Source organism: Balaenoptera musculus, chromosome 4 (assembly GCF_009873245.2).
Source record: "Balaenoptera musculus isolate JJ_BM4_2016_0621 chromosome 4, mBalMus1.pri.v3, whole genome shotgun sequence".
Taxonomy (NCBI): domain Eukaryota; kingdom Metazoa; phylum Chordata; class Mammalia; order Artiodactyla; family Balaenopteridae; genus Balaenoptera; species Balaenoptera musculus.
This window is the reverse complement of record NC_045788.1, coordinates 27,428,626-27,716,983: the sequence shown is the minus strand read 5'-3', so window position 1 is coordinate 27,716,983 and position 288,358 is coordinate 27,428,626.

Here is a 288,358-nt window from a genome sequence, read left to right as displayed (position 1 = left end):
AATTAGGTTTTCACTTGCCTATCTACAAAATTTTGTATATTGAATTTTGAGATATCGAGAAAATAAAGACCTTAGTCATCATTCAAGTTGTTTATTCTCACTTCTAGAACTGTAGATGACATGCTTTTAGAGACCCCAAAGTAGATTTCTACGTGTTTAAAAAAGAAACAAAAGCAAGTCAACTCTTTGGACTTTGCCCCCTCATTTTACTTAGTAGTAACACATAGCATTCACATTACTTGAAAACTGATGTAGTAAAATGGACCTGAATAATACATTGCAGTCCTGACCAGAAGATGTTTGCTTACCCACATAAAGTAATTTGCTTCTTAGCACAGCTGGATTCCCTTTTGCGAGTGTTTTATTTTTTATGAAGTAAAGAGAAAACATTATTTTTGTAAGCCAATGTTTTTAATCTAATTGATGACAAGTCAATGGCCTAGAATAGCAATGGTTGCCTCAAAATATCTCTCAATTTGCACATTTTAGGGCCTACTAAGCTGGAGAATTGAAGCATGAGGCAAATGAAAAAATATGAAGTTCATAATCTAGGGAGACCTGCATGTGTACAGCCATAAAAGCCTCAACTGCCAGCTCAGGTGGAAAAATGTTGAAGTGAGAAATGTATTCAATAAATAGAAAACACAGCATGGAGCTGAAAAGTGTGCATGAGAAACTGGTTAGGAGATTCGAGTAATGGAAAAGGAAGCAGATGGAGCATGAGTGTACATTAAACAGTAGTGTTCATAGCTTGTGACATAAAGTATTCCTCTGGGAGTCTAATTCTTAACTATCTTCAAATTCATTCAATTTAAAATATCATGGTCTTGTTATCATCTAATTTTGCAGAAATTTTATTGAAAATATTATTGTGATGGACTGCGTTTCATCATTGAAAATGCTTGCTGATGGAATAGACTAGATCCTGAAAGTTGATAACTTGATATCGCTGTAACTTTCCTTAATCAAGTTCTACTTGCCCTGTTGGCAGTGTGTGATTTCAGTGCATGAACTTGCGTCTGTCTCTGACATGTAGGATCTCAAAGGCAGGTGAAATGTTATTGTGGGTGACTGCAAATTGAACAGGAAGCCATGTGCTTTTTTAGATGTGTTTAAAGACACTTCCAACTATATATGGAACATGTCAGGACTCCCAGGACAGAGTGGCAGCTCTATAGAATATAAGAGGAGGTTGTATTGATTGGTTTTTACAACTGCAGAATTCTTGCTACTTTCACAAAAAACATGAACATTTCCATTCTGAGTTATTTTGGTTCATCCATTTACTTTCTATAATGGGGATACACTATGAGAAAGATAGTTGACCTCTTTTGACCATTCTCATGCCAAACTTTAGTACTTGGTTTTGTTTAATGATCCATAATGGATTTCTGTGAGTCCATTTTGTAAACTGTTTCTGAATCTCTGTATTTTTCATCTGTTTTTTTCTGAGCAATGAGTTACAAAATACATTTTACTTTCAGTTAAAGTAATACTTTTTGTTTGTCTCAAATGCATTTTTCTATAGAGGGCCAAAGCATACATTCGATAGGAAAGTGTATATTCATACTAAGCTGTTTTTTAAATTTTAATTAATTTTTTATTTTAATACATTTTTATTGGAGTATAGTTTACAATGTTGTGTTAGTTTCTGCTGTACAGCAAAGCGAATCAGGTATACATATACATATATCCACTCTTTTAAGATTCTTTTCCCATATAGGTCATTAGAGAGTATTGAGTAGAGTTCCCTGTGCTATACAGTAGGGTCTTATTAGTTATCTATTTTATAAATATGTAGTAGTGTGTATATGTCAATTTCAGTCTCCCAATTTATCCATCCCCCCCTTCCCCCTTAGTAACCATAAGTTTGTTTTCTACATTTGTAACTCTATTTCTGTTTTGTAAATAAGTTCATCTGTACTATTTTTTTTTAGATTCCACATATAAGTGATATCATATGGTATTTGCCTTTGTCTGTCTGACTTACTTCACTTGGTATGACAATCTCTAGGTCCTTCCACGTTGCTGAAAATGGCATTAATCTGTTCTTTTTTATGGCTGAGTAATATTCTATTGTATATATGGACCACATCTTCTTTATCCATTCATCTGTCGATGGACATTTAGGTTGTTTCCATGTCCTGGCTATTGTAAATAGTGCTGCGATGAACATTGCGGTGCATGTATCTTTTTGAGTTATGGTTTTCTCCAGATAATGCCCAGGAGTGGGATTGCTGGATCATGTGGTAGCTCTATTTTTAGTTTTTTAAGGACCCTGCATACTGTTCTCCATAGTGACTGTACCAATTTACATTCCCACCAACAGTGCAGGAGGGTTCCTTTTCTCCACACCCTCTCCAGCATTTATTGTTTGTAGATTTTTTTTTTAATTTTTTTTTTTTTTGGAGGTTTATCCACACTACAGCATGTATCAGTAGTTTGTTCCTTTCTTTTTTTTTTAAATTAATTTATTTAATTTATTTATTTTTGGCTTCATTGGGTCTTCATTGCCATGCGCAGACTTTCTCTACTTGTGGCTAGTGGGGGCTACTCTTCGTTGCGGTGCGTGGGCTTCTCGTTGCGGTGGCTTCTCTTGTTGCGGAGCACAGGCTCTAGGCGCGCGGGCTTCGGTAGTTGTGGCGCACATGCTTTGTTGCTCCGTGGCATGTGGGATCTTCCCAGACCAGGGCTCGAGCCTGTGTCCCCTGCATTGGCAGGCAGATTCTTAACCACTGCGCCACCAGGGAAGCCCTTGTTTGTAGATTTTTTGATGATGGCCATTCTGACTGGTGTGAGGTGATACCTCATTGTAGTATTGATTTGCATTTCTCTAATAATTAGTGATGTTGATCATCTTTTCATGTGCTTTTTGGCCATTTGTATGTCTTCTTTGGAGAAATATTTATTGAGATCTTTGCCCATTTTTTGATTGGGTAATCTGTTGTTTTATGGTTTAAAACTATATCATATTTCTTATATGCAGATTCCTAATGCTAAAGAATCTTAATCTTTTTCCTTTCCTCATTTATCTTTTTTCTCATTTCCAGATTCACCTCTCTTGTTTGTTTCTTTGTGCACTTCCCATAACACTTTCTAATAATTTAGCAAGCTGAAAAACTAAGTGCCTTGCCATGTGCTTTCTTCCCTATCCAGAAGCAACAGAAAGAATCTGATCCTATTTGGACATAGTGATTGATAAAACCATTAATTTTCACATATTTTAGTTAATCAGCAGTTATTGCTCTTCTATTTTACATGTACCCCCATAGTTTGTTTTTTTAAAAATAACCATCGCTTAGAAAAATCTGTTTTCTCTTTTCCTCTTCTGTCTCACTTATTATTCGTTCCCATTTCAACTCCTTTAGAACTTTAGCTGGCAAATGCTATGGTTCCTCCAGTTTCTACTTCTGAATTGCATAATCTCTTCAGATATGTAAAAGTGTCTTGTATAGAAAAATGACTTTTCTCATAGCTCACTGCCAACTTCTATCTAGTCTTCTCTGTTTTTTCCTTCTTTTGAATGTATGTGTGTTTGATTTTCCTAGCGTCCCACTTTACTCAACAAACTTGTGTTCTGTAACCCCTTGAAATTTGGCCTCTACAATCATGAAAATAACAAAATCATAGACTGTTAAATATAATCTGCCAATGTCTTTTCCTAATATCTTATTTTCCCTTGAATTCTCTGTTCTTTTCCTACTGATCACTTTCTCTCTTTTGAAATGCTCCTATTCTTGAGCTATTATATTTTCTTTCTTCTATCCTTGGTTATTCTCCAGCTCTCTCATTGATTCCTCTCCCATAGCAGAAGCTCACAGGACCTTTGGTTTACACCATCCTTTGGATAGTCACCCCTTTCAAGGATTTATCAATTGCCCCTGTGATGACTCTTTTCTAGTTTCTGAATACAGTTTTTTTATTGAGAACCTACTGTATGGCAGTCACTGTGTTAAGTTCTAATCTTTTTTTGGGGGGAGGGGGGTGGATATAAGTGTTTTTCTTCAGTGGTTTTCTTCATATTTTTGTCAAGAAATCTTGCTGTTATTCCAAGTTCTAAAGTTCTAAATTTATATCATTTTTGAGAAATTCTCTCCTTTCCCTTAGTTTCTCCTTTCTGTCACTAAATCCTCACTGTCCTAATTATTTTAAGGAGGAATTATATTATTACCTCTGCCTCTACCTAACCCCCTTCCCACCTCATGCTTGTCCCAGCCATTAGCCAAGTTCTGATGACATTTCTCTTTGTTGCTTTGCAGTTATCCCTTTCTTCACAATACCTAGTAGATAATCTTGGTCCAGGCGCTTGATATTTAATGCCAAGCTTATTACAAAATCCTTCTCACTTACCTCTTTCCTTCTTTTTTTTTTAAACCTGGGTAAGATACCAAGATTTAACTAAACACTATTTCCACCTCATGCAACTTTGCTGAACAAAGATTTAACAGTACTGTCTCATTGCCTTTAGTGTTCCCAGTGTGGAATACTAATTCCAAAAGTTGCTCTGAGGAACAGAATTTCTATAGGAAAAAACCCCAAAACAACAGTTTTAGATATGCTGCCTCAAAGAGAATATCAGTGCCTATTAGCATTTTAGAGTTTCTAGTAAAAACACTTAACTCAGATTTTCTGCCCAAGGAACTTTCTTCTTTGAGCAAAACCCATTTAATATCTAAAAATTAGCATTCTATAAAATACCACTTGGAAAATGCTATTGGATAATAGCTAAATACCATGCAGGCAAAAATAGTAATGAAATACAGGTAACATTTGTCACGTCACTGAAAATCACTTTACAAAGTACTTCAAGTACTTTTAATCTTTATGATAACTTTACTATTATCCTCATTTTTCTGAGGCTCAGTGAGGTTGAGATCCTTGCTCCAGCCCACATAAACAGGTGGCACAAAAAGTTAGAAGATCTGGTCTCTGGGACTCCAGTCACAGCTGTGTACTTCTATACTATGTGGCTTCTAATCAGTTCAAGGTTCTCTCCACCATGCCTCCAGCCTCTCTCTCTAACCTCACCTCCTTGCGGTCTTCTACTCCAGTTGGGCTGGTTTAATCCTCTTCCCTACCTTTGAAAATCTCCATCACCTTTCCCTCCAAGTAAAGTTTCTTCTCTCTTCATCCTGCCAAAATAATTTCTGATTCAGTCTTTCTCAAGGATGTTAGCAGACCACAGCATCCTGACCTAAATTGGTTTTCTCTAAATCCCCATGAATATTTACCATTATGCCATTCATTTGTTACTAGATTAAAAAAAAAAAAAAAACACCACCACCAAAATCAAGACACCCTTATTTCTTCTTTCCTCGATGAAATTATAATCTTCTTGTGAAATGCGACTATATACTGGAATGTATGAATGAGTAAGTGAACGACTCATGGGCACTGAGCAAAATTTGTAATGATATATAGAAGAGTTAACCGTATAAACCCCAAGTAGGGAGCGAAACAATTTTTTTTAAAAAAGTGCTAAAATTTTATTTTAAAAATGTACATAAGTAATATAGGTATGTGTGTGTGTACACTGTCATTGTAAAACTACTAGGATAGTGTTTAGAGTAAAATAGAAAAATTTCCCTCTCTGTCACCTGTCACCCCCACCTGACTTTAATTCTGTTTTCCAGAGTTAATTACCATTAGGTTTGGTGAATATGTTTTCAATTCTTTATCTAGCCATTTACCTACATTTGTATCTAAACCTAGAGCCCCTAAATCCTATGATCTCATCTATACATGCTATTATAGTCATAAAAATAATGATATGATTCCAGATTACCAAAGAATAGTAGAGCTCTTTATTATTAAAGGGGCAAGGTGAATGCTGTACACAGTTCTTCAAATAGACATACTTCCTAAAAAATCCCTATACATGTATCCCTCCCTCTATAGTTTTCCACTTGACCCCCTGACAAAAATCCTAGCCCTCATCTTGCTCTCTGACATCCCTAACTTATCCTTCCCCCCATTTTCCCTTCCCCCTCGCCCAATCAGGTCATCTTTGCAGGCACTTCTGTTCCCCGAGGTGCCTTTCTGACTTTGCCTGCTGGGTCCTGAGGGAGTGGGTTGATTCCTACTCTTATTGCTTTTTCTCTTCAGAATCAGGTCATTACACTTTAAATCTACTTAGATTTGTAAATTTACAGGAATAAAGCCTTTCACTGTATTCTATTCTAGATTTTAAATTCAGCTCTGTTGTGCTCATTTTCCTTGAACTTATTCATTTATTCATGTCCTTTTTTTGTTCATATTGCAAAATTTATTTTGTTGGTGTTGAAAATACTTAGTTTTAATGATCAATTTACTGTTTTTTGGTCAGTTTTCATTTTCATTGATTTTTTTTTTTCCTTTACTCTTATCAATAGTTTCTTTTACATTTTTTCACCATAGCTTCTTTATTTTCTTCATCATAATATAAGCATTTTGGCCATAAAATTACTTTGAATACTGCAATGGCTCTTTAAATTCAATATATTGAAGTGTATTATTGTCATTGACATTCAATCATAATTTATGTCTAATTTTAGTTTTTATTTTCAGTGAAAAGAAGGTTATTACATGGTTGGTGTAACTCTCCACTTTCAGAAATGTTTCAAGTCTTTGTGGAAATAATGCAAACATTCAATAGATATTCTAAAATTTCCCTACTAAAATGAATATTAAACTTAGGTAATAAAAGAGAATTATATTAAGATGTCAATTTTTTTATGAATATACTTTTCTGGTAAAACACATTTGCCATGTAACTCAAGTTTATTTAACAGAGATGTATTATGGATGTGAATACATGTGTAATTCCTTATTTAACTAAAATGGAAATTTCAAAAATATTAGGAAAAAAAACCAAACCTGAATGGCAGTGATCAAGCAAATCAGGAATTTTTAATACAGGGCCTATGAACTCCAGGTGTGGATCTATAAATTTTGAATTTTTTTCTACATTATTATATACAAAATTATCACTTTCCTTTTTTATTATCACATATTATTCCTATTTTTTCTGCAAAGGAGTACAAGATTTTCATAAAATTCTCAAACGTATCTGGAACTTCCAATATGTAAAATTTGAGGGATCTAGAAAAATAATATTGTGTTATATATTCCATGTATCTCTATTCTAACATACATAGGAAAAATAGCATACTATATTGAACAGTAGTAAAATTTTTGTCTCATTGTTGTTCATCATATAATTCTGGTACCAAACATAGAAGAGTTTAGTTCTCCGAAAATCCGTCTGGTTCATTCCTCTTTTTCTAAACCAGATTATTCCTAAACTTAACTTAAAGGGACCATTCTCATTAACCTTTCTAAAACTTTAAAAGGCTCATTGTTGATCTCCTTCTTATATTTAACCTAATCCATTTATGAAGTATTCAAAACTCACTTGTTTAAAATCTCTGCCTTAGCCATTGAATTCAATTGGCTTTGTGTTGGTGGCATCTCAGAGTAGGCATCTGTTGACTGTCTTTTTCCTTTGAGAGGAAATTTTCCTGGTTCTTCACATGCTGAGTAATTTTTAATTGATATACAGGAATATCATATTAAAATATTTCATATTTTAAATACTATGAAATTCTGGGTCTGCAAACAAAAGTAATGATCTAGATGGGTTAAAAGTAAACAATGGAAAAAAAAGTATAACATGCAAACACTTTTTAAAGGAAAGCTGGGGTAGTTTATTAATATCAGGTAAAGTAGACTTTAGAGCAAAGAAAATTAGCAGCAATAAACAGGGATATTACATAATCATAAAAATGTCAGTTCAACAAGAAGATTTAACAATATTAAATGTGAATTTACCTAATAGAGCTTCTAAGTACATGAAGCAAAAATTCACAGGAGTGGAGGAGAAATAGACAAATCTACAACTATAGTCTGAGATTTCAATACTCTTCTCTCAGACAGAAAATCAAGTATGGAGAAATGAACACCACTTCTAACCAACTGCAAACTGTATCTAGTTGATATTTATAGAACAGTCCACCTAACCTTAGTGGAATAGGCATTTTTTTTTAAACAAAGTGTAACTTTTCTTTTCTCCCCAGCTTTGAGGTATAATAGACAAACAAAAATTATATATATTTAAGGTGTACAACTTGATGTTTTGATATACATTGTAAAATGTTCACCACATTCCAGCTAACATATATCACCTCACATAGTTACTGTTTTGTGTGTGTGTGTGTGAGTGAGGGTGGTGGTGAGAGCACTTAAGATCTACCCTGTTAGCAAACTTCCAATATTACAAAACAGTATTGATAACTATAGTCACCATGTTTAAAAACTGGTCTAATCCTGGTACGTTAGACCTCCAGGACTTGTTAGTCTTACGTAACTGAAACTCTGTGCCTTTTGGACGACCTCTCTCCATTTCCCCTTCCCCTGCTTTATATAGAGTAAACCAGCCCCTGGCAATCACCATTCTACTTTCTGCTTCCATGAGTTTGACTATTTTAGAGAATATTAATTCTTTTGAAGTGTACATGGGCACTCACTAATATAGACCATATACCAAGTTATAAAACAAACGTTAACAAAATTTAAAAAATTGAATCAGAGTATGTCCTCTGAACATACAGACTTGTACTAGAAACCAGTAACAGAAAGATAACAGGAAAATGTCCAAATACTTGGAAACTCAATACTTTATATTACTGATATATAGATATAAATCACCAATATCAAAACGAAAAGAGAAGTATTTCTACAGATCCAAGAGACATTGAAAGGACACCAAAGGAATATTATGGATAACTCCACACACATAAATCTGATGAGGTAGATGAAATGGAATTTCTTGAAAATCACAAACTACCAAAACTCACCCAAGATGAAATACATAATTTCATAGACCTATAATAATGAAAGAAATTGTATTTATAGTTAAAAACCTTCCAATAAGGAAATTTTCAGGTTTAGATGGTTTCACTAGCAAATTCTACCAAACATTTAAAGGAGAAATAACAATTCTACACAATCTTTCCCAGAAAACAGAAGAGTTAAGAAACACTTTACAACTCATTTTATATAGCCAGTATCACCCTGATAGCAAAATCGGACAATAACAGAAAGGAAAATTACAGACAATATCACTTATGAACATAGACAAACATCCTTAATCCAGCCAAAAATGTATATATAATATCATATATATGTATATATAAATCATATATCTAAGTAGGGTTTATTCCAAGAATGCAAGGCCAGTTCAATATTCAATCCTCCTCTAGATTAGAAAGACATCAAAGATGTCCACTTTCCCTTATCCTATTCAACATTGTACTAAAAGTCTTAACAGTGCAAATAAGGTAGGAGAAAGAAAGAAAAATAATGTAAATTGGAAAGAAAAAAAGAAAACTGTTCCTACTTGCAGACACTTTGATTGCCTAAGTAGAAAATTCCAAGTGATCCATAGAAAAACACTCCTGGAACTAAGTGCATTTATCTAGGTTTCTGGTTAAAAATCAATCATACTCTTATAGATTTCTAATGGACCACTGGAAACAAAAGAGGTATCATTTACAATAGTCCCTCTCCCCGTAAATGAAATACTTAGAAATAAATGTAATAAAAAACATGTACTGGGCCTATATGCTGAAAATTACAAGAAGCTGGTGGGGGGAAAAAAAAGACTTAAGTAAATGAACACGTACTGTGTTCAGGACTTGGATAACTCACTTAGTAATGATGTTACTTCTCAGATTGATCTATAGATCAAATGCAAACAAAATCTTGTCAAGATTTTTTGTCGTTATAAACAAGCTGATTCTAAAAATTTATTTGGAAAAGGAAAAGAACTAGATTATCCAAAACAATTTTGAAAAACAAAAATAAAATTGTACAAATCACATTGTCCAACTTTTAAGACTTATTGTAAAGCTACAGTAATTTTGTAAAACTACAGTAATTAAGACAGTATCATGTCGGCAAAGGAATAGATGTATAGATCCATAGAACAGAAGAGTCCAGAAATGGGCCCAACCAAACATGGCCAATGGATATTTGACAAAGGAAAATAGGCAAATCAAGTATTTTCAACATATGGTGTCTAACAAAGTTGAAATGAACTTTGACCTAAACCTCATACCTTATGTATTAAAAATTAATTCAAAATGGATCATAGATCTAAACGTAAAATGTGAAACAATAAAACTTCTTCAAGAAACCATAGAAAATCTTCATGAAAAGGGGTTAGGTAAAGAATGCTTGGAAATTACACCAAAAGCATGATTTATAAAAGAAAAAAACTGATAACTTGAACTTCACCAAAATGAAAAACTTATTCCACAAAAGATGCTACCAAGATAATTTAAAGACAAGCTACAGACTGGGAGAAAGTATTTTCAAATCGCATATCTGACAAAGGACTTATATCCAGAATACATAAAGGTCTTTCAAAATTCATCAGTAAGAAATTAACCCCGTGCAAAATGGCAAATTATTTAAACAAACGTTTTACCAAAGAAGAGACATGGCAAGTTAATAAGCACATGAAAAATGTTCAATGTCATTAGAACAGTACAAATTAAAACCATGATAAGATACCACTATATGCATGTTATAACGGTTAAAACTTTTTCAAAACAACTTTGGGGACTGACAAGGATGCAGAGCTATGTGAACTATTATACATTGCTGGTGAGAATGCAAAATGGTGCAGCCCCTCTGGAAAATAGCTCAGTAGTTTTTTTATACTGTTAAACTCATATTTACCCTATGACCTAGCAGTTCCATCCCTAGATGTTTACCCTAGAGAAATAGAAACTTATGTTTGAATATAATCTGTGCATGAATATTTATAGCAACAACATTCATAGTCACAAAAGCTGGAAACAAATATCCTTCAATGGGTGATGGATAAGCCATTATACATCCATACAATGGAATATTACTTAGCTACAAAAATGAATGAACAATTGATATTCACAATAACTTGGATGAATCACACAGTCATTTTGCTGAGTAAAGAATCTAGTCAAAAAGGTTACATCCTGTATGGTTCCATTTATGTGACATTCTCAAAAAGAAAAAATTATAGTGACAGAGAACAAATCAGTGGTTGTCATGCATTGAGGTTGAGGCCAGAGTGTGACAGCAAAGAAGTAGCACAAGGGAGTTTTGGGGGTTGATGGGACGTTCTGTATCCTGATGGTGGTAGTGGTTACACAAATCTAAACATGTGGTAAAATTCATATAACTGCACACAATCATTTTTTACTGTAAATTTTAAAAACCCACCCCATAACGGGAGGTTTGGGGTAATTTTTGCTCTTTCAGGTAGTGTACCTTTAATGCATATAACACAGGCTTAAAACATATTTTAAGAAAAATCAATATAGTATCAATCCAACTGTTGGAAAACTTAGAGACCAACCTTCATTTGGTACAATATTTATTTTTAATTCACCATAAATAAATGTCATATATGCTCTAGAAAAATGTTAACTGAATATCGATGAAGTATAGTTCTATGTTCCAGCTAATATTTCTAACTAGATAGAGCTTCAACAATGTATTTTACCTCTTTTCATGTCACTTTTGCCACTTTTGCCATTTAAATGAGAACAGTTGAATTATATGATCGGTTGTCCTACCATTTAAAAGCAAACATTCAAATCCATCCTAACAACTAAAATCTGATTTCAAAGTGGAAATGATACTTGTCATTTTTTTTCTATCATGAAATCCCTACATTTTTTTCACTTTTCAAAATTTCTCAAGTATCTTGACACTTGTTACTTTTGTTAAGAAGGAAGTGATAACATATCTAGAGGACATATGACATCTTTTTTTTAAGTCCCATTGTTTGGTAATCAGCACAATGCTCCACATGCAACAATATTAAGGAATGAAGTTTGTTGATGATAAGAATCATAGGCAAAGACCTTGGAGGAAAAAATCAACAACCAAATAATAGAGACTGTATACACTGAAGGCTCTGCAAGAGCAACTGTGATTTGTGTGGCCAGGAAATTGATCAAACATTAAAGAGATATACATACATACTTGCATATATACTTAAATGTGTATGTATATATAGTTAAGGCTTCCACAATCCCTACTCTATTGTTTTAAGCCAGGTGCAGAATTAATCATGTATGATTCCTGCCTGGCCTCTGTATAGGCATTTGAGTTTGCAAATACTGAAAAGTTCCATCATGTTGTAGATATATTCTATGGGTTCCTAGGAAAATGAGAACATTTTTTATTATAAGACATTTCATTCTTTAAGAACACTGGGGAGATATGTCATTCCTTTTTTTCTGAAAACTTCATTATTTTTAATCGAATTGCGCTTTGAACTATATGAAAATTACATTTCCCTTTTCAGTTAGATCAGCAGAAAGCTTTGAGTAAAATTTGTGGCCTATAGTAAGTGGCCTCTATATTTTTGTTTTAGCTGCATTCTAAATTCTTGGTCCTGTCCTGGTCTTTTTCTAACTTTTTCCTCTGACTGAATTTTATACATCTCTGTATTATTTTTGTGAATTTGTTAGTATACTGTATTTGTGAAAATAATTTTGTTTATACAAGGCTGGAAGAATACTTGCCCAACGCTAATAATAATTAAATTCATGAATTTCAGGAGATGAGATTATAGGTGATTTATGTTTCCATCCTTCAAATTCATTTCACTTTTTTGATCTCTTGTAGGTAGGAAAAGAACAAATAATACATTTTTGGAATGAGGGCAAGTACAGATAGATAAATGAATAATTACATTTATTTTATCTGTATTTTAAAAAATATTTTTATTTATTTTTTGGCTACGTTGGGTCTTTGTTGCAGTGCGTGGGCTTCTCATTGTGATGGCTTCTCTTGTTGCGGAGCACAGGCTCTAGGTGAGCGGGCTTCAGTAGTTGTGGCACGCGGGCTGAGTAGTTGCAGCATGCAGGCCCTAGAGTACATGGGCTTCAGTAGTTGCGGTGCATGGGCTCAGTAGTTGCAGTGTGCGGGCTCTAGGGTGCACGAGCTCAGTAGTTTTGGCGCACAGGCTTAGTTGCTTCGAGGCATGTGGGATCTTCCTGGACCAGGGATTGAACCCGTGTCCCCTGCATTGGCAGGTGGATTCTTAACCACTGCGCCACCAGAGAAGTCCATGTGTTATTTTATTTTATTTTTTTTACATAGCTCATGTGTTAAAATGTGCTTGGATTACGTAGTATTACTTAACGGACGTATTTACTGTCAAGCCAAGATTATTGTGGGGTGTGGGCTGACTACTGTGACATACTTCCCTCCTCATCTATGAAACAATTCCAATGGCAAGAGCTTTGCTCAGTTGTTTTTTTCCTAATTTTTTTGAGAGTCAGAGCACTAGCAAGACTTATTCCTGGCCGCCTCCTTGGGCTGGCCCAAGTGAAATTTCATAATATGAAAAGTCTCTATTTCTGACCATGGTTCATTCCCAGCTTCCTGTGAGTCCTGCCCTTTCCTTCTGCTCTTGCTACTACACTCAAGTTTATGTCAAGTGCAAATTTCCACTTCCCAAATTACCTTTCTCCTTTCCCCATCTCTCCTCAACCAAAATAGGATTCTGTCAACTCTTCTTTCAACTATTTAATTTTATGAGTGTATTTCTTTCTGCCTATTCAACAAATATCATAGGGACAGTTGGATAATAAGATAAAATGAGATTTTCCCCTCTACCATATTCCAAAATAAATTCCAGAGAGATGCTAGGTAAAATATGAAAACATATTATGAGAGGAAGAATGTATAGGTGAACAATTGATTCCTGGGTGAGGATGGAGTATCTAAGCATAAAATGATGGATGAAACTATCAAAGAAAAGAATAGTTTGACAATATGAAAATTGGAGGCTACTATATATGAAAAAATATATAAGTGCCACTATGGATTAGACATTGAAGATAGAGGCCAATGGTGAAAGCTGTGAGAAAATTTTAAAAGACGCAATTTTTGACTGCAAAGATTTTGGCAAGGACCCTAATATTTTGAATCCCTATAACAGTCAAGCCAAATTATTGAAGAGCCAGTTTAAAAAAATGAATAGCTTACTTTTTTTGTCCTATAAGCCTTGTAGTCATATATTTTAATTAGGTGTCACAAAAGTATATGGTTACTTTTGAATTTATTTTTCCCTCCATTGTCTTCATAATATTACTGGTAGTAGTGTATCTCATATGAAGCAGTCACATTTTATGAAGCTAAGGCAAAAGAAAGATTTTATTATAATAATTATAGATTATACTGGCAAATGATAGTACAGAGAATCTATTTTTATACCTCCTTGGTGTTTTCAGAATTGTCATCATATTTAAAATTTGCAACATATTTGTGAAAAGGGTAGTATTATTCCCATTTTAGATAAGGAAACTGAGGCTCAGAGAACTTTTATGACTTGCCCATTATGAGTAAAAAATTCTGAAAATGCAAGTCAAACACAGAAATTCTGGTTCTAAATCCTGTTCTTGTTCCTAGATAGATTATGCCTCTAGATACTGATTGGTGGGGGGCAAGGCTCAGTAAAGAACATTTTGTCATATCTGTTTTTCATCTTTGGGCCATGGCACCTGCCATAATCCATTGTCCTATACCATCCCATAGAAAATTTTTTCAATGTTAACATGCTACTACCTGTAGAAATATTGGTATGGAAAGAATATATTTCCTTGTATTCCTACAATGACAGCGTGAAATACTGAATAATAATGAATAGCAGAAAATCCTTACATGGCATTTGCCATGTGCTATTTAATACTCACAATCCTCTTGAGACTATTATTATTCCCATTTTATAGATGAGAAAACTGAGGCACAGAGAACTTGTCATGGCTATCCTGAAGCCATTATTTTATAATCATACAGATGTTCAATTCCCAAATTTTTATGTGAGGTAAAATGTATAAGATTTAATAAATAAAGTCCATATTTCCAGCATGTATCTTTTACTTCGATGGTGTGCTAAGTGCTAGTTTATATCCAGATGACTATAGCTTCCAGTTGTAGCTCTGGAGCCTCTTTTTTTAATAAAGAAAATAGTTTCAAAATCTTTCCACAGTTTATATATACAGTGAGAAATAGTTTTCACTTTGAGAATGTGAGATCAAACAAAACTAAGTGCTGCCTCTTTTATTTGAGCCAAGAAAAACAGTGTTGTGAATTCTTAGATTGTCGAGTGAAACAGTTTTTCTCCTAAAACCTCTATCTGTATCTTTTCTTGATAGAAAATGTCTGCGTATCCAAATGCAATCTGTGAAATATCTTTCTGGTCACATTTACAACATGATTGAACTTAGATTATTTAGTGACACATTTTAGATGTCCATGACAACACAAACGCTTTTCGTCAGCCAGCGATATGGAATAATTAATTGGGAGCCATCACTGGAGGAGGATCCTGGCATTCTGTGCTGGTTTGTAAAACAGGCCTGGGTGAGAGGTGTCTCAGCAGGCCTAGTCACGTTACCTGTAATTTTTCACATGCGTATACTTCATCACTGGTGACATTCTGGCTTTCAGATCAGTCATCTCTTAGGACTTAAAATTGATATATCAGTCTCAGCATAAAATGCTATCATTCCCGTAGACCAACTGTTTACCGGAGTATAACTCCTCCTGTGTCTCATTTCATCACACTGTTCCACATAGTAATGTTTCAATGTGAAATGAAGTTTTTTCATGCTGTGCTTCTGAGTAGAAAAAAGACAGAAGTACATGTATGATAAATGGTGAAGATTCCACGCTAACCCTTGCAAAACAATACAATGTGGAAGCATTATACTTGCTTTAATAATTTAATGCACAAATGTGGCTTTTAAACTTTTATAACAAATACTATTTGTGCGGCAGTGAGGGGAAGATCAATTATGTTCACTGTGAATCACTTTATCTTCCAACTTCTTTAGAAATTAGCAAAATACCACTGCTGTCGAATTGTCATGGTGAAATATTTGTGGAGGCTACACTATTAGTAAAAAAATAAAATTACCATCATGGTTTTCAATTGTTACATTATTTACAGTTTTGTTAGAAGGGGAATTTATTTAAAATTTTATTAAGTCTAATTCTCTTCCTTCACGTGGAGCTCAGGACTAAATTCTGGCTTTCAGTAGCAACAATAGAATTTGGGAAAAACGTCTTGTTTCATTCCCCTATTGTAGTCTGAAAGACACCGTCGTGTATTCCTTCTTTCTTTGGCCGTAGAATACATTATTTTTGTGCCTCTGAGTGTGGTCTGACTGTGACATCAGTATCCCACTGACTACTAGGGTTGATTCAACTGATGTGGTTGACTGGACTGGGGTCCATATACTTCATTTACAACCCTAAAAGCTGTGCATCGGTGGAAGATGATGACATCCCCAGGGAGACCAGAACCACTTAATTTTTGTCAAGATGGAAATGATTTTTTGCTTTTAGCATGTCTTGATTCAACCTGTGACTAGAGGTCTTGTAGACTGCTTTAAAATGAAAGGTAAAATTGATTAACCAAAAGTGAGTTGAAATTATGTTTTCAATTTTATGTAGCACTACACATACTCAGTGTGTTCTCTGAGAAAACATTTTAGCTTGAAATTTAATTCTGGATCTTCTGTTTTCAAAAACCTTTAATATCTGCCTTTTTAGATTGTATGGAAGAGACCATAATTTAGTGTAAGATAATATCCAAACACTAAATTGTAGCTGATGGATGTTTAATAAATTATTGATGAAGAGTGAATAAACTGAGTGATCCCAAAGAACTAGAAAAAGAGTTAGGAGAAATATTTGTACAGTAAGATATGTTTTTATGAAAATAATTTAACCAACAAAGTGATTATTTCTGTCCTTTGGAAGAAGTGGGAAAGTTAGCAATAATTAATTGGTTTCATTATATTTCTCCTGTGTGTGTGCACCACACCTGTGCAAGAAAATAAGCAGTACTAAAATTATTTTCATAACTGACCTTCATATCTTGGGGATTAAAATTATATTTAGTCCAGTTCTTAGCAGATGAGGTATTCTGGTAATTTTTATTTAAAACGTAGCACATTGAAAGAGACCTATCTGCCGAAAAACTAGAGGTAGATAGGGCTAACATGCTTTAAATTAGCTTGAAAATTCTATAAACTAAATCAAAATTGACATTATAAGGGGTTTTTGTTCAGTTTTCAAGATAGAGCTACTCAAATCAATCCCAGGTTAGTTTTGAAAATACAGTACTTTTAATAATGTATATTTCAAGGGGGGCGGATAAATTGGGAGATTGGAATTGACACACACGACCTATATATAAAATAGATAACTAATAAGGACCTACTGTATAGCACAGGGAACTCTACTCAATACTCTCTAATGACCTATATGGGAAAAGAATCCAAAAAAGAGTGGATATATGTATATGGATAACAGATTCACTTTGCTGTACACCTGAAACTAACCCAACATTGTAAACCAACTATACTCCAATAAAAATTTTTTAAAAAGGAATTTATATCCATCACCTGGCTCACATTCATTATTTTAGGAAATTTTCAACAGTAGCTGTATATTTTTAAGCTCAGTTCAAATTGACCTGTTTCATAAAATTTTTGAAATAGACTTTTCAAAGCAGTTTCAGGTTCACAGCAAAAATGAGTGGAAAATACAGGTTCCCATATACCTCCTTCCCCACAACCCATAGCCTCCCCAGTTATCAACACCCCACATCAGGTGGTACATTTGTTGTTACAATCAATGAATCTAGTAGCTATATTTTTCATTCTAAAATGGACAAATGTGTTTATTATTTAACTGTCCTTGTGAGCAGCTGTTAAGCCATTAAAGGGAATTTTCAAAATAATCCCAGGGAAATGGAAACAATTGACTAATTTGTTAAGTCCAACTAAAATCACTATAATGCTTATTCCTAGACATTCAAAATACTTATTGATTGCTAGTATACATCACTATGTGATTAATACTACAAAGGAGAAAAAAATAAGTAAAGTTCAGCTCTTGTCCTCAAGTCACACAAAAAGGTATAGAAGAGATATGTTACTTGAGTAGACTTGATTCTAGGGAGAAGATGTGATATTCTGAGCCTCTGGGAGGAAGCACTGAAAGAAAGAAGAAGGCTTTAATCAAGGTTTTAAAGTGGAAAAGCATTTGAGTTACGCCTTGAAAATGTAGATTTGTGTGTGATTGGGTTACCAGATAAAATATAGGATGTTTAGTTAAATTTGAATTTCAGATAAACAACAGATAATTTTTAAAGTTTGTCTCATGAATTATTTGGAACATACTTACATTAAAAAAATTATCCATTATTTACCTGAGATACAGCTTTCCCAGTTATATTTGCATTGTTATTTGCTAAAGATGGCAGTTCCAGGCATGGGGTACATTCTACTGAGATTTAAAAAAAGTGTTCAAAGGTATAGAGGGAAAAAACCCTCAGTATGTATGGGAAAGAAAGAATGAACAGTTAATTACTTTGAATGGAGGGAATGGTTTGGGCTGAGTGAAATGAGGTATGTTAATAATTATATGGGGACAACCAGGCATAAACTGGCATTGTTCTGGGCAAACAGGGAATAATACTGCTGAGACCTCAAAGGGTGGTGGGACCATAGCACAGGGGTACCAAAAGAGAAGAGGTATTTGGATCTAGTTAGGGTAACTACTGAGATGCAGTGTAATAGCTGCCCAGGACAACAAGAGGATATAATAATTTAGGGAATACCGGAGGGTCTAATCGTTCAGCCTTTTGTCTTCTGTGCAAATAATGCTTCAGTGGCTGTGGCTAGACCATGTTCGGGGGATGTGAAAACCCAGAGCATATGTCAGGCAAACTTCTTAAATGCATCTCACTGGTGAGCGATAATTTTGTTATTACTGAGGTTAGGGATTTCATTTCTGAGACTATGGAGGTGCATGCAGGTTTGGCCCTCTTGGAACAGAATATTGTGGAGTTCACAGGAGGTTTTCATCATATACTTGTTTATTAAAAATGATCGGAGCCTACATTAACAGTAGCCTCCATTGCATCTAGGAAAACTCCGAGTTAGAGATGGAGCGTGATAAGGCCCTTGGCCAATGTGAAAAGAGAGGAATTTAAAGAAAAGTTTTTTCCCACGATATAAAATGGTGATATGTTGATGTATGATGGATCTATTTTAAGATGTTAAAAATACATGATATTGGAATCAGCATTTAAAACATTACGTAAACTATTTTTATTGTGAAAAGCTTCAAACATATATACAAAGGTAGAAAAGAGCAATGAGCTCTCCTATACTGATAACCCAGTTTTAGCAATGATTAAGATTTGCTGTATTTGCTTTATCTACCTTGTTTCTCTTTCCTTTCCTTTGCTGGAAAAAGAAAAGTAAAGCATGGGATTGACACTTTTTTTTTAATCAGCTAATTGGAAATACGACAACAAATTAACAGGGCTTTATAAGTGAAATTGCAAGATGTAAATGATTTACTTTCTTTCCACAGATATAGCCTGAGACTGAAAAAAGTATATTTATATGTTGAAATAATCATGCATTATCTGATTTAAATCCATGATGTTCATGGGGACTACTGAATTACTAATCATTGCATTTGAGGGTAATATTTAAGAGTACCCTCAATCTTACCTTTTATTAGCACTACATATACAAGAAGCTCTAACAACTTTAGACAGATCTATTTTATCCTGTTTTAGAGGATAAAAAAATTATAGTCACTTGCCTATATGTATAGAGTATTATAGCCTGGAGCAGAACAATGATTTTGATTCTGTTAATCAGTCATTTGGCTTCATAAAATGGTCTTAGTTTACAGGAAATACATGTCCAGTTAATAGTTAAATTATGTATTTTATCCAGCAACAGCAGGAGTAAACTAGCAAAATATATTTTATGGCTCAGCCAAGTACAGATGAAAGAGCAATATATATGAATATAGGTATTACTGTTAGAACCATGAAAAATGGATCTACTCATGTTTCCTCAGACCACCACAGTCTGGTCTAAAACGTGAGGTCACTTTTATAGAAATTACCTATAATTTGAAATTTTGGGATCTACCTGTTAAACATCCCAGTTCTTTGTAGAATCTGCCCTAAACTTTTCTGGAAGTATCCAGGGCATTAATCTAATTTGTTCATGATTAAATTTACTATGCTACTGAAGGCCACCTGCCTGATCCCTGCTACTTCTGTTGGTCCTCCTCTCTTGCCATTGTTCTGTCATCCTTTCTGCTGAGAATTTTCATGTTTGCCGGAGATTTCCATTACGTCTGTTGGATGACTCAAAGCTTACCACTCGTGCTGTGGACCACACTGCTGCTGTAGTATCCTGCCTGGCCCTACCCCTCAGTTTTTAATTGACACATTTTTTTTAATAGCTCTTTTTTTCTTAAGTATACATTTTTAGAAGAGGAGTTGCTGAATTGAGGATATGAAAATTAACACTTTTTGATACTTGTCAAAATACCTTTCAGAAAGGTTGTGGCAGTGTTTATATACAGTGGTTTATAAGGGCATTGCCATTTCTTTATCTTTGCTAATATGATAGTGAGAAAAGATATGTCATATTTAGTTTTTATATATATTCAAGTAATGAATGACAAAATATTTGTTCATGTATTTCCAGACATTTGGCTATCTTTTATGAATTATTTGTGCTTTGTCCAATTTTCTATTAATTTTCTTATTGGTTTGTACAAGTTTATAAGAGCACCTTTTATTTTAAGGATAATTTCACTTCATCATCTATATTGCAAATAGATTTCCATTTAATTTGAAATGTTTTGGCATGCAGAAGTTTCAAAAGTTCACATAGTCAATTAAGTCATTCCTCTATTTTCTCATTGTTTGGTGTTTAGAAAGGTCCTTATTCACTCTCAAGATCATCCAAATATTCATCTGATTTACATTTTCGTACTTTACGTTAAACTATTTATTTTACCCTTGAGAATATTTCAGTTGACTGACACAAGCTAATGATTTTCTGGGGCTGCTCTCTGGCAGAGGGTCAACAGAGCTGTGTTACATGTGTCCTGTTGTCCTACAGAAGTTTTAAACAACTAGGTCTTGTTGTTTCTACTTCTGTTCCTCTCTCTCCTTAGGACTCAGACAAAAGTGAGTGGGGCCTGGGCCAATATCACCTTGATTTAGCTATGCTCTTAGGATTACTTCCTCACTGTACCTTCAATTCCTGTTTTTGGGCCCAGGTTGCCCTTAGAATGAGTTTTTTCCCCCCCAGATGTCTCTTAGATTCCCATGTAATAAGAGTCCTGGCAAGTTTCTTCCCTGACTATCTCTTAAGGTTCCTGGGCACATCTAGGTGTGTCTAAACCCCAGTTTGGCCTGAAGCTGGAGCTTTTAGAGAAGTGTTCTAGTAAAACTAAAAATTTGGAAGCACTGTTTACGTAGTACTGATTTTGATTTAGAGCAGGTAATATTTGTTGAGAAAAAGCATAAGATATCAAAAGTTTGAGATATATTTCATACCTTAGATATGAGATGTACTCTGTGTGTGTGTGTGTGTGTGTGTGTGTGTGTGTGTGTGTGTTAATATAGGCAGGGAAGTCACAAATTCAAGTATTAAAAATGGTCAGGAAGGTAATGTAAATGAATGAAGTAGAATGGGAGAAAGACATCAGGGGCGGTGGACACTGTGTTGGACCATGAAACACAAGTCCATGCTAAAAGGGTTTCAGCCAATTGTTCTCAAGCACAAAGCTTAATCCAGTATTGGGATAATTCCCAGTATTTCTCAAGAACCAGGAAATACAGATTTAACACAAAATTCTGACCTTAAAATGCTGGCAATCAACTCAAAGGGTTTTAAAATATTCTGAGGGTCAAGTAGAATATATTTATAGGCTGGATCTGACCTGTGAGCTGTCAATTTTTGACTTTGCTTTAATCACTCTTCTTATTGGCTAGCTAAAAATGGTATAAAATTATTTGCAAGATTACAACACAAAAGGAAAGCCACTACTTGTGACTAGCAAGGTCAGACACATAAAGTAATGTTTACCATGCTGAAAAAAATGGAATTCCAAAATTCATATGAAATTGTATTAATAAGAAATGTGACCACCATTCCTTTGAAACATCAGGCTTTGACATTTCTTTCTGATTTGTAAAATGGAAGGAATGATGAATTGGTGAAAGGAATGAGGAAGGCCAGGAATGAGGAAGGTTGAGTGCCAGGAAGATTAGCACATTTATCGTGGTCATGGGGCCCTGGGGTCTTCTCTCTGATTCCAGGACTCTGAAAGAGAATTTTCCTAATAAATAAAAGACTTTGAGACAGACTCTCCTGCATGTGATCAGCTCCATAGGATGTCTCTTGAAACAGGATGTGAACAACTGGAATTGAAATGGAGGGACCTTGGAAGGGTAATGAAAAAGGGACCTGAGTGCCCATAAATCTCATATTCAGAATACCTGAGGGGGCTACCTCCATCACTAAAGATCATTCTTTTCAAGCAATTTATTTGTACTGACTCTTTTAAAAACATAGATGAACTAAAGGAAGGCAAAAAAGACAAGCAGAGGGCTTAGAGACTCTGCAGTGCATATTAAAAAAAAAAAAATACATGAGTGACCATCACACAGATGTGTGTAATAATCTCTCTTCAGGAGAAGCTTCCCCCTTCCTTTCCATCTGTTTCTGTACTACTAACATGGTCACTCCAGGAACGTTTATCCCTGTTGGAATTGAGCCTGTTTTAGGGATTGAAAAATGGTATAGATATTTTTTCCATTTCCAGCTCCTCCCCATTATATAAGGCACTAACTTAAAAAAAAAAAATTTCTGCTCTATGTGTCTCTACTTCCGAGGAGGAATCCTACTAATCTTAATTCACATTTCTTTTCCTCCTGACATGCTTTCATGATGAACAGTGGTAGCTGCACAAAAGGGTTCTAAAAGTTGTATTTCAAAGTTTACATTATTGTATGTCCAAAGAATATCAAAGCCTTCTTAGAGATCTAGATGCCGTTGAGTATTTCCTAAGTTTTTGCCATTTTTTTTTTTTTTTGAGTCAAGTAGAGGACACCTCTGGGTGTAGGAAAATAAAGAGAAGACACAGAACAAATTATTGCTTCAACAGCCATTTACTGAATGCTTATTAGCTGCTAGAAATTGTGATAAACATTAAGTATGTCATTCCATTTCAATTCTTCCTAGAAGCTTAAAAGTTAGATTTTTTTTTTCCATTTTACATGTAAGTAAAGTCAGTAAGTGAAAGTATACAGATTAAGAAATCTGCCACAGCTGGTTAGTATAAAGCCCCCTTTATCCTCAGAACTTTTGATTTTAAAACCCATATGTTTAATCACTATAAAATATTTCAAATTTTCTTTTCACAGAGCCTCAACAGCATGAAATTTATAATGAACTATGAATACTATGTCTCTATTTAAAGCTTTTTTCTTTGTATGAAAGTGAAGAATCTATGGATTTATAATGGAAAATGTATTGCCTTATAGATCTTAGAAAATTTTTTCTTTGAGGTCTTGCTCATCACAATATAATTATATCAAGTATATGTTGTATGGGCTTTTAACAAAAAACTATCAAATCTCTCTTTGTATAGTTTTATATTGGTAAGGTGCTTTAATAAACATCTAGTTTATTAGAGTGAAGAGAATGGTAACCTGAAGGAAGAACCCCAGAGATCGCCAAAATTTAATGTTAAGGCAGAGAAAGAGAATGGAAATATTGATGGAAGATCAGGAACCCAGAGTGTCATAGATGCTAAAGGACATGTTTACCTTCTTTTCCGAGAACAGAAGAAATGACCTGAGGGTGTGGCTAAAGATGAAAGGGAGAACAGGAGATAGGATGGTAGGTGAGAAATGTATGGAAGAGGGCACCACCATATGGAGAATGTGGAGAATGCATTGGAAGGGGTAACTAGTTAGGAGAAATCAAACAGTAACCAATTCAGATGAGTAATCAAAAGGAGAAAGAAGGGGGGGAGGGTTCTGAATGATTGAGGTGTTGGTGGTGGGGATGAAAAGAAGAAGGCATACTTAAAAGATGGTTAAGAAGATTCTGGGCAACAAAGGTTGAACATGAAGATAAAGGAGCAAAAGGCATAGACAGTGATCCCCATGTTTATAGCATGTGCATTAGTTAGATGGTGGACTTACTGAAGTAATAATGCATAGGAAAAGAAGTAGGCTTACGGGGAGAAATTTAGTTTCATTGTGTCAGGTTTATAGTACTATGGTGCATGTAAGTGGAACTTTTAATTTAATTTAACATTAGAAGAGAACCCTAAACTGATAAGAACTCTATACTACTTTTATAAAGCCTTCTGAAATCTAATTATGCTATGTTAAAATTTTGTCATGTAATAATTGGTATTAAAGATATTGTGTTCTATAAAAGCCACTGTGTTTAGAATTATATGACATTCACTTAAATTCACTTTACCATTTTAAATTGCATTAATGATCACATACAAACTTTTCACTATTAACTGTTTCCACTGACCTTAATAGGTCAAATAATTTAAAAAAAAAGAAAATCTAATACCTCATGTATTTGATTAATATTTCTGACTTACAGAAAGATTTGGCTGGTCTAAATTAGACAGGTTAGACAAATTTATATTTTCAGAGAAGGTCTTCATCACAAAAGACTTCCAACATTCATGGGCTTCATTTTGATAATTCCGTGCTTCTAACTAGAGACTTCAGCTTTTATTCCCCCTTTCTCCTTTTGGGAAATAAAGTAATTTGGTAACCGTATTTGGTAATTAGCTTTTGCTATGTAACAAACTATGCCAAAATTTAGTATTTTAATACAGCACCCAATTTATATAACTCATGATTCTATAGGTCTGTTGGAAGGTCTGGGCCAGCTTGATGTATCTCAGCTTATGTACCTGTGGTCCACTGACGGATTGGCTGCTGGCTGGCTGATCTATCTTGGCCACACAGACAGCTGTTTGTCAGGGTATCTTAGTTATCTTTCACATGATCTCTCATTCTTTGACATATTGGCTCAGACTCATTACATAGTAATCTCTGGGTTCTGTGTACAACATAAGGTGGCAAGCCTCATTGCAAAAGTGCTTTTTAAGCCCTTCCTCACATTATATTTGCTAAAGTTCAGTAGGCCAAAACAAGTTATAACACAAGCCAACTGTCAATATGGAGGACATTGCAAAAGAATGTGTATAAAGGGGAGAATAAATTTGTGTTTATCTTGCTATTTGCCACAGTAAAATATTTCCCAGATAGCCTTTGTGGACTAGTGAGATGGCCATTGAAAACAGTAGAATTTGTGGGCAGATAGTACAAGACTTTGGATTTGTAGGCTTAGTGAGATTGGTAGAGTTGAATCTTCAAAATATTCTTATGAATAAGGTATCAGTCACTGTCAAACCAGGAGACAGAAACCAGACAGAAATTTTATTAGGGAAAGATTTATATAAAGATTTTTCATTAATAACAGGGTATTGGTATAACAGGGATTGACTACAAGCATGAAGAGAACTCTATAGCACAGAGGAACAGTGGATATATGGAAAAAATGCTACCCACCCACAGGGCTGGGGCAGTATATTGAAGGGAGGGACAGATTTGGGAGAGTCCCATCCTCCCCAAGGCTGAAATTTAGACCTTATTGGAGGGAGTGTAGATGTGACCCACTGGATAGTGGAGAAGTTCACTGAGGAGCACCAAGCCAAGGCTGGTTGTCAAGAAACCTTCTAGTAGGGTGCTGATTAAATTCAGCAGGAAGTTGACAGTGAGGAGTGTTGCTGAATTAGCTGAGAAGCTGCTCATGGCGATGTCATTGACACTGGCTATGGGTGAGCTTCCCTGGAACTCCCTTACCTAGCTGAGATTTGCAGGAGAGAAAAGGAAGGAAATCACCAGAACAGGAATAAAAGCCCCTTCCTACAGCAGCAGCCCTTCAGGGCCCTCTACTGGCAAATCTTAACATTTTGCCAGCTGGCAAAATAGAAATATTTACAAGGTCCAGCTCCAGTATCACAAGCAGGACAGTGAAGGGTGGATTTAGAGCTGAGACAGTAAATTGATAACTGGCACAAAGAGGAAACACATTTACTCCAAGGATAAGTGGTTAAGCTAATAAATTCATCTGATCATTTCCTATGGGACCCAAATATAAGCAGCAGTTGAATAAAGTTGACCATGACATTTGCAACATACATTTAGAAGAATTAATGTTATCTTTGACAATTTTTTGAAATATGGCTTCTTTTTTTTTTTTAAGTTTCATTTTTTAAAAAATTTTATTTATTTATTTGTTTATTTATTCTTGGCTGTGTTGGGTCTTTGTTTCTGTGCGAGGGCTTTCTCTAGTTGTGGCAAGCGGGGGCCACTCTTCATCGCAGTGCGCGGGCCTCTCACTATCGCGGCCTCTCTTGTTGCGGAGCACAGGCTCCAGACGCGCAGGCTCAGTAGTTGTGGCTCAGGGGCCTAGTAGCTCCGCGGCATGTGGGATCTTCCCAGACCAGGGCTCGAACCCGCGTCCCCTGCATTGGCAGGCAGATTCTCAACCACTGCGCCACCAGGGAAGCCCCGAAATGTGGCTTCTTAATATAATTAACATTGAATATTGGATCAGCATGTGATTTTTATCCTATAAATTGCTTTATCATTGTCAATGTCAATAAAATTCCACTTCCACCTGGCAAGGAAGTTCATTTTTCATGTGATTATCTAGTATTATATTTTTTTCACCAGCAAAATATGTTATTTTCACATTGAAAAACATTTTTTTCCCCAATCTTGAGGGAATTTTAGGTGTGTCTTTAATACTTTATGCATATTGGTGTTATTTAGAGTGTGCCTGAAGATGACACAAACATTAAAAACTTAGGATATTACTATTATAAGGGCCATAAGAGTGCACTGGGATAATTCTTTCCATATACCAAAAAGTCAGTTAACTGTAGCTAAGTGGCAATGCAACTTTAAAATTGTACCCTAATCTCTTAAACTGGAACTAGAGAAAATATAGAATTTTCGCTATGTGGATGCCTTGTATCTTATAAGCAATAGAATTAGTGTCATATAATTCAGAATTAAGTACCAAAAAACTTGCAGAGCTCTTTTCTTGAGAGGAAGTGAATTAGTGACCAGCTGAAGACTTGTTTAAAAGGGAAAGAGAGGGCAATGGAGAAGAGGAGTAGATGGAGGAGCAAGCAGCTTTATTTAGGGTTAGCAGGAAGCTGATCAAGAAAAATGATGTCCAAGAAAAAGTTCTTAAGAGTAGAGGAGTTCAAAAACAGCACAGATCAGTGCCAGTAATGACAGCAAATTAAGTTCATCCTGTTTCTTGCTAAGGTGGTCATACAATCAGGCCAGCTTCCTTAAAAAAATTTAGTGATGATAGTGGGACATACAAGAATTATAAAAGAGGATACAATTATAGAGATGATTGATTAAAATCTGAAATATATGGTAGAGAAAATAAATGAAAATATATTTAAGAAAGTGAAGTTACTAAATTGTAACTATCTTTGTGAGCTCATGTCCTCAAGAATAAATCTATTTTTAAGTTCTATCCCAAAAGTATTCATCTACCCTACCTCTAGAAACTGTTTGTTTCTAGGTGAAATTCAGATTATTCCAAATTTTAGTCTCTAATACTCCTCTCCATTTGAAAGTACCCAGGGTTTTATTGTGAGGGCTTCAAAACTAACTTTTTATACTAATTTCTAAACTTATTGAACTAAGTAAACTTGTTACTTGATATTAAGTTGGTACTAAAGGACCCATAATTTCAGGAAAAGGCATCAGGTTATAAAAATATGAAAATTTTGTGAAAGGAAGGACAGAAAACATACTATCTGGGTCTGGCAAATAAACTTAGACTTAAGAAAAGAAAGGCTTGGAGAATTTCGGCAATATTGGCACAAAGTTGAATTACATTGGAAGTCTCACTCCAGATCTATGTCCCAATCAGTAATCACTTATTACATAATAAAAAAATCTGTAACCCAGATAGGCTGTAATGGTATCTTTTTTCTTTTGAGTGTCTTTTGATTATTGTGAGATCTGAAGATAAGTGTGCCAATAGATGGTGTCAAGATTTTGATGCTAGGTTAAATGCAAGTGTAACAATGAGTTTTAGAATAATCATGATAATTTATCTATTTTTTCCATTTTAAAACAGCTTAGAGTCTTTGAAAGAAGTTGATATGTTAAGTTATTGATGTGATTTATACATTTTAGTGTTATTAGTTTTTATAAGTGCTATTTATATACTCAGAACATTTTTGTGTATTAGATTTATAATTATGTAAACATACTTTTCCATGTACAAAAGCCCTTTGGACATTAAATATAATATCAAATAATATCTTGTATCAATGGGAAGAAAAGCTGTTTAATAAGACCTTGATGAAAATGTGATATTTGACCAAATGGTGGTCAGTCTTTTTGACTGGATTAAGTGATTCCTGGCCACAGAGTAATGTTTTCTCTAGTATAGATATAAGATTTTGTTATGCTGTCAGGAATATTTTTAATTTTCTCCAAAACAAGATAATTATAAGGACAATATTTTTTTCATTTGAAGACATAGTTTCATATAAAAGCCAGTTGAGATATTGTTTTTTTATCTTACGGTTTTCAAGAAAATGTTTCTGCTCTATGTGGATGAATGTTGCAAATGAAAGAAGATTTTTAATATTCATGAATGTGTTGGTTTTGATTAATGAGAATATTGTGGATTAATCTTTTTCTACTTTTACTTCACTTCCTTAAACACATATGATTTACTTTATTTGGAATTTAAGTATTAAAAAACCACTAATTACAATTCAGGTCTGATACCCTTGAAGGGGACAAGATGGGGAAGGAGATTTGAATAGGCAAAGCCTCAGACTACATTGTGGCTGTAAGTCTCTATGGGCTGATGGGGAGCTCTTGAGTGAAGAGTGCTCATTAGAGAACTCCTGGGACGAGTAGAAGTGACCAGTTCCACTACCATACTTAGTCACGGAGCAGAAGCAAGCTGCGAAGGGTGTGGCCCTGGCAGGAATGCTATAGCAGAGCCTCAAAAAGCAAAAGCCAAAAGCTACTGGTTAACTGTACTCCTCCTGGCAGTTTTCTTCTTTAAGGGGAGATCGTAGCAGCAGTCCTCCATGGCTGCCACACGCCGTGAATTAGGCAGAGAAGAAACTTAGCCCTACTTTAAAGAAGTTTCAGATAATTAAAAATGTTCAGTGTAATAAGTGGCAGATTCCCAGGTTTTGGTTGTCTTGTTAAGTGTTTTTGTTTTTTTGCTTTTTTTTTGAAAAGTATTTTTGAAAACCCAGTTGTGGTAGATAGTCTTCAAAGATGGTCACTGTCTATTACTTCCATTCATGTAGGTCAATCTGTTCCTCACATCCTGAAGTGGAATCTGTGGCCCCTCCTCTTGAATCTGGGCTGGCCTTATCCCTTGCTTTGACCAATAGGATGCAGTTAAAGTGATGTTCTGGGTTTTAAGAGGACAGGCACCTTCCTCTCTTCCATCTTGGAAGCCAGACATCATGTAAATAGTCTGACCGTAACTTCATTCCATTATGAGAAAACATCAGATAGAACCAAAATAAGAAACATTCTACAAAATAACTGACTAGTACTTCTAGAAAAGTCACGATTATGAGAGGCAAAGCTGATAAACTGTTACAGATTGGAGGAGATTAAGGAGAAATAACAACTAAATACAATGTGGAATCTTGGATAGGATCTTGAGATCATTAGAGGATCAACTGGTAAAATTTAATAGGATCCATAGTATAGTTAATATTGTGCTTTGTTAATGTGTTAGCTGTAATAATGTAGCAAGGTTGTGGAAGAAGTTAACAGGAGGGGAACCTGGGTGATGGGTGTATAGGAGCTCTCTGTACTATTTTGTAACTTTTATGTAAGCATAATATTCAAAATAAAAAGTTAAATGTAAAGAAGTAAAAATATATCCAAATGTATCATCTATTATTTCCAGTTTTAGTCTTGAAATGGAGTAAAAACTTCAGGATGCTTAATAAACAAGCTGAATGTAAACAACAACAACCCCAAACCCCCTAATTATTTGTACTTTAGCCCAGATTCTGTCAAGCATATTTATCATATGACAATTATGTATAAGAAATGAAGCATTTAGGAAGAACCCATAATACTAAAGATATGGTTCCTTAACTTCAAAGGCTCTAGTATAAGAAATGAATACTTCTGAAGACAAAAATATATAAAAAGTTCAAATGAGGGGATGATGACTGCTGTCTGGGCTTCGGGAGGAGGTGAAATTAAACTGAATCTTCAAGGATGCATAAAAGTTCAATTAAAAAAAGATAATTCTGAGTTGTGCATGTCATGGGCAAACTAATGTGCTCTGGAAAATATAGAAATGGTGAGCAAAGCTTTTATCTCCCAGAGTATTGTGTAATAGGATTAAAAGAAAGGTTGGAATGAGATTTACATGATCATGAATACCAGGCCAAGATATAAATTAATACATTAGTATAATTCTTCAATATGAAAATATTTTCAGTAGGAATTATATATGGAATGCTTATTATGTTAAGGCATTGCACTCAGTGCAAGAGATGCAAAGAAATACAAGATGTGGTTTAAGTATAACTGCTGTTGACAAAGTGGGCAACTGTCCATCTCTGCCTCTTGCAAACTTGCTTATCCTTTGAGGTCCAGCTCAAATGCTGTCTCCTTCCGAAGCTACTCTGTTCAGCAGTAATGTGCTAACAGATATTCCTCCTTGTACCGAACTTGTGTACATGCCTTGGATGATTTCTTTCACAGACTGAGTTCTTAGAGGACAGAGATATTTTTCTTCTGAGCCATAAAAGCAAGATTGGCAGACACAATTTATGAATGTTGCTGAGAAGACTGGAAGAGGAGTGAATATTTTTGAGGTTGTTGTGGTATTTTCTGCTCTTCTATGTTAGACGCTGTTTTTCGTTACCCAGTCTGTGCATGTCAGCTTCTAGTATCTGAGTCAGACAGCCTGCGTATTAGAATGAAAACTAAAATAATTCAAAGGATGTTGTTCTTTTACTATTCTATACCTGAAGTCACTTAAATTTGCACAGCATTTATAAAAGGTGGTAGGAAATAAGATTTTGCACAGATTTCTATTAATTTAGAGCATTGGAACTGCAACCCACTTAGAATTTACTTTCAGTCGATCTCTTGTATGAGGTGTGACTAGTCCTATTAGTCTCAACACCAAAGCCATTTCTTAACTACAGTTAGAAATGTAGGCCTTCTTTTCTCTCTTATGGAACACCGTATTGCTTACTTATACTAATGGTTGAAAACTTTTTTTCATAAATGCTTTCCAATCTCTGATACTATTCTATGTACAAGTTTTAGTTGCTATGGCATTTTCTACTTAGAAGTGAATGATTAGGAAATATAGTTATTTTTTGCTGCATACCTGAATCATAGGTCAGAAGCAATAAAGATACTTAGACAATAAAACATGTAGACAATATCTATGAGACCTGGGTGCCAATTGCTGACATATGGCCAGTGCAACCATATTGGGGAAAGTTATGTGAAATGATTGATCCGTGATTCTTAATGGTATTTTTGTTGATTTGCTGCCGATTTTCCTATTGCTCTTTGAGCTTTTTTTCCCCCCTTTTACATATTACACTATTCACAGTCTGGCAAAAATTTGCAGAAAAAGTATCCAAGTGATGGGCTCACAGCAGGTGCTGTATCAAACGAGCCTTGTTCTCTGGCCCTTGGGAAGTCTGCGTGGATTAGAGGAATCCAGGGGCTGCCCTTCAGATGACCTGTAGTAAAACTGCAGAGGACATGCTCAGTTTCTTTCCATGGATAAACAAAGTGTAGATGAAATATTTTTGTTAGCTCGAATAGAGGAATTTATCTTATATACCCACGGCCTGTCTGTGCAGTTGATTGAAAATGGCATGAAGTAAATCTTGTCTAATAGATACTTAAAAAGAATATCGTTTAAATATCTAACTGTGTAAAGGTCACTGTTTTACTCTTTGATCTTTGTAGGGATATACTGGTTTCAACTGAATATGGGACAAAAAAATCACAAGAAATGTGAGGGTCATAGAGTGAAAAAAAAATACACTCCCGGTAACATATGTTTGAGAAGGTCATCATGAGCTTCAAAAGCCTGACAAAAGTGCCCTGTCAATTTTGGATTTTATCCATAGATTTAAGCAATATCAACTTCTTCTAAGTATGGTACTTGACTGAGACTATACTGATATACATCTTGCCTGTTTATGGAGTGTCAAGTGATTTTTTTGTTTAATGGGATCTTTATGAAGATTACAATTTGGCAAACATTTGTTGAACATCTATTTGTAAATGGCATTGTTTTAGATACTAGGAATGCAAAGAAGAGTTGATGTACCCTGTCTTCACAGAGCTTAATATTCAGTCAATTAGTAAAAGTTAATAAGAATGAGAGAAAATAAAAATGGACTAAAATTTTATTCTACTGAAAAAATTAAAGTCTGAACAGTTTTACTATTTGGGGTATCTCAGATCCTTTTTATTCCTCACCAAGGTAAAAGGTGATTTTTTTTTCTCTCTCAAGTCTGGTCAGAATATTTATTTCTTCATGTGCATAATTGATAAACAGGTGGACCAATATTTAGGTTAATATAGTGAATCATCTATATCTACATAATGATATAATTCTCAAAACTATAGAAATATTTATTAGGCTTATTTTCTTCAAATCAGAAGGGAGCATATGATACTCTTACAAATATGCTTTAATACTTATGATTACAGAATTCAGCTTTATGGAGACAACATGTTCAAAAACTTCAAATAAATGTCCAGCTCTACTTTTCCCAGAAAAGAACATACAATTAAAATTTCTCCTATTCCAGTTGTAAAAGAAGGCTGCATAAACTTTTCCCCCCAAGTAGTTTGATACTTCCCATAATTTTTGTAATATATTAGGAAAATGTTGACAATATGTTTATTAAACATCACATAGGTTTTATGTTTATAACTATGCAAGATAATATAGTTTACACATTTTAGACATGCAGTCTGTTGTGACATAGGGGGCAATTAAGATTAAAACCAGATAAAAACAGACTGAAGATTGATACCTTGTGAGTGGCAGATGCAATTTTTTTTTTTAATGATTATTCTATGTTTATTTATTTATTTATTTATTTATGGCTGTGTTGGGTCTTTGTTTCTGTGCGAGGGCTTTCTCTAGTTGCGGCAAGTGGGGGCCACTCTTCATCGCGGTGCGCGGGACTCTCACTATCGCGGCCTCTCTTGTTGCGGAGCACAGGCTCTGGACGCGCAGGCTCAGTAATCGTGGCTCACGGGCCCAGTTGCTCTGCGGCATGTGGGATCTTCCCAGACCAGGGCTTGAACCCGTGTCCCCTGCATTGGCAGGCAGATTCTCAATCACTGCGCCACCAGGGAAGCCCGTGGCAGATGCAATTTGCCTGTGATTTCATATAGCTGAAATATTTCAGAATACTTGCATATTTATGCATGCCTTCTCATTGAAGTAATGATAAAGTGTGACTCAGCATACAAGCAAGCCATTGGGTTTTCACTTTGTAAGACCAACACTTACTGGGAAGATCACATATTAATTTTGAAGTGACCTGTGCTTATATGAGGATTAAACTAGTTTAGAATATGGTTTTCAAGGTGCTTATTGTTTCAGGTTAGTCATTCTCATAATGATACCATCATATTTTTAACCTCAATACCAGGTATGCATTGCTACTTCCTTCTACCATTCTCAGTCCACTGCTTTCTTGTCATGACAGTTTAGGTAGGTTAAGTCGTATGTTTTATAGGAATTTAGAATTTCAAGTCTTTCTTTAAAATATTATATAACCTTGAAACTTATTTTTGAGGACACTGGTTAATAAAAACATTAAAATTGCAACAAAAAATTTTGAAAACTTCTATGAAAAAGAAAGGTACATTGAATTGAATTGTATCTACTAACAGGCAAAGAAACATTCATAGTGTCATAAGAAAAGAAACCCTGATAGTATGAGCTAAATGCTAGTATGAGATAGTCAAAACAGTCATCTCTGAGACATTCATGCTAGCAAAGAATATGTCAATATGGACAAGTCAAAATAGGGGAAAATTGAAATAAAAAATGTATATGTGTCTTTATTGCATAGCTTTTATAGTGAAACTTAGCTACTTCAGCCTAACTTGGAAGAAAATAGCCAGAATTATACACTCTTTTAAAATTCATGTAACTGAAAAATTTTAACACACTTATTGTAACTTTAACAAGGCCTAGTAGGAGTCCGTAAAAGACATATCTGTATGAATGGCTAAGAATTATTCGTGATCAGTAAATTGATTATAAAGGATGCATGTGTGATACTATGGGGGGCAATTCAGCAAGTTTATTCCTTTAAGTTGTTTAAAACTGTCTCCTATAATCTTAGTTGTACCATTAATTTGCTAAGAAAATGTTTGCTTCAAAGAAAACACAAAGGTAAACATAATACCAGTTTCAGCTGAAAGGACCACAAAATCAGAAACATCATCATTCAATTTAGTGAGAACTTCATGTCTAATAGTTAAGAACTCACAGCACTTGAAATAATATAACTAATTTTTGCTATAAAGATCTACTTAGGTGTTTTCCTCCTATTTTCCTCTTAGGAGTAATTTCCCCTATTGTTTATGGGCCACATGATCACACCAACTAATATATACCAGGCTGAGCAAGATTAGCCTCTCTTTTGGGCCATTGATTGTCTGGCTCATATCTTCCCAGTTGGGTAGCAGGGAAGTGGGGGAAGCTGCATGCTTAAAGATCTTTCAGGATCTGCAGGAGGGGATTAAGTAGGGATATATACACCCGACCTTAAAGCAGTGGGGTGAAGAATTAAAATTCAAATTGTATGTGTACATAAAAATTTCTAACTATTCCTTGAAATGCAAAGTTAACTAATTTAAAAATAGAAATGTTTCCTCTCTCTTACTGTTGAGGACTGCATAGGAGTAAATTTTCCTACTAAGTCCTTCATGTACTTTCTCTCTCTCTTTTTTTTCTGGAGCTACATCAGGTATTAGAAATTAGAGGATTCATTACAGACTAAAGAGAAGGCTTAAAGATATTAGTTACTCTTGTGAAATATGAAGAAAAAACTTGTTAGGAAATGGAATTTCTGGTAAAATAACCCAGTGTTAGCTCTATCCTCCACTGTTATGAGCCAGTAACTAACATATATATTGGTTTCACAGATTCAGTGAACTTTCTAGAATGGATTTCTAAGATGAGAGTTAATGGAAAGACATTTTTCCCTGGTTTTTTTTTTTTTTTTCCCCCTAGTACTTGACCATTTTATTTGGCTGAATGTCAACAATAGTTACAGCTAGCTAAACTTAGATGGTCCTTTTATCACATATAACTTTAATCCTCAAAGTGTGATTTTTGGACTACTAACATCAGCACAGAAACCTCAGCATTACCTCAGAACCTGTTAAGAAATGCCAGTTCTTGGGCTTTATCCAAGACCTACTGAATCAGAAGCTCTGGGGGTGTGGCTTAGCAATCTATGAATTCTCCTCCAGGTGATTCTGATACCTGTTAAAGTTTGAGAACCACCACTCCGCATGATGCGTGTGGGCCATGGAATGTCATTTGTCATGAAGTGAACGTATCCACTTTGCTAGTACACTGTAAGCCATGTTCTATTTGGGTGAAACATTGCTTTGGAGAGCACCGTATTTCCTTTAATTTCCCTCTGTAGCAGAAAATAAATGTGTTAATTTCCAATTGATTTCCAGGCAGTAATTATTATGAGATTGACATAAATATTTTCTAAATATTACACAGATATCTAAAATTCTGATTAAAACATGTGTCTTTATCTATAAACTGCTATTTAAAAAGAAATCCCATAGTACAAATTTTGACCAACATACTATCTTCCAGATGTTTTGAGCACCCTTTGGGATGTAGTTCATTTCAAGGTCTGTATAGTAGAAACAGATCGCACATTTATAGAGCCAATGACTAACTGAATTCTCTCAAAAATGGTGTGAGGCTTGTATGTTTGAGTGTGCTCTGTGTTCTGCTATTTTGGCAATGAGATATCAACAATGACACTCTCATAGCAGTAGAACCATGCTTTCACCATATGGGTTATACAGCTTAGGACTGTTGGCTACATTTAAAAGCTACAGTTTAAGAAGATAATAAATGAGGTCAACTTGAACAGGCCATAGACCACGTCATAGATTAAATATTTTCCTTCAGCTTGACTGGCACCTTATTTAGGAATCATACCAAAAAAAAGCCATTTAGTCACAGTACTTCACTATTAAAAGTGTTCACAGAATTTAAATACTGCCAATGTGCCAACCAAAATTTGATTTATAAACATAAAGTTAAGGTTGTTAGCTTCATAGTCTATAGTCAATAAAAGTCTTTATTACTTCTAAGTATGTTTGATTTGAAACTTTATTTTTTATTAGTTTTATATGTTGACTCTCCTTAAAGAAGTCAAGGAACTATAGAAAGATCACTCAAACGGTATTTGTTGTAATACTAATAACTCTCCAGGAGCAGGAAGTGGGAGGTCTAAGATGGGTAAACAGAAAAAGGTGAAGAGGTGGGAGGTGAAGTGGATCAGGATGATTTTGGCTGGTGATAGACAAATCTAGACACACTCTGTTCCAGGTCTGGTGCAGTGGAAAACTATGTAATCTAGTTGGAGCTTGAGGATGCATTCAGCATGGATTGATAACGCTAATGAACATCTGGTCATTCTGAAGACAATTGGCCAGTAACCAGTTATTTGGTTATTAAGTGGAACTTGATTTTTTTTTGGAAGACTAAATCTAACCTAGTTATTAAATAAAAAGTATCATACAATGATCACTTTGTTTAAAACCCCCAAATTAGTCAATTTTGGAAAGGATTTTTCTTGCAAGAAAAGCCACTGATGTTAGCATCATGAGGAGGGAAAACCTAATTCTCATTTCCAGATAGCTCATCTTTTCTATTCTGCCTGACCCTCAGCTGAAGGAGATCCTTTCAGTCACTGGCAAGGAGAATCCCTCAAGCTTATTTGATATACTCTCTCTATGAAAGTTGTAGTTAAAAGCAGGACCAGCACTAAACAGGTCAAAGTAACTTGCATTGAGCAAAGTTATTAATTAACTGTTGTTGATTTTCAGTTGAACTGAAGTTTCATTTGGGGGAACCTATTTTCATAGAGATCCTTTAATATCTGGAAGATGATGTCTCTCTGGGTATTTAGAAATCAACTGAGAACTGTTCTGTTCATATAATTGCTTGAGCCAGGCAGCACACTCTTCCATGTGATATTAGAATCAGCCTATGGTCAGCAGGGGAGGTTGGTGATTCCACAAACAGCACTGTGTTGACAGAGTCTGCTGAGAAGTGGATTAGTTACTACAGGTTAATTTTATTATGGAAAGTTTACTGGGATTGATTTCACCTTGAAAGAACTTCCTTCTAGGAATAAATAGATCTCCAGAAAGAGGGAATTCATCAATTATTACATCAAAGTGACCATCTGAAACTTACCATTTTTAGGTACAGAATATCTGGCTCATTTACTTAGGAGATATGCTTATTTGCAGCAATGTATTGCTGGCATCCAAAGAGTTAATTATTTTAAATAGAGACCAACATGAACTAGCTTATATAAATGGAAAGCATTATTATAATGTTAACTGGGAGACTTCCCAGACTCCAAGTGTGGGAATGCAGGTGAACCTCAGAAAGGATTTAGAAACCTCCCAGAGCTTTTTCTCTCAATCTTTGTTTAGCTTCCTTTGTGTACGTTTTACTCTTAACTTTTGGAAAACTAATATTCCCTGTTTCTTAGTTCATATGATTAAATATTATTTTCCCTAGTTCATCAATTTACATATTACAAATCTAGAGTCTAAATTAATGTCTCTTAGTTCCAATTACACATTCTCAGGACACACAGCATGATAGATCCAGGTTAGATAAGGTGTTTACTTCTCATCCATTCAGTTCTGGCAGGGGAGCCACTGTGGCTGTGTGAAGTTTGGGTGGGAGGCATTTCTCAGAGCAGAGACTCCAGGAAGGCTCGTCAAGATGTATGTATTACAAGGAATGAGAATAATATAGCAATCAGGAATTGGCAAAACAAAAGCAAACAACAATAACAACACCTCTTCTATAAAATTTTGCTATACGATGATTACAATAAAAATAACAGTTGGTATGTTCTTTGCAATTATTACAGTGTAGTAGATAATGAAGATGTCTGGTCATTTAAATATGAATTCTTTCTCATTGAGCTATATTAATTTAGCTCTTATTAATATCATGTTGCAGAGTACTAGAATTAAATCTAACAGTGCCATGTATAATGACAAAGTAATGTGAAATGGAATCTAGGTTCAGATAAAATATGAATCATCTCTCTACAGATCACTACTGTGACCTTATTTCTAATTCAGAGTTTGTTTACATGATATAACATGTAAAAGTACTTCAATTATTAGAAACTATATAAAATCATTTAAATATACTATATTTTATATTTTAATAGAAATTATAAATAGTTTTATAAAAAAGCTCAGCTTTGATAAGCACTGAACAACTGGAAATAAATTAAGGCATATCATAAAGACACATTTAAAAAGTAAACTATACCTCAGTAAAGCTGAGAAAAACAATGAAAAGTAAATTAATAAAAAATATATATAAGAATTTATAGTTCTGGAATCAAAATACTGCTGGGAGAATTTAGAAAATGCTGGAATTTCAATAATGAAAACTTGAACATTATATTATTTATCATTGCATTACTGGTACTTAGCCTAGAACTAACATGTAGAAGACACTTAATAAAGTTTGTCAAACAAATAAATGAAGTTAAAAAATACTCCTGATAATGATGATGATAGCAAGATGGCAGAATAGGAAGCCTAGGCCTTGTTTCCCAACAGAGACACTGACTTAACAAAAATATATGGTCCAAAAAGCCTTTATGAGAACTCCAGAAACTAGTTAAGAAATTGTTACACCCCAGGCAAACTCAAAGCCAAGAATAGCCATATTGAAATGAGTAAGAAAAGCTATTTCATTTCACCCGCTGTATCCCTTCCCCCAAGCCAACACAGTTTAGTGTGATCCAGAATAAACAACCAACTCACAGCTTCTCCTTTAGGGAAAGAAAAGAGTGGAATATACCTCCAAAATTCTGACTTTTTGGATAGTGTTCCAAGGGACTGATATCTGTTTCACCTGACTCCCAGCATTGATGAAACTGGAATATTTGAATGCCTGGGGGGCTACTGAGAAAAAAAGAAAGCTGTGTTGTTGCAGTGACAGAGAAATTGCATTACTGCAGATAGACACCAGAAGGAGCAAGAGATCACAAACTCCTGAAAGAGAAACCTGTAAACCTCTCTAATTGGAAAATTACATGTATAACCCTAAGAAGATGCATCCCCGGAAAAGGTCTGAGAGGCCCACAGAATCTTTAGACAGGCTGATTGGTGGAGGTTTTCTCCTGTAGGAAGCCAGTTCATAAATATTGAGAGAGGTGGTTGTTTATCAGGGAAACATGACCCAATCAAAATATCAAAATAAATCTCCAGAAACTGAGCCTAAAGAAATGGAGACCTATGAATTACCTGGCAAAGAATTCAAAATCATCTTCTTAAAGAAACTCAGTGTGCTACAAGAGAGCACAAATAAGCAAATATTAGGAAAGTGATTCATGAACCAAATAAAAATATCAACAAAGAGAAACAAAATAGCACCAAACAAATTCTGGAGTTGAAGAATACAATAAGTGAATTGAAAAATTTCCTGAAGGGGTTTTACGGTAGACTTGATCAAGCAGAAGAAAGAATTAGCAAACTCAAAGACAGGTCATTTGAAATTATTGAGTCAAAGGAACAAAAGGAAAAAGAATAAAGAATGGTGAAGAAAGCCTAAGGGACTTATGGGACACCATCAAGGGGAGCAAAATACACATTATAGAAGTTGCAGAAGAAGAGAGAGAGAAAAGAGCAGACAACGCGTTTAAAGAAATTATGGCTGCAAACTTCCCAAATCTGGGGAAGGAAATGGACATCCAGATCCATGAAGCTAAAAATATTCCAAACAGGAATTTAAAGAAATCTACACTGACATAATATAATCACATTGTTAAAAGTCAAAAACAGAGAATTTTGAAGCAACAAGAAAAAGTGACTTGTTACATACAAGGGAACTCCCATAAAACAATCAGCAGATTTCTCAGCAGAAACATGCAAGCCAGAAGGGAGTGGAATGATATGTTTGAACTGTTGAAAGAAAAATTGCCAACTAAGAATATTATGTCAAGCAAAACTGTCTTTAAAATTGAAGGAGAAATAAAGACCTTCCCAGATAAACTCCCTCAGTGTTTGTTTATCACCACAAAACTTGCTTTACAAGAAATGCTAAAGGGAGTCCTTCAAGTTGAAACTAAAGGATGCAACACGGGAACACAAAAGCATATGAAAATACATAGCTCCCTGGTGAAGATAGATATATAGACAAATACAGACAAATACAGAATCTGGCAATACTGTAACAGTGGTGCTTATATCACTTTTAATTCTGATCTAGAATTTAAAAGATAAAAGCATAAACAATACTATAACTGTAAAACCATTAATGGACACAAAATATAAAAAGATGTAATTTGTGAAATTGATAATATAAAAGGAAGATGTAAAGAAGAGTCTCTGTATGAAATTGAAGTTACACTGTTATCAGTTTAAAATAGATTCCTATAAGATGTTTTGTATAATCTCCATGGTAACCACAAAAAATATCTATAGAAGATACACAAAAGAAGATGAGAAAGAAATCAAAGCACTTTACTACAACAAAAACAAAAATCAATGAAACACAAAAGAAGTCAGCAAGAGAGGAAAAGAGGGAGAAAATAACTAGAAGACATTCAGAAAATAACAAAATGGCAATTAGTAAGTCCTACCCTATCAGTAATTACTTTAAATATAAATGGATTAAAGTCCCCAGTCAAAAGACTGAGTTTAGTGACTGAATAGATAAAAATCAAAACCAAACTCTATGTTGTATATAGTTTATTATTTGTCTAACTTTATTTAAAAAAATTTAACAGCTTTATTGAGATATAATTCATGTACATACAATTAACCAATTTAAAGTGTACAATTCAATGGTTTGGAGTATATTACATCACTAAGTTTTTGAAATTAAAAATATTTTTATTGAATAAATTTGATGTGTAACTTGTGTAAGTTTAAGATGTACAGTGTGGTTACTTTGATCTTATTTTGTAATATGCCAGTATAGCAATATTTATCATATTACATTACATAACTATAGTGCAGTATTATTGTCTATATTCATTATACTGTGCATTAGAGCTCTATGGTTTATTTACTACTTGTTACAAGTTTGTACCCTTAAAAACCATCACTCTTCTCTCCCCTCTCCCCATCCCCCAGTAACCAGCATTTTACTCGATTTTAGAGGTTTAACATTTTTGGATTCCACATATAAGTGATATCATACAGTACTCATCTTTCTCTGTGTGAATTATCTCACTTAATATAAAGTGTTCAAGTCCACTCATGTTGTTGCAAAGGTAGGATAACTTTCACATGGCTGAATAATATTCCATGGTGTATATGTTTCACATCTTTGTACATTCATCCACTGATGGGCATTTAAGTTGTTTCCACATCTTGGCTATTGTGAATAATGCTGCAATAAACACGGGGGTGCCTATATCAGCTTGAAATCCTGTTTTCACTTCCTTTGCTTATATACCCAGAAGTGGAATTGCTGGATCATATGGTAGGTCTGTTTTTAATTTTTTTGAGGAATCTCCATGTTGTTTTCCACAGTGCTTGGACCAATTTACATTCTCACCAATAATGTATAAGTGTTCCCTTTTCACCACATCCTTGCCAGTACTTCTTGTCTCTTTTCTTGATGATAGACAGTCTAACAGGTATGAGGTCATATCTCATTGTGGTTTTGGTTTGCATTTCCCTGATGATTAGTGATGTTGATTAGTGATGTTGAGCATCTTTGTATCTTTCTGTTGACCATTTTGATGTCCTCTTTGGAGAAATGTCTATTTAGTTCTTCTCATATTTTAATTATATGTTTTGTTTTTGTTATTGAGTTGATTAAGTTCTTTATATATTTTGGATATTAACACCTTAAAAAATATGTGGTTCTCAAATTTTTTCTCCCATTCTGAAGGTGTTGTTTTTGGTGCTATTGTGAATGGGATGGCTTTATTTCTTTTTCAGATGCTTCATCATTAGTGTAAAGGAATGCAATAAATTTCTGTTTGTTGATTTTTGTATCCTGCCATATCACTAAAATTGTTGATTAATTCCAACAGTTTTTTGACTGATTCTTTGGGATTTTTTACATATAAGATCATATCACCAGCAAATAACAACAATTTTACTTCTTCCTTTCTGATTTGGATGCCTTTTATTTCTTTGTCTTGCTTAATTGCTCTGGCTAGGACTTCCAGTATAATGGAATGCTGGAATGTAGTGCTGAGGGTGGAATCCTTGCCTTGTTCCTGATCTTAGAGGAAATACTTTCTATTTCTTTAAATTGACTATAATATTAGCTGTGGGTTTGTTGTATATGGGCTTTATGATGTTGAGTTATGTTCCTTCTATACCCAGTCTGTTAAGGTTTGTTTGTTTTTTTTTTTTTTAAATCAGGCAAGGATGTTGTATTTTGTCAAATGGTTTTTATGTATCTATTGAGATAAAATCATGTGATTTTTACCTTTCACTTTATTGATGTTATGTATTACGTTTATTGATTTGTGTATTTTGAACCATCCTTGCATCCCAGGCATAAATTCCATTTAGTCACAATGTATAATTCTTTTAATGTGTTTTTTAATTTGACTGCTAATATTTTGCTGAGAATTTTTGCATATATATTCATCAGGAATATTGGTCTATAATTTTCTTATGGTATCCTTATCTGGTTTTGTTACCAAAATAATTCTGGCCTTATAGAATGAATTAGGAAGTGTTCCCTCCTCCCTGATAACTTGAAAGAGTTTGAGGAGAATTGGTGTTAAGTTTTCTTTAAATTTTTTGTAGAATTCTCCAGAGAAGCCATCTGGCCCTGGAGTTTTCTGTGTTGGGGGTTTCTTGATTACTAATTCATTTTCTTGTTATTGGTCTGCTCTGACTTTCTATTTCTTCTTGATTCAGGCTTGGTAGGTTGTGTTGGCCTAGAAATTTGTCCATTTCTTCTAGATTATGTAATTTGTTGATATGTAATTGTTTTGTTGATATGTAATTGTTCATAGTATGAACAATTACATATCAACAAATCTTATGATCCTATGTATTTCTATATTATCAGTTGTAATGTCTCATTTTTCCTTTCTAATTTTATTTATTTGAGCTTTTTTTTTCTTAGTCCAGCTAAAGGTTTGTCAATTTTATTTTTTTTAAGATCCAGCTGTTAGTTTTGTTGATCCTTTCTATGTTTCTCTGGTCTCTATTTTATTTATTTTATCTCCAATCCTTATTATTTCATTCCTTCTAACTTTGGGTTTAATTTTTTCCCCTAGATCCTGGACTTGTAAAGTTCTGTTATTTGAGTTCTTTAAAAATTTTAACATATGTGTTTATGCTTTAAACTTTTCTCTCAAAACTCCTTTTGCTGCATCCCACAGTATTTGATATGTTATTTTTTTAATGTTCGTTTTAAGATAATTTTTTATTTCCTTTTTGATTTCTTCTTGCTCAATGGTTGTTTAGAAGTGTCTTGTTTAGTTTTCACATGTTTGTGAATCTCTTTACTTTTCTCTTGTTGATTTCTAGTTTCATACCATTGTGGTCAGAAAAGATAGTTGGTATGATTTCAACCTTACATTTTCCAAAATTTGTTTTGTGGCCTATCATATGGTCTATCTTAAGAATGTTCCATGCACAGTTGGAAAGAATGTGTATTCTGCTGCTGTTAGATGGAATATTCTGTATATGTCTATTAAGTTAATTTGTCCTAAAGTGTGGTTCACTTGCAACATTTCCTTGTTGATTTTCTGTCTGGATGATCTAGCCATTGCTGATAGTGATGTATTGAATTCCCCTGCAATTGTTGTATTATTGTCTATTTCTCCCTTAAGATCTGTTATTAATTGCTTAATATAGAGAGACTCACTTTAGATATAAGGACACATAGTCTGAAAGTGAAAAGATAGAAAAAAATATTATGTGCAAATGGTGACAAAAAGAGAGCAAGAATGGCCATACATATATCAGACTAATAGATTTTAAGTCATGAACTGTTACAAGAGACAAAGAAGGACACTATATAATAATTAAAGGGTCAATTCACCAGCAAAGTATAATATTTATAAATATAGATGCACCTAATAGTAGAGCACACAAATATATGAAGTAGACATTGATAGAACTGAAGAAATAGATAGCAACCCAACAATAGGAGATTTCAATATCTAACTTTTAATTATGGATGGAAGAAACAGAAGATCAATAAGGAAACAGAAGACTTAAACAACAGTAAACCAATTGTCCCTAAGAGACATATACAGAAAACTCCACTTAACAGCAACACTCTTCTCAAGTATGCACAGAACATTCTGCAGGATAGATCACATATTAGGACAGAAAACAAGTCTCACCAAATTTAAGAAGATTTAAGTCACACAAAATATCTTTTCTGACCACAATGGAATGAAACTAGAATCAATAGTGAAAGAAAAATGGAAAGGGCACAAATATGGGAAAACTAAACAAAACATTCTTGATAAACTAATGAGTAAAACAGGAAAACACAAGGGAAATTAGGAAATGTTTTGAAACAAATGAAAATGGAAACACAACATACAAAAAGTTACAGGATGCAGCAAAAGAAGTACTAAGAGGGGAATTTATAGCAGTAAATGCCTACATTTAAAAAAATCACAAAGGAACATCTAACTTTAGACTTCAAGAAACTAAGAAAAGAACAACAAACTAAGCCCAGAGTTAGCAGAAAGAAGGAAATAATAAAGATTGGAGAAGAAATAAATGAAATAGAAAACAAAAAATGCACTAGAAAAAACATCAACAAAAGTAAGAGTTGTTTTTTTAATAAAAGATCAATAAATTGACAAACCTTTAGCTAGATAAGTAAGAAAAAAAGAAGGCTCAAATGACAAAAATCAGAAATCAAAGAGGAGTTACAACAATGCCACAGAGATACAAAAGATCATGAGACCAGTATGAACGTGTATATGCTAACACATGGGATAACCTAAAAGAAATGGATAAACATCTAGATGCATATATCCTACCAAGACTGAATCATGAAGAAATACAAAATCTGAACAGACCTATAACTAGAAAGGAGATTGAATCAGTAATCAAAAAAACCTCCTGATGAGGAAAAGCCCAGGACTCGATGGCTTCACTGATGTATTCTACCAAACATTTAAAGAAGAATTAACATAAGTATTTCTCAAATTACTCCAAAATATTTAAGAGGAGGGAACATTTTCAGTCTCTTTTCTATGAAGCCAGGATTACCCTGATACTGAAATCAGACAGAGATACTATAAGAAAAGAAAATTACAGGCCAATTTCCCTGATGAACATAGATGCAAAAATCCTCATTGAAACACTAGCTAGCCAAATTCAACAGCACATTAAAAGTATTATACACCATGACAAAATGTTTTTTTTTTTTTTCCTGGAATATAAGAATGATTCAACATATGAAGATAATCACTGTAATGCACCACATTGAACAATGAAGAACAAAACTACATGTTCATCTTAATTAATGAAGGACAAGTATCTGACAAAATTCAACATACTTTTAGAGTAAAAGCAATCAACAAACTAGGAACAGAAGAAATTGAACCAACATAATAATCATATATAAATAAAGCTTATATCTAACATTATACTCAATGGTTAAAAACTGATATCTGTTCCTCTAAAATCAAGAACAAGCCAAGGATGTCTACTCTCACCATTTATATTCAGTGTAGTACTGGAAGTCCATGCCAGAGCAATTAGGCAAGAAAAATAAATAAAAGTATCTACATTGTAAAGGAAGATGTAAGATTGCCATTATTTGCTGATGATATAGTCCTGTATATAGAAAATCCCAAAGAACTGGTAAAAAAGAAAAACTGTTGGAATTAATTAACAATTTCTGTAAAATGGAAGAATACAAAGTCAACATGCAAAAATCAGTTGTTTTTCATACAATAACAATGAACAGTCTGAAAAGAAAATTAAGAAAGCAACCCATTTACAATAACATCAAAAGCAATAAAATACTTAGTAATAAACTTAACCAAGAGGTGAAAAACGTATGTTTCAAAAATTGCAAAACATTGCTGAAAGAAATTACAGAAAATAATAAAAATAGACATCTAACCTATTTTCATGGAGTGGAAGACTTAATGTTTTTAAAATATCATACTACCCAAAGCCATCTACAGATTCAATATAATCTCTATCAAAATCCCAATGGCATTTTTTTTTTTACAGAAATGGAAAAATCCACCCTGAAATTCATATGGAATCTCAAGGGACCATGAGTAGACACAACAATTTTGACTAGAAAAAGCAAGCTGGAGACCTCACACATCCTGATTTCAATACTTACTACAAAGCTACAGTAATCAAAGCAGTATATTACTGGTATAAAGACAGACATATAGAGCAATGGATCACAAGAGAGAGCCCAGCAATAAACCTTCACATATTTAGTCTAATACTCTTAAAGTTACACAATGGAGAACAGATAGTCTCTTTTAAAAATGGTGTTGGGAAAACTGGATATCCACATGCAAAAAGATGAAGCTGGATCCACCTTATGCCATACGTAAAAATAACTCAAAGTGATTAAAGGCCTAAATGTAAGACCTGAAACTGTAAAATGCCTAGAAGAAAACATAAGGGAAAAGCTTCATGCTATTAGATTTTGCAGTGATTTCTTGGATATAACACCAAATGCACAGGCAACAAAGGCAAAAATTGACAAATAGGACTACATCAAATTTTAAAAATTCTACATAGCAAGTAACAATCAACAGTGAAAATGCAACCTACACAATGGGAGAAAAAACAAAAAATATATATGATAAAGGGTTAATATTCAAAATATTTAAACAACTCCTAAATCTCAAAAGAGCAACCAGATTTAAAAATGGTCAAAGGACCTGAATAGATATTTTCAAAATACATGTATATAAATGGTCAACTAGCATTTGAAAAGAGGCTCAATAAAACTAATAATCAGGGAAATGCAAATCAAATGTTAAATGTTACCATGCTAAAATGTTACCTCATATTTGTTAGGATGACCACTATGAAAAAAACATGTGATGGTGAGGATGTGGAGAAATTTGAACTCTTGTGCACTGTTGGTGGGAATGTAAAATGGTGCAGCCACCGTGTAAAACTGATGGAGTTTCCCAAAAAACTTAAAAATAGAATTACCATATGATCCAGCAAACCCTCTTCTGGGTATATGTCAAAAGAATAGAAGACAAGGTCTTGAAGAGATATTTACACACCTATGTTCATAGCATCATTATTCACAATAGCCAAGAGGTGGAAGCAAGCTAAATGTCCATTACAGGTGAATGGATAAAGAAAATATGATTATATGTGTGTGTATATATATATTTATACATATATATCTGTATATATATCAGCCTTAAAAAAGGAAATACTGTCATATGCTACAACAAAAATAAATCCTTGAGAACATTATGCTAAGTGAAATAAGCCAGTCACAAAAAGATAAAAACTGAATGATTACACTTATAGGAGGTACCCAAAGTAGTCAAATTCTTAGAAACAGAAAGTAGAATGACGGTTGCCAGGGCTTGAGGGGAGGGAATAAAGGGGGTTGTTCAGTGGATAGAGTGTTTCAGTTTGGCAAGACCAAAAACTTCTAGGGATCTGTTGCACAGTATACGTATAGTTATACTTAAAATTGTGAAGATGGCAAATTTTATGTTATGTATTTTTTACCACAATGAAAAAGTACCCATAAAAAAGGGAAGAAACACTGATGAAATTTTGTGAACAAGAATATTAAGTTGACAGCTTCTTTTTAAGTTGTGAATGTCATTATATCCTTTAAAAAAGTTTTTTGACCTAGGTATTGATTACACTTAATGAAATTTTAAGGAAGTATGTACTTAGATTCTTGTGGGATAAGCTATAGTTTGTAAATCTGTATGCATCAAATCAATATTCTGGTTCTGCTTTGTCTTATTGCCTCACATGAAGCTAGGTAACATATTTGCCTTAAGTTTGGATGTGGGGTTAGAATGCTCTGACTTAAAGTATAGACATAGAGAAACATTTTTCTGAGAGGCGACTGGGGCCCCTCCAAGGTCTTTCTACAGATGTGGACTTGTGATTTGTGAGGACTGACTCTGTGGATAGCAGCAGGATTTATTTAAAGTTGGTTAATAATTTTCTTGAGCAATGCTGGGGAGACTAGTTATTTCCCAGAATTTTTCAAATTTATGATTCAGAAAGGAAAATGTAACTCCTTTCTTTTCAATTTGTTTTTTAAGGTTGGAATTTCTTCTTTGAGAGATGCTATCATATTTTCTCTCTTTCAACAAATGTAAAGGAAAAAAAAATCTAATAAAAGACATCTCCAAGTTGGCAGAATTCATGTGGCAAGCCCCCTTTGATTTGTGCCACTGGTAATAATACTGTTCTTAGTTTCTTTTCTTGTCTGTGATTCATTCTTTTCAGTAAAGGCAGAGTGCTGGAGTAATTCTGAAGAGGAGGTAGAAAAGGAAAAAATGAAATGTGTGTATGACTGAAATGGATTTGAGTCAGTATTATTTTGGGCCTTGGCATTGTTCTTAGCCCATTTCATCAAGTAATGCAATCTATCAGAAAATAAAAATTTAGCACTGGTTCTGCCAAGAAGTACTATGACTGGGTATTTTTTCTGAGCTAATCTTTATAATCTCATAGCCTAATGTCAATTCTATTCAGTTTGCATGTTCATTAGAATTGTCTACTGTAGTTAACTTAATTCATAGTATCTTATTTAATTGTTTTGCATGTGCTATGGCCTCAGAAGATGTATTTTTATGTCTCCAAGGCTGAGATATATCTGCTTATTAAAAATTTTACTTTTTTTGGTAGCCCTGTGAGGACTGAGGCCATAACTGTCTTGTTTGCAGTTATCTCTCCAGAAGTAGCACCATGTCTGGAACACAGCCTATGTTCAGTAACAACTACTTTAAAGAAATAAGTGAATGAATCATAGGTGAATCTGGAGAGTGTTCCTTCTTTCTACTCTGCTTAAGACTTTTAGATAAGGAATATAAATCTAACAAACCCTGTGGGAAGCTGGTAACCAAACAGCAACTTAAATTTCAAAAGTTTGTATCAAAATATTTGTGAATGAGAGTGAGTCTCTTTATGGCCAATTGTTATTTCACTTACCAAACAAAGATGTAGAAAAGCTCACTTGAATGCCAGCCCAAGGTCTGAGGGGGGCAGCCGGAGGCTAAATGCAGAGAGCTGATTTTGGAATGCTTCATAGAGAATGGGTACTACAAACTTATTACAGAGTGCAAGTCATAAAGACAATAGGAGAAACAATATGCACTGCTTGCTGGCAATGGTAAAAGATCTGTTTACTCTTGCTAGTTTCTTCTAAGTTTCATCTGTAGCAGCTCTAGTTTCTTTCTACCAAAGAGCCATGAGGAAGGTGAATACAGGTAATGTCAACCGTGATCCCTCAAATGGCAAGCATTAGTGGTCCTAGAACACCAAGTATGGATTGTTTGTTAGTTTAAGCAAATTCAATGTAAATTATTCATTGTGTTCATCACCTTTCAAAACAGAAAGCCAGTCTCATCTAATAGGTCTAATAGGTCCAACATTGCCCAAAGAAGAAATAGTGCTCCTTACCTATTGACCATTCAACTAGAAGGTGCCATGTGCAAGACACAAAGAATTCTTAGAAACACATTTTCCGCTTTGAAAAAGTTTAGAATCTAGTAATATGACAAGGTTATATGCATAGAAATATAACAGTAAGGTGAAGGGATCAACACTAAACTGAGATAGTAGATAGGCTTGAGTTGTCCTGAAGTCCAAAGTCGGGGATCCGTGAGGTCAGGAAAGGCTTTAGAAAGGAGGAAGAGCTAGTGGTGTTCCATTAAATGTGGATAATTACGTCTGTAACTAGAGAAGATTTTGTCGGAAAAAAACTCTCCCTTGCTTCAATCATTCTTCCACCGGTAAATAAAACCAATCCATGCCCAAATCATAATACATATAATATCTTGTGAGAACCTTTAAAATGAAAATATATTTATTTGTGAGACTATTTCATATTCATGGTATATAAAACCAAAAAGTTACCAAAACTGCATGCAGTTTGTTTTCTTGGCTAAAGTATATCTTTTTCCTCCCAAAGCCATGTACAGTATTGCATATTCTAGTCAGTTTTCTGGAATATGCAGTGTATGCCTTAATCTGTGATCTTCTGCCCTGGAATTGTTCACTAGAATTTTTATCATAATTACGCTTGTAAAGTTCCGCTTTTTATCACACTCATTAGCAGCATGTAGCTACCTCATTTTATTGAGTTAAAATAATTTTGTTATGCATCATTTTTGATAGAAAAATACTTTATATCAAATATAGAAAGCAAATGGTTCAAGATCCTACTTTAATTATAATATTTTACTTTTAGGGAATAGAAACATGCTTCAGTTACAAATTAATGTTAATAATTTATTGAGGAACAGTTATAGGAAGTAGGCTAGGGCAATAGGAGTTAATAAATACACATCCAATGCCACTGCCCCAAAGCCTAAATTTGTCAAGAGAAGTAACCAGGACCTTTCTGCTGAGTTATCACAACTGAATTGTGTAGAGTTAAGAGTCCAGTCCAGAGACAGAACAACAAACACAGTCATCTGAGTAGGGGTCACACAGGTATCAGCACTGCGGTGAGCAGATCAGTCAGCAACAAGAGAGGCCATGGTCATGAGGGGAGGAGGAAGCCATAGGTCAAAGCCACGGAGTGGAAGAGGGAATTGGGGCCAGAAGGAAGCCTTTACCACCTGATGGTACTTTCTGGTTTCTTCTTTTCCATCATAGTTGCAACACAGGTGATTCTGAGGTCTCAGGCACCTTTCAAGGGTATGTATCAAGTTTTAATATTTTAAACATTCATTCCAAGGCACTAACTCAAATAAACCCTCCGTGTTTAACTTATTATTAGTTATGGGGTGAAAAATAAGTGACAATGAAAGAAAAATAGGCCTTTTGCTAGCCCATAGTGTATCTTTATGAGGGTTAGAAATAAGTGCCCCTTCCACCTAGACTGGTGAACAAAGTGTATTAGTCAAGATTTTCCAAAGAAACAGGACTATTGGGATATATATACAGAGAGAGATTTACTTTAAGGAACTGGCTCACACAGTTGTAGAGGCCCGGTGGGACCAGAATCTGATGTGTCTGGCTGGTGGGCTGGAGACTCGGGGAAGTAGTGCTGTTCAAGTCCAAAGTGACTCTGCTGGCAGAGTTACTTCTCTGGGTGGTCAATCTTTGTTCTGTTAAGGTCCCAACTAATTGGATGAGGCCCAGCCACATGATGGAGGGTAATCTGCTTTACTCAAAATCCACGGATTCAAATATTAATCTTATCCAAGCAAACACCTTCACAGAAATATCCAGAACGATGTTTGACCAAATATAGAGGCACCAAGGCTTAGCCAGCTTGATGCGTAAAATGAACCATTACACAGAGCACAGGCTGGATTTCAGCTCACCTTCTCCCCTTTTGTCAGGTGCCCACGTATAGAGAAAATAGCACAAGTCTCCACGGTGGGCTGGGTTTTGGTAGCACTGTTTCAGGCCATATGGCAGTAGGGGTGGGGACCACCACAGCTGGCTCATTTTGTAACTAGTAGACTAATTAGTGGTCAGAGGGCTCTGCAACTGGCCATGACCAACTTCCCCTTCCAGAGAGGAGGAACTGGGAGGAACTGGACTTTTATAAATGTGACTGGTTCACACAAACAGAATAGACAATGGCTGGTTACAGGGTGCTTATAAAGCTGAAATTGAATTCTGGTTCTGCCACTAACTTGCTATGGGATGTTGGGTAAATCACTTTACTTTTCTGGGTCTGGGTTTTCTTCTTTGAAAAACCACAGGTTTATAATTCAAAAAGTCCCATTTCTGACATGATGCATCAGACATATTGGCTTTAACATAATCGGTTTTTGTCCTTAACTAACATCGCTAATGACTAGGAAATGATTCTTTTATTGAAATTAGATATAAGCAAAAGCCTGTTTTCTCAGCTGATTTCTAAACCATTTGATGCTCGTCTTTATTTAAAGGAGAACTTACACAGTAAAACTATCAGCAATGAATGTGAAAAATTTGGAAGAAAAATCCATTTTCAGGTGAAGAAGCAATTTCATAAAGTAATTTTATCAAATGCAAAAAGCTTGAATGAGGTTCATCTGCTTGACAAAAAGTGTAATATTCACTTCGCTTCCTAGTTAGATCAGTATCAATTAACTTTTAAGGTTTGGTTCCACAAATTCAAAGGATCAATGAAATAAACTTTAAATTTTTAACATACAATCTATTTGAAGTCACTTCAGAACATAAAGAGTAATCAGGAAGAGAGATGTTATTTACTTTTCCCTCATTTGCACTTCTCTTTGGGAAACCTTCTCATATATTGGGATTCTCCTTGGACCGTTGATACATCTTGATGGATCCTCTTACATTTCCTTCTCAAGTTGCTTAAAATTTTTCACAGAAAATACCTATTCATACTCCTGATAGTCAGGTTAGATAAACAAGACAAGTATACCCTTTTTTTTTTTTTTTTTTTAAGATTTTTTTTTTTTTTTTAATATTATTTATTTATTTATTTATATTTTTGGCTGTGTTGGGTCTTCGTTTCTGTGCGAGGGCTTTCTCTAGTTGTGGCAAGCGGGGGCCACTCTTCATCGCGGTGCGCGGGCCTCTCACTGTCGCAGCCTCTCTTGTTGCGGAGCACAGGCTCCAGACGCGCAGGCTCAGTAGTTGTGGCTCACGGGCCTAGTTGCTCCGCGGCATGTGGGATCTTCCCAGACCAGGGCTCGAACCCGTGTCCTCTGCATTGGCAGGCAGATTCTCAACCACTGCGCCACCAGGGAAGCCCCAAGTATACCCTTTTATGCAACCTCACCTTACCAGAATATGCTGTAACATGCTATACACAATGTGATTAATTATGTGGAAAATATTTGGAGTTTTAAAGCTTTGTCAGGTGTCTCAAAGAACATTATAAGAAGTTTATCATGGAATTTCAAAAAGATTAGGTCCAAAAAGACTTCATAAAGTAAGACTTTTAAGGGGATATATATATATTTTTTACAAACATACAGAAATGTTAACACCCCAAAGTGTGCTGCACATTTTAGCAATGGAATCAGGAATCTGACGAGCAGAGTTCATAGGGTTGCTACCGCTTAGAGCATTTTTGGAACTCCATTCATGGGACTGACTTTAGAGCTAGTTTATGAACCACACAAGGAAATTAGTTTTATTACTTTATTGTCACACCTCATATATTTCCATTCTCACATTCCTCACAGTTGGGCATCTTCCCCATCTCAGACAGATTTTGCATTTTCCCCATTTCATACTGTCCTTGCAAATATGTCTCCCAAAGAATGAATGTTTGCTGTAGATATATTCACAGCTATATGCAAGTAGATAAAATATGGGGCAAACTCAAATAGAAAATATGGTACATTACCTGGCAGAGTACTCTATTATACAAAATAGCTTCTCTAATTGAGGTGGACAGAAAATTCCGTTTTTCTAAATTTAAAATCCACGGAAGAATTTGTGTGTTAACATTGTTGTTACCTGTTGGCTTGGGTGTCTTCTCTTGAGAAAATCTGATTTTCTCTAAAACACTAACAACAAACAAAAGACTAAAAACTTATTGATGATTCAAAATATCATGGGGAAGTATGGCTTTGAATGTAAGTATCCTTGTTAAAATGTAGAAATAAAATATTTTAATTACACAATTAAGTGAGGAAATGGGGTATGTTTGCAAAAATGTGAGATAATCTATAGGAATAAAAGTTTTCTTATTTTAACTTTGATTTTCCCAGCATCTTCTTCAAAATCCTCTTAGTAGCTTTACAAAGAACAAAAATCATCAGGAGAGGGAAATGCCAACTGTTTTAGTTTACTCATATCCAGGCTGTGTATTTCCCTGTCTTTGGTTCATTGAGGCAATATCACAGCATGGCCTCTAGATAAAACAAGCAAAAGATAACACAGAATACACCAAACTAGAGTAGGTCAATTAAAAAAACTTATTAACACGCAATTAAAGCTCAGTAGTTTTTTCTTTGTGTCAGTTTGTGTACAGTATTCAGTGGAGAGTTTAGCATGTTCGGCCTATTCTTTCCCCAGGTGTCATTTACGGGAAATGCCTGAGGAATATTGGAGAAGAATCAGAAGCAACCAAAGAAATTATTGTAAATTTGCCTTGTGTTATAAATGAATGAATTTTCTCATTAAAATGAGTTCTTATCCTATACTTAGTTAAAAGAAAATAGATCTTGGTATAAATGTACCAAACCAGAAAGCAATGCCTCTGAAAATGGCGTATCCAAGGCAAGATCCATTGTGAAAGTGAGCAAAGGCTGAAGTTTTATTAATAATGGGCCAATCCTATGGTGAGCCCGGGTGGGTAAACTGCTTTCTGGAAGTAGACTGTTCACTCATGTGAAGTGAATTAACACTTCCTGGGCACCAGGGTACAATTAGGTGCATTGAAACAGCTGATTTACTATGGGCATCCTGGTGCCCTTGCACACCCGGCATCTCTATAGGGTCGGACATAATGAAATTGTATGGTGCCAAGAAGCCAGACCTTACAAATTTTAGGCAATAGTCCAGTGACGTGGTAGGGACTCATGACAGTTAAATCAGCTGGGGTGCTCCTCTAGCCATAGCAGAAATTTCTTCTTTAATCTTGGAAAGCAAAGAAATTAGAGCTAGCAAATCATCCCTCAGGATAAGTCACCCAAACCTTTCTTTTATTTGTTATCATGGGATTGTTGCAAGCTCTCTTCTTGCTCACTGGGAGAAAAAAAGGAAACAAACCGAAGGTTTTCTTTATTCCTTTAAGCAGAGAACCAGAGAGGAAGTTGACACCTATTAAAGGTAATCCTTATGAAGTTTGTTTCTCATCTTAGGCTACCTAAAAAAGAAAAAGAAGAAAAAATCATCGTAGCTAGATCAATAGGTAGGTGAAAAGGAAGCAGCAAATCTTCATAAAAATGGAGGATCCTAGTCTTAAATCATGTCTCCACTGCCCACCTACAAATTAAGCAGAACATGCGCTAATAAAGCTGATTGTATTGAAAAATAAATTATTTAGAATAGAGATATAAGCACTTTTTTTTTCATAGTAGGAGTCATGTGGAAATAGGTTAAATTAGTTATGAAAGAAATAAGTGCTTCTTTAATTGGTGGTATGAATTAGTTTGATAACATTGGTGCCATTGTGATTTTCATTCTTTTTTAAACTAGTGTGTAAAACTTACTCAGCTATTAATTTCAAAGACTTTGTGAAGTGTTATAACTAACTGGGAGTGAACCAAGATTCATTTGGAATCCTGCTCATAAAGGCTGGATATATTTGAGTTTTAGGATGACTATAGAGAAATACACAAACACATGTAATTTTATCTAGCAATTTGGTGGCCCAGCAAAAGTAGGAATGCTCTGTTAAATCTGGGAAAATTATACTAGCATTATTTTGACTTCCAATCTGAGAGGCCTTTGTCCATCTAATTCCATGGTTTTATACATGAATTTTTATGAATATGGAGATTATACCTCAGAGTTAAAGTAGTATCCAAATTTGTCTCATCATTAAATGATTCCTCTTTGAAAAAGGAAAACATATTCACTTATTCTGCTTATCCTTGAAAGACAGCAGAAGCCAAACTGTTATAAAATTATTTTGGCTGAAATACAAAATGAACAAGTTGCGTTCTTTAAAGCTGGGACATGCTAGGAGCAATCATCCTGATTTTCTGCTAAGCACTAGTCATGCTAATTTCTGCCATCAACAAATTTGATTAAATTCAAAGAGGGTAAACATCTTTTCCCTAACTTGCAACATTCTTAATGTTTAGAAACAGAAAATTTGTCAACCAGAAATGGGCTTTCCTAATATGAAATTGAAGCTGTATCTTTTTAAAACACTCAAAATGAAACAAAAGGTCTTTTCTCACATTTCCTTTCACTTCTAGGCAAAGAGAGTGTGTTGCTGATCATGTGTTTACTTCGCTTTTTTTTTTTTTTTTTTTCTTCTTCTGCTGTTCAGTTAAGTCTATTTAGCCCTAGGGATAATTTTATCCCTCCCATCCAAATCATTTTAGAATCGAAGACCAGTGCCAAAACATCTGGTCTAGAAAGTTAAAAAAAAAAAAAAATCAGTTTAGATGCCCGTCAAATCTGAATAAATTAACAAAGTATTTGATTTTGTATTTGAAAATTAAGTTACTTTTGCAACTTTTCAGTCTGACATTTTTCCTTTTTTGAATCCTCAGACACCCAAAATAAGTACTATATAATTAGTGTTCATTTAGAAAACAGTATGTTGAAGACATGTATCTGGAATACTCCAACATATAGTGATGTCCAGTAGGAAGCGGCTCTGAGAAGCTCACTGAGGTGCTCTTGGAGACTGAATGTGGAAGACAGGGTTTCTGAAACTAAGTTATTTGGGACTCCTAGAGCCTTGCTATCACCCTGCAGTAGATACAGAGGAGAAATCTACCAGTTAAATGTTTTCAAATGATGCCCTTAGATAATTTAAGTTTTACACGCACCAGTGACATTATAACAAATACAGATTCCCATTGTTGACACTGATCAAAATGCAAAAGGCCAGAATTTGGGGTTACAACTGGGGAAAAGATAACAGAAATTATATTTTAAGATCCATCTTGGAAAATTAATATTGAGGTCATTTTCTAGTTATGTTTTAAAAAAGTAGTTTATCATTTCGGAACCAACACGAAAACAGACGCCACCATCTCATAAAATAAACATGCAGTGAAAGGGTAACACACGCATTAGCCACAAACTGAGTCTGTAGCCAATACAGGATGATGAGAAGGAATTCTCAGTATGGTGTGATGCGTGATCGAAGCCATTAGCCATATGGTGCAGTGTGAAGAGGGTGTCTGCGACGGAATAACAGTTGTATGTTATATGGTTTATTAAATAATTATGCAATGGCAAGCAATGCTTTTTTAATTACTGGCTGTTGTAAAATATTTTTGTTAATCTAGCTGCATTTACCAGGTTGAAAGATGCATGTTCCATCACGTCTCCACGCTTCCTATCTGCTTTGTGTGTGGAATGGAAAGTGGCTGCCATATTGAAGATTTAGGGCACATCTCTTGTATCATGCTGTGTGTCATCAAGGTATGCCACAGGGCATTTAGAAAAATAGGGACTCGTTCCTTTTAGAGTTGCCTTCCCACCTGCCACCTGTCAGTGCAGACACACTGTATGTGGGTTAGAGAATGTGCTATTTTTATGTAATTTCCATGGAATGAGACAGCGGAGCATTAAGACATCCCAATGAGAGGCAAAACAGTCACTAAAATATCTGGATATTTTGCTGTGTGATGCTGTGCCAATGCCTATTTGGATACTTGCTTTTTTAGACTGAAGACATTATCCTGACTCATTTCTATTTATAGTAATTTTTCCTCCATGTTAATTTGTAGTACCTTCTTTTGTTTACCTCCAACCTATATGGCTTTGTCAGGTGAATCACACTTTATTAACCATTCAGACTTCTCTGGTCTACACTAGATAGTTACTTAGATATAGTGTGCTGGTTCTGCAAGGTGGGATCACCAGAGGACCGGTGGCAGTATCATGGTTAAAGCAGTGAAAATCCTGTGATTGCGCTATGCCCCCGTGGGACTGCAGGGCAGCTGCATATGCCACTGAGAGAGATGTCATAGCTCAGTGAAATGCACTGGAGCTACAGCATACTTTTGCTTGTACCAGCCTACTCTCAGCTAAAGGAATTACAGTATCTTTAAAACATGAGTGTATGCTTTCATGCATGGTTATTTTAAAGACATCTTAGAATTTTGAAAATTTAATTTAGAGTTTGTACATGATAGTTGGGTAAAAACACTGAAAAAGTAAAGCTAATCTGGGTACAATATTGACATTGCAGATAATATCCATGACCTTACTGCAAAGTTATGCCAATATTTCTCTGCCTTGGTACTTCAAGGCTGAAATAGTGAATATATTCTGAATATCATTTTTAATATGTAAGTACTTACGTAGAATCCCTTATGCTAAGGCTTCCATCATATTCAAAGAAGAAAAAGAAAAGGAAATTAAGAATAGTCATTAGGACAGTTTGTCAGTATTTCAGTCTTCTCCTGTCAAACACAGGAGGATTGCATTTCCTCTCAGCCTTGATGGTCATTTGGCCGAGAGCCTCTCTGTCCGATGAAACTTGGGGCAGAAGTCTTTACTAACCAACGTGTAATTCACCATGGCGTCTTCCCACTAGCAGGGTGACCAGAGACATTCCAGATGGGAGAATCCCCTTCTACCTTAGTCTCTAAGTGAGGACAACATGAAACAGAGGTTCTGGGAACATTCTAGCCCTTGATGGACAATGCAGCACAAAGGAGGAATAAATCCGTGTTGTTTTAAACCACTGGGATTCTTAAGGTTTTTCGTTGTTTGTTACTGACTAACAACAACAAAAAATAGATGATAATACCAGGGATTTCATAGATATTAGTACTTAGTACTTAACCTTAGTACAAGGTTAACGATAAACATAATATTTAAATTCACTTTAATAAATAATATTAGGCAAGTCAGATTATTTGGAGTCTCCTACCCCATTTGTGAGGCTGGTGTGCCAAGATGGGTTCCCAGAGACCTCCTAGGCTCACTGGGGGTCTGAGTGCAGTGGGACAGTGATAATTCTCTCTTCCATCACTTCTGCTCTTGAGCACCCTGGTGGGTAACTCCAAGTGAGTCGAACAAATATTATTTTCATATGATGGAATAAAGTTTGGGAAGTGCTGGGATATATGTGATATGCGGTGTGGCAAAAGTCATGCCTATGGTGTGGGTGAAGAACAAAAGTTTTCTAAATATTGATAAAATAAAAAACATCTGAGGTGAGGAGAGAGTAAAATAATATTTAGGCCTTCTTATCTTTAAATTGATCAAATTTACCAAATAATTGCTAGTTCTCCGGTTTTACTTGGCTTGTGTACAGATTTGCTAACCCATTTATTCATCCAGGCAGCCAACCAATCAAAAATTTTTGAGTGCCTATTGTATGTTACGGGGACTGAGCAAAATGGTGAGGATAAAGACATGAACCTTCTTTTCATCCCTCCAGTAACCAATATTTCCATTGGAAAGGAAGATAATTAATTACGGTAGAATGTAATATGTGATGCTATAAGTAAATACTATGTTCCAAGCACTCTCCTACTATTTAATTTTGTTTAATCTTCAAAGGAACTTAATGGGGTAGATAATATTCCCTTCACTGTATATAGATAAGGATACTGGTTCTCAGAGAGCTTAAATCATTTTTTTCAAAGTCCTACTACTAACAAATATTGGAAAATGGATTTGAATCCAGTACTGTAGAGAAGATTATGTGCACATTGATAAAGACTACCTTTGCTTATACAATTACCAAAGGGTTCCTGCCAAGACGGTCTATCCTTTGCTTATCATTAGGCTCAGGCATAATATTGGGCTTTAATTCATCCTCAGGATTCTCTGAGTTTGAGACCATGTTCAGGTCCCCGCCCAAAGAGTAAACTTTTTTTACCCAGTGGACACACACACAATCTGGAAGGAAACAAACTATTCTGGTGCAGTATTTTTTCTTTGTTCTAGGATGGGATGGAGTTAGGGAGATTGAAATCTGAGTTGGTAGTTAAAGGGAGTTTAGCCTCGTGTGAAACGTTTTGTTTTTCAATAACATATTTAGATATTAAATACGTTCTTACAATTTATTAGAATTTTCTAGATACTTTTATTTAGGTGTGAGGCTTGATGCTCCACTTTTTCACAGTCATTTTGTTTCCAGAATCCTTGACCTTGCCCTGCTCAGCGGCAATTTTCCTTTCATCTTGAGTCTTGGTCCTTTATTTCTTCATTGTAAAATGAGAGCAGGGGTTGCACCCTGTTACATATATAAGGTTTCGGGGGCTCTAATGTTGTATGATTTCTTTAGCTTTTGGAACTGGTGGCAGTGCTAACTGGCCTGATTCTTGTCATGTTTTAAAAGTATGTACACATAGAAAATGAATTTTTTTTTAGTTAATTTTAAGATCCCATAGCCAGTGACAAAATCACAGGCAGAATTCTGTCTTTTCGCTCCTTCAGAGGTTTCTTTTGTAATGCACTGGGCAGTCTCTCATTCGCCAAAGTCCTTGGGAGACATTTGGGTTTATTTCTGTGTATGATATATTGTTTCAAGTGATTTGAGTTTCCTGGCATCTGGAATGAGGTAGGGCACTAAATATTTGTTTTTATTACCAGATTATATGCAGTGCTTTATTCCACACTTTTTTCTCAGCCTAGTATTTCTTGTGTGTGTGCACACACGTGCACGCACATGCACTGAACAACAGAGAAATAGCAATACTGGCTAACAGGTGTCTGTGATTTCCTCTCTCCCACCTTAAAGAAATAGGAACATCTTAAAACAACACGGCAACACAACTGTGTATTTCTCACTTTGGCAAATAAATAGTAATGGAAGATAAAGGAGAAGGACAGAGTCAGGTGGCAGGTGTTTATGAGAAATTCTGGGGTAATAAATTAAGATTGTATATATTGCATTTATATTCTTACATTCTCCAAGAGTAGTTCTGGATATGAGCACCCGAGAATGGGATTTAATGTGAAACCTAAGAAGGGTGTCTTAATTGCACAAATATTTGCTTAAAGATTAAATATAGAAATAAGAAAAATTTAATTGAGGAACAAGGCAGAAGTTCATGACAAGTTCTATCAAGCTTCTCATGATGGCAAATGTTTACATTCTAAGCCTCTCTCCCCCATTATAAACAACCTGATTTTCATCGATGAAAGCAGCTGGCAGAGACTGCTGAACGAGTTATTTTATTTTATCAGGCACTGCTAGCCGAGATACCACTTTCATTTTTGCCAGCATTTGTAGTGTAAATGAGGAGCAACCTATCATAAAATAATGCTAAGAAGATCAAAGGAAGCAATCCCTACTACCAAGCTAAAATCATTCTGGGAAAATGTTTTTGATTATGCTTAATAATGTAATCAAGCCAGAAACCTGCCTAGAAGTTGGAGTTATTAGCAGAATTACTGCTAATGTTACAGGGTTCCTAATAGGCAGTACTATGGCAAGAAAGTTCCGGACTTATAAATATGCGGGGTTAATAAAATATTTACAAAGAGCTGTATAGTTTTGCTTAGAGTACTATGTATATTTTCTCAGAAAAACAAACCGGTGTTACAACTGAAGATTTAGAATTAAGGCAGGAAGAGGAAAGAATAAAAGGATGAAGACCGAAAGGGTCATTTTTTTTTTTTTTAATCTTTGATTTCATTCTTTAAAGACCAATTTCTTTCTGTCCCCTGTGGGAGGGGGTGAAAAAAAACATTCTTAATAGCAAAATCATTCTAAGACTTTTCTGAATCATTTTATATTTAGCAGATTACAGCTTTAGCCATCAGTAGGAAAGAACCTCACAAACTGACAGACCTGAAGTCATGTCCTTTGATTGTAATTGACAGAAAAAGCATTTAAGGTGAAGAAAAAAAAATATTTTATTCATCTTTGATTACAGTGATGTGATTTGGTGACATAATACAGCTGGGAACTGATGCAAGAAAGGCAATAATTCCTACTTGAGGGTTTGAAATGATGTAGCCCTTTAGTCGTCTTCCTACCAACGCTTCCAGCTACAATAGTCTCCTTGATGGCGGCTAGACAAATAGATATACAGCTTGTTAGAATTTAAAAGGCAAACAGCTCTAAAATAACGTTTCTTAAGGCAGTGTATTTCAGCATTAAATGCTTGACAACTACACATTTGACTGGACCTAAAATTAAATCTATTCAATTTAAACATTTTACGGTACAAAGACAAAAATACCCCCATTTAAGCAACACTTTCTTAAAATAATGGAAAATAAATGGTTTATCCACAATAGCTCTCTAAAGAGATACATTTCTTTTGTTTTTCTTTTTGGATATCAGTGACTGTGTATGTTTCTAAACCCATCCAATATGATTTGGGGTAGTATTTTTAAACTTTTTTTTTTAATTTAAAAAAATTTTAGTTTAGGCTGTGTTGGGTCTTCGTTTCTGTGCGAGGGCTTTCTCTAGTTGCGGCGAGCGGGGGCCACTCTTCATCGCGGTGCGCGGGCCTCTCACTATTGCGGCCTCTCTTGTTGCGGAGCACAGGCTCCAGACGCGCAGGCTCAGCAGTTGTGGCTCACGGGCCTAGTTGCTCCGTGGCATGTGGGATCTTCCCAGACCAGGGCTCGAACCCGTGTCCCCTGCATTGGCAGGCAGATTCTCAACCACTGCACCACCAGGGAAACCCCTATTTTTATACTTTGATAGTTCTCTTCACTCCTTTTCTGACTCATTTATTTTTCAGACAGGATGTTGCCATATATATTTTGGACAATTTACAAAAGAGGTACATGCAAATATGATTGGAAATATTGTCAGACAGTTGGTAAAATGACACATAGAGCATCACACCTATTTCTCTGACAAATAGTTACTATATTAAATAAATTTATATTCTAGGATTTGAATAATAAGCATAAAGTTTGATTCAATATCTTTATTTTTTAGTGCATTATGAAAATAACTTCTCTATATTCATTCACAGGTGACTTCCTAACACTCAGATTTTAAAAGATCTAACACCTAAACTAATGAGGAGTATGTAGTTTGTGAAGAAATAAAAAGACATTAGAACATGTGTAAATGGCTCTATAAAATTTAATTTAATAAATTTTCTTTACAGTCAGAGATTTGAAGACTTTATATTTGAAAGTCACGTAAGACCTCTAAGTATGCTAGAACAGAAAACTTATTGCTTAGCAATATTTTTTAGTGATTAAGAAAAGATCTGAATGTCACAAATGTGTGTATATGTCTGTGTGTGTGTGTGTGTGTGTGCGTGTGTGTGTGTGTAGCCATAAGGAGAATTCAATGAATACCCATCAGAGAATAACTTCTGATGGAGTTTCATTTTCCAAAGGAAGATTATGAAGTGTCAGTGCATGATGATATTTATATATGTAAATCAAGTATTTGAATCTGCAAGTTAATTGTGTCTAGAAATGTCAGACTAATTATAAACTCTTAGGCTGTATTTACCTGAATGCCCCCAAAGCTGTTTAAAACTAAAAATTTCAGTTTATAGAAGGTTGTTTTCATTATAAGAAAGGGACTCTTTCAATCATACCTTTCAGGGGAATGTAGATATCACCTACACAGATATAGGTGTGAGTCAGAAAGCTGTACCACCTCCCAAGGAAAACATGTTCTTCTGGGTCAGACAGGTTCTGGATTATCTTGTCAGTGAGATCCAAGAGCATAAGCCTCATCAGAAGAATAATTTGTGTTATTGTCTAAGAGGCTTATATAAAAAAGTTCTAAGACATTGCTACATAAACTACCCCCTTCCTCCCCATGGAGATCAACTTATATTTCATTCTGTACGAATGTTTGCTCTTAGTCCCACATAATTTACCTTTGAATCTTTTTGTTTTTTGGTTTGCTTTACTCAGAAGTCTTATTTTGGTCTGTTTTTTTACTTCTGGGACCATATGAAACTTTCAAGGCATAACCAATATGCATGTGATATCAGTTCATGACCAGCATTAGGCTAGATAGTTTTCATCCTTTTACATAGAAGAATGCTGGTCTTTTCAGGAATGCTCATTCACATATACATGCATACCTTGTGGGTATTTATGCTTCCAAACCTAAAAACAAAAGAAGGAGGAAAAATGGTTTACTTGTTGGAAACTCAACTTTCTGTTTTAGCCTTGACCCACTTCTTTTTCATTAAGAATGGAGGATTCTGCTGAAACTACTTGGAAATTCTTTTTTCTTTTTAAAATTCATCTAGATTTTCAATTTTCTATTCCACATGGTTGGTACAATAATTCATTTGACCAAGAGGGCAATTCAGTGGCTGCCCTTTGCAGAGAATTGTGCAAATAGCATTTGGAGAATTTTTATAGCATGCACTTATCCCAAGTTTATACTTCAGTTTGTCATCCACAAGGCAGTTACCTATCATGGAAAAACAGTTTTGGACAAGCCAAGGAGGCTTAGGTTACCGAACCATTTTCATTATTTAGAAGCATCTTTCACAAAATTGTTTATCTTCATTTTCCAAATTCACTCATGTATAAAGAATTTTTATCAAAACATTTAATTCAGTATCACCGTTTACACATAGCAAAAATAGTATAGTCTAGTCATAGGGAAACATTAAAACTTTGAGTTATTTGTATAGTTTTGTACGTATTTATTTTTTAGTATAGATAAAACAATGTGAAAAGGAATAAGAAAATAATCCACTGTCGTAGCTGAAATGCCCAGTCACCCACCTTTATTTAATATTTAAGGAACAGAATATAATCCTGATGCTTTTATTATCTTCATTTATTTGTTTACAGGTAGGTGGTTTTGTCTGGGAAATTCCTTTCAAGCTAGAACTCACACTTTTAAATAAGAATATTTAAAAATTTTTATATATGATGATCCATTTATATCAGAAAATTAACCCTCATATAGATTAGTTAACTCTTTTCCATAAAACTTTTATGCTTCTGGGAATTTAAAAGATATATTGCCTTATAAACATTGAATACTGAATTCCAGAATTATTAAAATTTTATAATTAAAAAGACCCTTGGAAATAATGACTCCTCCTAATTATAAACTGAAAATATCTTATGCTCTTATTAGTAAGTGAAAATCAATTGAGTAGAAAAATTTCTCCTGAGATTTTTATTTTAAATAACCAGATTAGAAGTAGGAGAGAAAATAAGCTTAAAAGTAATTATTTAAATCTGATATATTTGATTTCTTAAGGTCAGTCCACGTAGACTTAAACGGCATGATTCCCAGAAATGCCAGGTCCTGGTTAGTATGGAGACATTACCTGCTTCACTAAGTATTTGGTTCTATTTACTTTCATGCAATTACATGTATACTTTGCCAAAGAATCAATAAAGTAATAATATTTGGAATATTAAATTCTCACATTGAAAGCTAGATTATACATTAAAACAAATTGGGATCTATTATATTACTGTTCTCAATGGTTTGCCACCCTAAATAATGATTTAAAAATATATGATATCCTAAATATATTAAATGATGTCTAAATTATTCTTATAATCAAATTTCAGGAAAAAATGGAGAATAAAAATATGTTGATCTGAGGCATAAGCATGATTTAAAACACTTTTTTGCAACAGGTGTGCTACTGCATGTGATCTTAAATATAGTTTGGTATTTAAAAAAGTAGAAGAGCATGAGCATAGGAAATAACCAAATTGTTTATCACTTCAGACCTTTTAATATGGAGATGTGTTTCAATCTGTCTGGAGAATGGTATCGCTATTTTTTGTCGGATGTATTCGATTACATTGTGTTATTTTTTTCTAAAAATATAATATTGCATAAGCTTGCTAGTAAACCTCGTTCTCAGTGACATTTTATCACAAAAGGCAATTTGTTCTACTTCTAGATCACTATATCATTTTTTTTTTAACTTAATACTGATAATTGATAGTTGAGTCCAAAAGTGATACACTAGTGTATGTTTATACTTTTAAATTGTTATGAAATTTACTAGGCCAATAGTATATTTTTAGGATACATTAAAAATAAGTTTTTGAAAATTAAAAAAAGTAAGTTATGGCTATAAAAATGAAATCTTTAAAATTAACATTTGAATGATAAGCAATTTGAGGGGTAATTATAGTTCACACTCTACAGTCAATGCATTTTGATATATGGATAATTGCTCCTAGTAATATCCTTTAGTTGAATTTTTGTAACTGCAATAACAATTTATTGCAAAATTAATTCCTTGGCACAATTTAACATTTAGTGATGTGAAGTCAAAGTGAATTGATTTTACCACTTGTGCCCTGGTTTCCTATGTTCAAGTACTAATTGGTTATTATAGGTCACTTTAGAACTTAGTTTAAAAATAAATTAGATTGTTGCAAGGTGCATTTAGTAGAAATAGCTTGATATTTTCAGCTCTTGGGGTTTTATTTAAATAAAAAATGGTAAAGTAATGCAATCATCTTTGGTTATAAAAGTGATGGATAAATTGAAAACATTTTTGAATCAGGTCAATGGTACTGATGATTAGTACATTGTTAATCAGGTTCTTCAGATTGCTATCAAATGCTTTAGCTCTTTTGTTCAGGCTGGTGAGAGGATCATGAATATTAAAAAGATTCAAATGGATGTGCTCTCATGTAATATGGAGTACCACAAATGAACAGACTAAATGAAGGCAGACTGTAACTCTATGTACTGACATATCTCTTAAATAAAGAGGAATGCCTAATCAATTTCTTTGCTCACAAACATATAGCAACCAAATAGAATTTTGTTTTTGTAATCTATATCTTAATCACAGTGACACCAGTGGACATGGTACATGAAAAATATTTTTTTAAAGAAAAGTTTTGTGTAATACTATGCTGTGGTTGGTAATAACTAGAATTTAAAAGAAAACGCAGATTAAAGATTAGGATACAATGTATTTATTTTAAAATGTAGTGTGTTTTAAAAATGTCGTCTTGAAAGATAGAGATGATAATATAATACTGTATCTGTTTGTTTAGCAACAATCTCTTTCTGCTTTTTAAATCTATGCTATTAGAAACATGATACGATATGTTAGGTGTTGATTTTACTTATTACTAAAAGCAAAATTTTGTTTTTTAAACCAAAATGGAAGAAAACGGTTTTCCATAGACATCTCTAAACATTTAATTTAGAGTTTATATCACTCATAGAGTTTAATTTTTTCCAGTATGAATAAATGTTTGTAAAGAATTATGAAATACATATAACTAAAACATTGCATATTTGTGTATAAAATAGAAACAAAATAATACATTTATAAATGACTAACTTAAAAAAATCTCGAAGTAATGGTATGACATATTTTTAGAGTTTAACATAGCTGGTTGTTAAAACTGAATATAGACAGATAAATATATTCATCTAATAGAAACACTCTTTGGAAAGAGTAATACATTACCTTTAGAACCTACCAATCCTGCACAGATTAATATGTGTGTTGATTGCTTACTTAGAAAATTCTATTTATGATGGAGTGAGATCTTAGGAGAATAGGATTCTAAACGAAAAGTGTGTTTGGGGTGAGAAAAGTCTGACAATGATGAGCTTATCAGAAAGATCCAGCCTTCATGAAAGTATCTGAGTGATCCTAAATAGTTTGAGGATGAGCAGAGGGTTTAGGATGTCTGGGATTTGTGGTTAAAAATGGAGGAGACAGGGCTTCCCTGCTGGTGCAGTGGTTGAGAATCCGCCTGCCAATGCAGGGGACACGGGTTCGAGCCCTAGTCTGGGAAGATCCCACATGCCGTGGAGCAACTGGGCCCATGAGCCACAACTACCGAGCCTGCGTGTCTGGAGCCTGTGCTCCGCAACAAGAGAGGCCGCGATAGTGAGAGGCCCACGCACCGCGATGAAGAGTGGCCCCCGCTCGCCGCAACTAGAGAAAGCCCTTGCACAGAAACGAAGACCCAACACAGCCAAAAATAAATAAATAAATAAATTTATTAAAAAAAAAAAAAATGGAGGAGACAAAACGGGGAAGAATAGGGCAATTTTTGTGAGGCACAGATTTCCACTTTTCCTAGGTTCGGCCTTATGAGTAAAGGCCAGCTGTTAATACATTCATAACCATATCCTCATAGTCATGGAAAGCTACTGAAATACCAGTTTTGAAAATGTCCATATCTCAAGTTTATATTAGTATCCCAAATGAAGTAAGAAAATGGTCCATTATCTCTTAAAGTTTCAGAATATTTATAGGATCATAGAGTAGCAGAAGTTTTGAACCACAACAGAATCTGGGAAGCCACGTTGTCCAAATAAGTGATTTTCCCAGGAGAGAACAGTAAGACCCTGAGAAGTTAAGCATCCTGCTCAAGTTAATGAATGGTAGAGTCAGATTAGGGTTAAGTTATTCTGATTTGTAATCCAACCTAAGCTTTTCCCTATTTAACCACCATAATTTTAGAACAAAACTAGAAGTTGAATATATACAAATGTATAATTACAAACTACAATACATGGTCTGAGGAAAATTGGATTACATGAAGAGAGAATATAACAGACTAATTCTATAGGGACAGTGGTTCCATGGTTACAAAAAATCTTACTAAGGAAGTGATACTTAAGTCAAAACTTGAAGATGTAATAGCAGGTCAGCAGATGAAGAATGGGGGAAAAGGATGTTCCAGTGTGTGGAAATGCCATGTTGAAGGATCTGATATGACTTGTATTTTTGAGAAACAGACTTCATAGTATACTGAACAAGTCTTGGAAATTGATGAGAAATGAGATGGAGAAATTGGCAGGGGTAATTGATGGAGATCATGAAAAAGAACTGGAATTTTATTCTAAATACATTTGTTGGAAAGCTATTGAAAGGTTTGAACTAGGCTTCTTAAATGTTTTGATATATTTTTCAAAGTTTAATCTCACTGTTACAGAAAAAAATGGATTGGAAGGTCATAAGATGCAGAAAGGAAAATCATTTAACAGGGCTTTTCAGTCCTTCAAATAAGAAATGCTTGTGGTTTGGACTAAGTTGTTGTTAGGGAAAATGGAGGGAAGTGAATGGAATTGAAATATATATAGTAAAAATAAAGCTGAATCCGGCCTCTGCACCCCGACACCAAATTAAATCTTGGAGACAGAGTTTTGGGTGAAGTAGAAAAGAATAGCTTTTTTGTTTTGCCAGGCAAAGGGGGCCACAGTGGGCTAAAGCCCTTGAAACTGTGTGCCCTGTCCTGGAGGGTGGAGTGAGGAATTTTATAGTAATTGTTTAAAGAGGGCGTGATCAGCTCATGGACAATCTTCTGATTGGTTGGTAGTGAGGTAAGTGAGAGTCAGCATCATCAACCTTCTGGTTCCAACTGGTCCAGGGTCTAAGTGCCTGTGGGCAGCATACAGTTAACTTCTCCCACCTGGTGGGGGTTTCAGTATGTGCAAAACAGATCAAAGACATTGTTATGTATATCCCTTGAGGGGGAACTAGAACTCTGCCCCATGGTTGCACTATTGTCATTCTTTTGTTGTTGTTGTTTGTTTTTTGACTCTTCCTCCTGTGTCTCTGCATCCCCTCCCTTCCCTTAATTAGCAACTGTTTGAACCTGCTCGTTGGAACTCAGAGAAGGTCATGGAGGCTGAATGAAGCCTGTTTCCTGTAATCAGGAAATGGGGAAAACAGAAAGTCTTTTGTGCCCAGGAGCCCCACAGGGTCCTCCTTGGCTTCAAAAGTTGAAGCAAAATATATTGGTAATTAGTTGTAATAGATTGGGAATGGTGCTAAGGAAAAAGGAAAATTTAATTACTCCAAGATTTCTGTCACTAAAAAAAAAAACTTGAGTGAATGAAAGTTTAATTTATTGGGAAATCAAAGATATGCCAGAGGGAAAAATGCACAGAAAATCAGGGACTAGTATTAGATATACTGTCTTAGAAACAGCACAAATTACTTAATAAAGATGCCTTGTAGGCAGTTGGAAAGAGTAGTCTGAAACTCAGAAGAGATATCTGGATAGAGGTAAAAATTTGAGATCTTTTCAAATTATGGGATAGATGTGATTGCCTAGGAGGTAAATAGAGAGGAACAAGAGAAAAGGGCCCAGAGGGGGAGTTAGATTGAGAAAAAAGAGCCCCTAAATGAGACTAAAGAGTAGTATGGAAGGAAACCAGGTGAGTTTGGTGTTCCAAAGCCAACAAAGCGAAGTATGATTCAAGGACAAGTTCAAAACTTTTTTTTTTTTTTGAATGCTGTTGAGAAGTTGTAGTGAGTTGAATTGTGCTCTCAAAAAGATATGTTCAAGTCCCAATTTTCCTGTACCCGTGAATGTGAACTTACTTAGAAACAGGGTTTGTATAAATGTAATCAGGTAAGATGAAGTTGTACAGGATTTGGGTGGGCCTTAAGTCCAATGACTGGCATCCTTATAAGAAGGAGAAAAGGCACACAAAAACACAGAAGTCGTGTGAAGGCAGAAGCAGAGATTGTAGTGATGCTGAGGATTGATGGTAGCCACCAGAAGCTAGGAGAGATACATGGGATGGTTTCTCCCTAAGAGCCTCCAGAAGAAAGTCACCGTGTGCCAACACTTTGATTTCAGTCTATATTGACCTCCAGAACTGTGGGGGAATAAATTTGTCTTTTTAGCCACATAGTATGTGGTAATTTGTTACAGCAGCCTTAAGAAACTTATACAAAAATCTAATAAGATGAGGATCCTAGGGGTTACGCAACAGAAAGATATCTTTCAACTCTATCAAAAGCAGAACAGTCTCGCAGTTAGGGGTGGAATCCATATTAGCGGGGCCTAAAAAATGAACAAAAGGGGATGAGAAGAGTGGTTGGAAAATAGCTGGAAAGTGATCAAGAGTTTTAATTTAATGAGATATACTAAGATATGTGTGGATGCCTAATGTCAAGGACACAGATGTAGCAGAGGCATGGAAGTTGAAGAGCTTCAGAGAGGGATGACTGACAAAATGAAGACTCTGCCAAGATAGTAGGGGGAGGGCCTCAGGTTATATACACCGTCTCCACTGTAATTAGAACGAGGGAGAGAAAGTGTGCAAATTCAGCTGGATTTGTATGGTGGAGAGATGAAGGATGTCATATCTAACAGTTTTTAACTTCTTGATTAAAAACGTTGCAAGATCACCTGTTAAGTATAAGGGGATGAAAAAAAGGTGGATATTCCAGAGAAGTGAAGAATGTGTGAAACTGTAGGTATGAAGAGAGAAAAAGCCAACTGTTAAGATTGCTCAGCAGTATGCAGTATTGATTTGAGGGTAGTGGTCATGAGTTGATAGTGAAACCAACATGCCCAGCTGGGGATCATAACCCAAGATTTAAAGAGATTTTTTTTTTTAATTAATTAATTAATTTATTTTTGGCTGCCTTGGGTCTTCATTGCTGCAAGCAGGCTTTCTCTAGTTGCGACGAGCAGGATCTACTCTTCGTTGCAGTGCACGGGCTTCTCATTGCAGTGGCTTCTCTTGTTGCGGAGCACAGGCTCTAGGCGCACAGGCTCAGTAGTTGCAGCTCGTGAGCTCTAGAGCGCAGGCTCAGTAGCTGTTGCGCACGGGCTTAATTGCTTCGCGGCATGTGGGATCTTCCTGGATCAGGTCTCGAACCCGTGTCCCCTGCATTGGCAGGTGGATTCTTAACCACTGCACCACCAGGGAAGCCCCTAATCAGATACATAAATGAGTCCCTTTTATTGGTGATTATCTTGAGGCATCCTGGTTCTCTAAAACAACACAAGTGAAAGATTCCACTGTCACCAAGGTAAAATGGAGAAGAATAGTCAGTATTTTTCGTTCTAGCTCTTCTATTCCCATTCATTGAGCTCTCAATGATCCAGTTTGTACCTATTAAAATAGAGTTAATACAGTAATACCCAATAGTCAAAGCTTAAGAGAAAATAACCCCAGGACTAATGAATATTGAATAAAAAGCTATAACCATAATCCAGGTACCAGTATACCAGTAGTGTAGTTCTTAGGCTATTCTTACTTTTATTGGTTTTCTAGGTGGTTCAGTTGATATTTGGGAAGTGATGTTGAAAAATCCAGAAGCTCTGAAATTCCTGACAATATTTAGAAACTTAATATCTTAAAAATCTTTCAAAAAGATGCTATTGAAAGTGACTTTAAACCCTTGATTGAAAAGTATACTACTTCCACAGTGTAGTGTAGCCCAACAATAATTTATTTTGAAAGCTGTAATTCACTTCTGACATTATCATTTGAAGCCTTGGATGCTTTCAACTGTAATGATTGGCTCTGAGCTACAAAGGGAGATTTCCTGGAAACATTACTTCTTAATAACAGCAGTCAGAAGAGTACAAAGTAAAATGTGTGGAATCACACAGTTTACATCCAAAGCACCCAATGACATAAATCAGAATAGCAATCTATCATTAAAAACATTGTAATCCTTGGGCTACAAATGAATAAGGGAGGAAAAAGAATTTAAAATAAAATAACTGTGAGATTTCACTATTTTAAATGGCTCCAAGTGTCACGTGCCTTAGCTAAACACAGTGGAACACACACAAAAAATGACAGATTTAAATGCTCTGTCTTGAGCCATTGGATAGCACATAATAAGGCTTCTAAGCTGTTTTAACTGAGTCTGGTGCGTAAGTTTGGAATTTAGGATGAGGGTTCATTTAACCTGGTGTTTCACAAAAATAGAGCTCTGGAAGATGTTAACGTCTCTTGTTCTTTAACTCACAATATGATCCTCAAGCAATACTAAAGATTATGTGGGAATAAAGAGATTTAGATTTCATTTTCTTATTCTCAACATGATTGTTTCAGTATAGGATTTTTACCATGGAAGGCCTTCAGGATTGCCTACGTATTACTGCAGGTGATAGGAAACAGGCATTGAATACTTAGTAGGAGATAAAGCCCCACTTGCGCCCCCATTTCTAGTGATCGCAGGTTGAATTTGGAATATGTAGAATTAACTTATGCTACTTTGCTGGAAGGACTTCTGTTGAAGAAGTTTTTAGAGCAATTCGGCAGAACAAAGGGCTCATTACTTTTGCATAATTAAAACAGGAAAGCCAAATGTGGAAACTAAAATAGCAGGGTGGTGTCACATGACAATCCCTTATTAGGTCCTTTAATTTTTTTCCAGGTCTCTGGAGAATCACTCTCCACTACTGAGGGCAGGTGCTATGAGTTTCCACTCATCCAAGCTGCACCTGGAATAGAGTAGTGACTCTAGCGTTGGCCGGGCTGCGTGTTGGACCATAGTTTCTTCCAGATTTTAGAGAAAAGAAAAATAAGTAACTGCTGGGGTGAGAACTGAATATTCTATATGAGGATTAAGGAAACTGGAGCTGTTTAAGGGGAGATTTGTGAAGTGATAGGAAAATTCGAAATGAATATTGCTAATGACATCTTTTTCCTGCAGGATCGGGAGGTTTAGACTTAGGGAGGGAGAAAATGAAATGACTTTGAGTAGCAGTAGGAGGCAGGGACAGAGAGGAGTATTCCTAGTTCAATGGAAAGTGATGGGGGAAGAAAAGCAGAGTAGAGAAAGACAAGGAAACAGGAGGGAATGCTGTGGAGAAATCTGATCCATGCTCGGGCTGTCAACCTTGTTTAAACGAACTTTAAGTACGAGATCTATAACTACCTCAAAGCAGGAAAGAAGAGTTCGTTAAAATTTAATGTTGTATAATTTAAAAATTCTTCCTTCTGATAAAATAAATGCCTAAGGTGTAATGAAAACACCTTGTTTTCATTATTTAGGAATACATTTATTTTTTCTTCTTAAAAACAATGCCCATTTGCTTCCAGATATATCTATTTAGTAGATCTATAATGAAAGCCTCATTTGATTCATGAGATTAGCCATCATTTGGGGAGGTAAATCTGCATGGATAATTTAAAACCTTTACTAGTGAACCTTTGCCCATGTTTAATACTGGAAGGTTGCCTGACCTTCATTAGGCAATGTATGGAGACCACAGAGGAGCCAACAGAGGGACCCCTGCGTGATCATTTCATTGCCAGAGATCAGGACCCAAATTTGATTGCAGCTCATTATTCTCATCTGCTAATGCTTCCATTGTCTTCTTTTAGTATACTCCGTTTAATGATTTAGTAGACTTTATCCTGTAACAGAAATGGCATTTATTGTTTAATTTAGAGAATGCCTTGCTTCTCTCTGACCTGCATATTCTCCTTAGATGAGGTTTCTTTTACTTGGTGTAATCATCTTCAAACATGTTTCATTGTAGAAAAGTCCATAAAGATTCAGTAAAATATCATACTTGGATATATTGTGCTATAGATATTTAAATTATTTAAAAAGTAAGTTAGATCTTATAGGGATCTATTTTCAAATTGGAGTGCGTATTCTTTTTGCTTTACTCCTTGGGGTAACCCTGGGTGCTGGAAACTAGTATAAAAGTGGTATGTTTTTAAGGAACATTTAGGTTACTCTGTGGAAAGTAGTTTAAAACATTAATTGTATTAAAGTAAATTTAAATGTGTTATGGGAACACAGTAAAAAACTAGCTTGCATTTTAAAAATACTATATTAGACTTCAAAGAAGTTTTAAGGTTAAGTCAGACATTGACTCTCCTCTGTTTTGGGGAATTCTTGTCCAAAAAAGTAAGATAAGCACAATTATAGGGTCTAATAATTTTAATTTATGAGTCCCTTCTAGGTAAATAAATTATGCTCTGATACTCTGAAAGAGTTGTCCTTATTCAGGGACAAACATTTCCCAAATTGAAAAAGTTTGCATCTGATTACTCAGATGAGTAGACTTAGAAAACCAAAAATATCCTTGCTTTATCTAACATAAATAATCCAGACAAGGTAGGAGATTATCATAACAGAGACATCTTGAGCTAACAGCTCTATTCACATTGATTACTCTGAATCCAATTCCTCAGTATTTGTCATCTTTACTCTTATTACCAGCTGACTCAGACAGACAGTACAGGGAGATAGGAAATATGTGGTTAAGTAGTGTTGACATTTTTAATCCTTAGAGTACATACAATTTTCTAGTATCTTTTTTATTTCACTGTACACAGGTACAGTATAAACAACAAAAAATTTCATTGAAATTTCTAAAAGGAAATGATAACAATGTATGAAACAGACAATAAATTCAGATTTTTACAAAGGCAGTAGGCACTCTGTTGATTTATCTTTTTTTTTGGGTAGCGTCTGCTATTATATTCTAAGTACATTAATAAAGAACAGGGAACAACAATCATTTAAAATTTATCAAATGCTTGCAAATATAAAAAAATCATTTTTTTACCAAACATTCACTTTTCTAAATTCTTAGATAAAGATAAAAGTAGTTCTTTTGTTATTTAAATACATTTAAAGCAAGTCAGTCCCTCAGAAAATTAATATTAATTTCCTTTTTCTAAATATTAGGACTTTCTTACTCCCATCAAAAGGAATGCATTTTAAACCTTCTTAAATTTAATAGGGTTATTATTTTGCATTGTAAGCAATTCATGTAAGTAATCTTCAGCCTGACAGACTGGCACCATTAGAGACTGGTTAAATCAAATATTTCCATGACCTATAATTTCAAGAGCAGAAGAATTCCAGTTCTGATTTACAAAGCTTTTCTGTATCTTGTCTTCCAGGTAATTTTCAACTCACAAAACCAATGGCGGGTCCTGTCAAGTCTTCTCTTTCTTATACAGTCTCTCAGAATTAATATGTATCCTCTGAACTAGAATCTGCTATTAAAGGGCTTTCTTCTTATTCCAAAGCATGATGTGGATTCTTCTGCTCGTAACCATTGGCGTTTAGGGGGATGTGTAGTCACGTGACATACCAATCCTTTCATATCTCCTCTTTTCCCCTGAAGCTGCAAAGGAACGTGAAATGATACACAGCTTACCGCTGCTCTCCATGCCTTACTACCTCTCAGCTTCCCAGACCACAGACCTTTGTTCTCCCTCCCAATCCATGAGCATTGGAGTTTATAGCATTCTCTCTCACACATTTGTCATTCTCTCTCTTTCATATTGATCTTCCCATTTTCCTTCCATACTTCAAAGTCACTTATACCTTGGATAATGCTAAGCAGAGTAATGTTAAATAAAACCAAACGAGTTTTTCTTCCTGTAAAATATGTCAAAGGTGTAAACTCTGCTTAGAGATGAGACCATTTTATTTCCTTGTGTTTATGGTCTCCATTTTGAGTCTTGGATGAAGTAGATAAATGCCTAGCTTATTAGAAGACATTGCATTGTCCTGTGCCTGCTTTTCAGTTAAAATTTTTTACCACACATCCTGGGGGATCTGTGATCCAAAAGCCAGAAAGCCATCAGGAGTCAAACGTGCTGTTTTAGGCTCTAGTATCACCCTTTATTCAGTGAAATTTTCTAAGCTTATATTTCTCTTTTACAAAAGCGACTTTTCTTCTTTTACTGAAATTGCTCCAGCAGAAGTTACTGGTGCCCTTTACAAAGTCAATGGCTTCTCCCTTGGTCATTAACCTGACCGACATTGACATTGGACCTTGCTGCTCACGTTGGAAGTCTCTCCAACTTTCCTTTTCCTGTTCTTCTCCTGTTCTTAGTCCTTCTCTCTTATCTTTTTGGTTCTCTTCTGTCTTCTACCACTTAGTGTAGGAATTTCTCAAGGTTTTATTCTTGCCTTTATTTCTTTTATCTACATTTTTTCCTTGATTGTCTTATCTACTTTCACCACTTCAACTTGTCTTTATATAGTATTTTCCTAAATTGATATCATCATTCTTGAAGGCTTTTCTAATTATATTTCTCATGGCTTTTGACATATTTCTCCATTGATGTTATACTGGCATCTTAAGGCCAGAATATTTTAAAATAACTTATTTCCTAGTATCTTATTTCTTAGAACCAATTCTTATCTATTGCCAGGTTAATCTTTGTAATGTAACTTCTCTTCTCCAAAACTACCAGTGGTTTCTTAATGCCTTCTTGCTTTCCCTTAACATGAGCTGGGCTTTCCCTTCTTTGTGCTTTGCCTTATTCTAGGTCTTATAACCACATTTTTAATTGCTTGTGAAAATTTTGTGTTTTCAAAATTCAGGTAATACTTATTCAATCCTTAATTTTCCCAATCAGTTGATATCTTTCTCTCCTAAAACTTTTTTTAAAACTACTTTTATAAGAGGTATGATAACATAATTTATGTGGAATCATATATTATGATTGTTGTACAAGCAGATTTTTTATCCTAATTTTTTAAAATTAATTAATTTATTTTTGGCTGCATTGGGTCTTCGTTGCTGTGTGTGGGCTTTCTCTAGTTGTGGCGAGCGGGGGCTACTCTTCGTTGCGGTATGCGGGCTTCTCATTGCAGTGGCTTCTCTTGTTGCAGAGCATGGCTCTAGGCATGTGGGCTTCAGTAGTTGCAGCACGTGGGCTCAATAGTTGTGGCTCGCAGGCTCTAGAGCACAGGCTCAGTAGTTGTGGCGCATGGGCCTGGTTGCTCTGCAGCATGTGAGATCTTTCTGGACCAGGGCTCAAGAACCCGTGTCCCCTGCATTGGCAGGTGGATTCTTAACCATTGTGCCACCAGGGAAGCCCTTATCCTAATTTACCCTGAAATTAAGATGTAATTAACAGTCAAAGGTATCTTAGATGTGATAAAATACAATATTTTCTCTGTAGCAAATCGTCAAGGTCCCTGGAAATAGGAAAGATTTAATTTTTACCTCCCACATTTCCTTTTTAGTTAAAAATCTGTTGAATTACATGCCAGATTGTCTCTATTCTGACACATCCAAATGAAACTGTCAGAGCCATCAGGTACTGCTCTCACAAGATAAATTAGCCAAAGGATAATTTGATTTAGGTTCTTCTGTGTTTTTAGGAATATTACCATTAAAACAATATTAGGCCTTCCCATCCATGATCACAGGATGTCTTTTTATTTAGGCCATCTTTAATTTCTTCCAACAGTGTTTTATATTTTTAGTATATAGATCTTGTACTTTTAGCGTATAGATCTTGTACTTTATTGTTAAGTTTATCCCTAAGTGTTTTATTACTTTTGATGCTTTAGTAAATGGAATTATTTTCTTAATTTTATTTTTGGATTTGCTCATTACTAGTGTACAGAAAGTCAGTTGATATTTGTATATTGATCTCATATCCTGTAAACTTGCTGAGCTCATTTGTTAGTTCTAATAGTTTTTTTTTTTTAATTTTTAAATTTTACTGGATTAGTTAGGATTTTCTATGTACAAGATCATGTCACCTTCAAAAAGAGATAGTTTTACCTCTTCCTTTCAAATCTGAATGCCTTTCACCTCTTTTTCTTGCCTAATTTCCCTCACTAGAAACTCCAGTACAGTGTTGAATAGAAGTGTTGAAAGTGGCCATACTTGTCTTGTTCTTGATCTTAGGGGTAAACATTTCATTTACTCTTTTACCATTAAGTATGATGTTAGCCATTAGTTTTTCATAGATGGGTTTTGTCAGGTTGAGAAAGTTCCTTTCTTTTCCTAGTTTGTTGAGTGCTTTCATGAAATAGTGTTGGATTTTTTCAAATGTCTTTTTAATGCATCTACTGAGATGATCATATGGATTGTCTGTGATCCCAGAATAGCCAAAAGGATTTTGAAAAGAACAAAGTTGGAGGAATCACACTTCTTAATTTCAAAACTTAATGCAAAACTATAGAAATCAAGACAGTGTGGTATTAGCATATGAATAAATATATAAACCAGTAAACTATAATTGAAAGTCCAGAAATAAACCCTTACTTATATGATCTATTGATTTTTGACAGGGGTGCCAAGACCTTTCAATGGAGAAATAATAGTGTTTTTGTTCTGAGAAAACTGGATATTCACCAAAAAAAATGAAGTGGGAATCTTTTCTCACACTGTATACAAAATGAATTAAAAATGGATTATAGACCCAGTGTAAGAATTTTAAAACTATAAGGCACTTAGAAGAAATTATAGGAGTAAATGTCTGTGACCTTTAATTAGGCAATAGCTTCTTAAATATGACACAAAAAAGTGCATACAATAAAAGGCAAAAAAATACATAATTGAACTTCATCAAAATGAAAAACCTTGGTCTTCAAAGGACACCATCAAGAAAGTCAAGAGACAACCCACAGAATGGAAAAAAAAAAATTTTCAAATCATGTTACTGATAAGTGATTTGTATCCAGAATATATAAAGAACCCTTATAATTCAACAATGTCAAACAAGCAATTAAAAAATGAGGAAAGGACTTGAACATTTATCCAAAGAAGATATACAAATGCTCAAAAGGCTATGTGAAATATGGCTCTACATCATTAGGCATTAGGGAAATGCAAATAAAAATCACAATGAAATACCACTTTATACCTGTAGGATGACTAAGATTTAAAAAAAAGCAGTTAATAACAAGTGTTGACAAGGATATGGAGAAACTGGAATTCTTATACATTGCTGTTGGAAGTATAAAATGTTGCAGACACTTTGAAAAACATTTTGGCAGCTTCTCAAATGGTTAGACATAGACATATGACTCATTAATTCCACTGCTAGGTATATAAACAACAAAAATGAAAACATATTCACACAAATACTTATGCATGAATGTTCATAGCAGTATTATTCATAATAGCCAAAAAGTGGAAATAACTCAAATGTCCATCAATTGATGAATGGATAAACAAAAATGTGGTATATTAATACCATGAAATATTATTCATCTATAAAAAGAATTATGTCTAGACATCTATTACAACACAGATGAAACTGGAAAACATTTTGCTAAGTGAAAGAATCTGAATCTCTGTTGGATCATTCCCATGGGCATACAGACATGCCTTGACATCTATTAAACAAAACCCCTTCTCTGATCCCCAAGTCTTCCTCTAGGTGTCCCATCCCAGTTTTCCATATTCACAGCAAACTACTTCAGAATATTTTCTATACTCATAATTTCTGCTTCTTCACCTCCTATTTTGTCACTAACCCACTCTAACTAGTCTCTTAATCTACTACCACTACTTTGAAACTGCTCTTTTTAAGGTCATAATCAACTTTTGACAAAAACAATGATAACCTTTCTGTTATCTTAACCTCTCAGTAACATTTAATATGGATGATCACAGCCTCCTTCTTAGAACACTTTATTTTTCAGGCTTTCAGATAACTGTACCAATCTGTTTTTCCTCCTACCTCACTGACTGCTCCTTCTTCATCTCCTTTGCTAGCTGTTTCTTATCTACCAGACCACTACAGATTTGATGTGCCAGGATACCATCTTTGTCCTTTTCTTTTTGTATTCATGATTCCTCTATGTGATCCCACCTATCTTAAATCAGGGGACTCAGTATATACCACAAAAATCTGAGTGTGAGGAGACTAAAGTCACCCAAGGGTAATCCTCTGAAAAGTATTGCAGATGGGAGCCATTAGTTGTAGTGGCTGAAGCATCTGAGGGATGGGAACTCCTAACTAAGCTAGTAAAAGGGATTCCAAGGAATCCAACCAATAGCACCTACTATACCACCAATATGAAATTGCTCCTAATTTTTGTTTTCAGCTGTATCTTCGGTTCTGAGTTCCAAATGTATATCCACCATCTTACCCACCATGTCCATTGGATTTCTTAAATTGTATTGGCCAAAACAGTACACCCCATCTCTTCTTCATCCCCTCTGTCCTCTCCATCTTCCAATCCAGTGTTTCTCATTTCAGCCAGTGGCAGCATCATCTATTTAGTTGTTCAGGTCAAAATATTGGTGTACTGCTCTCTTTTTCTCAAATAGCACACATCCAAACAATCAATAATCCCTGTTGGTTATAACATACACATGCCCACATGCACACATACACACTCAGTGAGTGTGACCACTTTTCATTATTTTTGTGACTATAATTCAAATGCTTCAAACTCTTGGCTGAATCACTGCAATGGCCTCCTAAGTGGTCTCTTTTTCTGTATACTTGCCTTTCTTCTGGGGGCAAACAGTAGTCAGAGTGATCTTTCTGAAGTAAAAATCAGGTTAGCACTTACTATACTCCAAGTTATCATGTTTATCTTACTATATGTTAATGATTGCTACTGCTCCCTCCATTGCTCAGTGGTTAGAGCACAAAAACACTTAATAAAGTTAGTTTTTCTAAGCAATGATAAAAGGCCAAGAATGGTCCTTGCCAATCTATGCAGAAGAGAGGACAGGATTTTTATTGCCACCTGAGGATACCCAGGAACTGATTGTTTAATGATCATGTGCCAGGTAACACAGCTAATAGGTATTATAGTAAAGCCATTTTTTGAACACAGACAGACTGGCTAAAGCTGAATTTTTATAACCAAGCACTACTCAATCTTTCATTGAAGTGGTAGGACCATCTTGTAAGTCAAAATCCTATATTGACCAAAATTGCATTTAATTTTTTTTTTTTTTTTTTAAGTTACAAATATATTGATGATTTCTTTTTTTTTTTTTTTTTTTATTCACACACACACACACTGTATTTTATTTTTACAAGACATAAATAGACTGACACCAAGCATTGTACATGGATGACCACAACAAAAGCAACAATGATTGCAATTACCAAACATGAAACACACTCATACTATGTCATAATATTGACATTCAGTCCAGTAATCCTCCACTGTAACAGCTCCTTTACTTTGCAGTGAAAATTGATTTGTATATTCTTTGCCTCTGAGTCCTTGTGGGATTTTTTTTTTTTTTTTTAATTCAGACAGAAAGTCACAAAAATTATACTCATCCTCATCAGTTCACTCAGTCCCATGTAATTAATTTTTTTTTTATCTTGATCTTTTGTTAGCACTTTTATGAGTTCATCAGTTTTTCATTAGAGTTCTGAAAATGCTTATTCATTCAGTTCAGCAGTACAGTCAGTTACCAGAAACCTGTACTTGTCAGAGTCTTTTCCATGAATTTCTTGAAGATGAAACCCTTTTATAGGAACATATTTGCAAAATCATCAGAGTACACCCAGAACTGTCTGTAAATGACATAAACTGTCTGTAAATGCATTTAATTTTTAATTTAATTTTAGGAAGTAGGCATATCTCCATGATATAATATGTAACTATAACATTGATAATTTCTTATTATTAATGCCATATATATCTCTTACTTAGATTTTATTTTGTGTTCTTCAATAAGTTTTCTTTGTACAAATACCTTTTTAAAATATTTATTACTGAATAATCATATACATTTTTTAATGGTTAAATTATATTTTTTCATGGTTGTTGCTGGCATGTAAGTATCCTCTTGATTTTTGTGTATTAAAGTCCAACAAACTTGCTGAGTTGTCTTATTAGTTGAGATATTTGATTATAGATTTCATTCATTCATTCATTGACCCCATATATATTTAGTGGGTGCCTAATATATGTTAGATGTTATTATAGATAATAGTATAAAAAGTAAATGAATCATGTACATTTATTTACATGTAATCAATTTCTGTGTACATAATTGCTATTTATTTTTTCTTGCTAATTCTTTTTTTTTTAAATTTAATTAATTAATTAATTTATTTATGGCTGTGTTGGGTCTTTGTTTCTGTGTGAGGGCTTTCTCTAGTTGTGGCAAATGGGGGCCACTCTTCATCACGGTACGTGGGCCTCTCACTATTGCGGGCTCTCTTGTTGCGGAGCACAGGCTCCAGACGCTCAGGCTCAGTAATTGTGGCTCACGGGCCCAGCTGCTCCGTGGCATGTGGGATCTTCCCAGACCAGGGGTCGAACCTGTGTCCCCTGCATTGGCAGGCAGATTCTTAACCACTGCGCCACCAGGGAAGCCCTCTTGCTAATTCTTGTATCTCATTTCTTTTCTTGCCTTATTGTATTGGATGAAATGTCCATTGAAATATCAAATCAAAGTGGATATAGTAGGCATTCTTGACTTTTCTGTTTGTGAAAGATTGCATCTAATTTTTCACCATTAAATATAATATTTGCTGTGGGATTTTGGTAGATCTTATTTATTAGGTTATGTAGTTTTCCCCTGTTTTAGTTATGAATATATGTTGGATGATATAGAATGTTTTTCTGTATTTATTGTGATATGCATGTAGTTTTTCCTTTGTAATTTTGTAATGTGATAGATTATATTAAATCTAAATATAGATTATATTAAAGGTTTTCTAATGTAAATCATCTTTGCTTGCCTGGAATAAATATCCCTACCTCACTGATGTACTTATGTTTTAAATCATTGCTAGATTTATTAATATTTAAGATTTTTACATTTATAATAAGTGAGATTAGTCTGTGAATTTTCCTTCTTTTACTCTCATTTCCCAGAATTGTCAAGGTTATACAGTTTACCCTTGAACGACATGGCTTTGAACTGTGCAAGTCCACTTATACATGGATTCTTTTCAATGGTAAATACTATAGTAATACATGATCCACAGTTGGTTGAATCTGACGATGTGGAACCCAGGATACAGAGGAACTGTAGAGATATGGAGGAACTGCATATGTGGAGAGCTGATTATAAGTTATAAGCAGATTTTTTTTTTTTTTTCCGTGTAGAGGGTCGGCACCCCTAACTCTCAAGTTTAAAACACAATTATCATTGTATCTTCTTTCCAAAAGCGGCCACTCATGAACTTCTTTATTTCTGCCTCTGATACCTATCCAGGAACATTTTAAAACCTAGAACGTTCTTTCTCACCACCCTCTTAGATTTGATTTTTCTCATGTGGTTGATTTTTTTTCTTAGTAATGTTTTTAAAATGTATCATTATTTTTCTCCTCAATACAATTAATTTCATCCCTGAGTTGCTTCATTCAGTTTAAATTTGACAGTCCACATTTGACTCCAACATATGAGCCATTGCAGGATTAGTCTTCTGAAAAAACCCAAACCACCATGTCACATCTTTACTCATTAAATTCAAGGACTCACTATCATATATAGGTTAATATTTTTTCTCTAACTTCCTCCAACAGGTTTCTTCCCTAATCAGCTGCCTTAGCTGTTTTTATTATTGTTATTATTTTTAAGTTTCTGTTGCTGTGCACCTGTAATTAATTTCACCAAATTGATTGTAAGCACCTGTAGGGCAGAGACTATGTTTAGCCTTCCTTGTATTCACTATAACTTCTGGCTGAGTGCTTGACATGTGCTGCTCTTCAATAATGTGCTGTTTGTTCGATTGATGAATCCCTTGTCTCTGCCTGATTAGCTCAGTTGTTAAGTGCCAGGTGCTAATGAGGCCAGGGTCATAAGATCAAGCCCTGTATGGATCATTAGCTTTGGCTTAGTTCATAACCCCAGTGTGTACTCTACCTCAAATCAGCATTTCCAGGAAGCATGTGTTTGGACACAGAGTGGGAGCAAAGTAGAGGATGAACATTAAGATAGTGTAATTTCATCTTCACTACCAAAGGTAACACGTCCTAAAATGTAAGGGCTCTTCCTGATGATGGATCTGCAGTACATTTTCATGTACACATGACAGCCAGCTCTGAGCTTATTCCATAGTTCTGACTCAGTTGAACTTTCAGAATATTTTTCTTTCATCCTTCAAGTCAAAATCAGTAAGCTACTTAATTTGTTTAAAAAAGGAATCTCAAAACCTTATGAGTGAAGGTCATATGAAGGTTGTTTCCTGGTCATACAGTTTATTTTAAATTATTGCCAGCATAGTCCCATCTATTATTTTGTAATGACTTATTTAATGGTACATTTGCAAATATTCAAAAGCAATAATATATCAGCCATTTCTGTGGCCCTCAGAAAATGATATCTAAGTTATTTTTTCTAAAATTTCTGAATTTTTGAGTTTAGTAGATATCTATGTACAGATTAATTGGTTTTAGTACTGAGTTGGTTTCATATAAATGGATGTTCAATAATGGTTATTCTTTTTTATTTTCAGTACAAGAGAAAAACTCAGTCTACAGACTACAGAGACATAACTGTAAGATGAAATGAGAGACAATGCAGTTAGGATCAAATGATTAAGGAGAAAAACAAATAAATGTGTAAGAAATATAGGGAAAAATTAAAAAGGTAAAAATACCTATATGATGTTCTTTTTGAGTTCTATTTGATAGAATGCTAGGAGAAAACACAATTTTTTGCCTGACAGGAAAACTAATAAAGTACAAAGTATCAGACAAATATTTTATGGTTTGAGTAACAAGATTTTACGCTTTCACAGGAAACTGGTATCTATCCCTGGAATGAAGTAACTATAAATGTAAAGCTAGATGTTTTTAAATTAACAAAACTTTTCCTACAGAATTTTTCAACCAATTATTAAGAGATAGTTTTTAAGAATCCATAAACATTATAAGAAATCTAAAATCAAAAGGGCACAAAGAAAGCCAAATAAGTGTATCAGTTTTGTTTTCTGAGTTGATTGACATTGCCTTTATTTTGCCTGTAAGAAAGAAAGAAGAATACAAAATAGCCACTCCTCTAGGGTAACAAACACATAGTCTAATGAATTGTCCCTTTGAAATATTATGTTGTGTTTGTACTCACTTTTCTACTATGTAACCTGAGTGACTTTCCTGCTTCCAGGTCTAATGTCACCAACTCTTATTTAATGTTAGGGCTCTTTGCCTCATAGCCTAAGTTGATCAGACATTTCTCATAGGAAGATAAAAGTGTTCAAAGGAATTTGTTTTGGATCATCCTCATCTGTTTGAAAAGTACAGCATATTGATTAAGAACATAGGCTCTGATTTGCTCGTTTTCAAACCTAGTTCTGTTGTGCACTAGATGTCTGACTTTGGGTCAAGTTATTTAACCTCTCTGTTACAGTTTTCATCTGTAAAATGGGGCTAATAATTGTACCTACTTCTTAGGACAGTTCTGTGTCTTAATATAGGTAAAGGGTTTTGAACTGTGCTTGACAAACAGCACATACTCAGCAGATGTTAACTATTAGTAGTAACATTATTATCCTTGTTGCAGACCACTGAGATGGTCATCACTCCACCTGATCCTTGGTCCTAGCGGTATCTTGCTCTGCTCTGGACCTTGGGGCCTGTCATAGTTCAACTGTCTTTGAACTTCTACCATAGTGCACCCAAGTGCACAGGAAACAATTGGCTGCACTCTCCTGCAAGTCTATGGGCTTTGAACAGCTAGGGTTTATCAACAATATAATGGTTTAATCATTATCAATCTTAGATTTATAATACTTTAGATTTTGAAAACCTGAAACCTCAGGGGCCACAACACTGCACAGCCATCAATGTTTTTAGAAAGGAAAATAAACACATATTTAGGATATAGAATATAAATTTAAAATTTTAGAGTTTGGTAGAGAGTGCTTTGTGAACTTTATGTTGGGTATATAACAGTGAACAAAACAGATAAAAATCACTGCCCTCAAGAAGCTTATATTCTAGTGGTGGGAGACATGCAATGAAAAAAAAACATATAAATGAAATATATTTTGTGCTGTAATGGGATAAGTGTAAAGAGAAAAATAAATCAAGAAAGGGATATAGGGCATGTCTAGAATGGGGGATGGGGGGCCTTTGCAGTGTAAGGAAGGTTTCAACACAATTTCTAGATTGGATTACCAAGGAAATTTGCCCTGAAAAAATGAATTTGAGGAAATATCTGAAAGAGATGAGAAGGTGAGCCATGAAGATCTTGGGGAAGGAAATTTCCTGGCAGAAGGAGCAACAAGTTATAAGGTCCTGAGTTTGAATTGTGCCCCTTATTTTTGAGGAACAGCAAGGAGGCTGGTATGGCTGAAGCAGAATGAGCAATTGTTGGTGTAATAGGATGTGCATTCAGAGAGACAATGGAGGCCAGATCATGTAAGGTCTGGGTATAAATATGTCATTTTTCTTTATTTTATTCTAATTAATTATTCTATTATTGTAAGTACAATTACGCTTCACACTTCTACTCTACTTTTAAATGGTTCAAGAATTCCAAGGGGTTACCCAGTTCTGGGAGCATGGTTGCCAGTTTTCTTCTATGCCAGAGGGAGCTGGACTCTTGCAAGCTCACATCTGTGTTTCTTCCTGCTTCCACCCTGCCCTGCTCTTCCATGGCAACCTTTTAAGTTCTTAGGGACACTTTTGAGACATGTCAGGTCTAAGAAACTGCCTACTGTAGCAGGGCTCATGCTTAGACTCAGAAGATACCCAGCTCTTAATCCACAGTTGCATACTCAGCCATAGTTTATCATATCATATCTCTGTGCCAATGCAGCTGGGTCTGGCAGGGTAACTTCTAGCATCAGTCACCAGCTGTGCCCAATCCAGGCCTCCCCTTGACTCTTAGTCCCTTGAGAAGGGCCTATGTGGCTGGCAGAGCCTCCCCCGGCCGATGTGGTATGCATTTACAAAGGCATTTCCTCATTGGCTTATTGATTAGCAACACCCATGTGAGAATTAGGGAAAAGTCTTTGTTTCCTCTGGGTGTATATGGCTCATGCAAGGCTTAGTGAACATGTGCTGGATTTCAGCTCCAATTTACCACCTCTCCAGTTGGTGTCTTACTCAGGGCACAACTCACCTAACTTTAAATGGTGGTGCTGGCCTAGACTTTCTTCCTCAGGTCCTGGGACTCCTTGTACAAATGAATCCAGTCCTTGCACAGTTATGTTCATAGGGGCCTTACTTGAATATCAAACTTGGAAACAAGAAAGGCCTATTATACTTGAATCCCAGGGCAATGTTTGCATCCTTGGGTTACTTTTGAGAACCCAAAAGAAGACTTCCAAAAAATTTCTTGAACAAAGTGATCTATGTTTTTTAACTTTAAACTTCTGAGATGCTAACATTTTCATTATCTCCTTAGTGTACTCCTTATTTAAATATTAATTCATATCTTCTCTTTTTTTTCTTTGTCAGTCACGTTAGAAGTTTCTCAATTTTTTTTCATCTTTTCAAAGAATCAGATTTTGGTTCATTGATATTCTCTATTGTATTTTGTTTTCAATTTCATTTATTTCTGTCCTTGTATTTATTATTTCCATCCTTATATTTATTATTTCCTTATTTCTCCTTGCTTTGGGTTTATTTTTCTCTTTTAATGTGAAAGCTTAGATTATTGGTTTGAAACCTTTCTTCTTTCTAATATAAGTGTTTGATGCTATAAATTTCCCTCTAAGGCCTGCTTTAGTGGCATCTCACAAATTTTTCTGTGTTACATTTTCCTCTTTGTTCAGTTCAAAATATTTTCTAATTTCTCTACAGACTTCCTCTTTGATCCACAGATTATTTAGTAGTGCGTTAATTCCAAGTATTTGGATATTTTCCTTTATCTTTCTGTTATTGATATCTCATTTAATTTCATTATGTTCATAGAACATACTTTGTTTGACTTAAATTCTTTTAAATTCATTAAGATTTATTTTATCACACAGGATATTTTCTATTTTGATAAATATTCCATGTGCAGTTGAAACAAATAATCTGCTGTTATTGGATGGAGTGTTCTATAAATATAATTTAGGTCCAGTTGACTGATGGTGTCATTTAGTTCTTCTATATCCTTGCTAATCAATTGATGACAGAGAAGTCTTGAAGTCTCCAACTCTAATTGTGTATTTATTTCTCTTTTTAATTCTGGCAGTTTTTACTTCATATATTTTTTAAAAAACATTCTACTGGCATATAGTTGATTTACAATATTGTGTTAGTTTCAGGTGTGCAGCAAGTTGATAAAGTTATACATATACATATATTCATTCTATTTTAGATTCTTTTCCCTTATAGGTTTATCACAGACTATTGAGTAAAGTTCCCTGGGCTATACAGTATGTGCTTGTTGGTTACCTATCTTATATACAGTAGTGTGTGTACGTTCATCCCAAGCTCCTGATTTATCCCTCCCCAACACGTTTTCCCTTTGGTAACCATAAGTTTGTTTTCAATATCTGTAAGAATGTTTCTGTTTTGTAAGTAAGTTCATTTGCATCATTTTTTAAAATTAGATTTCACATATGAGTGATATCAGGATATTTGTTTTTCTCTGTCTGACTTCACTTAGTATGATGATCTCTAGGTCCATCCATGTTACTGCAAATGGCATTATTTCATTCTTATTTATGGCTGAGTAATATTCCATTGTATATATATATACACACCACATCTCCTTTATTCATTTTTCTGTTGATGGACATTAAGGTTGCTACCATGTCTTGGCTATTGTAAATAGTGCTGCAATGAACATTGAGGTGCATGTATCTTTTCAAATTGTGGTTTTCTCCAGATATATGCCCAGGAGTGGGATTGCTGAATCATATGATAGCTTTATTTTTAGTTTTTTAAGGAACCTCCATACTGTTCTCCATAGTGGCTGTACCAATTTACATTCCCATCAACAGTATTGGAGGGTTCCCTTTTCTCCTCACCCTCTCCACCATTTATTGTTTGTAGATTTTTTGATGATGGCCATTCTGACCAGTGTGAGGTGATATCTCATTGTAGTTTTGATTTGCATTTCTCTGATAATTAGCTATGTTGAGCATCTTTTCCTGTGCTTTTTGGCCATCTGTATACCTTCCTTGGAGAAATGTCTATTTAGTTCTTCTTCCATTTTTTTGGTTGGGTTGTTTCTTTTTTTGATATTGAGCTGCATGAGCTGTTTTTATATTTTGGAGATTAATCCCTTGTCGGTTGCTTCATTTGTAAATATTTTCTCCAATTCTGAGGGTTGTCTTTTCATTTTGTTTATAGTTTCCTTTGCTGTGCATAAGCTTTTAAGTTTAATTAGGCCCCGTTTGTTTATTTTTGTTTTTATTTTCATTACTCTAGGAGGCGGATCAAAAAAGATCTTGCTGTAATTTATGTCAGAGAGTGTTCTACCTGTATTTTCCTCTAAGAATTTTATAGTATCTGGCCTTATATTTAGGTCTTGAATCCATTGTGAGTTTATTTATGTGTATGGTGTTAGGGAGTGTTCTAATTTCATTCTTTTACATGTAGCTGTGCTGTTTTCCCAACACCACTTATTGAAGAGACTATTTTCTCCATTGTATATTCTTGCCTCCTTTGTCATAGATTAGGTGACCATAGGTGCTTGGGTTTCTCTCTGGACTTTCTATCCCATTCCATTGATCTATAGTTCTGTTTTTGTACCAGTACCATACTGTTTTGATGACTGTAACTTTGTAGTACAGTCTAAAGTCAGGAAGCCTGATTCCTCCCACTCTATTTCTTTTTTCTCAAGTTGCTTTGGTTATTCAGGGTCCTTTGTGTTTCCATACAAATTGTAAAACTTTTCTTCTAATTTTGTAAAAAATGCTATTGGTAATTTGATAGGGATTGCATTGAATCTGTAGATTGCTTTGGGTAGTATAGTCATTTTCACAATATTGATTCTTCCAATCCATGAACATGGTATATCTCTCTATCTGTTTCTGTCATCTTCGAGTTCTTTCATCAGAATCTTATAGTTTTCTGAGTACAGGTCTTTTGTCTCCTTAGATAGGTTTATTCCCAGGTATTTTATTATTTTTGATGTGATGATAAATGGGATTGTTTCCTTAATTTCTCTTTCTGATCTTTTATTGTTAGTGTATAGGAATGCAAGAGATTTCTGTGTATAAATTTTGGATGCTGCAACTTTACCAAATTCATTGATGAGCTCTATTATTTTTCTGATAGCTTCTTTAGGGTTTTCTTTTTTTCCTCTTTGAATAACCAATGCTTTTTTTAATTTTTTGAATTGGAAAGTGATCTTTATTTTATTTTTTTTTAATTGGGGTATAGTTGTTTTACAATGTTGTATTAGTTTCTACTGTACAGCAAAGTGAAGTAGAGTTCCCTGTGCTATACAGCAGGTTCTTATTAGTTATCTGTTTTATACATATTAGTGTATATATGTGAATCCCAATCACCCAATTAATCCCACCCTGCCCCCCACCCCCTGCTTTCCCCCTTTGGTGTCCATACGTTTGTTCTCTACATCTCTGTCTCTATTTCTGCCTTGCAAACCAGTTCATCTGTACCATTTTTCTAGATTCCACATATATGCGTTAATATACGATATTTGTTTTTCTCTTTCTGACTTACTTCACTCTGTATGACAGTCTCAAGGTCCATCCATGTCTCTGCAAATGACTCAGTTTCGTTCCTTTTTATGGCTGAGTAATATTCCATTGCATATATGTACCAATTCTTCTTTATCCAGTCGTCTGTCAATGGACATTTAGGTTGCTTCCATGACCTGGCTGTTGTAAATAGTGCTGCAATGAATATTGGGGTGCATGTGTCTTTTTGAATTATGGTTTTCTCTGGGCATATGCCAAGTAGAGGGATTGCTGGGTCATATAGTAATTCCATTCTTAGTTTTTTAAGGAACCTCCATACTGTTCTCCATAGTGGCTGTACCAGTTTACATTCCCACCAACAGTGCAAGAGGGTTCCCTTTTCTCCACACCCTCTCCAGCATTTGTTGTTTGTAGATTTTCTGATGATGCTCATTCTAACTGTTGTGAGGAGATACCTCATTGTAGTATTGATTTGCATTTCTCTAATAATTAGTGATGTTGAGCAGCTTTTCATGTGTTTGTTGGCATCTGTATATCTTCTTTGGAGAAATGTCTATTTAGGTCTTCTTCCCATTTTTTTGATTGTGTTGTTTGTTTTTTTGATATTGAGCTGCATGAGGTGTTTATATATTTTGGAGGTTCTTTGTCCATTGATTCATTTGCAAATAGTTTCTCCCATTATGAGGGTTGTCTTTTTGTCTTATTTATAGTTTCCTTTGATGCACAAACATTTTAAGTTTCATTAGGTCCCATTTGTTTATTTTTGTTTTTATTTCCATTACTCTAGGAGGTGGGTCAAAAAAGATCCTGCTGTGATTTATGTCAAAGAGTGTTCTTCCTATGTTTTCCTTTAAGAGTTTTATAGTGTCTGGTCTTACATTTAAGTCTTTAATCCATTTGGAGTTTATTTTTGTGTATGGTGTTCATTCTTTTACATTAGTTGTCCAGTTTTCCCAACACCACTTATTGAAGAGACTGTCTTTTCTCTATTGTCTATCCTTGCCTCCTTTATCATAGATTAGTTGACCATAGGTACATGGGTTTACCTCTGGGCTTTCTATCCTGTTCCATTGATCTATATTTCTGTTTTTGTGCCAGTACCATATTGTCTTGATTACTGCAGCTTTGTAGTATAGTCTGAAGTCAGGGAGGCTGATTCCTCCAGCTCCATTTTTTTTCCATCAAGATTGCTTTTGCTATTCGGGGTCTTTTGTGTCTCCATACAAATTTTAAGATTTTTTGTTGTAGTTCTGTAAAAAATGCCATTGGTAATTTGTTAGGGATTGCATTGAATCTGTAGATTGCTTTGGGTAGCATAGTCATTTTCACAATATTGATTCTTCCAGTCCAAGAACATGGTATATCTCTCCATCTGTTTGAGTCATCTTTGATTTCTTGCATCAGTGTCTTATAGTTTTCTGAGTACAGGTCTTTTAACCTACTTAAGTAGGTTTATACTAGGTAGTTTTATTCTTGTTGTTGCAATGGTGAATGGGATTGTTTCCTTAATTAACTTTCTGATCTTTCATTGTTAGGTGTTTAGAAATGTAACAGATTTCTGTGCATTAATTTTGTATCCTGCAACTTTACCAATTCATTTGATAGCTCTAGTAGTTTTCTGGTGGCATCTTTAGGATTATCTATGTATAGTATCATGTCATCTGCAAACAGTGACAGTTTACTTCTTCTTTTCCAATTTGTGTTCCTTTTATTTCTTTTTCTTCTCTGATTGCCATGGCTAGGACTTCCAAAGCTATGTTGAATAATAGTAGTGAGAGTGGACATCCTTGTCTTGTTCTTGATTCTAGAGGAAATGCTTTCAGTTTTTCACCATTGAGAATGATGTTTGCTGTGGGTTTGTCATATATGGGTTTTATTATGTTGAGGTAGGTTCCCTCTATGCCCACTTTCTGGAGAGTATTTATTGTGAATAGGTGTTGAATTTTTTCAAAAACTTTTTCTGCAACTATTGAGATGATCATATGGTTTTTATCCTTCAATTTGTTCAATTTGTTAATATGTATAACATTGATTGATTTGTGTATATTGAAGAATCCCTGCATCTGTGGGATAAATCCCACTTGATCATGGTGTATGATCCTTTTAATGTGTCGTTGGATTCTGTTTGCTAGTATTTTGTTGAGGATTTTTGCATCTGTATTCATCAGTGATATTGGTCTGTAATTTTCTTTTTTTGTAGTATCTTTTTCTGGTTTTGGTATCTGAGTGATGGTGGCCTCGTAGAATGAGTTTGGGAGTGTTCCTTTCTCTGCAATATTTTGGAAGAGTTTGAGGAGAATGGGTGTTAGCTCTTCTCTAAATGTTGGATAGAATTCACCTGTGAAGCCATCTGGCCCTGGGCTTTTGTTTGTTGGAAGATTTTTAATCACAGTTTCAATTTCATTACTTGTGATTGGTCTGTTCATAATTTCTGTTTCTTCCTGGTTCAGTCTTGGAAAGTTATACCTTTCTAAGAATTTGTCCATTTCTTCCAGGTTGGCCATTTTATTGGCATAGAGTTGCTTATAGTAGTCTCTTATGATGATTTGTATTTCTGTGGTGTCTGTTGTAACTTCTTTTTCATTTCTATTTATATTGATTTGAGTCCTCTCTTTTTCTTGGTAAGTCTGGCTAAAGGTTTATCAGTTTTGTTTATCTTCTCAAAGAACCGTCTTTTAGTTTTATTGATCTTTGCTATTGGTTTCTTTGTTTTTAGTTCATTTATTTCTGCTCTGATCTTCATGATTTCTTTCTTGCTACTAACTTTGGGTTTTGTTTGTTCTTCTTTCTCCAGTTCTTTAGGTGTAAGTTTAGATTGTTTATTTGAGGTTTTTCTTGAGTAGGATTGTATTGCTATAAACTTCCCTCTTAGAACTGCTTTTGCTGCATCCCATAAGTTTTGGATCGTAGTGTTTTCATTGTCATTTTTCTCTAGGTATTTTTTGATTTCCTCTTTGATTTCTTCAGTGATCTCTTGGTTATATAGTAGCGTAGTGTTTAGCCTCTATGTGTTTGTGTTTTTTAGGTTTTTTTCCTGTAATTTATTTCTAATCTCATAGCATTGTGGTTGAAAAGATGCTTGATATGATTTCAATTTTCTTAAATTTACTGAGGCTTGATTTGTTACCCAAGATGTGATCTATCCTGGAGAATGTTCCGTGTGCACTTGGGAAGAAAGTGTAATTTGCTGTTTACAGATGGAATTCCTTATAAATATCAATTAAATCTATCTGGTCTATTGTGTCATTAAAAGCTTGTGTTTCCTTATTAATTTTCTGTCTCAATGATCTGTCCATTGGTGTAAGCAAGATGTTAAAGTCCCCGACTATTATTGTGTTACTGTCAGCTTCCCCTTTCATGGCTGTTGGCATTTGCCTTATGTATTGAGGTGCTCCTATATTGAGTGCATAAACATTTATAATTGTTATATCTTCTTCTTGGATTGATCCTGTGATCATTATGTAGTGTCCTTCCTTGTCTCTTGTAGCATTGTCTATTTTAAAGTCTATCTAATCTGATATGAGTATTGCTACTCCAGCTTTCTTTTGATTTCCATTTGCATGGAATATCTTTTTCCATCCTCTCACTTTCAGTCTGTACCCACTTTCCTCAGTCTGAAGTGGGTCTATTGTAGACCAGGTCTTCTTTTTGTATCCATTCAGCCAGTCTGTGTCTTTTGGTTGGAGCATTTAATCCATTCACATATAAGGTAATTATTGATATGTATGTTCCTGTTATCATTTTCTTAATTGTTTTGGGTTTGTTTTTGTAGGTCGTTTTCTTCTCTTTTGTTTCCCACTTAGAGAAGTTGCTTTAGCATTTGTTGTAGAGCTGGTTTGGTGGTGCTGAATTCTCTTAGCTTTTGCTTGTCTTTAAAGCTTTTGATTTCTCCATTGACTCTGAATGAGATCCTTGATGAGTAGAGTCATCTTGGTTGTAGGTTATTCCCTTTCATCACTTTAAATATATCATGTCACTCCCTTCTGGCTTGCAGAGTTTCTGCTGAGAAATCAGCTGTTAACCTTATGGGAGTTTCCTTGTATGATGTTTGTCGTTTTTCCCTTGTTGCTTTTAATAATTTTTCTTTGTCTTTAATTTTTGTCAGTTTGATTACTATGTGTCTTAGCATGTTTCTCCTTCGGTTTATCCTTCCTGGGACTCTCTGCGCTTCCTGGACTTTGGTGGCTATTTCCTTTCTCATGTTAAGGAAGTTTTCGGCTATAATCTCTTGAAATATTTTCTTGGGTCCTTCCTCTCTCTCTTCTCCTTCTGGGACCCCTATAATGTGAATGTTGGTGCATTTAATATTGTCCCAGAGGTCTCTTCAGCTATCTTCATTTCTCTTTTTTCTTCATTCTGTTCCATGGCAGTGATTTCCACCATTCTGTCTTCCAGGTCACTTATCCATTCTTCTGCTTCAATTATTCTGCTCTTGATTCCTTCTAGTGTATTTTTCATTTCATTTATTGTATTGTTCATCTATGTTTGTTATTTATTTCTTCTAGGTCTTTGGTAAACATTTTTTGCATCTTCTTAATCTTTGCCTCCATTCTTTTTCCAAGGTCCTGGATCATCTTCACTATCATTATTGTGAATTATTTTTCTGGAAGATTGCTTATCTACACTTCATTTAGCTATTTTTCTGGGGTTTTATCTTGTTCCTTCATCTGGGACATAATCCTCTGCCTTTTCATCTTATCTGTCTTTCTGTGATTGTGGTGTTTGTTCTGCAGCCTGCATGATTGTAGTTCTTGCTTCTGCTGCCTGCCCTCTGGTAGATGAAACTCTCTGAGAGGCTTGTGCAAGTTTCCTGATGGGAGGGAATGGTGGTGGGTAGAGCTGGGTGTTGCTCTGGTGGGCAGAGCTCAGTAAAACTTTAATCTGTTTGTCTGCTGATAGGAGGGGTTGAGTTCCCTCCCTGTTGGTTGTTTGGCCTGAGGAGACCCAGTACTATAGCTTACAGGCTCTTTGTTGGGGCTAATGGTGGACTCTGGGAGGGCTCACGCCAAGAAGTACTTCCCAGAACTTCTGCTGCCAGTGTCCTTGTCCCTGCAGTGAGCTACAGTCGCCCCCTGCCTCTGCAGAAGATGCTCCAACACTAGCAGGTAAGTCTGGTTCAGTCTCCTATGGGGTCACTGCTCCTTCCCCCTGGGTCCTGGAGCACACACTACTTTGTGTGTGCCCTCCAAGAGTGGAGTCTCTGTTTCCCCCAGTCCTATTGAAGTCCTGCTGTCAAATCCCACTAGGCTTCAAAGTCTGATTCTCTGGGAATTCCTCCTTCCATTGCCAGACCCCCGGGTTGGGAAGCCTGACATGGGGCTCAGAACCTTTACTCCACTGGGTGGACTTCTGTGGTATAATTGTTCTCCAGTTTGTGATTCGCCCACCCAGTGGTTATTGGATTTGATTTTATCATGATTGCGCCCCTCCTTCCATCTCATTGAGGCTTCTCTTTTGTCTTTTGAGGATTTTCTATGTATAGTATCATGTCAACAGCAAACAGTGACAGTTTTATTTTTCCAATTTGGATTCCTTTTATTTCTTTTTCTTCTCTGATTGCTGTGTCTAGGACTTCCAAAACTATGTTGAATACAAGTGGTGACAGTGGGTGCTTCAAGTATTTTTAAGCTCTGTTTTCACATATATTCACTTTAAGATTGTTGTGTCTTCTTGGTGAATTGACTCTTTTTCATTTTGTAATGTTCATCTTTGTCCTTGGTAATTTTCTTTGTTGCAAGGTGAACTCTATCTGATATTAACCTAAACACTCTGCTTTCCTTTGAGTGTGTATGGCATGCATGGTATCTCTTTCCCCATCCTTGTACTTTTAACTTACCTCTATCATTACAGTTGAAGTAAATTTCTTGTAGATAGCATATAGTTGGATCATTTTTAAAAAATCATTCTTCCAATGTCTCTCCTTTACATTTACATGTACTCTCGCTATGTGCATTTAATGCAATTTTATTTGTTTGGAATTTTGTCTGTCACTTTATTTTGTTCAATTCCTCTGTTTCCCCTTCGTTACCTCCTATTGGGTTTTCTGAACATTTTTTTTACTATTCCATTTAAATGTCTCTATTATATTTTGACTATTTTTCCTTTTATATTTTCTTCAGTGGGTGCCCTAGGGATTACAGTATAAATACTTAATTTTCACTGTCTACTTAGAATAAATATTTTACTATTTAACATGGAATATAGAAACCTTACTATAGTAAAGATAAAGACTTTATCTCCCCCCCCCCCCACCATGTTGGAGTTGTTCTTTGTATTACACCTAAATATTAAAAACCTTTTCAAACCATGTTGTAATTTTTTTTGCTTTCAACTTTTATTCATATTTGAAAGAATTCAATAGAAGGATAGTCTGTTTACCCAGATACATACCATTTGTTCTCATTTCATTTTTTTTTTTAAATTTATTTATTTATTTTTGGCTGTGTTGGGTCTTCGTTTCTGTGCGAAGGCTTTCTCTAGTTGTGGCAAGCGGGGGCCAGTCTTCATCGTGGTGTGCGGGCCTCTCACTATTGTGGCCTCTCTTGTTGCAGAGCACAGACTCCAGACACTCAGGCTCAGTAGTTGTGGCTCACAGGCCTAGTTGCTCCGCGGCATGTGGGATCTTCCCAGACCAGGGCTCGAACCCGTGTCCCCTGCATTAGCAGACAGATTCTCAACTACTGCGCCACCAGGGAAGCCCTCTCATTTCATTTTTGATGTTACAAGTACATTTCTGGTATCCTATCCCTTAGGCCTGTAATGAATTCTTTAGCAAGTCCTTTAGAGCAGGTCATATGGCAACAAAATCTTAGTTTTCCTTTATTTCCCATTTATTCCTGATGGATATTTTTGATGTATATAGAATTCTGGGTTGATAGTTCATCTTTTTCAGCACTTTAAAAACATTGTTTCACTTCCTTCTGATCACCACTATTTCTGATGTGAACTCTGAAGCCACTTGAATCCTTATTCCCCTATCATTATTCTGTCACTTTTCTTTGATTGTATTCAAGGTTTTTTTCTTTGCCTTCAGTAATTATGATGTATACAATTGTGGATTTGTTTTTATCCTGTTGGGGTATACTACGATTCTGGAATCTGTAGCTTTATGTTTTTTGCTAAATTTAGGAAGTTTTCAATCATTATTTCATCAAAAAATTTTTTTGCATTATACTCTATCTTGTCTCCTTATCAGGTTTCAATAACACAAATGTTTTACTTTTTGGTAAGGTCCAACAGTCCCTGAGACTGTTCCTTTCTTATAATGTTTTTATGTTTGTTTTTCAGATTTAATATTTTTTACTGATCTGTTTTCAAAGTTCAGTGATTCTTCTGTCATATCCATCTTCTATTGAGCCCATCAATTGGGTGTTTTATATGTTATTGTAATTTTCATTTCTAAAATTCCCCTTTTTTTCCTCCTTTATTTCTTTTATTTCTTTGCTGAAACTTTCTATTTGCTTAAAGGGTTCATCCTTATCTCTTGCAGTATGATTATAATAGGTGATTTAAAGTGTTTGTTATATTATTTCAACGTTTGTCTCATCCCTGTGTTGTTGTCTGATGATTCACTTTTCTCAAGCAAGTTGAGATTTTCCTGATTGTTACATGCCAAGTAGTTTTTGATTGTATCTTGGACATTTTGTATACTGTTACTGGATTTTAGGTCTAATTTTAATCCTACATAAAATGTTGACGTTTTTGTTTTGCAGACTATTGACCTAACTCAGTTTAAGCCACAAGTTCCACCCAGTCTCTGTGGATGGCAGTTTCAATATAAGTTCTGTTCTTAAAAATTTTTCAGTGTTATTTGGATTTTTCTTTGGTGTGTGTCAACCATTGGCCAATCTGGAACTTGAGCAATGGTCTTTATGTTCAGTTTTCAAGGTTTTTGGTGTCCTGAGTAGCGTCAGATTCAGATGTGTAAAGCTTAAGGGTAAGCCACATTCATAAAGAGCTTTTTGGATTTCTCTCCCCTTGGGCTCCCCTTTCCCAAGCTCCACTCTTTCCACAGTTTCTTCTGGTTCTCTGAGACTTCTCTTTTTGGTTCTGTCCCTAGAAAGCTGGTACTTCATTTACTCTGCTTTGTACTTTTCATGACTGTGCCCATTTCTTGCAATGACAGAAAAGAAAGAAATAAAGGAAGTTCTCCCCATGCACAATCCTCAGATAGTAGAAGAAAGTTCTTTTCCATCAGAGTTTTAGGCTTCTGCAAACCTCCATATGCACCACTGTCATTGCTGCCACTTCTTAAGTTCCAGAGAATGGGGAGAAGAGGGAAAAATAAAAATATGGGAAAATTTCCTCACCCTCTCTGAGAATTAAGAGACTCCTTTTCTGCTCTTTGTACCAGAATTGGAGAGCGTCTTTTAGCTTCTTCCCTGTCTGTGCCCGTGTCCACTTCATGTTCAAATTGTGTTGAGTTCAGACTGGTAGTTACTATTAGGGAGAATAAGGTAAATTCACTGCTAGTTTGAAGGTACTTCTATTTTGGTATTCTTCCCCAGTGTGCCTGGTACTGTTTACTTTTCAGAGCCTTAAGATGTTCCATGCATTCTGTTTAAGTTTTATAGCTGCATTCAGAGAAAGAGACAGGATGAAGTGTGTTTATTCCATCTTGACTAGAATTGAAAGTCTCTATCCTATTTAATTAAATATTGAGATAAGAATGAAAAGAATCTTCCAAGAAAAGATGCACTGTGGCCATTTAAAAATTGAGTACAACCTATTCAGTCAACCAGTTTCAGGCCATTGTGAATGTTTCAGTTTTAGTGTGTTGGAGGGAACAAGTAAAGTCTCGCAGGATATACTTCAAGGAAAAAACTTAAATGTAGCCATTCCTTATTTATCTGCTACCTCTTCTATTGGTAGAAAGCTCCAGATGGCTTCACTCTAGAGTATGAGAGTCAACTAAGATAAGGTAATGTCAGAACCCAAGCACAGGTCCTGCTAGAAATAATCAGAATGCTTTTCTAATCCTGGCATGAAAAATACATGCCCAAAGCTATAACAATGAGATTATGCCATATAATAATTCCTCAAAAATCACACAGCCTCACTGTTCAAGCACCAGAATTCAACCAGTATGTGAAGAAAGTTAGATGCTGAGGTAAACTCCAAGTTTGCTGTGTGTTTCTGCACAAGACTGTTTTCATGTTTCTCTCTTATTTCGGAGCTTATAGTGGCTCCCTACATCACTTTGATGAGATATCAAAGCCACTTCCTAACTCTCGGTGCCAGGTTCATTTCTGTCACCTCTTATAGTCCTCCTCAGAGGACTTTATCAGTCTTGCTTTGTGTCTTTTGCTATTTCATACACTGACTTAGCAACAACCTGATTCTTTAAAGAGATTATCCTATTAAAATTAGTATTTTAAGTATAGTTTACTTATTTAATAGACTGACCATAAGTAACACCAAACTTTTTCATATAATTTTTATCCATTTATGTGAATAATTTCATCTAATTTATTGGTAAGTCTACAAATATCTCTGATGGTTAACTTTCTTACTTCAAAGCACAAAGATGCCAACAGATATGACTTTTTGCTTTTTCCAAATTCATATCTGAATATTTATTACATGCCTTTGAATTTCTTTCCATTCCTTGGTGAGAGTGTATTGGGAGGAGGAACCGATATTAATTAATATTAATCATCATTTTAATATACACATTCATTTTTGCTTCTTTTCTCCAATTTTAGTGAAAGAGATAACACTTATCCTTTCCAAGGCTACATCCTCAACATTAGCTATGAATTCCATTTCCTCTTAACTCATCAGGAGCCTTAGTTAATCATTTGCTGCCTTTCTCCTACTCTTAATCTCTCTCTCCCTCTCCATTGGCTCTACCTGCTCAGGTATAGATCCTGCTTAAAAACATCTTCCTTCTACACAGTTACTGGTATCCCTCCAGTTACTGCTGTTTCTTTCATTGAGAATGTTAACATTTACTGTTTTACATTCTAATTTCCTATACATTTTAAAATCCATTGCCACCTGGCTTCCTCTACAATCAGGCAATTAGAAATGGCTCTTGCCAGAATCACTGATAATCAATAATCACATATTTTTCCAGTTTTTATACTCTAAAGCTTGGTTGGTCACTCCTTACTATTATAAACTCATTTCTATGAACTTATATGTTACCATAGTCTCTTGGTTTTCCCCTGGTCTGACTACTGTTTGTATACATTTTGGGCTCTACTTTTCCCACTTTAATAATAGTTTATTCCAGTCTCATGGCTTCAGGTACTATGTATGCATGACTCTCAAATCTATATCTGTAGTCCATTACAAGGGAGGGGTAGGGGGGAGGGAGAGAGGGAGACATTCGGTTTTCTACTGGACAATACCCTTTGGCTCTTCCATGGGCACTTCAAATTCAATGTGTTCAAAACTGAGCTCATGCTCATCCTAATAGTATGTGCTTCGTCCTCTATTCACGATCTCAGTGAACCCTTACAATCACACGTTGTTCAAAATCTGCATTCTCTCATACCTCCACGGTTAATCAGCAACCACATCCTAACAATTCTATTTTTAATTATCTTTTGACTCTTTTTTTTCTTAATCCCATGGCTATTTTCTTTGTCTGGGACTCTACAATTTCTTCTTTAAATTACAAGATTAGTCTCCTTACTGGCCTTCTGGTCTCTAGTCTTGATCTTCTTCAGTCCATTGGCCACATTGCAGCCTTAGTGATTTTTCTAAACAGAAAAATAGATCATATGATTCCCTTGTTTAAAACCTTTCAATGATCTCCCCAAACCTTCAGAATAAAATTATGGTTTCTTAGTGTAATATACAAGGCCTCCCCTGATCTAATACCACCATTTTCTTGAGGAAGCCTCCTTTGATTTGCCTTCATCCTTACCAACCCCTCTACCAGCCCCTCCCCCCCAATATGGACTAGGTGCTTATGTTTTACAATCCTACAGTATAACTCTCTGTGCCATCACAGCCCTCATCACATGGTATTGCCACTAGCTATTTTTTTGTTGCCATTTAAATAATGCCTATGTCTGATTATCTTATATCGCAATGTCCGTGCTGGGACATTAGTCCCTGGAACACTGGGATGTTTATTGAATGCATGTATGAAAGAATGAGTGAAACAATTTGAAATCCAAATTGAAGAGTTTAAACTCTTGAGCAGGGAAATGGCAAGAAAATCACTGAAACATTAGATGAATAGTAGATAAGGTAAGGATATCTGGAAGTGTGTAGAGATGGTGAGATAACTGATAACCACAAGGCTTTTTTGTAACAGGTATGATGTCAAAAAGATCTAAAATGGTAGGTTGGGTGACATGCAAAATAACTAATAATTCCTTTTAAACTTAAATTATTAAAGCCCTAGAATGAATTATGTCATTGGCCTCAGAAAAGATTACAGAATCAAATTGCCATATTCTCAAAGCAGTATGTATCCAAAATTTCATATATTTATATATATATATATATACACACACACATATGTAAACATATGTATACACACATATATATATAATTTTTATATCATGAATTCCATATATTTTAATATATATCATAATTAACATTGGGATGCAAAGAAAACCAATTATACTTAAGCTGTATAAATCTTATGTAGTTGTAATTTGTTCAAAATGAGCTTCTTTCTTTTATGTTTTAATTTTTCCCTATTGGGTCTTCTAGCTGAAGGGCTAGAAGTTGCCTGTTTGTTTTATCTGTGGTGTAAGCTCTATTTTCTTCATATGTGCTTGCCAAATGCTGCCATGACTGTGCTTTTAAAATTAAACACCTTGCTTATTTAGTTCATATCAATAGAAAGCTTAGAATAACTAAACTCCTTATGAAGTCAAGTTCAGAAAACTAGTATTTATTTTCTTTAAACAGCCTAGAAATGCAATATGCCATTTTGTTGCAGGTATAAATTTGTAAATTTGAACAATATGATATTTATTTTCAAAGTCTATTATGCTTGAAACAATTTTAAATATTTCAAAAACTATGGATTTTACTATTCTAAATTAAACAAGTACCACAAAAATTTTTTACCAGTATTTGTGCCAATAGAAAACAATAGGTATTGCCTATCACTCTCCTATTCTCATTGGTTAGTTTAGAAGCTACTTTTTTATCTTTATTTTGGTTAGAGATACTCTAGCATGTAGTTTTAAAAAATAGATTTAACTTAAGCAAAAGAAGCTTCTTTTAAGTTAACCTATTTATTTCGGTTTTCAACTGTTAAAGTGCTTTCCCTCCTTCTTAATCCATATAAAACTATTAAGATTTTTAAATGGCCCATATTCTATCTGCAGGCTGATTATTTAGTTCAGTAAGCAATAAAAAGCATTAACAGTCTCATATAATCCCAAGAGTTCCCTAATAGGCAATGAACACAACATTCTTGTTAATGATTTTGACTAACCAGTCTTTACGGTGATGTTGGATTTTGTGGTTACCACTTTATTTTATAAACAATATCTACATTACTTTCAAAGGCAAATAAGAATTTGAACCTTATTTTACCTATTACATCATGATGAATTATTTTCTTCTTCTAAGAGAAGTAATATTCCTCTGAATATTTTTAGTATCATGTTGTTAAACTATAAACTTGCTATTGAATTACTCTACAAAAACTTTTCTTAAAACTATTTTGTTTTAAAGCACACATACCGAAAAACACACAAATGTATGGTTTAATGGATTCTTTTAAGGTGCTACATCATTTTAACAACTACCCAGGTCAAGAACTAGAATTTTACCACTTACTGCAGAAGCTCCTCAGTTGCCAACTGCCAGTCATAGGACCCTTCCCTCTCCAAAAGTAACTACTCTTTTGAGTTTTATAGTCACCATTTCCTTATCATTTTACCACTGAAGTGTTCATCCTTGACATTATAGTTTAATCTTGCACAATAAAAAAATTAAGTTTTTAATAAAGTCTCATTTAATCTACATGTTCTTTCATCTTTTTCTTTTCTTTATAATTTATAAAGAAATTTATAATTTCTTTATTGAATAATAATTTATTTGAGAATAACTTTGGGAAACATTGACTGCAATTCTATAAATTCTTCTGGTCTGCATATTCCCTGAAACTTAGCAGCTGGATTCAGAGGCTTGATCAGACTCAGGTTTGCTACTTTTGTGTTTTCTTTCATCAAGAGGCACTTAATGCTGTTTTTCCCTCTTTTCCTGATGTTAGCTGCTGTTGATGCTCAGTGCCTAGACCTATTCATTTATTGGGGGTTGCAAACAGCGATATTCTAATTCTATCATTCCTTTTTCAAATATTAGGTGTATACAATAGATACTTTCCCTGACCTATTTGGTTACCTAGTAGAACAGTTCATTCAGGAAAATCAGGATAAATGCTTGATTCTTTTCCTTCAGTTGTTAGTTTTCAAGATAATGAGTTGACTCCCTATTACCCTCAGAAAATGACCTATTAATATATTTTAAAAAATTATTTTAAACTCATAGATTAAAACATCTTTATTTCAATTGAAATTATTCTTTTTGAAGCTCAAATTATTGCATCATTGGCCAGTGGGAGCCTCTTGAAGTTAGCACCTGAGTCCTTTGACATGGTCCTAATAGTCTTAATTTCTTCTTCATCCAATATAATGATGTTCCAGGTTCATCTTCCCCAGACCTGGAATGACTCATTTCTCTAAGTGCTAGTTTCTCTTAGAAGTAAATAATATTTTAAGATCATTATCTGGGCACTAGGGAAACATAGTCATTTTTCTAGGCTTCTTCAGTAGAGAAAACTAGTATATTTTACACTCACACTCTGTCACTCACACACACATATTCTACAGTACTGCATATGAATTCATATTGACATTTTCTATTCAAATTTAGGATTATAGATTTTTTTATATGTAACCTCCTTTATGTTTTACATTCTTACTCCAAACTAAGAATCCTCTTTGTCAAAGACACAAGATGATAGACTTAGAATAACCTATAAATACTTTTGCCTTTGATATGCATTCTTTTGGGAACAACCAAAATAATAATCTCTCTTTAGGTATGTTACCGTTTATGAATGTTCTAGGAAAGAACTGCGTTAAATTTGTCCTATGTTTCTTTGTCAAGTTCCTATAATTTTGTTATTTGAGTTATTTTATATTTTAGCTCAAGGCAAATTTTGCCATCTTCCCAGATAGCACCTTCTTCTTTGGCCTTCTCACTCTTCAGTTTCTTCAATGTGTTAGCCCCAAGAGGTTTTTCTATAACCCTGTAAGAAGCATTTCCTCTATAATGTCGTCACTTTAGGGTCTGTTTCCCAAATAAATATTGATTGGCACCTGTTGTATGCTTTACTGAGTACTGGATAGTCAAATAAATTCATTAGAAGTGAGTTCTGTCACTGCAACCAGCAGGTGTTAAGCAAGTAGAAGAATTAAATGATTGTGAAATAAAATCCTTTGTTATAGCACAACTAGTGGCTTTTGTTTAACTCAGGAAAGAGAGAGTCCTATTAGTTGATAAAAAATAGACTTGTCATTGAGAAAAACACTATTGGAATACCCTTTTCCTCCTGCAGTGGTGGGCTTTCCTAAATCTTTGCATTTCAGCATATTTTATTTAATTTTTTAATGGACATGACTTGGTTGTATTATTCACAAAAAAAGAAAACTAAATAATGAAAGTAACAGGATCTTTACATTTGTTATTACAATTATCCAGAAGCATTCCCATCATAAAAGTTCTGCATAACAGTTGTGACCAATTGACTTCTATAGAGACAAAGAGGTTATTTCCATTTTCTAACATAAGGACTGCTTTTCTTCATGAAAATCCAATTAAGATCACTTTGACAATCACCTCTGGACTGATGACTCTTTTGCAATTTAGATCTTCAGTATTTTTAAGTTGAACTTTCTGTTCTGAATTTAAAATAAAATTGTGTTTGAAGCTGTCAGAAAATTGTACATTTTAATGTAAATATATCTTGAAGTTGTTTTTAGAGCCTTGGCTAAGTCTTTAAATTAGGCATATAGAATGACTTTTAATCCTAAAATTTTAAACATTTTTATTACATCAAATAGAGAGTGACTGGGACTGTACTTGCAATTACTGTAGATATTTGTTTTGAATAATAACATGTGCCTAAGAAAAAATGTAGAAAAGTTTATCAAGGGCCTTTTGAGGAGGTGTCCTGAATCTGTCCCTCCCAGTAATTCATGCCACCATCCAAAAATGCACTTTTTTTTACGGTGACTTGGCATCCACTGAGCACCAGCAGGAGAGTCAGCCCTGAACACTAAGAATGCCACCTTAAGGACTCTTAAGGACTCTTAAGTTCACTCTTAAGTGAACTGTACTTTTAGGTCTCAAAAATGTAAAAGCCAGTTTAAAAATACTTTAAAATACTTTAAAAAAGTTTTAAAAAGTTTAAAGCAAGTCTAATATGTTTCTTCTCATTTAAAGGCTAATTTAAAAACTAATCATTCCATAAAATGTATACTGCTGGTGTCAAAGTAACATTACAATTTCAATAAAGTCTCCCATAATATTACAACATGACACATTATTTCTCTCTCTCTCTCTCTCTTTTAAAGAAAACCCTGGTAGTTCCATTATTTTAAAAGGAAATACTGGTGAATGAATGATAAAAGGAATTTTCAAATACCACAGTGACTTCAAAAATTTTGGAGATGGATTTGAGATGGTTAAAATATAATTAAAAAAGAGTTACCGGGAGGTGTGCCAACAACTGCTTGGTGGTGAGTAGACATTATGAAAGACGGATAAAATAGCAATGTAAGTGATGATTGATTAGTGTGGAAAAGCGTAATTTCTTTCATCTTTTTGGTTTTTGTGATAAACAATTTCTAGTTATCACAAAGTGTAAGGAATGTTTTGGGACTTATATTGGATGTGACATCAGCAATTAGCTGAGCCTTTAATTTCTCAGTTGACATAAATGAGGCCCAGGAAAATGTGGTGACTTCCCCAAGGTCGCACAGGTAGTTAGAGACATGATTAGCAACCAGGATATCTGACTTTCCCTTTCAGTGTTATTTTTCTAGGACCTGCCTGCCTCTTAAAGATGTTTCTGCAGACTCAAAACAGTGTGGGTGAGACAGGTTGATGTAGGCACAGGTAGGAATCAAGCCAGGCGTGGGACAGGAGGGACTAACAAAGTCCTCAGGAAATGTGACAGTACTTGCCCTCTTTGAAAGCATTAGGTTTCAAATATTTAAAGCATTATGCTCTTCAAGTAAAATATGCCTACAGGCCAGCCAGTTGCCTTTTTGTTACTCTGGGGGTTTCATATTTTTAGCTGCTTAGATATATTCAGTATCTAAAATGGGTTCATATAGATGTGTTTATGAACAGGAATACAATTTCAATTAGAGGTTAGAAATTTTTTTGCTGTGGAATACATTGTAAATAAAAGGTTTTATAAAGAGCACTGAGTAGATGACAGTGTACCCATCACTGATAGGATTTCTTTCTTTCTTTGATAGCTTTGGAGGCATTTTAGGAAGTCTGTTTAATACATCCAGTCAATCAGGAGTCTCAAAAGTTGATCACTTTGCTGTAGGGCTGTGTGGTACCTTGCCGAGATGGAAAACTTCCTGTTTTTCAATGTTATAAAAAACAAAGCTTTAATGGTTGAGAACCTGCCTACAGAAAGTAAATAATGGCTCTGCATATGTTTTGATAGCTACTTTTATAAATTGAATTTCCTATGCAAATACAAATACCTTAAGAGTCGAGTCCAATAATCAAAACCAACCCTCAATATATTTAACCCTCATGTCAAAACTTTAGAATCTGTTTAAATCTATTTTCACTATGAGACATGTCCTTATTTTAACATATAACCTCTGTGTTGATGCAAATTCCAAATATTTTTTCACCAGTGCTTTTATTCCAGAATAAGCAAAAAGGAAGAGAGAGGTACGATGATAAATGTTCAGTGAGTTTATTGACATTTTTTTTTTAACATCTTTATTGGAGTATAATTGCTTTACAATGGTGTGTTATTTTCTGCTGTATAACAAAGTGAATCAGCTCTATGTATACATATATCGCCATATCCTCTCCCTCTGGAGCCTCCCTCCCACCCTCCCTATCCCACCCCTCTAGGTGGTCACAAAGCCCTGAGCTGATCTCCCTGTGCTATGCGGCTGCTTCCCACTAGCTAGCTATTTTACATTTGGTAGTGTATATATGTCCGTGCCACTCTCTCACTTTCTCCCAGCTTACCCTTCCCCCTCCCAGTGTCCTCAAGTCCATTCTCTAGTAGGTCTGCGTCTCTATTCCCGTCTTGCCCCTAGGTTCTTCATGACCATTTTTTTTTTTAGATTCCATATATATGTGTTAGCATACGGTATTTGTTTTTCTCTTTCTGACTTACTTCACTCTGTATGACAGACTCTAGATCCATCCACCTCGGAGTTTATTGACATTTATTATTTACTTATGTACAAGACTTTGGAGATGTAAAGCAGTATCTTAAAGGAGTTAAAGAGTGGACTCTTGGTTGGGGAGATGACATGAACTCACAGAAAAAAATAGCAATAGATGCTCGTGAATCAGAAGTGTCAAATGTGTGCCATGGTGTTATGGGTATTAACACAATTGAAAGAATACTTCATCCTGGCAAAAGCTAGGAAGGTTTTAGATAGGGGGAACAACTAGGGGTAAGAGGGGAAAAGGTACCTTCAAAGGCATAACCATGGGAAGCCATTTGAGGTGTCAGGGATATGGGAAAACTTCTCTTTATCCAGAGTCTAATGAACCACTAAGGACATTGTGTAAGAGAGGCAAACACATTTTGGGAATCTACAGTGTGCCAGGGAACTTTTCAAACATTATTTTACTTGAAATTAACTTCAAAGTATTAAGGACATCCTCATCTTATTGATTCAGGAAACTGAGTGAGGCTCAAGGGAGGTGAAAAGATTTGTCTTGGAGTTCTGGATCCAAGGCTAGTACTCTTTGCATGGAATTACAAAGAACACTGTCTTTCTTTGTGGGACATCCAGCTGGAAATGTAGGACCCTTTGTTTTGATTGTCTCCTATTCACAATGGTGGTGGTGAGGGATTCCCACCCTAGTGTTATGGGGATGGCTGAGCACACCACACTCAACACCAGACAGATGACATTGACAGCAGTTTATTAATCACATAAACTCCCAGCCCGGGGGAGGAAGACATCCGACACCACCCCAGGCTACACAGGGCTTGCACTCAGGAACACAGTGAACAAAACAAGCAAGGGCTGTGGGAAGCAGGCTCTGTAGTAGTAAAAATGTGATGTTCCCCTGGTTGCTGTAGGAAGCTATGATTGGCTACTTTGAATAATTCCAAGGGCTGGCAGGGAGGTGAAACCTGCTATTCAGGGATAAGCAGGAACTATTTTTGGTACATCTGATAAAGAGTGTTCAGCTAGGCGACATTATACACAAGAGCAGAGTTGGAAGAGGAATTTGAGGTTAGGCCGTTTTGAGACTTTCCTGGTTTCAGATGTCAAGGCAGCACATAATACTAATAGAAGGCCTTTTATCACACTTTTATGATACTGTCGGCTCTTTTATCTAAGTTTTTCATATTCTTCAAACAGAAGTGGTTTTTTTTGTTTGTTTGTTTGTTTTGTGAAGGTAGGAACTCCTCACTATTCCTATGTGTGTTAGACTCCTTTTATATTCCTGGCACTTATTCTCTTCTTATCATTGTCTTGTTTAGTTGCAGATGCTTTTTTCTTATTGGCTACCCCCAAAGAAGGTAAGCTCTGTAAAGGCAAGGGACCTTTTTAATCATCGTATTTATTGCTGTGGTCCAGTGCCTATGACAGTCTCTGGCATATAATGAATGCTCAATAAATTTTGTCAAAGAGAACAAATAAGTATAGTTATAAATTATAGACCTGAAGATATTTTTATTTGGTGCTGAGCCTTTCCTCAGTCAGATTAATACACCAAATATGTATCAAGGGCCTTTTCTGTACCAGTTTCTGTTTTTAGAATAAGTTTCTACCATTAAATAACTAATATTCTGGAGGAGGAGACAAATTAATAAAAATAGAGCTGTAACTTGATGACAATATCTGTGAGACAAAAGAGCAGAGGGGTTTGAGGCCTTAAGATGAAATTGTTCTTGAATAATCAGAAAGGAAGCCACAATTGTTTTTTTCAATCCAGATAAAGGAAACCCCCAACTTATTTTAGCTACATATTCCCATTTTCTGTACTTCTTAAAGACAGGGAATATCAACAAAGATATATCTTAAGTCTTTCATGATGGAACTTAAGATGAAGGATAAATTCCAAAATTTAGTTTCTTTTTAGCTCTTATATGAGTTTTGTCTACATACTAAATGTTGTAGGAAATGAAACAATTTAAAAAATGAGATGTGTGTCTAACATATGTAGATACTGTTTGCTACTTGCTTCATTTATAACTGTCAGATAGATTTGTTGGTCATTCAGAATGGGTCTTACGGGGTAGATGGCTTGCTAAGTGCCTCCCTCCATCCCACAGAGTTAAAAATATTTTCCCCATCTGTCTCTGTGCACTTTCCAGAGGTCTGTGTTTACAAACAGATTGTGGAGTCTGAGATCCTGTTCAGTATAATTCCAGTTCCTTTATGGCCCTTTTTATACCCTTTAGCAATACAGACTAGTATAGAACCATCACCAAAATATGGGTTTATGTTCTCATATGCAACCCTGGTTTCCCCTGTTTGAAAATTTAAGCAGGAAATTTATAGGATTTAAGTCAAAGTGCCCTATTGGGAGTCTTAACAGTCTTCATAGCGTGATAGAAATATATTGTGACTGTGTTCCTTGTGTTTGAAGGCGATCTTGGGATTTTACTGTTTTATAAATTAAAGAAAGGTATCGATATCATAAATTTACCCTGGAATTCAGTAAAGGTGAGAGTGATTGCTACAAAGGAGACAGACAATATAAAAGAGGGTTTTATATTAATCTGAAATACAGGTTGTCTATTTCTTTCCCTGAGTTATAAATACATTGAATAGGTTGGTACCAACTTCATTAACATTTATTGGGGGAGGAAATATGTTCCTAATTGGATACGAATCCATTAACTTTGCAAGTTTTAAGCATGGCATTTAGGAGTGGCGTATATGTTTAAAATCCTTTAAAACAGTGAGTGATACAAAGAATAGGAAGATTTGGTTTACTCTCCTGTGTTTGAGATCTGTTTTTCTTTAGACTGAGTTTCTGTTGTCATGGCCTTTAGGTAAGAAGGAAGTTATGCAGGTAAACCAGAGAGAGGGCAGTTGGGGGGAAAAGACTTTGAAGCCATGAAATCGATCCTATGCTTCTCAAAGAATGATATATTCCTGATTTTTTTCTTTAATACTTTTTTACATGTCATGAGTCAAAATTTGAGATGAGATTTTACCACTGTCATTCTCTGTGTGGTTCTCTTTCCCTTTGTGATCACCCCCTCTTTCTTTCTCTTATTATTTTTTTTTTATCATGTACTCTAGTGACTACTAATGCATAGGAACTACTTTTGAGATTATCAAACTAAACTTCTTAAAACTTTAGTTTTTTTGCTTTTGTCTTTTACACATAAAATAACTATTACTTCCTAATTTCTTTATAGATGGCTGCTTTCATCAAAGCTTCTTACATATAAATTATTTCTACTTTCATTTTTTGTATATTCTTCTTTTGAAACCAAAATTAAATGGTTGGTTTTTCCTTCAGGGTTAATTTTGGGGCTACGTGATTTTGGCCTCCACAATTATTCTTTTATGCCCTCTAATGGCAGCCTGAGGAAACTCCTATTGGACACAATTTCAAGGAAATAAACTTATAAAAAACACAAGCGATCACTCAATGATTTTAATATAAATAACTTTCACACACCAAGCATTCTTGCTGTGGGAAAAACCATATGTTCATTTACTAAACTTGGGAAATAGGTCTTCTGGTTGATTAGCCATAGTTTTTAAGGAATTTCTTTATTTGGATGATTATTTTTAAAACTCTATTTCCAATTGCAGTTAAAATTCTTATGTGATTCTATTAGGGTAATAGATATTTTTCCAAAGTGTTTATTTGTTTTGAAATTAGTAAATATATAGGTATGCATATTCATACATAGATAGCTACACCATCTTTAAAATTGGCTTTGTATTTATTATTAGGTATGAATGGGGATGAGGAATGGGAAAATTCAAACTTATTTCTTCGGAGGCTTCTGGCATTACCTTCAATGGTGCTACAGAATAAATCTGGACTATGGTACTAAAATCCCATTCTTTTTTTTTACTGTTGTAGCCCTATATGTTTAGAGAATGCCTGATGAAGTTGGCCTGAGTCTCAAACATCATGAGTGGCCCTCAAAGGAGATTCACTTTCAAGGTTAAAACCTAAAGGAAAAAATTTTCCACATCTTAAAAATGTGCTTATATCAACTGGTTCCAGCTATGCATTACAAGCAGGTTTTCTAAAACATTAATTTCTCTTTTGCTCCTCATTTTTGCTGTTCTCGTCATCTTGCTTTCTTCACAGCTCAAGACTTTGGCCTTAGATCCTATTGGAGTTGTTCTGCTTCAGTACCATTCTAGAAATGTAGCTTTTATTCTTTATGATAGCAGGAAACAGCATGGAGGCATCTACTGGTTGGAAAATAATCTTTTCCCCTCTGCAGGTCTTGCTCTATGAGTCTTCGTTGGTTGCACCAAAAGAATTACATTCTATTCTCAAAATGCTGCTAGAAGTTTTTCTTGCCTATAGTGTTAACTTGGAATAATACTTATAAGCATTGATATAACTAGATATCATTAAGTACATACTCTAAAACAGATAAATTCATAAAATTCTCTCATAAAATTTAAAAGTTCCTGTGATATGATGATATTATACCAAATATTGGAGTATTCTCTAGAATTAAGTATAGATATAAAATAGGCTGAACAGGCAAAAGTTCTTTGAGCCAAGGACTATAATGCTAATTTTAACAGCTTCTGTTCATTGAACACCTGCAATATGCCAGGCTCTACACAGCTCACCTCTAGTCTTTACCTCAGTTCTACAAAAAAGAAGTCACTGTTCTCACTTGACTCATGAGAAAACCGAGGCTCAAAGAGTTGGAATGACTTGTTCAGGGTCAGAGTGATGTAAAGAGGCAGAACTGGGTTTCTGACTCCAATGGGATCTTAGTGCAAAGGTTGTAGAAGGGGCCAGAATAGAGATTTGAGTTTGATTTTTCATTTTCCTCCTACTGTGCTTCATGACTTTTGAAAGATCTTCATCTTCAGCTTTAAATGTGTACTTGTATTTGGGATAATAGACAAGTGTTGCAATAGAGTTTAGCGAATCAGTGCTTCCCTGTTTGACAGGGGTTCAAATTTGGGCTAGGCTACTTCCTAAGTGTGAGACATCCAGTGAATTAAGTAATCTCTTTCCATCTATTGAAAAAGATAATAGCAAAACTAAACTATAGACATACAGTGTCAAGAAAGTTAACTCTGGGGAGGAGCAAGAGTGTGGTTATTGAAAGGGGCCCAAGGGTGGCTTCTGGGGTGCCATTGGTGTTCTAATTGATGGCCTGGGTCATAGGTACATGAGATGTGATGCTTCATTGATCTGTTCATTTCAGTTGTAAAAAAAAACATATAATAATAGTAACCATTTCAATAGGAGGCTTAAGATATACTGCCTAGTGCATAAAAATTCTTTATAAATAACAACTGTTATTTTTGTTGATTTTTTGAATTCTGTTGTCTTATTTTAAGAATTATTCAGCTTTAAAAGCAGGGAATAAAAAATGCGTGCTGTATATGAATATGAATATCTAGATATCTCTTTGTAGCTGTAGTCATTGCCATATGGCATCATTTTATTCTATTTCACCATTGAATAAGTGAAAACACAAAAACAGGTTTTGTTCTATGTTTATTTATTTATTTTATTTATGGCTGTGTTGGGTCTTCGTTTCTGTGCAAGGGCTTTCTCTAGTTGTGGCAAGCAGGGGCCACTCTTCATCATGGTGCGTGGGCCTCTCACTATCGCGGGCTCTCTTGTTGCGGAGCACAGGCTCCAGACGCCCAGGCTCAGTAATTGTGGCTCATGGGCCCAGTTGCTCCGCGGCATGTGGGATCTTCCCAGACCAGGGCTCGAACCCGTGTCCCCTGCATTGGCAGGCAGATTCTCAACCACTGCGCCACCAGGGAAGCCCTGTTCTATGTTAAGAAATGAAACCCAAGGTTCTTATTTTGATTTATGACATTTAGTTAATTACTATTATTTTCAAATGTAAAATTCCAATAAACTACTGCTCACCTAACAATATTTTTTTAATGCAACTGAATTTCTTGCCCTAAAATGGAGTTTCTTCACCAGCAACTCTAAGGTTTTGTGCTGATGTGAAACACAGGGAGAGAAGGAAGTGTTTGCTGAAATTGGGGAGAGAAACCCTGACTGAGGAAGATGAAGGGGCACTAGGTACTGTGCCGAGCACTTTAAATGTATCATCTTTTTAGAAACGACAATTCCTATTAGGTAGGTAGGATTTTCTGTCATCCCATTTTACAGATGAGAATCGGAGATTTAAGAGTAGCTAAATAACTTGTCTGTCACACAGCTAATAAAAGACACAGCTAGATGTCTACCACCAGAGCCTCCCCATGTCCTTCTTACTGCCTCATCAAGGCTTTTCCATTTTAAAAGTAACCACTCACAACTAGCATGACATAGAGGGGACACAGAATACTGCTTCAACAAGGCTTATTTGAATAAACAAAGGAAGAATACCAAAAATTAAACTTTCTAATATTTGGAACACAGCTAACCTCCTTTCCAAACACTTGGCTCCTGAAGAATCATTCCTTTGAAAGAACTGTCCTATTAACAATCATTCAGTGACAGAGAATTAACAAATTGCATGGTGAATTATTCTCTTTTTGCTGGATCCTGGGGGTACCCAGAATGATAATGCTATTATTTTAAGTAGGCTTGCATGTTGCTTATGGTAGGTTACCATATTATTCTCCCCACAATTTGAATAAATTACATTTTCTTCATTTTATGTCTGTAAAGAGAAGTAATGGATAGCTTACTGGCATCCCTTCTAAGTATGCAGCCATCTTATTGATTCTTCCTGGAGGAACTTGCTGACTTCAATAGATGATATAAGAATAAAGGAATTTAGCTGTTCATATTGCTCAAGGGCAGAGGGGTATATGTCTTCTTTATCCAACAGCCATGCAGACCTCTACTCATTTTTCATAACGCATCTGGTTTCTCTATTTGAGACATTCTCTTATCTCCAAATACCTTGCAGCACTTCCCCATTGGGGCTGCAGTTGGCTGCCTCAGCAAGTTAACTGTAAAACGTAAAACTTTTATGTTTAATAGTGTGAGGACACTTGGGTCTTTCTCTTAAGTGATGAATATGATAAAACATAGCATTTTGTTAATTTCTGGTACTCTCTAATGGTTTGTTGATTAGAATAGAAAATAAGTCTTAAAAATAAAAAAGCCCAGATTTTAGGATATAAGCTTTTACCTTTCATTTGAAACTTAAAGAATGAGCTCACTGATATTTTACCCTGGGTTTTAGAAACATCATTATTAGCTGGGTGGGGTGGGGTGGGAGTGGGGGAGCTTAATTAATCAGAGTGGAAAAGAAAGAACAATGAACATGGAGTTAGAAGTGCTAGTTTCCAGTCCTGGTTCTGCCATTTCATAGCTTTGGGAAGTTACTTGCCCCTCCAAGTCTTAGCTTCATTTATAAAATAGCACAAATAATACCTACTTTCTTATCTCACAGGTTCTGTGATAGTCACATGAAGTAGTATGTGAAAACACTTTATAAATCACAGTTCTATAAAAGTATAAAGTGTATTTTTTCTGATAACCATATACATATATCTGATTTTAGAAACCCCAGTTGCTTTATTATTCCTAGTTAAAAAGAAGAGCTTACAAAGGTGCACCAAACCCCAGTTAAATGAGTAGCATGGTGCTGAATACCGAGGAGAGTTTCTCAATTTCCATGTTTTGAGTAACCTTCATGTTCTGACATAGCCTTCAGGCAGGTCCTAGGTAGCCAGAAACCTGGCCCCGAGGAACCACATATACTTACTCAAGTGTGCTGTGCAAATTCTATAATTTTTTGTGTATACTATGATGTGAGATAGTTGGGAGGCCCTAACAGGATGATTAAAAACCAAATCATCCAAAAACAACAGAATACACTTTCTTCTCAAGTGCTCATGGAACATTCTCCAGGATAGACCATATCTTGGGTCACAAATCAAGCCTTGGTAAATTTAAGAAAGTTGAAATTGTATCAAGTATCTTTTCCGACCACAACGTTATGAGACTAGATATCAATTACAGGAAAAAAATCTGTAAAAAATACAAACACATGGAGGCTAAACAGTACACTACTAAATAACCAACAGATCACTGAAGAAATCAAAGAGGAAATAAAAAAATACCGAGAAACAAATGACAATGAAAACATGATGACCCAAAACCTATGGGATGCAGCAAAAGCAGTTCTAAGAGGGAAGTTTATAGCAATACAATCCTACCTCAAGAAACAAGAAACATCTCAAAGAAACAACCTAACCTTACACCTAAAGAAATTAGAGAAAGAAGAACAAAAAACCCCAAAGTTAGCAGAAGGAAAGAAATCATAAAGATCAGATCAGAAATAAATGAAAAAGTAATGAAGAAACAATAGCAAAGATCAATAAAACTAAAAGATGGTTCTTTGAGAAGATAAACAAAATTGATAAACAATTAGCCAGACTCATCAAGAAAACAAAAGAGAAGACTCAGATCAATAGAATTAGAAATGAAAAAGGAGAAGTAACAACTGACACTGCAGAAATACAAAGGATCATCTATATGACAATAAAATGGACAACCTGGAAGAAATGGACACATTCTTAGAAAAGTACAACCTTCTGAGACTGAACCAGGAAGACATAGAAAATATAAACAGACCAATCACAAGCACTGAAATTGAGACTGTGATTAAAAATCTTCCAACCAACAAAAGACCAGGACCAGATGGCTTAACAGGCGAACTGTACCAAACATTTAGAGAAGAGCTAATGCCTATCCTTCTCAAACTCTTCCAAAATATAGCAGAGGGAGGAACACTCCCAAACTCATTCTATGAGGCCACCATCACCTTGATACCAAAGCCAGAAAAAGATGTCACAAAGAATGGAAACTACAGGCCAATATCACGGATGAACATAGATGCAAAAATCCTCAACAAAATACTAGCAAACAGAATCCAAAGCACATTAAAAGGATCATACACCATGATCAAGTGGGGTTTATCCCAGGAATGCAAGGATTCTTCAATATACGCAAATCAATCAATGTGTGATACATCATATTAACAAAGTGAAAGATAAAAATCGTATGATCATCTCAATAGATGCAGAAAAAGCTTTTGACAAAATTCAACACCCATTATGATAAAAACCCTCCAGAAAATAGGCATAGAGAGAACTCACCTCAACATAATAAAGGCCATATATGACAAACCCACATCCAACATCATTCTCAGTGGTGAAAAACTGAAACCATTTCCACTAAGATCAGGAACAAGACAAAGCTGTCCACTCTCATCATTATTATTCAACATAGTTTTGGAAGTTTTAGCCACAGCAATCAGAGAAGAAAAAGAAATAAAGGGAATCCAAATCAGAAAAGAAGTAAAGCTGTCACTGTTCGCAGATGACATGATACTATACATAGAGAATCCTAAAAACTCTACCAGAAAACTACTAGAGATAATCAATGAATTTGGTAAAGTAGCAGGATACAAAATTAATGCACAGAAATCTCTTGCATTCATATACACTAATGATGAAAAATCTGAAAGACAAATTAAGGAAACACTCCCATTTACCATTGCAACAAAAAGAATAAAATACCTAGGAAAAAAACCTACCTAAGGAGACAAAAGACCTGTATGCAGAAAACTATAAGACACTGATGAAAGAAATTAGATGACACAAACAGATGGAGAGATATACTATGTTTTTGGATTGGAAGAATCAACATTGTGAAAATGACTATACTACCCAAAGCAATCTACAGATTCAATGCAATCCCTATCAAACTGCCAATGGCATTTTTCACAGAACTAGAACAAAAAATTTCACAATTTGTATGGAAACACAAAAGACCCCGAATAGCGAAAGCAATCTTGAGAAAGAAAAACAGAGCTGGAGGAATCAGACTCCCTGACTTCAGACTATACTACAAAGCTACAGTAATCAAGACAGTATGGTACTGGCACAAAAACAGAAATATAGATCAATGGAACAGGATAGAAAGCCCCAAGGTAAACCCATGTACATATGGTCACCTTATTTTTGATAAAGCAAGCAAGAATATACAATGGAGAAAAGACAGCCTCTTCAATAAGTGGTGCTGGGAAAACTGGACAGCTACATGTAAAACATTGAAATTAGAACACTCCCTAACACCATACACAAAAATAAACTCAAAATGGATTAAAGACCTAAATGTAAGGCCAGACAGTATAAAACACTTAGAGGAAAACATAGGCAGAACACTCTTGGACATAAATCACAGCAAGATCCTTTTTGACCCACCTCCTAGAGAAATGGAAATAAAAACAAAAATAAACAAATGGGACCTAACGAAACTTAAAAGCTTTTGCACAGCAAAGGAAACCATAAACAAGATGAAAAGACAACCCTCAGAATGGGAGAAAATATTTGCAAATGAAGCAACTTACAAAGGATTAATCTCCAATATTTACAGGCAGCTCATGCAGCTCAATATCAAAAAAACAAACAACCCAATCCAAAAATGGGCAGAAGACCTAAATAGACATTTCTCCAAAGAAGATAAACAGATTGCCAACAAACACATGAAAGAATTCTCAACATCACTAATTATTAGAGAAATGCAAATCAAAACTACAATGAGGTATCACCTCACACCAGTCAGAATGGACATCATCAAAAAATCTACAAACAATAAATGCTGGAGAAGTTGTGGAGAAAAGGGAACCCTCATACACTGTTGCTGGGAATGTAAATTGATACAGCCACTATGGAGAACAGTATGGAGCTTCCTTAAAAAACTAAAAGCAGAACTACCATACGACCCAGCAATCCCACTGCTGGGCACATACCCTGAGAACACCATAATTCAAAAAGAGTCATGTACCACAATGTTCATTGCAGCTCTATTTACAATAACCAGGGCATGGAAGCAACCTAAGTGTCCATCGACAGATGAATGGATAAAGAAGATGTGGCACATATATACAATGGACTATTACTCAGCCATAAAAAAAAACGAAATTGAGTTATTTGTAGTGAGGTGGATGGACCTAGAGTCTGTCATACAGAGTGAAGTCAGAAAGAGAAAAACAAATACTGTATGCTAACACATATATATGGAATGTAAAAAAAAAAAAAAAGGTTCTGAAAGACCTAGGGGCAGGACAGGAATAAAGATGCAGCTGTAGAGAATAGACTTGAGGACACAGGGAGCGGGAAGTGTAAGCTGGGATAAAGTGAGAGAGTGGCATGGACTTATATATACTACCAAATGTAAAATAGATAGCTAGTGGGAAGCAGCCGCATAGCACAGGGCGATCAGCTCAGGGCTTTGTGACCACCTATAGGGGTGGGATAGGGAGGGTGGGAGGGAGACGCAAGAGGGAGGAGATATGGGGATATATGTATATGTATAACTGATTCACTTAATAATAAAGCAGAAACTAACACACCATTGTAAAGCAATTATACTCCAATAAAGGTGTTAAAAAATAAAAAAATAAAAACCAAAGAACATATATCCCCTCTTTCTTTGAAAATTATAGTCTGATAAGCAGCACAGTAGATAGTTTAGATGACTAAGAACAATTACAAAGCACAGTATTGAGTTTCAAAAAGCTAAAGTACCGTTTGGATACCACTGTAATGGGGAATATGTGAATTAGTGGAATAAAATGAATTGCGATTCAGTTTCAAAGTAGGCCTTGGACAGGAATTACATAGAGAAGGAGATGTCTCATGGCCAGAGTTGGGGATACGTTAAGAAAAGAGGCGGAAGGCAAGAAGATGGTGCTGATTATATTGCTGTTTTAAATGGACCAAGTTAGGCTGCCATGAGACATAAGGCTAAAGAGTTGCATTATGACCATTTGAGTGATAGCTGTGACTGTTGTATGAAGAGTTCGGATTTACCAGTTGTATTAATTTCCTATTGCTGCTTGTAGCAAATTTAGTGGCTTAAAGCAATTCATATATATTATAGTTTTGGAGGTCTGTAGTCTAAAATGGGTTGACTGGACTGCATTACTTCTGGAGGTTCGAGGGGAGAATCCATTTCTTTGCTTTTTAAAGCTTCTAGATGACACTTGCATTCCTGGACTCATGATCCCTTCTGTGTATCACTCAGGCCTCTGCTTCTGTCATCACACTGCTTTCTCTCTGGCCATGACCCTCCTGTGTGATTACGTTGGGTCCACACAGATAATCCAGGACAAACTCCCAATCCCCAAATCCATAACTTAATCACTGCAAAGTTCCTTTTTCCATTTAAAGTAACATATTTATTGGTTCTGAGGAATAGGATGTGGACATCTTTGGGGGAAGGTATTATGTACCTTATCACACCAGCATAGGTAATGTGTAGTTATAGGTCTTGAATAGGATATGATTTTGTTTCTCATATATGATATTTTTTTTCTTTATAGCTGTGTGTGTGTGTATGTGTGTGTAATCACTCATGTGCATATGCCCAAGCCCAGACAATGTTGTCTTCAAAAAAAATGTTTTACATCTGACCAGATATACTATAAACTATGTGAATACTTGAATTGTTTGAATTGAGTATATCGATTTTATTCTCCACTGTTGCCTAGTGAAGTGTCAGGCACATAGTAGATTCACAGCAATTCAATGAAGTAATATTGGGCAAGTAATTAGCCTCTCTATGGCAAGAAAAATAGTATTTATCTACCAGCTAGAATAAGTCCATTCTACCATATGGATGATTTAGATGAATTATTTCAGGGAATAAAAATCTGTGTAGACAGAAAAGATGGTGGATAGATGGCCATGACAGATGGAGCTCACCGTTATGTCCTCTGTCTTATACCTTATCACACTGTGATGTTATTGATTTACTTGACAGCTTCGCCCACCTAAACTGCAAGCAACTTAAATAGCACTTCTTCCTCTTCCTCCTCTTTCCCCTTCTCCCCTTCATCCTTCTCCATCTTCCATCTCCGATGCCTAATATAATTCTTAGTCCATAGTAGATTCTTTATATAGCTTCCCTATAGATCATCAACAACAAATTATAAAATATAGTGATGAAAAAAATCCCATTTATATTAGCAAAAACATCTGTGAATAAACTGTGTAACTAAAAATAAACTTTTATAGACTATAAAAGATGAAGAAATTCCTAGTTAAGAAGTTTCAATAAAATTAAGACTCATCCTGACCAAATTAATATACAAATTTAAGGCATTTCCAAGCAAATTTTCAATGGGATTATTTTTGTAATTTGACAAAAATGACTGAAAACTTTATATGAGAGAATAAAGATATGAAAGAACAAATTCTGCTTATAAAACTTAAGAGGGATACTTGTATTACCAGATACTAATAAGTAGTATAATGATATTAAACAAATATGGTTCTGGTACAATAGATGAAGATGGGACAGAAAGGAGACTGCTAAGACAAATGTGTGTGAGTATGTGTGATAATGTTATAGATAGCATTTCAAATTAGAAAGGCTAGATCATTCAGAAAATAGTTTTGTGACAGCTGGCAATCATATAGGACAAAAATTAAGTCCCTACTTCCCACCATATCAAAAAATGCAGATTATCATATTTTGGGTATTAAAATACACAAACTAGTGAATAATTAAATAAATCTCATAGTGGGAAAAACATTTATAAACAGGCTATCTTTACAGAAAATCACATTGTAAAAGAGTAATAGATTTGATTATGGAACAGAAAAGGACAAACGTGATTAATTTGAGAGTATGTTTAGTTCAGGCATCCTAGCTTTTCTAGATCATCAAAGAGGACCTTGTAATTGTCAGCCCAGTTTAATCTGCCATCCCTTTTTCTTCTAGAGAAGTTGCATATTTCTCATTAGAAGAAGTCAATGGCATAATAAACTTGAGAGAGAGAGAGAGAACGCACTGAGAGCTGGGCAAGCACTTAAATGGGAGAGGAGGAAAGAAGAGGGGAAGGGAGAGAGGAAAGGGGGGAGGGGAGGGGGAAAGGAAAGCTCAAGCTTAAAGATCTTGGCTATGGAGAATTAATTATGTTTTGGAAGGTTTGTAGAATGTGCCACAAAAGTAGCTGCCAAGTTTGAATTATATTTTTAGGCAAAAGAGCTAACTCCAGGGTATGACATATGGGGTGACAATTCATCCAGAGCTGATGCTTTAGTGCAGGGGTGCAGATACCTCAGTATATGCATTATCTCAGGGTATAAGGAAGAGAGAGATGAGTATGGAAGCAAAGTGTCATCCCTTAATATACCTCTCTTTACCTTCACCATTATCCAAGTGACCCAGTCTCCTAGCCACTCTATATTTGGGATGTTCCCTCTCACACAGCTCTTGATATTCATTTCAAACATTTTTCATTTGCATGAAAATGTTATGGTAGCATGAAATGACTTGCTCACAGATCCACATTATTTTAGAGATGGCCCTACAGGTAAATTCTTCGTCTTAGGTAGAATGAACCACAGATGGAGCAAAGTCAGTCCTAGAGGGGCTTACTAAACTAGTCAGTTCCCTGGAGTTTGCTATTTCTTTTAAAACTGTGTGAACATGATATACCAAATGAAATCCAAAGGCTGAAGTCTCATCTCAATGGAATCTGTGGTTTTAGACTCATGAAACTTATTTAGGTGAAACTTGGGTTTCCCACAGCTGTGCCTGAAACTTCCCATGGCAAGATCTTTACATGACTGCAAACAGCTTAGCGAACACATCTGCTTAATTTATTGCTATGGTCAGTTCTGTCAGCAGAGAAAAGAATTAAGATAAACCTATTAGACTATCGTTATATGACAATAAATCAAAACGGTCATTTTAAAGGCTGATTTTTAAAACATAGATGGAATATAAATTGTGTGATGATGTCAAGTTTAAGAAACATTTAGAGGGAAGAATACTGAGAAAATACATTCTTTACAAAATGATTCCTTATTTATGGCCACTGCTAGAATAATAGCAGTACCATCCTACTGTGTCTCATATTTATAGAAAAATTTTACAAAGGACGTGCCAGCAGAGAAGGGTGATAATCAAGTGATTGTTGAATAGAATTAGTTAAATCAGTGAATTTAAGAATTCATAGTACTATTGTTTAATAGCGTTTTAGAGATTTGTTTTAGTTGTAATACCTGATATAAAATGCCATTTTGATATGGGTTATTTCAATCTCTGGAACTAACAGATTAATTATTAAAAACAAGCTTTAGTCTTAGACGTTTTATGATTGCCACATGATGTCATGGAATTGGATCTCTGAACAAGTCACCTCAACTCCATGAGCCTCATTTTTCGCTTTTATTAAATAAGGGTATGGACCAGTTCATCTGTTTCTTCTCACCTATAAACTTGAATAATTCCAATGGTCTTTGAGGACATAGAGCACATCGTATATCTTGGCTTTGCAGTAACCAACCAAGGAACACAAAGCAAAACAGAAGTTTCAGAGTTTCTGAGGACATTTATGGTGTGTGGTTCATTGAACACATATTGATGGGATTCCTACCACCGTAGTGCGCTTCTAAGGGACACCTTTTCCCCATATTTTAACATTTATGAAATTGGGATTAGTTTTACATGTGATGGCATGCCATAATTCCATCTTTACGAACAGTTTTTCCTTACAGGTACATAAAACAGGGACTCAATTTATTCTCTGTTGAGTCTTAGGGTCGATGAAATTCAGAATATGTCAGGTGACATGCTGTGTGCTGAGGATACCTGGTCCCTGTATGGGTAAAGCTTCCATTCTAAACATATAACCACATGAAGAAGTGTTAAAACTGCAACAGTGTTACATGTGCTGTGAGATCACGTCACCACAGGGCATACCCATCCACCACCAGCCTCATTACCACCAGCAGCCCTTCTACGCTTGGAATGTTCCCTCCACATCATAATCTCTTTGCTCAATTGTGTGTACTTCCAGACAACAGAATAATTTTAATATATTATTTCCAGAATAATTTTCTATATTGATGAGGTCCTCATGTGGCCCGAATGAGGAAAGAAATTGGGAGCGCTTTCTTTATAAGAATATTTGCCAATAATGGAACACCAATTTTCCTGCTTCTGCCCCAAATTTAGTGTTCATTTCATAGACCAATTTAATTGTCATGTGACCATTTAAAAATGTTCACGATTTATGCTATTCATTGTCTCAATCTATAAATAGTTATCACCCTATTCCATTTTTATAATTTTTTTAATAAAATCATGATTTTGGCTTCAGGGTTTTTCACTGTGGACTTGTATCAGAAATGAAATGTGCTACATCAGGAGGATAGATGTAAAATTATACTTTTCCTTGGGAACCACAGCCAAAGCAAGTGTTCCATGCCAGTTACAGGTAGAGCCCCTCTGCCTGGCATAATCAAAATGTCTTTCTCTTGTTATTGAAAATGCTGGGAGAGGCAGACTAGATGGATGTCAGGGAGAGAAAAGAGGGTGGGGGAAGGAAAAGTATAGAAAAAGTGGCAGGTGAGTGGAGCAGGGGGCACTCAAACTTTGTACTTGGAATGGAGAAGAGAAAGAGATGGCCCTCAGGCTGAGTTATCAGTGTAGGACCAGAGGCACTAGGCATGGTTGCCCATGTACACATCTGGTTTAGGTTTTATGTATAGAAGAAAAACATGACAGAAAATTTGCAAACAAAAATAATCTTGATTACTGTGAATTAATTCTTTTCCATCTGCCCACATATTTTTTTCATAGCAGACAAATCATAAATATATTTCTGTATTTACTTTTCTGTTAACCTTTGCATCTGAAGCATTTTTGCTATTTAATTTCATAGTGTTCCAAATTTTAATGTTAATGGCTGCATCATTTATTCATTCAACAGATATATTTTGAGTGCCTACTATATATCAGTACTAGGGTTTGCTATTAGTACTGAATAAAGCAGACAGAATTTGTGTAAAGTTTTATTAAGTGGAAGACTAGCTTAATTAACTATTCCCACATTAGGCATTTAGGTTGTTTCTAATTTCCCCATAAGGAAATCTCTTTCATATCTACCTTTCTTCTTCCTTCTTCCTCCCTCCCTCCCTTCCTTCCTTCTTCCTTCCTTTGTATTAATTACTTAGGATAAATTACCAGAGACAGAATTCCTTCTCAAATAGATGGAAATTTTGGGGGGGATAAGTGGGCTTTTAATTTACAGTTACATATTTTAGTGTTTTGACATCAAAATGATTATTTGCTCAAGCAAAATGATAAAAACTATGCCATTGTTTGGCTGGTAAGATTTAAAATGGAGATACAGCGACATTTTATAACTATGTTTGGGATTTGTATAAATAATTTGTTTGAATTATTTATATTAACTATCGTGTTTAAGAGCGCCTAGTTAAAAATATAGCTTTAGTTCTTAACAAAGGAGTTAAAGGATATGGGTTTAACTTGTGAATACCTAGAACTAATAAGATAAAAATGATCAAATGAGAATGTAACATGATTTTTAGAAATGCTACTTAACCAAAGTCAGTAGCATTATGGAAAATGGAGAAATGTTCACTGCCTAAGAAACCTAAACTTTGAAGAAGCCCTGGAAGACATTCTCTTGGAACTAATCCTAATTTTACTAAGGGATGTAACAGATGATCTAAGAAGTCCTTTGCTTTCTGGGACACTATGATAAAATGATAATTCGTTTTTCCATTGTGCTACATAGGGATTTAGAGACATTACTCATACCCATCACCTGCTCATTGGTGAAAGATTAAAATCCTTATAAACATGCATATGTATGTGAGCATCATACACTCCTTATAACTGCTTCTGATGTGAGTATCCCTCTCTGATATAACCACCTCCAAAGCTTTATGGACATTCTTTCTAGCCATTCCCATGGGGTCTGGGCATGAACATATCAGTTACCTATTTCAGCAGACAATAAAAATGAATAAATAACTAGTTAATGCAACAGTTTAATTTTTAAACATATAAAATCAAATTTACAAGTCAATTAGGCCATTAGGAAAGGGCTGAAAACAGTAGATGCAGTTTTAAAAACAAAAGCTACTTAAATGTCAAAGAGACATTGATCATAGATTTTTGTGTAGTACTTCCCCTTTAACATGGTAAATTGGGTCTGTTTCTTTATTCAAAACAGAAAAAAGGCTATGTATTTAACATTTCCAAATATATATATATATATTTTTTGCTACAGTGATATTGGTTCCTGAACCATTAAGATTTTTTTTGTGTGTGTAGAATTTTAGTATTATCAGTGTTACAAGAGAGAGGAACTAAGGTAGCAAATTTCAGCAGGGAAAAGTGCCTGCACAAATGTGCCATGTAAAACAGTATCAGAGATAAGTAGGCTAAACAATAAAGAGAATTATAAAGCAGTATATTTCAAATGGTCTAATCTAGTATGGTTGATTTTATCTTTAACAATTTACTATCAAAAGTTGTATAATCAAACCCTTAAAATGGAAACTTACATATAGTCCTAATTTAACTTCATGACAAAAAGTTCTGATGTGAACCATTCAGAGATGTTGCATATGACTCCATAAATACAGGTGGGATATCTTTAAATAGTGGGTAGATCTCAGCATGCTCCAGTATCTAGAACAAAACCTAGTGTTTGTACCCTGTTCTCTTTCTGAGAGTTCATTCACTACCTTCAGTCACTATTCATGAGAAGTCCCTGTATGTCACTCTAGCTTTGTGAAAGCCTTGGTGGTATATTTATTGTGTGATTAGGAGGCTATTGTGTTGATAGGGGTGTAAAGATTAAAGTTAGATTTCTGAAAGTAGAACACTGTTTAACTTGAAAATATAAAAGTAGAACTGCCTTTATTGGTTATGTCTACAACCAGGGTTGTGTCAGGTAACTGTGGATAAGATATGTCCCTCAAAGGAGAAGCCAGACTTTGCGAGGAAGGTCACAGAATGACTAGAAAGTGGAAACTTGATCTCTTGGTTTCAAATGCTTGGAAGAAAAACTAAAGAGCAAACTATTTTTGGAAAGTGGAGGTAAAAGTACCGCCGTCCACTTCCACCTGTACTACTGCAGCTTCCTCTTCACTCTAAACTCTGGCTTTGGTCTTGCTCTCCTCATCCATTCTCCAACCTGCGTTCAAAGACCCAATTCTGACCCTGCTTAAACCTTCAGCATCTCTCAATCACTACTCATCATTGAACGCAGTACTGTCATCTCTAATCACTGTCACATACTCCATCTTTCTTCCTTTTACCAAATCAATTTTTGTGGTAGCCATTCTGGATACCTGCAGTTCCCCAGGTGCATCCTGCTCAGGATGGTGCACGTGGGGCTTTCTCTGGGTATCAAAGATCTCTGGGGTGTAATTTGTAGGAAGTTCAATACAAACTGTCCTAGACAATAAATATACTATTTCATATATCAGGACATTCAGGACAACTCCCTACAACAAAGAATTCATTTGACAACGTCATCAAAGACTCAGGTTTTCTCTACCTCGCCTCTATTATCTTAGGTCATTATTCTTTTTGTTCAGGCTGGAAACAAGATGGCTGCAGCAGTTCCAGGACAAAGTTCTGGCACAAAAACTGTGTGAATAACAGAAGAGAGTCAGAACTTGATCTTGTGCTTATTACAGAACCATTGGAATTATCCTTAGACCTATGGTTCTCCATAGGGAGTAATTTTCTTCCCCAGCAGACATTTAGCAAAGTCTGTAGATAAGCTTGACTGTCACAGGTGAGGGGGAACAAAAAAATTATCCAGGACCAAATATCAAGAGTGTCATGGTTCAGAAACTCTACCTTAGAACAATCAGAACCATTCATGAATCTGGGGATAAAGTTTACTTCTTCTGAATAATATGGTTGTTTATGGGAGGGGTGGATGTCTCAGCAAAACTAGAGTTCTGTTAAGAAGGAATAAGAATGGGAAGAATGTTGGATTTGTAATGAACAGCGTCCACTATGCCCAACCTGGGTTGTTCTCTTTGTGTTCTTCACCAGTTGTCCAACTCACATGTATTCTATAGGCAGTATTTTTAAAACTTTTACTGAAGTATAGTTGATTTACAGTGTTGTAGTAGCTTCTGGTATACCGCAAAGTGATTCAGTTACATATATATATATTCTTTTTCATATTCTTTTCCATTGTGGTTTATTACAGTATATTGAATATAGTTCCCTGTGCTATACAGTAGGACCTTGTTGTTTATCTATTTTATATATAATAGTTGTATCTGCTAATACCAAACTCCTAATTTATCCTTCTCCCACCCCCTTTCCCCTTTAGTAACTGTGAGCTTGTTTTCTATGTATAGACAGGACTTTCTTTAGGACATCTTCTCTGAATATGGTCCCCTCTTCCCAATTATTGATACTTTCCCCTGCCTGGACTGCATACTTCCTATGCTACTAAAATGGGTACTACCTCATATTACTACACTCATCCCTTGAACTTTGATTATTTTTTACTTTTCCAAAGCTTTCTCTAGTGTGTAATATCTTTAGACGGTAGGGACTATATCCTTTTCATGTCAAAGGGTCCATCAAGAAGAAGCATGCATGCCAAATAGTGTGTGAGCAATAAGTGACAGACCAAGGAAGAAGTGAATCACATCCCTAAATTTGTCTCCTTGTAACCTAAATCTCTGGGGAGTTCCTGAAGTTCCAGAAGTCTGGCTTTGGGACCTAGAACCTGACACAAAACATGAAAGTGTGCCCAATTCTAGACCTGCTCTTGACTTTCCACCACTACTCCCCAAATGGCTTCTAACCATGTTGACCCTTCTGTATTTAGCACATGGGGCATGATAGCCACTACCATTGTGAACATATCCTGAGATGTGAGTCTTATCTCTACTGAGGGAATGTGTCTTTGGTTTTTGGTGCATACTCTTAGCAAGAAAGGGCAAAACAGAAGAAATGCTCACAAGAATCAGTACTAAAGTGTTAACCTGTAAGAATTCTATAAGAAAATTGGCAAATTTCTCTTTATTTTAATTTGGTACTTTACTTACCAATTAGTAGAAGGGGGAAAAAGAATATTTTGACATGCAGTAGGTACCTCAATTACATACTGAAAGAATCAATTGCTATTCTTTGTCGAAGTAATGAAAACAGCATTTTGATTTGAAATTAAGAATGTAAATAGCTGTGTTTCATGCTCTTTCATAGGAGCTTTATTTTTGAAAACAATTAATAATATCAAAGTGTATGTTTCCTTTTGAAACCAGAGGGTTCATAATGGATTTGTATTCACACAATTTTTATTGTGTATCAGAAAGCAGAATATATTCTCATTAAAACAGCAGGGGAAAACAAAGAAATCTCAATTTAATTAAAGTGATGTAGTTAGAGATTCATATGAGCTCTTCAATGTAAATTCTGCATTCAGGGGTCTGTAAGATGATGATAAAGTCTTCTTAGGCAGAAAGTTTTAATAAAGACACAAACCAATTTAGCATATTCCTGAGAGAAAATATTAATGTTAAGAGAAAGGAAGTATACACATTTATTTTTAGTGCACTATTTAAAATTGTTTTTTTTGTGTGTGGTGCACTTAACATAATACTTTTTGAAAGAATGCATTTTAGTATTTTTAGGTCAAATATGACTGGCTTTCCTAAGCACCATAGGATCTTTAATTGGTTCACTTTTCTCCACCTCCACCATTATAATTTGGCTTACAGCACTCACTTTCTCTAGAGCTCCTGAAATAGTCTTCTGACTGCTCACCCTTCTTCCATTCTTGTTCTCCACAAAAGCCCTTGTTGACTGAAAAAAATGCACAACCTAAAAGTTGAGAATTATGTTTTATTTGGTGGACAAAGCTGAGGACTTAAGCCTGGGAGACGGCATCTCAGGTAGCTCTGAGGGACGGCTCCAAAGAGGTAAGGGAGGAGCCGGGAACTATAGGAGTTTTTGCAACAAAGACCAGGGAGTCAGAATGTCAAAAGGTTACTGTTAATGAAAGAAAACCAGACATCTCAAGTCAAGGAATTTAGTGCTTTTCTATGTATGAGCGGACGCAAGAGTCTGGGCCCATTGAAATCATTCCTTTGATATGCACTTCGGCTCTCTAGGGTCAGTATCCTGTGCTTTCTCATCCTGATCTCAGGGTGCACCACTGGGGGTGGCTGCAGTGTCTGATGGTTTGATGAGGAGCATTGTTTCCATCCTGAGTTCTCTTGGGGCTAAGCATCTTGGCTTGATGGTTGCAGCATCCTTTGTTTACTGATATATGCACGGTAGGCAACCATTTTTTCATCGACATCCTCCACCAGATAAGACACAGAACTGAGAATGTCACTAAGTTTCTTGAAACCCTTCAGTGATTTCTCACGGCCCTGACTAAAATTCAAACTCTTTAATCCAGTCTACAATGACCGTCATGATTTATCCACCTTTCCAGGTTCTCTCACTCTTTCTTACGAGGGTCCTTGAGTCCCCCAGTTATAACAGCTAAACCCTATGTTATGCCTATAAGCCTTACTTTCTTAAGCCCTTCTAATGTTGTTCTTCTCTCCACTCACTATATTTCTGCCATACTGGCTTTTGCTTAGCTGTTGCCTAAATACAGCAAGCTCATTTTCACCTTAGGGTGATTAACTTGCTCTTTTCTCTGCCTGGAATCTTCTCCCCTCAGATCTTGACTTGGCTGGCCCACCCTTGTCAGTCAAAACACAGTTCAAATATCACCTCTTTAGAGGAGCTTTTTCTGCCAGAAAATCTAAAGTCATCCTTCCCCTAACCCCAGTTACTCTCTATGACATGTTACAGTATTGTTTCTTTATAAAAAAAAAAAAAATCCTTGTCCCTATCTTAAAATCATAATCTCTCCCCCTCCCCGTCTTGCACCCTCTTCTTTCTTTTGTTTATAGTTTCCCCTACTGGAGTGTGATCTTCAAGAGAGAAACCTTTTTATTGCCCCAATACCTAGAATGGAGCTTGGCATATAATAGGTGTTTAATTATTGGTTTTGAATCTTGAATAAAGATCCTCTTTGAACAGGAATTCACACAAACTGATTCTGATTCCTCACTATGGAAGGGACTTCTGCCAACTTTTCACTTGGCTAACTCCTACTAATTTTTAATGCATTTCCTTAGGGAGGCCTAGTCTGATTTTTACAATCTTTCACTATACCCTTTACTTTGCTTCATAGCACTTATCAAAATTTGTATTTGTTTATAGACTGTTTCAAGAAGTCATACCCACATACATGAGTATATGTGTATCCATAGGAGGTATGCTGTAAATACTTATTATGTAAATTCATAGGGGGAAAAGTATATGAGGTATTGATGAAGGAACTTGGGCTTTTTTCTTCTTGTGCAATTGCCCTGGATAAACCAGGTTGTAGAGTCACCCTAATCTAAAGTAGATGTGATTTCACTTTCTGGGGATTAATACTACAAAAAAATCCCAGTAATAAATAATGGTATCTGATCAAAGACATTGCCTAACTTAAGAATACATTGAATCAGAGTATTTCCCCTGCCGTATAAAAAGAAAGATCAACAATGTCTTGGTATTGTCATAGAACAGAAATGAAAAGAATCTAAGTAGCCAGCCTTAAGATTTTATACTTTATTAACTTTCCAGTGTGTCTTGTCTCATTTTATGTTAAGCCAAGCAAACATGAGACATTTTTGAAATGATTAAGAATTGATATAGCAAGATGCCATTATGAACCAGTTAAGGCATAAATTAATGAAAGATCTCAAAGAAGCCTAAACCAAGGACTTCTTAAAAATGATTTTCAGGATAACTTTAAGGATGAAGCATTGGAAAAGTCATTGCTTTCCCATTTAACCCTCTGATGATAGGCTCTCTGAGACACTGAATGGATAGAAGGTGGTTGTGCATGATGTATAAACTGCAAAGGACTTAGACGCAGGAGGTCTTGGGAGAGTCCTGGCTGTACCACTTTACTAGCTGTATGGTTTGAGGCATATTTCTCTTTCTCTTTCTGACCTCAAGTTTCCTCACCTGTAATTGGGCATGATAAAATGCCTATGGGTTGCTGGTGAGAATTAACGAGATAATGTATGTGAAACAAATTTTGTAAACTGTAAAGTGTATACAAATGCTAGTCACATAATTATTTTGAAGATGTTTTTAGTCTCACCTCAAAGATCTCCATCTAGTCGGAAGAAACTGTGACAAGGGTGAAGTTATTTATAGACACTGAGACTTCATAGGTGCAATCAGAGTCACCATTAGCCTTCAGCACGGAACTGCTACTAGAAAGGATAAAATGCAGGTGTCACAAGCAAAGGGATAGTACCACTGACTTGTGCATCCATGAAAATTCAAGTCTGTGGGCCCTTCTCCAACTTGGACTCGACATGTACAGACCAATACACATATATCTATTTGCCACTGTTTTCCCTCTGATGCCACAATCCTGGATACTTATGGCTATGGAAATAAAATCAAATAGCTTGTAATAATATATGGTTGTTTAGATGGTTATATTTATCGGTCAGTTAAGATTTCGAGAAAGTCAGTACCTCTCAAAAAGAAAGACACAGTTCAGAATTGGGACTGGCATATACCAAATAGGGGAACTCTTACCCATCCAGGGAAATCCAAAGTTCTTATTAGGTTGGGTTCTTTCTGACATTGTTCTTGGTAGATCTCAAGAAAACCACCTTGGCTAGTCTCAAGTGCCTTGGGGTAGATGTAGATCAGGGAGATAGTTCAAGGGGACATATCCATTCCAACCTTTCAGGACATGAGCTATGGTCCCTTTGTGATTTGGTCATACTGCCAGTTTTATACCCTGACCAAGGGCATTCATTGATGTCACTTCATATATGATGTAACGGGACAATCTTGTGATATTAAGGAATGCAGGAATGTCCAGAGAGGAGAGGCACAGCAACCAGAATTGTCACAAAGGTAAAGAATTTTTTTTCCTTCCTCCTGAGGGCCACATTAGCACCAGATACTGATAATAGAGACCACTGCATGAATTGGTTGCAATGATTTTTTTATTCCATCATAATGAAAAATGATCCATTACATGATTCGCCCTTCTGAAAAGTACTTAATGCTTATATTGTCCATGAAGTGAGATAATGTGACTCAATCTATTTATATATCCTGGACATAAATTCAAAGCTGATTAATATCAATGGAATTGGGTCTTCGTCACAATTCTGGAGATAGGCTCTTAATATATGATACAATATATTCTTGCAGAATTTCTTTTATGATTTTTATCACTTGAGCACTAAAGGGATTAATCCTAAGGTTTTCTGACTCTCAAAGCCTTGCAATCATATTTATTTAGTCAAAACTTACAGCCAAAAATTTTACAATTTTCATACTACATTTTTTTCCCCATTTTCATCTATTTATAATCACCCTGCATATTTCTGAGGTTTTTTTTTTAGTGCATATGTTCAGTGATAACTCATGAATATTTCACATAATAGGATTAATTATCAGCCTTCCACTAATTATAATTAAAGTCTCCTCAGGTAATTGTGTAAGTTAACTTTGGCAATTCACACATACAGAAGAGTATTTTGTAGAATAATGGGGCATTGTGCTGCAAAATACAGTAAAGAGCATAAAGGGTATGAACACAATAAAAGAATTCAGAACTCTAATGTATTAAGCTTATGTGTGTTGCTATATATCTAATTGCAAATTGTGCTACTAAATATATTACATCGGCTATATATAGTAATGATCCCTTAATGCAGACCTTATGGCAATAGGCATTTTTGCTAAAAATTACACCTAAAACATCTAACTATTTCTCTCCTCTCTTAATAGATATTAGTATTCTAAGTTCTCATTAAATAGCTTATGCTTTAGAAGATAAATGCCCTCAAAATTGGTAGTTTATATGCAAAACAAACGAAAAAGCCTTTCCTCAAAGCATCTATCCCTGAATGTACAAATTAAGGCTTGCTTCATTTATGAAGCTTATTTTTTAACTTTTATTTATACCTAATTGTTAGTTTATATGTTACTTCATTAAGAAGTCAGTGTTTTGAAGATGCCATATGACACTGAAATGACCATCTTTTGAAATTATGGGATGCTTCGTTGCGGAGTCAGACTCTAATCTGCAACCAATTTGTGTCAGCTTTCCACATAGAAAAGATCTCAAATCCTCTCTTAAACCAGGAATCAGCTGAAGGTTTGTCTTGGTTTCACGAGCCCAATGCAATTAGGCAGCACGTGAATGTGGGACACATGCGTTTATTGCTCTTCCTAGCATGTGTTACTTTGATGTGTTAGGTCGGAAGCCTCACTCTTTTCTGGGCAGCCTTCCTCCTGGGTCTTTATACTGCTTAGCAGTTGAGTCCAGACTTTGAAACACAGCCTAATTTAGAGGCGGATGCTGCAGCTGCTGCTGTCATTTCAGATGATCTTTTTTTTTTTTTTTTTGCTTTGATGTCAGCTTAGAATCTTGGGTGTCGTATCAGTAAAGCAGTGTCTGCGATTCACAAAACAGAAAGCACACCATTTAAGTTTTTGTTTTAGCCTTTAAATTGAACTTCAGCACCTCCTAAAGGATCAAAAAATTGTAGTTGTGCAAAAATTCCGTATATTATTCATTGAAAGAAAGGTATGAACAAAGAATATGTAGCTCTCTTGGTATTAATTTAATAAGATTTGCTCAATATCTGATAAACATTGAGGGATAAAATATGTGAAATGTAAAGCAGCCTTTTGTTTCTTTATCTTAGTCTGTCTACACCTAATCAATGTGGCACAAAGGTTTTCCTTCCAAAGGTTTGTCTGACTCATCATTAAAGCATTTTGTATTAATTATTATTATTTTATTGTTGTTGAACCATATGCTTTACCTTAGCAGGAAACCTACCAAATCCTTTGGGGACAGGACCAATAATGGACCCATTTATCTTTTTTTTTTTTTATAAATTTATTTATTTATTTATTTATTTTTGGCTGTGTTGGGTCTTCGTTTCTGTGCGAGGGCTTTCTCCAGTTGTGGCGAGCGGGGACCACTCTTCAGCGCGGTGCGCGGGCCTCTCACTATCGCGGCCTCCCTTGTTGCGGAGCACAGGCTCCAGACGCGCAGGCTCAGTAGTTGTGGCTCATGGGCCCAGTTGCTCCGCGGCATGTGGGATCTTCCCAGACCAGGTCTCGAACCCGTGTCCCCTGCATTGGCAGGCGGATTCTCAACCACTGTAGCACCAGGGAAGCCCCCTGGACCCATTTATCTTTATTTTCACTAATCGAAAACCCTAAGTCTGAGAAACTAAATCCACGGGCTTTCTAAGTTGGAAATAACTTTAACGTCTCCATATCATCTGTGACTTGATATGAAGTACAGGTTTAAAGCCTAAAAGAGGTAGAGATTTGGGTGTTAGATATTGGTGAACCTATAGGACCACATGGATAGGTTTCCTCAGCTGATGCAAGACCAAAAAGGCATGGAGGATTCCTTTCTATACTTTCCCGGTTGACGAGAAACATTTATCATCAAGGATCTCAGAACAGCACCTGCCTATGTGTATGCAGGCTTGTTTTTTTTAATAGGAGGAAAGGGGAAAATTGCTACTGTCTGTAAGCAAAAAGAGAAAATTCAGACATTTCTTTGTGTGACATAATTTCACCTAAATTTAAAGAGAAAAGCTAACAGGGACTTTATTGTGGTATTTGGCAATAAGGAAAGTCTAAATTCTAGCTACCTGAATGAATTTTGTGATGATCCCTCCTTTTTTCCCTCCTGTCTAGAAATTGTTATTATAACATATTCTAGGGGAAGTTCTCTCAGAATACGGTCATGATTAATTTCTCTGAAAGCAAAAATCATTTTATTGTTGATAATAATGAATGAAATTTTTTAATTTGGTGAATGTTTATCCTAGCCTTATTTTAACGTAAAACATTGGAAATAACCTAAATGTCCTAGATGAGAATTGGTCAAGCAAATGCTGCACAGCCATTCAGTGGAATACTACACAGTCATTTAAAATGTTTATCAAGAGTCTTTATTAATATTGTCCAACTATATAGGAAAATATCATAGCAAACAGATGAAATAATAAAGGAATCACAATCATGATAGAGGATGTCTGGTAATTTGGAATATAGGGTTTTTCTACTTTTCTGTATATTCAAAACATTTATGTAGAGAAATGATGTATAACTTTTATAAAGTAATAGAATTATTTAAAATATCTATAAATGTCCCATTATACACAATGTACTGTACTTATATAAATGGAATTTGTTCACTAGCTGTGTTTTTACTTTAGAAAAATTCCATTCCATTCCATTTAATTCCTCAGATTTCACATGGGCATAAAAGATTCTTCTTTTCCTTTTACTATTTTTGGGCATTTTTCCAAACATAGAATTTCAAATTTTCACATTTTTATGCCAAGTATTTTGGTACTATATGGAAGTATTATAATATGACTTCATTTTCTTATATTTTAAAAATTAAGTGTTGGATTTTCTGAGTATGACTGAATTTGACAATACAGCTGTGATCCCTTGACTTTCCTGAAAAAATATTATTATAAATTCTTTATTATTATGAATTTATTATTATAAAATTCTTTTCAATAATAGATAATAGGAAATTACAGCTAAATAGTGATGCTGAAGCCATACAAGTTTATCCTGAATTCAGGCTAAGTTTAAATAGGCCTGCATTGTTCAATAGGGTAGCCAGAAAACACATGTGACTAGTTAAATTTAAATTAATTAAAACCATATAAAACTAAAAATTCAGTTCTTCAGTCACACCAGCCCCATTTCAAGTGCTAAACAGCCACATGTGGCTAGTGGCCATGGTATTGGATGGTGGATATAGAACATTTCCATCATCACCAAAAGTTTTATTGGAAAGACACTATTCTGGATAATTAGTGCTCTGCTTCTCATTTTATCCTTGATAGCATGTTTAGAGAAGCAAATTTTAGAGGATGTTTTTCTTTTTTAATTTTGCCATTATATGAAGACACGTTTGAGGGAGAGAGAGGAAAAAAAGCATGTTTTGTTTGCTATGTGTGTTTCAGCATGTTTTGTTTGCCATGTGTGTTTATGTGACAAAAGAAAGTCATATGGTTGAACAATAGTCTGTACTAAAATAAAATCCATCTTTCATGCCTTTGTTCTTACAATATTTGCTTTTTTCAAAACCCAGATGTTTTTTTCTACTTTAACATGAGCAATAGGGCACAGAGTCTTGTGCAAATAGAAAGTGTGGGAAAAACCTGGAGGGTACCAGCCATTTAAAATGAAAGGTGAAAGGAGGAGCTTCCTTAATCAGAAAAGGATAAAAGAGAAGATAAATTCCACTATGAAAACACTGCTTTAAGGGAAAAGAATAATAAAACAATGACATAAATATGGTAACCATCTTTTAGGGTATCATGTATAATCTTTTCTAGCACACTGAAGATCTTTTCCTAAGAGTAATTGTGCTGAGTATTGTACAGACAGTGAAATTTAAGATCAAAATAGAGATCAGAGTCATAGCTCTAGAAAAATTTTTTCTTAAATCAGAAATGTAATAATTCTGAATATAAAAATTACAGGAAATAGAGAAAAGCATAAAAAAGTAAAAAGCCTTCATTATATTTTCACTTAGTTATTAAATTGAATAATTAAGATACATTTAATTTTATAAGAATGTTTAAAATTCTCACTTAACATTATATCATAAGCACTTTATCAAAATAATTAAAAAGTCTTCATAAAATGTAATTTCAATTATTTCACTTATGTGTAGAATTTATTTAATTGATCTATCACTTTGGAATATTTAGATTGTTTTGAATTTTGTTATTTAAATAATGCTGATATAAGCAGTTTATTAGCTTGAATCTTTGTTTACATCTGTCATTATTTCTTTCGGATGGGTTTCCAAGAGTAAAGAATTACTAGATTCTAGAGTAAAATCTTGCTTCTTATTGATAAATTTCTTTACAAAAATATGGTGATAATGTACATTCCCACTAGCAGTGAATATGGATATTTGTTTCCTAATACATTCTTAATAGAATGGTAAATAAAGGAGTGGTATTACTAAAGTTGGAAATTATTCAATATAAGTTTATATTCATTTGTGATAATAAATTCCAAAGAAGATGCTATCAAAATTCATTTAAAATATGTATTTAAATAGCATCATATATTAAATTTTAACTCATCAAAGGATAACATATTATTAGCTAGCATAAAAAAATGGAAGCAATTTTTTTCCCTATATATTAATCCACATTTCTTAAAAGTATGAAACACATATCAGGTAAACAATACCATTGTGGTATAGTACTGTCTTTTTTTACCCCTCAACTTTTTGGAGGTATGATTGACAAGTAAAAGTTGTATACGTTTAGGTTGTATAATGTGATGTTTTGATACACATATACTTTGTAAAATGATTACCACAATCAAGCTAATTAACATATACATAACCTCACATAGTATCATTTTTGTGTGGTGTGTGATGAGAGCACTTGAGATCTACTCTCTTAGCAAATTTCAAGTATACATCACTATTATTAACCATAGTCACCATGCAGTACGTTGTCTCCAGAACTTATTCATCTTATAAGAAAGTTTGTTCCCTCTGACCAACAGCTCCATTTTTCACCCACCCACCCCACTTTTTTTTTTTTAGATTCCACAAATAAGATCATGCAGTATTTGTTGTTCTGTATCTGGCTAGTTTTATTTAGCATAATGTCCTTTAGGTTCAGCCATGTTGTTACAAATGGCAGACTTTCCTTCTTTTTTAAGCCTGAATAATATTTCTTTGTGTGTGTGTATGGTGTGTATCAAAATTTCTTTATTCATTCATCTCTTGTTTCTGTGTATTACTGTGAATAATGCTGCATTGAAGATGGGGTTGTAGGTATCTCTTTGAGATTCTGATTTCCTTTAGATATATACCCAGAGGTGAGATTTCTGGGTCATATGGTAGTTCTACTTTTAATTTTAGGAGGACTCCTCCATATTGTTTTTCATAATGGCTGTACTAAATTGCAGTCCCCCCAACAGTGTACAAGGGTTCCCTCTTCTCCATATCCTTGCCAACAATTGTTAACTTTTGTCTTTTTGATAATGAGCCATCCTAACAGGAGTGAGGTAATATGGTAGTTTTGATTTGCTTTTCCCTGGTGATTAGTGATGTTGAACATATTTTTATCTACACATTGGCCATCTGTATATCATCTTTGGAAAAATGTCTATTCAACTACTTTGATCATTTTTAAATCAGGTTATTTGTTGCTTGTTTTTGCTATTGAGTTGTATGTGTTCTTCTGAATATTAACCCTTTAGCTGATATATAGTTTGCAAATATTTTCTCCCATTGCATAAGTTACATTTTCATTTTGTTGATTGTTTCCTTTGCTGTGCAGAAACTTTTAGCTTTTGTAGATTCAGTTGTTCATTTTTGCTTTTGTTGCCAGTGCTTTTGGTGTCAAATCCAAAAAAATCATTGCCAAGACTAATGTTAAGGATCTTTTTTTTCCTACGTTTTCTTCTAGGAGAAGAAAACAGTTTACAGTTTCAGTTGTTACATTTAAGTCTTTAATCCATTTTGAGTTGATTTTTTGTAATGTGTAAAATAAGGATCCAATTTCATTCTTTTGTATGTAAATATCCAGTTTTCCCAATACCATTTATTGATGAGGCTATCCTTTTCCCATTGTGTATTCTTGGCACTTTTTTCAAAGATTAATTGGCCATATATTCATGGATTTATTTCTGGGCTTTCTATTCCATTGGTTTAAGTATCCATGTTTTTTGCCAGTACCATACTGTTTTGATTACTATAGCTTTGTAATGTAATATGAAACTGATCTTGAGTTTTTAGAAGTGAAATATAACATGAAACTATGGAAAATTTTAAAACTTATTTTGAAGAGTATTAAGGAAACAATATATTGAGAAATAGATCTGATGTATCTGTGATTATTTATCCAAATTGTCTCTTTAAGTTGACTTTACCTATTTAAGGCAAAAGTATACAGACAACATAAAAGGGTAAAATTCTGTTGCACCATTAAGATTCTTCCAAAATAGCTTATGATGGATCTCAATTAACAAAAAAAATCCAAACAAACACACATGGGTAAAATCAAGTTGTGATGAATTACAAAACATTGTTCACCTTGTTTTGCAATTGTCTGTAAATTTTATAGAGTACTCTTGGAAGTAGCATTTATTAAGTAGCTAACATGCAGTAAGCACTTTATATGTAAAAATTAGGTCCAAAGTCATTTGGTTAATAAGCACAAGAGCTGAGGTTTGAATTTCTCCAAGTGCATATTCTATCCTTGAATCAAAATACTTCTTATACACCATGAGTATGTATATTGTTGTCATTACTAGGATGTATGCTTGGTAGTGGAACTTCCAGGAGTAAGAGTCTGACCTCAAGAAGGTTAAAATACATTTGGGCAGAGCTATACAGAAAAATATTTAAATGACACTATTTTTGTTATATTGGTCAAAGCTTAAAATGCAGCTCATAAATACAAATTAATCCTCCTACAAAATACATAGTAATTGCTTCTTCTGATGAAAGAAAGAACCTGAGATGAATATATAGGTATGGGCTAAGCTACTCTACAGAATACTATGGCTCCAAAAAGTTCTAGGTTTAATATTTGTATAACACTCTTGAGGTAATTGGGTAGTCTAGAATGGGACTCTCTGGCAAATGAAGTTATCCAAAGAGCCAAGTATCTTCCATATTGGTGCTTCACCACCTTCTGGTGCATTTCTGTGGCCTGTATGGTCAGTGCTGGCTCATGGGCAGCACGTGTACTTTCCAGTCCTGGAGAAAAGCTGTGCCCAACTGTTTTAAAGGTATACTTCCCTTTCTTCATAAATTGCATGTATCACTTCTACTCACATCCATTAAAAAGGACTTAGCCACATCTAGTTGCAAGGGACCCTGGGAAACATAGTCTTTGCCTGGGCAGCCATGTTCCCTGCTAAAACTTGGTGGAGTAGATATTGTTCAGTAATAAAAAGCACAAAGAAAAAAATTGGATAGTGGAGGGGGTGTTTAATACTTAACTAAACCTACTAATTCCTCATTTCTCCAATGATTTTAATGCCTGTGTCATCATAGCTTTTTCCTCCCCTTGGACCTGGCAGTGACCATGAGGTAATCTACCCCAATTCTCATGTCTTATTGGTGAGAAGAATTCAGCTTAGAGAAGAATAGTGTTAGCTCAAATTTCTTCTGCTAGTTAGTGTCAGAACTGAGACATCAATTTAAACCCTGCTTTAAATCTAAAATTTAGACAGTCTAATTCCTCTTAGTTTATTTATTTATTTTTAAAAGCAGTTTAAAAATATGAAATCATTAAAAGATAAATTTATACCCTAAGCATTAAAAAAATTAATTTTGAAATATATGTGTGGAAAAAACTATTTTTGTTTACAAAATGGATAGGCTGATTGGAAGGTCTCAACATCTTTCTTGAATGAATCGCAACGCATTTGAATTATCTATAATTTCTGATTTCATTGTCTTTGAATTAGAGCAAGAACTTTAAAACATGTTTGAAGTAATCTAATTAAGAGTTCTTCTGGATTAAAACTTTTTTTTCCCCTCTAGCCTTTTATGGTTATCTTGCATAGATCTAAATCTACAACATTTTTTTCCAGCCCTTGGCTTTTATCTAGTCTTTCTAAAGTATTCAAGTTCCACAGAAACAAGAATTGTCTTTCTCTTGGCACTCATATTCCACTCGGTTATGAAATATTTAATTAAATTATGTAAATTCTGTTCCAAGCCCAATTGAAATAAACATTTTGTATTCAAACATAACTGACTTTTATTAAACATACAACTCAGCCAACGAAGCAGACATGGGAGCGTGTACTAAAGAGTTGTTTAAGAGCTCAGTGCTGTACATGCTGGATGCATCAACAAGTACAGAGGGAATGGAGACCTTTGAAGAGAGCTTCTTAAATGTGCATCCAAAATTAATGTGTTGACTGCTCACATTTTAAAGTTTACCATTCCTTCCCCTTTGTTTTTATTATCATTATTATCATATTCATCACCATTAGTAATTAAGATCCTAATATAGAGAATACTTTGCTAGAAATTGTACAATCTTAAAATTTTAAGATATGGTCTCTAATCTCAATTGTCTTGAAATTTAGCTGGGAGGAGAGAACATCAAAGGCAGAGTTCTGAAAAGCCTGGAGTAAAATCAAGGAGAATTTGGGGCTAGGCAAAGTTTTTCCCATTCTTTTCCATATTCTTCCAGGCCTTCTAAGAAAAGCCAATATGCTAATTTTATTAAAAGTATCACATTCTACATAATGCTGTTGATTTCCTATATCAACAAAGTAACCAAATCTATTAAGGTACTAAACAAGTACTCAAATTATCTAAAATGCAGACAAAATTTTATTTATAAGTATGATTTTCACAGCATTGAAAGCAAATTAAGTATTCAACCATATGTCATCAAGAGATTTTATGCCTCCTGCCTAGAAGCAAGCTGACTTTATCAGGAAATATTATAGTGAAGTAGAACTTGTGGACTCTAAAGATGTAAACGTAACTCTTAACCTCAGAATCACTTATGATTAAGTTACTAATGTCAATAGTTAAAAAAAATACACATAACATGGACTGATAGGAAACCATTAAAAATCATTTTATGAAGGACTTAAAAATAATATTGAAAACTCCTGGGTATAATTTTTGGTGTAAAACTGTGAAATAAAACTGATAATAGAGTTTAACCACAGCTGTGTAAAAAGAGTCAGGTAAAACTCTGAAAGGACATATATTGTAGAGTTTATTGGTAATTTAAAATTATCCTTTATGGATATTTGTCACCAGTTAAAATAAATGTTACTTTAAATAAGTATTAAATGCCTTTCAATTTTCCCAAATGTATCATTTAACAGATGATGTGTTTTTAAAATATCCCCAACAATTTACAAAGTCACAGATTTTTTAATTGTTCTCCAGTCTTGGTGAGGATAAGTTTCAGGCGCAAGCAGCTATAGGATTTGGTGGTTCACCCATAGAAAAAGACAAGGACAAGGCGCTGGCATTGTCAACTCCCCATGTCCTATTAAATGGCTTGTACTAAATTTACATACCTTAGAAAGTAATTTAAGCTGGTAATTTTTTTTTTTTCTGAAAAGGAATAGCACTAGCAGATTAAAATTAAATGAAAGATATATTTCCCTACAGATAATAGAACTCAAAGTTTTATTTATAGGATATATTTTTCTCAAATACATGGTAATACATAAAGATGTGATTCCATGACAGCTATCAACTAAATTCATTTCAGATAATCAAAAGTTCATTTAAGCTACTTACTCTTTAAAGGTTAAAAACATTTTTATATTCTAGTTTTTTAGGGAATTCTGTGGTAAAGGTAATAGATTTCATAAAAATTGATAGGAGAAGATATAACCAGTAAGGGGTTGCCCAAGTGTTGAGTAGGTAAGCAAAAAATAAAAAATTACTATCACCAATTTGTTTATTTCATACAGTATAGTTCCTGTGCCTCACCCACATTCTTCTTGCCTGACTTTTGTTAGAAAAGGTCAGATTTTGAGTAATTGGCTGAAAGTATAATTAAAGCTAATTAACAAGTAATGCAAGCAAGACTGCACAATTATAGAAATGATTTTTACAGTGATAAACTATAGCAGAAAGTTAGAGTGCTGTAGCTCCTAAAATACATTTTTCCCAAAGCCTTGTTCAAATTGCTTCTATGAGACAGTCAAGAACATTTGTGAAATTATTTACATATTTGACAATATGGTTCTTGAAAATTGTTACTTCACCCTCCAATTAACCCAACCCATCCACCCCTACCAAATTTAAATGGACCATGAAGTTCATTTTACAAGCAACACTACAGAAAAGATTGCTTTTTAGAGGTAAATGAGCTATCTAGATTATATTTTTTAATCTTATGTCTAAAACCTTCAATGCAACACCAACCAAATTATAATATAAAATATAAAAATTATGAATATGTTGAGGAAATTGGTAGAAAAAGATTAATTTACAATATGCTATTCTTTTTCTTTTGATTCTTGACAACTTTATATGTATATAAGCATCTAAAGTAATATTCTCCCCAATAAAAATTCTTTCCTTGCCAGAAATTCATTTATATATTCATTCTCTTGATTTCCAATAGACCCTGAGCATGGACTTTTTTTCTTTTTTCCTTGCCAACCACACCTCCTCCAAATAGGTAAATAGAAAGAATAAAGAGAAAGTTCTCATCCTGAGTACTTTAGTTTCATGTTGTTACAGTGGATTTAACAATAACAGTAGCAAGGGTACAGAATTTGAGATATCAACACTTCTGTATGCACAGGTATGAGTAGTTAATGATAACTTTTTTAGGGAGAGGTTGAAGAAATATTAATTAAGTTGTCTTTCCTATTAACATTTCATGCATATGACTTTCAAATACTTAACGCTGTTATCTCCTTTTGTTGGTCATCAAATGGATATTCACTGGAACCTTGAAGTGACCCTCAGCATCTTCTTTTTCTAGGATTATGGCCAAATGTTGTGCGGAAGGGCACCAAGCATTGGTGGGCAGTGGGTGTTGGGGAGCTGAAATCCATGCCCTGCATCATTTCTCAGGTTGTGTCCCTGTTTCCCTGCAATTCTCCCTCTCCCTTTTTCCTTTTGTATTTGTTCTCTCAGTTAATGCTCTCCAAGACTCCATAGTTCAGTCATTTTCAAATTCCTCACAACCCTCTTCCTCTTACATCTAACCCATCTCCATATTCTACTGATGTTCATTCTTCAAAGTATTTCAAATCTATTTCTTCATTCCACTCCTACTGATACTTCCTTTACTCAGAAGAATATAAATTCTCATTCTATTATTGCATTAGTCTTTTCATTCTTCTTTCATTTGACAGTATGATTCCCTGCAATTCATTCTTCTCTTTCTATGAAAAATCGTCCTTAATTATAGACATCTTCTTATAGACTTCCATGAGTTCTATGTACAATTTTGAGTAGAATATCCTGATATCAATCTTTTTTCATTGCAGTTAAAGGACATAGTGATTCTGAACTTGAGTTAGAATATAGCATCTGATATCAAATGATTCTTTATTTTTGTATCATTGTAATGCTGATGTCTTTGCATAAATGAATTTCCCTTTCCTGATTGCTGTGTACCTCCTGGATTCCCTACTTTCTGTCAGTCACCCCAGACTGAAACCACTGAACCTTCTTGTCTAATGAGTCCTAGCTAGTATATTGTGAAGTCTAGATACACACAAACTTTTTCATTCTAAAATATGTGAAATTTATACAGTATTTCTCAAAATTTAAGGTGCATATAAATCACCTGGGATTTTTTTTTAAATGCAGATTTTTGATTCAGTGGGTGTGGGGTAGGTCCTGAGATTGTATATTTCTAACAAGTTTTCAGGTGGTGGTCATGCTGCTTTACACTCTACCATGGTATTGGTTGCCTGAGTACTACCATCTATGATTGTCTATGTATATGAAACCCAGAGAACTACTACTTTGGCAAATAGGCTTTCAATTCAATAAATATTTATGGAGCATCAGTGGCTAAAAGGGGGCACAGAATTGAATAGTATCTATCCTTTGTCCTCAAAGATTACAATTTAATAAAGAAGATATAAATAAATAGATAAATAAATGCCAAGGATAAAAAACTATAATGCAGAGTAGAAATATATCATAATGTCATATCGACAGAGAGGCACAAATTGGGAAGTGATGTGATGTGCCTATTATATATAATTGAGGATAAAGCAAAAAAAAGCTTCAGAAGAATAGGCATTTGAGAGATCTTTGGAAGTAGAATTTCAAGAGGGACAATATGAATAATATAGTAGGAACCACAGGAATAATAAAGAGCATTCTGGATTGAAGAAATTCCTAGAACATAGGCACAAAGGTAGAACACTGTGAGGTATCTGGAGAACTCATCAAGAGGTCCTGTCTGGCTGTGCTGTTAGGCAAGTAACATATAGAAGAATATAGGAAGGAAACATGGAAGAGGTCTAAGAAACAGAGAAGAGCATTTTAAGGGTCACCAGATGTGAGCTTGGCCTATATTCCACATGGGAAAAATCTGTATGATACTCTGTTCAAGGTGTAGCTTGAATATTTTCAGAATGCCTTTTAGACTAGCCTAGACTAGTCATCTCCCTTGAAGCAACAGAGCCTTTTTTAGTTTTCCTGTTCAACTCAACAAACATGTAATGTGTAAGAGGATGAGGTAAGCAGATAGCAGGTCCTGAATAACGATTAATCAAGGTAATTGTTGACCATGAAAATATATTAATGCAGTAGGACTAGCATAATGACCAGAGTTAAGTATATGATTAATGGTATATAAGTGATTTCTATGTAGTGCCTTTACGTATGACATATAGGTGACACTATAAGTATAGTTATGGATGGCGGGAGCTAAACTTAAGAATATCTTTAAGATCCAAGTTCTCAATCACATGCAAGTACTTCTAGTACTATTTCTGTATATTTATTCTGATTTAACAAGTAAGGCACGTAATTTTGGGTCTACTTTAATTGCTCAGGGACTACTCTGGCTTTGATTCTTTACATATAGTGAAAACATCAGAGTCCTTCATTGTGTCTTTTTTTTCTACTAAGTAATCAAAGATGCAATCCAAGTTAAAAGTAGTGCTTGCTAAGCAAATTAGATTCAAGCCATCCCAAATAAATATGCAACCCAATTAAAAATAGTGCTTTTTTTCACTTCTAGACAGTCCCTCTATCCTCCTATTTAAATTAGATGATTGCCCCTTAGATCCCTTTACATAAAATTCTAGAGTTGCCACTGTCAAAAAGAATCTTGCACTTTAGAGGATTCCCTTCCAATCTGCTCTCAATCTCTGATAGGTTAATTGCCAGTTGCTTGCATCATGTTTCAACATTATACATATGTGCCAAATATATATGTTCTCTGTTTTTTTTTTTAATTGAGCAAAGGAATGTTAAAAGGGCAACAACAATGCTTCAAAGTAATGATGTAAAAATACCAGCTATTACAAGCATTTTGGGAAGTGTAGTGGCTCAGGATCAACCCTCATGGAGGCTCAGAGTAACACAAAGTAGCAAAGTAACTGTGCCTCAGACACCTTCTTCAGAGTAATGTATCGCACTGAAATATATAACTCCCATTAAAGACGTTTTACAATTTTAAAGCTGGTTTTTAGGGACTTTTCTTCCTCCACAAATTTTTTTAAAATTGTTTCTTTGCTTGCTAGTGAAGTGGGCATCTGGATGTTTTTTATGTCTACATTTACCACTAGGCAATGGAATGAGTCATTTCCCTGCAGTCAATTAGAATTTGAAATTTTTAAAGTCTATGCTATGTCCGGGAGCAGTTTTATGGTCTTTATCTTATTTTATGAGATTAACTTGAAATCTTTACATTATGAGTGAGCACACATTTGAGACCAATTTTAATGTTTTTCTTGGAAAAATAGTACACTTAGGAGTTAAACTTTGTCCCAACAACTGGTTTTTATTAGTAAGGAGGCTGTTGAAACATAGGACTCAGAAATAATAGAACGGAGGAACAGAATCATTAAAAGATAGCTTTCTGATTATTGAGCTTCAAGTCACCTACTCATTTTAATAAAACTTTTTCACCAAAATACCTTGTTAATTCATAAGACAAGTATGTACATGTATATTTATATGTGTATATAGATAGGCATTTTCTGTCCAAGGCAGACAGAGACCACTGACTGTGTTATGGTGGTAAATTATATGATGTAAACTAAAATCTTACACAATATAAATGGTATATAGTTTTAAAAGTAAAAATGTACACCCTTTTACACACTGACAGTGAAAATTAATCAGAATCTACCTTTCCTAAAATAACTTTGAGGCACATGATTAATTTCTCACAAATACCTTCTGGGCACCATGTCACGTGGTTTGTCAGTTAAAACATTTGTTACAAAAATGGCACCAAATGTTGAAGGAGTGGGTACCAAAGGAATATACTTCCTCTTAGTCAAACTTTCTCAATTTGATCAATCACTTTTAGTAGAAAAGGATTTTCCAGGGAGATTACCATAATCTCCAAATGGCAGGAATTTAGGAGACTGTTAAAATTTTATTGAAATAAAATACATGAAAAAGTTTTAATCTCCTTTTCTGAAAACTGAAAAACAATGTTCTTAATATCAATATTATCAACATTTTGAGCAAAGGAAACACACTATCAAAAAATGTTAACCAATTTTATACTTATACATTTTAATTCTAAGAAGTTGCACCCACTCACTATTTCTTAACCCCATATTCCTTAACATGCCTCAAAGTTTGTCTGAAATAACCATAAACCATGACATCATTGGACATTATTATTAATGAAGACCATGTAAGAGTCTGTGTTGAAAGCCTGATTAAAGCATATTTGAATGACCTTCATAAAATTTTAGAATACCAAGGCTTATGCATGTTGACATTGAGTGAAATGGGATAACCAGAGATAAAAAGGATTTTTGATCCTACGGAAAAAGACATCAATCCAGAATTTAGCCACAAAACATATTTTTGCAGCTACTTAAAATAAAGAGGCTTATAAATCTTTCCCTCTCTCCTCACAGTTCATCTAAGAAGAGAAATCACTTGCAGAAGATAAGTATAGTCTGAAGAAGTAACAGGGAACATTTCACCTTTTGTCATTATTTTGAATATCAAATTAAAGTTTGCTGTATATATTTTTCCTAGGGTTAAATTAGTAAAAAAAAATCAGATAAATACTGATAAAGATTTGTTTCAGTTTTCAAAGAATCTTTTAAGTAATACCATGAATATATATGTAATCAAAAATGATGAGCCCTATGAAGAAAAACATATTGTGCCCCATGAAAGCAAGTGATAAGGAAATGTGGTTTGGATTGAGGGGTCAAGGAAGTGCTTTATGGGGAAGAACATATTTAAGCTGAGACCTGGAAGATTCAAGGTGTTAGAAATAGCAGGCTTGAAAGCAAAATTTAAAAAAAGCTTGGTGAGCTTGATAAACAGAAAAGAGCTATGTGGCAAGAGAATGGAGATTTCAGGAATGCAAAATTAGAGAATCAGGCAGGCCCAGATAATATAGACCTTTGTAGGCTATGGACAAGAATCTGGATTTTATTTTAAATATAATGAAACTTATAAATGTTGCTTTAAGGGCAGTGACATGATCAAACAAACGTTACAAAAACTAAGACACTTGTAGTTATGTGAAAAGTGAACTAAAAGGGGTAAAGAGGGAAATGAGAGATTAGTATGCAAGTCTATTAGACTTGTCTAAGAAGAGACGGTAGTGGCTTTGACTAAGGTGGTGGTACAGGTAATGGAAAGAAGAAGTCAATGTATTTACGATATATGTTGAGATTTGGTAACGAGTTGATATTGAAGGTAAAGAAGAGGATGTGTCAAAAATGCTTGGTTTCTGGTGTGGGAAAAGTGCATGGATCTAGGTGCCTTCAATTAAGAAATGAAATTATGGGTTCCGCTGGTGGCACAGTGAATCCACCTGCCAATGCAGGGGACACGGGTTCGAGAAGATCCCACATGCTGCGGTGCAACTAAGCCCGTGCACCATAACTACTGAGCCTGCGCTCTAGAGACTGCGAGCCACAACTACTGAAGCCCGCGCGCCTAGAGCCCGTGCTCCGCAACAAGAGAAGAAACCACAATGAGAAACCCACGGACCACAAAGAAGAGTAGCCCCTGCTCACGGCAACTAGAGAAAGCCCACACACAACAAGGAAGACCCAACACAGCCAAAAATAAATAAATAAAATATTTATTAAAAAAAATGAAATTACCCTTCATGCAACTCATATCAATTATTGAAAATGGGGTGTTGCTGTATCTATTAGTGTTGTATTGTCTATTTCTTCCTTCAATTTTGTCAGTTTTTGCTTCATGTTATTTTGGGGCTCTGTTGTTAGGTACATACTTTTTTGGTTGTTTTTAAATTTTTAATAAAGTATAGTTGATTTAAAATATGATAGTTTCAGGTGTACAGCACAGTAATTTATATAAATTCATATTCTCTTCAGATTCTCTTATAGGTTATTATAAAATATTGAGTATAGTTCCCTATGCTATACAGTAAGTCCTTGTTGGTTATCTATTTATATATAATAGTGTATATATGTTAATCCCAACCTCCTAATTTATCCCTCTCTCCACCCCCCTTTTCCCTTTGGTAACAATAATTTTATTTTCTATGTCTGTGAGTCTCTTTCTGTTTTGAATTCTATATATAAGCAATATCATGTGATATTTATCTTTCTCTGTCTGGCTTACTTCACTTAGTATGAAAATCTCTAGGTCCAGCCATGTTGCTGCAGATGGCATTATTTCACTCTTTTTTATGGCTGGGTAATATTCCATTGTGTGTGTGTATGTGTATATATATATATATATATATATATATATATATACACACACACATATATATATCATATCTTCTTTATCCATTCATCTGTCGATAGACGTTTACGTTGCTTCCATGTTTTAGATATTGTAAATAGTGCTGCAATGAACATTGGCATGCATGTATGTTTTTGAATTATGGTTTTCTCTGAATATATGCCCAAGAGTGGGACTGGAGGTTTGTATGGTAGCTCTATCTTTAGTTTTTAAGGGAAACTCCATACTGTTCTCCATAGTGCTGCACCAATTTACATTAACACCAACAGTGTCGGAGGGTTCCATTTTCTCCACTCCCAGCATTTATTATTTGTAGACTTTTTGGTGATTGCCACTCTGACCAGTGTGAGGTGATACCTCATTGAAGTTTTGATTTGAGTTTCTCTAATAATTTGTGATGCTGAGCATCTTTTCATGTGCTTTTGGCCATCTGTATGTCTTCTTTGGAGAAATATCTATTTAGATCTTCTTCCCATTGTTTGATAGGGTTGTTTGTTTTTTTGATATTTAGCTGCATGAGCTGTTTGTATATTTTGGAGATTAATCCCTTGTCAGTCTTATTGTTTGCAAATATTTTCTCTGGTTCAGTAGGTTGTGTTTTCATTATGTTTATGGTTTCTTTTGCTGTGCAAAACTCTTATGTTTAATTAGGTCCCATGTGTTTATTTTTGTTTTTATTTCCATTACCCTAGGAAATGGATTGAAAAAGATATTGCTGCTATTTATGTCAAAGAGTGTCCTGCCTATGTTTTCCCCTAGGAGTTTTATAGTATCTGGTCTTACATTTAGGTCTTTAATGCATTTTGAATTTACTTTTGTGTGGTGTTAGAGAATGTTCTAATTTCATTCTTTTACATGTGGCTGTCCAGTTTTCCCAGCACAAATGACTGAAGAGACTGTCTTTTCTCCATTGTGTATTGTTGTTTCCTTTGTCATAGATTAATTGCCTATAGGTTTGTGAGTTTATTTCTGAGCTTTCTATCCTGTTCCATTGATCTATAAGTCTGTTTTTGTGCCAGAACCATACTGTTTTGATTACTGTGGCTTTATAGTCTAGTCTGAAGTCAGGAAGCCTGATTCCTCCAGCTCTGTTTTTCTTTCTCAAGATTGCTTTGGCTATTCGAAGTTTTTTGTGTTTACATACAAATTTAAAATTTTTTGTTCTAGTCTGTGAAAATGCCATTGGTAATTTGGTAGGGATTGCATTGAATCTGTAGATTGCCTTCAGTAGTATAGTCGTTTTGACCATATTGATTCTTCCAATTCAAGAACCTGGTATACCTTTATGTCTGTTGGTGTCATCTTCAATTTCTTTCATCAGCAACTTATATTTTTTGGGGTACATGAATTTTTGTCTCCTTACGTAATTTTATTCCTATTTTGTTTTTTAATGCGATGGTAAATGGGAGTGTTTCCTTAATTTCTTTTTCTGATCTTTCATTGTTAGCATATAGAAATGCAAGAGATTTCTGTGTATTAATTTTGTATTCTGCAACTTTACCAAATTCATTGATGAGCTCTAGTAGTTTTCTGGTAGCATCTTTAGAATTTTCCATGTATAGTATCATGTCATCAGTAATCAGTGACAGTTTTATTTCTTCCTTTCCAATTTGGATTCCTTTTATTTTTATTTTTTCCTTCTCAAATTGCTGTGGCTAGGACTTCCACAATGATGTTAAATGAAAGGGGTGAGAGTAGAGAGCCTTGCCTTGTCCCTCATCTTAGAGGCCATGCTTTCAGCTTTTCACTGTTGAGTATGATGTTAGCTGTAGGTTTGTCATATATAACCTTTATTATGTTGAGGTGGGTTCCCTCTGTGCCCACTTTCTGGAGAGTTTTTAACCATAAATGGATGTTGAATTTTGTCAAAAGCTTTTTCTGCATCTATTGAGATGATCATATGGTTTTTATTCATCATTTTTTAAATGTGGTATATCACATTAATTGATTTATGGATATTGAAAAATCCTTGTATCCCTGGGATAAATCCCACTTGATCATGGTGTATAATCCATTTTATGTATTGTTGAATTTGGTTTGCTAGTATTTTGTTGAGGATTTTTGCATCTATATCATCAGTGATATTGGACTGTAATTTTCTTTTTTTGTGGTATCTTTGTCTGGTTTTGGTATCAGTGTGATGATGGCCTCACAGAATGAGTTTGGAAGTGTTCCTTCCTCTGCAGTTTTTTGGAATAGTTTCAGAAGGATAGGTGTTAACTCTCTCTAAATGTTTGATAGAATTCATCTGTGAAGCCCTGTGGTCCTGGACTTTTGTTTATTGGAAGTTTTTTAATCACAGATGCAATTTCAGTACTGTGATTGATCATATTTTCTATTTTTTCCTCATTCAGTCTTAAGAGATTTTACCTGTCTAAGAATTTGTCCATTTCTTCCAGGTTGGCCATTTTATTGGCATATAGTTGCCTGTAATAGTCTCTTATGGTCCTATGTATTTCTGTGGTGTCAGTTGTAACTTCTCCCTTTTCATTTCTAATTATATTGATTTGGGCCCTCTCCCTTTTTTTTCTTGATGAGTCTGGCTACAGGTTTATCATTTTGTTTATCTTTTCAAAGAACCAGCTTTTAGTTTCATTGATCTTTTCTATTGTTTTCTTCATCTCTGTTTCATTTATTTCTGCTCTGATCATTATGATTTCTTTCCTTCTAATAACTTGGGTTTTGTTTGTTCTTCTTTCTCTAGTTGCTTTAGGTGTAAGATTAGGTTGTTTATCTGAGATTTTTCTTGTTTCCTGAGGTAACTATAAACTTCCCTCTTAGAACGATTTTTGCTGAATCCCAAAGGTTTTGGTTCGTCATGTTTTTGTTTCCATTTGTCTCTACTTATTTTTGATTTCTTCAGTGATCCATTGGCTATTTAGTAGCATATTGTTTAGCCTCTATGTGTTTGGGTTTTTTGCAGTTTTTTCTTGTAGTTGATTTCTAATCTCATAGCATTGTGGTTGAAAAAGATGCTTGATATGACTTCAATTTTCTCAAATTTACCAAGACTTCCTTTGTGGCCCAGTATGTGACCTATCTTGGAGAATGTTCCATGTGCACTTGAAAAGAATGTGTATTCTGCTGCTTTTGGATGGAATGCTCTATAAATATCAGTTAATTCTATCTGGTCTAATATGGCATTTAAGGCCTGTGTTTCCTTATTTATTTTCTGTCTGAATGATCTGTCCATTGATATAAGTGGAGTGTTAAAGTGCCCCACTATTATTTTTACTGTCAATTTCTCCTTTTATATCTGTTAACTTTTCCCTTATAATATTGAGGTGCTCCTGTGTTGGGTGCATATATGTTTACAATTGTTATTTCTTCTTCTTGGATTGATCCATTGATCATTATGTGGTGTTCTTTGTCTCTTGTACCAGTCTTTATTTTAAAGTCCATTTTGTCAGAAGTATTGCTACTCCAGCTTTCTCTTGATTTCCATTTGCATGAAATAACTTTTTCCATTCCCTCATTTTCAGTCTGTATGTGTCTCTAGATCTGAAGTGGGTCTCTTGTAGACAGCATATATATAGGGTTGTTCTTGTATCGATTCAGCCAGTCTGTGTCTTTTGGTTGGAACGTTTAACCCATTTACATTTAAAGTAATTGTCGATATGTATGTTCTTATTGCCATTTTGTTAATTGTTTTGGATTTGTTTTTGTAAGTCTTTTTATTCTTCCTTTCCTCTTTGTTCTCTTTTTTTGTGATTTGATGACTATTTTTAGTGTTATATTTGGATTCCTTTTTCTTTTCTGTTTGTATATTTATTATAGATTTTTGGTTTGTGGTTACCATGAGGTTTTGATATAGCAGTCTATATGTATACATGATTTTTTCAAGTTACTGATTTCTTAATTTCAAATGCATTTCGAATATCCTGGATTTGTACTCTCCTCCTGTCACAAATACTGGTTTTGATATCATATTTGTGTGTGGATGATTTCCTACCTTTACTGTATGTTTGCCTCAGAGGTCTCTTAAACTATTTTAATTTCTTTTCATTCTTTCTTATTTATTCTGTTCCATGGCAGTGATTTCTACCACTCTGTCTTCTGGCTCACTGATTCATTCTTCTACTTCATTTATTCTGCTAGTAATTCCTTCTAGTGTATTTTTCATTTTAGTTATTGTTTTCTTCAACTCTGTTTGGTTGTTCTTTATATTTTCTGTCTCTTTGCTAAAAACTTCTAACTTCTTGCTCTGTGCGTGTGTTCTTTTCCCAAGTTCTTGGATCATCTTTGTGTTCATTACTCTGAACTCTTTCTCATGTAGATTGCCTATCTCCACTTCACTTAGTTATTGTTCTGGGGTTTTATTTTGTTCCTTTGTCTGGAATATATTCCTTTCCCATCTCATTTTGTTTAAATTTCTATTTGTATGTTTATGTATGTAGTAGCTTAGTTACTTATCTTGAACCTTGGAGAAGTGGCCCTCTGTAGGGGATGTTCTATGTGTCCCAGCAGTACACTCCTCTCTCATCACCCAAGGGCCAGGGACCAGCTGGTTAAAGGGTAGGTTCTGACCTATGTTTGTAGGCTCAGTTCTGCAGGCTGCATGATTGTAGTTTTCTTGCTTTTGGTGTCTGCCCTCTGGTGGGTGAGGCTGGTCTAGAGGCTTATGCAGGCTTCCTGGTGGGAGGGTCCAGTGCCTGCCCACTGGTGGGTGGAGCTGTGTCTTGACCCTCTGGTGGCTAGGGAGGTGTCAAGTCTAGAGGTGGCTGTCAGCTTGACTAGAGGTGGCTGTCGGCTCAGGAAGTCTTTAGGTGGCCTGTCTGCTGATGGGTGGTACTGTGTTCCTGCCCCATCAGTTGTTCAGCCTGAGGCATCCCAGCATTGGTGCTTATAGGCTGTTGGGTGGGGCCAGGTCTTGGTGCCAAGGACCCAAAATGTCTGCCTCTAGCTGGAGTTCATATAGGTTTCCCCTATGTCTGCCACCAGATTTTATGACCCCAGAAAGAGCCACAGCCACTCCTGACTCCCTGGGAGACCATCCAAGACCAGCAAGTATGTCTGGCACAGACTCCTATGGAGTCACTGCCTTTGCTCTGGTTTCCACTGTGCATGAGAACTTGTGTGTGCCTTCCAAGAGTGGAGTCTCTGTTTCTCCCAGTCCTGTGGAGCTTCTGCAGTCAAGCTCTGCTGGCCTTCAAAGCCAAATGCTCTGGGGGCTCCTCCTCCTGATGTCAGATCCCTAAGCTGTGGAGCCTGACATGGGGCTCAAAACTCTCACTCCTTGGGAGAACCTCTATGATATAATTATCTCGTTTATGGGTCGCACATCTGGGTGGAATGAGATTTGATTATACTGCGAGTGCACCCCTCTGACCATCTTGTGGTTTCTTCTTTATGTCTTTGGATGTAGAGTATAGCATCTCTTTTGGGAAAGAGAAACAACCATCAACAAAAAAGATTCCAGTCTTTTTTATCGATGGTTGTTCAGCAGTTAGTTGTGATTTTGGTGTGCTCATGAGAGGAGGTGGGCTCAAGGTCCTTTTACTCCACCATCTTGTCTCCAATCCTAGGTACATATATTTATACCTATTCTATCTACCTAATGGATTGACCATTTTATCATTATAAAATGTTCTTCTCTCTAGACACAATTTTGTTCTGAAAGTCTGTTTTGTCTTATATTAATATAGCCCCTTACTCTTTCTTTGGTTTAGTGTCTTTGTTATATTTTCCCACCTTTTCCTTTCAATCTACTTGTGTTTTTGAATCTAATGTGTCTTTTTTAAAGAGTAAATAAGTAGTTAATTTTAAAAATCCATCTTTTAATCTCTGTCTTTTGATTGGAGTAATCTCTCCATTTACATTTAATGTAATTATGAATAAAATAGGATTTACATCTGTTACTTTGCTGTTTTCTATATGTTTTATGTCTTTCTGTTTACTTAAGTATAGTTGATGTACAATATTATATAAGTTACAAGGTGTACAATATAGTGATTCACAATTTTAAAAGATTATTATACTCCATTTATAGTTATAAAATATTGGCTATATTCCCCATGTTGGACAATATATCCTTGTAGATTATTTTATTTTATATCTAATAGTTTTTGCCTCTTAATCCCTTACCCCTATATTGTCCCTCCCCCCTTCCCTCTCCCCTCTGGTAACCATTAGTTTGTCCTCTATATCTGTGAGTCTACTTCTTTTTTATTATATTCACTAATTTGTTGTATTTTTTAGGTTACACATGTAAGTTATATGGTATTTGTCTTTCTCTGACTTATTTCATTTAGGATAATAACCTCCAAGTCCATCCATGTTGTTGTAAATGGTAAATTTTCATTCTTTTTTTATGGCAGAGTAGTATTCCGTTGTGTGTGTGTGTGTGTGTGTGTGTGTGTGTATCACATCTTCTTTATCCATTCATCTGTTGATGGACACAGGTTGCTTCCATAACTTGGCAATTATAAATATTGCTATGAACACTGGGGTTCATATATCTTTTCAAATTAGTGTTTTGTTTTTGTTTTTTCTTGGATACATATACCCAGGAGTGGAATTGCTGCATCATATGATAGTTCTCCTTTTAGTCTTTTGAGAAACCTCCATACTGTTTTCCACAGTGGCTGTGCCAATTTACATTCCCTCTTGCAGTGTACAAAGGTTCCTTTTTCTCCACATCCTTGCCAACATTTGTTATTTGTGTTGCTTTTGATAATAGCCATTCTGACAAGTGTGAGGTGATATCTCATTGTGATTTTGATTTGCATTTCTCTGATGATTAGCAATGTTGAACATCTTTTTTGTTGTTGTTGTTCCTCTATTCCCTTATTACTGTCTTCTTTTGTGTTAGATTATTTTTAGTATACCATTTTAATTTTCTTGTTTTTAATTATAGTTTTGAGGGATTTTTTTGGTTTTGTGGTTGTCCTGGGAATTTTAATTGATATCTTATTCCAGTTTAGATTGATACCAAATTAATTTCAATAGCATACATATATACTTTGTTCTGATAGAGAGCCATTCTCTCTCTCTCTTCCTTTGTTCTGTAATTGTCATACAAATTACATTTTATTCATTACAAGTTCATCAACAAAGTTTATAATTATTACTTTATGCACTTGCCTTTGAATAAAATGGTAGAAAAAAAGAGTTACAAAGAGACATTTATTCTTTTATATTTACTTATGTAGGTATGTTTACTGATGCTCTTTACCTCTTCATGTGGATTCAAGTTACTGTCTAGTGTCCTTTCATTTCAGCCTTAAGTACTCTCTTTAGTAATTATTGTAGGGTGGAATTGCTACACACAGATTCTCTCAGTGTTTTTTTTTTTCCTAGCAATGTTGTCTTAATTTATCCTTCATTTTTTGAAGGATAGTTTTGCCATATATAGAATTTATATCTTTATAGCTTAGGAGGCTATAATAGAACAAATGTAAACATATGCACCTAACAACAGAGCCCCCAAATACATGAAATTTTAAAAAAGTTTACAGACTTTTTTTCCCAACACTTTGAATATGTCATTGCACTGCTTTTTGGACTCCATGGTTTCTAATAAAAGTCAGCTTTTAAATCTTTTTAAGAAATGCTAGTATATAACTTCTTTTTGTTTTGTTGCTGTCAAGATTTTCTCTTCATCTTTGACTCTTCTCTACTGGACTATGATATGTCTAGTTGTGATTATTTTTCAGTTTATTTTACCTGGAGTTCATTGAGATTCTTGGATGAGTAGATTAATATTTTTCATGAAATTTGGGACATTCTTGACCAATATTTCTTCAAATATCTTTTCTGTTCTTTCTCTCTCTCTTCTCTTCATGAAATTCCTGTTCTGTGTATGTTGGAGTGCTTGTTGGTATCTCTCAAGTCTCTGAGGCCCTGTTCATTTTTTTATTCTTTTTCTCTGCTCCTCAGACTGGATAATCTCTCTTGAAGTATGAAGTTTGATGATTCTTTCTTCTGTTAGCTGAACTCTGTTTTTGAGTCCCTCTGATGAATTTTTTTTTCCAGTTATCATACTTTTCAATTGCAGAACTATTTATATTTGGGTCTTAAGTTTTTAAAAAAATTTGGTGAGACATTGTTGTCATATTTCTCTATTTCTTTAGATATGATTTCCTTTAGCTCTTTAAACATATTTATAATAGATCTTTTAACATCTTTACATACTACTAAGTCTAGAATCTGAGCCCCCTCAGGGACATTATGTTTTAGCTCTTTTTTGCCTTTTTATGTGGCACATTTTTTGCTTTTTTGTTTTTTCATGTCTCATAAGTTTTTGTTGAAAACTGGACATTTTAGATAATATATTGTAGCAACTCTGGTATCAAGTTTCTCCCCACTGCTCAGATTTCACTGTCGTTGCTGGAATTTTGTTGTCCTTGTTGTTTTCTCATTGTTGTGTATTGTTCACAGACTTACCTGGACTAATTCTGTAGATTTTGTATTTCCTGCACTGTGCAACCATTGAATTCCCTGGATTTTTTAAATTAAAAGTTTTAAAATATTTTAAATTTAATTTAAAACAAATCTTACATAAAATTTTAAACTTGCCTGCCTATGAATCACCTCTGATTCAGGATAAGTGGTCAGCTAGTCCAATTTTTGATGAGAAAATATCCTTAAATATGTTGTCTGTATATCTTCTCCCTTTTGCCAAGGAGATCTGCGTTAGCAAGCATGCTTTCAAACTTCAGGTCATTTATAAGACAACCATAGCTTTCATTTACTGCTTGCTCAGGGCCTCAATTTCAACCAGCAATTAAAAGAGCTTTCTTTTTAACCAAGTCTTTCCTGGGCTGTGTGCATGCTTTTGCAGTTTTTTAGATGTCCAGAGCTATGTTGGAACTTCTCAAATTTTCCTGTAGCCATTTTATTCTCCAAGATTTCCTTTTAAATTCCTGACCAGGCTTTTTTTCTTTTTTCTTTTCCCCAATTGAAATAATAGCTTTAGACAGCTGCAATGTTGCTACCAGACTGGAATTGTTTCAGTAATGACCTGAGGGTAGTACTCCTCTTTTCCCCCACTTGACTAAGCTGAAATCTGAGTTAAATAAAACAGAATAAAAACGTGTAATATGTCAGTAACAGAGATTTCCCATGGAGCTGAATGTTTGAACATTATATTGACTGTATTCTGGAGATGGTGTTTCTTAGAACTCCAGAAAAGTACAGTCCTGTCCACTGGCTGCAGGACTGTTAGCATTTTATGGCTTTTGCAACATTGGAGTGAGTATTGAGAGCAGAGAGACGGGAATAGCCCCAACTTAAAATATCATAGACCCCACTCTCTAGAGACATTCAATAGTTGTCCTTGCATAGATGAGTTTGTTCCTGTTCTGATCATTCCTATTCATTCCACTGATGCAGGAGGGCTCCAATAACCTAAATAGCATAAGCTGGCTGAACACAGGACATCCACCATTGGGCAGATGAGACTGTCAGTAGTTTATTAGTCACATATACGCACAGCCTGTGGGAAGAGGCCATCACATGCCATGCAAGGCCACACAGAGGTTGCACTTGGAAATACAGTGAGGCAGAAAAGGCTGTGGGAGATAGGCTTTGTAGTAACAGGGGTGTAGGGGTGCACTTTTTTGTCTCAGGAGGATGGGACTTGTTTGAATAATTTTGCTGGCTGGCAGAGTGTTGAAACCAGTTAGACTGAGGGACAGGTAGAATGCAGCTTGCACAGCTGATGGGGGAACTACCTGGGCAGGGAGCCTTCCTGACTGGGGTAGTGAGAGGCATATCTGTCAAGGGCAGAGAAAGTCCTGGCTGGGCCTCTGGGGCCCTAACAGGCTCAAAGATATCATGGCAGCACATGGAATTTCAAGCCTTGCAATACAGCTCTTAGCTTTGGTTAATTTCTAGAGTTCTAGAAATGGTTACTTTTAGTTGTTGTGTCAGTATTTTTGTCATTTTTGTAAGAGAGTGAGCGACTTGAAGTCATTCTTCAATTTTCTTTGATTTGAGCATTAGAATTTGGTTTTTGGCTGATGAAAGGCTCACCATCAAATGGACTCAGCCATTGGGACTTTAGGAAAGATCTGATCAAAGTGATCTTTCTCAAAGGGCTATCATGCTGCATGGAATTTTTCAAATGGGTCAGTTTTTTGTGTAGACATAATTGGGAGAACAGACACACAAAGCTAAAAGGTATTAATCCAAAATGTTAATAATGGTTTTCCCCTCCGGGTGATTTGGTTAAAGTGACATTATTGTTTATCTTCATATTATTCTATATTTTAGAAATTTATATAATAACCATGTATCATTTGAATAATCAGAGGGATGAAAAAGATCTCTCTCCCTTTATAATGGCTGACAATTGACAGTGATAATTTAGAATCATGGCATAATGCCATTATCAGATTAGTAATAACCCAGTCAGTAATTATTTGAGAGGAAATATGGTTTATGAGAAATGACTTAGTTTTCGGAGTAACATCTTTATCTTAATTCTTAATTCAGCATTTTATATAATTTCTATATTTGAGTGTTAGTTTCCATGTCTTTAAAAATAGGAATAATAAAACTGTACAGGGTTGTTGTAAGAATTAAATAAGATAATACAATGAAAAGTGAGCACTTAGTGAATTCTCAATAAATGTTAGGCGAAAGTTCCTTCCATAGCAGATGTCAAGGAACGCTGGTGTAGTACACAGTGGTGGTATTACTGTGGCAGAATGAAAAGAAGGAAAAGTTATGTGAATTACATGCAGAACAGCCTCGTTGTGACTGGGTGGTGGGCACTTGCTTAGGGAGAGGGGCACAAAGGCTTCCAAGATTTCACAAAAGCCAAACATCACTGATTTAACATTTGTGATTCGACCTGGACCTGGCTTATCTTTACACTATAGACTAAAATTTATTTTTCAGTTTCATTTTTGCAACCACACTTAGTCTACACTTTCCCACATTTACACTAAAGTTACTCTATGGTTTCTATGTTTACCCCACACTTACTCTTTTCTGACTGTTGTATATGCTTAGGTCTTTGACATTCTTATTAATATACTGCAAAATATGTTTCTATAATTTTAATAGTTTTCTTTCCTTAGTTATTTGTGTTTTCTACACATTTTATATAAATTTTCTAAATAGTTTCAGGAATCCCATGGTGGATATCAGATGCCACAGGCTTGATGTTTTATTTTTTTATTTGCCTCTGTTACTTTTGGCATCATCATTCATCTGTGACCCTACCTTTTAGAAATGAGTTGGTATTTATAATTAAAGAAAGACTGATTCTGTATATAAACTCATGCTATGTTTATATCCATGTAAAAATGAATATGGCTACATGTTTTATATAAACTTACACATAGGTATCTGTGTTATAATAAATTATAACATGGTAAAATTCTAGTTTAAGTTCTATGTAACCTACATTGTCTTGATTTCTGATTTTTAACTTTTCATTTTACCAATAGAGTTAGTATAGAGAGTATATATAAATTTATTTTTATACTTTAGCAAATTATTAAATATTATAACCAGTTTTAGCAATTAAGATGAATATTGCAGATTTCAAAATTCTTAATGTTCTTAAATATATCTGTTTAATGTTTTACAAAAATTCCTACATTCATTGATTAATGTGAAGTAGTGCTTTCTAAGGCTATTATGTGCTGAAAATCTATGGTCAAAGGATGAGAAATCCAGCTGCTTCTATTGCTGCAGTAGATTTGGAATAAAAGCTCTAATGTTTCTCAAGGAAAAAAATAAACTGTACTCTAAAGGTTTCCACCACTGCCCCCCCTCCCCAAGTAGGAAAAAAAGTAGCCCTGGAAAAACTTGTGAATGCTTTGTCATTTCTGCAAAACTGTGAAAACACACCAAGGCAGCTAGTTTACTCATCCTTGATTTCCCCAGATGGCTGAGTTCCCATTAACTCACCAGAGAATGATATGCAGACCCAGAGCCTTTACATGTCATTTTGACAAGACATAACGTCCGATCTTGTTTGTGTACGCCTTTCGCTTCTACCTCAAGCCTGCTTCACTACTGGTGGTCTGCCTGTGTGCAACACAGATGTTTCTCTCTCTGCTGCATGTTTTATTTTTCAAGTAGCTTTGGAGAGCATATGTTTCCATGTGAGCTTGTTCCTCCCTTCTTCCAACACCTTCTTGTGCTACATAAACAATCTTCATCTGCCCCCTCAGATCTGGGGCGCACCAGACTTTCACAGATGTCGATTTCTTTTTCAGACTGTGCCTCTGGTGAACACTGTCTTCTGATAATGTCTCCCTTCCTTCTCTGTTCCAAATGACTTGGAATGCAGATTTTTTCCCTCCTTTCAACTCAGTTTCCTTCTGTGACCCCAGCATGTTTTCGTCCCCTTTCTTCTAAGTCTGTCTTTGTACTAGCTCTCCAGATGGGATCAAGGATGAGCTCTTCCTGCTCCTCATTTTATTCTCCTTAGGACTGTTTGGTTTGAAGGAAAAAAAGAGGCAAACTACACAGGTTAAATATTTCACATGTGAGGCCACCTATATCTTTCTCATTTGTTTCCTTTTGAGGGTTTTTCACATTTTACTTATTTGGTAGCTGCTATGTTTATTTTTCCATTTTTGTGTTCATTACAAAGAAGGACATCACAAATATATGCATATAAATATAATATTGTGTATAAATACATAGAAAACATAAGGTAACAGATATTTTGATATCAATTTTTGTTTTCTTTTGTACAAGAGGCACCTCAGCTTCTCTTTCACTTATTCAACATGTATTTGTTGAGGAGGTACTATGTACCAGAAAGTCCTCTGGGTGCCAGCATTAGGGTCCTAAAGAAAGCAGAAAAGGTCTCCCTTCAACAGGAATTTATATTCTAGCGTGAGACAGCTAATGAACAAGCACACATAGAATTAAGATAATTATGAGGGGATGCCAACTGAGCTGAAAATCCAAATGATAAACAGGAGCCTGGATGCAAAAATCATGATAATGAGAACTCTGGGGTGGGGTGGGGGAGGAAAAAATGCAGAGTCCCTACAGAAGGATTGATGTGGGCATCGCTGAGAAACAGAAGAGATGTTGCTGTGACTGACATGTCATAATGAGCATGGTGGAGATGGGAGGACACACTGTTGGAGCGGGAAGTCTGGGGCCAGATCATTTAGGGCGTCTGAAGGCAAGGTAAGAATTCTCAATTTTCTTCCAAATGCCCTGAGAAGCCATGGAGGCTTTTAAGTAAGGAAGCAACATGATCTGACTTACGTTTTTGAAACATCACTTTGTTAACTGTGATAATTTCTTGTAGTGCTCTTATTTTTTTTATTTTTATTTTTAAAGACATTATTTTTTAATGTAGTTTTAGGTTCACAAAAAAGTTGAAAGGGAGGTACAGAGATTTCCCATATACCCCCTGTCCCCACACATGCATAGCCTCCCCCATTATCAATATCACTCACCAGAGTGGTACATTACTTATAATTGATGAATCTACATTAGCACATCATAATTACCCAAAGCCCATAGTGTACCTTAGGGTTCACTCTTGGTGTACATCCTATGGGTTTGGGCAAATATATAATGATATGTATCCATCATTTTAATACCATAGAATTTTCACTACCCTAAAAATCCTCTGTGCTTCACCTGTTCATTCCTTCCCCTCATCCCACCAAAGTGCACTGGTCTTTTTACTGTCTCCGTAGTTTGGCCTTTTTCAGAATGCCATATAGTTGGAATCATACAGTATGTAGCCTTTTCAGATTAGCTTCTTTCACTTAGTAATTATGACTTTAAGGTTCCTCCATGTCTTTTCATGGCTTGATAGATCATTTCTTTTTAGCACTGAATAATATTCCATTGTCTGAATGTCATGATTTTTTAAATTAACAACCTTAATATAATTGTGATCAACCATAAAGTGACTTATTTTCAGAGAAGACTTTGCTAACTCTTGTTATTTTTCTATCTCTCCTCTTAACCAGCCTACAGTATTTTTAGTAGAATGTTGATGACCTCTCCATATTTAAAATTCAAATGCGTTACCTTGGGTTACAAAGATTTCTGGGATTTTACCCTTGAACCTCTTTCCTTACTTCAGGGTTTTCCCCTCCCATGACCAACACATTGTATTGTAAACCTCACTCTACTGAACCATGTCCTGGTCTCACCAAGCCTTGTGCATCTATCCCTGCTCATATGCATGAGCATCTTCCCTTCCTTCCTTCCTTCCCATCACCTGTTTGGGAAGCATCTAATCCCCCCTCACCCCCGGAAACTTCCTCTATGAAGCTTCCTGACCACCTTCTGTGTACTCTTCCCATACTCTGCACAGGCTTCTATTAAAACTCCCCCAATATAAATATTTATAAATGAGTAGTGAATTGGGAAATGCTGGAGAGCTAGAAAGGACAAACAAACATTGCGAAGGGCCTTGAGGACAGGTTAAAAACTTGTTTACTTTAACCTTAAAGCTGTAGAGGGACTCCTGAAGAATTTCAGTGTGAGAGTAACAAGATCAGAATTGCCCTTTAGAAAGTTCACTCTGGCAATATACCAGCAAGAGGAGTGAGTGGGATGAGAAAAATGAGACTGGAAGCAAGCTATTGCTTTAGGTTAGATAAGACATGATGGGAGCTTGAAACATTCACATACACACATGCACACACACAGAAATAACAGTGGAAATGGAGAAGAAAGGATGGTTTCAGAAAGACTTAAACAGTGCCTAACTAACTGACGAGCAGTGTGTAGGTGAAAGTAATTCAGTAATAGAAAATGAGGGAGAGAATAGACTCTAAGATCTGGAGAATGGTGCAATTCACTATGCAGACATACAGATTAAACATTTGGGTGGTATCTTTTCACACCACCCATTTTAACAATTACTGACTGTTTTTTACGTGCTAACAAACACTGAGCTTTCCATTTTACAAGTTAACACGTTCTCTGTTTTTTCACCTTTATTTACCTTATGACTTAAGTTTTTGTTTTTTTGTTTTTTATGTATTAATTTTGAATTTCTGAACTACCTGTAGTAATGCTAAAGTAGAAGAATTAGGCATTTCCTTACTCTTTTTATAGATGAAATAAAAGTGTTCCCTAGTGGGCAGGTGTTGTACTGGAAGCAAGTTGGATGAGTTTGGAGATACACTTGGTGGGGACTCACTCAGGAGAAATTAAGGCAGGGCCAGGAATAGATTTGGGATTTTTTCCTTCTTCCCTCACCATCTCATAATGCCTCTGTCCTCCTACTACCAAATTATTTGATTTCCATTTAAGAGATACCCAATAACTATTTCCTTAATACTTCATATATTCCTCACAAATGAGTAATAGTAATCTTTCTTCAAATGATTGATAAAGAAGATTTAGGTCCTTCAAATATGGAAAGATTTGCCAGGTTTTTTTTTAAAGCAAACTTCCTCTTTGTCACAGATATTTTTAAACTGAAAAAAACCCATACTGAGATTTGTTTAGAAAGAGTACATGCAATTTTGCTTTAATTGTGGTGTATCCCCCTAACTCACTTTTTGAGTTTGACTCCATAAATGGATTTGCCCATTTAAGACTTTTAGCAAACTCATATTTTCAGAGTATGAAAGACATTTACTCTAACTGGAGAAAACAGGGGATTTGATAACATAAACCAAAAGATCATTGCCAGATAATTTACATTGATTTATAAAAATGCATTCAAGATTCCAGGACAAGATGGCAGAGAAGAAGGACCTGAGCTCACCTCCTCTCATGAAAACACCAAAATCACAACTAACTAACTGCTCAACAACCATTGACAAAAAAGACTGGAACCTACCAAAAAAGATATTCTACTTCCAAAGACAAAGAAGAAGCCACAGTGAGAAGGTAGGGGTTGCATTTGCGATACAACCAAGACCCATACCCTCTAGGTGGGAGACCCACAAACTGGAAAATAATTATATCTCAGAAGTTCTCCCACAGGAGTGAGACCTCTGAGCCCCACATCAGGCTTTCCAGCCTGGGGGTCTGGTGTCAAGAGGAGGAGCCCCCAGAGCATTTGGCTTTGAAGGCCAGCAAGGCTTGATTGCAGGAGCTCCATGGGACTGGGGGAAATGTACCCCTATTCTTGAAGGGTGCATGCAGGGTCTTGTGGGCACTGGGGGCCAGGGGGAAAAGCAGTGACTTCATAGGAGCCTGTGCCAGACCTACCTGCTTTTCTTGAAGGGTCTCCTGGTGTTGGGGGCAGCTTTGGCTCACTACAGGGACAAGGACTCTGGTGGTGGAGGTACTGGGGGAGTACTCATTGGTGTGAGCTGTCCTGGAGGCTGCCATTTTGATGCCAAGACCTGGCCCCACCCAACAGCCCTTAGGTTCCAATGCTGGGATGCTTCAGGCAAAACAAACAACCAACAGGGTGGGAACACAAGCCCCACCCATCAGCAGATAGGCTGTCAAAAGTCTTCCTGACTTCACAGCCACCTCTAAACGCACCCCTTGACATGGCTCTGTACACCAGAGGGACAAGACCCAGCTCCAACCACCAGTGCATAGGCACTAGTCCCTCCCACCAAGAAGCATGCACAAGGCTCTTAGACCAGCCTCACCCACTAGGGGGCAGACACCAGAAGCAAGAGGAACTACAGTGCTGCAGGCTGTGGGACCACAAAAACAGAAAGTTAGACAAATGAGACAGCAGAGGAATATGTTCCAGACAAAGGAACAAGATAAAACCCCAGAAGAACAACTAAGTGAAGTGGAGATAGGCAATCTACCCAAAAAGTAATTCAGAGAAATGATAGTAAAGATGATCCACGATCTCAGAAAAAGAATGGAGGCACAGACCAAGAAAATACAAGAAATAAAAGCTGTAAGATATAAAGAACAAACAGAGTTGAACAATACAGTAACTGAAATGAAAAATACACTAGAAGGAATTAATAGCAGAATAAATGAGGCAGAAAGAAGAATGAATAAAGGAGGCAGAAGAATGAATAAGTGAGCTGGACGACAGAGTGGTGGAAATCACTGCCATGGAACAGAAAAAAGAATGAAAAGAAATGAGGATAGTTTAAGAGACTTCTAGGACAATGTCAAATGCATCAACATTCACATTATAGGGGTCCCAGAAGGAGAAGAGAGAGAGAAAGAATCTGAGAAAATATTTGAAGAGATAATAGCTGAAAAATTCCCTAACATGGGAAAGTGAACAGTCACCCAAGTCCAGGAAGTGCAGAGAGTCCCATACAGGATAAACCCGGAGGAACACACTGAGACACATACTAATGGAATTAATTAACAAAAATTAAAGACAAAGAGAAAATATTAAAAGCAACAAATAACATACAAGGGAATCCCCATAAGGTTATCAGCCAGTTTGTCAGCAGAAACTCTACAGGCCAAAGGGAGTGGCATAATATATTAAAAGTGATGAAAGGAAAAAACCTACAACCAAGAATACTATACCCAGTAAGGCTCTCATTCAGATTCAATGGAGAAATCAAACAACACTTTACAGACAAGCAAAAGCTAAGAGAATTCAGCACCACTAAATCAGTGTTACAACAAATTCTAAAGGAAATTCTCTATTTGGAAAAGAAAAGGTCACAACTAGAAACAAGAAAATTACAAATGGGAAAGCTCACTGGTAAAGGCAAACATACAGTAAAGGTAGGAAATTATCCACACATAAATATGACATCAAAACCAGCAATCATGAGTAGAAGAGAGAACAAATGCAGAATATTGGAAATGCATTTGAAATTAGGAGACCAGCAACTTAAAACAATCTTGTATATATATATAGACTTTCATATCAAGTCCTCATTGTAAAGGCAAACCAAAAACATAAAATAGATATACACACAAAAAAGAAAAAGGAACGCAAACACAACAATAAAGATAGTCATCAAATCACAAGAGAAGAGAACAAAACAGGAAGGGAAGAAGAAAGACCTGCAAAAACAGATCCAAAACAATTAACAAAATGGCAATACAAACATACATATCAGTAATTACTTTAAATGTAAATGGATTAAATGTTCCAACCAGAAGACATAGACTGGCTGACTAGATACAAAAACAAGACCCATATATATTCTGTCTACAAGAGACCCACTTCAGACCTAGGGACACATACAGACTGAAAGTGAGGGGGATGGAAAAAGGTATTCCATGCAAATGGAAATCAAAAGAAAGCTGGAGTAGCAATACTCATATCAGACAAAATAGACTTTAAAATAAGGACTGTACAAGAGACAAAGAAGGAAACTACATAATGATCAATGGATCAATCCAAGAAGAAGATAAAACAATTGTAAATATATATATGCACCCAATACAGGAACAATTCAATATATAAGGCAAATGCTTACAGCCATAAAAGGAAAAATTGACAGTAACACAATAATAGTGAGGGACTTTAACACCCCACTTACATCAATGGACAGATCATCTAGACAGAAAATCAATAAGGAAACACAGGCCTTAAATGCTACATTACCAGATGGACTTAATTGGTATTTATAGAGCATTCCATCCAAAAGCAGCAGATTTCATATTCAAGTGCACATGGAATATTCTCCAAGATAGATCATATACTGGGCCACAAAGGAAGACTTGGTAAATTTAAGAAAATTGAAATCATATCAAGCATCTTTTCCAAACAAACACAATGCTATGAGATTAGAAATCAACTACAAGAAAAAAATTGTAAAAAATGCAAACATGCAGTTAACAGGCTAAACAATATGCTACTAAACAACCAATGGATCACTGAAGAAATCAAAGAGGAAATCAAAAAGTACCTAGAGACAAATGAAAACAAAAACACGATGATCCAAAACCTATGGGATGCAGCAAAAGCAGTTCTAAGAGTTAAGTTTATAGTTACCTCAGGAAACAAGAAAAATCGCAGATAAACAACCTAACCTTACACTTAAAGCAACTAGAAAAAGAACAAACAAAACCCAGAGTTAGTAGAAGGAAAGAAATCATAAAGATCAGAGCAGAAATAAATGAAACAGAGATGAAGAAAACACTAGAAAAGATCAATGAAACTAACAGCTGGTTCTTTGAAAAAATAAACAAAATTGATAAACCTGTAGCCAGACTCTTTAAGAAAAAAAGGGAGAGGGTTCATATCAATAAAAATAGAAATGAGAAAGTAGAAGTTACATCTGACATCATAGAAATACATAGGACCATAAGAGACTATTACAGGGAACTATATGCCAATAAAATGGACAACCTAGAAGAAATGGACAAATTCTTAGAAAGGTACAATCTCCCAAGACTGAACCAGGAAGAAATAGAAAATATGAACAGACCAGTCACAAGTATTGAAAATGAATCTGTGATTAAAAAACTCCCAGAAAACAAAAGTCAGGGACCAGAGGGCTTCACAGGCGAATTCTATCAAACATTTAGAGAAGACTTAATACCTAACCTTCTGAAACTATTTCCAAAAAATTGCAGAGGAAGGAGCACTCTCAAACTCATTCTATGAGGCTACTATTACCCTGATACCAAAACCAGATAAAGATACCACAAAAAAAGAAAAGTACTGTCTAATATCACTAATGAACACAGATGCAAAAATCTTCAACAGAATAATAGTAAACCAAATTCAACAATACATAAACAGGATCATACACCATGATCAAGTGGGATTTATCCCAGGCATGCAAAGATTTTTCAATATCCACAAATCAATCAGTGTGATACACCACATCAACAAATTGAAGAATAAAAACCATATGATCATCTCAATAGATGCAGAAAAAGCTTTTGAAAAAAATTCAACACCCATTTATGATAAAAACTATCCAGAAAGTGGGCATAGGGGGAGTCCACCTCAACAAATAAAGGCCATATGTGACAAACCTTCAACTAACATCATACTCAATGGTGAAAAGCTGAAAGCATTTCCTCTAAGATCAGGAACAAGACAAGAATGTCCACTCCCATCACTTTTATTCAGCATAGTTTTAAGTTCTAGACACAGCAATCAGAGAAGAAAAAGAAATAAAAGGGATCCAATTGGAAAAGAAGAAGTAAAACTGTCACTGTTTGCAGGTGATGTGATATTATACACAGAAAATCCTAAACACGCTACAAAAAACTACTAGAGCTCATCAATGAATCTGGTAAAGTTGCAGTATACAAAATTAATACACAGAAATCTCTTGCATTTCCATACACTAACACCAGAAGATAAGAAAGAGTGATTAAGGAAACAATCCCATTTACCATCTCATCAAAAAGAGTAAAATATCTAGGAATAAACCTACCTAAGGAGGCAGAAGAACTGTACTCTGAAAACTACAAGACACTGATGGAAGAAACTGAAGATGACACAAATGGATTGAAAGAATCAATATTGTCAAAATGATTATACTACCCAAGGCAATCTACAGATTCCATGCAATCCCTATCAAATTACCAATGGCACTTTTTGCAGATGTAGAACAAAAAAATCTTGTTTTTTTTTGTTCTACATATACAATGGAGAATAGACAGTCTCTTTAATAATTGGTGCTGGGAAAACTGGACAGCTACATGTAAGAGAATGAAATTAGAACATTCTCTAACACCATGCACAAAAATAAACTCAAAATGGATTAAAAATTTAAAAGTAAGACCAGATACTATAAAACTCTTAGAGGAAAACATAGGCAGAACTGTGTTTAACATAAATCACAGCAACATCTTTTTGAATCCACCTGCTAGAGTAATGAAAATAAAAACAAAACAAAAAACAAATGGGACCTGATTACATTTAAAAGCTTTTGCACAGCTTTTTTTTTTTTTAAGGAACATTCATTCATTCATTCATTCATTCATTCATTCATTTATTTATTTATTGGCTTTGTTGGGTCTTCGTTGCTGCGGCGAGCAGGTGCTACTGTTTGTTGCAGTGCGTGGGCTTCTCACTGCAGTGGCTTCTCTTGTTTTGGAGCGCAGGCTCTAGGCACACGGGTTTCAGTAGCTGTGACACGCAGGCTCAGCAGTTGTGGCTCGTGGGCTCTAGAGCACAGGCTCAGTAGTTGTGGTGCATGGGCTTATTTGCTCTGCGGCATGTGGGATCTTCCCAGACCAGGGATCGAACCTATGTCCCCTGCATTGGCAGGCAGATTCTTAAACACTGTGCCACCAGGGAAGTCCTGCACAGCTTTTAAACATAAACAAAATGAAAAGACAACCCACAGAATGGGAGAAAATATTTGCAAATGAAGCAACCAACAAGGGATTACTCTCCAAAATATACAAACAGCTTACACAGCTAAATATCAAAAAAACAAACAACCCAATCAAAAAATGGGAAGAAGACCTAAATAGCCATTTCTCCAAAGAAGACACACAGATGGCCAAAAGGTACATGAAAAGGTGGTCAACATCATGAATTATTAGAGAAATGCACATCAAAACTACAATGAGGTATTACCTCACACTGGTCAGAATAGCCATCATCAAAAAGTCTACAAACAGGGCTTCCCTGGTGGCACAGTGGTTGAGAGTCTGCCTGCTAGTGCAGGGGACACGGGTTTGAGCCCTGGTCTGGGAGGATCCCACATGCCACGGAGCAACTAGGCCCGTGAGCCACAACTACTGAGCCTGCGCGTCTGGAGCCTGTGCTCCACAACAAGAGAGGCCACGATAGTGAGAGGCCCGCACACTGCGATGAAGAGTGGCCCCCGCTTGCCGCAAGTTGAGAAAGCCCTCGCACAGAAATGAAGACCCAACACAGCCAAAAATAAAAAAATAAAAAAAAAAAGATTGCCCACGTGCAAGTCGTGTGGCACCGCCAAAAAAAAAAAAAAAAAAAAAAACTCTGCAAACAATAAATCCTGGGGAGGGTTAGGAGAAAAGGGAACCCTCCTACACTGTTGGTGGGAATGTAAATTGGTACAGCCACTATGGAGAACAGTATGGAGGTTCCTTATAAAACTAAAAATAGATCTACCATATGATCCAGCAATCCCACTCCTGGGCATATATCCAGAGAAAACCATAATTCTAAAACATACATGCACCCCAATGTTCACTGCAGCACTATTTACAATTAGCCAAGACATGGAAGCAACCTAAATGTCCATTGACAGATGAATGGATAAAGAAGATGTGGTACAAATATACAATGGAATATTGCTCAGTCATAAAAAAGAATGAAATAATGCCATTTGCAACAAAATGGATGGACCTAGAGATTATCATAATAAGTGAAGTCAGACAAAAAAAGACATATATCATATGATATCACTTACATGTGGAATCTAAAAATATGATACAAATGAACTTATTTACAAAACTGAAACAAACTCACAGACTTAGAAAACAAACTTATGGTTACCAAAGGGGAGAGATGGGGAGAAGGGATAAATTAGGAAGTTGGGATTAACATATACATAGTACTATATATAAAATAATCAACAAGTACCTCCTGCATAGCACGGGGTACTCTACTCAATACTCTGTAATAAACTATGTGGGAAAAGAATCTGGAAAAGAATATATATATATATATATATATATATATATATATATATATATATATATATATATATATATAAACTGAATCACTTTGCTGTACACCTGAAACTAACATTGTAAATCAACTATACTCCAATATAAGATAAAAATTTAAAAAATAAAATGAATTGTTATCATTGTTTACTACCTGTTCATCCCATTGGACCATAAGATCTATAAAAGTAGGAACTATATTGTGTCTTTCAAAACTTTATGCCCAGTATCTAGCTTAATGCCTGCCATTATATCAGGCATCAATAAATATTGACATTTTGAATTATATGAATGAATTAAACATTTCTGTAGTTTGAATTCTCACCATAATCCTTTTATATTTAACAGCAGAGAAACTTCATTTCTTCTTCCATCTAAAGGGAACTTTCCCTGTGGAAGCTTACACATTATTTCTCCTTTGTTCTGTTCATATTAAGAAAAATTCATCTCAAAGGCACTGCTCCTGCCTTCTTTCTCCTGATCAACAGCACTGCTCCTACCACTGTTTTTGTGCAGGATAGAGAGGATGAGGCTTTTGTAAATAAGGAATGTATTGCCTTTGGAGAGAGGCATAGATGTTTCTCAAACACAGAGGTTTGAGACACAACCAACAGCTAGCACCCAACTAAACAATAAGCTTCATTTCCTACATGAGACCACTCCTTCAAGACTAAGAGAGTGGCTGTTTTATCTAATGCGCAGAAACCAACATAGAGAAACAAAGAAAAAGAAATGGAAATATTTTCCAAAATAAGAAGATAAAACTCCAGAAACAGACCCTAATAAAATAGAGTTCAAAATAATGATCATAAAGATGCTCACTGAGGTCAACAGAACAATGCATGAACAAAGTGAAAATTTCAAGAGATAGAAAACATAAGAAAGTACCAAACAGAAATCACAGAGCTGAAAAATACAATAACTGAACTGAAAAATTAAATAGAGGGGTTCAGCAGCAGTCTAGGTGAAGTGGAAGAAGGGATCAGTGAACTTTAAGACAGGGCAGTGGAATTCATCCAATCAGAGGACCCCCAACCCCCCAAAAAAAGAATGAAATAGAGTGAAGATAGCTTAAGGGAAATCATCAAGTGGACACATATTTGCATTATAAGGGTCCCAGAAGAGGAAGACAGAGAAAGAGGCAGAAACCTTATTTGAAGAATAATAGCTGAACACTTTCCTAACCTGGGGAAGAAAACAGACATCCAGATCCAAGAATACCAAAAAGTTCCAAATAAGATGCACTCAAAATGACCACACCAAGACACATTATAATTAAATTACCAAAAGCTAAAGACAAGGAGAGAATCTTAAAAGCAGCAAGAGGAAAACAGCTTTTTATGTACAAGGGTTTCTCCATAAGACTATCAGCAGAATTTTATTCAGAAACTTGCAGACCAGAAGGAAGTGGCCAATATATTCAAAGTGTTAAAAAAAAAAAAAAAGAAAGGAAAACTGCCAACAAAGAATATTCTACCCAGAAAAGTCCCTCAGATTTGAAGAAGAGATAAAGAGTTTTCTAGACAAGCAGAAGTGAAGGAGTTCATCACCACTAGACTGGCCTTAGAAGAAATAGTAAAGGGAATTCTTCAAGGTGAAACAAAAGGGCACTAATCAGTAAGAGAAAAACATATCAAAGTATAAATCTTAATGGTAAAGGTAAATATATAGTTAAATCAGAATCCTCTAATGTTGTAATGGTGGTGGGTAAAACACTTATGAATCTACTATGAAGGTTAAAAGACAAAGGTAGTAAAACTACCTATAAGTACAGTAATTTGTTTATGGATACGCAGGACCAAAGATGTAAATTGTGACAAAAAAAAAAAACAAAATATGAGAGGGAAGAGTAAAAAGCTACAGCTTTAATATGCATTCAAACATAAGTTGTTATCAGCTTAAATAGGCTATTATAAATTCAAGATGTTTTATACAAGCTATGGTAACTCCAAAGCAAAAATTTATAATTGATACACAAAATATAAAGAGAAGGTAATCTAAGCATACCACCATACAAAATCACCAAATCACAGAGGAAGAGAGGAACAAAAGACCCGTAAAAGAGCCAAAAAACAACCATAAATAGGAATAGTAAGGCCACACTTAACAATAATTACTTTGAAGAATTCAGTCCATTTATATTTAATCAAAAGACAAGATGCTGAATGGATAAACAATCCAACTATTGGCTGCTACAAGAGACTCACTTCTGTTTTGAGAACAAACACAGATTAAAAATGAAGAGATGGAAAAATATAGTCCATGCAAAAGGAAACTGAAGAAAACCAGGGGTAGCTATACTTATGTCAGACAAAACAGGCTTTAAGACAAAGACTGTTATAAGAGACAAAGGAGGTTATTATACAATTATAAAGGCATCAGTCTAACAAGAGGATATAACGTTTATAAATATTCATTCACCCAACATAGAAACACTACATACATAAAGCAAATATTAACAGAGATGAAGGAAGGAATAGACAGCAATACAAAAATAGTGAAGGACTTCATTTTCAACAATGGATAGATCATCAAGACAGAATATCAATAAGGAAACACTTCACTAAGATATTTACAGAACATCCATCCCAAAATAGCAGAATAAACATTCTTTTCAAGTGCACTTAGAACATTCTTCAGGATTTACCATATGTTAGACCACAAAACAAGCCTTAGTAAATTTAAAAAGACTGAAATCATATCAGGCATTTTTTTGAACCACAATGTTACAAAACCAGATCAATTACAAGAAGAAAAAAACTGGAAAATTCACATATATGTGAAAATTAAATTTTTCCCACTGTAAAACCAATGTGTCAAAGAAGAAATTAAAAAAAAATATCTTGAGACAAATGAAAATAGAAATACAACATGCCAAAACTTATATGGGATGCAGCAAAAGCAGTTCTAGGAGGGAAGTTCATAGTGATAAACAGCTACATCAAGAATTAAGAAAGATCTCAAACAACCTAACTTTACACCTCAAGGAGCTAGAAAAAGAAAAACTAATTAAGCTCAAAGTTAGTAGAATGAAAAAAACAACAAAGATCAGAGAGGAAATAAATGAAAAAGAGAATAAGAGACAATAGAAAAGATCAATAAAACTAAGAGTTGGTCTTTTGAAACAATAAAATAGAAAAACCCTTAGCTAGAGTCACAAAGAAAAAAGAGGATTTTAATAAAATTAGAAATGAAAGAGATGTTATAATAAGAGGAGACCATACCACAGAAAGAAAATCATAAGGATCATAAGACACTGATATATGCCACCAAACTAGACAACTTAGAAAAAATAAATTCCTAAAAAGATACAACCTATTAAGACTAATTTATGGAGAAATAGAAAATCTGAACAGACCAAGTACTAGTAAGGAGATGGAATCAGTAGTCCAAAACCCCTCAACAAACAAAAGTTAAGCCAGATGGCTTCACTGGTGAATTCTATCAAAAAATTAAAGAATTACGAATCCTTTCAAACTCTTCCAAAATATAGAAGAGGAGGGAACATTTCTAAACAAACTTTATGAGGCCAGTTTTACTCTGATACTAAAACGAGACAAGGCCACTACAGAAGATAAAATACAGGCCAGTATCTCTGGGGAACAAAATGCAAAAATTCTCAAAAAAATTTTAGCAAATGAAATTCAACTATGCAGTCAAAAATCATACACCATGATCAAGTGGGATTTATTTCAGGGATGCAAAAATGTTCAACATCTGCAAACCAATCAATGTGATACATCACATTAACAAAATGAAGGGTAAAAATCATATGTCATCTTAATAGATGCACAAAAAGCATTTGACAAAATTCAACATCTAATCATGATAAAAATTCTCAATAAAGTGGGTATAAAGGGAACATGTCTCAACATAATGAAAGCCGTATATGACAAACCCACAGTGAACATAATACTCAACAGTGAAAAACTGAAAGCCTTTGCTCTAAAATCAGGAACAAGAAAAGGATGCTCACTCTTGTCACTTTTCTTTAACATAGCACTGGAAGTCCTAGTTAGAGCAATTAGGCAAGAAATAAAAGTTATCCAACGTGGAAAGGAAGAAGTCTCTATTTGTAGATAACATGCTAGTACACATAGAAAACCCTAAAGACTCCGCCAAAAAAAAAAAAACCTGTTAATGGGTGAGTTCCGTAAATTACAGGATATAAAATATATACACAAAATTAGCTGCATTTCTGTACACTAATGATGAATGAGAAGAGAAATTAAGAAAATAATCCACTTACAACAAAAAGAATAAAATAACTAGGAATAAATTTAACCACCAAGGTGAAAGACCTGCACAATGAAAACTATTAGACATTGATGAAAGAAACTGAAGATGACACAAATGAATAGAAAGATGTTCTGTGCTCGTGGATTGGAAAAATTACTGTTATTAAAATATTCATATTGCCCAAAGCAATCTACAGATTGAATGCAATCCCTATCAAAATTTCAATGGCAGAAGATGGCGGAGTAGAAGGACGTGCTCTCACTCCCTCTTGCGAGAGCACCAGAATCACAACTGGCTGCTGGACAATCATCGACAGGAAGACACTGGACTTCACCAAGGAGGATACCCCACGTCCAAGGACAGAGGAGAAGTCACAATGAGACGGTAGGAGGGGCGCAATCAGAGTAAAATCAAATCCCATAACAGCTGGGTGGGTGACTCACAGCCTGGCGAACACTTATACCACAGAAGTCCACCCACTGGAATGAAGGTTCTGAGCCCCACGTCAGGCTTCCCAACCTGGGGGTCCGGCAACGGGAGGAGGAACTCATAGAGAATCAGACTTTGAAGGCTAGTGTGAATTGATTGCAGGACTTTGACAGGACTGGGGGAAACAGAGAGCCCACTCTTGGAGGGTGCACACGGAATAGTGTGCACATCAGGACCTGGGGGAAGGAGCAGTGACCCTGGGGGAGACAGAACCAGACCTACCTGCTAGTGTTGGAGGGTCTCCTGCAGAGGCGGGGGCTGGCTCTGTTTCACTGTGGGGACAAGGACACTGGCAGCGGAGGTTCTGGGAAGTACTCCTTGGCGTGAGCCCTCCCAGAGTCTGCCATTAGACCCACCAAAGAGCCCAGGTAGGCTCCAGTGTTGGGTTGCCTCAGGCAAAACAACCAACAGGGAGGGAACCCAGCCCGACCCATCAACAGTCGAATGGATTAAAGTTTTACGGAGCTCTGACTGCCACAGAAACAATCAGCTCTACCCACCACCAGAGCCTCCCATCAAGCCTCTTAGATAGCCTCAACCACCAGAGGGCAGACAACAGAAGCAAGAAAAACTACAATCCTGCAGCCGGTGGAACAAAAACCACATTTACAGAAAGATAGACAAGATGAAAAGGCAGAGGGCTATGTACCAGATGAAGGAACAAGAAAAAACCCCAGAAAAACAACTAAATGAAGTGGAGATAGACAACCTTCCAGAAAAATAATTCAGAATAATGATAGTGAAGATGATCCAGGACCTCGGAATAAGAATGGAAGCAAAGATTGAGAAGATGCAAGAAATGATTAACAAAGACCTAGAAGGATTAAAGAACAAACAAACAGAGATGACCAATACAATAACTGAAATGAAAAATACACTAGAAGGAATCAATAGTAGAATAAATGAGGCAGAAGAACGGATAAGTGACCTGGAAGACAGAATGGTGGAATTCACTGCTGCGGAACAGACTAAAGAAAAAAGAATGAAAAGAAATGAAGACAGCCTAAGAGACCTCTGGGACAACATTAAACGCAACAACATTCTCATTATAGGGGTCCCAGAAGGAGAAGAGAGAGAGAAAGAACCAGAGAAAATATTTGAAGAGATTATAGTCGAAAACTTCCCTAACATGGGAAAGGAAATAGCCACCCAAGTCCAGAAAGTGCAGAGAGTCCCATACAGGATAAACCCAAGGAGAAACACACCGAGACACATAGTAAACAAAGTGGCAAAAATTAAAGACAAAGAAAAATTATTGAAAGCAGCGAGGGGAAAACGACAAATTACATACAAGGGAACTCCCATAAGGTTAACAGCTGATTTCTCAGCAGAAACTCTGCAAGCCAGAAGGGAGTGGCATGATATACTTAAAGTGATGAAAGGGAAGAACCTACAACCAAGATTACTCTACCTGGCAAGGATCTCATTTAGATTTGATGGAGAAATCAAAAGCTTTACAGACAAGCAAAAGCTAAGAGAATTCAGCACCACCAAACCAGATCTACAACAAATGCTAAAGGAACTTCTCTAAGTGGGAAACACAAGAGAAGAAAAGGACCTACAAAAACAAACCCAAAACAATTAAGAAAATGGTCATAGGAACATACATATCCATAATTACCTTAAACGTGAATGGATTAAATGCTCCAACCAAAAGACACAGGCTTGCTGAATGGATACAAAAACAAGACCCATATATATGCTGTCTACAAGAGACCCACTTTAGACCTAGGGACACATACAGACTGAAAGTGAGGGGATGGAAAAAGATATTCCATGCAAATGGAAATCAAAAGAAAGCTGGAGTAGCTATATTCATATCAGGTAAAATAGACTTTAAAATAAAGAATGTTACAAGAGACAAGGAAGGACACTACATAATGATCCAGGGATCAATCCAAGAAGAAAATATAACAATTCTAAATATATATGCACCCAACATAGGAGCAGCTCAATACATAAGGCAACTGCTAACAGCTATAAAAGAGGACATCGACAGTAACACAATAATAGTGGGGGACTATAACACCTCACTTACACCAATGGACAGATCATCCAAAATGAAAATAAATAAGGAAACAGAAGCTTTAAATGACACAATAGACCAGATAGATTTAATTGATATTTATAGGACATTCCATCCAAAAACAGCAGATTACACTTTCTTCTCAAGTGCACACGGAACATTCTCCAGGATAGATCACATCTTGGGTCACAAGTCAAGCCTCAGTAAATTTAAGAAAATTGAAATCATATCAAACATCTTTTCTGACCACAATGCTGTGAGATTAGAGATGAATTACAGGGAAAAAAACGTAAAAAACACAAACACATGGAGGCTAAACAATACGTTACTAAATAACCAAGAGATCACTGAAGAAATCAAAGAGGAAATCAAAAAATACCTAGAGACAAATGACAATGAAAACACGACGACCCAAAACCTATGGGATGCAGCAAAAGCAGTTCTAAGAGGGAAGTTTATAGCTAGACAAGCCTACCTAAAGAAACAAGAAAAATCTCAAGTAAACAATCTAACCTTACACCTAAACAAACTAGAGAAAGAAGAACAAACAAAACCCAAAGTTAGCAGAAGGAAAGAAATCATAAAGATCAGAGCAGAAATGCAGAAATAAATGAAATAGAAACAAAGAAAACAATAGCAAAGATCAATAAAACTAAAAGCTGGTTCTTTGAGAAGATAAACAAAATTGATAAGCCATTAGCCAGACTCATCACGAAAAAGAGGGAGACAACTCAAATCAATAAAATTAGAAATGAAAAAGGAGAAGTTACAACAGACACCGCAGAAATACAAAGCATCCTAAGAGACTACTACAAGCAACTCTATGCCAATAAAATGGACAACCTGGAAGAAATGGACAAATTCTTAGAAAGGTATAACCTTCCAAGACTGAACCAGGAAGAAGAAACAGAAAATATGAACAGACCAATCACAAGTAATGAAATTGAAACTGTGATTAAAAATCTTCCAACAAACAAAGTCCAGGACCAGATGGCTTCACAGATGAATTCTATCAACCATTTAGAGAAGAGCTAACACCTATCCTTCTCAAACTCTTCCAAAAATTGCAGAGGAAGGAACACTCCCGAACTCATTCTTATGAGGCCACCATCACCCTGATACAAAAACCAGACAAAGACACTAAAAAAAAAGAAAATTACCAGACCAATATAATCATGAATATAGATGCAAAAATCCTCAACAAAATACTGGCAAACAGAATCCAACAACACATTAAAAGGATCATACACCACGATCAAGTGGGATTTATCCCAGGGAGGCAAGGATCTTCAATATACGCAAATCAATCAATGTGATACACCATATTAACAAATTGAAGAATAAAAACCATATGATCATATCAATAGATGCCAGAAAGCTTTTGACAAATTCAACACCCCATTTATGATTAAAAACTCTCCAGAAAGTGGGCATAGAGGGAACCTACCTCAACATAATAAAGGCCATATATGACAAACCCACAGCAAACATCATTCTCAACGGTGAAAAACTGAAAGCATTTCCTCTAAGATCAGGAACGAGACAAGGATGTCCACTCTCACCACTATCATTCAACATAGTTCTGGAAGTCCTAGCCATGGCAATCAGAGAAGAAAAAGAAATAAAAGGAATACAAATTGGAAAAGAAGAAGTAAAACTGTCACTGTTTGCAGATGACATGATATTATAAATAGAGAATCCTAAAACTGCCACCAGAAAACTGCTAGAGCTAATTAATGAATTTGGTAAAGTTGCAGGATACAAAATTAATGCACAGAAATCTCTTGCATTCCTATACACCAATGATGAAAAATCTGAAAGAGAAATTATGGAAACACTCCCATTTACCATTGCAACAAAAAGAATAAAATACCTAGGAATAAACCTACCTAGGGAGACAAAAGACCTGTATGCAGAAAACTATAAGACACTGATGAAAGAAATTAAAGATGATACCAACAGATGGAGAGATATACCATGTTCTTGGATTGGAAGAATCAACATTGTGAAAATGACTATACTACCCAAAGCAATCTACAGATTCAATGCAATCCCTATCAAATTACCAATGGCATTCTTTACGGAACTAGAACAAATCATCTTAAAATTTGTATGGAGACACAAAAGACCCCGAATAGCCAAAGCAGTCTTGAGGGAAAAAAACGGAGCTGGAGGAATCAGACTCCCTGACTTCAGACTATACTACAAAGCTACATTAATCAAGACAATATGGTACTGGCACAAAAACAGAAACATAGATCAATGGAACAAGATAGAAAGCCCAGAGATAAACCCACGCACCTGTGGTCAACTAATCTATGACAAAGGAGGCAAAGATATACAATGGAGAAAAGACAGTCTCTTCAATAAGTGGTGCTGGGAAAACTGGACAGCTACATGTAAAAGAATGAAATTAGAACACTCCCTAACACCATACACAAAAATGAACTCAAAATGGATTCGAGACCTAAATGTAAGACTGGACACTATAAAACTCTTAGAGGAAAACATAGGAAGAACACTCTTTGACATAAATCACAGCAAGATCTTTTTTGATCTACCTCCTAGAGTAATGGAAATAAAAACAAAAATAAACAAATGGGACCTAATGAACCTTCAAAGCTTTTGCACAGCAAAGGAAACCATAAACAAGACGAAAAGACAACCCTCAGAATGGGAGAAAATATTTGCAAACGAATCAACGGACAAAGGATTAATCTCCAAAGTATATAAACAGCTCATTCAGCTCAATATTAAAGAAACAAACAACCCAATCCAAAAATGGGCAGAAGACCTAAATAGACATTTCTCCAAAGAAGACATACAGATGGCCAAGAAGCACATGAAAAGCTCTTCAACATCACTAATTATTAGAGAAATGCACATCAAAACTACAATGAGGTATCACCTCACACCAGTTAGAATGGGCATCATCAGAAAATCTACAAACAACAAATGCTGGAGAAGGTGTGGAGAAAAGGGAACCCTCTTGCACTGTTGGTGGGAATGTAAATTGATACAGCCACTATGGAGAACAGTATGGAGGTTCCTTAAAAAACTAAAAATAGATTTACCATATGACGCAGCAATCCCACTACTGGGCATATACCCAGAGAAAACCATAATTCAAAAAGAGTCATGTACCCCAATGTTCATTGTAGCACTATTTACAATAGCCAGGTCATGGAAGCAACCTAAATGCCCATCGACAGACGAATGGATAAAGAAGTTGTGGTACATATATACAATGGAATATTACTCAGCCATAAAAAGGAACGAAAGTGAGTCATTTGTTGAGATGTGGATGGATCTAGAGACTGTCATACAGAGTGAAGTAAGTCAGAAAGAGAAAAACAAATATCGTATATTAACACACATATGTGGAACCTAGAAAAATGTTACAGATGAGCTGGTTTGCAGGGCAGAAGTTGAGACACAGATGTAGAGAACAGACATATGGACACCAAGGGGGGAAAACTGTGGTGGGGTGGGGATGGTGGTGTGCTGAATTGGGCTATTGGGATTGACATGTATACAATGATTTGTATAAAATTGATGACTAATAAGAACCTACAGTATAAACAAACAAACAAACAAAACAACTAATACTAAACTTTCATTGGGTTATCTGTACGGAAATATGTTAATATAAATGTTTCAGACATTATGTGAAATTTCTAAAAATCTTATATGTTCTGGTATAATGTTATAATTCATAATTCTAGTTATTACTTTAAAACGTATATCTCAGAAAAAACTAAATTTCCTTGTCTATTGCACTATTATGAACTTTCATCAAATCTTTAACTGTGGTCATTTTTAAGTCTTTTGTCATTTACAGACAGTTCTGGGTGTACTCTGATGCTTTTGCAAATATGTTCCTATTAAAGGGTTTCATCTTCAAGGAATTCATAGAAAAGACTCTGACAAGTACACGTTTCTGGTAACTGTACTGCTGAACTGAATGAATAAGCATTTTCAGAACTCTAATGAAAAACTGATGAACTCATAACAGTGCTAACAAAAGATCAAGATGAAAAAAAAATTAATTACATGGAACTGAGTGAACTGATGAGGATGATTATAATTTTTGTGACTTTCTGTTTAAAAAAAAAAAAAAAAAATCCCACAAGGACTCAGAGGCAAAGAATATAGAAATCAATTTTCACTGCAAAGTAAAGGAGCTGTTACAGTGGAGGATTACTGGACTGAATGTCAATATTATGAAATAATATGAGTGTGTTTCATGTTTGGTAATTGCAATCATTGTTGCTTTTGTTGTGGTCATCCATGTACAATGCTTGGTGTCAGTCTATTTATCTCTTGTAAAAATAAAATACAGTGTGTGTGTGTGAAAAAAAATTTCAATGGCATTTTTTCACAAAAATATACTATCCTAAAATTTGTATGGGACCACAAAAGACTCTGAATAGCCAAAGCAATCTTGAGAAAGAAAAACAAAGTTAAAGGTATCACAGTTCTGGATTTCAAACTATATTACAAAGCTATAGTAATCAAAACAGTATGATATTGGCATTAAAATAAGACACATGGATCAATGGAATAGAATAGATAACCCAGAAATGAACCCACACATATGATCAACTAATTTATGACAAAGGAGCCAAGAACATAGAAGAGGAAATAACAGGCTAATAACGGTGTTGGGAAAACTGGATCACTATCTTATAGCATATTTAAAAATGAACTCAATATGGATTAAAGACTTGAATGTAAGACCTGAAACCATAACACTCCTAGAAGGAAACATAGGGATTAAGCTCCTTGACATTGATTTTTGCAATGAAATTTTTGGATTTGATACCTAAAGCAAAAGCAATAAAAGTAAAAATAAACGAGAGAGTCTATGTCAAACTAAAAAGCTTCTGTACAGCCAAAGAAACCATCAATAAAATGAAAAGGTAACCTACAGAATAGGAGAAAATATTTGCAAATCATATCTGATAAGGGTTAATGTCCAAAATATATAAAGAACATACACAACTCAATAGCAAAAACCACCCAAACAGTCCATTAAAAAATGGGCAAAAGAACTGAACAGACATTTTTCCAAAGAGATACAAATAGCTTACAGGTACATGAAAAGGTATTCAACATTACTAATCATCAGGAAAATGCAAATTAAATCCAAAATGAGATATCACCTCACGCCTGTTAGAAAAGTTATCATCAAAAAGACGAGAGATAACAAATGTGGGCTAGGCTGTGGAGGAAAGGGGACCCTGTGCATTGTTCCTGGAAATGTAAATTGGTGCAGACACTGTGGAAAACAGTATGGAGGTTCTGCAAAAAAATTAAAAAGAACTACCCAATGATCCAGCAATATCACCTTTGAATACATATAAAGGAAATGAAGTCATTGTCTTGAAAAGATATCTGCATGTTTATTGCAGCATTATTTACAATAGCCAAACATGGATACAACCTAAGTGTCTACTGAATGATTAATGGGTATAGAAAATATACACACACACATATACATACAATGGAATATTATTTGTCATAATAAAAAGGAGATCCTGTCACTTGCAACAATATGGTAAAATATATCGGACTGAGAGAAATACTGTATTTATATGTCAAATTTATATCACTTATATATTGAGTTAAAAAAACAAACTTACAACACATTGGTGGTTGCCAGGTGGGGGGCGGGTGTGGGTTAAAGTGTTGAAAAGGGACAAACTCCCAGTTATAAGATTACTAAGTTCTGGGATGTAATGTATAGCATAATGACTGAAGTTAATAATACTGTATTATAATTTGGAAGTTGCTAAGAGAGTGGATCTTAAATTTCTTATCATAAGAAAAAAATTTTAACTATGTGTGGTGATAGATTAACTAGAATTATTGTGGTATATATTTCACTATATATACATGTATCAAATCACCATATTGTTTACCTAAAACTCATACAATGTTATGTGTCAATTGTATCTCAATAAAACTGGGGAAAAAAAGGAAAAAAATCATTCAGGAGTTGACAGTGTAGAAGGACCACTTTACTTGATTCAGTGCTTTATTAATTATGTGTACATTCCTTTTATTGTTAAATAATATGGCAAATTTCCTATTCCTGGGCTCTTTGGAAGAAGGAGAATTTGAGTTTTAGAACTATGTGTTCTCAGGATTACAACATGAGAAGCATGTTTCAAACTGACCATCACAGAGTCAGGAGTGTAAGTAACAGACATCAGGAGCTGATGCTTAGAGGTAAGGGGTCAGGGGAACCAGGAGTAATGAAAGCAATGAATGAGTTAAGGGGAGAGGCGGCTTTTGAATAAATAATGCAAAAGACAATAGTTACTATCAAGGCTGAACTTAAGTATGGTAAGACCAAGTATACTATCTAGAGAGGACAAACACATTTATATAGCCATGAAGAAATAGACAAGACAAAACAAAACAAGCCCAAAACTAAGAAAACACTTCAGGCAATCTTATCACACAGAGGCTCCAAATCTTTCATTTGTAATGATATTTGTAGTCTCTACCAGGTTTAATAAAAAATATGATACCAAATCAGAATCTTTGAAATTGGAGATTATCTAAATATATATGGAAGTGGAAATATGTGTTGCGTGTGTGTGTATGTATATATATACATACACACACATAATCTTCAATATCACACCACATATATAGTATTATTCATATATCAGTGTGATATAAGTATATATATCAGTATGATATATGTATACACATATGATTCTGTGATTTCCATTCATATTCCAGAGAGGATTTAAGGTACCTGAATCAATATCTGTGTGTCATTTCAGTCACTCTAACCAAAGTCTCTGTGATTTTTAGGTCTTTGGAAGACACATCACAAATTCAGCTGCTCAGAGAAAACCACCCATATTGCCATAATGAAGAAAGAATGTCAGAGAAGCATTGTCAGAGCTCTTGGATGTTTCTTACCATTTGAGGAGTTAAGCAGAGTTGAGTGCATTTGGCAGCCTTTGTGAAATTCATATATTTTATGATTGAAATTGTTTTATGACTGGGAACTTATTGATAAAGTCTTGTAAAGTTATAGATAATAAATCACATTTAGTTACATATTGAATGTCATTTTCATTGAAATCACCCTGTTCTTTTAGTACACTTACCAAGCTTTGTTATAACAATAACATTTGTTTTTTATTTTTATTTATTTTTAACTTTTTATTTTATATTGGAGAATAGTTGATTAACAATGTTGTGTTAGTTTCAGGTGTACAACAGAGTGATTCAGTTATACATATACATGTATCTATTCTTTTTCAAATTCTTTTCCCAATTAGGTTGTTACTGAATATTGAGTAGATTTCCCTGTGCTGTACAGTAGGTCCTTGTTGGTTATCCATTTTAAATATAGCAGTGTGTACATGTCAATCCCAAACTCCCTAATTATCCCTCTCCCCCCCACCCTTCCCCCCTTGGTAACCATGAGTTCAGTCTCTAAGTCTGTGAGTCTGTTTCTGTTTCATAAATAAGTTCATTTGTATCATTTTTTTTTAGATTCCCCATATAAGCGATGTCAGACGATATTTCTTTCTCTGTCTGACTTACTTCACTCAGTATGACAATAATATTTGTAATCTTTATTCATTGTTTAATATCCTTGTTCCTTACTAGACTGTTAGCTCCATGAAGGCAGGAGCCATGTTTTTTAGTATGTCATTGTAAACCTAGGAAAGTACCTAGTACTTAATATCTAATGAATAAATTTATGAATTTAAAAGATTGAAAATTGGCAATGACTTTGAAAATGCAAGATGTATAGTTGTCATTCTTTCAGGCTAAAGTGAAATTCATTTAATATTTCTGGAAAGCTCCATGTAAGAACATTGTTTATGTTTCCTGAGGTGTCAATTGCCATATCAAAGGTCTTGTTGCCGGATAACCATGCCCTAAATTTTCATACTCAAAAGGCAGTAAACCCCCCTGTCAATCTTTCACAAAATGCAGTTAACACTAAGTCTGGGTTGACACATTCACCATAAAAATTTTAGCAACTTGATGCTGGGTAAGTTATTTAAAATACTTTCACTAAATTACAAATGCTGGGAAGGGTGTGGAGAAAAGGGAACCCTCCTACACTGTTGGTGGGAATGTAAGTTGGTGCAGCCACTATGGAAAACAGTACGGAGGTTCCTCAGAAAACTAAAAATAGAATTACTATATGATCCAGCAATCCCACTCCTGGCCATATACCTGGACAAAACCATAATTCAAAAAGATACATGCACCCCTATGTTCATAGCAGCGCTATTCACAATAGCCAAAACATGGAAACAACTTGAATGTCCATTGGCAGATGAATGGATAAAGAAGATGTGGTACATATATACAGTGGAATACTACTTAGACATAAAAAAAGAACAAAATAATGCCACTTGCAGCAACAGGGATGCAACTAGAGATTATCATACTAAGTGAAGTCAGAAAGAGAAAGACAAATATCATTTATCACTTGTATGTGGAATCTAAAATATGGCACAAATGAACCTATCTATACAACAGAAACAGGCTCACAGACTTGAGAGATCAGACTTGCGGTTGCCAAGGGGGAGAGGGGGAAGGAGAGGGATCAGCTGGGACTTTGGGGTTGGTAGATGCAAACTATTACATTTAGAATGGATAAACAGCAAGGTCCTACTGTATAGCCCAGGGAAGTATATCCAATCTCCTGGGATAAACCATAATGGAAAAGAATATTAAAAAAGAATGTCTATATGTGTATAACTGAGTCACCATGCTGTATAGCAGAGATTGGCACAGCACTGTAAATCAACTATACTTCAATAAAAAAATATACTTTCACTGAAAATTTGTATTTTGCCCTAATTAGTATTCAAATACTATTTCTAATTTTTTTCTTCATAGCTCCTATGCTGTGCTTGTTACATGATTGGCTAGTGGTTAAAAATTATTGGCACACGTGGGTGGCCCCACCCCTCACTGGCCCAGTTCCCAGCAGCCCTTAGTAAAGGTGATACATAGAACATGATGTTTACCCGTAAGATCACTTGAACACCCATCCATTCATCTTAAATACTCCCAGTCCTGCTGCATCTGGGGCTGAGGATCCTGGGAAGTGGGGCCATTGCCTGATCTACAGCAGGTTTTCAATCTGAGAGTTGATACCCCTCTCCACCAGCATTCCCATTGTTACGGTGCTATTTGTGGCCATTTTAGAGATATTTGGCAATTTCTTTTTTTTTTTTTTTTTTAAAGAGCTAAGGGTCTGGCTTTTTATTTACTTATTTATTTATTTATTTATGGCTGTGCTGGGTCTTCGTTTCTGTGCGAGGGCTTTCTCTAGTTGTGGCAAGTGGGGGCCACTCTTCATCGCGGTGCGCGGGCCTCTCACTGTCGCGGCCTCTCCTGTTGCAGAGCACAGGCTCCAGACGCGCAGGCTCAGTAGTTGTGGCTCATGGGCCTAGTTGCTCCACGGCATGTGGGATCCTCCCAGACCAGGGCTCGAACCCGTGTCCCCTGCATTGGCAAGCAGATTCTCAACCACTGCGCCACCAGGGAAGCCCGGCAATTTCTTATTGGTGTTATCTTAGGAAAATTTTTCTAAAACTTGGAAATAAGGGGAAAAAATGATTGCAAGTCCTTTCAATATCGTGTTACAAAAGTGCTTCTCCAGGGACTTCCCTGGTGGTCCAGTGGTTAAGACTTTGCCTTCCAGTGCAGGGAATGCGGGTTTGATCCCTGGTTGGGGAGCTATGATCCCACATGCCTCAGGCCGAAAAACCAAAACAAAACAGAAGCAATATTGTAACAAATTCACTAACGACTTTAAAAACGGTCTGCATTGAAAAAAAAATTAAAGAAAAAAAAATGCTTCTCCAACTTTAATATTAATGACCTGAATGACCTGGTGATATTTTAAAAATGCAGATTCTGACTCAGTGCATCTGGAGTGGGGAACCCAGATTCTGCAATGCTGCTAGACGATGCTACACATTTTGAATAGCAAGGTTCGAGGGCAAATTGTTGAAAGCCCTTGTAAAATTCTGTGCCACTTTCTAGGGCAGAGGTTCTCAAACTTGGTTGCACATTAGAATCACTCGGGGAGGTTTTAAAAATCCTGCTGCCCAGGCCTTACTCAGTTTCCAAGTAGATGGGAATGTTTGGGGTAAGACCTAGTTATCAGTATTTTTTAAAACTCCCTAGCTGTTTCTAATACGCTCTAAGGGAATATAACTTTGTTTACACAACTGCATAGGGCCATTTTATAGTTCTGTAAAACTGCTAACCTGTGATGGTTTTATTGCCCTGTAGGACTTTAATTTTGTATCTAATTTGGTACTTTATTTCAGCTTTTTTTTTCCTACTAAAAAATTCCAATTTCTCAAATTTTATTTTGCCATCTTGCTAGTTTCCTCAATAAAGAGTTAAATAAAACTTGGACACATAATGCTTTGATGGTTTTCATATGTTTTATCCAATCTATTATCATAATTTCTCAGCTAGTAGCTACATTTTCTCTTTTGTTTGAGCAGCAGCCAATCTTTTTTGTGGAAGTTGGTAATGAATAGATTATAAATTCATACATTATTTTGGGGTCTCCCTATACCTCCTACCATTCTTGGAACAACACTAATCAAACTAACAATTCATTGTTAGTTTAGTAATTATTGACATACTTGATATTAAAGTACATTTCTGGAAATCAGATTTACACTGTGACCTGTACCAATTCACTATCATTTGGAAGATAGTTCCCTTTTTTATTTACAAGAGAAATGCCACAGCATAACCATCAGCTGGCTTGGACATGGAACTCTTTTCCTACAGTGGGGATGAATTGGCTCTACGTCACCTACATTTTCCCCCAGCTTCTCCTTATGACTGATGGCTCCCATTTGCAGGATGTCAGGCCAGGGTCTGAGGGACTGCCTGTAGCAGAGTAAATTGGCCCACTTAGGGATCAAACCTGTGAACTTGGCTTCATGAGCACAGTAATCTTAGCAGAGGCACGAACCTGCCACTTTATCAGCTGATTGATTTCACTGAAAGTTATGATTCTGAAATTGTTCTGCTTCTCAGCTAAAGAAACATTGTGTTAGAGATGGGTAACGGTGGGTAAAAGGGTAAAATATACTTTTTGAGTTAAAAATATAAAATTTAAGATTTAATGAAAACTAACCAAAATGTATTTATATATTTTAAAAAATCTCATACAAGTAAGGGCATCTAGCCTGAGTTCATATCATCTCTTCTTTTTAGGCTTCACCTTTAATATGTTCTTCCAATTTTAAAAAATAAAGTATGTTTTACCTACACAGCTATATTTATTGCCAATTTTCATAACACACAGTAAATATGTAAATATTAAGAGAGACTACAAAGTAATGACATGCTTCAGATGGAAGTCTTTCCCTTCAATTTTGTCCTCTTGCAAGTTATCCACTTATTCTGAAGATTACATAAAAACTTCTTTGGATAATTTTGGACATGAAAAATGTTTTCTTATTTGAAAATCTCTGACTTCATATGGTCCAGTCTTTGAGTGTCTTCCACTATGACAAGTCACCTTTTTGGACAGATATGATTATAGGAATTGGCTGGGAGTCATTTCAGGTCAAATCTGCTGAGTGAGATGTAGATTTAAGTTGTTTTAATTAACTGTGGATATGATATGTGACGTGATAAAAAATAACAAAACTGCTTTTCTCAAGTGGCTTATAAACTAGTCTTGAAGGCTTTTCCCAAAAGGGAGTTTCAAAATATTTTAAGATAATGGAAAAGTTAATGGAATAAGTAAAATCTGTCATGGTGAATACTATGAAGGGCATTATTTATTTTGATATTAACTTTCTGGAAGTATTTATATTTCGTTTGGTTTTGTTTTTGATTCATTATACATAGATACAATATTCTAGTACTTTTTTTAAAGTAGTATTGACATGATTGGTTCTAATTAAAGTTCTTTTTGCCTTAATTGATTATTTTAGGAAAAACAAGAAGTTCACGTGCTGTCTCTAAGAGAAATAAAGGGAGCCACAGAAAGATGACGTTTTACAATTTAATTCTTGAATAATTGGAATTCATTTTTTGCAGGAAATGTTTATGATCAGTGAATTCATACATTTACTTTATAATGAAACTTTAGCTATTAATCAAATGGTTAGCTTCAATGTCTTTTGGGATTAAAGTTATTAACTGTTAACACATAATTAACCATTTGACATAAAGAATTTTTCAATTTATATTTTCCCACCAGCAGTGAAAATTGTTTTTTCAAAATATTAACTGCTACCAATGAAGTCTAATGTCATTAATTAAATAAGGTATTTCATAGAGAATAAAGGTCAAAACTGCTAGACATTTCAAAAGCCCTTCCTTACTATCATCTACTCAGCACCCCTTCCTTTTTTTGGTAATAGTATACCTCATTTCCATTGAGAAAAGATCTGTCAACCACTGATCACCTTAATGGGATTTGGGGGCAGATCTGGGCATAATCATCTGGCCAATCAGAATATTCTACCAACACCATCTATAATAATTGGCTCAGGGATGGGTCTGTAATTGAAGCTGAGCCAGTAAGAGTCAATGCCAGAATTTCTGCTGGGCATTTTGGTCATGAGGTCTTCTTTTGCATCTGGAGTGGTCAAGAAAGCTTAGAGCTTAGAGCTGCTGGTTGGCCATCTTTGTTAGTAAGTGGGGAGAGCCAGTCTGAGAAAAATGACAACCCCAGAAAAAGTGGGCTGAGAGAAGGAGAGAAAGATTACTGATGCCTTTTTTGGACACTTGGATACAATCCTACCAATGGCTGCCTTAGCCATGGTTTTTCATTTAAGAAGAAATGCCTTCTACATTTGATTAAAGTACTTTGAGTTGGGTTGCTGTCACTGGCAACAAAACATCCTGGCTGTTAACAAGTAGATGATAAAATCATGACTTATTTCCTCACCATCTTATTATTTATTTTTAAGTTAAGCACTCAAAAATTAAAGTCCATTAATACATTTTGATAATGGAAAAAAAAAACCTGAAGGGCAAAACAGTGAATCCTATAGAAGACTAATTCATTTGCTTTTCAGTCAACAACATTCATTAATTGCATCTGATAAAGCTAGAAAAGAAATAGGAGTGTTTCTTATAATGCTAATAGAGATAAAACAAAACAAAAAATATATACAATGAGATTCATACAGCCAAGACTAAGAAGTATTTTAGAAAATATTCCAGCAGGGGCTTGGAAGATATAGTAAATGATCACTAAGATCCTTCTTAAATATGAGGGTCTGTGATTTTTTTTAATTCCAAAATGGTAGACAAATGCAATTATTTTAAATTATATAAGTAAATTTAAGTGAGATAAGTGATCAGAGCTTTGTGAAAATAGAAGAGAGTATAAAAGATGGTAAGCATTCAGTTGGATTTTAAAGGAGGGAGGGTATTTAGTTACTAGAGAAATTGTATTTTTCTTCCATATTTTTATTTTATATTAAATTACTTATAGCAGCAAGTTTCATGGATTAATATGATCTTAGTATCTAATATCGCAAATATTCTTGTTAAATAGTTGTATACTTTCATTTAAGACTTTCTAAAGACTTTTCTACATCTTTCAATAGCAGATGTAAGCTATTATATACAGAATGGATAAAAACAAGGTCCTACTGTATAGTAGAGGGAACTATATTTAATATCCTATGATAAACCATAATGGAAAAGAATATAAAAAAATGTCTATATATGTATCACTGAATCACTTTGCTGTACAGCTGAAATTAACACACTGTAAATCAACTATACTTCAATAAAAAAAGACTTTCTAGAATATTGCTATGTTCATTTGGCTTGCAACGGAAGACTATTGAGCTACAAAATATAAGACAACATGATTAAATATAAGAGATATAGAGATGTAAGTGGAGATAAAAATTGGAGAAACAAGTAAAAGTGTTTACAGCAGTGTTTCTTAAATAGGGGTTCACTTTAGAACCATCCATGAAGCTTTTTATAAACATACAACTAAAGACCCTATCCCCAATGCTCCTCTTCAATAGATCTGAGATGTGTTCCAGGCATTTTTATGTAAAGCCTCACAGATGATTCTAATGAATAACACTGTTTGAGAATAGCTGGGCTAGAGATAATGTAACAACTTAAGTTAACCCTTATATTTAGCACTAGTACTAGATGTGTATGTATAATGCCCCAAAGTATCCTTTATGTGGGATCTACAAAAGAGTGTCCTATGATCATATATGTGCATATTAGCACAGTAAAACCATACCAAACATAAAAAGCAGTTTAATAGATTAATCTTGTGCTTTTCAAACCTGACTACGAAACACTTTAGTAATGTTATATACCAATTATTGCTACTGATTAAACTAGTTTCCACAGAAACACACATGAACAGAAACTCAAGTTAGGGACTCTCAAATATAACTGTGTTGACTTCAAAATGAAGATATTTTCCATTAACCACTTTTAACCTAGCAACCTGGTCATTAACTATAGGGTCAAGGTAGTGTGAAAGATATTTACTTTTAAATGCTTTTGTTTTCCATAAGTATATACTTTTGCACTAGTCACTAGAATGTATTCTTCAGTGTCAAAATGGCTAGAAAGACTTTCAAGAAAAGCAAAATTTTGGTTGCTTTTCCCAACTTTTAGCTAACTGAATAATTCAGGTTATAAAAAAACATATTCCCCAAAGAACACACAGGTAGAACTCATGTGTTTCAGAACTTAATGAGAAGGGTAAGCTTTTTTTTGTTGTTAATAGTTTTAATTTAGAGCTACCATTTTTGTTGTACTACAGCTTGTGATTTACTTACTAGATCAGAAATACATGAGTTTTTAAGAGACGTGTATTGTAAAGGATCAAAGCTCATGGTTCTAAAGTGTCACGAAAGTGATATAAAAATGGGTTAGATTCTGACTCACACTCCCCAGATAGCAAAGATCTCACTACTTTCTACCAGCGATACTTTGCTCTCTCATCCTTGATGCAGTATTACGTAGTGTTTCAAAGCAAGACCTTTTGAAGTTTCTGCCATGGTCAGAAGGTTTCATGGGGGTTGCTTCTATATGTGCATCTCTGGGTCTTCTTGGGCTGTGCTTGTTTTTTTTGTGTGTGTGTGACTTCTAGTTTCACACAGATGTTTGAAGGTTACAGTTTTCTGGGTGCCAGTGAATAAAGGCAATGCTCTATTTCCTGCTGTCCTACAACTTCCATAAAAGAGGTATAACTTCAAAGAACTGTTTCCAGAGTATATAGTTCTTCCTTTTTGAGGAAATGAAACTTTTTGGTGTCTGATCAGTTTTTATTATTGTTTTTTGAATTTTGTATCTTTGCAACCCAGGTACTATTAATCAGGGCTTTACCTTATTTATGAAACCTCCAAGAAAGTCATAGGCCTTCAAATGCTTAGTATTGTTAGCAGTATTATAAAATGATGAAAGCCTGGCTACACCTGGTAAAAATACTATTTACTAATGCAGTATGTATGGTATTGTGATAGTATATTTCCCAAATGTTTATTTCAATGCTATTACTTTTTATTAATTCCTGGCTATTTACTAATGGGATAGACTAAGCTAGTGTTGCAGCATCCTTACTTCTGCTTTTTCCAAGTCCAACCTAGACTGTTTACATCAATGCAATATTCACCTTTAAATAATTATGTCTTGAAATAGCTTCATATTCTCTCTCTCAATATTTATATACATATACACACATATATTTACACACATACACACTATTTTAAATCCTGCCTATAGCAAATATAACAGGTTAACATAATACAAAAAGCCCCACCAGGCTTTCCAGGTTTCTTAGAGCATTCTGAAGGTTTCTTTCAGCATCTTGTTGCTTTCGAAGTCCAATTTTCCTGAAATATTTTCTATCACTGAATGCCCCCATACTATAGGAACTGTGAGCCATAATCTCTAATTTAGCACCATTTTCTTATCTATACATTAATGTTTACATTAAGTGTGATATCTTTGGCAATCAATTTTAACGGGCAGGTATTAACTTTCAACAGTGGCCTGCATTTGATGGTAGTGATAAAGAGCATTGCAACAGAATGCCCCTAAATTAATCTGCCAGTTTGACCCAGTAACTGACATGCATACTAAAACACTGATGTGAATTGAAAATAAAATAACTGCACTTGACAGATATAATAGTTTAAGTGATTTCAAATTAACCACATCCCACTGACCGCAAGTGAAGAATGTGTGCTTTCCCCTGTGATGCAACGTGCTCTGGGGGCTCATTATACAGAGTGGAGTAAGTAAATCCAGAGCAGAGTAATTGATGCTGGGAAAGAGTGACAGCTACTTAATGATTCTCAAACTTACACATAAAGCTATCACAGGCACTTTATATGTTATTTTTCTCTCTTCAATTTTGTAACATTATAAGCTTAAAACTGGATTGTGTAGTAATTTTAAAACATGATCTAGCGCTTAAGAAAATGCTTCAGCAAAACAACAAATAAATGACTTTTACATGAAAGGAAATCTAGATGTTATCACAACCTTAGTTCTCTGCTATTCCTCTAAGAACTCATGTAATAATTATCTGAATTGTTAACCTCCTTCGTTTTTATATTAAGAGTATAAAAAACTTATTTCATGCATGTGTTGTTGTATACATTTTGCTTCTCTTTTTAGGGCAATATTGTTGTTAAAATATTTTTTGAAAAAGCAGAAATGTTAAAATATCTAAAAATTAAAACCAAAATAAGATAGTTTTTTCTTCCTGACAAATTTGGTTAACATCAAGTTCATGCTGAGGAACAGGTGAGTAGTTGAATAAACGAAGCCTTTGGCCTTCCATTTCATCTAATGTGAATACAGTGGCAGCAGAATTTCTATTTAGAGAATGAAGTTAGCAAAGTTATTTGGTTTATTCAAATTAGGTAAGATTTCTCAGGGGTTATGATTTACCACTCATTTCTAAAATATAGTTTTTTTAATTGACTATGAATAAATGGCTCAACAAAATTTGCCCTTAATGAACATGGAATGTAAGACATACTAATATATAATTTTTATTTGATTGAATGTTCCCTGAGAATTGACTTTCAGACATTTTAGGTTAATGGCCAAATTTATCTGCTCTCATCAGGATACTAGAAGAGCATACGAGTGACTATGATTTTTCTTTCCCTCTTTCATTTAATAAGCGGTACTTAGTTCTTCTGCTAGTAATTTGCTAGCTTCTCGGCTAGATGTTTGATAAAAAGATATACAAAAATATTTCCTTTAGATTTGAGGAGACAAATCCTATTGGTACACCAGTGAAAAGTGCTATAATACATAAATGCTCCTACAGGTGTTGGGAACCCAGAGCATAATATGTCAGTGAATTCTGGAAAAATTGGTTTGTGGAAGAGTTGAAGGCTCAGATGAGTGATCTAGGAGAAGAGGGTATGTGGGGACATTCTAGAGAGGGGTATTGGGATATGCAAAGGCATAGAGGTAGCAGAGAATACAATCTCCTTGGAAAACCATAAGTGCTTGGGTAACATACTGTAGTGGGCTGTGTGGAGATGATAAGACCAAAAAGACCAGCAAGATGAAGAATATGAAGGCACTTAAAAATGTTTTGCTTGAAGAGTGGCCCCCACTTGCGACAACTAGAGAAAGCCCTCACACAGAAACAAAGACCCAACACAGCCAAAAATAAATAAATAAATAAATAAAATTTTAAAAATAAATAATAATAAAAAAATAAAAAGATAAAGGAAACCGAGAAGAGAGATGTCTAGATACTTTCCAGGGTCAACCAAATAGAAAATGTCAGGATTCAGATTGGAACCCAGGTCATCTGGTTTCAAAACTCATGCTTTGGGACTTCCCTAGTGGAGCAGTGGTTGAGAATCCGCCTGCCAATGCAGGGGACATGAGTTTGAGCCCTGGTCTGGGAAGATCCCACATGCCACGGAGCAACTAAGCCCATGTGCCACAACTACTGAGCCTGTGCCCTAGAGCCCGCGTACTGCAGCTACTGAGCCCACGCGCTGCAACTACTGAAGCCCGTGTGCTGCAATTACTGAAGCCTGCGCGCCTAGAGTCTGTGTTTCACAACAAGAGAAGCCACCACAATGAGAAGCCCACGCACGGCAATGAAGAGTAGCCCCTGTTCGCCACAACTAGAGAAAGCCCGCACGCAGCAAAGAAGACCCAACACAGCCAAAAAATAAATAAAATTAAACAAAAATAATAATAAAGTTGCTAAAAAAATGTTTTGCTAAGGAATTTTTAATGTATATATTCATTCATTCATATTTCAACATATATTTATATGCCATACATTGTGCCTGGCACTGGAGCACAGTGGCAAACAAGAAAGATACGGGTACCATAGTCATATTGTTTATTATTCATAGGAAAGGCAGATAATATATGTCCCTTACAGGGAAATTGCAGGGTGTAATAGGAATACATGGGATGGACACCCCAGATCACTCAGGGGATTACAGAAAATTTCCACAGAAAATGAACATACAAAGAGAGATCTGAAATCTACAGGAGGATTAGCCTGATGAATGGGGGTGAATAGTGAAAAGAGTTTTCTAGAAAGAGGGAACAGCACATGAGAAGGCTTGGAGGCAAGCAGGCATAGTACATGCTCAGGGAACTGAAATAAATTCTGTATGGCTGATGCTTAGAAGATGAGTGGAGGAGACCAATGTGAGAAATAAACCTGGAACAATAAGCAGGGATTAGGCCATGTCCATATCATGTTAGGGTGATGTGGAGTTTGGACTTTTCCTTAGCACAGGGAAGAGCTGTAGAAAGCTTTTAGGCTGGGGAATGGCAGATGTAAGTTTGCACTTATGAAAGCTCTTTGAGGCAGCATTATGTATTGCAAGGGCCAAATGAGGCAGAAAGAGCAACTGGTACTTACACTACTATTATCTAGTTAAGAGGTGACAATAACTTTGATTAAAGGAATAATGATGGAAATGAAGAAACATGAACAGAATGTTAATATATAATGGATGAAGAATTGACTGATTTCAGTCATTGATTATATATGGAGAAGGATAAAAATGAGTCATGGATTATACTCAGGATTCTGATTTAGGTAATCAGGAAAATGATTGTGACACTCAGATAGGTGACAAATGAGAAGTTGCAGCCATGGATGAGTAAGGAGTTTAGTTTTTGACTTGGTAAGCTTGAGGTGGCTGTAAACTTATAAGTATAAATGTCCAGGAGGCATTTGGATATATTACTCTGAAATTTTAGAGAGACATAAAATAGGGAAGAGACTTGAAAGCATGATGGTGATGACTATTGAAGCTGAAAGAGAATAACATTGTTCATGGAACTGGATTAGGATCAAAGCTAAAGGAACACCAATATTTAATTAGAGGAAGTAGAGGGGCCTGTGAAGGGAACACAGTTATAGCCAGAGGGGGGATGACGATCAAGAGGACAGACTCATAGGTCTAGAGGAAGAGTATTTCAACAGCATCAAATGCTACAGAAATGACTGAAAAGGAACACTGGAATTACCAATGATGATCTTGGTAAAAATAGTTTCTATTATATAAAGAATTTGGACCAATAGCAGCAAGAGTGTTCTAGAAAGGGAACAGTGTGTAAAAAGGCTTGGAGCAAGCAGACATAGTATACGCTTGGGAAACTGCAATGCTTACAGGATGAGTGGAAGAGACCAATGTGAACAGTAAACCTGGGACAACACTCAGAGGGCAGTAGGTTGATGAGTGTGTGTGGAGTGACTGAAGACTACAAAGAAAACTTTCAAAAAGCTGTGCTACAAAAAGGGGGGGAAGAACAGGTGTTTCATATCCATCAATAACATTTTAGAATTAGTGGGTTTTTTTTTTTTTAGATGAGAGAGGCTTAAACATGTTAAATATTGATGGGAAGGAGCCAGTAGAGAAGGAAAGGTTGAAGATTAAGGGTTGACCTCTATGCGTGTGGTTGCTGTTGGAGAAGGGAGATGTGAAGCCCGGTGAAGTGAAACGCATGTGCCTGCTATTAGAGTGGAAATGAGAGGTTCACAGCAGGAAACAATGTGAGTGTGGTCCCTCCCATTTGGAAGGTTCAAGCAGAGGCACTATCTCTTGGTGTAACTGGGTGGGAGCCTGGCTAGAAGATGGGCACATTTCAGAATAGAATTACTATTTTATAAATAGTAGTGTAAAAGTCATGTTAAGAGGTGGAAAATTATGTTCCCCACCAGCCTCATGTAGACTGATCAAGGTGGTCTTTGGGAAAAAAATCTCATTTATTGTATGAAGTTATTATAGTCATCAGGTACTCTAAGAAGTAACATGGCCATAGCAGTGGTATATGAGCAAAGATATCTATTTCCCTATGTCCAAGAGAAACAGAAGTCACTCTCTCCCTTGTTAAGGGGAAGAAGCTGGCGTAGGTGAAGATTCCATTTGCAACCACTTGAAACTGATGCAAAAGTTTGTGATACCCAATAAATGATGGAGACATATTCCAATTTCCTTCGAGGAGATACATTGTCCTGACTGGGGAGGAGGACTTACAGAACTGCAGAAGTAAGAAAATAATCTGGGTTGAGGGAGAATTAAATGTTGGAGAAGCATTCACATAGGATTACTTTCCAAAGGCTTAACCCCCATGGCAATTTGTAACATAAACAAGTGGATTAGATAAACAAATGCACAGTTCTTAAACAAAAGCACAAACTGTATTGTATGGAAGCTCAGTCTTCATTTAATTCTAGCATTTATTTGTTCTGTAGAAGATGGTTGAAATAACATTCAGTACAATGGTTGGTATCCCCACTTCCCTACCTTAACCATGATCATCTGGAGTGTACTTATTCCACATTGTGGAAGGCCAGGAGAAGAGAAATACCAACCAATAAATTGTTGCCTAGACCAAATACCTTAAAGATCAATTATTTCATTTTCTTCCCTATTGGAAAATTCTCCTTGGGGAACAGAATACAAGGACTTGGTTATATGTGTGAGAAAGTCATGGTAGTAACAATTTGCCTGGGTGTGTTATTTTTATTTGGCCATAGAAGCCTATGTTAGGTATGGGTAATTGTAACACTTTAGTTCTTCCATCATATATTAATTTGTGTAACTTCCACTAGAACTTTCGAGTTAGGAACTATCACTATTCACATTTTATAAATGAAGAAACTGAGGCACAGAAAGACTAGGTAACTTGCTCAAGTATTACAACTGAGAAATGGCCCCCCCAGAATTTGAGCCTAGGAATGCTATTTCCAAGGCCCACACATTTAACTAATATAGACAAATTACTCTTAGCCATTTGTTTCCTCATGAGATTAGACTGGAGATAAAATTAAGAACACTGTAGAAAAAAATTTGAATTCTGGCCATGAGGAAGTGATAGGTATTAGACTTATACTCCTGTTTAAAACAATTATAAAACTAGATAATACATATATTCTGGCCAATATACATGAAGCAATTATTTTTAGGCAACAGACAGACCCTACCGTAGAGCAGAGATCCTTGAGAAAGGGAAGTACATGAAGTGAACTCCACATTTATGCTGCCCTTCTGCTGAGGGCTTTCTCCATATTATGGCACAGGAAAGTAGACCCAAACACAAATCTTCAGTTCCCTTGATAGAAGATACAGTGATTGGATTTAGCGCTGCAGAGGTGTTAGAAATTTGAGGATCAGGTATGCAGATCCCAGACTGGGGAAAGCTGTGCAGAGAAACAGCTCCACAGTCTTTATGAAAGTCCCCTTGAGCATTCGGCTAAAAAGTGAAGTCTGGTAGAGAATAGCCACTGGTGAATCTTGAGCTGAGTAGAGTTTCTGCAGTGATCCTGTGCTACGAAGTGCTGAAGTTCTGACAAGCCAGAGTGAAGAGACCTTGTTGAACATCCTGAATGTACAACTGATTTCCCAGAAAGGCCATGCATTAAAATTAGGACTACTCTAGCACAGGTGTAACAACTATTCTAGTCTTCCTTAAACAAAAATTAAAACAATATTGGGCAAAGTAAATCTGACATGCCAGTAAACCAGTTTTCTGACATAACAACTCTTAAAAAAAAAAAAAAAAAAAAAAACAACTCATGCAGGAGAGGTGGTCCCAAATGGTGACATAGGACGATCCTGAACTCACCTCCTCCAATGGACATTGAATCTACAGCTACATATGGAACAATTTCCGCTGAAAAAACCTGAAAAACAACTGAGAAACTCCTCCAATGGGCAAACAAGAAAAGGGTCACACAAAGACAAGTAGAAGAGGCAGAGATGTGGTCTTTCCATAAACCCCTGGAAAGACCCACATTCAGGAGGGAACTCACAAACTCACAGCTTCTCCCTGAGGAGCAAAGGGTTCATATCCCACATCAGGCACCCCAACTTTTAAGATCTGCACCTGTCAGACAAGCCCCCAAATCATCTGGTTTTGAAAGCAACAGAGATTGTGGCCATAAGACCCAAAATGCTAAAGCAAACTGAGAAACTGCTCTTAAAGGGTTCATGCACACACTCACCCCAGGGCCTAGTGCAGAAGCAGCCATTTGAAAAATTCCTAGACTTTATGACAAAGAGATTCATTTGCCAATCTTAAAAGTGTAGGCCTGAGGGGCAGGGTCCTGTTGGGAAACTTTCTGGGAACAGAAGAGCTGGTGGGAACCATTTTTGCACTCTCCCTCTACATAGCTAAAGCTGGAGGGTGCCTTTTTTTTTTTAAATTTTTTTTAATCTTAATTGGAGTATAATTGTTTACATTGTTGTGTTAGTTTCTGCTGTATAACAAAGTGAATCAGCTCTACGTATACTTATATCCCCATATCCCCTCCCTCTTGCATCTCCCTCCCACCCTCCCAATCCCACCCCTCTAGGTGGTCACAAAGCACCGAGCTCATCTTCTTGTGCTATGCAGCTGCTTCCCACTAGCTATCTATTTTACATTTGGTAGTGTATATATGTCCATGCCACTCTCTCACTTCGTACCAGTTTACCCTTCCCCCTCCCTGTATCCTTAAGTCCATTCTCTACATCTGCATCTTTATTCCTGTCCTGCCCCTAGGTTCTTCAGAAAAGATGTTTTTTTTTAGATTCCATATATGTGTGTTAGCATATGGTATTTGTTTTTCTCTTTCTGACTTACTTCACTCTGTATGACAGACTCTATGTCCATCCACCTCACTACAAATAACTCAATTTCGTTTCTTTTTATGGCTGAGTAATATTCCATTGTATATATGTGCCACATCTTTATCCATTCAGCTGTTTATGGACACTTAGGTTGCTTCCATGTCCTGGCTATTGTAAATAGTGCTGCAATGAACACTGTGGTACATGACTCATTTTGAATTATGGTTTTCTCAGGGTATATGCCCAGTAGTGGGATTGCTGGGTCATATGGTAGTTCTATTTTTAGTTTTTTAAGGAACCTCCTTACTATTCTGCATAGTGGCTGTATCAATTTACTTTCCCACCAACAGTGTAGGAGGGTTCCCTTTTCTCTACACTGGAAGATGCCTTTTTCTTTTTCTTTGGTGAGTGCCATCTGCACACTCTCCCTCTGCCGTACTCCACAGTGCCAGTATCTCCCAGAGGGGAGATTTTACACGTGTCTGGTGCCCTGGTTTTTGTGGCTGCAGCCCTGGGAATGCCTCTTGATCATCTGGATCTGGAGGGCAGGGGCACTTGTGTCCCTGGGTCCAATGGGACTGTAATAATCAGAGAGAGTTCTTGGAAGATTACCACCTCCAGAGCATGGCACAGACAGTCGACTAAAACATATCCCCAGTCTTCCTGAGAAAGGGGCCCATTTACTTGCCCAGAAGCTTTGGCCTGAGGGTCAGGCTTTTGGTCTGGCATACTTGCTCTTAATGAATCTTTGCACTTTCCCTCTGCCTTGTTCCAGCTCACCAACATCTCCCAAAGAGGAACTTATACCCTGTCTGGTGCCCAATTTTTGCAGCTGCTGCCAGGGGACACCTCTACATTTCCTGGCTCTAGTGGCCAGTGGGGTTTACACTCGCAGGTCTCACAGGACCATAATGCATGGAGAGAGTATTCTTAAATAGCTAAGGCTCTTGGGCATAGCAAGATGCAACAGGCCCAGAAGCTCAGCCTTTCTGTGAAGAAGCTTATAGGCTTCTCATTATAGCTGCAGCCTGAGGGGAGGGCTTCTAATTAAACACATATCTAAGGGCTGACTGTAAACATTTCCAGAGACCTTGAAAGATGGATGCTATCTTTGAACTTTCCCTCTACTGTGCTCTAGAGTGCCAGCATCTCTCAGATGGGAGCTCTTACACATATCTGGTGCCTTGGTTTTTCTGTCTGGGGCCTCAGTATTATGGCTGCCACTCAAGAGAACACCTGGCTTTTGTGGCCAGGGGGCTTTCATTGCTGGGTCTCACAGGACTGTAAAAATCAGAGAGACAGTTCTTGGCAGACTACCACTCCCAGGACACTGCACAGACAGCAGATTGAAACACACCCTGTCTTTCTGTGAGAGAGGCCTATTTTCTTGTTATAGATTTTTGGTCTGAGGGGTAGGCTTCTGGGCTGACACAACTCTAGAGGCCTGCAGAGGTGCTCTCAGGAAACACAGGCTAGGGGACATCATATTTATGTTCCCCCTCTATCTCACAACAACTTGACAGTATCTGCCAGACTGGAGTGTATACATTCCTCTGTGGCCCCAGTTTTTGCAACTGTAACCAGGAGACACCTCCAAATCACCTGTTCTGGTGGCCAGCAGGGCTTATGCTTGTGGTCCCAAAGGACTGTATATATTTGCATATTTTAAAAGCTGTTTCCTGAGGGTCTAGCTTCCAATAAGGCTGAATCTAGGAGCTGACTGAAATCCCTCCTCACCTTCTTTTGAGACACTGATAGGTCTTAACGCACTCTCAACAACTGGGAGATATTAAAAATAAAATAGGTTACTTGGACAATCACAATGGCTGGAGAGAAAGCAAAGAACTAGAGTAAGGTTAAATAATAAGCTTCATCTCTTACACAAGGCTACTCTTTCAAGTCTGGGAGAGGTCGTTGTTTCATCTAATACATAGAAACAAACACAGTCAAGAAAAATTAGGAAAGAAAGGATTATGTTCCAAACAAAAAAACAAGATAAAAGCTCAGGAAAAACAACATCAAAACTAATGAAATGGAGATAAGTAATTTCCCTGATAAAGAGTTAAGGGAATTGTCACAGAGATGCTCACAGAACTTGGGTAAAGAATGGATGAACACAGTGAGAAATTCAATAAAGACAAAACAAATATAAGAAAATACCAAAGAGAAGTTACAGAGCTGAAGAATAAAATAATTGAACTGAAAAATATATGAAAGGAACCCCTTTAGTAGCAGACTAGGTGAAGTGAAAGGAAGGATCAGTGAACTTGAAGTCAGGGAAATGGAACTCAATCACAGCAGCAAAAAAGAGAAAAGAATTTTAAAAAGTAAAGCTAGCTTAAGGGACCTATGGGACATATCACATTATAGGGGTCCCAGAAAAAGAAGATGGGGAGAAAAGGGCAGAAAACTTACTTGAAGAAATAATAGCTGAAAACTTTCCTAGCCTGAGGAAGAAAACAGGTATACAGATCCAGGAAGCTCAGATGGTTCCAAATAAAATGAACCCAAAGTGATAAACACTAAGACATAAAGAACCAAAAGCTAAAGACAAGGAAAGAATCATAAAAGATTCAAGAAAAAAAAAAAAGATTTGTTACATGCAAAGAAATCTTCATGAGACCATCAGCAGATTTTTCAGCAGAAACTTTGCAGGCCAGAAGGGAGTGGCAAGATATATTCAAAGTGCTGAAAGAAAAACACTTCCAACTGAGAATACTCTACTTGGCAAAGTTATCATTGAGAATTAAAGGAGGAATAAAGAGTTTTTCAGACAAGCAAAACTAAATAAGTTCACCGCCACCAAAACAGTCTTACAAAAAATATTAAAGGGACTTTTTTAAGCTGAAAGGAAAGAGTTCTAATTAGAATCAAGAAAACATATGAAAATATAAACCTTACTGGTAAAGGTAAATATATAGTAAAGGTAGTAGATTAATCACTTATAAAGCTAAAATGAAAGATAAAAGACAAAAGTAGCAAAAACTATAACTAGAATAATTAAGGGATACACAAGATTAAAGATGTAAAATGTGATATAAAAAATAAAAACACTGCAGAAGAGAGTAAAAATATAGAGCTTTAGAATGTGTTCAACCTTAAGTTGTTAACAACTTAAAATAGACTGTTAAAAATATAGGTTGTTATAATGAAGCTTCATGGTAACCACAAAGCAAAAACCTATAGTACATACACAAAAGATAATGAGAAAGGAAATTAAGTGCACCACTAAAGAAAGTCATCAAAAAACAAAGAATGATAGAAAGTGAAGAAAGAAACGGGAACTTCAAAACAGGGAGAAAACAAGTAAGAAAATGGTAATGAGTACACACCTATCAATAATTACTTCAAATATAAATGGACTCAATTCTCCAATCAAAAGGCACAGAGTGGCTAAGTGGATTAAATAAAAAATAACTATCTATATGCTGTCTGCAAGAGAACTACTTCAGATAGAAGGACATACACAAATTGAAAATGAAGGGATGAAGAAAGATGTTTCATGGAAATGGAAACCAAAAGGAAGCTAAAGTACTTATACTTATATCAGACAAATAGACTTTAAAACAAAGACCATAATAAGAGATGAAGAAGGACATTACATAATAATACAGGAATCAATTCAACAAACATATATAACAATTGTAAATATTTATGCATTCAACATAGGAGCATCTAAATATATAAAGCAAATGTTAACAGACCTAAAGGGAGAAATAGACAGCAATACAATAATAATAGGGGACTTTAATAACCCACTTAACATCACTGGATAGATCATCCAGACAGAAAATCAATAAGGAAACACCATCCTTAAATGATACATTGGATCAGTTGAACTTAACAGATATACACAGAACATTCCACCCAAAAGCAGCATAATACACATTCTTCTCAGGTGCACATGGAACATTCTCCAGGGGAGATCATAGGTTGGGCCACAAAACAAGTCTTAATAAATTTAAGAAGAGTTAAATAATAATATCAACCTCTTTTCCAACCACAATGGAATGAAACTAGAAGTCAATTACAAGAAGAAAATGGAAAAATTCATGAATATGCAAGCTTAAACAGCATGCTATTAAACAACCAATGGGTCAATGAAGAAGTCAAAGGAGAAATTAAAAAATGCCTTGAGACAAATGAAAATGGAAATGCAGCATACCAAAATTTATGTGATGCAGCAAAAGAAGTTCTAAGAGGTAAGTTCATAGCAATACAGGCCCACTGCAAGAAACAAGAAAAATCTCAAACAATTTAACTTTACAGCTAAAAAAACTAGAAAAAGAAGAACAAATGGGGCTCCCCTGGTGGCACAGTGGTTAAGAATCTGCCTGCCAATTCAGGGGACATGGGTTTGAGCCCTGGTCTGGGAAGATCCTACATGCCATGGAGCAACTAAGCCCGTGCGCCACAACTACTGAGCTTGTGCTCTAGAGCCCATGAGCCATAACTACTGAGCCTGCATGCTGCAACTACTGAAGCCCATGTGCCTAGAGCCTGTGCGCCACAACAAGAGAAGCCACTGCAATGAGAAGCCCGTGCACTGCAATGAGGAGTAGCCCCTGCTCACCACAACTAGAGAAAGCCTGCACGCAGCAATGAAGACCCAATGCAGCCAAAAATAAATAAATGAAAATAAATAAATTAAAAATAAAAGGAGAACAAATGAATCCCAAAGTTAGTAGAGGAAAGAAAATAATAAAGGTCAGAGAGGAAATAAATGAAATAGAGACCAAGAAAAAAGAGAAAAGATTAATGAAACAAGAGCTGATTCTTTGAAAATATTTAAAAAAGACTGATAAAGCTTTACCTAGATTCACCAAGAAAGAAGGAGAGAGGGCTCAAATAAATAAAATCAGAAATGAAAGAGGAGATAGTACAAGTGACACCAATGAAATATGAAGGTACATAAGGGAAACTATAAACCATCATAAACCAACAAATTGGATAACCTAAGAAATGGATAAGTTCTTATAAACATACAAACTTTTAAGTCTGTGTCACGATGAAATAGAAAATCTGAATACAGGCATAAGTTAGAGATACTGCCATTTCGGTTCTAGACCACCACAATAAAGCAAAATTGCAATAAAGCAAATCACACATTTTCTTTTTGTTTTCCAGTGCATATAAAAGTTATGTGTACACTATATTGTAGTCTATTAAATGTGCAATATCATTATGCCTAAAAAAACAATTTACTTACCTTAATTAAAAAATACGTTATAGTTAAAAAATGCTAACCATCATCTGAGCATTCAGCAAATCAAGATAGTAACAGCAAAGATCACTAGTCACAAATTATTATAACAAATATAATAAAGAAAAACTTTGAAATATTGTGAGAATAACCAAAATGTGACACAGAGACATGAAGTGAGAAAATACTATAGGAAAAATGGCACTGTTAGATTGCCTGATGCAGGATTGCCACAAACCTTCAATTTGTAAAAAAGTGCAATATCTGCAAAACATGATAAAGCAAAGCACAATAAAATGAATTATGCCTGTAACCTGATTACTAAGGATATTGAATCAGTAATCAAAAACCTCCCAACTAGCAGAAGTCCAGGACAAGATGGCTTCACTGGTGAATTCTACCAAACAGTCAAGGAGGAATTAATACCAATCTTTCTCAAACTTTACCAAAAAATAGGAAAGGGAATACTTCCAAACTCTTTTTATAAGGCTAGCATTACCTGGATGCCAAAACCAGACAAAGACACATCAAGAAAAGAAAATTACAGGCCAGTGTCCCTGAGGAACATAGATGCAAACATCCACAACAAAACATTGGCAAACTGAATTCAACAATACACTGAAAGAATCAAATACCATGATCAAGTGGGATTTATTCCAGGGATGCACGAATGGTTCAACATCTACAAATCAATCAACATGGTAAGCCACACTAGCAAAATGAAGGATAAATTCATTATCATTTCATTAGATGCAGAAAAAGCATTTGACAAATTCATATCCATTTATGATTAAAACTCTCAACAAAGTGGGTGGAGAGCAAATATGTCTCAACATAAAAAAGACAAGCCCACAGCTAACATCATACTTAATGGTGGAAAGCTGAAAGTTTTTGTTCTAAAATCAGGAACAAGACAAGGATGCCCAACCTTGCCACTTTTATTCAACATAGTACTGGAAGTCCTAGCCAGAGCAATTAGGCAAGGAAAAGAAGAGGCATTCAAGTCAGAAAAAAAGTGGTAAAACTGTCTCTATTTGCAGAAGACATGATATTATGTATAGAAAACCCTAAATACCCCAACAAAAAGCTGTTAGAACTAATAAATGAATTCAGTAAAGTTGCAGGATACAAAGTCAATATATAAAATTCTATACACTAATGACAAACTATCAGAAAGAGAAATTAAGAAAACAATCTCATTTACAATTGTATCAAAAAGAATAAAATTCTTAGGAATAAATTTAACTAAGGAGATGAAAGACCTATACACCAAAAACTATGGCACATAGAAGAAAGCAATTAAAGAAGACACAGATGAATGGAAAGATATTCTATGCTTGTGGGTTGGAAGAATTAACATTGTTAAAATATCCAAACTACCTAAAGAAATCTACAGATTCAGTGAAATTCCTATCAAAATTCCAATATCAATTTTTATAGGAATAAAATAATCCTAAAATTTGTATGGAATCACAAAAGATTCCAATAGCCAAAGAAATCTTGAGAGAGAAGAATAAAGCTGGAGGCATCAAACTTCCTAATTTCAAACTATATTAAAAGGACATAGTAATTAAAACAGTATGGTTTTGCTGTAAAAACAGATACACAGATCAATGGAATAGAATAGGGAGCCCAGGACTAAACCCACGCATATATGGTAAATTAATTTACAACAAAGGAGGCAAGAATATACAATGGGAAAAGGAGAGTCTGTTTAAAAAATTATGATGGGAAAACTGGACCACTATCTTACACTATACAAAAAAATCAACTCAATAGGGATTAAAGACGTGAACATAAGACCTGGAACCATAAGACTCTTTTAAGAAAACATGGGGCATAAGCTCCTTGACATCAGTTTTGTTGATGATTTTTTGTATTTGACACCAAAAGCAAAGGCAATAAAAGCAGAAATAAATAAGTGGGACTACATCAAACTGAAAAGTTCTGTACAATAAACGATCAACAAAATGAAAAGGCAACCCATGTAATGGGAGAAAATGTTTGCAAAACATATATCTGATAAGGGGTTAATGCCCCAAATATATTTAAAAACTCATACAACTCAATAGCTAAAGACAACAAACAAAATAAAGTAGGAAAAAACGCACAACCAATTCAATTAAAAAGTGGGCAGCGGATCACAATAGACATTTTCCCAAAGAATACATAAAATAGCCAACAGGTACATGAAAAGATGCTCAGCATCACTAATCATCAGGGAAATGCAAATCAAAACTGCAATGAGGTATCACCTCACACCTTATAATGGCTCTTATAAAAAAGACACAAAATAATAAATGTTGGCAAGGTTGCGGAGAAAAGGGAACTCTCGTGTACTGTTGGGAAAATGTAAATTGGTGCAGCCAGTATGGAAAATAGTGTGGCGATTCCTCAAAAAATTAAAACTAGAATAACCCTCTCATCCAGCAATTCCAATCTTGGTATTCACTAAAGCAAACAAAAACTCCAACATAGAAAGACATCTGCACCCCCTTGTCATTGCAGCATTATTTACAATAGCCAAGACATGGAAACAACCTAAGTGTTCATCAACAGATGAATGGATAAATAAAATGTGCTATATATACACACATGCACAAACAATGAAATATTATTCCACCATAAGAAAGAAGGAAATCCTGCTATTTGAGGCAACATGGGGGCATATGTTAAGTGAAAAAAGTCAAACAGAGAAAGACAAATACTGTATGATTTCACTTATATTCAGAATCCAAAAAACATACGTATCGATACAGAAAACAGATTGGTGGTTTCCAGAGGTTGAGGATGGGGGTGGGCAAAATTGTTGATTGTGGTCAAATGCTACAGACTTCCAGTTATAAAATAAATAAGTCATGGGTATGTTATGTACAGCATGGTGACCATAGTCAATAATATGGTACCGTATATTTGAAACTTTCTAAGAGTATAGATATTAAATATTCTCATCATAAGAAAAAAATTTCTAACTGTGTGGTAAAGGATGTTAACTAGATATATTTTGCTGATCATTTCACAACATGGGCATATATAAAGTCATTATGTCATATACCTGAAACTAATATAATGTTATATGTCGATTACAACTAAGTAAATAAATATCTCTTTTTCAGTCACCCTTTGAGACAACTCTAGAGAACCTGTAGGTTCCTAATCTATCCCCATCTAAAACTGAAAAATGACTAAACTAAGGCTTGGACAATTGAGATATTTCGTTTGAAATCTGTTCCCCATTGACTATGAGACTGTTTTAGGCAGAATTCTAAAATGTCCCTCAAGATTACTGCTTTAGGCAGAATTCTAAAATGTCCCTCAAGATTACTGCTTTCTGTGTACACATTCTGTATAATCCCTAAGAGTATAAATATGATGAGATATTACTCCTGTGATTAGGTTATGCTATGGGGGAGCAGGGGTGGGGGTGACTTTAAGAAAGGAAGTGGGTCTGATCTAATCAGGTGAGCCTTTTAAGAGACAAAGCTCTTCCTGGTGACAGAAGTTGGACATGTGAGAGGGATTTAACAAGAGAGAGATTCTCCGTTGCTGATTTTGAAAATGGGGGTGGGGGACAAATGTCAAGGCATGTGAATAATTCCTAGGAAATATTATCTCCCACCTGACAGCCAGCAAGTAAATGGGGACCTTGGTCCTCCTGTCACAAGGAACTGAACTTTGACAACAACCTGAATAAACTTAGAAGCAGATTCTACCCCAAACTTCCAGACCAGCTTTCAGTCTGACACTTTGATTTTAGCCTTTAGTGAGACCCTGAGCAGAGAACCCAGTCATATGGTGCTCAAACTTCTGACTTACAGAACCTAAGCTAATAAATGAGTGTTGGTATGTAAGCCATTAAGTTAGTAGTAATTTGTTATGTAGCAATAGAAAACTGCTACAAAGGTCTTCGAAAAATTACATAATCATTCTTCTTCTCATCAGTAGAATGAGAGTAATAATAGTATTATGCATTTGTGTTGAGGATTAAATAAAATAATTAAAATATAGCATTTAGTTGAGTGTACCATGAATGTTAATTAATTATTGTGTTGTTTTGAGGATTCAATGAAGTGATACCTAAAAAGTCCTCAGCATAGTGCCTGGTACCTAGTAACCACATAACAATGTTATCAATTTATTATTGTTAGAGATGAAAAACTTGACAGGGACTCTCCTTAGACAACTTAGCATTCCCTGTATTCTTTCATTTGAAACCTTTTAATTTTGACCGAAAGTTAGCAGCCAGTGTGCCATGGCCTTAAAGTGAGCCTGTTTTTTTTCAAGGCACCAAAGGATGGGTTACTAACATCCAATACTTGAGTCTATAAGCAAGAAACTCAGATATTAGAAACTTTCTTCTCCAAGGAAAAGGTTAATTTGGAAACAAGACTGTGCATCATGCATTTTGAGTGGGGTATCTCCATCTGTACTTGGGGTTCATCTATTCTTCGTAAAGATGACTACAACCTGCAATCATATACTGAAAAAGACCCCTCAGATTCTACTTTTATTACTATGACAGGGCGGATGGCACTGTTTTACCATAAACTCAAGGAATGTAACTTAAGGACTTTCCATATCAACAGTATGCTTAGTATCATTTATCAAATCTCTTAAAAAAGATACACAGTAAAGTCTGAATCAGAGAAACATTCTTCCTATTTATTTGTATTTAACCTAGAGAAATCAGGGCATGTCTTTCACGAGGTTGTTATTCCTAAGAATACAAATATAACAGCTTACTTGAAAGACAAACATGGCTGAATAAATTTGGGTTTCTAGAGTTAGAAAAACTATTACATTAAGACTCATGATTGAGTTCACACTGTCTCTAAAGCAAGCACACATTTCAATGTCACTGTCTGCCACCTTACAATAACAGAAAACATCTGTATAATGGACTACAACATTACATGGTGCATTACAATTAGAAATGTGCTGAAGTGGTGGATTGGTTTATTTATGGTCCATGAAATAAAAGATTCTATGAGCTTCTCATGAAAACTTAATAGTTTAAGGAAATAAAGTATTTGAGCACAACAATTACATTTTAAATGATATGATCACTAGAGAAATTTAGAACAGTCAAAAAAGTTGAAATATGAGTGTTAAGAGAAACCCATTACTAGTTGGCTGGAAGTCTTTATTATTGGAGAGGCAAAGAATGACAGAGAATTATGAAAAACTCATCCTGCCTTCTAGGTTCATATAATTTCTATAACAGAGGAACATTTCTCTTCATTGCTCATAAAATCAAGTCTCTGAAAGTTATGGTGAGAGCAAACAGATTTAAAAACCTTGAATTTTTTTTTTTTTTTCCTAAAGAAGAACAGAAAAAGATCTTTGGCCGCGTTGCCATAAAACCTGGCAAGCTTGAGCAGCAGCAATTCATGAACTGTTTCTAATAGGCGTCAAAGTTACCCCACAAAAAAATCTCCATGTGTGAGAGCAAATAATTACAGTTCATGAACAACATGTACTTCATTTCCAGATTACAGGTAATTGTATACACATTTAAATTTGTTTATTTTGCATGCATAATCTCATATTCATGAAGATAATTTAATCATTTGTACTTGATGTGTGGGAAAAATTACGGTGTGTAATCATGCTCCCAGATTTCTCAAAGTTTTGCCCTGCTGTGGGAAAAATCTGTCTTACAAGATAAAAAGCTTTCATTTAACTTTCAGTTATATTGAAAATCAAAAGAACAGCAATAGTCAATGACTTTTTTTAGGTGATATATTGTATTTACGATAGAAAAATCCAACAGATCTTATTACATTTGAAAACTTTGCTATGAACTTCTATGTTACTATATCCATAGAAATCTATTCTATTTAATGTCCTAAAGGCTAGATTTGTAAAACTGAGCTATATTTCCTCTATTTTTTTATTGCACTAAAAAGTCAAAATTAAATTGTCTACTTTTTTTTGGTATTAGAGGAAACTTTTCTTTATTAACACATGATATAAAATACACATTTATAAACAGTTATTGTGTTGAAGTTCATATCTTTTAGATTGTTTTGTATTCATGATAGTTGTTCAAAATGTTTCCACAGGAGACTTATATGCTCTTTTAGTACTGATTGCTGGTTGGTTTTCAGAATGGGTTCAGGTTTCCTCCAAACTAACCTAAAAGACACATGAATTCTGGTAGTCCCTTGATTAAACATGCATCATTTGTAATGATTTTCCACATGATTATCCCAAATAGCCATGGAAGAGCACAGAGCTGTGAACATACAATGGAAAGGGGTCAATGTCATAGTACTATCTGCTGGTGATGAAGACTGCACTGCCCATTTGCCTGTAATGTACAATTTCAGGATATGTAATCATCATGTTATTACAGTCTTGATTTCAGAGAGAACAGTGAGGCTACAGCAAGATATCTGGATTTGAATATATAGCTCAAGAAAACAATACTTTTTTAGTACTTAAAAATATTTTAAAGGGATATTGCTGGACAAGTAATGGATTTGAACTAGCCATGCAATAACTTGGATTTTTAAACTTCTTTTTATTCTTTTGGGCTTGATATCATATAAACAAAATATTATTTTACATCACTGTGACGTCTGGATTAATTAAATGGGGAAGAATCTTCTCTCTGATTTACAGAAAAAAGAAAAGAGAAAGGGAGAAATAATGGAAAGGAAAGATCAGAGGAAAAGGAGGGGGAGGAAATTAGAATTATTTAATTACTTCAAGGCCATTTAAGTGAGGATGTAGAAAACATACACTGCAAAAATCTCATGGCACCGTTAATCTAACACTTATCAATGTCTGTAGGGAACATGTTAATGTATGGGAAGTCAGCCAATCACTGTGCCTCATCATGTGAGGCAGTGGCCTTAGGCAAGTCTTCTAGGGACCGCATATCTGTAGTTAAAGGAAGATGTCTTTTACACTAGTGGATTGGAGGTTAAAATAAAAAAAAAAAAGAAATATATATATATATACCACTGTTTTATGATAATAAACTTTCAGTAAGTGCTTCAAGGACCAGTGACTTTGCAATGACATCATTCCTATACTTAAGATATCCAGTACTTACTTTTAGGTGTAGGTTTTCTTTAGAGAATGCTGAAATCTCTGCCCAGACTCAGTAAAATGCTCCATCACTTGCATTATTAAGCACACAACTGAAAAAAAAGAAGGGGTGTGTAGACATAATTTAGATGGTAAAAATGATAGCCAAGAATTTGAGTTGACACACAACTTTAAAATATTAGGTAAATTAGATCATTTGATTTAAAATTCAACCTGCCCCATTTCCTCTACTCAGATTCCTGATTTCTCTTCTCCTACTAGATATTTTATATAAAAATACAATTTACTTCATCTATGGCTTATTGCCCATCTTTTCAGCTAGAATGTATATTCCTGAAGTTTTTATTTGTGCAGTGACGTGTATGTGTGGGCAGAGTGACTCAATGTTTCATGGATGCTAGAATCAGATTATGGTGAGCAGAGTGGTAACGACTGGGTATGCCATGCCATTTTAGTACTGTTTCTTAATGAGACTTAGTTCCCCCTAAGTATACTGTATATCGTAAAGTCACTCTCTAAAATTTTATTTTTCAACAATGTGAACCCTATGTTCACCATTGTGCATTTAGTTCGAGACAGTGCCTAATAGTTCCTCAATAAATACTTATTAAATCAGTAAATAAACCAAATACTGTAGTAAGACTGTCAAAAGGAAACATAGGATTGATTAAACAAAAACTGTAAAACTGTGAGTTTAATAATTCACAGAGAAGAGAAATAAGAGTGGTTTAGAAAGCCCTCATGAAAGAAGAAAAATTTTTCAAGAATAGGGATTCTATAAATCTTTATATACACTTCTGTAATTTTTTTGGCCTTATCCCTGAATAACTCATATTATTATTTACTGAGAACTTTTCTTTAATTGATCCTAATTTTTATTTAAGTAAATGTATATAAAATCAGTTTTACAACTGGAGAACTGGTATCACTTCTTTTAATATAAGTTAAGAATAAAATGGGCATACATGGTAAAAAAGTGCATTTACTAAGTTCTAGCTAGACACTGTTTCATTCAAAGATCCTGAGCTTGAAGCAGATTAGCAAGTGTTAGAGATATGTTAAAAATAAGCTAAGGTCAAATTTGACATTAGTCAGAAAGACTGAAAAGAGCATCATGCTGTGAGCGAATGCTCTATAATTTCAATTCCTTGTACCACATATAAGCACCACCTGTGCAACCTCAAATCATCTTACATTCCATAGACGGTGCATGCCCACACTTCAGGAAAGGTCTACTAAGCAGCTACTGACAAGACTGTGAAGTACCATGCAAAGATGAAGAACAGGAAACTTTTACTGACATCCTATTATATGTCAAACATTCTGCAAAGTAATGAACATTTGTTCTATAATCCTTCTCTGACTCTATGGTATCTCCTGGTGTGCATAATACCTCTACAGAGTCTCTGTAATTGAATATGATAGAAACAGTGGGTCAAGATTATATTTTATAATTATAATTTATAACTATTTCCTAATTTAATCTCTATTTTTAATAGATTGCATATTGACATGGTACAAAATTCAAAATCCAAATGTTTTCCATGAATGTCATTCCACAATGGCATATAATAAAATTCTCCCTTCCCTCCCTGTCTCCTAGTCATTCAATTTGCCCCTAAATATTAGTTTTAAACAGATGGTAGCTTACAGTATACATTGTTCTATAAATTGCTTTATTCAGTTAACAATATATCTTAAGAATACTCTCAGGGAAAAAAGAAATTTTAGTTAAGAAAAGTGCTTTAGGGACTTCCCTGGTGGCACAGTGGTTAAGAATCCACCTGTCAATGCAGGGGACACGGGTTCGATTCCACATGCTGCAGAGCATGTCCAGGAGGATCCTACATGCCACGGAGCAACTAAGACCGTGGGCCACAACTACTGAGCCCGCTCTCTAGAGCCTGCAAGCCACAGCTACTGAGCCTGCATGCCACAACTACTGAAGCCCGAGTGCCTAGAGCCTGTGCTCTGCAGCAAAAGAAGCCACTGCAATGAGAAGCCCGTGCACTACAATGAAGAGTAGCCCCCGCTCTCTGCACCTAGAGAAAGCCCGCGTGCAGCAACAAAGACTCAACGCAGCCAAAAATCAATCAATCAATAAATTTATTAAAAAAAAAAAAAGCGCTTTAGTGAAAGTAGGATAGGCTACTTAATGACAAAGGAACCCCCCATAATCATTAGCTTAAAAAACAAAGAAGTTATCTCTCATTCAAGAACAGTCCAAAGTGAGCCATCCTAGTGAATTAGTAGCTCTGTGCCACAGAGGCTGGCTGTAACTATGCCATCATATATACATGACTTCCAAGGTCATCCTGATCAGTCCCATTCCAAAGGGTAAGGGATAAAGAGTGAAAGCCAATGGTCAGAGCTTTTCTCTTAATCAAATAAAACAGAGATTACAAATATCCTTTCCATTCACATGCTAATGATAGAGCTTAATCACTTGACCACAGCTAGAAGAAAGAATGGCTGGGAAAAGCAATCCCAGCTGGGTCACCATGTCTCAGTTTTAACTCTATTACTATGTTAGGAGGAAGAATGGATTTTGGTGAACAGCTTGCAAGATACATAATAAATTTATATTTATTGAATAAATAAAGAAATTTCACCCATAATTTCAGAAATATTTAAATTATTTCTATGATACCTTAGATATATAATTAGGTAAGGTTAACTGAGGTTCATCTGAAAAGTTTCAACAAGGATACACAGGCATGTAATTCCTGTTATGATATTAAACATTTCCATCATCCAAAAAAGTTTCCACATCCCCCTTGTAGTCATTCCTCTTCCTTGACCCCTACCTCTGACAAGTCATATACTTTCTGTCACAATAGTTTGGCAATTTTTAAGCATTTCATTTAATGGAATTGTGTAGTATCTTGTCTTTTGTGTCTGGCTTCTTTCACTTAGAAAGATGCTTTTGATATTCATCCACATTTTACAGTGTCTCACCAACTTGTTCCTTTTTATTGCTAGCTAAGATTCAATACTTTATCGTAATGCAATAATTTATAGTATGCACTACAGTTTTTTTTATCCATTTACCAGTTGATGAGCTTTTGAGTTGTTCCCAGTGTTTGTTGTTATTGTGGTAAGAACATTTAACATGAAATCTAGCCCCTTAACAAAATTTTCAGTGTACAATAAAATATTGTTGACTATAGACATGATGTTATATAGCATGCCTCTAGACCTTATTCATCCTGCATAACTGAAAATTTATACCCAATGAGTATCAACTCCATATTTCCCCTTTCCCTCAGCCCCTGTAAACCACCATTCTACTCTCTGCTTCTATGATTTGACTATTTTCAATTCCTCATATAAGTGAAAACATGCAATGTTTGTCCTTCTGTGACTGGCTTATTTTACTTAGCATAATCTCAAGTTTCATTCATGTTGTCACATATGGTAGGATTGTTTAAAGTTTTTGATATTCTGAACAAAGCTGCTAGGAAAATCTGAACACAAGTGTTTTTGTGATGTATGTTTTCATTTCTTTTGGGTAAATATCTAAGATGGTGATTGCTCAGTCATATGGTAAGTGTATGTTTACTTTAAGCTGTTTTGAAAGTGGCTCTTCTGTTTTTCAATCTGCCCATCGATATATGTGAGTTTCAGTTGTTCCACATCTTTATCAACACTTTTTCCCCCTCCTTTTTAATTTTAGCCATTTTAGTGGGTGTGTAATTGTTGTTTTAATGTGCATTTCCTTAATTACTAATATTCAGCATCTTTTAATGTGCTTATTTGCCATCAGTGTCTCTTCTTTGATAAACTGACTCTTCAAATCTTGTGCCCTCTTGTAATTTTTAGAAGATAAACTTTTAAGTGTAAAAAATATAAATAATACCAAGTATTAATAGGATATTAAATCCTCTTGAAATTCATTATTAAGAACAGGATCCCATGTAACTGTAAGAATAAATTCTAGCTAAAGTTTGGACTTTCTAATGATAGATATTACAAATAAGTGTTAACTGATAGCCTAAGCAGAACATATTTGGAAATATGACATACCAAACCTATGGGATGTAGTAAAAGCAGTACTAAGAAGGAAGTTCATAGTGATAAAGCTTACGTTAAGAAGAAGAAAGATCTCAAATAAACAACCTAAATTTAAACATCAAGGAACTGGAAAAAAGAAAGAACTAAGCCCAAAGTTAGCAGAAGGAAGGAAATAACAAAGGTCAGAGAGGAAATAAATGAAATAAAGAATAAAAAGACATTAGAGAAGATCAATGAAACTAAGATATGGGTTTTTTGAAAAGAAAAATAAAATGGACAAAACTTTAGCTATACTTGCCAAAAAAAAAAAAAAAAAGAGAGGACTCAAATAAAATTAGAAATAAAAGAGGAGGCATTACAACTAATGCAACACAAATACAAAGGATCATAAGAGACTGCTATGAACATTAAACACCAACAAATTGGAAAACCTAGAAGAAATGGATTAATTCCAGAAACATAAAACTTACAAAGACTGGATCATGAAGAAATAAACATCTGAATAGACCAATTACTGGTAAGGAGATTGAAACATTCCAACAGAGAAAAGCCCAGGACCAGATGGTCCCCGTGAATTTTCACTGGTGAATTCTACCAAACATTTAAAGAACAATTAATACCAATTTTCTCAACTCTCCCAATAACAAAAAAAAAAGAAAAACAAAAAAAAAAAAAAAAAAAAAAAGGAGGAAACACTTCCAAACACATCTACAAGGCCAGCATTACCCTGATACCAAAACCAGACAAGGATACTACAAGAAGAGACAATTTACAGGCCAATATCCCTGTTGAACATAGATGCAAAAATCCTTAACAAAATATTAGCAAACCAAATTTAACAATACAGTCAAAGGATCATGCACCATGATCAAGTATGATTTATTCCAGGGATGCAAGGATGGTTCAACAACTGCATAATCAATGTGATATACCACATTAACAAAATGAAGGATAAAAATTATATGATCATCTCAATAGAAGCAAAAAAAAACATATGACAAAATATGACACCCATTCATGATAAAAACTCTCAAAAAAGTGTCTATAGAGAGAACATACCTCAATATAATAAAGGCCATATGTGATAAGCCCACAGCTAACATCATACTGAATAGTGAAAAATGAAAGCTTTTCCTAAGATGAGGTGCAAGGATGCCCACTCTTGCCACTTTTATTTAACATAGTACTGGAAGTCCTAGCCAGGGAAATTAGTCAAGGTAAAGAAATAAAAGACATCCAAATCAGAAAGGAAGAATAAAACTGTCTCTATTTGCAGATGACATTATGTTATATAAAGAAAATCCTAACCACTCCACCAAAACACTGTTAGAACTAATCAATGAATTCAGAAAAAGTGCAGGATACAAAAATCAATATACAAAAATCAGTTGTGTTTCTATGTGGAATCTAAAAAATAAAACAAACTAGTGAATATAACGAGAAAGAAACAGACTCACAGATATAGAGAACAAACTAGTGTTTACCAGTGGGGACAGGAAAATGGGGGGAAGGGCAAGATAGGGGTAGGGGATTGAGGTACAAACTACTATGTATAAATAAAAAAGTGACAAGGATATATTGTACAGCACAGGGTACATAGCCAACATTTTCTAATAACTATGAGTGGAGGATAATCTATAAAATTTTTGAATCACTATGTTATACACCTGAAAATAATAAAATATAGTTAATCAACTATACTTCAATACAAAATAAATAGGAGGCATGAGAGAGCTGATTGTCAACTGTGTGTGTTGCCCAACTGTTGAAACTAAGAAGTGCTGGTCACCACCACTGACTTCTGCAGCAAATAGGACTGACTCTAGAAAAAAAAAAAAAAAGTTGTATCTCTATATGCTAACAACAAACTATCAGAAAACAATCTCGTTTACAACTGTATCAAAAAGAATAAAATATCTAGGAATAAATTTAACCAAGGAGGTGAAAGACTTGTACACTGAAAACTATAAGACATTGATGAAAGAAACTGAAGATGACACATATGAATGAAAAGATATCCTGTCCTCATGGATTGAGAGAATTAGTACTGTTAAAATGTTCATACTACCCAAAGAAATTTACAAATTAAATGCAATTCCTATCAAAATTCCAATGGCATTTTTCACAGAACTAGAACAAACAACCCTAAAATTCGTATGGGACCACAAAAGTCGTTGAATAGCCAAAGCAATCTTAAGAAAGAACAAAGCTGGAGGCATCATGCTTTGATTTCAAACTATATTACAAGGCTATAACAGAGGAGTATGGCACTGGCATAAAAACAGACACATAGATCAGTTTAACAATAGAGAACCTGGACATAAACTCATGCTCATATGGTCAATTAATCTACAACAAAGGTGCCAAGACTCTACAATGGGAAAAACCTCATCTCTTTAATAAATGGTTTTGGGAAAACTGGACAGCCACATGCAAAAGAATAAAACTGGACTCCTATCTTACACTATACACCAATATCAACTCAAAATGGATTAAGACTTGAACGTAAGACCTTAAACCATAAAACTCCTAGAAGAAAACTTAGGTTTTAAGCTCTCTTATATTGTTTTTGGCAATGATTTTTTGGATTTGACACCAAAAGCTATAGTAACAAAAGCAAAAATAAACAAGTAGGACTGCATCAAACTAAATAGCTGCTGCACAGCAAAGTAAACCATCAACAAAATAAAAAGGCAACTTATGGATTGGGAGAAAATATTTACAAATCATATAGCTGATAAGGGGGTAATAACCAATATATATATAAAGTTCGTACAACTCAATGGCAAAAGAAACCAAGCAATCCAATTAAAAAATGGGCAGAGGATCCAAATAGAATTTTTTCCAAAGACATACAAATAACTAAAATGTACATGAAAAGATGGTCAGCATCACTAATAATCAGGAAAAGGCACATCAAAACCACAATGAGATATTATGTAACACTTGTTAGAATGGCTCTATCGAAAAAGACCAGATAACAAACGTTGATGAAGATGTGGAGAAAAGGGAACTCTCGTGTGCTGTTGGTGGGAATGTAAATTGATGCAGCCGCTGCGGAAAACAATATGTAGGTTCTTCTAGAAGTTAAAAATAGAACTATCATATTCCCCAGCAATTCCACTTCTGGGTATGTATCCAAAGGAAATGAAATCAATATCATGAAGAGATAACTGCAATCTATGTCTGTTGCAGTATTATTCACAACAGTCAAGATATGGAAACAACCTAAGTGTCTGTCAACAGATGATGGATAAAGATGATGTGATATATGTGTGTGTGTGTATATACATATACACATCTCTATACACAATGGAATATTATTCAGCTATGAGAAAGAAATTCTGTCATTTGCAACAACATGGATGGACTTTGAGTGCATTATGCTAAGTGAAAAAAATCAGAAAGACAAATACTGCAAGATATGACATTTATAGCATCATACAAAAAGTCAAATTCAGAAACAGAGAGTAGAAAACTTGTTGCAGAGAGGTAGAGGAAATTGGGAGAGGCTGGTAAAAGAGTGCAAACCTTCAGCTATCAGATTAATACGGTCTGAGGATCTAATGTAAAACATGGTGAGTATAGTTGATAACACTCTACCTTATAATTGAATTTTTTTTTAAAAGTAGAACTTAAATGTTCTCATCAAAAAAGAAAAGATAAATATGTTATGGATGTGTTAATTAACTAGATTGTGAGAATCTTTCATCAGGTATATGTGTATCAAATCACAATGCAGTTTAAATCTTATAATTTTGTCAATATACCACAATAAAGCCAAAAAAATGTTTGTTATATGTTAAACATATTTTTAACACTAATAATTGCTAAACTTTCGTAAATCAGTTTTCACCATGATGCTAAGGATTTTGTTTGACCTTCCATGATTTCACACTAAAAAGGCCTCTCTGGTTAATGACATGGGCATTAGTCCCCAAATGCCTGAGGCTGTCACTCACTCGATATTTTCGTGAATGGAATACCTAACATTCAGTAGCTCTTACTAAGAATGATAGATTTGGGTATAGTTTACCACTGCAATCCCTCTACTTTATTTTAAATGTTTTAAAATGTTTATTTTAAATTTTATTTTATATATTTTATGGTATGACAACCATTCTTAGATATATTGAATAGGAACTAAAAGGCTAGTATACTTTTCCACATGCATATGTGAAATACTCATGTCATATTTGAACAATGATTAAAAAGCTTACACTCATTCTGGACAGATAATTCAATAAGCTAGTCAAAATCACATATTAGTTTTTTTCTATCTTAGAAATTATTGAAAGAAAATTTTAGAGCATACTTTTAGGAAGAAGCCATTCTGTATATATTTAATAATATTGAGGACATAGTCATGCCTTGATTCTAGCTATCTGAGGGTTTTGGATACATTTAAGTCTCTACTTGTCTATTGGAAGGCCACTAATGTGAAACGATTTTTAAACAATCAGAAAAAAAAGGCAGAGCAAAGATTCCAAATAAAGTGTTCAACTACATGATCCAAATTCCAGGTTGTCATCTAATTAGCCAGATAATCTCAGATAAACCAATTTATCTGGATTCAGTTTCTTTATTTGTAAATGATAGTTTTGGATTAGAGAATCTTTAAGGAGACATTCAATTCTAAAATCCCATAGTTAAAAGTACATCTTTAAAGACAAGTATATTTTAGAAATTTATGTTTTGCTTTTACCATTGATTTTCTTTTCCTTGTATTATCTTGTTCTACTATAAAGTTTTCAGAAATTTCAGTATTTCCCTTTAATTCTAGAGAACATGGCCACCACTATCTCAAATAATACCACAATATACAACCTTGTTCATCTTGATCTTGTTAGTACTGGAGAAGTTTTTCATGAATGCCCTGCTAACAAGGGCAAGATCATAATTTTAATTTTTGTTCCATTATTTCATATTTTAATATTGAATCCACTGTTCCATATCACTTCTGATATCTGTACATATTTCAGTGATCATTTGGTTGAGTGTGGGTAGTTTATATGCGCCATTAAGAAGCAATAACCATACTTTCCATTTAGTCCCTCAATCTGGGTCTGTCTGATGTTTCACTATGGTCAGATTCAGATTATATATTTTTGGCAGAAATACTGTGGAAGTGATTCTATGTTCTTTCTAGTGTATCATGTCAGAGTATCCTAGTGTTAGTTTGTCCTATTATTGGTGACACCTGTTAACTTTGATTACTTGACTGTTTTTCTGAGATTCATCCCTTCTAAAGTTATTATATTTATTTTTTAAGTAATAACTAATTCATGGAAGAATACTTTGTGATATGTAAATTTCCTTACCAAACTTTTCTCACTTATTTTATCAATCATCAATTTCTGTCTAAATCAATAATATCTATTATGGTCACAAAATGATGATTTTCTAACTTTATATTCTTTTCCCCCCACTTATTTATATATTTGTTTACTTATTTACATTAGTATAGACTCATAAATTTTTATTTCATGAAAGCTCTGTTATTCTCATTTATTCATTTTCATGAAATTGTCCCAAATTTGCCCAGTGAGAGCCACTTCAAGCTGGCTTCAGTGTCTTTTTGACATATTCTCATTATATTATTTAACAATTCTTTCCTTTACATCACGACAAGATGCTCCAGGCTCATTTTGTACTCTCTCTGCCATAGCCCTGGACTCAGCCACTTCTCTAAGGTGCCCCAGCTTCCTTTAGTAGCCTATGGTATATAGTAAGTGATATCTAAGAACTAGGTTTGCTCATAGCAACAGTGGTAGCTTTACTTCTAGGACATTTCAGTAGGAAGAACTACTAAATATGCATATATTTAAATCTTCCTATCTCTAGCTATAATTTTATAATTATTATAATTTTATTTCTCTATTTTAAAAATATGTATTTGTACTGTTATATTCAATTTTCATTTATTATAACAGAGTTCGCTCTTGTCTTCTCCCTTTTCATATTTCTAACTCCTTTCTCCAGAGGCAGAAATATGGCTTTCATTATTCTCAATATATTTACTCATATGCTCAATCCTAAAATTCATAAATAGTAAGTTTAGAATTGCTAACTCATACCACTGTGAACTGGGCTCCTTTTAAATCCTAACCCCACAGTGGTCTTTAATTCAAAGAATCACAAAAAAATTATATATGCAGCACAATCTTTTTCTCACTGTTCTAAATGTGTAGAAAATCTGTCCATTCACGCTTCTCTTTTATTGCTAATAATCGTCTCTGAAAAGGTGCCATTTGGTTTAGGAAAAGGGTATATATATTTGTTATCTGTGTTCAAGTATGTCTTTCATTTTGTTAGACAATGACCGATGCTATATGAGTATCATTAAAAACATTAGTGACACTTTTTTGGTCACATATACGAAATGACTAAATAGTATTCAAAGCTTATAATTCATCAGATACAAGCATAGTGCATACTCCTGGGCAATTACTGTATATCCTCAATGTCAGCACAGCTTATGTGTCTCTCTATTGTTGCACATAATTTTTTGAAGACCTAATTTAGATTAAAGCTTTATTATGTTGGAAGGCAGTAGGAGAAGGCAGCCTTAGTATTATTTAAACCTGATAGCTATGAATTTCAATATTAATCTCTAGGCAGGCGCTCTTTCCTTACCTACAAATAAAAGCTAACAATTCACTAATGTACAAAACATGACAATGGTCACAGCCTAGGGCTCCATCTATTAAGATATAATAAGGCCCTGACATACTCTCTGCACAAAACTTCACACAACCTGTGACCCTGGATTGGGAAACTACTTCTGTGATGTCTTATTTGCCCCTCACTATGATTGGGCTAAACAATTCATGAAATAAGTGTCTATTTCCCCCAAGCATACATTCTTCCCTCAAATCCACATCAGACTAGCTTTTCTCTCACTCAGCAAGTTGTTTATTTCTAGTTGCTGTGGAATTTAAATCAAAACAGCCCACAGAATTATTTCTGTCTCATATGGGGCCATACCACAGAGTAGAAGCAGCTTTATTGAGAGGACAAGACTCATATATTCGGCCAAGTAACATTTAAATCATTTTTAGGCAAATGTTTCAGCTGAGTTTAAGTAGACAAAGATTTTTTTATGACTGATGGGTGGGACTTAGGCTGTAGATTGGATAGGACTTGGAGAGTGAGGAGGGGCCAAGAGGGTGCTCTAGGTAGAGGGGCTATTGTGGGTAAGGGCAGAGGAGAAGATCCAGCTGAACTTCTGACTTTGTATTTCCCTCAGGCAGCACAAATTCAGTATGTCCCAAACTGAATGTATTCTCCTCACCGCCCAAGTCTGTTTCTCCTCCACTCTCCCATGTCTGTGAATCCAACATTGACCCTGAGGTCTATGTCAGGAAACATCATCCTAGCCAAAATGATTTCATTTCTGTTACCTTCCACCTCCCATATTCTATCATCCAGACAACTAAGTCAATTATATAGTCTGAAGGAATCTTCACACTTTCTTTCTTGGCATGGCTCTACAAATACATCCATGTTTTCTCTCTAGCCTCATCTCTCACCATTACTCTTTCTGCCTTGTCTATACAGAACTAGAGCTATGACTTGTTTCATACATTCTCTCCATTTCAAACCTTTGCAGCTGATTCTCTTTGACTTTCAGGACTCAGCTCATGCATTTTATCAGCTGTGAGAAGCATGTCCTTCCTCTTCATTACCACATTTTGATTCATTACATTCCTCAGTACATTCTATCGCAGTCATCTGATTACTTCTTGGGCTTCCCAGCCATCCCATGAACATTTGCAAGTCTTACTTGTCTTAGCATCCCCTGGGAAACTGGCATAAGACAGGTATTGACTAAAGACTTTTCCCATCGAAAAAATGAATGAACTTATGGATGTTGGGGAAGAATAAATAGTTCAAGCTGTTTGGAGTCCAGGAATTGTGCTAGGCAAGTTATGGATGGGATATACATGTGAAAGGATTGTGTAGAGTCTTAGGATTTTATGTTGCAGATCTTAAGGTGTCACTGAAGTTTTTACACAGGAAAACTGACTTAATAAAAGCAGTGCACTTGGAAGATGAATCATGGTAACAGCAATGCCTGGAGGAAAGGATACTAGTGTTAGGAGACTAGCCAGGAGGCCAGGTCAATAATTTAAGTGCAAGAAAACAAAGGCCTCCGATGTGGTGGTAGCAGGAATAAAAGTTTGAGTATGTCTATAAAGTAAACAAAGTTTTTTTTAGTGTTTATTAAGATTTGAAAAGGAAAAAGATAAACTGGAAATTTTTTTCTTTGCATATGTTAGTCAAGTCTTTTGTAAAACTCGAAGACAGTCATACAAATTAGAAAAACAACTTATACAAATAGACTAAACAGATGAGAAAAGAACTCACAGAAAAGGAATAAACATAAGAAAAAAATTCAACCTCATTAGTAATCCAAATAATAAAAATCCTGATAGTTCTTTGGCCATAATCCTAAAACATGGCAAGTAACAAAGCAGACTGGAGGTTAAACTCATCTTAGTTGCTCAGTGACACTTTGCACTGGTAGCCCTTGCCTCTAGGAATTCAGACAATGGATGACAGTGGCACAGTTTGAAAGACAGCCAATCAACAATCACACTCCTGTAACCATGCTTCCACAGCTGAAAGCCATCTAACCCTCTCATCTCTGACAGCCTTCCAGTTCCTCAACTCCACACTTCTCAAAGTTGTATCTATAAGGTCAGCTCTGAGACACTGTGACTTATAAGTACATCTCACCCATGCACAAACAAGCAATAAAGCCAGCTTCTTTTGATTTTAAATAAATGTTTTCTTCTTTCAATGGATGAGCAATTCTCTCTAATGCACTTCAGGTGAGAGGGTAAATTGTCAGCTTTTCTGTAAAGAGATTTACTAATTCATTAAGAGATTTTGAAAGTTTGAATTCTTTCACGCAATAGTTTGATTCTAGGAAAATATCTTAAGAAGACAATCAGAAATGAAGTATTAATTATAGGGATATTCATTGCTAGATTATTTTGATTAGTGAAAAATTTTAAATGGCTTCAATGACCAACAATAGGAAAATGGTTGAATAAATTACAGAATATTACTTGAATGAGGTATTATATAGACACTAAACAATGTCTTCAGACTTTTTAGTAACATTGGAGCATGCTCATGTAATAAATAATTGGAGAGGATTCCAAGATGTTTGTGCAATGTGATTATAGATGTGGACATGTGTGACTGTTAAGTACCCCAAGGTTTCCATGGTTACCACTCATTGGTGGAATTACACATTAATTTTTATTTTAATAATCCTACATATTGTCCAGATCTTTTCACAAGTATTTACTTAATATCATAAAAATACTTACTTAAAAAGATTACAGAAGATTCTTATTTTAAAAGTTTCTGGTTTCTGGTTCCTCAAGTAAGGAGCTTAGAAGTTGCCCCTCCATTCTAACAAGTAAAAAGCTGAACAGGTTGAAAAATTCACAACTCTTCTTGGATCCATAAGAGAGGAGAAGACACAGAGGAAACCACTGTCTCCAAGATTGCAGAAACAGACAAGGGAATACAGGGAGTCAAAACTTACCAGAGCAGAGAGTCATGATTGGAAATACCGCTGGAACCAGTGCCCAGGTAGGAAAAACAGAACCGTAATTGATGAATTGCTGGAGGCTCAGTGCAGACAACTCTGAGAGTTAAAAACTCCAAGGGAATTCAGTCATGGAGGGTACCCACAATACTGTGACATTTACCCCCAGGAATCTGACCAGATTCCCACAGTATACATTGGAGAGAAATCCGCTTGGTCTTCCTTCAGGGGGAGAGGGAAAGGAGCCATTTTAAAATACACCAGAACAATGAGAGAAAAAACTCGACTCTTCTTATTAAGGCCTGTCCTCAGGGGAAACTAGTTAAAGTGATCCTACACTTAATCTAACTGGCCTGGGGAAGGGAAATAGCCAACTCCAGCTGGCTCTAATCTTCCATGAGAGAGAAGTGAAATACCCAATTCCAGCCCGGTCTAGCCTTCCTATTCCACCTAAGGAAGGAGGGAAAAAAAGAAAACTTAAGAAACATTTGTGAGGTTCACAGTCCAGAGGCATAAGCTCGCTAAAATACTGAAACTTAAACATAGGACTACAGAATGCTTCCCCTCCCCCGACACCTCACCACCTCCTTATTAAAGGCCTATTTACAGCAGTTCCTTTTACTTTTACATCATGTCCAGATATAAAGAAAAATTACAGGGCATACCAAAAGGCAAAAAACACAATTCAAGAGACACAGCAAGCATCAGGACCAGCCATGGCAGGGATGTTAAAATTATCAGACTAAGGATTAAATAAAAACTATAATTAATATGCTAAGGGCTCTAATGAATAGATACCAGGAAAGAATAGATGGGCAGTGTAAGCAGAGAGATGGAAATCCTAAGAACCAAAAAGAAATGCTAGAGATCAAAAACACTGTGACAGAAATGAAGAATGCCTTTGATGGGTTTATTAGTAGACTAAACACAGCTGAGGAAAGAATCTCTGAGCTACAAGATCTATCAATAGAATCCTTGAAAACCAAAAAGGAAAGAGAACAAAGACTGAAAAAAAAAAAAAAAACAACCCCAGAAAATCCAAGGTGTAACATATATGCAGTAGAATACTAGAAGAGAAAAAGGGACAGATAAAAATATTTGAGCCAATAATGACTGAGAAGTTCACCAAATTAATGTCAGACACCAAACCACAAATCCAGGAGTCTCAGAGACTACCAAGACAGATAAATGTCAAAAAACCCCCAATACTTATCATTTTCAAATTATAGGAAATCAAAGGTAAAGAAAAAAATCCTGAAAGAAATCAGAGAGAGGAAAAAATCCTTACCTATAGAGGAACAAAGATAAAGTTTACATCCAACTTCTCCTCATAAATGATGCAATCAAGGAGAGTGAGTTAAAATATTTAAAACATTGAGAGAAAAAACTCACCAGACTAGAATTCTGTACCCTCTGAAATTACCCTTCAAAAGTAAAGGAGAAATAAAGGACTTTCTCAGATAAACAAAAACTTGAGTGAATTTGTTTCTAGTAGATCTACCTTACAAGAAATGTTAAAAGAATTTTTAAAAAGATATAAATCAGAAACTCAGTTCTACAGAAAAAAAGGAAGAGCATTGAGAAAGAATAAGTGAAGGCAAAATAAAAACTTTTATTTTTCTTATTTGAATTGATCTAACAGATAACAGTTTGTTCAAAATAATCATAGCAAAATGTATTCAATTATGTATGTTTATTTGTATATCAAATATCATATATATGCTTACATATAAGTGAAATGAATGACAGCAATAATAAAAGAAATGGGACAAAAAATTTAGGCTTATTTTGTTATTATAAGGTACTCACACTGCCAGGAAATGATAGTGGTATTTGAAAGTAGACTTAGATTAGTTATAAATGTATATTGCAAATTCTGGGGCAACAACTAAAAAATGTTAAAAATAGAAGTATAAGTAATATGGCAAGAAATGAGAGAAAGGAGAATCATACAAAATGCAGAATTAAGACCACAAGAGGCAGAAAAAGAGTGGAAGACAAAAATAGGAATAAAGAACAAGTGCAACAAATAGAACATGGTAGTGAATATGGTAGATATTAATTCAATTACTATATCAATAATCACTTGCGATGTCAATGATATAAATGCACCAATTTAAAAACAGTGGATCAAAAACACAACTCAACTATATGTTGTCTATAAGAAACCCACTTTAAATATGAAGACACATATAAATAAAAAAATCAATGGATGGAGAGAAATATACCATGCTAACATTGATCAAAAGAAAGTAAGAGTAGCTACATTAATTTTAGACATAGTACACTTCATAGCAAGAAAAGTTATTAAGGATAAAGAAGGGCATTGAATAATGATAAGGGTCAAGTCTCCAAGAAGACATAACAATTCTTAACATGTATATGCCTAACAATATTGTCAAAACAGATGAGGCAAAAACTGAGAGAACTGTAAGGAGAATAGATAAATCCACTATCATAGTTGGAGACTTCAACACCCCTCTCAGAAACAGACAGATCCAGCAAGGCAGAATATCAGTAAAAACATAGCTGAATTCAATAACACCATTAATCAACTGGATATAATTAACATCTATAGACTAATACATCTATCAACATCAGAAAATGGCATTTTTCTTAAGGTTTCATGGAACATTTATCAAAACATACCACATTCTGGGCCATAAAACTCACCTTAACAAATTTAAAATAATAGAAATCATACAATGTCTGTTCTCAGACCACAATGGAATTAAACTAGAAATCAATAACTGAAAAATAACTGAAAAAATCCCAAACCACATGGAGATTAAACAACACATTTCTAAATAACATATGGGTTAAAAAATAAATTGCAAGAGAAATTTTAAAAATAGTTTGATTAAATGAAAATAAAAACACAAGCTATTGAAATTTATGGGATGCAGCAAAAGCAGTGCTTCCTTCCTTTTCTTCCTCTAAAGAAAAATTTATAGCATTGAATATGTATTTAAGAAAAGAATACCTAAAATCAATAATCTAAATTTACACCTTAGGAAATTAGAAAGAGAAGAACAATTAAATCCAAAGTAAGCAGAAAAAAGACATAATAAGAATTAAAGCAGAAATCAATGAAATTGAACATTGAAAATCAATAGAGAAAATAAAATGAATACTGATTTTTTGAAAGATTCATAAAATTGATAAACCTCTAGCCAGGCTAGCTAAGAAAAAAAGAGAGAGGATATAAATTACTAATATCAAATAAAGAGAGGGGTCATCACTACAGATTCCATGGAAATTAAAAGGTTAGTAAAGGAATACTATGTATAACACTATGTGTACAAAATTGATAACCTAGATGAAAGGAACTAAATCTTTGAGCAGCCAATCTGCCAAAAATCACACAAGAAGAAATATATGATCTGAATAGGCCTATATCTGTTAAAGGAATTGAGTTATTAATTAACAACCTTCCAAATCAGAAAGCACAAGGACCAGATGGACTTATTAATGAATTCTACCAAACTTTTAAGGAAGACATTATACCAATTTTCAACAATCTCTTTCAGAGGACAGAAGCAGAGGGAATATTTCCTAAATCATTCTATTAGGCCAGCATTACCCTAATGCCAAAACCAGACAAAGACGTTACAATGAAGGAAAACTACAGACCAATATCTCTCACGAACATAATGCAAAAATCCTCAACAAAATATTTGCAAATTTAATCCAAAAGAGTATAAAGAGAATAATACACCATGACCAAGTGGGAGTTATTCCAGGTATGCAAGGCTGGTTCAACATTCAAACATCAATTAATGCAATCCATCACATCAACAGACTATAAAGGAAAATTACATGATCTTATCAATAGATGCAATAAAAGAATGTGATAAAAATCCAACACCCATTCATGATAAAAATTTTCAGTAAGCTAGGATTAGAGGGAACTTCCTCAACTTGATAATGAGAATATCTACAAAATACTAGAGCTTTTATCATATTTTGTGGTGAGAAACTTGAAGTTTTCCCACTAAGATAAGGTACAAAGCAAAGATGTCCCCTTGCCTTGTACTGGTACTTACCACTTCTTTTTAATATTGTACTGCAAGTCCTTGCTAATGCAACAAGGTAAGAAAAAGAAATAAAAGGTATATAGGTTTTGGGAAGGAAGATATAAAACTGTCTCTTTGCAGATGACATGATTGTCTATGTAGAAAATTTGAAAGAGTAGACAAAAACACTTCAGGAACTGATAAGTGATTATAGCAAGGTTGCAGGATCCAAGGTTAATGTGCAAAAGTCAGTTGCTTTCATATATATATATATATATATCATTAATGAATAAATGGAGTTTAAAATAAAAAACACAATACTGTTTACATTAGTACCCCCAAAATGGAATACTTTGGTAAAAATCTAACAAAATATGTACATGATCTATATGAGGAAAGCTACAGAATTCCAATGAACAAAATCAAAGAAGAATTAAATAAATGGAGAGATACCCCATGTTCATGGTCAGGAAGCCTGAATATTGTCTAGATGTCAGTTCTTCCCAAATTTCATCTATAGATTCAATGCAATCCCAATCAAAATCCTAGCAGGCTACTTTATGAATACCAAAATTTGATTCTAAAGTTTATATGCAGAATGCGAATGACTCAGAATGGCTAACACAATATTGAAGGAGAAAAACAAAGTTGGAGGACTGATACTACCTGATTTCAAGACTTACTATAAAGTTACAGTAATTAAGACAGTGTGGTATTGGTGAAGGAATAGACAAATAGATCAATGAAACATAATAGAGCCCAGAAATAGACTCCCATAAATACAGTCAATTCATCTTTGATAAAGGAACAAAGGCAATGCAATCGAACAAATATAGTCTCTTCAACAAATGGTGCTGCAACAACTAGACGTCTACATGCAAAAAATAAATCTAGACACAGACCTTCCACCCTTGACAAAATTAACTTAAAATGGATCACAGACTTAAATGTAAAACACAAAACTATAAAACTCTTAGAAGCTAATATAGGAGAAAACTTGGATGACCTTGGGGATGGTGATGCATTTTTAGACACAACACCAAATATATGATCTATTTAAAAAATTGGTAAGTTTAATTTCATTAAAATTTAACACTTCTCTGAAAGACAATATCAAGAGAATTAGAAGTCAAGTCACATACTGGGAGAAAATATTTGCAAAAGACCCACCTGATAAAGATTATTATCCAAAATATACCAAGAACTCCTAAAATCCAGCAATATGAAAACAACCTGATTAAAAGTGAGCCAAAGACCTTAACAGACACCACTCCAGAGAAAATACAGATGGCAAATATGTCATCAGGTGAATGCAAAATAATACAGTAGTGACATACCATACACATCTATTGGAATGGCCAAAATCCAAAACGCTGGCAACACTAAATGCTTGTGAGATTTTAGAGCAATAGGAACTCTCATTGCTGGTGGGAATGCAAAATGGCACTGGTTAATTGGAAGACAGTTTTATGGTTTCTTATAAAACTAAACATAATCTTACCATATGATCCAGCAATTGTACTTTTTAGTATGTACCCAAATGAGTTGAAAACTTATGTCCACACAGAAAACTGTACACAGATGTTAATAGCCACTTTATTCGTTATTGCCAAAACTTGGGAGCAAACAAGATGTCCTCTAGTAGGTGAATGGATAAACAGTGATACATACAGACAATGGAATATTATTCAGTGCTAAAAAGAAATGAGCTATCAAACCATGAAAGATGGGGAGGACACTTAATTGCATATTAATAAGTGAAAGAAGCCAATCTGAAAGAGCTACATACTGTATGATCTCAACTATATGACAGTCTGGAAAAGGCAAACTTATGGGACAATAAAAAATCAGTGGTTGCCAGAGGTGGGGCATGGGGGATAGAGAGAGGAATGGCAGAGCACAGAGGATTTTTAGGACAGTAAAAGTAATCTGTATGACATTATATTGATGAATATGTCATTATACATCACACATTTGTCCAAACCCTTGGAACCCTAATATAAACTATGGACTTTGATGATTATGATGTGTCACAGTAGGACCATCCTAGGTAAACATGTAACATTGTGGTGACTGATGTTGATAATGGGGGAGGCTATGCATGTATGGGGCAGTGGATATGTGAAAATCTCTGTACCTTCCTCTCAATTTTGTTATAAAACTAAAACTGTTCTAAAACAGTCTTAAAGTTAAATGATTATAGATGGAATAATTGAGTGTAAAATGTCAAGTAGAAAGATAATTCCCAGATGATTAAACCACGATGTTTGTAATGAGTAGTACAGCATGAAGGGGAGCTGGCTTTGGGCAGAGGATGATTGGCAAATATCCTCCATTCTCTTCACCTATGTTTTAGATGTATGATATATAAGCCTGGGCTGTTATTTTCTGATTGATTGATATTTTTCTTCTAGAATTTCACAATAGGTCATACAGTAGTCCTTCAGGCAACCATGGCTGACAGCAAAGTGGAGGGAGAAGAAACACTAACAAGTTTTCAAATATCGCTCCAACTTTTTTTCTCTAGACTGGACTTCAATAAATGTTTAAGCAGCTCAGTGAAATTTCAGAGAAAGGTTCCTAAACCACACATGATTTGTGTCTTTGTTTCTCTCACCCCTATTCTTGCCTTTGTGGTTAAAACTTTAGAATGTAAATTCTTACATAACTCTTCTGTCCCTTTTCCCATCCTGCTGTTCTTTCTGCAGTCCTTTATTTAAACTTTTCCTTTAGGACTCAATACCGATGATAGAATTTGGATCCCCATCTATTCTTGTTCCTTGCAATCTTTGCTTCTTTAGGCTTAAGATAGCTCTAACTGGAGCTCTCACCTGCACTGACTTCTGATAACCCTAAAGGAGGGAGGTGCTAGCTTTCTTCTTTTCCAGAAGAGGCAGTTGGTTTCTTCTATCATGAAATAGAATTGTGGCCAAGTTTTCTTCTAAAGTACCTCAAAATATAACTTACCACCAGAATAATGAGCTTTGAGTTTAAAGACTGCCTAGTCGATTGGAAAAACAGAATTCTGCTCTTTAACATTACTTTGTCCCTACTCCTTATACAATAATAATCCATGCATTATTGTACAAAAATATGATCTTATCTTGCCTGACTTCACCTCTAAGTTAATTAATTAACTGGCTTCTCTGCTTGACTCCTCCAAATGAGAAAAGCCATACTCATACAGTTTCCCTCTGGGAGTTACATGTTTCTTCCCTAAGAGCAAAGGTGGCTGTTACAGATTATTTCAAGCAAAACTCATGATCTCTAACCTCAGTCATGCCCTGATGTTTCCAGGTGACCCCTTGAAGGTATCTTATCTACTGTGCTTTCAGACATATGGTAACTTCTGAAGGCAGATTTCCTGGTTTCAAATCCTGACTCTCTTAACTTATAAGATGAACAACTTTGGGAAGATGATTACAACTTCATCATCTCTATGACTATGTTTTCTCATCTATTAAAGTAGAATAATAATTCACCCTAGTATTGAATGATTTATTTTGAGTAAAGTACCTAAAACAGAGCTGTGTATAAAGTAAACATGCTATGCTGATATCAGTGCTATCTCATTATTAATTTTGAATATTTCTTCTTCTCTGGCTCCTTCCCATTCACATTTGAACACAGTATGTTTCTTCCATCTTAGAAAAAACAAACAAAATCTTCCTTTATCCCACATCTGTCTCCAGTGACAATTCTCTTATCTCCCTTTTATAGCCCAACATCTCACGTCTGTATTTACAGTCTTTAATCACTTACACCCTGCCATTAAGATCGCTTACACACACACATTTAAAACATTTCAATCTAGTTTTTAAGTCCACCAAACTCCTGCATAAACTTTATCTAAGATCAGCAAAAGCTCCTTGTTGGCTAAAAGAATTTTTGCCTTACTGATCTCTCTGCATCATCTGACACTGTTGAAACATTATTCGCTGTCTTGCTGACTTGGTTTTCTCACTATGTCACAGGCTGTAGTCTATCCTTCTTCATGGGCCCATTATCCTCTGCCTTTCTTTTAAATATTCATGTTCCTTCCTAGGCCTTTTTTTCTTATAGTCATTTGTTGTTCCATTCATTCACATGGCTTCAAAAACCATCTATAGATGACTCCTAAATCTATATATCTTAACTCTATCCTATAATCTCTTTCTGAAGCTTATGATTCATATATCCACATGTCATGGCCCTCAAGCTCAAAAGTTTAGACTTGATTGAACTCAGTATTGTCACTTGTCAGTATCTTTCATTGTGTTCCTACATCTCAGTGAATGTCATATCCCTCCTCCCATGTGGAGCCAGAACCCTGGATAGAATCTGTGACTCTTTCTTCTGCCTTCCTACTCCCCAAATTTTAATCAATGATGAAAACTTTCAATTCCTCCTGAGAGAAGCATCATTTAAATCTGTTCATCTTTCTTGATCTCAACTGCTAGTATTTTAGTCAATGCCACCATCATTTCTTAACTGAGCAGTGGCTTTTGATTGGTATTCTCTCCCCCAGCTTTGTTCTCCACCCCACCTCCCCAATCCACTCTCCATTCTGCCATCAGGGCACTTCTTTTTAAGTTCAAACTCACTCCTGCCAATCCTCCTCCCCTATATAATACCCTTCAGTGGCTTCTCATTGATTTAAGCAAAAGCCCAATCTCATTTTCATTCTCACAGTCGTGGATGATCTCGTCCCTGGAGACAGTAATGCTCTAGTCTCATTTCTCAATGTTTTCTTCTTCCACTTATCGTCTAAGCTTATGGAACACTTTTTAGTCCTCAGACATAACTTACCTCCAAACCTACTCCTACATCATTGCCTCATTCTAGAATTCTCTTCCCACTACCCACCTCCTTTATCTGGCTGTATTAGTTTGTTATGGCTGTCATAACAAAATATCACAGACTGGGTGACTTAAAGAACAGAAATGTATTTTCTCACAGTTCTGGAGGCTAGAAGTCCAAGAGGTAGGTGCTGGCAGGTTTGGTTTCTTCTGAGGCCTCTCTTCTTGCCTTGCAGATGGCCACTCTCTTGCTGAATCATCACGTGGTTATCCCTCTGTGCTTGCACACCCTTGGTTTCTCTCAGTGTGTCCAAGTTTCCTGTTCCTATAAGGACACCAGTCAGATTGGATTAGGGCCCTCCCTAACAGCTTTGTTTTAACTTAATTGCCTCTTTAAAGGCCCTATACCCAAATACAGTCACATTCTGAAGTACAGGAGGTTAGGTATTCAACATATGAATTTGAGGGGACACATTTCAGCCTATTACAGTGGCTAATGCCTGTGTGGACTTCAGATTTCTCCTTTGATTTCAAATTTTTGTAAAAGTGTTTGTTAATTTTCCAAGTCTGATTTTTAGGCTTGCTTCTGGGCATTCTCATACCACCTTCTACTTCTCCCACTATATTTTAAACAATATGAGTGTAAAACCTATACGTTTTTGGTCACTACAGTGTTCCCCAGAACCTAGTACAGTGTATGGCATATAAAAATCATTGCATTAATGTAAGAATAAGTGTATATATGTATAAAACCCCCCTTGCTTTCTTCCCTTGCCTCTATTTTCAGTCTTATCATTTGTCAGAGCCCTATTGTCAATTAATTGCAAGAGGACCCTAACTTGCAGTTTTCCAAAGAGATTACATCCTCTACGAATTCTGTGCCTTTGCTTATTCTTTCCACCTGAATTCCTTCTTAGCCTTTATAACCCTTGCTAATCCTTCAAGGTTGAACTCCTCTGGGAAGCTTTGGCATCTACATTATGTACAGACACATATACTTCTGGGCTCATAGCTCCTTGTCCTTATCATTGATCACTTCCACTAGAACATTTGCTCCTTCAGGAAAGTGATTTCTTTTTTTGCATATTTGTATTTCATAGTTTTATCAGAGTAGTTGGCAATTAGTGGGAACTCAATACACATTTGGACAAATGTGAGACAAAGCTGACTGTAGTGACACTTACAAGGTTTTGTTGAACCTTATGTGAAGAAAACATTTTGTTTACTCCTTTAGATGCAAAAGTTTTGAAGGGGGAGTAAATCTGGTGTGCCACAGGAAGAGCAAGGAGTCAGCGTGGCTGAAGTAGAAGGAGAGAAGGGAAGATTGGTAAGAAATGAGGTCTGAGAGGCAATGGAGGTCAGATCATTCACAGCCATTTAGGCAATTGTTAAGATGTTGATTTCACCCTGAATGAAAAAAGAATGGAGAAAATTGATTTATATTTTGACAGTAGGTTGAGAATAAACTATTAGGGGTGGGGAATAGGGTATGGGGGTGGGCAAGGACAGAAGACCAGTTAGGAAATCCGGATAATAATTCAGGTGAGAGATAATGTGGTGCCAGTTGGGGGACAATCATGATAGAGATGGCGAGAAGTGGTTAGAGTCTGGATATATTGTGACAGTAGACCTTACAGGATTATTGACCAGTAGGATATAAAGATGTGAGTGAATGAAATGAATGAATGAAACGACTCTGGATGGTGTGTATCTATTCATATATAAAGTACATCTTTCACTATCTATTAACTTAGATAGCCCAGAATTTAAAATGGATACTTTAAGAAACTTGATAAAACTGGAGTCAGAAATATATTTTAGGACAGATGGTAGGATATTAAATAAGACAAAAATTAAAGTCTTTAGGAGAGATTAAAAGGAAAATATTTTTTGATATGCTGTGGAAGTGTGTACAAACAGGGCCTAATTACGATTGAAGGCAATAGTGGAGGAAAAGATGGTGGTAATTATTTAGAAAAAAATAACTTACATCCTCTACAATGCCAAATTTTTCACAGCATAAAGAAATAGTAATTTGAAAGAAGAAATGAAAAATCAGTATCTAAAAAAAAAACTGAGGTAAAATTTACCCAAGTCACTAAGGAAATTGTATGTTATTTGCATGAAGTGTAAAAAAATATTGCCTGCAACTATTCCAAGAATACTTTTTACTTATGGAAAGAAATACTACAGAATTCAAGAATTTATTTTTCTAAAATAAATATGTACAAAACTAATCAGAGAAAAATCTCCCAAAGAAAAGTGATTAAGTAGTAAATATAAATAATTTGATGTATGGCAAAGTATACATTTAACCAAAATATATCTTAATATTTTATTTACAAAATAAAACAGTAATTCATTATTGGAAGAATTTATTATTTCATGCATGATTTCTGTTAAAATTTCTTTTATTCTAGATACACTGTTCCTATGACAAATTTGTTTAGATAACATAATTTTATTTCTGTTCACTTCTACAATAGAGATTTTCATTTATTTTTAAAACTGTCTTTTACATCATGAGATGTGATTGAGATAAGAATAGTTTTAAATCAGAAAGAGAAAAACAAAAACAGTATGCTAACACATATATATGGAATCTAAAAAAAAAAAAGAAAGAAAAAAAAATGATCAGAAGAACCTAGGGGCAAGACGGGAATAAAGATGCAGACCTACTAGAGAATGGACTTGAGGATACGGGGAGGGGGAAGGGTAAGCTGGGACAAAGTGAGACAGTGGCATGGACATATGTACACTACCAAACATAAAATAGTTAGCTAGTGGGAAGCAGCTGCATAGCACAGGGAGATCAGCCCAGTGCTTTGTGACCACCTAGAGGGGTGCGACAGGGAGGGTGGGAGGGAGGGAGATGCAAGAGGTAAGAGATATGGGGACATATGTATATGTATAACTGACTCACTTTGTTATAAAGCAGAAACTAACACACCATTGTAAAGCAATTATACTCCAATAAAGATGTTAAAAAAATAAAAATAAAAAAATAATTTAAAAAAAGAATAGTTTTAAACATTGATTTCCTCTTTAGTCTATCTCTTTCATTTTCAGATGACGGCTTTTTTTTTCTATTCTGTAGCTTTATACCTTGCATTTTGGGTTCTGTATGATTTTTTACTTTTTTGACATTTTGTTCAATTAAATTTATAAATATGGTCAGAAGACAAAGAAGAAAAATAGTTCTTATTTTGAGTGGAAGTGTCAAATGTTAAGAATAATTGTGCTGTCAAAAGAAATAACAACATATTTCACAGCCTGAAAACCCTATAGAGAACTACATCTCTCTTTCTCATTTTTTTTTAAGATTAAACAGAACCTTTCTCTTTCTTCTTTCTCTTTATATTTTAAACAATCATAGCATTAGGGATCAAAACACAATAACACATATGTACTTAGCAGGTGATTATATAATTATATTACATAGATATTCACTACAAATACTGTTTTTCCCTATAGCACATTTAATATGGGCAGGCATATTCTTCTTCAAATGCACTTTAGCGCAAGACTGTAATTTCATCCAAAGGTTATAGTGGTATAAAAAATGTTAGAGAACATTTAGTTTAGTTCTTCATTGTCATTAGAATGGCAAGATGGAATTACAGCTCTATTTGTACTGTTTTGGAGCATTCATCAATTTAAATTTTAATAAATATCAGTTTCAAACTAGTTTTATAAAAAAGAGTATTATTTCTTATTTACTAGCCAGTTTCTACAAACCCTCATTCTGCCTAACAATTTCTGCCATTCTTACTCTTTCCATGATTCATAGTTTAATGTATTGGCACAGAATTGAGCTGTAACTCACCAAGTGTGATTTCAAATGAAAATATTTTACTTTATTTTGAAAAAGAATAATAAAATAATCATAATACTTTTTGTAATTTTTTATAGCACTATTTTGTATAGATCACTAAAAACACTTATTCGATTCGGGTCAGTATACATTTATCAAACAAAAACATGTATGCAAAATTTTAATTATTGCATAGGATATAGAAATGGAAAAGACACTTCCTATCTTTAATAAGCTTAGAGTATATATATAGAGAGATTGATTATAGTGAAAGGAAGAAAATGACTGAAAGAGAGGTAAAAGTTTGATAAAGCTATGGGACCTATGAAGTACATGTGAACTAGATGCCCAGGACTGTACTCAGTGGAAGATTCATTTTGGCAGGTTTTTCAGGTTTAATACCTTGTTGACATTGGAAAGATCAGATAAGGAGGTCTGAAAACTAAAGATCAACTTGGAGAATTGTAAGTAAGCAATGTAACTCATCATTTTTCTGAACAGAAATGAGTAAGTGAAAGTAAGGATAGAGATACAAGAAAGCATAAAGTGAAGAATCTATTCTGAGGTTCTCCTGATGCAAGACCTCAGCTTTCCAATATTAGAGGTTAGAAAGGAGGTTTTATATAAATGAAACTCTCTGGGGATTAATCAAAAGGGGATAATAGGGGCTTTTAGTAGGAAGAAGTATGCTTGTCCTGGAAGAAGCACTTATAGAGGAAGGCGTTAATGTGCAAGGAACAATTTCAATATGGTGGGTACAGACCATGAAAAGGCAGGTCTGGATTTCTACTCAAATATAAGGTAGGCATATGGTTCTGGAGAATAAGCCTGAAATTTTAAGTTGGGATAAAACAATGGAGACTTTTAAATGTTAGGAAATACAATTTTTATTTAACTTAGTAGGTATCAGGGAATAATTGAAAATTTTGTTGTTGTTTTTGAGGTGTGGTTTTTGGAAGCTTACTCTGGTTGTAGCGCATAGGATTGATTGGAGAAGGGGATAAAATAGAAGTGAGAGACCCACAGACATAGAGAATAGACTTGCCAAGGGGAAGAGGACGTGTGGGAGGGAAAGAATGGGATTTGGGGGTTAGTAGATGCAAACTAGTATATATAGAATGGATAAACAACAAGGCCCTACTGTATAGCACAGGGAACTATATTCAATATCTTGTGATATACCATAATGGAAAAGAATATGAAAAAGAATATCTATCTATATCTATATCTACCTGCCTGTCTATCATTTATGTATAACTGGATCACTTTGCTGTACAGCAGAAATTAACACAACTCTGTAAATCAACTATACTTCAATAAAATACATTTAAAAACAAAGAAGTGAGAGACCAACAATGAAACTCTTGTAATGATTCTGTGAGAGAGATAATGAGGTCTTGCATGATGGTAATGAAGATGGCCATGGGGAAGAGGAGATGGCAGTATTAATTCTGATTGGATGGGAGGGGCAGGAGAAAAATGACTCAATGCATTTTAGTTCAGATACTTGGGAGAATTCAGGTGCCATTAGAGAAAAGTAGGTAAGCAATGGATAGAGAATGTTTGAAAGAAATGGGAATGGTAAAGAAAGATGACAACTATATCTTTAGGGGCCAAACAACTCTACCGATGAAGATATTCATCACTTAGAACTGCAGAACTATAGCACAAGAGAGAAGAGCGGTGAGTATGGCCTAAAAGTTACCAGTGCATAATTAATTGTCAAAGCTAATGATTCTCAAACCTGTTTGAGAACCACTGACATATATTGTTCCTGATTTTATCCCACATCAATTAAATCTAAATCACGGGGGCTGTAGTAGGGAGTTAGGAATCAGCGTTTTTTTCTGTTGTTTTCCCCAAGCATAAAGTTTATTATCTATTTTTATTTTCCTCTCTTTTTCCCACTATTTGACATTTTTTTGTGGGGGTGTGGGGGATTTCTAACCCATAGAAAAATTAAAAGAACAGTGCAATGGAAATATATAGCCTCTTATCTTAATTGACTATTAACATGTTACACTAGCTCCAACTCTTCTTTTACAGAACGCAGACACGCACACCCACACACACACACACACACACAATTCCTTTTTGTCAAACAATCTAAAAGAGGGCTGAATACATTGTCATGCTTTATCTCCAAATACTTCAGTATACACATACATATCTTCCAAAAACAAGGACATTTCCCTATATAACCATGATTCCATCATCACCCCTCAGAAAATTAACATAATTTAATAACATCTTTCAATGTACAGACCACCATTATATTTCCCTAATTCTCTGAAAAATGTTCTTTATAACTAGGAAACAAAATATCCTAGTTTGCCTGGGACAGCCCCATTAGTTCCTGTAGTCTGGTATAACTGTTTATGGTATACTTACTATCTTCAAATATGCACTATATTGGATGAGATGTTAGAAATTATATATTATTTTTTCCTATACAGGATCTAATCAAATTTAATTACTGATGGGGCTTTCATATGTCTTTAGTTTGTCTTAATCTAGAAGATTCTCTCCCCCTCTCTGTTCTTCATTACATTGAATCCTCTGAGGAATACAGGCCAGTTGTCTTCAAGAATATCTTACATTCTGGGTGAGTTTGACTCCCAGTGTGTCACCCCAGGGACACATAATGGCTGGCTGTTAACAGTACTGATGAGTAGTTAGTATTAGAAAGAAGTTCTCCATTTTATTTTATTTTTTTTTTTATGTGCACATTAGGTTTAGAACCATTGTTCTGAGCCATAGCAATAAATGAGAAAAATAAAAAAGGGTAAAAAAATAGAATTTTGGAGAATGTCTTCACAATCTACAACACACTCTGGTGGAAATGGATTCACTAAGGAAGCATCCGCCAAAGGAATTTCTTACCCAAATTTTGCCCAATCTACATATCATTATCTGGGCCTCCTCCCATATTTCTCTAGGCCTTATAAACCTGTGTATACATATGAGGTGACACTAGTAAAAATGCAAATTTTAAAACAAAGAACCCCAATACTCTGCAATATACTTACTCTTCCTGTATATTTCTCAGAATTCTTATTGTTGTTTTCAGTTACTGCTCTCCTGGGCACTAAGATCTCTGACTATAGAAATTGTTGCTTTGCCAGCCATGGTGATCATTCTCACTGTTCTGCTAGTGTTCTTCTTAGTACCCTCAGTGTTTCTAGTTCATGGTGCCCAAGTTTGGGGGCAATGGTTGACCAGTCCTAATAGCTGTCTCTTATTTGTGTTATAGTCTATAAGATAGGACTCAAGCTGAAGAAGTTTGTGATCTTAGTGTTTTATAGAATTGGAAGAAACTTCTCTTTCAGATTAATTTCCTGCTCCTGATGTGCAAGAAACTGATCAGAGAGATAAATTCCATTCTAAAGCCAGACCCACCCCTTCCCTCTCAACTCTGAAGATAATGACCTTTTTACTGGGTAAAACTAAGGTGTCTGGCCTTTTCTCCTGGGATTCTCCTGGTTGAATAATTAGATCCATATCATTTGACACATACAATTTAGTGTCTATTAGGTGGGCTGATCATTCTTTACTTCAGGGCTTTTATTGTTCATTCTAAGTCTTGCTCATGCAGTTGCTTAAATGATAATGGTGTCATAGCATATGTACATTTAACTTTCTCTAATTCAACTATTGTCTCTGCTATTCCACTCCATATACACATCTCTCTTAGTGTGGAAGGGAGAGGACACAGTGATATGCTTCTTTTGGTTGGTCTCTATTCTCCTAAGAACTCTTATGATGTGAGCATCTCTCCAAGCCACCTCTTGTGTTTAAAGACATTTTGTTCTGCTTTATGGGAAACTTAAGGAATTTCCAAGATGAACTTTTACTATACTAGATTTTTACCTTACATGTTGACCTCAGAACCTGTGACCAAAAAAAAAATGCCTTGTGCTGGTTCTGAATCTGTCTGCCCTCTGATCTGTTCCTTGCCCTTCTCCTGCTCTGCTGAGTCACTAATAGGCTGATCTCTGCTGGCTGCGGCTCCCAGCCTCCTGCGTTAAGTCTTTTCCATTGGGGTTTGTCTACTGGGATGTTCTGTCCAGTTTTAAAAGACGGGTGGAAAGGAGATGTTACAGGGCTTCCTCCCTCTGACTCTGCCTCTGATGGTGTTGAGGCAGTGGTCAGGTCTCATATTTGGCTCCAGTCCTTCTGATTTTCCTGGGCCCCTGGTTTTCAGTAATACCTTCTGATCTCTCAGTCACTTCATCCTAGGGCAGGTAAGAGTTCCTGCTGTTAATCTCTGGCTGGCCCTACCACTCCCTGATTTGATTCTCAGCCTCTTCTGTCACTTTTGCAACCATTTTACTGCATTAACTTCTCTCTGTTCATGACTAGAATGGCTTTATTTTTCTTATTATTCCCTCATTGACAACTTATTGTTATTAGAAGTCATCCCAAGTATCAGGTTTTCTAGGTGGGTTTGCAGGATTAGATTTCTCCCCTATTTGAGTGTGATTATAAAAATGACATCCTTGAAGGTGGAAAATAGGATAATCTTAATGCCTGACATGCAGTGGCTTAAATTACTTAGATGAGCCCATGATTTCTTGGAATGAAATGCGAGTAAAAGGCAAGGCTTTGGGAAAGCAAGTAACAACTGCTCCATACCAGTCTGGTAGTAATGATGATTTCAAGTACCCCCCTTGGAATACCTGCTTCTGACAGCTTTGAAGAATTTACAGAAAGAAAATTACAGACTCCGGTTTTCGAGTTCTTTGTTCATGTCATAGTTAGAGAACCAGAAAAATGTTATGGGCATCTTAGAATAATATCTAATCTTCTGTAGAAGCAGAGAAGACATGACAGAGGATCAGACCCAAAGTCCAGTGGAATACATCACAGAATTATAATGATAACTGAATTGGAATATATAAACTTGAAAAGTGTCTATGTTAAGGTTGAACATGTGCAGCAGCAGTACATTATGAAATGGAATTGGCATATAAAGTTTTGCTCGAACAGATTCTGAAGGTACAGTAGCAGGAAAAGACAAACATGTTTGCATGACACCTACTTCTGCTGCATTGCTGCTGTTCTATTAATCAACAACTATGGCCTGTTACGAGCTCTCTATGACCAGCTGCTGGAGGAAGAAATTGTTGGTCTTGGTTTACACAGAATTTGCACAATATCATAGCACAGCCTGCATATGGACTGTTGCCAGATTACAGTCCCACTTAGGGGTGATCTTGGAGGATGGTGGTAAAGATCAACCTTCCCATAGTTAGTTAAGACTTTGGACATTATAGCTGGTTGTTCATTTTTAGGTCCAATGAGAGAGATAGCTTGAGATGAAGTTCTATTCTGCTTCATGATAATGATTATTTATCCTCATTGGTCAGAGGCTTGAGAAGAATAAGATTGAAAACTGATGGCAAGCAGGTCGAGAGGGGTTAACAGACTTTGCGAAATGGGTATGCATGTCTCATGCATGTCCCCCTGAGGGCATCTACTGCAAAGGAGAATTTCGGTAATCATGAGGGCAAGACATCCTGCCACAGAACTGGCAGCCTAGTCTCTTACCCATTCTGAGTTTGTTTGTCTGTATGTCCATAAAAATGGCCATATCATTAGGATGTAGGCTATGTATGTCCTCAACAACATGGACTTTACCTCATCAAGATTGATCTCACTACTGTCTCTGATAAGTGTCCAGTTTCTGAACCATGGATGCCAATACTGAACGTTTAGTATTGCACCATTTTCTAGAGGTACTGGTCTACCCATTGCAGGTGGATGACATTGGCCCTTTTACATTACAGAAGTAAATTTTACTCACTGGTATGAATGTTTATTCTCTTTTTCTATAATGTCCTTAAGGTTCATTCATGTTATAATGCATGACAGAATTTCCTTTTTTATGGCTGCATGCTATTCCACTGTATGTGTAGACTACATTTTCTGTAGTCATTTATCCATCAATGGACATTTAGATTGTTTCCACATCTTAGCATTTATGAATAATGCTGCAACGAATGTGCAAGTACAGATACCTCTTTGAGATTCTGATTTCAGCTATTTTAGATATATACCCAGAAGTGGGATTACTGGATTAAACATCTGTTATTGATATGAATTTTCTTCCATATCCACCATGCTTCTGTCAGCACTGCCATCTGTGGACTGAGAGAATTCCCTATGCATTATGATGTTATCCCACATAACACTGTTTCTGACCAAGGAACATATTTTTCTGCAAAGGAAGGGCAATAGTGGGCTTACACTCGGGGAGTTCTCTGATCGAATCACAAGCCCTATCACCCAGACACAGTGGACCTGAAATAAGGGTGGATAGCCTACTGAAGACAGTTATGATATTTGATGGAATAGCAGGTGAAATTGAGATGTTCTTCTATAGCATGTAGTATATTCTTTGAATCAGCCACATTTAGTAGGATGCTAGTTCTTTCATAGCCAGCATCCATAAGTCCTGAATCCAAGAAGTAGAAGTGAGAAGGGCTCCTCTCACTATTACACACAATAACCCATTCACAGACATTTTTCTTTCAGTTCCTGCAACCTAGTCCAAGTGTCTACTATGAGACACAATAATGGCCCATTAAACTGGAAGTTGACTCTACCAACTGACTATTTTCAGAAGCACGAAGACTAATGCCTCTGAAATAAAGGGCAGTGATGAGGACGAGGTTATCATATTAGTAGGGGTGACTGTTCCAAATTAACAAGGGAAAATTGGGTCGCTGCTCTAAAATGAGAGCAAGAAGTACCGTGGGATTCTCTGGAGCTCATTACTTCCCTGGCTCATTAAAAAAAGGCTGGTCCAATAAAGGCAAAACCATTAAGGATTCAGACACTTCTGGAATTAAGGTTTGGGATTCTTCTCTATGTAAAGAACACTGATCAGCTGATCTGAGAACAAGGGTAACATAGAATGAGTAGTGAGAAGAGGAAACGATAAATATCAATGACACCCTCGTAACCAATTTCAGAACTGAAGACTCTAACAGCTGTTCATGCATGTGTCTGTGTGTATTTTATATATATATATATATATATATATATATATATGTGCAATGATTTTATATATATATATATATTTTAATTTCCCCCTCCCCATTTCTTATTATTTTGTATAAGGAGTGTTAATGGTGCATAACTTTACAATTTCAGTTCATATGTCACCAGACCCCATGAGCTGTGACATCTGGACCTGATGGGCAGAACTAGAAATTTCCTGTAGATCCTGGGTATGATAGGGATATGATGTTGGAGAAAGGGCAAGAGCATCTCAGTTTGTATGATGGATGATTGCCTCATATTAGACAGAAACATGACATTATAATATGTAATTCATATATAGGCAAAGCAATCAGAATGGCTGCTGAGTAACAAAAAGGAGGAGCTAGCTGGTCCTGAGTTTGTTTTCATTCAGATTCAGTACTGTTTTGTATCTCAGATAGAGTAATCTCTCAGTCTTTCATTTCCCACGCTCCCCTGTGAGCTGATTTCCTGCCTGATTCAGCCAGTGGAAGACACTGAAGACTGGGCTGAAGAAAGGGAGGGAGACCAGGATATTTCTGCCCCTTTAACTCAAGCATCTCTAGCAGCACTGGGGCTTCTCTGTGGCCCCAGCTCCCATTTGACAGCTTTAGCTCCTACCTCGTGATGTGCTGCTATGACACATCCAGCTCCTTTTTTTTACCCTCCAGCCTGGGAGGCAGTGGCTTCCAGCTGTTGTTAATCTGCAGGGTAACTCACTGTCACTTGTTTGGTTTTTCAGCTTCCTCCCTCATGTGTAAAACCAATTCTCAGTATTAAATTCTCTCTATTTTAAATATGCTGAGTGATTTCTGCTTATCCAGTTGGAAACTGAGTGATACATAAGTCTACTGGGTAATACTGGAACACCAAATCTTCTCTTGTGACCTTGGTAAAGGCTATCTATTCTTACACTGAGGACAATATTATTGTGGTAAGATATACGTTCTGTCTTGGTAGCCTCCTTATCTTCATTGTTTTTCACTTGTGTTGTTTTAAAAACACTATTTGTATTAGTTGTACTTATTTGCTTTTTGAAATAGGTAGTATATACATATGGTACAAAAGTCAAGTATTACAAATGGATATATGATGGAAAAACACTTTTTCCCCTAGTTTCCTATTTATCCATTTCTCCCACTGGTGACATACACTGCCATCAGTTTCTTGTGTTTTCTGCCAGAGAATGCACATACAAACAGCCATATGCAGAGTAATTTATGATGAACACTCTTCTGCACCTTGTTGTTTTGTCTTACAGTATATTGGAATCTTTTTTATATCACTACATAAAAAGCTGCATTATTCGCTCCAATAATAGCACAATATTCTATTATATTTAACAGTCCCAATACTTGGTCCACAGTTAAGTTGTTTCCATTATTTTGCCATTGCTAACAATGCTTCAGGTAACATCCTTGCACATTAGGCAACTTGCACCATCAGATGGAAGGAGACAATATCTCTGAATTATCAGTTGGAGAAGCACTCCCACCCATATGCTTCCCGCAAATTTTTCTAAAATAAAGGGTTCAAAAAGCCACCTGTAGTGACTTGTGACATGAGTGAGCAGGAAACTTTTATTAACCAACTATGTTTTCTGGGTTGTTTGTTAGGTAGCTGGAAGTAATTACCCCAACTAATACAAGTGAAACCAGTGAGTATAATTTATAGTCTGAAGAAGTTTGGGGCTAAAGGAAGAAAGACACACAACTAATAATGATGGAAATATATAAAATGCACAAAAAAAAAAAAAAAGAATACTGACAAAGTGACAGGGGATGAGATCAAAGATATAGGAATCTAAGTTCTCATTCTTCATTACTAGGAAGGAAAATATAAACTATTTTTTCCCTCAAGAAAAGGTAAGATGAAGAGGAAGGGGGAAAATACTGAAATACTACTAAACATTATTTTGATCTTTTGGGAGAAGTGGTAGGCTAAATAATCTCTGGTAGAGAGTTAGAAATAATAGAGTGGGAGGGTAGTGACATTACTGGTAAGACTGGAAAATGTTTGGATACTGACAAACTTAGAAAAAGAATAACTTTTTTTATTAGGTGCATGACCACATCACTGAGATTAGATAGCCTAAAAATGTAATTGACCCAATTATGATTTTCAGATATTCTGCAAAAATGGAAGTACATAAAATATGCAAACAGGCTGGGGATTGACATGAGAGGGAAGATCACAGAAGTAAAAGATTCTAGGTTGGTGGTAAGACAATAGTTGAAATGAATAATCTCAAGGTTCATGCATTCAAGTTGAGTTGGGGTGCAAGTGACCTAAAAACTGGAGTAACAGAATAAAGTACTACGAAAGGGGTGAGGAACTAGAGGTCATGAGAAGATGAAGAACAAAGTAAATAGGGCATGAAATAAGTTTAGAGAGAGTATCTTATAGTCAGAGAGGTATTTTGGAATTCCAAATTTTATGAGCCAAACAAGATGATGAAACCCAAATTGTGACTGAAATGGAATGGAGTCTACGTCATTGGAGTTAAGAATGTTGACTGACTGAGAACCCAATATTTGCATGGCTACTAGGACTGCCAGATAAAATTCAGGATGAAGTTTATAAGCTTTAGAGAAGACGGTAGAAAACAGATGTAAAATATAGGAGAAGAAACGTGGCTTATCTCAGCTTTACAGAAATAAAGGTGGTGGGGTGAGAATGGCAGAATACAGATCTAGAAGTATCATTGAGTAGCAAATCGACGGCTCATCATGATCTTTGACCTATTAGGAGTCAAGTTTAGTTAAAGAAAGGGAACGGAAAGGGCACTTGAAGAAAAAAGTTAAACTGGAAAGGACACAATGTAGAATTAAGACCCAGGACTCTATATATGGAAGACCAAAGTTGAGTATCAGCTCCATCATTAACTAATTGTGTGACCATGAGCAAGTTACTTTAACTCTATAAAGCCCAGCTTCCTCATCTCTAATATTAAGATAATAATAATAAATACCTCATGAGATTTTTATAGAAATGAAATATAGCTTAATAAACAACACCAGTGATCTTTGGAGAAATAATAACTAGTGACTATAGGTATTATGGAGATAGCCTGTGGAGAGAAAAAAAAATAGCATAGAAGAAAATATGGCAGATGGGCAGTATTGATTAGGGCCAGGAGTCCCAATGGGAAAGAAGGAAGAACTAAGTTAGGAAGAAGTTATGTTTAATAAAGGGGAGGCCTGAATATGCAACAGCTTTTTATAGAAGATAGTAGGAGTGATATGCATGGGCAAAATTATATCTGGAAATTGTTTTGGTAGTGTTTTGGTAGTGTGGGACACTGTAGAATTGTCTCATGCTGGGAGATTTCGTGATTTCTTCCCAGTTTGGGGATGAAGCCAGTGCAAGGGCAAATGAATATGCTGACTGATATGTTTACATAGTAGTTGTGTTTATATTGATAGGCATTCACCTTACAATGGCCTGAACCCTAATCAATGCATAACAAAAACCAACCAGTCAGCTAGTAAACCAGAAAACCATTTAGGGGCAGGGTTATCTAACAGACATGAGAAAATAATAATTTGGGTTACTTGAATCTTGTCTGTAGTTCACTGATTCTTTACACATAAAATTTGGAAATAGGAACATTTTTATGAGTATTTAGAAACATGATATTGTTATATTCTGTCTTAAAGTATAAAATTGTATAGTTTCCCCCTCCACTTCCTCCAAGAATGCATCATTTCATTTATATTAATAAAATTAGTGCTTCCATTGCTGTTCTTTTGCAAACTCTGCATGCTCTTAGAAGAATTAAGAAGGCCATCCCTGGGATGAGTAGCAGTATCCTCTGGTCACCTAAATTGAAGCTCTTCCTTTCTTCCTTCTTCCCTTTTCCCAGTGTGTTTCTCAATTTCTCTTCCTTTGATTACTGGAGAAGTCATTTTCTCCATTCTGTCCTCTTCTGGGTATGAAAACGTAAATTCTGAATTACTCCAACTTAGGTAACCCTTAGGATAATTTTTTAAGCAGCAGGAAACAGGGCTATCTGGCTGTGCAGATAATGATATCAGCTGCTTCCTTCCAAAACAACAGGTGCTTTGGCATAAAAATGTATATCATCATACTGAGATGATGACATCAGTTCATACTTCAGCTTAATTATAAACTACCTCCATTAATCCTCAAATAATTAAACATTTTGTGTGTGCTGCAAGGTGAAATGTAAAGTTAAAGGTGCCTGGATGCTTATTAAAAGGTTTTGAAAATGTATTTTCTCTACTTTGCACTTATTTGTACACGAGCAGAATAATATTTGAAATGTATTTTAAAAAGCATATTTTGCTTCTATCAGAGAAAATAAAGGATAAGATAATTAATGCAAGGTAATATTTTAAATGTTTGTATGAGCTCAGAACCACCACAAGGAATGCTAAGAGTTATGCAGGCTATATACAATTAATGGCAAAATAATTTTAATTAAAGATGTTAAATATCTGAAGTACCCTCATTAATATTACAGTCCTGTATGTTGAATAATAAATGCCAAATACTTGCATATACATTGTATAAAAAACAAATATTCAATCTAGTAGAGTCTGATATGTATCATTAAAATTAGCTACATCAGATGTTTTCGGTAAAAACCAAACAGTATTTCATGAAGTAACAATTTGGCCCATTGCTTATATTTTCAATATTTAGAAATTTCATTTAAAGGTTTTTGCTATATTATTTACATCATAAAACCCAAGATGGACCTATGAAACCTAAAACTTTTCTTGATTCAGTAAAGAAGTGTAACAAATAAGATTACTATATCCTCCTTTAACATTAAAATATAGAGCTGACCTTCTTTAAAACAGTTGTTACCTTCATGAGCCAGATGTGTTTCTAAGCAAATTACTTATATGGAATACATCCAAGGACATAGCCATTTATGAATCAATAAATTATGCATTTGTCATTTATTACTGGGTAAGACTTAAGCTGACATTTTGACATGCATACAAGTGTCTCAGCACTTCGTAATCACATTAACAATTTAGCAGAGGTGATTTTCTGGGGGAATGAGAGAACAGTGGTTTATAAAATTGTTTTTATCATAGAAGTAGGTATTCCCACAGATTTTAGTTATTCACTATAGATCACTTTAAAAGTCCACCTTCCTTAGGTTATACTACAATTGAAATAAAGTAAATTCTGTGAATTCCCAGGAGTGCATCATTATCTGTTTATCATGAAGCCAGCATAACAGCTGTACAAAGTTGTTCTTAAGCGGATTATTTTTTTCCATTTTTTAAAATGTAACCAGTGAACAAGACTTTTTCTCCTGGTAGGTACATAATGATAAATTTATACAAGGAGAGTTTTATTCTTTCCAAGTAAAACTCAGACTGGAAATTTTCAGTGGATTTAGCTGGAACATTTGGGTGACCATATGGAGCTCTCCATGGCGCCACGGGACCACGCAGCTATGAAATCTGATCACTATCTCCCCAGTGACAGCTGGGCCTTTACACCATCAGAAAATTTTCAGACTTCTAATTTGTCATAACTGCCTCCTGTGGAAAGGAAATATGTTATGTAGCCAGATACAAAAATTCTTAGTACCCAGCACTATAAATGGTTAATTCCTTAACTGCGTTTTGTGATTCACTGATGCAACTCCTGTACCAAAAACATATGGAGTCTTGTTCAGTTAAGGTTAGTCCATTGCTCCACCCATTCAAAAAGCCATTTCCACAGAAATGTATCCAGAGAAAGATTCCGTCACAGAGCTTAGCATTTTAAATACATTTAACTTTTAGCTGCTCTCAAAAAGTCAGTTATGCCACTGAGAGGTTTCATCTGAGTTCCATTGGCCCTACTGGTCTATTTAAGTCTAATGACTCTTCATTTGAGTAGTTGAATATTATGCTATGGCTCCCAGCCCCTGCTTCTTTCTACATAGTGAGGCTGAAAATATTTGCCTGCTGTAATTCTTTCAATCTATCAGCAGCTCACAGGCTTATTAAGTATCCCTCCAGCCATCCAAAGAGATAGAGATGTTTTGCTACTCCCCCTTTCTGACCCCTTAGCTGGAGTTTCTGCTTGGGAATCCCCTCATAACCATTCCCATCACAGAAAGAGGTCCTAGGATGAAGTTTGTATTTTTCCTCAACCCACCTGTCATTGAAGACTTTAAGAGGGGACTTCAATTTCTACTGGCCAAATCCTTTGCTTTGGTAGTTTTTAAATGTCTTAATAATTTTTTAGAAAAAAATCACGTATATTTGACTTTTTAAATGTATGCCCTGTCACAATCTTTAATTCAATACAATGAAAAAAGACCTTATGGTGTCTTTCCTTCATCCTCCTGTTTATCCATCCTTACATTAGCAATGCAGAGAGTAGGACTGTAATTTAAACTTATCACTAGGTGCTCCATATCTTTTGGAATCGAAAAGTCCAGAATCTATCCATGCTAATTTCATCGTGCAGTTCACATAATAATAATAGCTAACATCTACTCAGCACTTACTTGCGTAAACAATCTCATTTATACTCTACAACATTCCTGTGAGATTGACACAGTTGCCATCATACTCATTTTGGGGATGAGTAAGCCAAGGTACCATTTGACTAAGGTCACACCACTTATAAGTGTCAGATTCAGGATTTGAAGCCAGGTTGTCTGGTTTGACAGCCAGTGCTGTTAATCACTACACCATGCTACCTCTTAAACTAGGAACGTGGTGATTTAGCTTGGCACTGAAATGAATGGAAAACAAAGATGTATTCTATTAGTTCTGCCATTGTGAACTCGCTCTGTGATGCTGACAATGGCACCTGCTCGGGGCCTCTGTTCCCTCATTTTAAAGATAACAAGATGAGACTAGTTCTTTCTGTTGTAGCAATAAAATGCTAAGGTACATGTTCTCAATGGGTGACTACAGTTCACAAGTATTCAGATAGGTACTGGTTATTTTAATGAACACTCTTTGTCTTAATACTATTTTCTTTAATTTCCATATTGCTGGTACTAGTACTCCATATACAGCTTTTAAATCCATCCAGCACTTTGTTTTCTATTATTCTTCAATACTCTGTTCTTCACTAGTTTTTCTTCATGCTCTACATCAAAATCAATGCCAAGCAAAATCTTGCTTTTAGTTCCATGCATCTACTATCCTCATATCCCAAATCACCGCTTCTGATTTATCCATGTCAATCTTCTTTCTCTGACCTCAGCTAATTTGTTCTTCATACCAATCATTATACCCTATAGCACACATTACTTGTTCTCTACTTCCTTTCTTCAAGCAAGCATTACATTCTACCCATGAAGTACTAAATCAGGGTTGAATGGAGTCACTCAAAGCATTTCAGCTCACCTTCTAGCACTGCCTTTAAATTGTACTCCAGACACCCCATGCAGTTCTCCATTTACAGAAAATACTCAGTTTTGCAGCTTTACTTAATTCTTTCAGAATGTCCACTTTTAGCTGATTATGGACTTTAAGCACATCTACAAAACACCTGCACTGCAATACCTAGGTTAGTATTTGACTAATAGCTAGGGACTGTAGGCTAGCCAAGTGGACACATGAAAAAGACTATCACAGTCTACCCCTTGTCAAGGCACCTATCTCCTTGGAACATATCTCCTTAAATCTTATTTAATCTCCAAATAAAGACAATGACAAAATCATATTTCTGCTGAACATGATACAATATCTTGGCAACAACGAATAACAAACTAACCCTTTCCTTAAAAGAGGATGAAAAGTCCTTGGGTGATGTTCACTCTCTTCCTGTGACTTCCTGCAGCTTAAATACTGTGAGATAAAGTTAACTATTATTAATAAGTTTTATGTTAGATGATAAAGGGATAATAGATGGAAGAAAACAAAAATGTTTGGTTAAGATATATAGAAATATTCATAACAAAATGAGGATAAAATACTCAATGATTATAGTCTTTTTCCTACAGTGATCATGTGGCCACAGCTAGTATTTATAATTACTTTCTTCCATTACCCATTCTATATTTCCTTTGTCCTCAGCTGGGCATAGTTCTTTACTTGGTGGCATGATGCATTCCATGATTTCATTCCTGAAGGGTTTGAGCCATTAGTAGTCCTGCCTGAATTGGGTTGTCATAGTTTTCTATTGACTTTACAGAACATGGTAGTACTGAGAGATGCCCTAAGGGCTCTTCTGTATTCCAGACATACTCTTCCTTAACTCCATTGTGTAGTAGCAAACAAATTTACCTTGCACCCCAGCTAACACTGAAACCCACTTCTTTGTCTGTTGTTTCATAGGCATGAGGAGCCCAAAGTGACCCTTGTAATTTTCAATTCAATGGAATCATCATTACGTCTGCAGGTAAAAGCTATTTTCCCTCTGGAATTAAGACTTCTAGACCAACAGAGCATAAGATCATGGATACAGGAAGCAAACATTTTTGCCAATGAATCACTATGTGTAATAGTGAATGGTGCCAAGCCCATTTCCACCTTTCGACATTGGACCTGTGAATCCTGGCTATGGGAGAAAGAACATCAAATTTTGGATGTTAATTAAGAGTATATGCAGCATCCTGGAGCTTGTCGAAGTCCCTAAGATATTGCCACCTAGGTGGCACTATAACTGAGTCTTCAAAGCTATTCCATTTTTTCTGGCCAGCCAACTGCTTCAGGATGATGGGGAACATGGTAAAACCAAGGAATTCCATGAGCCTGGGCCTAATGATGTACTTCATTTTCAGTAAAGTGAATTCCTTGATCAGAAACAATGATATGTGAAATAACATGATGATGGATAAGGCATTCTGTAAGTCCATGGATGGTAGTTTTGGCAGAAGCATTGTGTTCATGGAAGGCAAATCAATATTTAGAATGTGTCATTTCTAGTAGACTAAAACAGTGCTGCCTGTTTTATGATGGACTTATTTCAATGTAGTCAACCTATCACCAGGTAGCTGGCTGATCACTCCAAGGTATGATGTCATATCAGGGACTCAGTGTTGGTGTCTAATGCTAGTTGACTGAACGCTCAACAGTAGCTGTATCCAGGTCAGCTTTGGCGAGAGGAAGTTTCTGTTGCTAAGCCTATGCATAATCTCCATCCCTGCAACCATGGCCACTTTGTTCACAAGCCCATTGGGCAATGAAAGAGCACCTGGGGTAACAGACTCATTGGTATCCTCAGAATAGGTCATCCCTTGCAATTGATTATTAAAATCCTCCTTTGCTGAGGTTGCCCTTTGGTAAACATTCACATGGGATACAAATATCTTCACATTCTTTACCCATTCAAAGAGGTCTACTCACATATCTCTCTGTAAAACCTCCTTGACACCAGATTTCAAGTTGTGTTCCTTCCCAAATGCCTGATTATTCAGCCAGACTGTTGGCAAAAAACCATGTATCAGTATGGACTCTTACCAGACTTAAACAACACAACTTTATTATCCTACAGTACTGTAGGACAAAAGTCTGATACTGTCTCAACAGGCTAAAATAGAGATTTTAAAGTAGGCCAGCGTTCTTTTCTGTAATCTCTGGATAGGATCTGTTTCCTTGCCTTTCCAGGTTCTGGAGGTTGCTTGCATTCTTAACTTGTAGACCTCTTCCTCTATCTTCAAAGCTAGCAAATGTGAATCAAGTCCTTATCACATCCCTTACATGGCATCTGACCTCTTCCACAGTCACATCTCTTTCTGACTCTCTTCTCCCTCTTTTATCACTTTGAAGGACCCTTGTGTTTACATTGGGCCCACCCCAATAACCCAAAGTAATCTCTTTATCTCAAGGTTCTTAATCTTTAGGTCACACTTGCAAAGTCCCCTTTGCCACATAAGGTACCAGGTTCACAGCTTCCAGAGAGTAGGATGTATACATCTTTGGAGAGTTATTATTTTATTATCACAGCTTATCATTTGTACCTCAAAGATTCAAATACATCCTATGTACAAAATATATTCACTCTGTTCCAAGGTCCATGATATCTCGACCCCTTATAGCATCAACTCAAAGTCCAACATCTTATCTAACTATCATCTGCATAAAAGCCCCAAAACTAATCATCATTGAAATCATCTAAATTAGGTGTAAGTATAATGCATCCCGGTGCAAAATTCTCTCCATTTTTGAACCTGTGAAACTAGAAAATTAGTTGTTCCCAAAATACAATAGTAGGACTGGCATAGGATAGTGGTTATAGACATTTCATCTCAAAAAGGGAGAGAAGAAAACAAAAATGAGTCACCGATTCCAAACAATTTCAAAATCCAGCCAGGCAAACACTATTAGGTTTCAAGTTCTGGGAACAGTGGGTCCACCTTCTGGACTTGAAGCTCTGCAGTCTGAGCTTGTGGTTCTACCCTCTTATCTTGTGACTCCACTTCGTGAATCATCTTTTCTTTTTTATAAAATGATAGCATATGTATGCTTCTGAGTAGTGTTATCAACCTGTTTCCTCCCTGGAGAGTTTTGGGGATCAGAAAGCTTTCTTTTATTTTGTCCTTTCAACCCAAGCTGTCAGTGTCTCCCTTGGTATAACATTCTCAAGAATCTTGTGGGTTTCTTGTATATGTCATGGAGATTCACTCCAGTAGATAAAGATATCCTCCATAAATCTTTCCTAGAAAATCTCTTATCTACTTTTTGGCTTCTATCTAGTTGACTGAGGGTGTCTATGAATCACACACCTTATCTCTTCAGAGAGCATTTGTGTTACTGAATGTTCTGGTATTTTTATCTTCTTGAGGTATTAGCTAAAGATTGTATAACCACACTTGATTTTTTTCTCTAGAGTCTGCTTTTCTGATGGGGAATGTCTTAATTTTATGATCTTTTGCAATTGGATAGGCTGAGAATCTCCCAAATCATCAATTCCTGGTTCCTCTCTGATTAATATTTCTCTTCTCAATTTATCTCTTTCCTTTTGCATTTACTTTGAGCAGCCAAAAAAAAAAAAAAAAAAAAAAAGCATGCCACAAATTCCACACTTTGCTTGGAAATCTCAGCTAAATGTCGAATTTCATTGTTTCCATATTATACTTTCCACATAACTTCAGAATATAATTCTGCCACTAAATAATAAGAATCTGCCCTTTCTTTAGTTTCTAATGTCGTGTTTCTCATTTCCTCCTGATCCTCACCAGCAGCTCCTTTAACATCTATGTATCTGCTAAGAGTTTGTTCATCACAATTTAGGTATTTGCAAAGATGATTTAGGTTTTCTCTTTAATGGTCTTCATTTCCGTCTGAGTTCTCAATAGTAAACTTATTAACACCCATGTTTCTACTAATAGTATATTCAAGCAATCTAGGTGGGTTTTTCTTTTTTTTAAATTATGTTCCTTAAAATTCTTCCAGCCTCTTCTCATTGCCCAATTACAAAGCCACTTTTACATTTTTAGGTATTTGTTACAGCAGTTCTGTCATCCCCAGATACCAGAATCTGTGTCAGTCAGGGTTCAACCAGAAAACTAGAAACAGTAGGAGATAAATATTAAGAGATTTATAATAAGGATTCTTTTTACATGATTTTGGGGGTTGTATAGGCAAATCTGAAACTCATAGGGCAGGCTATCAGGAAGGACAGGCTATAATTCTTGGGCATGGGCTGAAGCTATTGTTCACATGTAGAATTCTTCTTCTACAAAGAATCTTCAGCTCTGATTTTAAGAGCTTTCAGCTGACTGAATCAAGCCCACCTGTATTATTTAGGATACTCTTAAAGTTACCTGTTTACGGTCTATAATCACATTTACAAAATACATTCGCAGCAACACATAGACTAATGTTTTATTTATAACTGTGGATGGATGGTAGCCTAGCCAAATGGACACATTGAAAAGACCATCACAATATGTTAAGTGTCAATATGACCTTCCTCATCTTAATCCTTGCTCAGGAATTTACTAACTAAAACACCAAGGAACTTAATAAAAATTTCTAGCCACAATTTTCTGGCCTTTAAAAAGGAATAGTAATATCAGTATGGCACAGTATAAGGATGAACAGTATAAACTCTTGACTATGGTACCAGGCACATAGTAGTTGTTTAATAAACGTTAATTTTTGTGGTCTTTTTGCTTCTCAAAAGTAGAAAATAGAGTCTGTGAAACTTTTTGTTGACCAATCCCAGAACAAACTGAAGTTAGTTATGGACATTTAATTAGGACCTATAACATCATATTGCAATTCTTTGTTTACTTCTGTCTCTTTCTGATCAGTCTGCAAAGTTGTAGAGTTCCTAAGCCATTTCCCAACTTAGTTCCTCCTATTTCTAATCTACCCTTAGTAAGTATGTAGCCTATGGACTAGAAACTGAGTCTCTTTTGCTTCCTTTGAAGTGTAACTATTAAAGCTTCATATTCATAGCAATAATAGTGAGATATATTTCATGATGACAGTGACGAGAATGATGATGATAATGATGACTATTTGCTATAGGTTAACAAATATGATTGAGCACAATATATCTGACAGGCACGGGGGATACAAATCAACAGGGCAAGTGACCACAAGTGGATCAGAGTCTAAGGGTGAGACAAATATTAAACAAATAAACTGACGTGATTAGTTCAAATAGTAGCAAAACTAACAGTTCTTGAGTATGTATTATGTTCTCAGCACAATTTTGAGCACTTTAACTCTATTAACCCAATTAAAGAAAGAGTATGAAGTACTATGTTTAAAGAAAGATTAATGGAGACAAAAAAGATTCCGAATACATGAAAAGTTAATGGAGCAAGAAATTCTACTAATCTACTTCAGAATAATGATTTCTAATCTCTATTTTAAAATCCTGTTAAACGTAGCTTGTGGTTCAAGCAGAAACAGCTGTATAGTTCTATAGTTTCTAAAAATTAAAGTTGAATCTCTTCAACCTCATCATTGAACCCTAAGAGAGGAACAAACATGACAGAAAAACATTTATAAAGGAAAAGATACTCATAGAAAACTGTACATTGGCAGTGTAACCAAAGTTCAATCTTAACGCTTTTGTTGAGCATGGCAACTGAGTGTAGAGTCTTGCTGCAACATTGGAGCTTGGTATGATATGGGATAAATCAAGCACACCCTATGTACAGTGATTAAAATGAAATCCATTTACTGGTATATGTTTCCTGGCTTCCACCACTGCCAAGATAATTGCCACTGCCAAGGCTTTATGTTCAATGAACTCAATCAGCCAGTCCAAAAAGTCACATGTTGATGCTGTATGGTGCCAAGCAAAGGGGAGGGTTTCTAGGGAGCCTGGGAGGGGGGAAAGCTCATACAAATGAGCTTTTTGGCAAGATAAGATCCCCTTTGGAAGAACCCCTACCTTTCAAAGAGCATACTGCATTTTGCTAGGAACAAGTCCCGACTGTGTTCCTTTTTAGAAATCCCGGTAAGCTTTACCATTACTGATAATATGGGTCTGATGGTGGTAAAATTTCTACTGAGTGCCTACTATCTCTAAGATGAGTTTTCAAGATGATCACTTATTCTCAAAACATCTTTTGTTGTGATTTCTCTCTTCAAATAAAAACTTTCCAAATTCTCTAGTGTCTCAGCTAAATATTCCCATAATCCTTCTCCCACTTCAAGGTTAGAATTTATAAAGAGTGTAAGAAAAGAGTATATAAAAAAGAGTGTGTAATACAAAACAATGAACAGATAAAATAAAGGTTTTTTATAGTTACACTTAAGTTTATTTTAGGGAGCATATTTATTTTGTCTTTTACATGTAGATGATTTGTTCCCTTAATTTTCACCCAAGGGGCATTTTATTCCCCTTGTACCTTTCCATAAAACTGAACACAAAGTTTCCTATCTTCTTATTCCAGCTTTCCCAGAATAGATATAATTTGTTCCACCAAGTTTCATTACTCTATTGCTTTGGCATGTCACACTTGCTTTCTTGAAAGCATGAGAATATGGTTGCTACAGACAGCACCAAATACGTCTTTCTTTTATTCAGCAGGTAGAAGGCAGAGAACAAGAGGTGAGCCTGTGCCCCGCAACGGGAGGGGCCGCGATAGTGAGAGGCCCGCGCACCGCGATGAAGAGTGGCCCCCGCACCACGATGAAGAGTGGCCCCCGCTTGCCGCAACTAGAGAAAGCCCTCGCACAGAAATGAAGACCCAACACAGCCATAAATAAATAAATAAATAAATAAATAGAGTAGCTATTAATTTAAAAAAAATTAATACTTCTTAATATTTTATACTACTACAAGAAGAAAAATAAAAATTTACAAACCACTGAATTAAAAACATCATTTCCCAAGGAAAAAGATGCAGATCCTGTGTACTTCCTTGTTGTTTTATAATCTTTTCTCTCTCCTTCTTTACCACCATCGTCCCAATAGACACATCAAAAAAGAGGCAAGGCTTTCTGAGATCTATGGAAGTTTTAATAACAATGTTCCTGAATGAATAATTTCTAGTAGTTTTTAAAGTTAAGGAAAAAGTGGGTCAACCTATTAAAGAATTTAGTCATCTTACTGAGGTATTAATAAAAAAAGACTGAAGAGATATTCATATCAGCTTTCTAAGCAATTTCCCCCTTTAATTCTAGAGCCAAGAGATGGAGTGAACCTGTGAGAGAGACTTTCTTTCCCCAATTCTCTCTCTTTTCTACCCCACCACCCCCAGTGGTCTATGCCCATCCACATTTAAATTGCTAATCCCCTTCTCCCTTCTTTTCAGGTAAGCCATTATTTAAGAGGCAATCTTGAAAAAAATTATGCTTATAAAGAAAAGTGTATCTTCGTGGTTTTTGTTTATCCTAGATGGTTGAAGTTCCTGGGGTGCTCTATCAGTGTTGTTAAAGTTAGCCATTGCTATTAAACTTGTTTGTACTGTTTTTATTGATTATTTCTTGAGATTGGTTTGAACATATGTGCTTCAAATAAATCTTCTATTCTCCAGCTTAATTATCTTACTACTTTATATCTTGAAAATGGAAGATTTTTGTTCCCTTCATTTAAATATCCTGTTCTCTGTTTTTACTAATCAGATCCTCTTGTCTTTCCTGAGGTGGTGCCCAGACACCAAAACACAATTTCCCACCATAAATTGACAAGATGTTCATGTAATTAGAATGTTCATATTTTTCCTTTGTTTCAATCCTTGCAAACACAATTTTAACCTTTATTACCTTTTGTCTGGGGTTAGAGAAGTACGGAAAGTATGTACATAGAAGGTTGAGTGCATAAATGTCATCATTGCACTTCTTAAAGTAGTTACTACATAAGGGTCTCTGAAGTCTTGAGGCACCTCAGCTTCTACATCCTGTTGGTTAGTAAGTAATATTGGCTTTCCATCTAGGATGCTCCCCATCCATTGTGACTAGTGCCCTTAATACAAGCCTCCAGTATTGGCCACCTAGCCTCCAAATTGCCCTCACCTTCCATGCCTGGCTCCTTTTACAATCCATTCCACACATGCGGTCAGGGAGACAAGTTAGATCACGTTACACTCTAGCATAGGATCTATCAGCAGATTCTCCATCACACTTTGAATTTCAGAACTAAAAAGCCCTGCATAATCTTGCTGTGATCTTCCTATCTCTCTGATTTCACCTCATACCAAGCTCTCCTGTGCTCTCTGCCCTCACTGGCTACCTGTCTATCCCTAGGACATACCAAGCATGGAGCTGACTCAGGGTTTCTTAATGATCTTCCTTCTGGTTGGCCCTATCTTAGCCCATCAGCCATGACTGCCTCCTCATCGTCATTCAGAAATTACCTAATTTCTGCATCCCAGAGGGTTCTTTCTGATGATCCAGCTGAACTGCTCTCTACAAAGAACAGCATCACCCAGTTTTGTTGCCTTCATAGCTTGTATCACTAGATCTTTCTTTATCCATTCACTTTGTGCCTGTCTTCTCCTCTAGAATAGAAGCACCATGACAGCACAATCCACCTTCTCACTGTCTACCCCCACATCTGACATACAGTAGGTACATTATAAATGGAACCTGAGATTATGAAGCCAAGAGGTTGGGTCAAAAAAATTAGAGTAAGAAGCTGTATGTCATGATTATGGCTACAATTATGAGTACAAGGAAATACTATTCTAAGTCAGCACTAATAAAATTGACTCTGTAGTTGACATTAAAAAAATCTACAACACATAATGTTTAAAATTACATGCATACGTGATAAAATTAAAGAGAACTAGAAATCTGGAATAGCTAATAGATGATCATATCTTATAATGCCTTTTTGAATTCCCCTTTGAACTGATGGAGCCTTGTAGAGGGGGATGATGGGAGGCAGGTGAAGCCCCTGTAGAGTGTAGAGCTGGAAAGAAGCTTCTCTTGATACATGGGACAGGGTGGAAGAGGGCCTTCCCTCAAGACTTGCTTATTGCCTGGAAATTAGTTTGCCTTATGTTCATCCATCTGGGGTATGACAGCTAATTCATTTTCTCTTTAAAAGAAACTACAATTCTGGCACAGGTCTTAATACTTTGCTCCTAAATCTTCCCTTTTCAATCTTGATGAATGTTGATTTTTCAATCCAGTCTGAAAAGATATGGCAGATATTTCCAAACCTAGTTTACTTGAAACCTTGATTTTCTAAGATGCATTTTAAGATGTATAATTGTATCCAGGCCTCTGGTTCATTCTTCCAAGGGTGAGGGAGGGAATTAGGGTAATATTGTATTAGATAACAGAAGCATCTGTTCTTCATGAAATTCTGAAGACTACAAGCCTAGTGATCCCCTCCTGATAGGCAACTAAAATAAGATAGAGTTCATGGTAGACTTTTCCTCTGTGGCAGGCTGATGGAAGCATTCTTCAGTGGGATTCAGAACATTAAATGCATCTTGGAAAATCTGTTATCAGCAGCGGAATGGGGGAATATGGTTCATCTGAAACTCACATAAGGTCCCAGTACAAATCATTTTGGTAGTATAGCTGATAGGACAGATTAATTTATACCTGAATTTCAAAGAATGACCCCAAATTTCTTTATTACACTACCTTTTATCATTATGATGGGTAGAGAATGTACGTATCTTGTACTATTTTATTTAGATTGTCTTCTTCTATTGAATGAGTATATAATTATGTAGTTCATACCCCCTTAAAAACCTCTTCTCTCACACTATCCTTAAGTCTAACCTCCTTTGTTAGTATGGAAAAATAACTTCAAAAATTTCTCTAAAATATCTAACAATATATACATCTTGTTTGGATGAAATGTATAGAACATATCTGCTTTCAAGATTTAGTTAACATACACTGTATCTGCACATGGTGTACTCTGTCCCAAGTCCACCTGCTAAAGTGCATTAATACCTAGAAAATGACCATTGCCAGCCCCAGCTGAGGGCACACTGAATGTAAAGAATATGCAATTATAAGATAGGTGCCTAATATCTTCCAAATAAACCTAGAAAAGGTAAGCCTTCCAAAACACTTATTATCATTGAAGATGTTTCACTCTCAGCTCCAGGCTTGTGAAGAGCAAAGCTCCAATTCATGGCTTATTAACTTTCATCCTTCAAGATGTGCTGAGAGTGTTAAGTCCCGATACTCGTCAGTAATTGATTCCTTGGGCAAGATGACTAGGTGGCTTTTTTATATTGGATAGGGTCAGCTTATATATAATAAATAAATTTTAAACATTATTTTTAATCAGTTGAGCAACAAAGATGCCATTCTATTGCATTTGTTTCACTGTTTGGAACCTCCACAAAACTCAGAAAATGATAATAAAAATCACCCTTAACACAAAGCTTTTCCAATTGAAGCAACTAAAAAGGTAGAAAAGTTACTGCCTGAAATCAGATGTTATTTAATTCATTGATCAGTTAAATGTTCAAAAAGGTCCCTCCAGTAGGCCGAATATATTTAAAATGTTTGCATTTCATATGGGGTGAGGCATTGATATGACTACAGTTTTGGCTTCAAAAGGCTGATGCTTTTATTCCTCTCACAGTCAATCTTGTGTGTGTGTGTGTGTGTGTGTGTGTGTAAAGATCCCAGTGATTTCAGGCTTCCAGAAGAGGAAGGAGAAAATACTCTTTACTAATCCTCCATTGAGGGATTTAAAAAATGAATATACAAAAGCAGGACATGTAATAGGAAACATGGTGGTCTTCATTTCCCAGGTCTCTTTCTACCTATCTTTTTTTTGTCTGTTTTTGTTTTGCTTTAAAAAAAATAAGTAAAACATTTACCTTAGTTTCATATGATCTGGTAAATTTATGGGATCATCAGATTGTTCTGTCATAGGATTGATCACTAAGAAAAAAAAAAAAACTTTTATCATTTTCCAAAATAACAAAATCTTAGAACTACTGACATAAAAACTCATTCATCTTCAATTAATTTTGACATGACCTGAAAAAAGGAAAACTCCCTTTTCTTCTTCATCTACAAATATTTCCCATCACTTATTCCTTTCCTCGCTTCATGTTGGTGATTGTTACGTAAATTGTAAATGGTTAGCTTATTGATCAGGTTGTTTTCTCAAGATGTTATAATTATAATAAAAATGTAATGGAGTGGGTTAAGATCATTATTACTAAAAATAATGGTTCATTTAATAATTCCTTTAGATGTTACCTTGAAGGTCACCTACTCCATGAAACTTCTCAGGCCTCTCTGCCCTAGTACACACACACACATAGCTGATTGTGTTCTTTCTAGTGCTTAATAAATACACATATTGCAATACTCATAATAGTGATTATAATGGTACATCTTCATGTCTGTCTTCCCCATAAGTCTGAACTCTGAATGGTAGGGACTTTGTTTATTTTAATATATCTACATGTAGATACCTGAACAAGGTCTAGCATACTAGACAGTAATAAGTATATATTTGTTGAAATAAGTGTTCTAATTTCTTTCATGTCACATTTTTTCTGAGTATAAAATAATAAACCTTGTTGTAGAATATTTGAAAAACACCTAAAAATAAAAAGAACATTTATCACTTTTAACCCTATCATCCTGAAATAGCCCCTAATATTTGTCTTAATTAACTGTTATTAATTGAATTTGGTTCATGGTTTGATATGAATAAACAAGGGTTTCCACAACCCCAAAATGCCCCTTTTTCCTGCCCTTGACTGTGAGTTTCACATCTTACTTAATAGATTATATATTTTTTGAAGTTTCTTTTATCTGATGGCTCTGTTGCTGTTATTTGGGGTTCATTTTGCCTGCCTTCTTTAATTAATTTATTTATTTTCAAGCAGTAAATATTCATTGACTTCCTGCTATGTTTCAGGTACTATATCACCCTTGGAAAAATAATGTTGAGCAAACACACATATCTCTACCTTCATGGAACTTATAGTTAGAGAAGCCAAAGATAACAATTTATGAAAGACTCAGGTTTCAATTTAAAAAGTGTGAGTTCTATTGTAGGTGGATAAAAAAAAATGGATAACCTGCAATGTTCATAATCTAGACATTCAGAAGTTGCCTGTGTTTGAACATCTGCCATTGTGTGTGTGTGTGTGTGTGTGTGTGTGTGCGTGTGCCTGCATGCTTTTCTTATTCTGATCGTGTTACAGAAGGAATTACGGTTTTAGAGCTAAACTGAATTTTTCTAGCCATAAATTTAGGTAGTCTCCCCGCCCCCCCAAATTAGGTAATCACTTGATTTTGTTCCTGATTTGTTATTAATTTATTAAACAATTTATAGGTATTATCTAACCATCAGAATACCTTCTTTTGGAAGAAATCATGGATTTTCAAAGGTTTAGAACATTGAATAAATCACTTTTAAATTCTAATATTTTATGTGTAGGAATCACATTAATAGTCCACATACATTAAAAAATAGAAACAAACCAAAACCAACTGAATCTCAGAAAATCAGGATAGTTCTGCAGCTGAGAGCTGCTTCTCTGATATAACATTCTCTTTAATAATAGAACTGATAAAAGAAGTATTTATCCTTTGATTTCTTTATCCCCCCCAAAAGGTTTCTAGTTTATTAAACTATGTTTTAAGTGACATTTCTTAGTAATATTAAAAATTAATGATAAAAATGAAAAAGAAGTGAGGGCAAAAGAGCTTAAATTTAGGCCATCTCTAATGGATTTCCAAAATATATTATTAATTTTCTAAACTATCATTATTAATCATATCTGGGTTATGTCATAATTTTAAAATAATTCTAGGTAGCCTTTCAATTTCATATGCCATAATACAAATTAGAAGAGTCCATGTACTCAGTTATAGCTCTACTCACTTAGTCCATGTGAAAAGTAAAGGGGGAAATTGGTATTAATAAATGTAATGGTTTCTTTTAATTAAGTCTGAAAAAGAAAAAAATTCTAAACAACTCTAAATATTCTAAATAACTTAATGGAGGTAGAAATATCAAAGAACAACCTCAAAACAACATGGTTTTGTGTTGTTGCTGTTTGAGGGTTTCTTGTAGAAATGCAGTGATTGGACACTTTAGAGGGTGATTTTGTATGTTGTTTGGAAAATAAGTAGGAACCCTCAAGAATTATGAGTAGGCAAAAGTAGCATATATATATCTTTGATTGTATACAGGTAAATTGCTACTCATGATAATGTGTTCATTTTCATGTTCGTGACTCTCAACTTTAAAGTATGCTGTATCCTAATCCCACTCCTAGGTATATATCCAGACAAAGCTATAATTCAAAAAGATACATGCACCCCTATGTTCACAGCAGCACTATTCACAATAGCCAAGGCATGGAAGCAACCTATATGTCCATCGACAGATGAATGGATAAAGAAGATGTGGTACATATATACAATGGAATATTAGTCATAAAAAAAGAGTGAAATAATGCCATCTGCAGCAACATGGATGGATCTAGAGATTTTTATATTAAGTGAAGTAAGTCAGAAAGAGAAAGGCAAATACCGTATGATATCATTTATATGTGGAATCTAAAATATGACACAAATGAACTTATCTGCAAAATGGAAACAAACTCACAGGCATAAAGAACAGACTTGTGGTTGCCAAAGAAGAGCAGGGGATGGGGAGGGATGGAATGGGAGTTTGGGGTTAGCAGATGCAAACTATTATATATCGAATGGATAAACAACAAGGTCCTACTATATAGCACAGGGAACTATGTTCAAAATCCTGTGATAAACAATAGTGGAAAAGAATATTAAAAAAAGAATGTATATATGCATAACTGAATCACTTTGCTGTACAGCAGAAATTAATACAACATTGTAAATCAACTATACTTCAATAAAAAATAAAATATGCTGTATCCATAATGTCCATGGTTTCATTTTCCGTTAATGAGCTTTAACATTTATTTGCTCTCTTCTGTACAAAGAAGACTATAGGGAGATAGGTAAAATCTTGAAAATATCTTAACTAATCATCAGCAAACATAATATTGCCTCCATTTTTTACTTTTGGTTAACCTATTTTTGACTTTTTTAAGCAAAGTTTCATTGAAATATATAGAAAAGTTCACAAATGTAAGTGCATTTACAAATGAACATTTCCACATGGAGATGGAACCAGAGATCTCCATCATGCTCCCTTTTAGTCCTTAATCCCCTCACAAAAGTAACCATTTTTCTGACATTTATCATCCTAGATTAATTTTGCCAGCTTTTGAACATTATATAAATGGAATCAAACAGTAAGGTCTCTTACTGTGTCTGCCTGCTTTCACTCAATATTTTATTTTTGTGATTTATCCATGTTGTTAACTATAACCATAGTGCATTTGTTTTTATTGCTAGAAAGCAGAGGTCAGCAGACTTTTTCTATCAAAGGTATATACAATAAATATTTCATGTTTTTTAGGCCATATGGTTTCTGTTGCAACTACCCAATTCTACCATTGTAGTACGTTATAGTATGAGAGCAGCCATAGACAATGTGTAAATGAATCGGTGTGTCTGTGTTCTAATAAAACTTTATCTACAAAATCAAATGGTGGCCAGATTTGGTCCATGGGCCATAGTTTACCAACCCACACTGTAGAGTATTCTACTGTAAGAGTATACTGCAACTTATTTATCCAATCTACTGTTGGTTAAAGGTGCTAAAAAACTTCTAGAACACATCTTTTGATGCACATGCATATGTATTTTGGTTGTGTATATCCTGAATTATGTAATTGCTGGGAGATAGGGGAAGCTTATGTTCAGTTTGGATAGAAACTACCAAACAGCTTTCCAAATTTACACCCATCAGCAATGTATGAGAGTTCCAGTTGCTCCACTTCCCTACCAACACTTGGTATTGTCAACTTTTAATGGGGTGTAGTGATGATTTACTCCTTATACAGAGATGATACTGGAATTTAAACCTATAACATGAAATATATTTCCATGGGAAGTATTATTATAAATTTAAGTTTAAACATTTAATTTTAGTTGATATGTACTTTCCTCCCTCAGTTTGGCATGTACACACAATCACAAATCCACCCACACACACCAACAAAACAACAAAATCTGCATTTTCTAGTCCTGAAAGACCCTGTGATTTTATACTGTACTTTAGAAAAAAGATCATGCATCATATGCTTAGAGAAATAGAGAGAAAAAGTGATGAATCCTATTATATTTATGAGGATCATTTTAAAACCTCAGAAACCATCCCTAGTCAGTGCTTTCAAAGTCAGCTCCAAGTGCAGTGGGATGTGCAGAAAATGTTCATTAGTCAGGCACACCGTGAGTTAAGTCTTTACTTCTAGGAATCATTTCTAATCATTTGTAATTAGAGTAATGCTTTTGAAAATGTTTGCATTGCTAACCATGAGAAGTTGAAACTCTCTCTTCTGGGAAAGTGAGCAGATGGTGTCACTTCATTTACTTTTTCCTGTTCGGCAGGGAAGACTAAGGGATTTAATGGGTTCTCTCCATCTCTCCTGCCTAGGATTTGGATAGTTGTCTAGTCTGTGGTCATAGCTCTTGGCTCAGCTATTTCTTGTCCAGTTCCTTTTGTTTGCTATTACTTTGATCTTCGTCCAACATCAGCAATGCCTTGCTTGGATGACTCTCTCACTCCAGCTCTTACTCTTCCTTGGCAGGAGTATTCTTTTCTTTTGGTTGTAAGAATCTGGCCAGTAATGAGGTGGTAAGCTCCTGTCGAAGCAGCAGGAGTTGTCAGTGCTCCTTTTTTTCATTAACTTTGCTGGGCTGTAGCCACAACAGCAAGACTTCAGGGACTGAGAATTTAACCTTCTCCAGCACTGATCATTTTTCCACATGGATTCACATGGCCCCCTAGCCCCTTAGCCCCTTTCACCACCCCCTCCCTTCACCCTGCTTTTTATATATTATCCTGAACTTTCTGTCCAGTGCTCTCCAGGGCCACCATGAAATAATACGTTTGAAGCATTTCTTTTTTTAGTTAACCACCTTTTATTCATTGTTGTTAAATGAAGAGTACTTTCATACAGCTTTAACAAAAGGTGCTGAAACTTCAGATAACAGCTGTGGCAAATTATCTGTTTCTCATGAAATAAGCAAGTAATTGGTAACCATACTTTGTAGCATAATGTCATTTATTTTAATCCTAGTAGAAGAATGAAAATCTTTGTATTCTTCTACCTAATGGTAATGATTATATATGTATATAATTAGAAATTATAAGTAATTATATATATAGTATATATTAGAAAAATTCATCTCTCTTTAAGTAGTGATCATTCAGTTAAATATTCATATCATCACTCACCACTCATTTCATTCTAAAAGAAACAATGTATTGATATAGTCATTGGGCACTTTTTCCAACTTAATGTGATAATAATGATCATCATCATAATACTATAATGAAAGTAATATCAATACAATAATGATGGCAATAAAACTATTTTTATTACTTTAGATATTGCTTCAGATGCCTAGTATGTGTCAGATACAATGCCAGACACTGTGTGTGTGTGTGTGTGTGTGTGTCTGTGTGTATGTGTGTGTGTAAAATTCCTAATTCCCAGATAAAACTTGTAAGATGGTTCTGATCATGTCCAGTTTAAAGTAAGGAAAATGAAGCACAGATAAGTTTCCTGCCCAAAGTTGGACCTACTCCGGATGGTTTATCTCTTCCCCCAGTACTCACAACCTCCACTTCCAGTCAGTTTGCTGTTTTCTTAGATTTGGCTGTCTCACATATCATCAATATTCATTTACTATCCCTGATACAATATGAGTATTCATTTGTAAAAGCATTTCCAAAGTATAGATGGTTATAACCTATTCTTGGACTTATAATCATAAGCCATAAATGTTGAAAGTCTAGATTCATGTGATATTTCAAGCTTATTTTTAAATGATTTCTGTGTATTAATGGAAGATCCACCCTTACTGGTGCTTTATCTTATTATAGACAGATTTCTTTATTTACAAGCACTGATGGATTATGCTCTTTTATAGGATTAGAGGATATAGAGCTAATTGCAAATGTACTATTGGCTAGTTTTGATTTATATTACTTCCACTAATTTCCAATTTGCCATTAGTGACTAAGATGATTTTCCATTCTTTGAATCTATATTGACACTAAGTTTATATCAATGCAGAAAAATGTCCATGTTGGGTACTACTTTTTTAATATGTGCTATTATGTGCTTTATTATAGTTTCTCATTTCCTGCTCTATCAGTTACTCTAATGTTCCTTCATTTTTATTCGATAGATGCAACAACTCTCTTATATTTGCTGATGGATATGTTTCTATCCTCTTTCCCCACCAGTGGCCATGGGCTTTTAGTTACCCCTGGAAAATTAAAAAGCAACTTCCTCAACATAGTGCTCTTTATCTCTTAATATTCGACAGTATAAGCAAAATGTCAATCTAAGTCAATTCAGTTTTATCAGATATTCTACTAACGGCTTATGCACTGTGGCAATTCCTTTCAAGGCCAGAAAATGAGTTCAGAGAAAAAGCTTATGGGGAGTTTCAGATAATAAAGACCAAAATTATGAAACAAAGATAGAAAATTGTAGTCAAAATAATTCTCTTTAGCTGATGAAGATGTTTCTTGTAAGAAGATGTAAGGTGTTAAAATAGTTCATTTACTTCTGTTCAATAAGACATCAATTAAACAAATGTAGAAGAAACAATTCATTGCATTTCTGTATTTCTAAAATTAGTGACTCCAAATTTTAAAGTGATTCCAAAGTTTAAAACAAATTTTAAACAAACTTATAACAAATTTTACAACAAAACTATTGCCAAAATTAAAGTTTTTCAATGGTTAATCCCTTAAATTCATTTCCCCAGAATAATCCAATCTGTTGCAAACACTGGAGCTAAAGACTTAACACAGCCGGGCACAATGGAAAGAGCCTTGGATTGACAGCAAGAGAGCTTGGCTGTAGCCCTTGATCTCTACTCTGCTCTTAACATCCCCAGGTGACCTTGGGTAAACACCTCACCTTTACGGTCCTTCTTTTTCTATGCAATAAGGGATTTTGAGAAAATAATCTATTATGTCATTTCCAGCTCCTGACATTTGTGATTATCTGTATCAAGACTCGTATTTACTAAAATTATATGAATAAATCATGCCATATATTATTCATTATGGGAGAGGAGCAGAAACCTGGGGGAAATTATCTAAATTATTAGAAACAACAACTTCTTCAATTAGATAGCGCTAATTGAAGAGAACAGGTTTGTGATCATGACACTTCCCAGCTTAAAATGTGTCAGTGGTTCCCTATTGCCCTTAAGGTAAAGAGCAAACTCTTTAACGTGGCCTGCAAGGCCCCCCACCATTTAGTTCCTGTGTTAGTTGAGGTAGGTCAAACACAATGGATGTGTATTTCTGTTTAGATAATAGTCCATAAAGGCGTTCCTGTTGACAGGCCATGCCCCTGTGTCTCAGGAACCTAGTTTCTTCCCACATGGGACTCTGCTTCCTCCAGGAACTTGTATTTTTTCTATCTAGTTGACAAAGGGAAAGAGGGAGTGGGCCTTGGCTCAGAACTGATATACATCATTTCTGCTCCATTCTATTGGTGGGAAAGAGTCACGTGACCACATCTAAATGCAAGGGTGAGAAGCCAGGAAATACAGTGTTGGTGGATAACCAGGAAGAAGACAAAATGAATTTTGGTACACAGCTAGCAGGTTCTACCAAAGCTCGTTTCATCTTTACCCTTAAGCCATACTTAACTTCTATCAGTACCTAGAATGCCTGTAACTCTCTTCTGCCTCTGGGTCTTCACCTAGGATCCCCTCCCTGTTCACCTGGCTCCAACTCACCCCTCGGGTCTCAACTGGTGGTGACTTCCTCTTTGGCCTCCTATGACTTTGCTTCCAGCCTATCTTCTACCCTATCATAATACTCACTGAAGTTTATTTTAACTAATTTTCTGTTTTCTCTGCTGGGTTCTAAGCTCCTTGAAGGTAGAAACCATATTTTCTCCCTGTTTGACTCAGGAGTGATAAGAAAAGGGAGAGAGTAAGAAGGAAAGGGAAAAGATAGTGCTTAACTGTGGTGGCTGGAGAAAAAGTAGCAGCTAGGCTGCAGTGTCAAATCTCTTGTGTTTTTTCCTTCATTGAATAAACGAGTTATTTTGGCATGGTATTGTCAGATTGAAAAAAAGGTCCATCATTCTTTGTGGTTATAAAAATGGACGTGATGTTACAATATTTTGTTATATTAGTGTAGAATATAACAACTTCGCTGGGATGAAACAGAAACACTAATTCTAAAGGAAAGGGGCTGCATCTGGAAATATTTTCGGTGCCTCATTCTTGCTTGCATCTCAGCAGTGTTCTTTTAAGCACAGTCTTATTCACTCTTAAAGAATTCACAGGGCTTCTCTAATCATCTTCACTGAATAGCAACTTTATCATCCTCACTGTGAGTTTCTCAGCCTGTGAGGTGAGAATCTATATAAGAAGAATGGAACAAAGATCGGATTCATTTTGGTTTGCTTTTGAGAGAATTATCTGGAGATCTGAAAACACAAGCAACTGAACCAACCCTTGAATTACTATGAATCTGTCTCCTTAAAATATCTTAGAAACAGAGAGCTACAATGTTTCCGAATTCTATATTTACAAACATAGGTGTCAAATTCTTTTTTTTTTTTTTTGCTTTCATAGGGAAATATATCAATAGAAATTGCTATGTAGTGAAGCAGGTGTGTACTCTTTCAGAAATAAATATGGAGAGAATTTAGGAATGTGTCAAGCAGTATTTCTGAAGCCTGAATTGTAACACATATTAGGAAGCACATGTAGATGTAAGAAAATAAATCAAACTGTACATTGATAGAATCTTACTTTGCTATAATGGATGCAAGTCAAACAATTGCAAACTATGGGATATACAAATTAGACTACATGGCTTCATGGACTTCTGGAAGAAAGAAAACACACAATCATTTAAAAATAATTTGAGAAGTGTTTTGCTTCAGATAGGAAATTAAATTATTCTATATAACATATCTTCTGGCATCCAATTCTCACAGAAACATTTGAGACATAAATCTTGGGAAAATGTATTGAAATATGAATATTTTTAAAAAATGAAAATTCAGACTTCATGAGCCACCAAAGGTTTCCACATCAGTGCATGAATCTGCAAAACAGATTAGGCATGGCAGACCTCTCTTGGTGCTGCCCATATAGAGTCTATGCCTGGCATGGCATGGATTAAAAGTGTAATGAAAAACATCAGTTTATAGATGTCAGCTCTGTAAGTACTAAAATTATAAAGAAATATAGGCGGTCAGAGTATTTAAGTACCCAAACACTTGCAGGGTCTGTTAATCTCAGAGTTTTCATTGTTTACAGGTAATTAAAACTTGACCTCCATTTATTGAGTTGTCAGTCTAGCTGCATTCATCTCTTGTCTGAATCTTTATTACTTGGCTATCTTGGGTCCAAATGAGAAAGTTGAGCTCTTATATTTCTTTAAAAAAATTACCCCAAGTCTTAGATTTATGCCATATTTTTTAATATGGAGAGACCAAATTGTCTCCTGTTTTTACTTGGGAGCTGAGAAAACTGAGGCCTGAGTAACAGAAGTGGTCAGCCTGAGATAAAATGGAAACTTCATCTGAGAACCAGGATTTTCCTTTGATTTTTTAAAGGTTGTTTTTCTAATATGTCTTTATTGTTTGGACTTAGTTTAAAACAAAATTTTAACCCCTTTTAAAGGAAAGAAAAGTAGTCTTACATTTTTAGACTGTTTTTTTCCTCCATTTAATCTGTCAGCATGTAGACAGTTGTTTCAGATATTTAGCTACTTTGATAATGTATTATTTACATTTATTTTGAATGACAAAAACAAAACATGTATACAGTGATATTTTAATTAGAATAATGTCATCTCAAAGACTCTAAAAAGAAAAAGAAAAAGAGGAAGCTCTTTCATACTTAACACAATGGAACAGATTTTGCTTTGCCCTTGCACCTGCTTAAAGGAATTTATTGGAAGAAATGGAATTGGAGGTATTTGCCCTTTTTATTAAAATCAGCTTAATAGTTCTTAGCACCACCTGTTACCACACTGTATAATCCATCTTGGGGTACTAGATTTTCTCCAGATGTTTAGCTTTCTGTTGTCTAGGGGATCATGTTTTTTGTTTTTTTTTTACAGTTCAATGAATCATAGGTCACATAATTTGCCTGTGGCAAACACACAGTTTTAAAGTGTTTTATGTTAAGAAAGAAAAAAATCTACTGTTTATTTTGAAGATTCCAATTTTAGATTTAAATAGTGAACTAATACGGCATTTGTGAGGACAGGCAATACCTTGGTAGAAATTTATTGGTGTTAACAAACTTTATCAAGCCAGACATAGAGGTTCCCCCGTGAGTCTATTTTTTTTTTTTAATTTTTCATCTTAACCACATTATTTATTTATTTATCTACTTATTTATGGCTGTGTTGGGTCTTCGTTTCTGTGCGAGGGCTTTCTCTAGTTGTGGCAAGCAGGGGCCACTCTTCATCGCGGTGCGCGGGCCTCTCACTGTCGCGGCCTCTCTTGTTGCGGAGCACAGGCTCCAGACGCGCAGGCTCAGTAGTTGTGGCTCACGGGCCCAGTTGCTCCGCGGCATGTGGGATCTTCCCAGACCAGGGCTCGAACCCGTGTCCCCTGCATTGGCAGGCAGACTCTCAACCACTGCGCCACCAGGGAAGCCCCGTGAGTCTATTTTAAATTCTTCATTTCTTTTTCTGAAATTGTCCAGTTTTTATGCAAGGATAGTACTGTGTAATTTTAAGTTAATTATACAATTATATCAAAGCGTGAGATAAACAATCTGTTGGTTTTGTCTACCATTTGGCAGTGAAGGCACAACTCAGCAGACAGACTATTTTCACAAAATAATCTATGGCATGACCAGGCAACATATATTTTCAGTGAGTCTTGGCCAGTATGAAACTCAAGTTGTACCTACTTTAAAACTGGACTGTTTCTGACAACCCTCAGAATGGGAGAAAATATTTGCAAATGAAGCAACTGACAAGGGATTAATGTCCAAAATATACAAACAGCTCATGCAGCTCAATATCAAAATAAACAAACAACCCAATGAAGAAATGGGCAGAAGACCTAAATAGACATTTCTCCAAAGAAGATATACAGATGACCAACAAAGACATGAAAAGATGTTCAACATCACTACACGTTAGAGAAATGCAAATCAAAACTACAGTGAGGTATCACCTCAAACCGGTCAGAATGGCTGTCATCAAAAAATCTACAAAAAATAAATGCTGAAGAGGATGTGGAGAAAACGGAACCCTCCTACACGGTTGGTGGGAATGTAAAGTGATACAGCCACTATGGAGAACAGTGTGGATGTTCCTCAAAAAGCTAAAAATAGAACTACCACATGACCTAGCAATCCCACTACAGTGCATATACCTGGAGAAAACCATAATTCAAAAAGATACATGCACCCCAATGTTCATTGCAGGACTATTTACCATAGCCAGGACATAGAAGCAACCCAAATGTCCATCAACAGAGGAATGGATAAAGAAGATGTGGTACATATATACAATGGAATATTAGCGATAAAAAGGAACAAAATAGTGCCATTTTCAGAGACGTGGATAGACCTAGAGACTGTCATACTGAGTGAAGTAAGTCAGAAAGAGAAAAACAAATATCAATATAATACCACTTATATGTGGAATCTAGAAAAATTTTACAGACGAACTTATTTGCAAAGCAGAAATAGAGACACAGATGTAGAGAACAACTTACGGATACCAAGCGGGGAAGAGGGGGGTGGGATGAATTGGGAAATTGGGATTGACATATATACACTACTATGCATAAAATAGATAACTCATAATGAGAATCTACTGTACAGCACAGGGAACTCTATTCAGTGCTGTATTGTGATCTAAATGGGAAGGAAATCTAAAAAAGAGGGGATATATGTATACGTAAAACTGATTCACTTTGCTGTACAGCAGAAACTAACACAACATTGTAAAGCAACTATAATCCAATAAAAATTTAAAAAATGAATATAACCAGGTTGCTATAATAAAAAAAAAAAACTGGACTATTTCTTTCTATGAAAAGGAATAAACTAAAGATGTCAGGAGAATCCTCTCAGGTAATTAAAGTCAGTCTCCTTATAATTCTGTCCTCCTGGCATTCCTTATTTCTGCAGGGCAATTATGTTAAAGCCTCACTGTAGAGAAAGAGAGTTATTAAGAATGTGGATATATGATTCAAATCAGGGCATGTCAGTGTACTCGCCATTTGCCATTTCTTGGGGAATTTGAATTTCTGGACACTAGACTAGACCCTTATCTTGGTTAGTGAGACTTTAGGGTTTGAGATGAGTATATCCCTACTAGATGGGGTGTAAGGGGGCCTTTTTAATGCCTTTATTGAGCTTTAAATTAAAGCCAGGCTTCTTTGGAATAGAAGGAAAACCAGGCTGATGAACTAGGCCAACCTACAGGGTCCGACCCAGGTTTAAGATCTGGAAGGAAGATAATTCAGACTCCTTTTAAAGTCACTTTCCCTTTGATGTACCACTAATTTAGCCAACATGTAGCACTTTATGGAGGCCCCCTGAAATTTGATGGCTAATGTCGTTTCTGTGTTAGGAGGATTCCACCAGGTCCCAGGAGCCTCAAGTATCTCTGAGTACAACTTGCTGCCCTTTACAGCATTGGGATGGGGGCCATGGCAGTCCTCAAGTGACTAACATATTAGATAATTCCTGGTTGCACTTCTTTATTCTGTTTCCATCATATTTTTACTGTTTTGTTGAAATTAGCTTAAAGGTGAGCATTGTAGGTAGATGAGTTATGAAGGTATTTGAGTTATTTACTCTGATTTGCCGAAAGATTAAGAGGCTTGACTGACTTAGAATTTTCCTATTGTGTAAAGAATACTTATTCCTTTTTTTTTTTAAGATTTTATTTTTCTTTTCTTTTCTTTTTTTTTTCTTGATGTGGACCATTTTTAAAGCCTTTTTTGAATTTGTTACAATATTGCTTTTTTTTTTATGTTTTGGTTTTTTAGGCTGCAAGGCATGTGGGACCTTAGCTCCCTGACCAGGGATCAAACCTGCACCCCCTGCATTGGAAGGCAAAGTCTTAAGCACTGGACCTCCAGGGAAGTCTCACCTATTCCTAATTAAGCAATCAGCTTTCAACTTTGCTATGTTCATCTGTCATCCAAGTTTTCTAATTTAATATCTTGGGTGGGGGAGTGAAACTTCTCTGGAAATAAATTATTGAGGAAATATAGGTATATATTCATATATATATAGTCATTATATAAAAAACATATAATATGTATATACAAAATATATAAAATGAAAAATAAAGACAAAACAACATTTAAGAAGAATACTTGATGAGATAAGAGATCTCTGCTAACGTTCTATAAAAATTTTTTTTTTTAAAAAAAGGAAAGCATTTTTAGCTTTGCTGGTTAAAAAAAGAGAAATTACTTTTTTCATCCTAAATTTTGCATTTCAACTGAGGAAACAGGACTTGTATTAAATAAGATTTGGTATTACACAGCTGGATGCCAAGATTTAGCTCTCCTCTTCCCTTCAAACTTGTTTTAGTAAAGCTTTTCAGGGAGAGGGAAGCAGGAAACAAGCTGTAAATTGATAAGGGGAAACAACTCATATAAAATGATTTTTACATTTTGATCAAAAAAATTTATTGAACACATACTGTGTCTTTATGCCAGGCCCTGTGCTAGGAGTTGGGACTGTGAACTTCCATTTAGTCAACAAATTTATGTTGAGCCCATCCTACAAGCCAAGCACTGTTCTAGGCACTGAAGATAATAATAGAAGAAACAACGATTCACTAAACTGATGTTCTAGTGGGCAAAGTCAGGCAAAAACACAGTATATAAGTAAACTCTAAAGTTTATTAGGTGGTAATTGCTAGTGAGAAAAATAAAGCAGAATAAAAGAGATTGGGAGAACTAGGGGTTGTAATTTTAAATGGGGCAGTTTCAGCAAGTGATGCAAAGCAAAAGGAACAACCGGGGTCAAGGCTCTGCGGTGAGAGCATGCTAGACAGGTTCAATGTCAGGAAATAGACTGGAGAAACTGCAGTAGGGTGAGTGAGGGGGAGAATATTAGAAGTTGAGAGAGAATAACATTGGGCCAGATGATGACAGCATTGAAAGTTACTGAAAGAATTTTAGCTTTTACTCTGAGGTGAAGTAACACTATCTGAAGGTTTTGAGCAGAGTTTAATCTGATTTAAATTGTAAAAGGACCTCTCTGGCTACTGTGGTGACCTTAGTTGCAACAGGAGGAGCTGGGGGCATCTGTATAGGGGTGGAAGCAGAGACTTCATGCTCTTGAAGGGTATTGGGTCTAATTCAGGAGCCAGACATGTTCACAAATTGTAAAGGTGGGTATGGAAGAGAAAGTAGGAGGAAAGTGTGGTCTGAGAAGAGAAGCAAGGTGTCTCAGGGTCAAATGCACCCATTTTCAACTCTGCCCTTTCAGTGTTCAGTGTTAGTCAATTTTACAGAGTTGTTCTGGGCTATGGAGGCAGGAAAGGACAGAAAGAAGGTGACTTTTTTAATAAGTATAATTGTAATACACATTCATTATAAATAAATTTAGAAAAATACAAATTAAAATGTAAATATTTAAATTTGAATTAAAAAATTTAAAAAGCAACTATAATGCCATTATCAAGAAATTGTCATATTAATATTTTTATTTATTTTATTCCAGGCTTTTAGCTATCTATCTACCTATCCATTTATCTACCTACTTATGAAGAATTAGAAAAAAATACTCTATTTTTAGTAGTGGATTCTGTTTTTCCCTCAAATTATACCATTAACATTTACCTATATCATGGAATATTACAGAAACTATGATATTTGTGGCAGCATTTCCATTGTAGATATATATATATATATATATATCTTATTTTACTACAATCATACAGTTAGAAAGATAGTTTTTACTTTTACATTCTTAAAAGGGATGACATTTTCATCATCCTTCAATATAAATATGAGAGTCTTTAATGACCTTCTAAAGATACATTGGTAGTAGCAGTAGTAAAATTTTAACATCAAAAGTACTATTATCTTTAATGCTCCTGGTATAGCATCAGACTATTTTCCAGAAAGGCTACAGGTGCAAAAGCCTTACCATAATCCCAACTTGCTTTGACTAACGTAATTAATATACACACAAATTTATTTACTACTGAGTTTTACATTTGTTTCTTGGTATCATGTTTGCATTTACCCTCATTTTTCCTTTACTGAGATGCATAAAACACTTCTTACTCATTCATAAGATCTTATTATATAAGATTATGCAATATTCTGTCACATATATTGCAAATATATTTGTCATTTTGCCTTTTAATTTTCATGTTATTTTAAATTTTAGATGGTCAATCTTTCCTTTTGTTATTTCTTTCCTTGTTTTTTGGAAATGTTATTTCCTATCCAGGTATTTTTATTCGTGTCTAGCTTTTCTACAGGCTCTTGTGTTTTTTTCTTTTCTTTTTTTTAATTCATCCCCCGCCCACAAAAAAAAAAAAAGAAAACTCATTCTCCATTTGAACTTTTTTAAGTAGAGTCAGAGATGAGGATCTAAGCTGAATTTTGTTTTCTCCGTACATGGCAGGTTTCCCAAGAATGTTTAGAATAGACAATTCTTTTCCCACTAAACTGTGCTATTTTTTACATATACTAGGCTCTGCTTCCACTGATCTGCTTAAAATTTTTTATGCTACAATACATTTTGATATGTAGTAGGACATATCACTGGGACATTTCAAGTCTTAAGCATGATTTAGTTGGTTTAAGGAAATCAATCTAGTCAAAAAGGCTCTCTTGTAGGCCAATGAATCATTTTTGCCTATTTTTATTTCCATCTAAGTACAAACAAAATGATTTTTATCACCTATTCTGTCATTTATCATTTATTCTGAATAAACTCTCAGAATAAACTTACACTCGTCAGAATAAACTTTCACCAATGTGAAAATATTTGGCCAGAAACCAAACTTTTAGAATTTTATGTTAACTCAAACCAAATCCCAGATTTTGTATATGAATACAATATAAAATATGCAACATTTCTGGTAGGTTAGATGCCTGAGTAGATGAATGAATTAATAAATGAATAAATGAATGAAATATGGTATGAAAACAGATACACAAATAAGACTTTCATGATGAAGTTACATTGGTAGATATAAAACTAAGAAACTATCAACTGCTTAGGATATCTTTCTTGTTATACAGTAAATTAGATATTACTGTTTTGACTTCCCAGTCTCATGAGAAAGACTTGGCTAAGAAAGCCTACAACAAACATTCATTAGTATGACATACAGCAGAAATAATGGAAGTGGGACCCAATAAACCCACTCAGGTTAAAATCTTGAAGCTGTAATTGTAAGATCATTGCGTAGTCTTATTGTCAAGCAGTTACAGCATGAGACTAATAGGATGCCAAGGGAAATGTTGATCAGTACTTGAGAGCCTTAATTTTCCCCAAATTTTATTCACCAACTTGTTCAATGAATAGAGCTCTCTTCTGAAGTTGCTATTCATGCATGAAGAACTGAAGTTAAACTCTTAAAAGTGGTGGCCAAACAGAGCTGATTGAGAAGGCTTGGAGTGGGCACTCAGATGAGAAAATGAAAGATACACTCTTCCAAAAAGTTTCTTCCAAGATAGAGGGAATACTCCTAACATCTAGATTGCATTTCTGACTGTGCCGACGATGTGACCCATTATGAGTCATTAACTGCATTAATTTTTTCTTTTTCTTTTTCCAATTTAGTCTACTTAAAGAAGCTACTTTCATGTTTCCAAGAACAATTTGTAGAATTGATCAAATGCTAAAGTCTGTGTAGATATTCTTTTATGAGTTGCTTTATGATCACAAATTCACATATTCTGGTGTAGGATACTTATAAACATAATAATATCTCAGGAATATTGAAATCGTAAGCATTCAGATCTCTCCAATTAATCTATTTTTAATAGAAAAATGATAGATGCAGTATACCATTCTTATTTTAAGTGAATTATGCACAGTTTTTCTCCCAATAACTGCTTATGCTATGAGTTTATTAATAAACTTTATAGTGCACAGAGAAAGCAAGAAAGAAATATCTGCATCTGCCATAGGCAACCAGAATATGCTCTATTTTAAGTAGCACAATAATTTCACTAATATCAGGATGAACTGTTAAACTTTTGCCAGAAGGAAATTACTGATTATCAGTTACTTAAAACCTATAAATTGGATGGAAAATATTCAAAATGAGTTAAAAAGCAGAATAATTCAAGAAGGGTTTTAGGGTACATTTTCAATAACTTTTCTACCAAGTTATGATATTTGGCCACTTAGTCTAACAGGTTAATTTTAGAGATAAAGGGCAAAAAAGTGCAGTGAGATCAAGATCAAGCGCCTTTTTCAAAACTATGTATCTACTTGGCACTAGAATCAGAATTTCTTCCTCCCAGTCCACTGATCTATTTATACAAACAATAGTTATTATCCAGAAATGATACTCTCAATGAGAATCCAAGTAAATTAAGACATTTACTTAAAGATATCTGCTAGCTCTTCTTCTATTATTTGTCATGATTCTTTTAACACATAAAACTGATCATGACAATCCTCTGCTTAAAATCCTCTAGCAACAATTCCCCACACCCGTTTCACTCAGATAAGAAGCTTGTCCTTATAATGTTCTTGCAGAATCCTGCTGCTTTGTCCCTTCATTATTACACTCTGACCCCATCTCCCCCAACTCACCCCCAATTGCTCTGTCTCAGCTCTTGGTGTGTCAAGTTTGCCAGGCATCCTTGTTGTTAGAACCTTTGTAGTTCTCTCAGCCTGGAGTGTTCTTTCCCCAGATACACCCCACTCTCTCCCTCACCTTCTTCAAGTTGGGCCACAGGATGACTCCTAAACATGGGAAATGGATGCCTCTTCCCTTTGTCTGCTCATTTAGAGGTACTAGTTCTGCTCCCCTTCTTGCTAAGCCCCACCTCCCACAAAGCAAAGAGTTGGACAAGCCAAGGGGAAATCTACTGAAACTGACAGACCCTTTCTAGAGTGCCCTGTCAATTCCAGGGACACCGACAAATGTTATGGGTGAGGCTGCTTTACTTGAGTCACAGCACCAGTAAAGACTTCCCCGTTTATCTTATTTAAAATTATACCATCATTATTCCCCAGACCTCCCTCTTTCCCCTTCTTATAGTACACATCACCTTCTAACCTAGTGTATAATTTATTGCTAATTGTGTCTGTGTCCTCCAACTAGGATGTAAGTTCCAAGAAGCAGGGATTTTTGCCTACTTGTTCACTGCTGTAGCAGCTTGCCCCAAAGAGTGCTTGGTACACAATAAGTGTTCAAAACTTTTGCTGTCTGAATGAATACATGAAATGAAGGGCACAGATTTACCTTCTGTCTTCTAAAAGCTGTAACATGATGGAAATTAATTTGGAGATGTTATGCTGTTTTCACTTCATCTTTCTTGCCTGTGAAGCCTGTTCTAATGATTCAAATCTCTCTTCTAAAATTCATCACATACTATCAAAGTTTTTTAAAAAATGTCTTCAAAGTATCAGAGTTCAGTCAAAACTCCAATGCTTCATAAAGTTGATTATAAATGGCCTCTTTTCCTTAGTTTTGGAACTCTAGTTGAAAAGATATGTCTTAGCAGAAAGCTCCGTTCCAAACAATTGTACTTATCAGTTTATAAGTTCTGAATTACCCCTTCTGGAATAGTCTGAAGTCTTTATATCAAACCTAAAGAATCCAGCTTTCCAAAGATGTGTGAACAGTTTTCTGGTCATTTCCCACTGTGTTTTCTAAATATTCCATAGGTTGCTAAATATTTGCTGTTATGACCTAAATAGAATATTGATTTAAGGATGAAATACTCCCCAAGTGGGAACTAGAATTTTTAAAAAGCGTTATTAAACTTTTACTCCTTGCTTATTATGTTTAATAAGAGCCGGGCCATGCCTTAGGTAGGGTGGGAAAATCAAAAATCATGGTACCTTAGAAGACTATGGCCATCTATAACTAGTGCCCTTTTCAAGCATTAAAGCAAAATTAAAACAAGCATTGGCAAATATCCTTCAAACAGAACCTTTATGTTACAATTTCATCAACAGAAATATTCACCTTTTGTCATGACATTTTGAGTGCCTAGAATACAATTTTTGATCTTCAGGATCCTTATAGATGAACTAAATTCAATCTCCTCATTTAACTAGTGAAAATTCTAAGCTTCAAATAATTTAAGACAGAAGTAAACAGTGCATATGAGCATTAAAAATTAAATATTCTGATATTAAAAAAAGAGATACTATTAGGAGGGGTTGGAGAACATCAGTGTGAGGAGATGGAAGCAGTATGCTCAGGTCTGACATCAGCAAAAGAGTGAAGGGGATGCTTATATGGTGTGAAGAAGAAAAGTGAGTGCTCCAGTTTGATGTGTGCGTCAGGGAGAAATGGGGCATGGATGAGAAGTAGGATCAGATTATAGTAGTTATAGTTGTAGACTTAAGAGTTTGGATTTTACTCCATAAGCAATGAAGAATTATTGATAGTTTTGTGGGAAGGCGATTAGATTTATGTTCAAGACTATAACTTGTCAGTAGTTGGGAAGGTCAATGGGAGAGAAGAGGACTAGATAGTTGAAGGTCATTGGTGTTATTAAATGACAAGTGTTATGTGTAGTTAAACTAGATCATTGGGCTATATAGTTCAGGGAAAGAAAAGTCCATTTGAACTCAAGTTATGGTGGTAGAATGGAGAAGACAGAGTAGAAAGGGGAAATGCTTTGTGGGTGGGTTTAAGGAAACATGACAACTAAGTGTGCATTTCAGCAATCTCTCTCATGTGACTGTAGCACCAAGAGTATCCAACTTCTGGTATTATGGTTGAATTGGAATCATGAGATGAACAATAGGAATAAAGCAGAGAGGGGTATGTTCAACATCTCCCTGTCACTCTTCTCATTTTAGAGCCGGATTAAAATTTTCTTAGCTATTGAGCACTCCAGGCAAAACGACCTAAATTTTCTCTCCCTGATCTTAACTGAAGGAGGAACCCACCTGTTATGATGTAAACTAAATTTAAGGGATTAATAATGAGTTAAGATATTGTCACAAGCTACATATCAATGGAAAAATTAAGAATAATAGAGTTGATCTTCAATACAAGAAAATATTAATAAACAAGTAATAAGATAATTTAGAAGAAAGGGAAAGTGGAAATGATTTTGGGCAACATTATGTACCGAATGGTCATGTTAGCATCTGTAGAGCAAGCAAGGTGTACTACAAACCAGCCACACTGTTTGTGGAGAGTATGATCATAAAGATATTTCATAGTCTAAAGAATTGATAGTATTTAAAGTCTTATTTAATTGATCCAGACAAAGGCTATGCGATTAAGGTATTATTTTTTTTTTACATCTTTATTAGAGTATAATTGCTATACAATATTGTGTTAGTTTCTTCTGTACAACAAAGTGAATCAGCTATATGTATACATATATCCCCATATCCCCTCCCTCTTGAGCCTCCCTCACCCTTCCTATCCCACCCCTCTAGGTGGTCACAAAGCACCGAGCTGATCTCCCTGTGCTATGAAGCTGCTTCCCACTAGCTATCTATTTTACATTTGGTAGTGTATATATGTAAATGTTACTCTCTCACTTCGTCCCAGCTTACCTTTCCCCCTCCGCCCCCATGTCCTCAAGTCCATTCTCTACATCTGTGGGATGTGGCACATATATACAATGGAATATTACTCAGCCATAAAAAGAAACGAAATTGAGTTATTTGTAATGAGGTGGATGGACCTAGAGTCTGTCATACAGAGTGAAGTAAGTCAGAAAGAGAAAAACAAATACTGTATGCTAACACATATATATGGAATCTAAAAAAAAAAAAAAAAAAAAGGTTCTGATGAACCTAGGGGCAGGACAGGAATAAAGGTATTATTATTAAAACTTATTTATAGGTATGTAGAGCATTTTACAGATAAGTTTTTGAGTATTATTTTAGTAAAATATTTCCTCTCTGAGTATGTGATCTAAAAATATTATGCATTTCTAAATTGTGTTATTTATTCATCTTGGGTCAAATTTCTTCCCATAAGGATACATCTCTAATGTAATAATGTAAGTCAATAGAAAACATGATTCAATTACCAAAACTTTTTTTTAACAAATGCCTTACAAGATTATATTTTTGAAAGTGTGTTATATCTGTAGTTAAATTATTTTCAAAAAAGTAATTTATATTTGATTTAAGAGGACACTTTTCTCATTAAGATACACTACTGACAAATCACAAGACAGCGTGTTTGGAGAGGCTAGGTGCATTAAATTGTACATTGTCACTTAGGGAATTGCTCAAGGATTTACTAATACTAACAGTATAAGCCCATAGTTATTATGGCAAGTACATCCATCATGTGAGAACAATTGTCATTGATAAAGCCTTATTGCCAACTACAAAGAGCTTTAAAGTATTTTCCACCTGGATTACTGTATTGTGTTATAATACAGTAATCTTACAGATTTTAAAGATTCAGTTGTTGACTTATGAAATTGAAAATAAATGTCAAAAT